At 36.2% G+C, this 205,661-nt stretch overlaps 28 protein-coding genes across 37 annotated transcripts; 18 read left to right on the forward strand and 10 right to left on the reverse strand.

The window, feature by feature from the left end:
* The first annotated feature begins 16,326 nt into the window (after positions 1-16,326).
* Positions 16,327-18,795, forward strand: LOC108207543 (protein ACCELERATED CELL DEATH 6-like). Its single transcript, XM_017377981.1, has 4 exons — positions 16,327-16,675; positions 16,830-17,204; positions 17,353-17,909; positions 18,160-18,795. The coding sequence occupies exons 1-4, from the start codon at positions 16,327-16,329 to the stop codon at positions 18,793-18,795; spliced, it is 1,917 nt and encodes a 638-aa protein (XP_017233470.1).
* Positions 18,796-23,100: 4,305 nt separating this feature from the next.
* Positions 23,101-32,703, forward strand: LOC108206317 (protein ACCELERATED CELL DEATH 6-like). 3 transcript variants are annotated; one of them, XM_064087485.1, is made up of 5 exons: positions 23,101-24,130; positions 30,184-30,558; positions 30,783-31,345; positions 31,601-32,227; positions 32,326-32,703. In XM_064087485.1, exons 1-4 carry the CDS (start codon positions 23,590-23,592, stop codon positions 32,225-32,227), a joined length of 2,106 nt encoding a protein of 701 aa, XP_063943555.1. In that variant the 5' UTR covers positions 23,101-23,589; the 3' UTR covers positions 32,326-32,703. The 3 variants fall into 3 exon arrangements, with proteins under 3 accessions (XP_063943555.1, XP_017232064.1, XP_063943556.1); XM_017376575.2 differs by lacking the exon at positions 32,326-32,703 and having other exon boundaries at positions 31,601-32,230; XM_064087486.1 differs by lacking the exon at positions 32,326-32,703 and having other exon boundaries at positions 30,229-30,558; positions 31,601-32,230.
* Positions 25,827-29,471, forward strand: LOC108206318 (uncharacterized). Its single transcript, XM_064087487.1, has 7 exons — positions 25,827-26,175; positions 26,267-26,366; positions 26,454-26,723; positions 26,949-27,085; positions 27,706-27,846; positions 27,944-28,143; positions 29,025-29,471. Exons 4-7 carry the CDS (start codon positions 27,053-27,055, stop codon positions 29,035-29,037), a joined length of 387 nt encoding a protein of 128 aa, XP_063943557.1. The 5' UTR covers positions 25,827-26,175; positions 26,267-26,366; positions 26,454-26,723; positions 26,949-27,052; the 3' UTR covers positions 29,038-29,471.
* Positions 32,704-39,181: 6,478 nt separating the features above from the next.
* LOC108206737 (TMV resistance protein N-like) lies at positions 39,182-42,402 on the reverse strand. Its single transcript, XM_017377127.2, has 4 exons — positions 41,785-42,402; positions 40,077-41,181; positions 39,660-39,941; positions 39,182-39,570 (listed from the first exon to the last, which is right to left on the reverse strand). Exons 1-4 carry the CDS (start codon positions 42,285-42,287, stop codon positions 39,247-39,249), a joined length of 2,214 nt encoding a protein of 737 aa, XP_017232616.1. The 5' UTR covers positions 42,288-42,402; the 3' UTR covers positions 39,182-39,246.
* A 3,228-nt stretch (positions 42,403-45,630) lies between these two features.
* On the forward strand, positions 45,631-53,032 carry LOC108205711 (TMV resistance protein N-like). Its single transcript, XM_017375745.2, has 5 exons — positions 45,631-46,189; positions 48,182-48,721; positions 50,658-51,756; positions 51,979-52,263; positions 52,348-53,032. Exons 1-5 carry the CDS (start codon positions 45,714-45,716, stop codon positions 52,741-52,743), a joined length of 2,796 nt encoding a protein of 931 aa, XP_017231234.1. The 5' UTR covers positions 45,631-45,713; the 3' UTR covers positions 52,744-53,032.
* Positions 53,033-54,373: 1,341 nt separating this feature from the next.
* LOC108210126 (26S proteasome regulatory subunit 6B homolog) lies at positions 54,374-58,190 on the forward strand. The gene is made up of 6 exons (XM_017381397.2): positions 54,374-54,947; positions 56,028-56,258; positions 56,725-56,883; positions 57,038-57,190; positions 57,528-57,611; positions 57,802-58,190. The coding sequence occupies exons 1-6, from the start codon at positions 54,489-54,491 to the stop codon at positions 57,934-57,936; spliced, it is 1,221 nt and encodes a 406-aa protein (XP_017236886.1). The 5' UTR covers positions 54,374-54,488; the 3' UTR covers positions 57,937-58,190.
* A 579-nt stretch (positions 58,191-58,769) lies between these two features.
* On the forward strand, positions 58,770-61,905 carry LOC108206086 (probable serine/threonine-protein kinase PIX13). Its single transcript, XM_017376270.2, has 6 exons — positions 58,770-59,015; positions 59,241-59,572; positions 60,474-60,609; positions 60,718-60,860; positions 61,156-61,279; positions 61,361-61,905. Exons 1-6 carry the CDS (start codon positions 58,943-58,945, stop codon positions 61,801-61,803), a joined length of 1,251 nt encoding a protein of 416 aa, XP_017231759.1. The 5' UTR covers positions 58,770-58,942; the 3' UTR covers positions 61,804-61,905.
* Positions 61,906-82,397: 20,492 nt separating this feature from the next.
* Positions 82,398-89,254, forward strand: LOC108209896 (probable galacturonosyltransferase 3). Of its 2 annotated transcripts, XM_017381098.2 has the most exons (10): positions 82,398-82,482; positions 82,515-82,585; positions 83,453-83,505; positions 83,662-83,722; positions 85,098-85,163; positions 85,235-85,363; positions 85,567-85,701; positions 85,953-86,287; positions 86,376-87,321; positions 88,578-89,004. In XM_017381098.2, the coding sequence occupies exons 2-10, from the start codon at positions 82,550-82,552 to the stop codon at positions 88,848-88,850; spliced, it is 2,034 nt and encodes a 677-aa protein (XP_017236587.1). In that variant the 5' UTR covers positions 82,398-82,482; positions 82,515-82,549; the 3' UTR covers positions 88,851-89,004. The 2 variants fall into 2 exon arrangements, with proteins under 2 accessions (XP_017236587.1, XP_063943559.1); XM_064087489.1 differs by having other exon boundaries at positions 82,399-82,585; positions 88,578-89,254.
* Positions 89,255-90,734: 1,480 nt separating this feature from the next.
* Positions 90,735-112,083, forward strand: LOC108209636 (uncharacterized). 5 transcript variants are annotated; one of them, XM_064087490.1, is made up of 39 exons: positions 90,735-90,944; positions 91,202-91,278; positions 91,415-91,517; positions 92,316-92,423; positions 92,670-92,786; positions 93,181-93,331; positions 95,371-95,615; positions 96,065-96,247; positions 97,611-97,687; positions 97,763-97,880; positions 99,021-99,104; positions 99,334-99,432; positions 99,526-99,627; positions 100,363-100,431; positions 101,383-101,478; positions 101,603-101,710; positions 102,472-102,585; positions 102,688-102,771; positions 103,419-103,547; positions 103,910-104,108; positions 104,277-104,408; positions 104,597-104,640; positions 105,151-105,234; positions 105,348-105,416; positions 105,501-105,577; positions 106,662-106,731; positions 106,897-107,046; positions 107,638-107,703; positions 107,831-107,975; positions 108,112-108,176; positions 108,533-108,598; positions 109,009-109,102; positions 109,718-109,754; positions 109,959-110,016; positions 110,462-110,572; positions 110,749-110,816; positions 111,315-111,381; positions 111,466-111,534; positions 111,796-112,083. In XM_064087490.1, the coding sequence occupies exons 1-39, from the start codon at positions 90,858-90,860 to the stop codon at positions 111,895-111,897; spliced, it is 3,924 nt and encodes a 1,307-aa protein (XP_063943560.1). In that variant the 5' UTR covers positions 90,735-90,857; the 3' UTR covers positions 111,898-112,083. The 5 variants fall into 5 exon arrangements, with proteins under 5 accessions (XP_063943560.1, XP_063943561.1, XP_063943563.1 ...); XM_064087491.1 differs by having other exon boundaries at positions 91,418-91,517; XM_064087493.1 differs by lacking the exon at positions 90,735-90,944 and adding an exon at positions 91,010-91,120.
* A 530-nt stretch (positions 112,084-112,613) lies between these two features.
* Positions 112,614-117,103, reverse strand: LOC108206434 (protein NLP2-like). The gene is made up of 4 exons (XM_017376738.2): positions 115,431-117,103; positions 115,014-115,061; positions 113,919-114,927; positions 112,614-113,751 (listed from the first exon to the last, which is right to left on the reverse strand). The coding sequence occupies exons 1-4, from the start codon at positions 116,319-116,321 to the stop codon at positions 112,913-112,915; spliced, it is 2,787 nt and encodes a 928-aa protein (XP_017232227.1). The 5' UTR covers positions 116,322-117,103; the 3' UTR covers positions 112,614-112,912.
* A 4,633-nt stretch (positions 117,104-121,736) lies between these two features.
* LOC108207545 (zinc finger protein ZAT3) lies at positions 121,737-122,807 on the reverse strand. The gene has a single exon (XM_064086889.1). It carries the CDS (start codon positions 122,805-122,807, stop codon positions 121,737-121,739), a length of 1,071 nt encoding a protein of 356 aa, XP_063942959.1.
* A 1,073-nt stretch (positions 122,808-123,880) lies between these two features.
* On the reverse strand, positions 123,881-129,860 carry LOC108209494 (ubiquitin domain-containing protein DSK2a). 2 transcript variants are annotated; one of them, XM_017380426.2, is made up of 8 exons: positions 129,467-129,860; positions 127,228-128,016; positions 126,136-126,335; positions 125,931-126,044; positions 125,734-125,792; positions 124,607-124,635; positions 124,424-124,519; positions 123,881-124,316 (listed from the first exon to the last, which is right to left on the reverse strand). In XM_017380426.2, the coding sequence occupies exons 1-8, from the start codon at positions 129,699-129,701 to the stop codon at positions 124,168-124,170; spliced, it is 1,671 nt and encodes a 556-aa protein (XP_017235915.1). In that variant the 5' UTR covers positions 129,702-129,860; the 3' UTR covers positions 123,881-124,167. The 2 variants fall into 2 exon arrangements, with proteins under 2 accessions (XP_017235915.1, XP_017235916.1); XM_017380427.2 differs by having other exon boundaries at positions 123,966-124,316; positions 124,424-124,513; positions 129,467-129,825.
* A 7,668-nt stretch (positions 129,861-137,528) lies between these two features.
* Positions 137,529-139,952, forward strand: LOC108210022 (SEC1 family transport protein SLY1). Its single transcript, XM_017381259.2, has 2 exons — positions 137,529-137,702; positions 137,804-139,952. The coding sequence occupies exons 1-2, from the start codon at positions 137,672-137,674 to the stop codon at positions 139,636-139,638; spliced, it is 1,866 nt and encodes a 621-aa protein (XP_017236748.1). The 5' UTR covers positions 137,529-137,671; the 3' UTR covers positions 139,639-139,952.
* A 1,529-nt stretch (positions 139,953-141,481) lies between these two features.
* LOC108208245 (malonyl-coenzyme:anthocyanin 5-O-glucoside-6'''-O-malonyltransferase-like) lies at positions 141,482-142,438 on the forward strand. The gene is given in 2 exon segments (XM_017378765.2): positions 141,482-142,016; positions 142,019-142,438. Coding segments are annotated over 2 exon segments (786 nt in total). The 5' UTR covers positions 141,482-141,561; the 3' UTR covers positions 142,350-142,438.
* A 1,745-nt stretch (positions 142,439-144,183) lies between these two features.
* On the forward strand, positions 144,184-146,458 carry LOC108208310 (phenolic glucoside malonyltransferase 1-like). Its single transcript, XM_017378829.2, has one exon. It carries the CDS (start codon positions 144,920-144,922, stop codon positions 146,312-146,314), a length of 1,395 nt encoding a protein of 464 aa, XP_017234318.1. The 5' UTR covers positions 144,184-144,919; the 3' UTR covers positions 146,315-146,458.
* A 1,214-nt stretch (positions 146,459-147,672) lies between these two features.
* Positions 147,673-149,370, forward strand: LOC108207547 (phenolic glucoside malonyltransferase 1-like). Its single transcript, XM_064086890.1, has 2 exons — positions 147,673-148,563; positions 148,682-149,370. The coding sequence occupies exons 1-2, from the start codon at positions 147,692-147,694 to the stop codon at positions 149,286-149,288; spliced, it is 1,479 nt and encodes a 492-aa protein (XP_063942960.1). The 5' UTR covers positions 147,673-147,691; the 3' UTR covers positions 149,289-149,370.
* Positions 149,371-151,855: 2,485 nt separating this feature from the next.
* LOC108208383 (phenolic glucoside malonyltransferase 1-like) lies at positions 151,856-153,648 on the forward strand. Its single transcript, XM_017378914.2, has one exon. It carries the CDS (start codon positions 152,464-152,466, stop codon positions 153,505-153,507), a length of 1,044 nt encoding a protein of 347 aa, XP_017234403.1. The 5' UTR covers positions 151,856-152,463; the 3' UTR covers positions 153,508-153,648.
* On the forward strand, positions 152,125-152,457 carry LOC108207548 (malonyl-coenzyme A:anthocyanin 3-O-glucoside-6''-O-malonyltransferase-like). Its single transcript, XM_017377985.1, has one exon. It carries the CDS (start codon positions 152,125-152,127, stop codon positions 152,455-152,457), a length of 333 nt encoding a protein of 110 aa, XP_017233474.1.
* A 2,467-nt stretch (positions 153,649-156,115) lies between the features above and the next one.
* Positions 156,116-159,302, forward strand: LOC108205887 (isocitrate dehydrogenase [NAD] regulatory subunit 1, mitochondrial). The gene is made up of 4 exons (XM_017376007.2): positions 156,116-156,676; positions 157,957-158,196; positions 158,287-158,365; positions 158,684-159,302. The coding sequence occupies exons 1-4, from the start codon at positions 156,167-156,169 to the stop codon at positions 158,956-158,958; spliced, it is 1,104 nt and encodes a 367-aa protein (XP_017231496.1). The 5' UTR covers positions 156,116-156,166; the 3' UTR covers positions 158,959-159,302.
* Positions 159,303-159,866: 564 nt separating this feature from the next.
* On the reverse strand, positions 159,867-166,945 carry LOC108205871 (protein DETOXIFICATION 45, chloroplastic). Of its 2 annotated transcripts, none has more exons than XM_017375986.2 (14): positions 166,771-166,945; positions 165,644-166,045; positions 165,100-165,272; positions 164,223-164,366; positions 163,944-164,113; positions 163,421-163,556; positions 163,110-163,206; positions 162,930-163,030; positions 162,098-162,261; positions 161,694-161,765; positions 161,444-161,560; positions 161,265-161,360; positions 161,049-161,170; positions 159,867-160,248 (listed from the first exon to the last, which is right to left on the reverse strand). In XM_017375986.2, the coding sequence occupies exons 2-14, from the start codon at positions 166,000-166,002 to the stop codon at positions 160,173-160,175; spliced, it is 1,827 nt and encodes a 608-aa protein (XP_017231475.1). In that variant the 5' UTR covers positions 166,003-166,045; positions 166,771-166,945; the 3' UTR covers positions 159,867-160,172. The 2 variants fall into 2 exon arrangements, with proteins under 2 accessions (XP_017231475.1, XP_017231476.1); XM_017375987.2 differs by having other exon boundaries at positions 159,947-160,248; positions 165,644-166,021; positions 166,771-166,909.
* Positions 166,946-167,408: 463 nt separating this feature from the next.
* On the forward strand, positions 167,409-168,620 carry LOC135150537 (protein FAR1-RELATED SEQUENCE 5-like). Its single transcript, XM_064086891.1, has one exon. It carries the CDS (start codon positions 167,409-167,411, stop codon positions 168,618-168,620), a length of 1,212 nt encoding a protein of 403 aa, XP_063942961.1.
* Positions 168,591-171,553, forward strand: LOC135150665 (protein MAIN-LIKE 1-like). The gene is made up of 2 exons (XM_064087495.1): positions 168,591-170,899; positions 170,987-171,553. Exons 1-2 carry the CDS (start codon positions 169,427-169,429, stop codon positions 171,494-171,496), a joined length of 1,983 nt encoding a protein of 660 aa, XP_063943565.1. The 5' UTR covers positions 168,591-169,426; the 3' UTR covers positions 171,497-171,553.
* Positions 171,554-171,602: 49 nt separating this feature from the next.
* On the forward strand, positions 171,603-172,324 carry LOC135150538 (putative ubiquitin-like-specific protease 1B). Its single transcript, XM_064086892.1, has 2 exons — positions 171,603-171,929; positions 172,019-172,324. Exons 1-2 carry the CDS (start codon positions 171,603-171,605, stop codon positions 172,322-172,324), a joined length of 633 nt encoding a protein of 210 aa, XP_063942962.1.
* A 1,959-nt stretch (positions 172,325-174,283) lies between these two features.
* Positions 174,284-176,767, reverse strand: LOC108207550 (protein FAR1-RELATED SEQUENCE 5-like). The gene has a single exon (XM_017377988.2). The coding sequence runs from the start codon at positions 176,765-176,767 to the stop codon at positions 174,284-174,286; it is 2,484 nt and encodes an 827-aa protein (XP_017233477.2).
* Positions 176,768-178,303: 1,536 nt separating this feature from the next.
* LOC108210014 (lysM domain-containing GPI-anchored protein 2) lies at positions 178,304-181,444 on the reverse strand. The gene is made up of 4 exons (XM_017381246.2): positions 180,613-181,444; positions 179,437-179,557; positions 179,162-179,349; positions 178,304-178,813 (listed from the first exon to the last, which is right to left on the reverse strand). Exons 1-4 carry the CDS (start codon positions 181,268-181,270, stop codon positions 178,695-178,697), a joined length of 1,086 nt encoding a protein of 361 aa, XP_017236735.1. The 5' UTR covers positions 181,271-181,444; the 3' UTR covers positions 178,304-178,694.
* A 3,435-nt stretch (positions 181,445-184,879) lies between these two features.
* On the reverse strand, positions 184,880-186,268 carry LOC108208027 (NAC domain-containing protein 6). The gene is made up of 3 exons (XM_017378499.2): positions 185,970-186,268; positions 185,504-185,772; positions 184,880-185,377 (listed from the first exon to the last, which is right to left on the reverse strand). Exons 1-3 carry the CDS (start codon positions 186,136-186,138, stop codon positions 184,994-184,996), a joined length of 822 nt encoding a protein of 273 aa, XP_017233988.1. The 5' UTR covers positions 186,139-186,268; the 3' UTR covers positions 184,880-184,993.
* A 2,739-nt stretch (positions 186,269-189,007) lies between these two features.
* LOC108208553 (kiwellin-like) lies at positions 189,008-189,853 on the reverse strand. Its single transcript, XM_017379082.2, has one exon. The coding sequence runs from the start codon at positions 189,851-189,853 to the stop codon at positions 189,242-189,244; it is 612 nt and encodes a 203-aa protein (XP_017234571.1). The 3' UTR covers positions 189,008-189,241.
* Positions 189,854-191,325: 1,472 nt separating this feature from the next.
* On the reverse strand, positions 191,326-201,912 carry LOC108209853 (uncharacterized). The gene is made up of 9 exons (XM_017381004.2): positions 201,615-201,912; positions 198,541-198,641; positions 198,073-198,433; positions 196,656-197,543; positions 195,706-195,763; positions 194,474-194,535; positions 194,283-194,389; positions 194,093-194,180; positions 191,326-192,259 (listed from the first exon to the last, which is right to left on the reverse strand). Exons 1-9 carry the CDS (start codon positions 201,738-201,740, stop codon positions 191,951-191,953), a joined length of 2,100 nt encoding a protein of 699 aa, XP_017236493.1. The 5' UTR covers positions 201,741-201,912; the 3' UTR covers positions 191,326-191,950.
* Between the last annotated feature and the right edge of the window lie 3,749 nt (positions 201,913-205,661).

Genomic DNA, 205,661 nt, shown 5'->3' on the forward strand with positions numbered 1-205,661 from the left:
GGGGGTGGAGCCAAGACACGGGGAGCGACGGGGGTGGCGCCAAGACAAGGGGGAGCGACAGGGTGGCGCCAACCTGGCTTATATTTTACAAACTCATAAACCAAGTCATTGCTTATATTCATAATAGTATAACATACTGTAATCGATGTGGTACAAAAATAGGGCAAGGCGCTCCAGGGCGCTGATGGCTTACGGGCGCTGTCAAGGCGCTCCCAGGGCGCTAGCAGGGCGCTCCAGGGCGCTGTCAAGGCGCTCCCAGGGCGCTACCAAGGCGCTCCAGGGCGCTGCTGGCTTACGGGCGCTGACAAGGCGCTCCTAGGGCGCTAGCAAGACGCTCTAGGGCGCATGGCCAAAATCAACAAGTTTTTGTTAAACCTTGCCTCGACTCTTGCTATATATTCTTATTCTTGCTCTTTTCTTTTATCAATGTCGGTTGGGAGTTTTATATTCAATATAGAAGTTGTACTACACCACATTAAAATACACATTATGTATTATTTAAATAAAATGGATTCGGGGTATTACAAAAAATATAACAATCATTATAATTTATTTATTATATCTAAACTTTTTTTCTTGTAAAAATAAATATTAAACCTGAAAGCAATTCCATCTCTCATCATCGCAGTCCTCGGATATGGGTGTTGGTGTTTTAGGTAGCACATCATGTAATTTCAGAATGGCAAGCGAACACGCATGAAATTGCTTACTAACAGTTTCACCACTTCTATAAAAATGAGCACTGATGGTTTTTTTTTTTTTTATGATGAGCTAGTGTGTATGGAAAACCTGCAAGAATCTTCTCTAAACACATTTTTTTGTCTCACTCAATCCACCGACATCTCTAACCATCTCAAAAAGAACACAAAATGTTCTTTGATTCACACGAAGGAAATTCCTACACACAGTGTCACTTTCCCGTATCATTTGATTCAAATTATACAATCTCCTTTTCCTTCGAGTCTTTTTGTCAAGTTGTATTCTTTGAGAATTATGTCATGTATTCTTAACCGAGTATCACACTAGATGCAATATTACGAAACAATTAATCATTGTAACTATAAAACAAATATTGTCCCAATTTCTCCTATTTCTGAATGGTGCACCGATTCGAGCCATTATCTGTAAAAGGACATTATATTGATTATAGATATGAGAAAAACATTGAACATTTGAATAATCACACTATCTTACTTATCCAACATAAAATGTGTGTGTGTGTGTGTGTGTGTCTATATATCAGAGATGCTAAAACAGCAATTCATAAACATGTAATTGTGAAAGGTGAATAAAAGTAGAGTTTGAAAGATAAAAAAGAACAACCTGAATTTTTCTTCCCAAATCTGATGATGAAGCAACCGAGTAAAACAAAAGAGTGAAGACGTTCATTTTTTTTTCGGGAGATGATCGCGCGTAAATACTAGGGAAAGAAAATAGAAAAACCTAGTGCGCTGAGGGGAATGAAAATAGAAGAGTTTTGGGTAAACTCAAAAATAAAAATATTCAAAGGGAATGGTATTTTTTTGTAAACAAACAACAACAACAAATGGAATCAAATTAGTTAATTTCCTTTGCCTTTGTAAATTGCCCCAAAACAAACAGCTCCTAAGAGAACATTGTAAGACATTCTAATTATGAATATTAAAAAAGATAATAAATTCGTAAATAAAAAAACAAAACACAGTAAAAAAGTAAGAGCAATCATCAATATACTTATATAAAGGAGAAGCGTGGGGCGTGTAGGTGGCGCCTCTCACATCGCTCCGTTCTATTTTTCTAGTTTTCTGGAATTTTTGGATAAAAAATATCAAAAATTAGAATTACTTTTTATAGTTTCGGGTATCAACTAGTTGATATAAAAGGAGATATAGGATGTGCTAAATATATTTGAAGTTTTCATAAAATAAATTTGCATCATTTTTTAAATACATATTAGCCTCTATGATTATAAATTAGGAATTCGCCGTAGACCGCCAGACGTTTATGCCAATAGTGTCAATATAAAGTATAAACGACTTATTCGCATCAGTGCATGTAAGAAAACCACTTAAAGCGGGTTTGATATTCGCTTCTTTTTTTTTGTGAGTGCGAAAGAAAAGCCGCAAGGACAAAACGCGACCAGAACGAAGAAACAGACCAACAACCAGAAGAAAGAGGTACTATACTATGTTGCCAACTAACCAGCTCCATTAAACAATACTCCCTCTGTCCCAGCAGATTCTTTACAATTTCTTCTTTGGGATGTCCCATCCAATTCTTTACATTTCAAAACTTACCAAAAATAGTAAATGGGTCCCACCACTTCCCAACTTTTCTTCCCTTTTCACACTACTTTTACTTACTTTTCACACTACTTTTACTCCACTAACTCTCTTTTATACATTAAAAATTAATGGGCCCCACCATTTATACATATTTCTTAACCTCCGTGCCCAAACCAAACGTAAAGAATTGGCTGGGACGGAGGGAGTAACAGACTAACAGTAAAGTATGTATACATTTTTCCTATTCATCCTCTTCCCTGTAGAAAATTTGAACATCTTTTGTAAAAAATACGAAAAGGGTTCGAGAATTTAATTATCTTTTTTTTTTGAAAATGGTTCACTACAAGAAAAACGGGTAAAAATGACCGGCTAAATATGACCGACTTTAAATATGACTGTCTTCGGTCACATTTAAGGTCAAATCTAGAAATGCACAAGTCAAAGCTTAATATGACCGGTTAATTGTGACCGACTTTAAATTTGACCGTAGGTAGCCATATTTAAGGTCGGTCATATTTAGACAGTCATATTTATTTATATTGTGGGTCCCACAAAATTTGGGAGGCAAAGTTCCCTCCAAAAAAAATTAGGATGACGTCACTATATTTGACCGCATTTGGTCAATAATAAAGCCGGTCATATTTGTTTTTTGAGCGGTAAATTTCCCGCAATTTTTCCCGAAATTTTTTAAATTATTATTTTAACCGGGTGTGGTCATATTTATAAAATAATATAGACACAGAAAAAATATATATGTCTAATTCACATTTCACAGTAGATTGTTAGTTAGAACTTAAAACAAAGGTAGGCAATAACGCGTTCGTTCTTTTTCACTATTCTAATATAAAATGTTAGTTAGCACAATATTGGTTAGCACGTATTTATTCACAAAGGAGTACTTTCTTGTTCTTCTTAACTTTTTTCAAGTCACAAAAGATTGCTTGAATAAGCTCCTAATTAATTCCTTTTAACAAATATGATCAAACATATTATATAATACTCCATTTATCTCATCAAATTTTTTATATTAAACCTAGATATATATATAATATACTTTCAATATTGATATAATACAAACGTTTTATGATTAAAAAAAACACATATTAAAGCACAAAATTCATTTCAATCCCCTTCCCGTTCATTTTCTCCAAGTTATTTTTTTACCTGTGCTAAATGACAAGCCCCGGAGAAATGTGAACGGCCAACCAGAACTGCACAAAAGAAATATTAGTAGTATTACTAAACTCAATAGAAACGAGGTCAAACTAACACGGCTGTAAATTTAATAAAGTTTTGTGGAGATATTCAAAGAGGGCTCTGCCTTAACTTTTGAAAACTGTAACCTGCACTATAAATAGATAGATTGATGAGTAGTGTTAAATTCCAAGCAACTGAAGAAAGAGAATATATATGATATGGTGTAACCCGAGTCTTGCCTACCCGGGTTCATATATGGGCCCCGACACCAGTGAGACCGACTACCACACAAGGCAATCGAGGCAATCCCCAATCTTACCCGGGTGCACAACCACAGCAGGACTTCTTACCCGGGTACATCGAAGCTTACAACTCACCCGGGCACACCCGTACCAGCCGACACTTGCTGTACAAGGCACAGACTGACACGATAAAGACAAACATAACGGTCAACTACTGGCGATGGGGACAAGCCAGGGAACATTCCAAAATACTACTTCTACGCTGACACCTGGACACGTGTAGGGGATCAAACCCCTACACGTGTAGGACCAGGATCCAGGTACGCACCCTTGAACCCTAATCCTTGGCCTATAAATAGACCAAGGATAAAGAGTTTAGGGGTTAACTTAACTTCATTCTACACACTCATTCTCACACACACTTACACTCAGCATATACTCAAACACTCTCAGCCACCAGCAACCACCACACATACACCTTCACCCACCACATATAGATAGCACTTTCTCTAATCTTTATCCTTCCGAAGCCCACGCTTACTCTCACGCCGGAGGCGCTTTGGGGCAAAACCCCCCCGCCGGCGTTGTTTTGTAGGCTCCCATCCAGCAGCTACACCACGGAACCACCAGTCACGGCGGAGGAAGGACCGGGATCGGAGATTGGCGTTATCATTTGGCGCTAGAAGGAGGGGAAGGTGTCCTCTGTCCTGTGGTCACGGTGCCACTGGACTCATCTCCTACAACAAACCCCCGAAACGGGGGTCCGAATAACACCAGTAAGCTCTCACCAAACACCCAGCTTCTCAGAACCTTCAGCCATGGCTTTTCTTGATATGTGCATGATAGAAAACCTCACCTGAACAAAACCCTAAATTTGTCTGTAGTAGAGCATGTTAGCAAACCCTGTCTGAGCAAAACCCTAATCTTGTCTGTAGCACATAAAATCTTTTTGTCTCACACCTGCACACATTTTGTCACTTAACTATTTGTGGTATCTCTGAAAATAGTAAGTTGACCACTTGTGCACACTACTTTTGTCATCCTGTCATTATCTATACTACTTGTGAGCACTACCACCGAAACAGCAACCATACACCCTGCGTAAGTTCTTGGGACCATGACAAAAAGGACACGCTCCCACCTGGGTCTTCCCCAGAACCCGGATAACCCTCAGACAGACCACGATAACCCGAACCAGGATCATGCCTCGGGACCCCTTTTCACCCATGTGAACCCAGACGAGAACCAAGCAATCAACCCCAATGATGCCCGGGTCACTATCGAGATGAACCAATACAAGTACACCGATGTCCCGATCACCACCCTCCACCTGTCCCAACTTACCAAAGAGGATTTGGCCGAAGCCATCCGACAATACCAGGATCGCCGGGAAAGCAACCGCAGACTCGAGGACATCGATGAGTCTGAGGACTCCGGGAACAGCCGTCAATCCCGGGGTTCCGTCTTCGACCGGATCGGGGACAAAGCAAAGAAAAAGAAACAGAAGGATAGTGAGGAAACCCGGTTAAAAATCTTAGCTGAAAGGAAAGAACAGATCCGAAAAGAGGAAGAAGAAAAACTTGAGCAAAAAATCGCCCTCCGGATCCAACTCGAGGAGGAAAAGTTGACAAAAGGATCCCGGTCCAAGCGCTACCGGAAGGAAACGACACCCGAGCTCATCTCTGACGATGAAAATAATGAGCACGGGGAGACCAACCTGAGAGACATGATCAATGAGCTCAACCGGAAAATCGGAAATGACGCCGGACTTGAAATTGGGGGAACCCTGACTCCTTTCAGCCACTCCCTGGAGTCCATCCCCCGACAAAAGGGCATGAAACACTACAACTTCGAATCCTTCAATGGACTGGGAGACCCGGAAGAACACCTGCACTACTTCGAACAGATAGCCCAGATCTACTACTACAATGATCTGACCAAGTGCCGTTTCTTCGCTTCCACATTCAAGGGAGGGGCACAGAGATGGTTCAGCCGGATCCCCTCCCGGAGCATCGGGTCCTGGAAAGATTTCAGGGAAGCCTTCCTCAGAAGGTTTCGAGCAAACAAGACACACGAACTCCATATGTGTCACCTGGAAACGGTTCGCCAATATGACAATGAGGCACTCTCAGACTACATGAAACGTTTCCAGGAAGCAATCAACAAAATTTCCAACCTGGATGAGCGTGAGGCTCTGAGCATATTCCGAAGGAACCTGGACCCAGAACAAAACGAGAGATATGTGGTCGAGTTGATCAACAAGGAACCCCAGAGCCTGGCAGCTGCCTATGCCATGGCCGCAAAATTCATCAAGGAGACCGATGTGCTCCAAGCAATGAGGATGACCCGACAGGGAAGTTCAAAAGGGAAGCAGGTCGAGGATAGATCCCGGAAAGAATATCACCAGGACAAGAAATTCAAACCAGACAGACAGACAAACTTCATCCAGCAATCAGGTTCCAAGAGGACCAGCCAACAGGGATCCGGGTCCAGGAGTGACCCCGGTCCAAACAAAGCAGCCAGGGAACCAAAACCAGAGCCCGAATGGACTCCTCTAAACAGATCCCGAGAGGACATACTCAAAGAGGTCCGGGACAAACCTTTCTACTACCCGCCAAAACCCATGCAAACTCCTCCTGAAAGCAGACCTACCAACAGACACTGTGACTACCATGGTACCCATGGTCATAAAACTGAAAATTGCATATCCCTCAAGTACTTCATTGAAGAACAGATCAGCAAAGGAAACATGGGGCAATATATAGCCCGGAATACAGCCGACAAAACAGGGGGATCCGGGAAACAGAAAAACATTGTCAACGTAGTGCTAGGAGGATCCTGTTCACCTCCCCCTAGCCCGGGCTCCTGTCAAGAAGTGATGTCTATCCAAACCTTCCCCGAGCAAGTAATTTCCTTCAGCAACAAGGACTTTGAAGGAGTCACCCGGGGTCACAATCAAGCCCTGGTAGTGACCCTTGACATGGCCGAAAATGAAGTGAGGAGGATCCTGGTGGACAACGGCTCCTCGGCCAACATCTTGTTCAAACACACCATGGACCGAATGGAGCTCGGGAGTATCCGGATGAACGACTACAGGGAGGATCCCCTATATGGGTTCGGGAATAGCATTGTCCCGGTCCTTGGCACACTCTATCTCCCGGTCCGATTCGGAACTCTTCCGAACCAAATCACTCATACCATCAAATTCTATGTCACAGATACACCCTCACCTTACAACGTGATCATCGGCCGCCCAGGTCTGAACAAGATTGAAGCTATCACATCCATTCCACACCTGAAGTTCAAATTCCCAACCCCGTTCGGGGTAGGAGAAGTCAAAGGAGACTCGGCGACAGCCGGGGTATGTTATAGCCAAGCCTTGGTCATGGCAGAAACACACCTGGACAACAAGAGAAAGGCAGCGGTCTTCCAAAAACAAAAAAGCAACAAGAAGCACCGACCTTACCCAAAAACCAAAGGTGAAGTCCAGGTGATCGAACTCGACCCGGGTAACATCAACCCGGAAGCAGCCAACCCTGATCCCAAACAAAGCAACCAGAAAGCAGCCATGAGCTCGGCTCAAAATTTTGTGGAAAAGAACACCGACGCCCGGATCCAACAAATGATCTCGGCACAAGAGTTAACAAAAGTCGAAGCCGCGGTTGAAACCGAGTCTATCCTGATCGAGAAAGATAACCCGACAAGAAAAATCAAAATTGGGAAAGGCCTGGACACCGTTTTTAAAGAAGAGCTCATCCAACTACTCCGAAGCTATGCAGATGTCTTTGCCTGGAGCCCGGACGACATGCCCGGGTTGGATGAATCGTTGGCAATGCACAGCCTTGACGTCGATCCCAAAAAGAGGCCTGTTAGGCAGAAACGAAGAAATTTCGCCCCGGAGAGGCAAAGGGTAATAGATGAGGAAGTTGGCAAATTAATGAAGGCCGATATCATATGTGAAATCAAATACCCGGAGTGGCTAGCTAATGTAGTCATGGTTAAGAAAGCAAACGGAAAGTGGAGGATGTGTGTCGACTACACGGATCTGAATGCGGCATGTCCCAAGGACCCTTATCCTCTACCAAGCATTGATCAGCTCATTGATGCGACATCAGGACACCTGATGTTAAGTTTTATGGACGCCTTCTCCGGATACAACCAGGTTAAGATGAACCCAGCAGACATAGCCAAAACAGCCTTCATAACCCATCGGGCAGTATATGCCTACAAACTAATGCCGTTCGGGTTAAGGAATGCCGGGTCCACATACCAGAAAGCCATGAATGAAATTTTCAAAGATCAACTTGGAAGGAATTTGGAATGCTACGTCGACGACATCATCTCCAAATCCACTTCGGTCCCGGGTCACATTTCTGATCTCAAAGAATGTTTTGAGAACATGAGAAGGACTAAGCTAAAGCTCAACCCGGACAAGTGCACCTTTGGAGTAGAGGCCGGAAAGTTTTTGGGTTTTATGGTAAGCAACCGGGGTATCGAGGCTAACCCGGAGAAGATCAAAGCTGTGCAAGAGATTCAACCACCTCGGACTCAGAGGGAGGTCCAAAAGCTAGCAGGGTCCTTAGCAGCACTCCGAAGGTTTGTCTCCAAACTCGCTGAAAGATGTCTACCATTCTTTGAGTTATTAAAAGGGGCAAAAAATCAGAAGTTAGTAGAATGGAGCCCGGATTGCCAAAGAGCTCTTGACGAAATAAAAGCATACCTGTCCAAACCCCCGATCCTGACAAAGGCCTTACCCGGAGAACCTCTCTATCTATACCTGTCAGCCGGACCTTTGGCCGTTGGGGCAGCCCTGATCAGGGAAGAAGCCGGGCAGCAGAAACCTGTCTACTATGTCAGCCAGGTCCTCAAAGATGCAGAGACCAGATACCCCAACCTAGAGAAATTTGCTTTCGCACTGATCACCGCATCCAGAAAACTCAGACATTACTTCCAAGGAAGAGAAATCAGGATTGTCACAGACCAACCGCTAAGGAAAATCATCCACAAGCCAGACATCTCCGGGAGACTGGTGAACTGGGCAATCGAGCTTAGCCAGTTCAGCCTAACGTTCCTACCCCGGACAGCAGTCAAAGCCCAGGTCCTGGCAGATTTCGTGGTGGAATGCAACTTCCCAGAAAATCAAACAACTCCCATGGAAACCGAACCTGAAGCCCCGGTAGAGTCTAACCCGGGGTCTTGGATACTCCATGTCGACGGTTCCTCAACAACCGAAAGGTCAGGAGCCGGGCTAATCTTGAAAAGCCCGGATGGGTTCACCATCAAAACAGCAATCTCCTTCAGTTTCGCAGCAACCAACAACCAAGCGGAATACGAAGCTCTTCTAGCAGGGTTGAAATTAGTCCGGACCCTGTCAATCCGGAACCTTACCATCTACAGCGACTCGCAAATAGTGGTCAGGCAGACAAACGGGGAATACCTCGCCAAAGACCCAATTTTGACCAGATATCAGGCCTTGGTGAAAAGCTACCTCACTCTGATCCCCGGATGCAAGATCTTGCAAGTCAACAGGGAAGAAAATGCTGAAGCAGACAACCTCTCCAGGTTGGTCCAAAATTCAGCAGACCTGGATAGCTCAGTCTATTTCGAGGAATTACACAAGCCAACAATAGATCATGAGGAAATTTTCGAAATCAACAACAACCCGACCTGGATGACTCCCCTGATCAACTACATAGAGAAGGGAGAGTTACCCGAAGACAAGGGAAAAGCACAACGGCTGAAAGCTAAGGCGGCCAAATTTTTTGTCGAAGAAGGAACACTCTTTCGCCGGACCTACTCATCCCCAATCCTGAAATGCATAGGTCCGGAGGAGGCCGAATACTGTCTGAGAGAAGTTCACGAAGGGATCTGTGGAGATCACATGTCAGCAAAAGGCCTGGCATATAAAATCATCCGGCAAGGCTACTACTGGCCAACAATTCATCAAGACTCCGTCGAGTTTGTTAAGAAGTGCAAAAATTGCCAACTATTCAGCAACGTGCCCCGGGTAAGCCCTGTCCTACCCTCCTCGGTCTTATCCCCGATCCCTTTTGCTGTATGGGGGATCGACATCATGGGACCCTTTCCCCGGGCTAAAGGAGACCTCAGATATTTGCTCGTCTCCATTGATTATATGACCAAATGGGTCGAAGCTAAAGCAATGCGGACAATCAATCAGCAAGATATCATCCGGTTCATGGATAACATTCTGATGAGATTCGGGCTACCAAGGGTCCTAGTCTCAGACAATGGACCCCAGTTCATAGGGTCAGACTTTGAAATCTACCTGGCTGAAAGAGGCATCAAGCACAAGAAGTCTTCAGTCGCCTATCCTCAAGGAAATGGCCAGGTAGAGGTCACCAACCGGATCCTCCTGAGAGGAATTGAAAAGAGGCTAGAAGAAAGCAAGAGCAAATGGCCAGAAGAATTACCACATGTTCTGTGGTCATACCGAACCAGCCCCCGGACAAGCACCGGAGAAACTCCTTTCAAGTTGGCCTATGGAACAGAGGCGATGCTCCCAATCGAAGTCGGGTCACCTTCCCACAGAGTGATCAACTTCGACGAAATCGCGAATGAAGAAGGGCTCCGAGTCAACCTGGACTTGGTAGACGAGGTCCGAGATCAAGCAATCGCAAGGATGGAAAAATACAAAGAGAAGACCCGGGATCACTTCAGCAAAAAATCCCGGGTTAGGAATTTTCAAGCAGGAGACCTGGTCCTACGAGACACCGAAGCCTCTGATCCAACCAACACTGGCAAGCTGATGCCTAAATGGGAAGGCCCTTACAAAGTCAAAGAAATCCTAAGGCCGGGCACCTACAAATTGGAGCATATGGACGGGTCAGAAGTATCCAACACCTGGCATGGTCTTAGGTTGAGGAAGTTTTATCAGTAAAATCAACGAGAAGGAAGGATCCTAGAAGACAGCCATAGAAAGCAATCATGTAATTTTGATCATTATCAAAGCTGTGTAACCGTCTGAATATCAATGAAGCCTTTTGCTAATCATGAATCTATATTGTTATTTACTTAGAAAAATTCTAAGGCAACCAAAAACATATTAAAGCAATCACCCCGGGAAAGATCTACCCGGGTCCATCCATTTTATTTACTTAGAAAAATTTCTAAGTGCAAACACCTTTAAACACTCAACCCGAGTAGAAGTTACCCGGGTCCATCCACTTTCATTTGCTTGGAAAAATTTCTAAGTGCAAACATATCAAAGCAATCAACCCGGGTAGCTGTTACCCGGGTCCATCCATTTTTATTTGCTTGAAAAATTTTCTAAGTGCAAACATGTTATAAAGCAATCAACCCGGGTAGATGTTACCCGGGTCCATCCATTTTTATTTCCTTAGAAAAATTTCTAAGTGCAAACACCTTTAAACACTCAACCCGAGTAGAAGTTACCCGGGTCCATCCACTTTCATTTGCTTGGAAAAATTTCTAAGTGCAAACATATCAAAGCAATCAACCCGGGTAGAAGGTGCCCGGGTCCATCTATTTCATTCCCTTAGAAAAAACTCTAAGTGCAAACATATTTAAGCAATCAACCCGGGTAGATGCTGCCCGGGTCCATCTATTTTACTTAAAAGAAATTTCAAGTGCAAACATAATTAAGCAGTCAACCCGGGATAATATTTACCCGGGTACATCTACACTACTTGGAACAATTTCTGAGTATAAAATCATCTCAAGCAACCAATCCGGGTACACCTGTATATCTCTACTTGGAAAGATTTTCAAGTACGAACCTACTCTAAGCAATCAACCCGGGTATATATTACCCGGGTGCACCTGTATGAAACAATATACAAAGCAAACGAAAGAATTCACAGGCAAACATGACAAGAAAATATTTTGATAAGAAACAGCAAGAGCAACAATCCACAAACCCGGGTCTACATAGACCCCGGACAAATATTCAAATTCATGCAGCGAACAAATTCAGAGTTACAAAAGATTGTTTCAGACAACATGTTCAGAATCAAAGGAAATAAAAGCTAGGGGATAGGAGGATCGTTTGCTGAGGAGTTGTTGGCCTGAGAATCCGGGTCAACGGGCACATCCGAAGCAGTCGGAACAACGGGGTTACCCGGGTTAGCAGGAACAATGAAGCTAGGAGTTGGGCCTTCGTAAGGCTCTGGTTCGCCCTTCCCAGTTTTGATGTTATCTTTCGCAGCGAGATACAATTCGATGAAGCTCTGAAGATTAGCTTCCGGGTCTGATTTAATATGTCGCTCAGCTACATGCCAACACCGGACAACCTCCGCTGCCGCAGCATGGTTAAGGGCATCAGCATAGGCCGTCGACTTCTGGAACTCAGCGATGACCACCCCGGCCTCCTTCCTCTCCTCTAAGATCTTCTTGAGGGTGCCCACTTCCTCCTCGAACCCGGACGCCTTCTTTTCAGCATCAGCAGCCCGAGCCTCGGCATCGTCTACTTTCTTCTTCCACTCGGCCTGCATCCGGGTCTCGACCTCCTTCACCCGCTTATCCATCTCAGATTCCAACTTCTCCTTTGCCGACCTCTCCTGAGCTAAGCTTGACTCAGCTTTCCGGGTCCTCTCCCCGCATGCATCAGCAGTATCCCTTTCCGACTTGATAACATCAAAAGCCATGGTGTTGAACCCGGCCAACCGAGCCCCAAGCTGCAAACCCGGATCCATGAAGTTAAATAATATACACAGAGCACTAACATAGAAAGAAGACAAAAGAAGAAGGAAAGCCAAATCACATCTACCTGCCCCCAAAGACTCCCAATCTCTCTGAAGATATTAACCAACCCGGTGTCATCCATCTTCACCCAATCCTCATCAGTTGGGATACCAGACATCAACTTGATTATTTCTCTGGCTGAATACTTGCCTGCACCAAGAACAACCCGAGTATCCTCCCTCTCCGGATAATCACTCTCATCGGACTCAGACTCGGACCCCACCATTATCCCTTTGCCCTGATCGGATTTGGACTTTGGGACCTTCGCAGGAGCCTTCCTCGCCGAGGGCTGTTTCCTCTTTGTCCCCCGGGTAACAAGGTCCGGGCTTCCAGACTCCTGAACCTCGGCAGTCATCCCGAGGGCAACTTTTTCCGCGGCGACACTTGACTCTCCACCAGCCGCTCCTTGCTGGGAGGACCCGGATTCATCATTCTTCCCTGACCCAGATTTGGACTTGGCAGCAGACTTTGGGATTGTGTGAGTTCCCCCCAAATTCCTTAAAGCCACAGCAAAAGAGTCGTTAGACATCTTCTTCCAAGGGTCCTTATCAAAATACGGCAAACCTGCAAGCACAAGTCAATACCCGGGTCACATAAACAAGTATAGACAAGCAAGAGATCGAAATACACAAATACGAGAGAAAGAAGTAATAAGTGCAACGTACAACACCCGGGTCATATACATTTCTATACTTAGAGAAATTTCCTAAGTGCAAAATACAACAGAAACGAGACAATAAGGCAAACAGAAGATCCGGATCATCCTACACGACAAAAAGCAAAGGAAACTCACATCCCCATTCGTGCAACTTATCGAATTGCATAAAGGTATCCCGGGTCAGTTGCTGACCAAGACATCCACAAAACTCCATCAGCTGATCTCGAAACTTCCCCGTGGCACACGGGGCGCTGAAATTTGTTCTCACCAACTCATCATCTGTTTCAAGATAGGGCATGTAATGAATATCAAGACCTTTCAACATCAGAATTTCACGGTTCCAGTTCTTCAGAGAGGTCTGATGCATCACAGGTTTCAAGAACCCGGGCCCCAAACCGCATTCCTTGGATCGGAAGCGAAGCTCGTATAACGGTTTCTCCCCGGATTTTTTAAATTGGAAAAGCATATGAAACAACTTAAGGGTGGGCTGATACCCCATCTTATTGCAAGCACAGAGGAACCAAGTCATCCACTTGATTGCGTTCGGAGTAATCTGCATCGGGGAACACTTATACTCGTACTTGCAGAGATGACGAAAAAACAAATGCCACCTGGGGTTCCACCCGGACCTCAGGTGCTCCATCCACACTGGAACGAACCCATCAGCTGGCCGGTGGAAGATCCTCTCCCCGGGTTCGGGCCACCTCCATTCGACCGTGTCCGGAAGCTGAAATGAAACCCGGATCAAATGATCCTGAACTTTCCAAGGCAATTCCTTAAATGAACTCCTAACAGGGTACGGAGCCCGGGCAACTGCATACTTACTAAACCGCCCATCAAACTCCTCCTTACTATATGATCCCAGGGGGCCGTTTGGATGTTTAAACTTATAAAAAGACGCTATCCCCCGGTAGAACTCCCTCTCATCCGCCAAAGGCGCCTTGGTGATAAAATATGATTTAGTGTCCATCCAAAGGCCCTCCGGGGTCATGATAACTTGTTTCCCCTCGGCCTTGGACACCTTTTGAAACTCCGACACAACCCCGGATACAGCTATCTCCCTCTCGGCCATCTTCTCACGAGCCCGGTCTGCGAGGGATTGTCGCTCGTCGGTCTCGCTATCGCTAGAATACTGCCCGGGAACACCAGAAAAGGCTACAATATCTCGCCTGGCCCTCTTTTTGATCCGGACCATAAACCTAAAGGAAAAGGAGAATCCGGGTCAATTCAGCATTCAACCAATTTTATTTCAAATTTTACGTAGGTCCGGATCCCGCCCTAAATCTATGTGAGAAACAACAAATTGAAAAGCTACCAGGATACGACTAAGGTTACCCGGGTCCCTCCCTCTTCATTCAAATTGATGAAGGGAAGAGGTTACCCGGGTCCCGAAGTTGCGCAAGGAAGAGGCTACCCGGGTCACCAAGACCTACAATACGCCACAAAAGAGATAACCCGAGTCCGAGGAACACCCTATATCTACATGAAAGCCTCCATGCTACCTACCCAACCCGGGCAGGAGATCCCTACCCGGGTCCAAACAAAACCCCAAGAATCTTAAACAGCCACAAACTATTCCCAAAATCATTTCAAATCAAAATCAAAGATCAAACACAAAGCCCTGACAATACATACACATATATACACACAAAAACTCAAGAACATTCATGCTCAAACCCAGATAAACCGAAACCAAAAACCCCCGCTCCAAACACAGATTATAAGCCCAAAATCCACCAAAAACACATTCAAACATAAACATATTTGCAAACTAACATTTTCGCAAAACAAATCCAAACACAAAACACGACATTCGGAATCAGAAGGATACAAGCGGTTACGATTCAACGGATCCGTACATGCATATACTCGTAAAGAAAATGGTCGAAAAGGGAAGAAGATGAGGCATAGAGGCTTACTTGAGTGGAAACCGAAAAGAGGAGATGGTAAAACTCCGGCGGCAAGATGTCAGCAAAGAACTCCGGCGAAAATCCCAACTACGAGTCCCAGAGAAAATGAGAGCAAGAATGAAACGAAGTGAAAGTAAAAAATGATATGGGGGTTAGACCCCCTACTTATAGCCAGTACCGCCTACGTGGCAAGAACCCATTGGCTGAGCTGCAATTATTACAGTTGTAATAATAACTCCCTCAAAAGGCGCGCCACTCCAATTTTCAAAAAACAAAACGGCTGCAGACCCCTCGAATTCCGAGGAACAACAATCGGTTCGACTCCCCTCAAACCCGAGTACAACCCCCCCACAAGACCCGGACCCAACCTCGACACGGAGAACTCAAGGAGGAACTCAGAAGCAAAAACATCCAACCCTCCACCCGGGTCTACCCGGACAGGGGGGGCAAAAACAAACCCTCCGCCCGGGTCTACCCGGACAGGGGGGCAAGAGCAAACCCCCTTACCCGGATGTCCGAACAGAAAAGCAAAAGCAGCAACTCTACTCTACTCCCTCACATAGGAAACCTATATAAGGGAGTGGGGGGCAAATGATATGGTGTAACCCGAGTCTTGCCTACCCGGGTTCATATATGGGCCCCGACACCAGTGAGACCGACTACCACACAAGGCAATCGAGGCAATCCCCAATCTTACCCGGGTGCACAACCACAGCAGGACTTCTTACCCGGGTACATCGAAGCTTACAACTCACCCGGGCACACCCGTACCAGCCGACACTTGCTGTACAAGGCACAGACTGACACGATAAAGACAAACATAACGGTCAACTACTGGCGATGGGGACAAGCCAGGGAACATTCCAAAATACTACTTCTACGCTGACACCTGGACACGTGTAGGGGATCAAACCCCTACACGTGTAGGACCAGGATCCAGGTACGCACCCTTGAACCCTAATCCTTGGCCTATAAATAGACCAAGGATAAAGAGTTTAGGGGTTAACTTAACTTCATTCTACACACTCATTCTCACACACACTTACACTCAGCATATACTCAAACACTCTCAGCCACCAGCAACCACCACACATACACCTTCACCCACCACATATAGATAGCACTTTCTCTAATCTTTATCCTTCCGAAGCCCACGCTTACTCTCACGCCGGAGGCGCTTTGGGGCAAAAACCCCCCGCCGGCGTTGTTTTGTAGGCTCCCATCCAGCAGCTACACCACGGAACCACCAGTCACGGCGGAGGAAGGACCGGGATCGGAGATTGGCGTTATCAATATACACATATAGAAGCCCCGTAGAATAATATTATTCAGTTATGGATACAAATACGACGGTGAATCCCGTTAACCTGGCCGGAGATACGGAATCCGTAGCTACATTGTATGAAATTTACAGTAGCTGTGAGCGTCGTATAGGAGAGAATGATGAGTTCCCAGAAGGAAGTGCAGAACGCAAGCAATTCGCTGTGAGTGTATTTGGAAACAATACTAATCTTTTTATCAAGCCGGCTCCAGGTGGATATACTGCATTTCACTTGGCGGTAAATAGTGATAGCACTGAAATGCTTGAGGCCCTCATCGAGGCAGCCAGATGGTTGCCTTCTTCTTCTTCTTCAACTAATGATGATCCCCAAACGACTAGTCTTGAAACTTTACTGAGGCATGGTGCTAGCTGGGGCTCCACTCCCCTACACAAAGCAGTGTTGGCTAATAAATTTGAGCATGCCAAGCTGTTAGCAGAGGCGGATCCAAATGATAGACATATGCAAGCGGATCCAAATGATAGACATATAACTAAGTAAGCTCATTGTACTTGCAGAGTATAGCGAAAGTAGTGATATAGTTGAGTCAATCATTGAAGCAGGCAGAAGACGTTATTATTCAACCGATCCAACAAATCACCTCTTTGAAGATTTCATTCAACAGGCTGAGAGTGAGAGAATGAACACTGCCTTGCACTTGGCAGTTATGGGAAACCACCTGGGCGTTGTTAAACAGATTTTGATGGCAAATCCGTCGTATATATGTGAGGATATTAATAGGGAGCTCAAGACTCCACTCTATATTGCAGCCGAACAGGGATACAAGGATATAGTCCGAGAACTGTGCAAACATGCTACCTTAGCACTGACTTGTATAGCGGGTCCTCGAAAACAAACAGTTCTGCATGCTGCTATTTTTGGGCGCGATAAAGGTATATATGCTTGTGGCTCCATGAAAAAACAAATACATGTTCTCAACGTAATTATGCCTTCATAATTATACATTTTGCATAAATTAGGAAACTCCTCTTGAATGAAACAAACAAACAATTCCCATATTGTCGTTTTTGGTTGTTTTAGGTTGTGTGGAAATGGCTTTGGACATTCCATTGCTTACATATCATCGTGATGAAGATGGTTGGACCGCACTTCACCATGCTGCCCATTTCAACTTTGATTCAGTGATAGACATATTAGGACAAAGATTCCAAGGAAGTGGTCTGTACAACTCGGATCTTTCTTCAGTACTTCTCTGTCGAGAGGGGGTACCAACGCCACTTTGGATGGCAATAGAACAAGGACATACTTCTACAACAGTAGAAATCATCAAAGTACTACCGAGTTTATGTGTGGACTTGGATCCTAAAAGCAGACGGAATATACTGCACTTAGCAGCCGAAAAGAATGACAAGCAAACGGTACAAGCTATCTTGAAAACTTGTCCTCCAGAATATCTTCGCAAGATCTTGAATGGCAGAGACATAAACAAGAACACACCTCTGCATTTGCTCATCGCCAAAGGTTGCTTCGTTAAACAACTCATAGAGCATGAACAAATTGATAAAACCGCGAGGAACTATCAAAACTGGACTCCTTTCGACATGTTATATGTCCAAGATCACATTGTAGCTGATCAGGTATGTCTCGTTCCAGAACCAACTTTCTTGTAACTTTTTAAGTATCAATATTTATCCATCACCATCTATACTTGTCCACTATTATCAAAACCATTCGAGGAAATTCATCTAAGAATACTAAATCAATTGTAACTTTTCCCATTTAATATTCAGTCTTCACTGGTTTTGATTTGGGTTTAATTTTAATATTTTACTTTGCCCTGGTTACTAAACGTGTCTGATTGATTGTTTCTTAATCTCTCTACTACAGTTAGCTATCAAAACACTCCTTGATGAAGCGAATCAGAATTCAAGCTTTTGGATTTGGAGAAGGTCGAGTTCCAATATGGATACGAAGGAAAGTTTTGTCCCTCCAAAAAAAAGATCAGAAAAAGATGTTAAATTTAAGATAGCCTATGAAACTTTGATGAAAGCGAAAGTTCTGCGATACAGGGAAAGGACCAACACTCAGATCATAGTTACCGCTCTTATAACTACGGTCACTTTCACTGTAGGTTTTACTATGCCGGGTGGATATTACCAAAGCGGTGAGTTGAATCAAGGATCAGTTCTTCTTGCAAATAAAACGGCTTTCAAGGCTTTTATAGTATCAGATGCAATAGCTTTAGCACTATCAACCACTTCTCTTTTCCTCTACTTCATTTCAAGTATGTATGAAGATCCCCGCCAAGTATCAAAGCTCAATGCTGTATCAACAGGACTCAATATTTTTTCTATTGTCGCAATGATGCTGACGTTTATCTGCGGAATCTATGCTGTGCTATCTCACTCCCCGGCCCTTGCTCTTGCCATTTGCCTAATTTGTTCCACTTTCTTTGTCTGCATAGTTGTTCTGTTGCTCAAGTTGGGATATGATCGCAAGAAATTGAAAGACAGTCTCGCTTGAGTATGTTTGTTATTTTAAGTCAATTATTTCCAACTTTTTAATGTACAACCTCCATAATTCATCAAATCAATGGAGGGGGATGCTACATTGGACAGGTGATGAAGGACGGACAAGGGAGGACTTATAATTTGCACTGCAGAAGAGGGCGAAGATTTCTGGTGCAATGGATCTGGAGCCCAATTTTGAAGGCTTGTGCTGGTCCTAATGCTTGGGACTGAACACTCAAGTCACGCAACACCATTTGTAATTTCTGTTCCACTCATCATTGAGATTAAACTACAAGAGCATCATATACCAGAATAGTCTATCTTCCCACTCTTTTTGATTTTTAGATTAAAATATCTTTTTCGATTGTTCGTTATAATGTACAGAGGAGTATATATAGTGATTTGTATTTCTTAATCAAATAAGCTACCTTAGCTTATTATCATCCTTCTACTTGTCTCATCATTGATCAGCTGCAATGTCTCAAGTTCTCTAAGCAGAATTTGGTTACTCTACCATACAATCATTATTGACCATCTATGTTACTCCAACTCTTCTATTTAAGTTGCCCTGCCTGTGTCGGACACGATTTCGTATTGTATCGTTCGACCAATTTAAAAATCAAATATGAGTCAAACTTATAATTCAAAAGATATGTGTGAGAAAAAAGAAAGAAGCAATATTGGGGTTGAAGGACAGAAGTAATTTTCAAAATCCCCTAAAAAATCATGTCTATTTGAGTTTTATTATTAATTATTATTAATATATATATAACTTTTTCAGACTTGTTTATTGTTTCCGTACCTCTGTTTAGAAATAGGACAGCGTCCCCGATTTTCAAAGTTCTCAAATCGATCAAATCCCACACTAGAATATGGGACGTGTCCGACACTCCGTACTCGAGTCCGAGTAACATAGCCGACTACTCACACAAAAACTACAGTACTTGTCCTGCTTCCTCACATGCCGACTTACTTCGTCAAGTTTACTACTCCAGCATCTTCGAAATGTCCATAGCGAATCACACCTGAGAACAGGGGCAGAGCCATTTAAAGTTTAAACACTACCAAAATGTGTTCACTGATTCAACAGGAATTTTTTTAAATCACTGTTCTCTTATTATATTTGGAGCTCAGAGAAACAAATATTACCATCTTTGGAAGTTCAGCAAGAATTGAAAGTCTGAAATCTGAACTAGCATCTTCTGAAAATGAGAATTGAAAGTATTTTTCGGTCGAATGTAATGCAATTTTGAATGACGAGGGTTTTTTTTTGAATGACGAGGTTAGATAAACAGAAAAATACTTAATGAGCTTCATGTACACCAAATCAAATTACGTAAAGAGAAATTGATCAATCAATAAACTTGTGTGGAACTCTAGATTCATATTCATCTTTGACGGTATTCCTCAGATTTTCCAACATTAACCTAAGAGGAGATTCATCATTATCATGCATGTCCGAAAGTCAAATGAGGCATACAATAGATTTATTAAAGGTGAGGACATGCACTACTATTTATCTTTAAGATCATCTTAGTCCGACGATATTTTTACAAAATTAAAGGCAAAAAGAACTGCTAGACTTGAAGAAACCAACCCCAGAAGAAAGAAAAAAGGGTTCCCAGCATAGTACTCCTCTGTCCCGCACTTCTCATTTTTGTGCTGCACTCTCAACTTTTTAATTTCAAAACTTCTATAAATAATAAAGGGAAATTCCTAATAATACCACCGTGGAATCGGCTTTTCCAAGTGGTACCATCGACTATTTTAAACTCCCAATTGATAACACCGACCTATTGACTTCGAGCCCACAGTTTCGTTGATTTAAATATGTTTGTCTTAGGTAGGGATGGCAATCGGGTCGGATCGGGTCGGGTATGCCAAAATCCATATCCAAACCCGAATTTTTTATCCATACCCGAACCCGACCCGAACCCGAAAAATACCCGAAAATAAATACCCGAACCCGATCCAATGGATTTCGGATTGGATTCGGGTATACCCGAAACCCGAATTTTTTTGGATTGGATATCCGAAATTCGAAACCCGAACCCGAAATCTGAAAATATATATAATTATAAATATGGCAAGCACTCAAAACAGCACAAATGATATGGAGCACTAGGAGGATATGAATTTTAATATTCCAACTTCAATCATTATATCATAATATTAGTTTGGTTTATATATATATAATTAATATTTTATTAATCAACCTAATTAATAATATTTATCATTAATAAATATTTTATTCACCACATTATCCTTTTGAATTATGCTATAATTTAATTTTATTGAATATAATTATTAGTCAATTTTTAGATTAAAGATATATATATGTTTTAAAGATTATATAATAATATATATATTTAATATAATATGTAATATATAAAATTAGTTGTATACATATATAATATTATATATACATATAAAATATTATATATTCGGATTTTTTTCGGGTTTCGGGTTCGGATCGGGTTTCGGATTTCGGATCGGTATACCTCATATCCAAATCCAAATCCAAAAATTTTCGGGTTTGAAAATTAAATCCATATCCAAATCCAAATCCAAAAAATCGGGTTCGATAAATCCAAAATTTCGGGTTTCGGTTCGGATATCCGTCGGATCGGATTATTTTGCCATCCCTAGTCTTAGGCAATGTTCTTGATCAGTCTTCCCATCAAAATCAAGAGAAATTACTAGTAATATTTTACTACCACTGACTTGATTCTATATTCCTAGAAGGTAAGCACAGCCAGTGAGCCAGACAGAGAAAACAAGAACGCACGCGTCAACTACTGCGTATTTAAGCAAATAATTATCAATAATTATTAAAAATCTACTCAAATAATTGACAATTTGAAAATTATCAATGTTGTCCCATTCATAAATTGATATTAATATGAAAAATATAAAATAGATAGAGATGCAGACGCTTTTGAGAAAATTTATATTTGATTTTATTATATTTGTTGATACCAAATGCAGTTAACAATATTATGTCTAGAACACCGCTACGCGTTGTTCTTGAATTTTATTTGTCATTATAATATTATAAGAAATTTGTTGATGCCAAATATGTTAATACTCCAAGAACAACACGCCTAATATTTCGCACATTTTTATTATAATATATAATAGTCAGTATTAATATCAAAAATTGCGGATAACAAATCAAAAGTGATTATTAACCTCTCTATAATAAAATTCATTCATTAATTTTTTTCAAAATTTAAATAAATACATTGATTTTTTCAAATTAATATAATCATTATTATTTTATTATGTTCATAATATTTTTTTAAAATTTATGAACTCATTGGTTGCAAAATGCCCATGCGTAGCGGGCAAAAATTACTAGTTTTGATAACTTTCGTTGGCAACATTTTGACAATCATACAACTTTAATAGATGGGCAATGAAGATTACCATGACATGTACGAGTTAACAATCCCTTGGCAACTTTTATTGGAATTGCTCTGAATGCAAAGACTTTGCAGGTTGTTTAGGATTGCTGTGAACCTTTAAATAAAAGTTACACTGTATTAGAAACGAGTTCTTTGAGAAAGTCTAAAATGGAATAATTTTTTGAATGAGGTTGAGGAATAGTTGGTGATCAGGGCCCGAGATATGTTAACTAATCTCACTTTTGTTTTCTTCTCCTTTTTTATCATTCATTTTTTTCCAATGCTAATTAATAAATCATTTTCGAATTTGGACCAGGGAGTAGAGCCAGGCTTAATTACAAAATATTTAGTGTAACAAAAATGTAGCTGGCATGTCTGAAATAAATAATACATATAATTATATAATAAAAAATGTGCTTTCGAATGAACTAATCCTTTTTTTAATAAAAGAGAGAGAGAGAGAAATATCAAGTAGTAAAATAATTTGAGGAAAACTCTTGAAAAATAAAAGTTTGGTGGAGATGTTCAAAGAGGGTTCTGCCTTGACTCTTGAAAACTGTAAGCTGCAATATAAATAGATAGATCGATGAGTGGTGTGAAATAGTAAGCAACTGAAGAGAGAAAGAGAATATATCCAAGTGTACACACCATATAATTCAGTGTTATGAAAAGCGCAAATCGGACATGGGCGGTGTGACTACTTTCTAACGCTAAAGCGGCTGCTTAAGCGGTTTTTAAAACGGATCATTAATCGGATTATAAATAAATAATAAATAAATATGTTTATTTCTCTCAAAAAAAATAAATAAATATGTTTATATTTATATTTATATTTATATAAAATATTGATTTTATATTAAAAAAATACAATCATCTAGTAATAGAACTTACTGCACAAATAGAAACAAACGTCAATCTTGTATATCAATTCACACTCCTCCCTCTCCCACCCATCCGAGCTGAAAGCCACTCAAAAATTGAGTCCTGAAAATTCAATCACCTATTCTCTCATCTCTCTCCTCCTCCCCTCTCTCTCATTTTCCCTCTCTCCACCCCAGCTGTCTCTTCTTCCTCCGTCTTTATTGAATCCAAATTTCAGCCCCTCCCTGTTTCCCCTCCGCGGTCCCCGTCTTGCTTATCTCATCTCCGGCTTCAACATCGACTCTTTACTCAAACGCACTTTCTTCGCTCTCCTTGTAAAGACATTCATGTGTTCACAGCCGCTTAATCGGTCAAAGCCCAATTAAACGGATTTTGACCCGCTTTTGACCCGTTTAATCTCTCAATACGTTTAATAACCCGATTTAACTCTCATCGGAGCGTTTTTATCCTGCTTCCGCTTAAGCAATGCGCTTTTCATAACAGTGATATATACACATATAGAAGAATACTATTCAGTTATGGATACGACTACATTGTTAGAAATTTACAATAGTTGTGAGCTTCGTATACGTAACAACATTCATAATTTGCCAGAAGGAAGTGAAGAACACAAGCTATTCGCTGCGAGCCAATGTCAATATACTAATAATCTTTTTACCAAGCTGGCTCCAGATAAATCCACTGCATTTCACTTGGCAGTACGCAGTGATAGCACTGAAATGCTTGAGGCCCTCATCGAGGCAGCCAGACGTTTGCCCTGGTCGTCTTCTTCTTCAACTAATGATGATGCCCAAACTACTGCTCTTGAAACTTTACTCAGGCGAGCTGATTGCCAGGGTATCACGGCCTTACTCAAAGCAGTGGTGGCTAATAAATTTGAGCATGCCAAGCTGTTAGCAAAGGCAGATCCAAAGGATAGACATATGCAAACTAAATCATCTCCTCTCTGTACTGCGGTTAGGCTTCGGTACTTGAACATTGCTCAGATGATAGCTCATACATGCAGAGCTCCGGCTGTAGATGGTGCTTTGATCGCTCTTATTCCCCAGCTGCCTGAAGGTATTCAATATAAATGATTTATTCAGTATTAATGTGTGTTCCAATTAATTTGCTTGCTTAGATCAGGCAAGCAATTTTAGTCTTCATTTTAGTACTTGCTAATGGTATTTATATAATAATTGTTTGACTTTGTAAACATGCTAGCCTTAAATTAACCGCATGGTAAGTATATAAATCAAAATTTCTTACTTATAATGTTATGATCTAACATATATATAAGTAGGGTTCTGCTCCAATAGAAACTACTAGAATAGAAACTAAATAGAAACCAATGCGATTAAGTAGAATGATGCGGATTTTGGGACCGGGGATGGACCCCGAGATGGCCTAGACGGGGTCTAAACGGGGCCTAATAGGGCCAGGTCGGGGCCTAGTGAGACCATGGTGAGGCCAAGGTTTGGCTCTTTAAGACAGTTTGGAGCCTGTCCAGACACTACAAGAATTTCCAATACTGCCAACAGAAATTACTAACGAAAACTAATCCGTTGGCAGTTACTAACGAATTACTAACGAAACTCAAATATTTGAAAAGTCAACACGATCGTGACTAAATTCCAACAGAATACCAACAGATATTTACCAACGGAATATTTTGTTGGCAAAATAGGAGGGAAAAATGCCCGCCAAAACTTACCAACAGAAATGCTAAGGGATTTCTATCGGAATATGACCTACAAAATAGTAAGGGAATAGCAACCCATTAGTAGCGAATTACCAACGACCTAGCAACGGTTACAATAAATTTTATTCTGTTAGTATTCCGTTACTACTTCGTTATAAAAGTAAATCAGTTAAACTTATATCCGTTACCTTCCCGTTAGTAAATGCAGTCCTCAAATTTAATATCGGAACCTAACCAAGAGTAAATGCAGTCCTTTCTCACTTTCTAAACCACTCGTTCAACTGCTTATCTAAAAAAACCACTCATTCAAAATTTATTTTCTGTTCATTTTTCTTCCTCCCATCTTCTGATCATATACATCGGCAACTTACTCTTCTCAATACTCTAAGCAAATCAAGACATACGTTACTGAGGTTAGCTAGTTTTTTTAATTATTTTTTACAGCAATGAAAACATGTGTTTTGAGATTGTTAAGTACATCATTATTATTTTGTTTAGATTCGGTAATTTAACTTGCAATTTGTTTTAGTGACTCCTGCTGTAAATATGCAGTACTTAGTTTTTTTATATTGTTTGTGTTTGATTATAATACGCCGGTTTCTTCGTTGAAAAATATGGTATAGGCACCGTTTTTTTCTTGTTAATGTATGAGTGGTAGTGCCAAGCGTGGGTTTGCTCTTGGTCAGTAGTTTTTTTGTCATTATATATATATGTAGTAGTACTTTTGTGTTGGGTTAAGTTTAGTCTTCTGCTGCTGCTAGGCGCGCAGGCGCAATCTCTCAGAAAAGTTTACACTTTTTCAAATTTTTGGTATCCTATCAGACATGTATGGTGTACTTTCTGTACGAATTGAATGTCCGAGACTTATTATAACATTAAGCGCTTACCAAAAAAAATGTATGTCCAATTAATTTGAATAATTTTTGTCCATCTGTAAAATTAATCCTATAAATTTGCAACGGAAATATCCCTTTGTTTGGTTCAAATATATGTGCTCACTGTAAAAAATTAAATTATGTATGGATTTATATATACACATTTTAATTAGTTATGAAAATGTATATATTTTTGTAGGTTACCAAAAAATTAAATATGGATAATGATCGAGGTTGGATGTATCAAAGGATCGATAGTAGAGGATTCTTAACTCCGGCTTTTGTAAATGGGTTGTAAAATTTTATGCAATATGTTATATCTCGAGAAGAGTCCATGGATGGGACAAACATGTTCAAACAAAACATAGAAAAGTTCCCAGAAACGATCCTGGTGGAGGTGAGGAGAGTTTTGGGGGAAACATTTCTATATTTTCTCATCCTGGACGTTCACATGGGAGTGTTAGTACTCGTTATCTTGATGATCGAGAATACATGGCGGTTCACAACTATATCTTGTTTAACTGTCCAGAGGTTGCACCATATACCGAGTAAGTTAATTTGCCATTATCACATAGTTATATGTCCCCCATTAATGAATATTAGTTATGTTATCTCATTAATTTGGTTTTGTGTAATCAGGATTTTCATAAATCAACTTCGGGAACATAATCCACATGTAACTAGTACTGAAGTTGATCAGTGCTTAGAAAGTGATTTTGCAGTGTGGTTTAAAGATTATGTAAGTTAGTTGATACTTTCATAATTAATATTAGATAATTGTGAACTATTATTTTCGTATTCTAATAGTCACCACTTATAATTTCAGGCTGAAGATCCATCATTGGTTCCAAATGAATATATTCGGGATATTTCATTTGGACCTCTTCGTTCGGTTAAGTCAGTACCAATTCACTATGTGAATGGGTACAAATTTCACACACGGGAGTATGGGGCTGATAGGTCAACGTTCAACAGTGGAGTATGCATCAAGGGTTCGAATTTATTGTGAAGAAAATGGATCTTCAAGAACCGAAGATAGTAATAATTGTGAAGATGAATATATTGATTCTTCCGAATAATCCCTTTTAGTTATCAAGTATGTAATTTTTTGAACATAAATTATAATATTATAATATTATAAAATTATAATCATAATTAAGTTATAAGATATGTGTATATAATTATTGTTAAATAATTATGTGTGTGTATATATATGTTATAATTATTTTTATATTATTGTAATTTTAAGTTATTGCGAATATGCAGCATGTTAGGTCGAGTCTAATAAATTAATTGTATTTTGTGGAAAATATAAATACAGGGTAAACAGAGGATTGGGGTTGGAGACACAAACAAACTAGGGTTTTTCTCTGCTTGTAAGGAGGCGGCGACTAAGAGTCTGAATCGAGCGGTGAATGACATCGAATGAAGATGAAGAAATTGGCAATTATTTTATCTGTATGTGCTTATTCATTTACCTCTACATGTGTGTATCTATGTAGCGTTTATAGTCTATCTCTATCGCTCTTTTCTTCACTATTTTCTTCAATTAATTGAGCTTTGTGTATGTATTTTCTTCGATTAATGGAGCTTTTTGTATGTATTTTCTTCAATTAAAGTAGCTTTGTCTTTGCTGATGTTATTAACTTGAACTTTGTGATATAAAATGGATTGTGTTGGTTTAAGTAGTTTATATCTTAGGCTCCTCTATAGTTATTCTACAGACCAACCTGTGAATACCTGTACTTGTGCAACTTCTTGGTCACAAATTTTAAAAGACCATTTTTTCCATTGAAGTTAGCATGGCAAGCAACATTGATACAGTTAGACAGAGATCTGAACTTGAGTCCTGGACCCTCTCCCTCAGTCTGTTTTTATGTAATACTAGTCTGACAGTCACATTTAGTTTCTTTGTATGCTCCCCATGACATGTTTTAGACTATATGTTAAATTCTTATGGAAGCAAATTGGTGTTCATTGCTGTAAACACATGACTATGTTCTATTGCACTGTTTGTTTTTTCGTGATGGTTAAAATTTCAGGTATATTAGATTTAATAAACTTGTTATTTTTATCAGCCCATGACTAATGATGGAAGCCCTGATGAAGAGGGTAATGGTGCTAAAGGTGTTGGTTTTTCTCAATATGCGAGTCCAAAGAAACGCAGCGGGGTTGCAACTGATGGGGGTGTACAAGACTGTGATGATGGTTTTGCTAAGGTGAACTTTAGATTCAATGTTATTGCTGTATAGCCATAGATTGCTAAATACAATACGTATTTGATAGGTCATGTAATGTTATATTGCTATATTTCAGATTGTGAAAAAAAGAAAAGGCGTCCGGAGTGCAAATATTGGAAAGGAGGATGGTTTTGCTCCTAACAGTCAAGTCACTAAAAAACCCATTGAAAACAACACTACTATACATACAACTCAGACACATCACAGAATGAGGAGGATGGCGAGGACTCCGGTTACGAAAGGATATGGGTTGACAAAAAAAGCCAACAAACATATGTGAGTTATTTAAATTTCCATATATATGAGGTTTTCTTATATGCTTGCTGGAAAACCAATAGTTTAATTCTTTTAGGGAGCTTCTAATTTGCACTTTGTAGTTGTTAAGAAGTCTATTTGAATTTTAAACAAAATAAACAATACTGCATGCATGTAGTAAATTACCAGCGCTGTGTTTGATGAGATCAGGTTCCTATTAAGTCTACGAAGAATGTTGTGTTTGATGCGATGGTCAAATAGTAATTTTGTAGTTAATTATCAACCTTTCCGTTTTCATCTTGCCATCTTGAGATTTTTAAGCTTATCTCTGGCTAGTAAAATCAATTGCCTATAAAGAATGTTGTGTTTGATGAGGTTGCTATGTGTTTTTCATATTTTTTTGGACTGAATGTGTTGTCTAGATTGATTTCATTACGTTACTGGGACAACTCTGTTTGTAAATTAGACATAGAAATTTATGCAGCATCCTTATTTAAGTTCTGGGAAATATCGCATTGAGGTTGTTTCATTTAGTTATCCAATTCTGGGAAACAAGGTTATAATTTTGAAGTTTTTTCTTTGAAAAATTTGTTTAGTAAGATTTTTGGCGAGTAATATTGTTGCTTGGGGCAGGAAACATTCCTGACACTTTGTGTTTTTCATTTTTTTTGGACTGAATGTGTTGTCCAGATTGATTTCATTGCGTTACTGGGACAACTTTGTTTGTATATTAGACATAGACATTTATGCAGCATCCTTATTTAAGTTTTGGGAAATATTGCGTTGAGGTTGTTTCATTTAGTTATCAAATTCTGGGAAACAAGGTTATAATTTTTGAAGTTTTTTCTTTGAAAAATCTGTTTAGTGAGATTTTTGGCGAGTAATATTGTTGCTTGGCGCAGGAAACATTCCTGACACTTTGTGAGCTTCATGAGAAAGCGGGAGAGCCGGTTGATAAAAATGCAATATTTCTTCAGGCAGCAGGAGGGGTTGACAAGAAAAAGAGGGTGTATGGAGTTGGTTCTTCGCAAAGTCTCTTCTATAGGTCAAAGACTATTCCTTGCAGTTCATCTTTTGCCGATGCAGAAAATCAAAAATTGCAGGAGGAGTTAAAAGTGATGAAGGAGAAAATGCTTTTGGATATATTACTTTTGCTTACTATCGGACGGGTTGAAATATTAGTACAACTCTCATCCTATTTTGGATCAATGAAGTGTTAATTGTATGAAAAAGTGTTGTGTTTTATTTAGATTTGCATTTTTATAGATATAGAAATTGAGAAATTTATACTGTAATATAATACCATAAATTTTAATTTTATAACGAATTTATGTCGGATGTTTGGTTAATGATCTTAAAACTACCATAGTTATTCTGTTAGTGTTCTGTTACTAAATTTAACAACGGAAAATTCTGTTTGTTTCTTGTTACTAATTTAATAACAGAGATTCTGTTAGAAATTTGTTACTAAATTAACAACAGACCATGGGTTGGTAATTTGTTACTAGAATTAACAACCGAAAGTTCTGATAGTTTTTTGTTATTAGACTAACAACAGATGTTCCGTTAGTAGATTGTTGCTAGAATTATCAACGGAATATTCTGTTGGCGAGTGGTGTTTTTTTGGTTACTTTGCAAAGCAAGATGCTGTTATTAATTTGTTACTATTCCGTTGCCAACTTAGTTACGGACACTTAATCGGTTAGCAAGGTGCTTCCCAACGACGTTTACTCTAACGGTCCAGTTGGGTGGGTATTCCGTTAGGAGTATCTTTTACCAACCGATTTTCTTAATTTGCCAACAGAATTTGTCGTTGGCAATAATGAAATTTCTGGTAGTGAGACCCTGTGAGGAGCCAGGGTGGATTGAGTGGGGTGAGGGTGGGCCCTAGGTGGGTAATGACATATAGAGGGTGGGTGAGGTCATTTAGGTATAGTTTTTCTTGGTTCTCATTTTAATTTTTATTTTAGCAATTTCTATTTGAGCAATTGCCTATATAAGTATATAACCAAACTACTAATAGTCTAGATAGATTTGAAACTAACATATAAGTACTTGCAGGGTTTAGCGACAAAAGTTATAGAGTTTTATTAATCATTGAAGCAGGCAGAAGACGTTATCATTCAACCGATCCAACAGATCACCGCTTTGTGGATTTCATCCAACAGGCTGAGAGTGAGAGCAAGAACACTGCCTTGCACTTGGCAGTTATGGGAAACCGCCTGGGCATTGTTCAGCAGATTTTGATGGCAAATCCGTCGTATATATGTGACAATAATAATGGGGAGCTCAAGACTCCAATCTATATTGCGGTCGAACAGGGATACAAGGATATAGTCCAAGAATTGTGCAAACATGCTGGCTCATCAAGAGCTTGTTCAGAGGGTCCTCGAAAACGAACAGTTCTGCATGCTGCTGTTTTAGGGCGCGATAAAGGTATGTGTGTGGCTCCATGTAAAAACAAAGGAAAATGCTAATTATCCATTCATAGAAAGTGTTCTCAAATGTTTTTTGCCAAATCCATGATTAGTTCAACTAACATATATACATATCAACCACCCAATTACAGTTAGTCATATGTATGTCACGGTCAGTTGGGAACAAAACAAACTATTCCCATCCTTGTCCATAATATAATATATTGTGGTTGGTTGTTTTAGGTTGTGTGGAATTGGTTTTAAATAATTTTGGAATGCAACGTCTTCAAGAGCGTCAGGATGAAGATGGTTGGACCCCACTTCACCATGCCGCGCATTCCAGGTTTGATTCAATGATAGACATAATAGGACAAAGATTCCAAGGAAGTGGTCCATACATCTCGGATCTTTCTTCACTCCTCTATCGAGAGGGGGTACCATCGCCACTTTGGATGGCAATAGATCAAGGACATACTTCTACAACAGTACTAATCATCAAACTACTGCCGAGTTTATGCGAGGAGGTGGAGCCTGAAAGCAGACAGAATATACTACACTTGGCAGCGGAAAAGAATGACAAGGAAACGGTACAAGATATTATAGAAACTTGTCCTCCTGAATATCTTCGCAAGATCTTGAATGGAAAAGACATAAATAAGAACACGGCTCTGCATTTGCTCATCGCCAAAGGTTGCTTTGTTAAACAACTCATAGAGCATGAACACATTAATAAAACCGCGAGGAACTATCAAAATTGGACTCCTTACGACATGTTATATTTCCAAGATGATATTGTAGCTGATCAGGTATGTCTCGTGCCAGAACAATTTTCTTGTAACTTTTTAAGTATCCATATCTATCCTTCACCATCTATACTTGTTCACTATTATCAAAACCATTCCCGGAAATTCTTTTAAGAATACTAAACCAATTGTCAAGACATGGTAACCTTTCCCTATTAATATTCGGTCTTTACTGGTTTTGATTTGGGTTTAATTTTAATATTTTGTTTTTCCCCTGGTTACTACATTGATTGTTTCTAAATCTTTCTACTATTACAGTTAGCTATTAAAAGAGTCCTTGATGAAGCTAATCAGAATTCAAGCTTTTGGATTTGGAGAAGGTCGAGTTCCCATATGGAAAGTTTTGTCCCTCCAAGGAAAAGATCGGAAAAAGATGTTAAATTCAAGATAGCCAATGAAACTTATATGAAAGCGGAAGTTCTGCGATACAGGGAAAGGACCAACACTCAGATTATAGTTACCGCTCTTATAACTACGGTCACATTTACGGTAGGTTTTACTATGCCAGGCGGGTATTACCAAAGTGGTGAGTTGAATCAAGGATCAGTTCTTCTTGCAAACGAGACAGCTTTCAAGGCTTTTATAGTATCAGATGCAATAGCTCTAGCACTGTCAACTACTTCTCTTTTCCTCTACTTCATTTCAAGTATGTATGAAGATCCCCGCCAAGTATCAAAGCTCAATGCTATATCAACAGGACTCAACATATTTTCTATTGTCGGGATGATGCTGACGTTTATCTGCGGGATCTATGCTGTGCTATCTCACTCCCCGGTCCTTGCTCTTGCGATTTGCATAATTTGTTCCACTTTCTTCGTCTGCATAGCTCTTCTGTTGATCAAGTTGGGATATGATCGCAATAAATTAAAAGACATTCTCGTTTGAGTATGTTTGTTGTTTTGAGTCAATTATTTCCAACTTTTTGACATACAACCTCTGTAATTTATTGATGTCGGGACCACTAAATTTATTAATTTATCCAGATTATTAATCAACGGAGGGGAAGGCTACATTGGACAGTTGATGAGGGACTTATAATTTGCACTGCAGAAGAGGGCGAAAATTTCTGGTGCAACGGATCTGGAGCCCAATTTTGAAGGCTTGTGCTGGTCCTCATGCTTGGAACTGAATCACTCACTCACACAACACCATTAGTAATTTCTATTCGACTCATCGTTGAGATTAAACTACAAGCATCATATACCAGAACAGTCTATCGTCCTACTCTTTTTGATTTTATAGATTTATATATCTTTTCCAATTGTTCTTTATAATGTACAGAGAAGTATATACAGTGATTTGTATTTCTTAATCAAATAAGCTACCTTAGCTTTTGTTCATCCTTCGACTTGCTCATCACTGATCAGCAGCATCGTCTCAAGTTTTCTAGGCAGAATATGGTTACTCTGCCATACAACCACTGCTGGCTATCTAATATCTATGTTACTCTGATTCTTCTATTTAGATTGATGTATTCGTGTCAGACACTTACTTGGACATAACACTTGTGTGTCGTATCGTTTGACTAAAATTTCAACATTTTGACCAATTTAAAAATAAATATGAGACAAATTTATAATTCAAAAGATATATGTTCAAGAAATATGTGAAGAGATCGAGAAATTAATGGCGCGCTACTGGTGGGGTTCTGTTCAGTCTAAACGAAAAATACATTGGAGGGCATGGACGAAAATCAGTATACCAAAGTGTGAGGGGGGCATGGGTTTTAGAAAGCTCAAGCAGTATAATCAGGCATTGTTGGCAAAACAAGCATGGAGAATCCTAGTAAATCCAACTTCTCTTATTTCACAAGTTCTACAGGCTAAATATTTTAAAAATACGAGTTTCTTAGAAGCTAGAGAGGGAAGCTGCCCATCACTGACCTGGAGGAGTATTGTTTGGGGGAAAAGTCTACTGATGAAAGGGTTAAGAAGACGCATTGGAAACGGACATAATACTTTAGCTTCTAAAGACCCGTGGATACCGAGGCCACCATCTTTTCTACCAATAACTCAAGGCCTTGACGAAAATCTGAAAGTGTCGGAACTTATACAACATCCGGGTAGGTGGAACCATGAACTGATACAACAATGTTTTTTGAGCCCTGATGCGGAACTAATCTTATCCATTCCTCTCAGTCCTTTTGATCATCCAGATTCATGGCTTTGGAACTATAACCGAAAAGGAAATTACTCTGTTAAAAGTGGGTATAATCTAGCTATGAGTTTGGTTAACTCAGATCCTTCGTCCTCATCTAATGAGTTCGCAACATGGTGGAGATCTTATTGGACGATAAAAATACCTCGGAAAATTTTAATTTTCGGATGGAGAGGGTTCCATGAAATTTTACCAACATATAAAGGCCTACATCGAAGGAACGTATCCACAAATAGCAACTGTCCGCTTTGTGGATATGGGGAAGATTCAAATGCGCATGCGGTTATTTGGTGCACATTTTCACAAAAAGTGTGGAATATACTAGATTTTAATTTTCTAGTAGGACATAAGGAGGAGATTTCTTTCCAAAATGTATTGTTGTATGCCTCAGAAGTTTTAGAGAAAGATTTGTTTGCAAAAATGCTAGTAACCATGTGGGGGGTTTGGAATGAAAGAAATAATTATACTCATGGGCAACAAACAAGGACACCGCAACTTATGAAAAGATGGTTGTTTGGCTTTTATGAGGATATAAAAAATGCACTGGACTCTGAAGGATCAGTAAATCAAGGTAAGAAGGATAATCATGCTGAGCAAGTGGTATTATCAACCGAAGACCTGATATTATATGTGGATGCAGCTATCTCAGAAAATACAAGGATGATAGGGTTGGGAGCGGCCATACTCACAACAAATAAGATGATTCAGGCGGGTCTGTCCAAACCACTAAAAGGGGTTTTGTCAGTATTCCATGCTGAAGCCCTGGCTCTACTAGTAGGATTGCGTTGGACTCTATCAGCTGGATTACCAATCAAAATGATTTTTTCTGACTCGTTGGCGCTGGTTCAAGCTTTGGAAAGCACAAATAGCTACCAGAATGAGCTAGGTATCCTTCTTTCAGATATAAAAAGGCTGTTGGGACATTTCCCAGATGTAGTGATCTCTCATGTGAGGCGCTGTGATAACATTGCGGCTCATAATCTAGCCAAAGATGCCCTACAGCGAGAGGAAGAATTCTCATGGATGGAAGAATTTCCCTTCGTTGGGAACAATCATATGTAGATAATGAGCGCTCAGCCGTGACATGTTCTGAGGTATGGGGGTTCCCTTTTGTCTAGAAGTCAGGTATCAAGGTAGTTTCTCTGTTAATAGGAAGTACTGCATGCACCTAGTGAAAAATTTATTAGCTGTGGAGTTCTTACAATAAAAATAACTATTAGTCGGATCAGTTGATAATGGATAAATCTCAGAAAGAATTAAAATTGAGGTTCCAGATTAGTATATTCCATTCTTAGGCCTTAGATTTTTCTATGATATTATAATGGTAGACCGTCGCAGGGACGACAAATGGCCCCTTCTTTTAATAATGAAGTTTTTCGAGTTGTACCCATGTAGTTTGTTTGAGTCATATATCTTGTACAGGCTTCACTTTGAAAGTGAAATAATATTAATTGGTGGTTTTGAAGCGGAAATGCTTCACTGCTCATATGATAGCTAGCAAAGCTTTAGTAATTTTGAAGAACTAAAGAGTCTTGATGGATCAACATGTGAAGCCAAGAGGGTCTGAGTTTGATTAATTTTGATTAATTTAACAAAATCCATAAAATTCCTTCATTTCCAGGCATATAATTGTAACCTTCGCTAATATATTTGTTCTTTTACCTTTGTGATTTTTTGGGCTTTGCAGATGGCTTTAATGGCACGAATCCAACATCCATACATTGTTGAGTTTAAGGAGGCATGGGTGGAAAAGGTGCAAGGCTATTGTCATTCTGAAAGTATTGAATTGATGTTTTTCGGTTACATATGTTTTTTGGTTGTCAGTTGGGTCCTGAAGAAGTAAATGAATAACTTGATGCAGAGATGCTAAGTCTGTATTGCAACTGGTTATTGTGAAGGCGGAGACATGTAAGTCAAAGTTTGGGACAGTATTTATTTTAATCTCTGATTTAGTTTCTGATGTGTAAAACTTTTGAGCAGTGCTGAGTGGATGAAAAAATGAATGGGCAATACTTTCCAGTAGAAGTATACTTCCAGTCCATTACAGCTTCAAAATAATCATAAATGCACATGTTGTTAGTGGGTGATAATGAAGTCTTCAAAGATTAGCCTGCAATTATAAGATTTATCATGAAAATACTCCTATTAATAGATACATCTACTCGATCATTACTATATTGTACTCCTGCATTTCCACTGTATCCTTGATTTTTTTACTGCTAATTATTATCGGCAATTAACAAGTAGCGGCAAGTGGCTCGCTCAGATACTGCTGGCAGTCGAATATCTGCTTTCGAATTATGTACTTCACCGTGACTTAAAAGTATATTCAGAATATCGTTCATATGTTTGGGATTAGCTATTATAATACAAAGATGAGATGAACTGAATTCTTTTGGACTTGATCTCCAGTGTTCTAATATCTTTCTCAACAAAGACAAAAAGGTTCGCCGTGGTGAGTTTGCCACTATTCGGGTTTTAACTACACCAAAAGAACGTCTTTATAATTCTGTCTTGATTAACCTGTATTTTAATTTGCTTTGTGTGCAGGGGATTTTGGACCTGCTAAGACTTTAAAGGCAGATGACTTAATTTCTTCGGTATGTGCATTATTTACCTGCCACTTAATACTAGCAAGAATGATAAATTGTAGTGAATGTGGACATGTTAGGATCTAGTATAAAGGCAAGAGTTCTCTTTGTTAATATTGTGGTTATTTGATTTATAACCATCCTGGCAAGGCATTCCAACCATCACTTAGGCAAGTATACAGTAAGCTTGTGGGTACCAATATGAATCATCTGATTATATCCATTCATTCCTTGGAGGGTGTCTTCTATATGTGATAAACAAGAATCTTTGGTACCTTTGCAGATACCATAGAAAAAATATACTTATGTAATTATGAAAACTTGTAGACATCATTATGGCTGTGATTTAGTATATACTTTCAATAATCCTGTTAATTATCAAGATTTATATGTTAAATTTTAACAAAATAATTTAAATTAGATGCCTTTTGGTCAAGTGAAAAGTATATAATAAGGTTAAATATATATAGGACTGTGGACCTTAAATATTTTTTAGTATCTAACCAAAGGCTCCCCTTTGGTTAGATCTCGTTTTTTTATTATTTCAGTCTTTTTTTATATAAAATTATATTGAGATTGTATATATAATATTGACGAGTGATTTCAATTATTAATATAACGCTCATGTTTTTCTATGTTTCAGGGGTGGAGCGCAAAGTTGGAGCTTGGGATGTTATATTTTCGGACATTAAGTTTTATTGTCTAAACTTCCGGAGACATTTTCATGTCTTTCGGTTAGATAATAAGCTTTTTGAAAGAAAGAAACTCCTCGGAGTATGGTGTATTCTCAATACGAGCAAGTGAATTTCAGTCAAAAAAAAAAAAAAAAAAAAAAAAAAAAAAAAAAGATATATGTGAGAAAAGGAAACAAGCAATAATGGGATTAAAGTGCTAAAGACGTTTAATATGCAAAATTCCTTATAAAATCATGTCTAGTTTGAGATTTTTTGTTAATTTTTGTTAAAATATCTAACTTATCATACTCGTTTGTTTGTTAGTATACTACGATATGTCCCTGTGTCTAAAAATAGGACAGTGTCCCGTCTCTCCAATTTCAGAAATTCCCAAGTCCAACACTCGGATATATGTAATGCCCGGCATTCCATACCCGAGTTCAAGGAACATAGCTGACTATACACACAAAAACTTCAGTACTTATCCTGCTTCCACACATGCCGAGTTACTTCCTTAAGTTTACTACGCCAGCGTCTTCAAAATGTCCATAGCGAATCACACCTGAGAACAGGGGAGGAGCCATTTAAAGTTTTAATACTGTAACCAAAATGCGTTCACTGATTCAACAGGAACTTTTTTAGAATCACTCTTCTCTTATTATATTTGGAGCTCGGGAAAACAAATATTACCATCTTTGGAAGTTGGGCAAGGGTTGAAAATATGAAATCTGAACTAGGATCTTCTTCTGGTTCCGCCTGTAACTGGTTTCGCAACTAAATAATCTGAAGAGTAGCAAAGGTTTGGCCTATTAAACAGCATGTACTAAAAACCTTGTAAAACTGCTAGTTGATATATAACCTGATATTGCTTGAGCCTGATGTCAAATTTAACGACAAAAGGTGGTTTAAATTGCTAACACCAGCACTCGAGGAAGATAAAATATGTTAGTGCTGAGGCATTTAATATTTAAACGGAGGCAACTCATTTATCGGTCGAATGTAATGCAATTTTTGATGACAAGGTTAGAGAACAGAAGAATACTTAATGAGCTTCATGTGCACCAAATCAAATTACTTCAAGAGAAATTGATCAATCAATAAACTTATGTGGAACTACTAGATTCATATTCATCTTTGACGGTATTCCTCCGTTTTTCCAACATTTACCGAAGAGGAGATTTATCATTATTATGCATATATGTCCGAAAATTAAATGAGGCTTTAGTCATCAGTAAAGACTTCTAAACAATAGATTTATGAAAGGTGAGGACACGCACTACTATAGTACTATTTACTATCTTTAAGATCATCTTAGTCCAATAATATTTTACAAAATTAAAGGCAAACAGAACTGCTAGACTTGAAGAAACCAACCCCAGAAGAAAGAAGAAGTTCCCAGCACAGTACTCCTCTGTCCCGCACTTCTCATTTTTGTGCTGCACTCTCAGCTTTTTAATTTCAAAACTTTTATAAATAATAAAGGTCAATTTCTAATGGTACCACTGTAGAATTGTTTTTTCAAGTGGTACCATTGACTATTTTAGACTTCCAATTGATGACACTGAACTATTGACTTCAAGCCCACAGTGAGGACCTTGAATATATGACATGATAACCAAATCTCCACACAAGGGTAACTCTGATAGATAACATGACTGAGGATTGTATATCATTATTAAATAACCCCTTGATGACCTTTTATAAATAATATGATCACCTTATGCCTTGCACAAGACAACCGGCAGAATACAAGATTAAGTGTGATTGATCTAGATTCTGAAAGCCATGATAATCGAATAACCTTTAGAAGATCTTTACATTCTATTGACATCAGGGGAAAGTAAATCTCGATTTGGTTCGAGTTTTTGATAAAACTGAAACCGGAACAGAAAGCCCTCGGTTATAAAAATCGGAAACCGCAACCGAATCGTTGGTTTTGGTTTTAAAACCCGGTTTGGTTTCAATCAGTTCAGTTCGGTTTCAAATTCGGGAAAAAAAAGAAGAAATATACTGCAAATTGACAAGTAAAATATTATTAAAAAAATAGTTTCAACTATTCACCATCCATGTTTGCAGAACTAAATCTTCTGTGCCAAACTAAAATGTACCAGTACACTAATATATGCTACAACATGAGATTGTTATGTAAAATCAAACTTGTACTCTTCCCTTTCCACTGAACTTTGCAGGCATTATTGAACAATCAAGTGCAGCAACGATTTCAGTAGACTCAGTCTGAAGGGGTTCAAAATTAATTTTACATCTATTGTTTCTGTTGTATTACTTATTGATTCAATTTAATGAAAGCAAGTACCTTTTTTCAAAAAAAAAAAAATTATTTATTTATTTTAATAATCAATTGCCTGTGTCATAGTGCCAACAGATACAAAACAAACAAGAAGGTAAAAACAGCATGATTTTGCCACCATTGTAATCCATGATTATATGATAAAGTACTATGAAGTTCGTCTCATAGCATTATTTATGCGCCACTAGAAAGTAAATTAAAAAGTGCACTAAGACTCTCAGTTGAATCTGGCAATCTAGAAACAATTAGTCCACACGCCCTGAGCTCAGCTAATGAAGCGATCTCCAGCAGTCCCAAAGGCAATGCTTCTAGACTATCACATTCAAGAATATCCAGATATTTCAGAGCTCCCAAAATGCAGATGCTCTCCGGAAGAATTCTTAGGTTTTGACAATTCCGGAGAATCAAGGTCTCCAGACTTGGTAATAAATTGAAGTCTGGAGTTGTAGTTAAATTATCAGAGTCTGAAACATCCAGAATTTTCAAGTTGTTTAAAACCTGTGAAGCAGAGCGCAGATGAAGAGAATCAGATTCAACACTGTTATAATTGTTCAAATATGGAAGAAAATCATATATAAAGAACATACTGTGTCTAGCATCCAGCTGTATATATTGCTGCCAGGCAACTGGAGAAAAACAAGTTTTTTCGGGCAAAAGTCAAAAGGTAAAAACTCCCTAGGACACGACCAATTGAGCCACCTCAAATTATTAAATGTCTGTTCAAAACTTCCTTCTACATCTAACTGTTTGAGGCAAAGAAACCTCAGTTTACGCATCCTTCTAAACATTTCTGTAGTGAGCCTTAATTGACCGATTTCAGGAGTACTAAAGTCATCGTCGAGGATGATACATTCGATTGCTTCCAGTCCCTGTCAAAAAGAAGATTCAATATACTTATGAGGAGGTAAAGGAGGGAGATTCCTACTGTCTGCTATAGATTATATGAATAACAAATTTTCAAATTGAACTATAAAATGCATCCGAAACCTATATATATGTTGTACCTTATTCGTCTCTAAAGCATCCTGTATATCTTTCCAATCCCACAATCTTCTGGATTCTCCAGTATAATCAGAAAACTTGTTATGGCAAATTCCGCGACCCATTTTGCAGACAAGATCATGCATCGAGAGCTCATTATCATCCTCAATAGTTAATAAGCAAAATTTCTTGAGGATGTCAATGTTATGTTCTCCAAAACTATAATAAGTTTCCAATATTTTAACGACATCTGCTTTCTTTTTTCGAACAAAAAAGCAAGCAATGTCTAGGAAAATATCCTGCAACATAGGATCAATCAGTCTCAGTGCATCAAAGCTAATCATAAGTTTTTCCTGGATGTCGTTATTGGGAAACCGCTGCAGTTTGTCCATGAACCATCTCCATCTTGCCTCTGGTTTGTTAAGCAAGTTCGAGCCAAAAATCTCGAGTGCCAATGGGAGCCCTTTGGCATGCTTTATAATTTCTTCAGATAACTGCAACAAAGTTTCAGGTTTTGCATTATCTCCAAATGCATGTTCTTTAAAAAGTTGCAGTGACTCAGCATCACTCAGTTCATTAACCTTGTATCTATATCTTGGTTCTACTTGAATTGTATCCAGTAGATCTTCGTTCCTAGTTGTAATGACAATTGCGCTCCTAGGGGAGAAGGTTCCTACTAGGTATTCAAATGGTTTTAGGTTGTCTAAGTCATCTAGAACAATGAGAACTCTGGTTGTACGGATTCTAGCTTGTATCATATTGATTCCTCTATCAACATTATGAATGGTAATGTTCTTACTCTGGAGGATATCATGAATAAGTTGTTGTTGTAAAGATAGTAGGCCTTTTGGTGTTCGTGCAACCTCCCTAATGTCTGCTAAGAAGCAGCTGGCCTGGAAGTCACGAAGATTAAGATTATACACAGCTTTGGCAAGAGTTGTTTTCCCGACTCCACCCATACCATATAAACCAATCTTAGTGACGCTCCCAAAACTACTTTTCAACAATAGTGTTATCTCATCCACACGAGAATATAGCCCAACTGGATACTTAGCAACCTGCAAACTCATGGGATTTATTTCGAGTAGAACCCTGTCAACAGCTTCATTTATTGTATGAGACGCCGATCTGTAATGTATTTGTTTTTTTGTCAAAGTAAAGCATTAGGTCCCAGTCTGGCCAGTAAACAATATTTCAATGACAAATTATCATCAACACTTCAATTATTTCCACTAGCTGTGCAGAATTAGTATTAGCAGCCACCCTAACTATTAAAACTCCCTAGTTTCGTCAAAAAAAACTCCCTAGTCATTAGACATTAATTAAGAATCATTGAACAAATACTCAGAACTGACGATTCTTGTTTATGGTGTCTCAGTATGAATTCTTAAACAGAGGATATTCACAGGAAAGACTGTGGTATAAGTTGATTTTATGTTTGTGCATATGAAGTCGTAGTTGCTTAGCAAGTTCTGAACATGAGCTTTCGTGGGAAAAAGCACTGTACTGGTTATCTACAAAGTTAGTCCAAACAAAGGCAAGATGATTAAAAAAAAAAAAAAATTCCCACACATTTTCAACTACATTTGGGAACAATTTTCAATTGAGTGGTTTATGTGCTATTATTATTTTGAGTATAACCAATCAAACATTGTCAACTACATTTGGGAACAATTTTTGAATACCTAACATTTTCCGAAAAAATTATGAAGCTTAAAATGTTCTACTTGCCTGTTTACAAGGACATGGTATCCTGAAAGGTCCGCAACTTCTTTCAGCGTATCCTTCCACTTGTTTACTCTGGCAATGTTTCTGATAAAACCATCAACTCTTTCATGTTCCGCGAAAGCTGTTCCAAAGCTTTCCTGTTGGTGACGCACAACATATGGATCAACGTGGTAAAAAACCGGAAGGATCAATCTCTTCATTGTGTTGCTACAGTTGAGGATTTCAACCAGCTCGTCGAGGCACCAATGGGAAGAAGCATAATTAACGGAGAAGACGATTATGTAAGTCTTGGATTCTCTTATAGCCTTGAGCAATGATTCCGAGATTATGTCTCCTGCGCGTAGCTCAGGATCATCCATGAATGGTCGAGTTCCATTGCGATCTAAGGCACTGTATAGATGGTCTGTGAAGATATTTCGTGTATCTGTACCTCTGAAGCTCAAAAAAACGTCGTAAGTAATATTAGGGGCTGCAGGTAATGAAGTTTCTGAACTGGGAGAAGCCATGGATTCAGACTACAGATGGATGATGGTTCAAACTTTAAATGAAACTGTGAGCCTCTCTGGATAGACTAAATTAGAGTGACAGAATTGTTTTTGAGTCAACTCCCCTCTGTAAGGCTTCTAGTTGCGTTCACTTCCTTTGTCCCGTTTAATTTGGGGAAATTATATTATGATTCCTTAAACTATTGAGGTTTTATTGTCGTACATCCCTGAATTAAAAATTCTAAATTTTAGATCATTTAATTTTTCCATTTTTTATCTAAATTCTTCCGTCAAAAAATTTAAACGGGATTAATTAGAGTTCTGAGTTTCATACCGATAAAGGTAATTTTGAAGGTGTTAGTGATATCCAAACTCAAAATTCACGTAGTCAAATTAAAGCTTAAGTCGCAAGCGACACTTATATGACACCAATTTTTGTAATATATATTTATTGAATTTATTAAAAAATAATATATATATATATATATATATATATTATTTATAATAATATTATTTGATAAATTTTAAAATACAAAATATATTTAAAATTTCTTTGCACTTTCCTTTTTGGATGTCTCATCCAATTCTTTATATTTCAAAATATATCAGAAATAATTAATGAGTCTCACAACTTCTCCACTTTATTCTTGTTTCACATTTTTTTTTCACTAACCACTACTTTCACTTTTCTTTCTCTTTATCACTACTTTCTACATTTATACATGTTTTTTAACTTTCATATCGATCTCATTTGATAAGAAATGACAGACACAAAGGAGAGTTATATTTTACTACCACTACCTAGAGTAGGGCTGAGCAGAACCGAACCGAAACCGAAAAACCGGACCGGATCGAATAATTTCGGTCCGGTCCGGTCCTTATTTTCTGAAAGTTCGGTCCGTTCGGGTATTTCAGTCCGGACCGAAATAAAATACGGTCCGGTCCGGTCCCCATCGAAAAACTTCGGTCCTGGACCGAACCGACCGAACTTTTATATATAATATAAATAATATTTTTATTTTATATATTAAATAACATATTATACTTATACACTTATATTATATTATCTAATGTCTATATTCACTGACTCTAGCATACTAATGTCAATTGTCATTGTTTTAATTTTTAAAATTTGTAAACTTAAGGCTATTTTGGAGTGGTGTTTGAATGTTACTTGGCTTTCTAAATCATGTGTTGGTCGCTGCATTTTTTTACATTAATTATGCTTGATGTTTCCTTTATAACACAGATTAATTTAAATTTTTCAAAAAAAGTTCGGTTCTGGCGGACCGGACCGGACCGACCGAACTATTTCGGTTCGGTTCCGGTTCGGTCCATATACAAACTTCGGTCCGGTCCGGTCCAGAAATTTTCAGAAGTTCGGTTCTCGGTCCGTTCGGTCCGGTCCGGTTCTGGACCGAACCGACCGAATGCTCAGCCCTAACCTAGAGTATATATTAAAATGCATACGTCAACTGATGCGTAATTAACCAATTGAGCTGGACTGTAAAATATTAAAATGAAGAACAAAGACTCAACAACCTAGGCATTGTGAATTTATGTGAATTGTGATTTTGGGCGAGGTGAGAAAGCAAACAAGTTTTGAGTGTTTTTTGCATTAAAATTGCCGTCAGATGTCTATTCATTCAAGTCTGCGGAGTTGGTGATCAGGCCCCGGGGTCTGTTAACTAATCTCTCACTTTTGTTTTTCTTTTCTTTCTTTATCATTCATTTTTTAATGCTGATTATTCTGTCACTTTCGAGTTTGGACCATGGAGTAGGGCCACACTTAATTAGAAAATAATCAAAATGTTTAGTATTGAAACATGATTAGGACGTGAGCATCTTCATAGTTAAATAAAATTTTATTTATTATAAAATGATTATTTTTATTTAACTATGAAGTTGTAATACACATCGAGAATAATTATTATAATACACAACGAATATGATTATTATCAGATTTAGAGTTGTTACGTGATATTAACACCACACATATATATTGTAGGATCCTACTCCAATATAAACTATTAAAATACAAACTAAATACAAATCAATGCAATTAAGTATAATGGTAAGAGTTTTGAAATCGGAGATGTACTCAAGATATGCCTAGACGCCTAGACGGGTCTAAATGAGACCTAGTAGGGTATGGATGGGATCTAGTGGGATCATAGTGGTGCCAAATTTTGGCTTTTAAGGCTGTGTGAAGCCTGTCGACGTTCTGTGCGGAGCAAGGATGGATTGAGTGGATGCGAGTGTAGACCCGAGGTGGGTGATGACGTATAAGAGTGGTGATGTCGTTTAGGTACAGTCTTTCTTGATTTGTATTTTAATGATTTGTATTTGAACGTTTGCTTATACATATATACTCACACTAATACAAACTTCTAAAACTAAATCAATACTTTAAAGATAATAAAGAGATTAGGGGTGTGGAGGATGGATCATGAACTAGGTAGTAATGTCATCGAGGGGTGGGTAGTGTCATACAAAATTAGTTTTCTTGATTTGTATTTAGTGATTCGGTGGGGTAGTGTCGTACAAAACTAGTTTTCTTAATTTGTATTTAGTGATTTGTATTTTATCATTATTTGTAAAAAATATAAACTAAAACTAAAATTAATCTACAAATTAATCTAATTTTGTGTTTGGTTGGAGTGAATGAATATAAAAAGAATGGAATGAAATTTATATTATGTTATGGCCAAAAAATTATAAATCTGATTCTTTCCTTCATTCCATTCGTTACACTCTATGCTAATGCTAGAGATCACATCACCAATCTGAGAATGAATACTTCATTCGTTTTTATACTCATGTTATTCTCCAATCTCATCATAACAATTTTGCACTAACTCAAATGTTTTTCAAAACTCTTATACTACCTATACTATTTTCATTTATTTTTAGTAATCTCATTCCACTCTTCTTCCGAATCAAACACAACCTAAGTGCTTAGATAAATTTAATCTCTAAATATCATAACACACAATCAAAATACACTTTCACACATATGATCCCACATAATCCCTTCCGTTTCTAATTTGATTTTCATTTAAGAACATTTATAATGTATTAGGCCCCACACACACATATATAATTTGCTCATAACAACAAGTATAATATTTTTCTTAACTCTAAATATTTGAAAATTCTAATAAATTAATTTCATTTGAATTTAAAACAAAATAGTCGAGCATGGTTGGATAGCCCCGTGGTTAAGGGCTTATCCTCTGTTGTCCCAGCTCATGGGTTCGACCCTGGCTCACCTAGAACAGATACTTATTTGTAAGGCTATAAGCCATATTTGTCAAATAAAAAAAAAAACAAAATAGTCTTCTATTTTGACTTTCCTTGAAGGTCTTAAATGACCACTCTTTAGCGGAAGCAATCTTCCATTGTTGCTTTTGAAATCTCAAATTCAATCCATTACATCTCGCATAAATGGCTTCTACAAGTTCTTCTTCATCTCCTATTCACTGGGATGTCTTCTTGAGCTTCAGAGGTAAAGATACACGATATCAATTTACTGCTCACTTATACGATACCCTAAATCGGGTAGGCATCCAAACGTTCATTGATTCACCTGAGCTAGTCGTAGGCGAAGACATCTCGAGCCGTTTGCTCAGGGATTTAAGACAATCAAAAAGTTATATTATTGTATTCTCCCAAAATTATGCTTATTCACGTTGGTGCCTCGATGAACTTGTAGAGATTCTAGACTCTTCCAAGGCAGAGTCTAAACTGATTTTACCCGTATTTTACTACATTAATCCATCCGATATGCGTCACCAACGAGGAAGCTTTCAGGAAGCCTTCAAGAAACATGAAGTTCGTTATTCTGTTGCCATAGTGAACAAGTGGCGTGCTGCACTAATACATGCTGCTGAGCTTTCAGGGTACCATGTTAAAGGGGAAACGTAAGTAAAACTTTGATTCTTCTTTGGCGGTGTGAATGAAAGAGATTTAATTAGTCATAATTCCTGTTAAGGTTATATTGAAGCATATTCTATGTTCATAGTATAGGAAATTCCATTAGTATTCTCTTAATCTCATACCGTTTTTTTTTGCTAGAATGAAATTAAATTACAATTGCTAGAGTGTTTCCGACTAATACAAGAGGGCGCTCTTCATGACTGACTGTTTTATCTTTAACAAACCACAAGTCCACAACCATACATGAATACCATTGCTAATTCGAGGTCATATATGTTAGATCTAAATATAATATGTTAGATATAAATATATATAACGAAAGATCATCCTATGCAATATTATCAAGGTTATGATAAAGTTGTATAACAGAAGCTACCCTGATTTCATAGATGTAGATATTGACTCCAGATTGTGGGACTTGATCTTCTACATACTTGATTCGACTCTAGTCATATCTTACTCGAACTGATGGGAATGGATGACCAATATCCTATATTCTTCTTTATTTAATAGCCTTGTTTATACCACTTACTTAGCCCAATAAATAGAATAGACATAATTAATATAATTGTCTTTAATTTGTATGCACACATATTATTATTAGATTATCAAATATAATTTAACAATCTTCCATTTGAGCTACAAATTATACCAAACTATAATCACATTCAATAACCAAAGGTGCACACAAAATTGTTTATTCTTCAATGCATCTACCTTAGTCAATCTGGCCCATCTCATATAATAATATGAAACCAGAGCAACGTTCGTTACATTTTCGTAACTCGATCAGATCAAGTATAGATCTGTAACTAGAAATTGCATGCTATATGATCTCAATCATGCCTATTTCCAATTGATCCTTAATACCTTAGTGAGATCAATCTTTATTTTTTCAACCTTATGTTAAAACCACAATTGAAAGATAACTCATAAACAGCAAATAGAGAGAATAAAATATTGACTTTATCATGGAGAACATTCAAAATACAAAATGTGTCATGAACAAACCGAATAATTAGAACAAAACAAACTCCAACAAGATCTGAATATCCTCCAAAGAGGCAACACCCATTTGAGCTGTATGTCCATGAAATGTGACTCGAGAACATTCTGTGGTGTCTATTGCTGCTCCTATAATTCAGCCTCTTACAAAGATATTTGCTACATCTAATATTCGTCATTTGTCGTAAGCTGAAATGCTAGGAAAAAGTCTTAGTTTTCGTTCTGATGAAAAGTTCGGGCCAGGACATCGCTGTAAGAAATAAGAATACAAGTCCTTAGGGTGCAAGGAGAGGAGCCGGAGCTTGAGGTGAAGGAATCCAATGAAAATTACTAAGAAACAATCATGGCAGATGATAACGGAGGAAATTCTTGATTTCAACCTTGGTTTGAGTTTGGGTGGCGACTAATGTTAGGAAACACAATGATGGCAGTTAATATTAAATCAGTTACAAAATCTTAATATAAATTGCGCATCAGTTACAAAATTGGAAAGGAGGATAATACAACTTTAGGGATTAGGAGTAGAGATTGGTGTTATCAGTAGGGAAATTATTTGTATGTTTGGGGTAGGAAGAAATTAGATTGACATGTGTGGTCTCTCGAATACCAACTAAGGTTGTGTTTTTAAAAATGTCTATAATCTGATTTTAGTCGGATTGTCATGTACTCTTTCTAGTCTATAAACTATAAAATACTTCTATTTTATCAATGTATTCTAGTTCCTAACCTAGCAATCAAGTATTTTGATCTACACTCTCTATTACTAGGTGCTTTATGTACCACACATTCTTGTAAATTAATCTTTTTTAAAAAAAGTATATTGCTTCCAGCACAACTTAACTACATGTCTACATTTTAAGCATTTTTTTCATATTTTTGCACCCTCTGATCTGCAGGCTCCTGTTTTGTACAATATGATTTAAATAATTTCATTAGTGTTCTTTCTCGCTGAAGGAAATAATATGATACAGGTCTGAAGCAGATATTATCAATGAAGTTGTTAAGAATCTTCAGCACAAGCTTCAGAGGATGTCTTCTATTCCTCCGAAAAGTCCTTCCTCTCCTATTCGCTGGGATGTCTTCGTGAGCTTCAGAGGTGTAGATACTCGAAATTTATTCACTGCTCACTTATACAATGCCCTAAAGCGGGTAAGAATCCAAATGTTCATGGATACTCCTGAGCTAATCGCAGGTGAGGACATCTTGAGCCGTTTGCTCAGGGATTTAAAAGAATCAAAAAGTTATATTATTGTATTCTCCCAAAATTATGCTTCTTCAAGTTGGTGCCTCGATGAACTTGTAGAGATTCTAAGGTCTTACCAGACAGAGCCTAAACTGATTTTGCCAGTATTTTATTACATTAATCCATCTGATGTGCGTAGACAACTAGGAAGCTTTCAAGAAGCCATCAAGAAACATGAAGTCCGTTTTCCTGTTGACAGAGTGAACAAGTGGCGTGCTGCACTAACAGAGGCTGCTCAGCTTTCAGGGTACCTTGTCAATGGGACAACGTAAGTAACATTGATTAAAATTACTCATAATTCCTGCTGAGCTTATATTGAAGCATATTATATGTTCATGTTTCTTCGTAGTCCAAAAACACATGCTAGGAAATCCCATTAATAATTAATCTCTTAATCTCATACCCTTTATTTTTCCCTGATAACTTATTTGTTTCGCTCAGTCTCGTACTATTTCGATCAATTATACACTGGACCACAGTTTGCTGACATGTTGTATCGTTACTAGTACATTGATGATTGCGAAGGAACCTTTTATATAGTGACTAGAGTATGTATATAGGTAGATTACCTCTCCTTCCTATAGACAGATTACCTTACTAAGTTTTTCCTGTGAAAAATTTGTTTGTTGGTAAAGAATTGAACTCTCAAGTCCCAACCTCCCCTTAAGGGGTTGAGATACATACTAGCAGAAATCCTCTGGTTGAACAAACTAATTTACTGGCATTTTTATTAAAGGGAACATATAGATTCCACCTACTGAAAATCACATGCGTGACTATACAAAAAGAGAAAAACAGATTTAAAGTATGCAAGTATGATAAAATACATATGAACACAGGAGAAGTGGCAGGGATTGGAATCTCGCACAAAAGACTATAATATCGACCACTCCAAGGAAATCTTTCCAATCAATATCTCAACCGGAAGTACCTATCATTTTGGTGAGAATGCTCCATGTTGGGGAAATAAACATCTGCTGGAGAAGAAGATATACTAGGGGTGGGCTTGGCTATGAGCGGACAAGATTTGCCTAAAGTCCCCAAGAGTTTAAGGCCCTTAAATTTCAGAATCATTAACATATAGATTTGAAGAACACGTGGAGTATCTGCTTAGTATATACACAAATTAGAGCCTCATAAACAAATTTTGAATAGGGTTTGTGAACTTTAGGTACCACTTGCCCACAATCTAAAGAAATGTTATCGTTCTACAATAAAAGCAAGTCACGGAAACCCAATTGATTGCCTAGGATACTATTTGATAAATCGCTAGATATTGGAATTTGAGACATATTGGATCATTTAGGAAGTTATAATTTTTGCCGAAAAAACAACAAACTGATTTAAAGGGCACACTGAAGAAAATGAAGAATGACCAAAGCTTATACGTGGAAAGGGGGACTCGATGGAAGACTTTTAACAAACACCTCAAAGTTCTGATCTGAGATTGCAAGAGGGATGCAGATTAGACTATTAGGATGCGGATCACATATAAAGAAAGCTATTAGGAAGCATATTCATCGAAACTGAAATGAAGTTAAAATTTGTAGCATGGAACTGCAATGGTGACAAATGGGGAGAAAATTGTAATCCCAAATTGAAATTCCAGATCAGTCCCAGTATAATCTTGTTTCTTTGTTAAAAATGTAACAAAATTTAATGGTTTACAAAACCCAGATTCTGGTAACAGAAAGTTTGGAGGTTTGAGAATTTTAAAAGAATCTAAGTTTGTTCAGATTGTGATTGAGGTTTAAGATTATCTATTTATCTTGTAGCAAGGCAGAGGTGATCAAGGGGATTTTTCAGTGTCTCAGCATATAATCATTACTCATATTGCATTTCACCTTAAATTGCTCACCCACATCCACATGGTCGGATTTCGGTCGTATTGTCATGTACTCTTTCTAGTCTATAAACTATAATATGCTTATTATATTATCAACATATCCTAGTTCCGAACATATAGTAATCAAGTATCTTGATCTACACTCTCAGTTACTAGGTGCTTTATATACCACACATTCTTGTCAAATCAAGTAAAAATATATATATTATATTGCTTCCAGCACAACTTAACTACATGTCAACATCTAAGAACAATTTCTTCAGATTTTTGCACCCTCTGAAGGCTCCTGTTTTTTACAATATGGTTTAAATAATTTTATGTAGTGTTCTTTCTCACCAAAGGAATTGAAATGATACAGGTCTGAAGCAAATATTATCAACGAAGTTGTTGATATGCTTCTCCACAAGCTTAATCCCGTGACTTTACCGAGCGCCAGGTACCCGGTTGGTATAGATTCTCATGTAAAAGACCTAACAAGGTTGTTAAATAGTACTGCTACTACTGTAGGTGTCACTGTCATTGGTCTGTATGGGTTGGCTGGAGTAGGCAAAACAACTCTTGCCAAATCTCTGTATGATCAAAACTTTCACCACTTCCAGGGCTGCTGCTACTTAGCAGGGGTTGGGGAGGTTTCACTGAGACCAAATGGGCCAGAAAGTTTGCAACAGCAACTTATAGCTGATGTTCTAAAAGTTGAGCAATTCAAAATTCATAACGTTGGGCAAGGAAAGGAGTTGATAAGAGAAAAAATGCGTTCCATAAAAGTTCTCATTGTTATTGATGATATAGACCACCAGGACCAGTTGGAATTTTTATTAGGACCATTCGCCTCTGGGAGTATGGTAATCATAACGACAAGAAACGAAAGTCTACTGGATGCAATTAAAGTAAATATCAAGTACCAGGTACACAGATTAAGTGACGATGACTTGCTGCAACTATTTACCCAAGTTGCCTTTGGGAACACTCAACCATCTAACACTCTAATGGAGTTGTCTAAAAAAGTTGTGAGTTATGCTGGTGGGATTCCACTTGTTCTTCAGGTTTTTGGCTCACTTCTTTATAATGTTCCTGAGGAGCAGTGGAGATATATTATTGCGAAAATGCAGCAAGAGTATGATAGTGGCAGTCAAAAAGTGCTCAAGATTTCATTTGATGAACTAGGAACGGATGATTTAAAAAAAATGTTTCTTGATATTGCTTGCTTTTTTGTTGGAAATAACAAGGAAGATGTTGTTAAGATATTAAAGACTTATTATGGATCTGTTGATGATTGCATCAACATTCTAATCAAAAGATGTTTACTCACGATCAATAATGAAAATCAGCTGATGATGCATGATCTGATCCGGGATATGGGAAGGAACATTTCCTGTAATTATACATCTCACGAGCCTGGAAATCAGAGTAGATTGTGGGTATTGAATGATATACGGAATGTGTTGATGAAAGATCTGGTAATCACTAACATATGTTAATGCTTGTTCCAGACTTCTCTGTGGCCTAATTTGGCTGTTCGATACAAAAATCTAGAATGCAGTAACATTTTCCCTCTTTCAAATACATATATCATATATGCAATGGGGGAGAAGTGCCTTTGCTGTTCTCCCTCTTTTGTTTGTAAGTTTACATTCTCCCTCTTCTATCTACTGAATTTCAACTTATTTTTGATGTGTCAGGCAACGGAAGCCATTGAAGGCGTCATCCCTAATGGCAGCTCATATGATGGTGAATTTTCTGCTGTAGAATTGGCTACTAGTACATTTAAAAAGATGCATAATTTAAGATATCTCTACCTCGAAGATGCAAGTATCACAGGAAGCTTTGAACAAACATTTGTAAATTTGAGCTGGCTCCGTTGGTCCAAATGTCCTCTGCAGACACTACCTTCTGACTTCTACCCGCAGAAACTTGTTATACTTGAGTTGCCTCATAGCAAAATAAACATATGGAATTTGACCATGGTGTGTTCTGTGAAATTCTTTTTCTTGCATGAAAAAATCGTATTGAAATGATTGATTTCTCCTAACTTCTACTATTTTTCGCAGGTACTAGATAACTTAACAGTTTTAGATTTATCACATTCATGCGACTTGGATACGACTCCAAATTTTACCATGCTGCCTTCTCTAGAGACTCTATATCTTCGGGGTTGTATAACGTTGATGGAAATTGACGAATCAATTGGAAGTTTGGCGAGGCTTACGTCCTTAGATTTGAATAACTGTAAAAATCTACGAAGCCTTCCAGACAGCATCTGCAACTTGACAGCCCTGAAAAGTCTGGATATTCTTGGTTGCACTAATCTGAAACCATTGCCAATGGGATTGAGGAGCATTGAATCATTAAACGTGCTCAAGGCCTCCGTACATAATATTTCTAAATTACCAGGTACAGCAGGAGGTTTAGCTCAGCTTGTTAATTTATTTGCCAAGGCCAAGTAATATGGTGTTCTGAAGCAAAGTTTATGTCTGGTACCTATGGTTTCGTGAGTTCAAATAAAGAGACTAGACTATGTCCATATTGTATTTCCAATATGTAAATACTTTGTACGTGTGATTTACATCGACCCAGAAATATTCTTCAGTGGCTCTTGTATTTGAAAGTCTCCTGCCCAGTTTATGCATCTTAAAATTGGTGAAATCATGCATTTCGGAGAACATATAACCTTCCAGTTCATTAAGAGAATCGAGCCATTGTTCTATGGGTTTCTATACATTTCCTTGAAACACAGCTATACAGTGTATCTTTCATATTCTGTCCATCAAGAGTTTAAGACCAATCTCCGAACTACTCTGGGAATCCCCAAATATTTCTACTAGTACAGGTCCGCTTGACACCGTTTCAATAATATGATAGGTGAGAAGTAATACGAGAAGCCGATTTATACATATTAATATTTGTGTCTATTTCATAATTTCTTTTATATATTTAAAATTAAATAGATATTTGAGATATATATTAAGTCAATAATAAACTAGCATCTAATAAAATCTTTTGAATTAAATTATTAATATTATTTAATATTTTATCTTGAGTATGAGTCTTATAATATTTTGTATGAGTTTGCTACATTCATGAGTGTATTCAACTAAAATTTTAATTTATTGTTTTTTAGTCTATAAATTTTAATGATTTTTATCTGATTTTGATTTTATGCTGATTATTGATAAAATGTCGCGGAATTGACATAGATTTTTTAAAATGTAAGCACAACACTTCAAAATTTTATGAATTTTGATGGTATTTTTAAAATCTTAAAATACACTGAACAATAAAATAAAATCCATCATTTATCAAATCCACAAAAAACCATCAAAATTTGAATATATCAGATTTTAGTGGATTTTAAACAATCTTTAATTGAATGTCATCGAATTTTAAAATATAATTTAAAATACTCATCAAATACCACCAGATTTTGGATCAGTTAAATATCCCAGAATTCTGTTACATTTTTTAAAATCATGAATGAAAAAATTCATTTAAAATCACAACTGAATACATCCCTTCGAATTCGATTGTATTTTTAATTTTTTTTGATATTATATAAGAAAAATGTGTAAAATTATTCATTTAAAATATATAATTGTTTTAAATTATATAAAATAGAATAAATCATTTACTAATATAATTATCAAAAGTTATAATATATTATTTTATTTAAAATATATGATAAGATATATTCGTAAATTTGTTAAAAAAAATATCATAATATTATTACGAAAAGCGGTTTCTTATCTGGTTAAATTAAGTGGGTGTTTGGCGGGCACTTATAAGCTGGGCTTCTCGGCTTATAAGTTAGAAGCACTTATTCGTACCGTTTGTGTAAAAAATCAAGAATCACTTATAAAAAGCTAGGAATGCTAGCTTTTGTTTCAAGGTTTCTACTTATTTCCCAAACACTTTAATCACTTATAAGTCTTATTTTGCTTCTAACTTCTACTCCACTTATTTATTTTAAACAAGAAGCACTTATTTTAAGGTCACCCAAACGGCCCCTAAATATGATACAAAATGAATGGTTTTTTAGTATGTAAATTTATTTTTCAGATGCCTTTTGACTACAAAAGAGATAAATAACACACAGAAACACATCACTGTATTCACATATCATCGAAGTTGGAGTATTCCCCAAACAAACTCTCCCCCAATCTCTCTCCCTCTCTCTCTAGCCCTAGCTTTCCCAATGGCCGCAACCATGGTCCTCGACCCGAAACCCTACCCCGACCCGACCCACACCTCTCTCTCCTCCCCCGACGACGACGATCTCTACAGCCGCCTCAAATCTCTCCAGCGCCAGCTCGAATTCATCGAAATCCAAGAAGAATACGTCAAGGACGAGCAGAAGAATCTCAAGCGCGAGCTCCTCAGGGCGCAGGAAGAAGTCAAGAGGATCCAGTCAGTGCCGCTCGTCATCGGCCAGTTCATGGAGATGATTGACACTAACAACGGGATTGTCGGATCTACTACTGGATCTAATTACTATGTCAGGATTCTGAGCACGATTAATCGGGAGTTGTTGAAGCCGTCGGCTTCGGTTGCGTTGCATAGGCATAGTAATGCGCTTGTGGATGTGTTGCCTCCAGAAGCGGATTCGAGTATCTCGTTGCTTAGTCAGTCGGAGAAACCCGATGTTTCGTATACTGTATGTCGATTTTTACTCGATTATTTGATTGTGTTTTTTCGATTATCATATATATTGTATTATTTGCTAACTAATTGTATTCCTAATTTTTTGTTTATGTTTTGGAATAGGTATTAAATGTTATAGGTATAGAATGTCCTGTTTTCTTGTAGTCTAATTGCTTGAATTTGTTTTATATGTTCGCAAGGTTTTGGTATATAATGCTCTGTTTGTTTGTTTGTTAATGTCTTAACTGTGTTTTGCGTTATCTTTCAGAAATTATTGGGATATGTATTTTGTTATTTGTTTTTATGTCTGTTTAGAAAAATTTGTTGAGTCTTGCCTGCGACTTTGATTTGTTGCAAATAGATATGAGAGTTGTAATTAGTAACTAGTGTATGAGAGTTTTAAGGTCGTTTTTGAGGACTTTTTCGAAATAAAATTGGAATAGCACCAAAAACTTATGCTCATAATAGAATCGGAATAGCACTGAAAATTTATGGATTTTTGAGGTTCTTTGTTGAATTTCTCTTAATTTTGAAGTCCTAATGCTGATTGAATATACGCATTCATATAGTATTGGCGAGAGTGGGATTAGTTGTAATTTGTAAATTTTCAGAAGAGTGGCATTTTTTTTTAATTTTTGTGTTTTATAATCTTTAAAGTACTAGTGCAGCTGAGTATTTATTCACTAGAAAATTACCTGCTTCACCTGTTTTGACTATTAGTGACCTAACATGATTTAGTATCTGATGATAGATACTGACATGCATGTTGCTTAATGCTAGCTAGAGCTCAAGATCTAAAATTGGGTTTTTGCATCAGAATTCAGTTATGCTTTATTGCAGTGTGTATGTAATTTGATGTTTATATCTACAAGTACAAGTAAAGCTACTGAAACAATGAATAATCTAATTATGATTAAACCTGATGCATATGAGTATTGTTTTGTAATGTCGAGGTGGAGTCTTGAACCCTTAAAATCTTGTTACCAAGAGAAGAGAGATATCCACTAGACGCTCATGCTAGAGTTTAACATTTTATAGTATGGGCCTCATTAGAGGGAAGATACCTTACTTTTTTTCTTATTATTTTTGTCAGGATATTGGAGGCTGCGACATTCAGAAGCAGGAAATTCGTGAGGCTGTGGAATTACCTTTGACTCATCATGAATTGTACAAACAGATTGGTATCGATCCTCCCCGTGGAGTGTTACTATATGGTCCTCCTGGCACTGGTAAAACTATGCTTGCCAAAGCTGTTGCCAACCATACTACTGCTGCCTTCATCAGAGTGGTTGGATCTGAATTTGTTCAGAAGTACTTGGGGGAGGTAGGTTATGGTTTAATGATCCTTTTACTTATATCTGTAGCTTATGAGTATATTTGCTTGTTATAGACATATGTTGTGATTAATATGTGGTGTTATGTATCCTTGGTTTTAGCCGAAGACGCAATTTCACTCTTTCATTTTCAAAACCATCAAATAATTTAGATAGTCAGTGAACTTCTTAATGTTTTATTATTTCTGTGAATCATTCCTCCATCAGAGACCCTGTGATTCATTTAGAGTTAGGACTGTATGCTTTGGTACTGAGGACTATGGTCAGATTACAGAATAGGTTCCAATTTCGCATGAATGTCTATCCTTTTCTCATCCTACATTATCACATGAAAAGCTTCTTCGAGTCTTCAGATATAAATGTCAATTTCAGTTCCTGGTTACTTTCACTTCCACATAAGTGGCATTGAAGAAGAATTGTTTCTTGTTATCTTATATATGTGCATATTCTATGCAGGGTCCACGAATGGTCCGTGATGTTTTCCGTCTTGCTAAAGAAAATGCTCCTGCAATTATTTTTATTGATGAGGTAGATGCCATTGCCACTGCTAGGTTTGATGCTCAGACTGGAGCTGATAGAGAAGTTCAGAGAATTCTTATGGAACTTCTGAACCAGGTAAAGTTTGAGAAGCTTTTAGTTGTTTTGCTATGAGCAAATCAGCTGACCAACTTCCCATGCATCTGGTGTATGTATCATAGATGTGGTAACTTGCAGTTTAGCTATCATTTTGCCTAAAATTTTATTTTTACTGAGTTGGTTATCTTTGCAGATGGATGGTTTTGATCAAACGGTAAATGTGAAAGTTATCATGGCTACTAACCGAGCTGACACATTGGATCCCGCCCTTCTCCGTCCTGGACGACTTGACCGAAAGATAGAGTTTCCTTTACCCGATAGAAGACAGAAGAGACTTGTTTTCCAGGTATGACTTTTGAATTTTGATTACCTTATTTACACAGAAAAAATAATAATAGCTTACTGCAAGCATTTTATTTTTCTTCATTGAATGGCACTTGTTATATATGTGTGGCTTATGGCTTTGACATTTTGTATACACTTGTACCGAGGAAATTGATCATGTCTATTACTCTATTGTCTGTTGTACTCTATGTATAAGCCACTACTCATTTCAGTATATATCTATACATATGTATGTGATCATCATTTTGTCTCCTTATGATACATACATACATACATACGCGTGTGTGTGTGTGTGTGTGTGTGCTCCCTATGGACTTTAACTTGGGTCATTATTGCAGGTTTGCACTGCAAAAATGAACTTGGGTGACGAAGTTGACTTGGAGGATTATGTGTCCCGGCCAGATAAAATCAGTGCTGCTGAGGTTAGTTTATATTTAAATTAGAATTTGAATAGATGGTATGAGTTTTTTGTGAAATAATATAAATGAAAAAGGTGTTAAAGAAAAATCATACTATTTGTAAATTTGACTTGTAGTTTTTGTTGACCATTGCAATGTAAGTTTGACTTGTTATAGATTTTGTTGACCATTGCAATAATACTGTTGTTTACAGATTGCAGCTATTTGTCAAGAAGCTGGAATGCATGCAGTCCGCAAGAACCGTTATGTCATACTCCCTAAGGATTTCGAGAAGGGCTACAGAACCAATGTGAAGAAACCTGACACGGACTTTGATTTTTACAAGTGATAGATGTGTCATTGAAGCTCTAAATGTCGTAATACTGCTCACTTTATAATGTCAGTTACTTCTTCAGGCTAATGCTGTAAAGCCAGAAACTTGTTGAACAGTGTATTCATAGTGAGTCGTGTATATCTTTCGTTCCGAGGTCTGTCACATCTTGATAATCTTTCATAAGTTGTATGGACGAGATTAAGTATTGTCCGCGACTTAACTAGCCTGTTCTAATTATTGTCATATTGTTATGCTGTTGATTCTATCTATTGTTCAGTGTCATGAATGAATTACCACTTTCAGGGATCGGCTTCGATGCATGGGTATCCTTTCTAAATAGATTATGTTGCTATATTGACTTCGAGTGAGCTCGTTACAAGTTCACTTCCATAAATATGTTACAAACCAGACCTTATTTTACAACATTTCTTTCAATTTGTTCTCTCTTTTTTCATTTGGAAATTTGAATACCAGTTAGAAAAATAAAATTGAAAGGAACTCGTGAAGGAGGGCGGAAGGGAAGGTGCTGAACAAGTTGATAGAAATAACATATGATTGATACTGACATATATTGTCATCATCTTCGTCTACTAATCTAATACTAGTCAAAACGTAGCTTTCGTTTAAAGCATGGCCTGGAAGAAGCCGAAGCAATTTCTCTCAAATTTCACTTATAAATGTCAAAAGGTGGGGATGAGAATTAAGAACGAACAATGACTTAAGAATTGCGGTTTCACATTACACTTTGAAGTTTGACCTGACCAGTTGTACGTACACATACACAGTATTGTGTACACAGATTGACAAAGGATTTGTACTATATAACCACCACCCACTAGACTATGTTGCATTAACATATGAATATCTCAAGTCAATGGTAAACAAAGTTCACCAAGCACCATCCATAGTTCTGCAGGCCTTTCATCAAAAGTAGACAATCATCATTAAAATCAAGAAAAGAGAAGGAACTTGATCAAATCTGTTTCTCAAGATTTTTTGTTAGATAGCATCAAGATTCTTCATGGGTAATTGTTGGGGTTCTGCTTCTTCTTCTGTCAATCAGACCCCTTATTCTACAGGCCCCATCAGTTCAGGTACCATAATTTTTAGTTTGTGTCTCATAATCTATGTTATTTAGCTGTAAAGATTCTATCTTTTGCTATGATTTTTGTCTTGATCATCTTGGTAAGTGTTGTTAGAGTATAGGATTGTGATTCACAACATGATAATATGTTATCAGCTTTGTTGACTAGATTATGCTGTGATTAGGATGAGAATTCTTGGGTTTTTCTTGAATTGCTGTGAGTTTTGTGTTTTAGGAGGTATATCACAGACAATTAGCACCACAACATCTTCAGGAGGCAGCAATGTCTCTGGGAACAGCCAGTTCTCGGCGTCAAGTGGAGGGTCTGAGGTTTGTCCTAGTGGTCAAATCCTGCCTACCCCTAATTTGAGGGTGTTCACTTACGCGGAACTGAAGATAGCCACCAAGAATTTCAGAAATGACACCGTCTTGGGAGAAGGAGGCTTTGGGAAAGTACACAAGGGATGGCTTGATGATAAAGGAGGTTCGTCGAGGGCTGGAAGCGGTTCTGTCATTGCTGTTAAGAGATTAAATTCTGAGAGTATGCAAGGGTACGAGGAGTGGCAGGTACAATACACCGTATCATATGGAATGATAAATATCTGATTATTACGGGCATAATTGCTTGTGTATGTTGTTTCATACAATTCTTATTAGCTCATTTAGTACTACAATTAGCTTGTCATATAATTAATGTGGGTTTAAAAGTTAAAATACTTGTATCTATAATTTAATCTCAAATTAGTTTTTCTTGTCAAGAGATTGATAATGCTCTTTTTTGCTAAATGCTCTCATGATAATTTTATCTGCACATAGGTTCTTTTGGATTCAAAGAGAACCCCTGTTTGTTGAAAAACAAAATCAGGACTGACACTTTTTTCTTTGCGTGACATTTTCATGGTATTAGGTTGCTTTTAGCACATTCTGTAGTTTCTGATTTATTACAGCAGGGGAAGTTTTCACCTTGTGGTGCAGACTGACTGTGGCCATGTTGTATTAGAAATCATTGCTTGAATTGTAGTTCATGTCTTACGAGTTCTGCACTAGTGTAGATCCAGCAAGTCACGGAGTTTAGTAATAGCAGTTTATCAGTATGACACATGTTTATGAAATGGAGACGCTCAAAATCTACCTCATTATCAATTTATACTCTTCTTGTCCATTTTCTTGTGTTTATCTTGTATATAGTCTGACATCAGCTACAGACAGAATTAAGTGTTTAGAAATCCAGGTTCCCTGTATCACTTTAAGCAGTGGTAGATGATTGTTTTGTGGAATCTACACAAATTAAAGTAAAAGGTATAGTTTGTGTGAAAATGGATTCTGCAGTTAAAAGTTAATCTATTCTAATGAGTCGTGGGCATGATTCTTACTCCAATTTTCTGTCCAATTTGGTAATTCAGTTTCGTCTTTCAGATTTTCTTTAAATAACTACTTTTGCTGCCGCTAATTTTTGTTATTTTCTCAGTCTGAAGTGAACTTTTTAGGACGGCTTTCTCATCCTAATCTTGTTAAACTGGTGGGATACTGCTGGGAGGACAAAGAGCTACTTCTTATCTATGAATTCATGCAAAAAGGGAGCTTAGAGAACCACCTTTTCGGAAGTAAGTATTAAGGTGCCACGAATGTGCAAGAATTTGGCAGTAGTAAGTCGGGCTTTGTGTCTTTACCAAATCTGACAATCTAATTGTCGTCCACATTGATGCATGCAGGAGGATCCTCTGTTCAGCCACTTCCATGGGGCATACGTTTAAAGATTCTGATTGGAGCTGCTCGAGGTCTGGCATTCTTACATGCAGCAGAAAAACAGATAATATATAGAGACTTCAAAGCCTCAAATATATTACTGGATGGGGTAAGTTCACCAACCGGGGCATAGCCACAAAATGTAATTAGTCAGGTTTAAATTTGAGAACTTTATTTTAGTATATATTGTACAATATATGTATAAATATCTCACTGGAGTATAACAACCCCCCCCCCCCCCCCCCTGCAGTACAAAGAAATTGTACGATAATCACTTATTATTTCTTCTGTTCTCGCTTGAGCGCCATTTATATTCGTTCTTTGCCTGCACTAACTGTAATTTACTTGAAGTCAAAGAGAGTCCTATTTATCTAATTCATAATTTTTGCTGCTTTGTTTTCCAGTCCTATAATGCGAAATTATCAGATTTTGGCTTGGCAAAGATTGGTCCCTCAGCTAGTAAATCACATGTAACAACACGGGTAATGGGAACATATGGCTATGCTGCTCCAGAGTATATGGCCACAGGTACTAGTCTTTTCCAGTGCTAGTACCTTAACTCTTAGTCTTCATTGGAGTTGATAACTTAACATTTTGGATATTTGACAGGTCATTTGTATGTGAAGAGCGATGTCTATGGTTTTGGCGTGGTCTTGGTGGAGATGCTAACAGGCTTGAGGGCACTAGACACAAATCGTCCTAGTGCACAACATAATCTAGTTGACTGGATCAAGCCATATTTATCAGATAAACGTAAACTGAAGAATATAATGGACTCGAGGTTGGAAGGGAAGTATCCTTCCAGAGGTGTAGTGCTAATTGCTCAGCTAGCTCTGACCTGCCTTGCAACTGAACAAAAAACCAGGCCAGGAATGAAACAAGTAGTGGAGATGCTGGAACGCGTTGAAGCTGTTAACGAAAAACCAAGGCCACCTAGAGTTCATTCTTCACACCACACAGTTTCAAGAAATGGACAAAATTCTGCTACTTACAGGTCTCCTCATCACACAAGACAAGACGGAAATCGAGGCTCTCAGCTTCCATCTAGGTAGTTAGCTTACTTGCGCCATTAGGCATTGGCATTCAGAGCAAGGCATTGTTAAGAGTAATGTGTATAGTGTGAAGATTCAATATATATAGAAACTATTTACACATATTGGCATACCTGTTAATTTGGTTAGTTTTGAAGGTACAGATTAGTTCATTCTAACAAGATATTAACAGCCTCTGACACTTGATATATGTAGTTATAAGATCCGTTTTAAAGAGGAAAAATTAGATTTTTGTAAATTGTTTTAGAAATCCCTTAAATATTAAATCCTGTTGCCAAAACCCAGCTCTTTTTACACCCCCTACCCCAAGAGTTGCATATTAATTACAAAAAATGCCATCAACTTTACCATCTTTGTACAATATTTCTGATAAAACAAAAACCATACAATAAATGAAAACTTTTATGCCTACTATTTGATGTATAGAATGAAATCACGTGATACTGTGCAATTAGAGCAAATGTTCACAGAGCAACAATTCATCGATCCACGTCTTCTTTTTCCATTTCAGAAACAAACAAATCGACAGCTGTGTTCTTTAGCACCAGCTTCTCTGCCTTACTTCCTGATCCGTAAACGTTTCAAATTTCAAATTGAAAGGCTTCCCTGCCCTTATTTCTATTAAATCTCCATGTCTGTGAAGCTTTTTAGACCCATTAGAGCATCACAGCCATCACAATCGGTAATTGATAACATATCTCACACGCCAATCCTCTCTTCTTCCTCTCTCACTCTCGGCATTTTTTATTTTTTATCACTGTCTCTCTCTGCCCATCTTCATTTCCTCTTCAAAACCCCCCAATAAAATCTTCATTTTTGGTTTTTTCTTGATGGGCTTATATTTTTTCTTCAATTCTTGCAGACCCAGATGGGTGTTTGTCGCCGGAGACAAGTCTCCGGGACTTGCCGGAGAGTTGTGTAGCCTCTGTTCTTGAGTACATGGACCCACAAGAGATCTGTAAAGTGGCTGTTCTTAATAGGACTTTTCGGGGAGCTTCTTATGCTGATTTTGTATGGTAATCCATGCTTCCTTTGAATTATGAGTCTCTTATTCAGAAATTGTTTGATAATTTTCCCAAGAATTTGTGTAAAACGATATTTATGCCTGTCTTTGTAGGCCTGATTCTTTTGATGGAAGCACCAAGTTTCGATCTTTATATCATTTTTAGTCACCCGTTGTTGAATTTAGTATATATTGAACTGGGTTTTTGCTAATTTGAGACTGTATTGTTGCCTCTGTGGTTTTTGCTGTCACTTTTTTGGGGATATTGGTGCGTAATTCTGCCAGTATACTTATAAACACTCTATTCATATCTGAATGTTTCAGTTTAAGGATTTTATGAAATTAATTACTGAAAAGAATAATTATTAACTGATTTGAATGGATTGCAGTGGCTTTCTTTTTGTACCCTATATTCTGGATTCTTTGGGAAATATTATACGCTCCCCTCCGCCTTTTTCTCGGGATATGCAATCTTATTGTGTTCATATTTAGCAATGTATATGCTATTATTGGAGATATATGGTTCTTTATCAGTAGCATCTTCCAGTTAGCTTCAACTGCTTCAACTGTAGATGCTACGGTGAACGCAGAGGTTTTCTTGTGGTGCACTTTATGGAATCACTTTTTTTCTCAGGTTATAGTCTTTACCTTTTTGTTATTTATTGTGAGCATTTATAAACTGGTTCTAATTGCATCTAAATTGTTTCTGTTCTAGGTCTTTTGAGCTGTTCTGAGCATCTTAAACGATTTTGTTGCATTCTTCACAGCCTGCAATCGTCACGAACTAAGGTAGGTAAAGCAATGGCATTCATAACTTTCGTAAACCATTTATTATGTCAATACATATGTAGCCAGCATTCTTATATTACTTTTTGCATTATTTGCATTATGGTTAATTACAAGAATATATGCTGTCTCTCATATACACATGCCTTCACCTGGACTTAAAATATTAATTATTATTGCATAAACTGTATAGTTTATAGGCATGGACCGGCAGGAATTCAAGGACCAATGTACTGGGGAACAAATTGTTTCCATACAAGAAAAGTTATATACAAGCTTTCACCTGATCATAATATTACACACTGGTATGTAAAAGTTTTATGTTTATATTTTTACGAGCCCTACTGTCATTATTTGTTATATTCCTTTGCTAGGAAATACAATAATAAAAAGCAGGGTTTCAACTATGTTCCGAATGTTTGTTATCAAGTAGAATATTTGGTGTATTTTCCTTTTGGTTTTGAATATTTTAGTTTAATATAAGCGGGGGATTGAACATTTTATTGTAAAGCAGGGGTTTTGAATATTTTTGTTTATATAAAGCAGGGGATTCAATTTGAACTTTTTATTGTAAAGCAGGGGTTTTGGTCAAGTTAATAGTTTGGTTTTTGTAAATTGTAGCAGAATTTCTTGGTTTCTTTAATAAAATAACATAGTAATATAACTCAAGCCAGTAGTTTATAGAGTGACATTTTTTTTGCTTTCTGTGTTTTTATGTCATTGAACCGGTTTTGGACAATCATGGTCATCTGCTATCTTTGGAGTTGTGGTGAAACTAATGAAGAGGCTTTATTGATGTTACTGTGGATGTAATAGTTGTAGTAGTACATATCTGAATATCTAATTGCTTTTATAGTAATCACGCCCCCACAAATCCCTCCGCAGTTGCACATACATGTTCATTGAGTTGCATATATAGATGTTAATCAGTTCCAAAACTGTAATTAGAATCAACATAGTGAGTGCTCCTTTTGATTGGCTAAGCCGGCACACTATCTGCCTTTTGAGTCTCAGCATCTATCCATCTGCACGATATGGTAATGCTTCTCCTGTTATAGGCACAAAGTAAACTATTTCATCTGTTTGAAGGAAAGAGGAAATAAAGTTTTTTGCTCATACAAAGTCTGACTCCAGGCCTCTCCCCGGTTATGCTCCTACAACCGAATACAATCTTGTGTTTACCGACCAGTATCAGTTTCTAATGCTTTCCCAGGTTATTTAAACATTTATGATTTAGATAATTTTTGTATATAAATGCAGAACTGGTGCCTAATATGTGTATGTATCATATGCAGGGATCTTTAGATGAGCTTAATAGCCAGCTGGAGGAGCCTTTACCTATTAATCATTTCCACCCCAGGTCTAACTTTGTTTCAGGGCTATGTATATCCTAATCTGATTTCTTAATATTGGTTTATTATCTTTTGGACTTTTTGTCTCATATATAAGCTGTGATCTATAGTATAAAAAACACTTGAATGTTACAACATATATATTGATGGGTGTGAACCATTTGCTGAGGACCTCAACTATATAACTTTCATAAGCATTCAGTTATGCCCTTGATGAAAGGTTAAACTTTACCTTAAATGCTCTGTCTATCTAACAAATTGTTTGTGCAAGTTTAGCATCCTTATTAACGTTAAGCTTGATTATAGATTCTTTTTTTCCTTTGTTTAATATCATTTCATTTGACACATTCTTGCTGCAGAGTTTCATTTAATTTTTGTGGACTTTATTATACTTTTCAGGTACCCTTAGTTAATCAAGAGAATGGAATGCCTGGCCAGAGCCGAATAAAACACTGATGAAGTTTCAATCTGATAAAATCTTGCAACTGAGTATGAGGCACCATGGAAAGGTTAAGCTCTGGAACCACTCATTTCCTTTACATTAAATCTTCTTGCGGATACGAATTGTGAAATAATTTTCTTGAGGTCTACTTCGAACAAGGTCTGGTCTGCAACAAGGACTCATTTGATGGATTTGGAGGGATGATACTCAAAGTGGGAGATACCATCCATGTGGAGAAGGTGTTTGCTTCATATGCTGAAGCCATAGCTTGAATGTATTAACATTCAATGCAGTCACAGTTTATATGAAGAATAGCCGAGTGCACCAATAGATAAAAAACTCTAAAGATGATTGTTATTAGGGATCTTTTTAAAAATACCCATCTGTAAAATTATTTTTTAAAAAATACTACCATCTTTTTCATTGTTTTTAAAAATACCTTTTCATAAAATTTTTTTTTCAAAAATACGATTTGCAACCTTTGCAACCTCATTTGCAACCTTGGGCGGCGCAGCCGTAAAAGTTGCAAATGAGGTTGCAAAAGTTGCAAATGAGGTTGCAAAAGTTGCAAATAAAAATGGAAAGTTGCAACAGTTGCAACTGCAATTGCAACTAGTTCAACTGAAAACTGTAAGTTGCAAAAGTTGCAAATGAGGTTGCAAAAGTTGCAAATGAGGTTGCAAATGAAGTTGCAACCGCAGTTGCAACTTTTGCAACCGCAGTTGCAACTTCATTTGCAACCTGAGTTGCAACTAAATGCAACTGAAAACTGTAAGTAACAACAGATGTATGGTGTGCCCCTGGCGGGGCCATTAGATTACAATAGAATCAACTGAATGCAACCATATGCAACTGAATACAACCATATGCAACCATATATGTAATTACAAATCCTGATTTCAAGTTCCAGTTTTCAAATGTCGTTTTCGACCTCATTTTCGGAATCAATATATATATATATATATATATATATATAGAGAAAAGTTATATGGAGTCCATATATTCTTTGGAGTATTGGAGTCCAACACATCCACCATTCATTTTGTTTTCATCCGATGGCCAGTAATATTTTGTCAGTTTTTAACTTTTTTATTTAACCAAACTCTTGTATCAGAGACCGTATAGGTGACAGTTGTTTATACGTATAAAATTATCATTTATTAGCAGTTATACACCATGCAAGATTTTAGCATTGCAGTTACTCAATTTTTGTTGAGTATGTTATCATGTTTATACATAGTTTATCGCGTCCTTCAATTTATCATCGGAGAATAAACAAAAGTTATGTTCTGAAGTCTTTTCTTCTTTTTATTTTTTTTATTTCTTGACTAGTGCGTATGGCCATTACAGACGATCAGACATGTAGGTATTGATGATTTGTGTCTATTGTATGCACTCTGAAACCATCCGTTATTATTATGCATGATTTTCTAATAGTGCCTGCTAAGCACTTGAATGAATGTTTGGCTAAATAATTATAGTGTGGTCAATATGATTTAAGTTGCTTATGTCGTCCTTTTGTTGAATTTTGTGTCAGAGGTTATCATTCCCTTGCAAATTATGCTACTTAAAATGTTCTGCAGCTTCTAGTGAACAGCTTCTAGTGAAGGACTCTTCGAAACGGCTATCTTTAGAAAATTATGGAACACCCTTGGATAGTCAAGAATGCGGTACATGCTCAGTGTAACAATTTTCAATTTAGTGTGACTAAGAGATCGGCATATATATGATATCAATTTACTTGTAATCTACTGATCGGAAACAAATAGCAGGCATTTTGTTTGTTGTATTTTTTCTCTTGTAATAGTTTGTGCTACGATGACTTGTCATACCAGTTTGTCTAAAATGAAAAGGGTACTTAGTTTTTAGCTCAATTAAAAGTACTTTATACTCAGTAACTTCTCATGTATGCCAGTAATATTATCATGTTGTTCTACATTCCTTTGCTAATAGATATATGAAGCAAAAATAATCATGTAACTGTCTGAAGTCCAAAATTAAGATACCATTAGTCTGTTGCATAAGTGACTATACACATGTCAGTGGTGAGTTTGAAGAGTTGTAGCAGCAGTATGAGCCGAGGGTAAGGAGAGTGGGACTGAACCGTGGTGCAGAACACCTTGAGCCTTACTTTCACCTGATTGCTTTTGCAGCATATCTTGTCAGTGGAGCATTTGATAGGTTTCGCGAACAAGGAAGATCTAAAATTACATTTAAGAACTGGCATCAGAAATTGAAAGTTCAGGCAAAGTAATGGAGGATCAGATTGCAACCTGGATGATTTATTTCAGTCCCCGGATGTCTACAATAATATTATTCTTTTTTGTTGCCATCATATTTTGAGGGATAGAGATAGTCATTTGACTTTGACTTGCTCCTTTACTGCAAAATTAATTGTACCCTTGCTCGTTTACTTATACTAATAGCTAATTACAGCATATCCACTCAAAACTGAGAGACAAAGGCTTTTGACTTGATTTTCAATGTCTTAACAATGATCATTTTGACAATAATAACTAACAAGGTCACAAGGATCACATTCAAAGTACTCATTAGGTGCAGTTTCATACCAAGCCACGACCAGGTTTCTGCAGTAAATTTCAGTTGGCCTTTTGGGATGAAGCAATACCACTATGCAAGTGTTGTGCAATAGTCAATTCCCATCTAAATTCAAGACACTAGCACATAGTAAATTTCAAATTCTTTCAGATTTTTTTAGCCAGTCATAGAGAGGTCATAATTAGTGGTTTCCATTAGTATTATACCAGTGCTCTGTGCTAGATTTAATAGAGTAATGGCTACCTATAACTTTCTTGTTATCTTTATAACAAATAAATGCTTTTAATTCTCAATGTTCTGCATTATATATAATATAAGCTTTCCAACAGCAAAAAAAAATGTTCTGCATTCTCAATGTTCTGCATTATAAATGCTTTTAATTCTCAATGTTCTGCATTATCATACTTGATGGAGAGAACTTCTTTTGTATATATCCATCGTACGCCCTGATCTTTTCATTTTTGTTCTGCTTGGTGTTTGCTGACCGAACTCTTAGTTTACCTGTAGAAGTTGCTGCTGCCTGTAGTTCATAATTAGACCTCGTCAAATTCTATAATTATTCAACACATGATTAAAGATATTCCAAAAATTCTTAAATTCGTTACGTTTGACTTATATTTTAAAAAACAACCTTCCCAGTCCTGTCTACTTTGGGATTAATCTTATTATCCCCTGGCTAATAGTGTTCTGCAGTTTCATGAATCAAAAAACAATACAGATTAACATATAATAGCAGTACACAAATGATTGTGGCCACATTAACCAACTTTACCTCCGCTATTGGTTGTCGACCGCTAATGTTTAGTTTTGCCCTTACTCCCTCATGTGTAGTAATTGTGCAGGCCTTTTCTTCCCACTACTTTCAAATTTCTCACGAGGAGTGACAAATTCATCATCTTCGTTGTGTCTAGTTTCTTCATCCTGTTAGTTTCCATCCTTTCAAGCCTTATTGGTAATCTGTTCTGCATTATAAGTGCACTACAACAACAAGAACACTCACAATTATTACACTTACAACGCAGAGCACCAAATACATACATTATTCGGTTTAACAAAACGCTTACAGTATTGAACAACATGTCACACTCATTATAAACTACACATTCTACTCCACACTAATAGCACTTAAAACCGTAAATAGTTCATATCAGACCCAACACTGGTTATCTTCTAACTCCATTTACTTTAACGTAATTATTAAATTATTTTAGAAATCAATAACATTTTTCTTTAACCGCAAAAAACAATAATCTTTTCTGAATACAGAACATAAACAAAGCAACAAGCTTTTACGCGATATAATACATACTTCGTAAGCTCAGCAAGACAAATGATCTAAACTCTTAATAAACGGAAAACTAACTTTAAGCACTCCATTACAATGAATTTATGTATTAAGACATTTAGGCACGATGTACACATCCCACATTTTGTAGAAGAACAATAGCCTGTCATAAATACCTTCTCTTTACTTATCCGAGTTGGCTTATCCTTCATCATTTCCTGCAAAACAACATCTCCATTACTGACTAAGCTCAGCGGGAGGACATGCTTTTGCAAGCTTCATTATTGTCCTGCGGGGCAGCCCCTCTACTAAAGCACCGGTAATGCGCAACAACACCCAAAATAATAAATATTTATAAACAAAATGTTCGGAAAGTCATACAAATTGAGACCCATCAAAGAAACTAGTAGCTTCGGTTAGTGTCCTGCATATTCTCCCGAACACCACTGCTTAGTCTTATAGTCCAAAAATATTTAACAATGCTTGCGATGTGCTATAACTTAATACCAAGTGTAGAACAATTATGAGATGATTGATTTTAAAAGACCAGAATAGAGGAGATGACGACCCATTAACACAAAAAACAACTGCAGGACAACCCATCAAACACAGCGACCGAGGGACACAAATTCTGGATATGATGTCCACTAGGAAACTCATCAAATTATCCCCCCCCCAAGCATTCAAATTCAGTTTCGTCAGTGCAAGACTTGCAAAACTATCGTCCCTCAGAAATTGTTCACGCATACATACTACTACTTTTTTCTTATAAGTCCAATATGGCAAAAGTTCCAGACCATTCACAATGCATAACAAATACTTAATCACATTATCATGTAACACATACATTTGTCCCTCACATTTTCACAATTAACCATTAATCAGGAAGGTCTTAAATCACATGAATTAACACCCAATAATGTCCTGCAATCCCTTGTCTGCCCAACCCCAGAAAAAATCAATCGGCCATAATCAAACCGCTTAATTGAAATGGGTATCACACTTAAACATAAAGCAACACATAACCTGCTCAGATCAGACTAAAAAACCGACATGCAGAACACAAGCAAAACATAAACTAAGATTAGGCAAAGGTGCAAAACCTGGACTGAATTTCGGCTTGGTCGTCATTTGTTCCGCACTAGTTTCTACAAGACAAGTCCACATAATAAAGTCCAGTGATGGGTTTCATTAGCTGAGTAGACTAAGCAGTGGCAGCTGATTAGGACTCATATAGGGTCCATCAGTATGTTGGTAGGAAGCATCTAGATTATTGAGTAGTTGTCTCTTTCATGAGGTTATGTTAGTCTTTTGCTTATTAGTACTATGTTCAGAAGTTGTTAGGATGTGTCCGTTGTAGTCTTATATAGACAAGAACATGTAACAGAATGGTCCTGGTGTGTAAGTTGCTGTTGCAAAGTTAAATCAAAACACATCCTACTTTCATCGTCTCTACAGCTAGTATAGTCTATCATTTGCTCTTCTGTGAATTGTTTTCATGGTATCAGAGCCAGCACTTGATAGCAAAGCATAAAGTAGAGATTAGAATAGTGAGTAGCTAAACCTAGTAAACAGTGGTCGAGTGTAGTTTATCATTTGTCTGGGAAGGAGCGTGTGTTCATATATTCTCTCAGATTCACTCATGGCGACTGGAAAGTTATCATTCACGGATCTCCAGAATCCTCTCTTTTTACACCCATCTGACACACCTCTCTCAATCAGTGTGCCAAAACTACAAGGTGCAGGAGATTACAGATCTTGGAAAAGATCCTTCGAAATTCAACTTTCAGCAAAACGGAAGCTAGGGTTTGTTGAAGGTACTGTTATAAGGAGCACAACAGACGCCGTGGAAGCTGGTCAATGGGATACCTGCAATAACATGGTGATATCATGGCTTCATAACAACATTTCTGAAAATATCAAGTCTTCTGTTTTGTTCATAAACACAGCTAGTGACATTTGGAAACAACTCGAGAAGCGTTTTTCGTTAACTAATGGCTCTCGGAAGTACAAGCTGAACAGGGACTTGTTTAATCTTAAACAAAATGGTTCAAAAGTGAGTGATTATTTCACTAACATGAGCAGCCTTTGGGAGGAAATTGATTCGATGAATGCATTGCCCGTCATTACTGAAGTGACCACAGAGATTGAAAAGTTGATGAAGGCGTTGGACCAAATAAAGGAGGAATCAAGGTTGTTCCAATTCTTGAATGGGTTGGATGAAACATATGGAGCTCAACGAAGTCAACTCTTGATGTTGACACCTCTTCCAACAGTGGAGACAGCTTGTGCAGCAATACAACAGGAGGAATCTCAAAAAGAGGTGTTCAATACTGGTATGGACTCAGACATGATGGCGATGTACAGCAAAAGAAATGAAAACAAAGGCCTGATGTGCACAAAGTGTGGAAGAAAGGGACATGTCACTGAAAAATGTTGGGAGGTGGCAGGTTACCCGAAATGGCATTACAAACATAAGCCTGGGATGAAGCAACCATTCAACAAATGGAGTGGAAACAAAGTAATGAGTCCGAAAATGGCCAACAATGTGCAAGGAGAAGTCAACAGTCAACAAACAATACAGATGACAGCAGAACAACTGAACCAGATCTTGAAAATGATTCCACAAGGAAGTGGGTCGAATGCTAAGGACTCGGAAACAGATGAGGAGATCGACTATGGATTCTCTGGAATGGTGAGTAGCAGAAAGACTGAGGCAAGCAAATCTGTCGATTGGATCATGGATTCGGGAGCCTCGGATCACATGACCTCTTCTCTTGATAATTTGATGAACGTGAAGCTTGCTCCCTCAACTTTCACAATCACTCTTCCCACGGGAGATACAGCCCTGATTACACATATTGGAGATGCCATACTTCCAAACGGGTTGAAACTAGAAAATGTGCTCCATGTTCCAAAATTCAATCATAATTTATTGTCGATCCATAAATTGGCACAAGACAATAGATGTGATGTGAAATTCCATGCTGGGAACTGTGTCATAACTGATGTGGAAAATGGACAAGTCATTGGAGTTGGTGAAGTAAGAAAGGGGTTATACTACCTGGTGGGTAAGAGAATGAACTTGTGTGGGGCTGCAATGACAAGTCAAAAAGGAAGCACTGTAGCTGGAATTGACAAGACAGGAAGAAGAAATGAGGATAGTGAGCTTGCAATTTGGCATAAAAGATTGGGCCATGCATCTTTGTCAAAACTGAAGCACATTGCACAGGTCAAACCACACTTGAATCAACACAAAGAACAGGTATGCATCACCTGTCCTATCTCTAAAATGACACGACTTCCATTTCCTGTTAGTGAATCTCATGCCACACATGCCTTTGATATTGTGCACACTGACATTTGGGGGCCATATAAGGTCCCGACACGAAGCAAGTTTAGGTATTTTTTGACAATAGTCGATGATTATAGTCGAATGACATGGATATATTTGCTTGAAAAGAAGTCTGAATATCTAAATATGTTGATGAAATTCGAAGAGTACATCCATACTCAGTTCAGAGGAGAAAAAATCAAAGTAATACGGTCAGACAACGCATTGGAGTTTGCAGATAAGTTATGTAATGAGCACTTCTCAAGAAAGGGAATTGTTCATCAAAGATCATGTCCGTATACTCCGCAGCAAAACGCACGAGCAGAGCGGAAGCACAGAAACGTACTTGAGATGGCTAGGGCCTTACGGTTTCAGTCAAACCTTCCACTGTGCTACTGGGGGGATTGTGTTCTCTCAGCAGTATACATCATAAATCGGTTACCTAGTGTACCCTTAAACTTTGAAGTTCCATATGAAAGGCTGACAGGAGAAAAAGTGGATTATGATTATTTCAAGGTGTTTGGCTGCTTGGCTGTGGCATACAATGCTAATCACGGGTCCGATAAATTTGCACCAAGAGGAGTCCCGTGCATATTTATTGGATATCCGCACATGATAAAGGGGTACAGACTTCTGGACATTAAAACCATGAAGCCTGTGATATCCAGGCACGTAAAGTTTTATGAGAAGGTGTTCCCACTGATTGAAAATCTGCCACGAAGCGAGCTGCAAATAATACCCACGGAGCTGACACAATCAGACACATACACCATCGAAGAGGAAGTAGTGTGTGATGATGAAAACATAAATGAGAATCATGAAGAAGGGGGTGAGAATGGAGAAGATCAGCAAGAGGCAAGAATTGATGAGGATGAAGATGCTGAAACAGGAGAACAACCACTAAGGAAATCGACACGGCAATCAAAACAGCCAACATGGCTCAAGGATTTTGTCACACCATCAAGCAATGTGTGCATAAGTCCAGCACTGAGTGCAAACACGGTGGCAACTCAACATGTAAGCAATTCGTTCTCTTGCTTTCTGGCAGCCATCACACCCAAAACTGACCCTAAGCACTTCAGTCAAGCTGTAAAATCTCAAGAATGGGTGGATGCGATGAATGCCGAGTTAGAGGCATTGGAGAAAAATGGAACATGGGAAGTCATGAAACTGCCACCCAATAGAAAATCGATTGGCTGCAGGTGGGTTTTTAAAACTAAGTTCAAGGCGGATGGCTCGGTGGATAAATATAAGGCTCGGCTGGTCATATTGGGATACAAACAAGTTTACGGGATTGATTACGTTGAAACATTCGCACCAGTTGCGAAAATGACCACCGTGAGGGCACTATTAGCAGTTGCGGCCATTAAAGACTGGTATGTTGATCAGCTTGACGTGTCAAATGCTTTTCTCAATGGAACTCTCGAAGAGACGGTGTATATGACCTTGCCTCAAGGATACAGTGGACCTGGGAGTAGAATTAAGCTGGGAGATGTGAAGTGTGCCACTGGCAATGAAGAACTGCAGTTAGTATGTAAGCTAATCAAAGCCTTATACGGACTGCGTCAGGCTTCACGTAGATGGCATTACAAATTGTCTGTGACACTTGTTTCCATGGGATTTCAACACTCAAAGGCAGACTATAGTCTATACTCTCTAACCACAGAGGAATCAATCACACTGGTACTCATATATGTGGATGACCTCCTGCTTGTGGGAAATAGAAGATCTGCCATCGACAATTTGAAAAGGGAGCTGTCAAAACATTTTCTCATGAGGGATCTTGGGCCAGTAAACTACTTTCTCGGTTTGGAAATTGATAGAAGTGAAGCTGGGTTCTTTGTATCTCAACGCAAGTATGTTCAAGACATGATCAAGGAGTTTGGAATGTCAAACACAACTCCCCTCAAACTCCCCATGGATGCTCATGTGACCCTAACTCCGGATAAGGGAGAGCTCCTGGCAGATCCTAGTACTTATCAAAAACTCTTGGGGAAGCTCATCTATGTGACAATTACAAGGCCTGATCTTTCGTTTCCTGTGCACAATTTAGCTCAGTTCATGCAAAAACCAACCAATGTGCACATGCAAGCGGCCAAGAGAATATTAAGGTATCTGCTGAACAATCCGAAACAGGGAATTCTTCTGGCTTCGTCAAGTGCTGCCCAGCTCACTGCTTATTGTGACAGTGACTGGGCAACATGTCCTGTGACTCGAAGGTCAACCTCAGGCTACTGTGTGTTATTGGGTTCATCTCCTATCTCGTGGAAAACGAAGAAACAGTCCCTTGTTGCGAGGTCCACAGCAGAGGCGGAATACCGCGCAATGGCACTCACTTGTTGCGAGGTCACTTGGTTAAAATCATTGTTGAAGGACATGGGCCTCACAGATTTACCTCCTACACTTATTAAAAGTGACAATCAAGCAGCCTTGGCGATTGCAGCCAATCCGGTGCTTCATGAGCGCACCAAGCATATCGAGATCGACTGCCACTTTATTCGTGATAAGATCAATGAAGGAGAAGTGGTCACATCTCATGTTCCATCTCATATGCAGCTGGCAGACATGTTAACAAAGCCGTTGGGAATCAAACAACAAAGTTTTCTTCTTCGCAAGCTTGGAGTCTCAGCAAGTACCTCCACTCCGCTTGAGGGGGAGTAATAAAGTCCAGTGATGGGTTTCATTAGCTGAGTAGACTAAGCAGTGGCAGCTGATTAGGACTCATATAGGGTCCATCAGTATGTTGGTAGGAAGCATCTAGATTATTGAGTAGTTGTCTCTTTCATGAGGTTATGTTAGTCTTTTGCTTATTAGTACTATGTTCAGAAGTTGTTAGGATGTGTCCGTTGTAGTCTTATATAGACAAGAACATGTAACAGAATGGTCCTGGTGTGTAAGTTGCTGTTGCAAAGTTAAATCAAAACACATCCTACTTTCATCGTCTCTACAGCTAGTATAGTCTATCATTTGCTCTTCTGTGAATTGTTTTCACCACACCAATTCAAAGTGCCCAAAAGATCAAAGAAAGTGCCCGATCCTGCGCTTAATTTGTAACCGCAGTTAAGCAGGAGAGTTGTTTGCGGGTTTCGATATACCTCTCAATTCCAGAACTACGGAACTGTATACACCACTATGTATTTTCCTTTTTTGTTTTGAAAACTGTTAAATAAATTGGACCGTTGGATGTGTTTCTATCCAATGGCTCTAAGAGGGGACTCCAATATTCCACATTTTTTTATCCCCTACAGAACTTCACTCTATATATATATATATATTGATTCCGAAAATGAGGTCGAAAACGACATTTGAAAACTGGAACTTGAAATCAGGAATTCGGTTGCATATGAAGTTGCAAAAGAGGTTGCAACACGGCTGGCGCCGCCTGGAGTTGCAGATGAGGTTGCAAAAGTTGCAAACAGTATTTTTGAAAAAAAGATTTTATGAAAAAGTATTTTTAAAAAGAATTCTGGAAGGTAGTATTTTTGAAAACAATAAAAGAAAAGGTAGGTAGTTTTGTAGATTTCCCTTGTTATTATGTGATTTATCAATCAATTTCATAAGGCACAACTTTCTTGACAAAAGAAATATAAAAAAATCAAGCCACAACTTCAGAATGTTATTTTGGCTTTAAATTTTCAAGAGTGAATTGTTCAGTCAGTTCATTGTCACTGATATTATAAAAAATAGCTTATAATCTGTGCAATGCACGGGCCATTAATATATTTGTTATTTTATCGAATATATTTTAAATTTAGCTAATTTATTGTAAAAGTAAATTATGATAGAACAATGTGGTTAAATAAATGTTGTATTGTAAAAGTAAACTTTTATCTGAAAAATATTATTTTATTTGTTCAATCTTATGCAAATGACATATATTTCACAATTACTTTATAAATGAGAAGATAAAATTTCTAACAGTCTTACTTAAAATGGAATTAACAAATTAAAATTAAAATTATTTAAGTATCTTTGACCAAAGAGAATTGTACTCAATTAACAGAAAGGGTGCAAAGTGTCTACGTGTTAAAAATCTAGGGCTACAAAGTGTATTTTCTAAAACTATTAGGTGCAATGTGCAATATGCTAAAAACAAAGAGGTGACAATTGCAATTAACTCTAAATTTAATTGCTTTACGAAAACACAAAACGGGTGCAAAAAGAAATTGAAAAAATTGATTCTATGAAATTATAATATAAAAAAAAATAATTTTCAAAGTCCTTGCGTAGCGGGCATAAATACTAGTTAAATATATACTTGCTGAACAAAAAGAAAGTAAATATTTTTTTTTAAATGAAGCCATAATTTGTTGCCTTGTTAAACATTTACCAAAATATTGTAGTCTATATAAATAACTAGTAAAGCTAGTAGGTAAATAAACAAGTAACAAAAGACAATGAAAAGCATTCCTACAAGCTCCCCTTCAACAAAATCTTTGTTCATCAACATCCTAACACTCTCTCTTTTGTTCTGCATGTCTTTGCAAAATTCATGTTGACATCTCCAACCATCTGCCCGTTGGATCGCCTCCTCTAACCGTTCGTTGCCAATCGGGAGACGATGATTTAGGATACCATGAATTGTACCCGAATCAACCGAGCTATACTTGGGCATTCGGGCCTTCATGGTTTGGAAAGACTCTGTTTTTTTGTCACTTCTGGTGGGAAGGAAAGGACGCGGTGTTTGATGTGTATAATCAGGATTGGGGAGTCAACTATTGTGCTCGATTCCAACGGCATGGGCGTATTAACAGGATAATATCAGATACGTGTTATTGGCAAGTGAAGGATGATGGCATCTACTTGAGCAGAACAAGTGATCCAGTTAGCACTGTGGGACCATGGCTGCAAGTGCACAACTGGGGAGACAAATGAAATGCAGGGCTATAAAAATAACACTTTCACAATTTACTTGCTACAAATCTCACACCAAAAATCATATGTGCATTACATTTCATAAATATAATATCTCAATTTCAAAATAGTTCACACAAATTTGGTCGGATTAAAAATATATATACTAGTAATGAAAAATGATTATATTTATCGGTAATTAACTTTTTCTGTACAGTGATTCACAAGACATTGGTTAAAATTATACATACAAAAACAGTGATAAAAAAAAGAATTTAGTATAAATTAATAATACATAAAAAAACCACTTAACACTACTTTTATCCTTTCTTTTATGTCACAACCACCAACACTACTTGTTTTTTCTTATATACTTGTTAAATATTTAATTATGATTAAATAATCTCATGTATTGATAAAACTTATATAATTAAAAGTAAAATCCGCATATATACTTATCTACTTATATATATATTAAAGCGAAATCCGGGGACAAAATATGCCAAGAAATTGAATGAAAAATTATGTATAAACCCTTATGAAACATCATGCCAACATGTTTCATCAAGTGTGGCTTGGAGTTATTCTGCCTATTATGATTGTGAATAGGCAAAAAAACTTGAGGTTATAATGATATAAATTCTTGCAGATTAATACTAAACTAGCGACACCTTTTTCTCTTTAAAACGAAGCTGTACTATTACTTGCCATTGCATATATCAGTAGCCTCCAATGTTACCCTCAGAGTATTTAATCCCATCTAGACCTAATTGATTACTTATTCAAGCATTAATTTTCAACAGAAAGACGTTAAAGTTTCTTTTACAAATAAAACTTAGAACAAACCTTCAAAGCTCTGTCAAATGACTCGAGCACGTCAACAATAAATTCTGGTATATTGTCCCCCGAGAAGAACCAGCGTAGAAGATCATTGTATAGTAATTTAAATTAGGACTGTAAGTACATTCATGAATCACGAGATATAACACATAAATGATAAATATAACACTGCCAAGTGCCAACCTTGGATGTTGGTAACCATGGATAGTTCTTCCATGCTTAAACCTTGATCACCAGCCCTTTAGATGGCATAATACATCGTCCTAAAAATCTAGGGACACAAAGGACTCTCCTGTCAAGATTGTGGCATAGCATGTCATAGTTTCCCAAAGTTATTTCATCAAAAGAAATTCTCAGTGTTTTTGTCACCTGTCTGAGAAAGATTATTCAGGTAGACCAAAAACCCCTGGTTAAGTTAGAATATGATTTATCAGGCTTCTAAATCCTTGACTGTCTTAACAAATATTTGGCTTTATGATGTGTACATAAAATGTTATAGATATAAAGCTGGATATCTAAGGAGAAGCAATTTAGAGATGATTGTTTTGTTTGATCTACACAAATTAACGAAAAAGATATAGTTTGTTTGGAAAAGAATTCTAAAGTTGAAAAATTAATCTATTCTGGTCATGGACATGATTTTCACTCAGATTTTCAATTTGGTGATTTATTGTTGTGTTGCAGACAGCAATATCAGCTTTTTGTTCAAAAACAGGTAAAAAACTGTTTGGTAAATTTTAAAGTAGCTTTTCCGAATAGCAGCTTTTAGCTGAAACGCTGCTTTAAGAAAAAGCAGGTCTTCTCTTACTTTTAAAAAAAAGCTGTTTTTAAACTTTTGAAGGAAGCTGTTACAGATTCTATCAAACTTCAACAAAGACATTATTTTCTTAATATTATAACTCAATGTAAACCCAAATCAAAAACATTACCAAACAGTTATCTAATTTCTTCAATAATACTTTTTTTACCAGCACTTTTCCTGACATCACAATAATTTGTAACTGCACTCCCAAAGAGACAGATTCGTCTTTCAGATATTGTTTAAATAACTACTTTTGCTGCTGCTAATTTTTGTTATTTTCTCAGTCTTAAGTGAACTTTTGAGGACGCCTTTCTCATCCCGAATCTTGTTAAATTGGTGGGATACTGCTGGGGGACAAAGAGCTACTTCTTTTCAATGAATTTATTCAAAAAGGGAGCTTGGAGAACCACCTTTTCGGGATTAAGAAGGTGCCACGGATCATAGATGTGCAAGAATTTGGCAGTAGTAAGTCGGGCTTTTGTGTCTCTAACAATTCTGACAATCTAATTGTCTTCCACACTGATGCATGCAGGAGGATCCTCTGTTCAGCCACTTCCATGGGGCATACGTTTAAAGATTCCGATTGGAGCTGCTCGAGGTCTGGCATTCTTACATGCAGCAGAAAAACAGATAATATGTGGAGATTTCAAAGCCTCAAATATTTTAAAGAGGAAATAATATATTTTGATAAATTGTTTTAGAAAATAAATATATACTTGCTCAACAAAAAGAAAGTAAATATTTTGTTTACATGAAACCATAAATTGGTGCCTTGTCAGCCTATATAAGTAGAGCTAGCTGGTAAATAAAACAAGTAACAGAAGACAATGAAAAGCATTCCTACAAGCTTCCCTTCAACAAAATCTTTGTTCCTCAACATCCTAACACTCTCTCTTCTTTGTTCTGCATGTCTTTGCAAAATTCATGTTGACATCTCCAACCATCTGCCCGATGGATCACCTTCTCTAACCGTTCGTTGCCAATCGAGAGACGATGATTTAGGATACCAAGAATTGTTTCCGAATCAATCGAGCTATACTTGGGCATTCAGGCCTGCATGGTTTTCAACCACTCTGTATTTTTGTCACTTCTTTTGGGACGGAAAGGACGCGGTGTTTGATGTCTACAATGAGGACTGGGGAGTCGACTATTGTGCTCAATACGTACTACTGAGTGGGCGTTATAACATAATGATATCGGATACATGTTATTGGCAAGTGACGGCTGATGGCATCTACTTGAGCAAAACAAGTGATCCTGTTAGCAGTGAGGGACCATGGCTGCAAATGCACAACTGGGGAGACAAGTGAAATGCAGGGCTATAAAAATAGCACTTTCACAATTTACTTGCGACAAATCTCATACCAAATAGAATCATATGTGCATTGCATTTCATAAATATTATGTCTCAATTTCAAAATAGTTCACACATAATTTGTGGCATTAAAATTTATATAGATTAGTAATGAAGAATGATTATATTTATCAATAATTAATTTTTTTTTCTGTACACTAGTTTACAAGGTATTGGTGAAAACTATACATACAAAAACTGCACACTAGTTTATAAGATATTGGTGAAAAATATACATACAAAAACAATGATAAAAATAAAATGAACTTCATACAAAATAATAATATATGAAAAAATGACCAACACTACTCGTTAAATATTCAATTATGGTTGAATATTTTCATGTATAGATTAAATTTATATAATTAAGGGTGAAATCCGCATAACATGTCAGCATGTTTTATCACGTGTGCAGTGGAATTGTTCTACGTATTTTGATTGTGAAGAGGCGGAAAAAACTTGATGTAATGATATAAATCATTTGTAGGCAGGTAATGCACTTTATTTCGTTGGTCTCTTAATATGTAGTTGTGTCTTTTTGAATATGTATTCTTTGTGTTTGCTGTGACATGTATGTGATGAAGTTCCTTCATTTGCGTTAACATTTACTTACCATAACATCTTCTTCTAAGTCATGGTGGCGAAACAGACACACGAGCGAAAAACAAAGAACATAGAAAAATTTTGTGATTAATACTCTCTCCGTCCTCCTCATTTGTTAAAGAACATAGAAAAATTTTGTGATTAAAACTCCTTCGTCCCTCTCATTTATTTACATTGGGGGACGGGGTTCGGCACACATTCTAATACTTTCATAAAATATAGTTTGATAGATTGTTTTGAATATTTTTTTCTTTTGAATGAATGTTTAGTGTTTAAAATTTAATACAAAATAGAAAAAAGTTAAAAATAAGTTATGAAACTATATTTTATATGTGCATTAAAATACGTGCCCACAATGTAAAAAAATTGTAAAAAAATGAAGAGGACATAGGAGTACTAGACTGGCGACACCTTTTTTCCTTAAAACGAAGTTGTAGTGCTACTTGCCATTGCACTGAGTATTTAATCCAATCTAGACCTAATTGATTACACATTCCAGCAGTTAAAGTTTCTTTTATAAATAAAACTTAAAACAAACCTTCAAAACTCTGTCAAATGACTCGAGCACGTCAACAATAATTTCTGGTGCTCTATTAGTCGCGATTGATACTGGCATGAATATTTTGGTGATGTTCTAATGACGATACGATGAAGTATCATAACCAATGCAAGGAACCTTTAACATGTCTTTATATTTTTGACAGTATTTATGAAAATAGATATTTTAAACAAATTAGATTCCAGAATAATTATTTTTGACAATTTTTATAATATCACTCAATTGTAATTTTAATTAATAAATAATATGTTTTCTAATAATTTTGTTCATGTTTTAGTTTAGTATTTTAACTACCAGCAAATATTCGATCGATTATCTATACATGAATGATTTCAGTTTTAAGTATTTTCATCCTCCCTCGCTCTGTTCTAAAAATCCCCGATTTAACCGATTAATCCCCGATTAATCCCCGCAAGATCGGCCACCGATTCGATCTTTGAAATCCGATTAATCCTTATATATTTTTCTTAATTGAAGTATATATGATAAATTATTAAAATTAAAATACTATATTACTTAAATATGAATAATTATAGAGTTTAACAAATATAATAATTACTAAATAGCTAATATAATAATAACTAAATATTTTAATATTAAGATAAATCCGATTTTCACTCCGATTAATCCTTCCGATTAATGTCCGATTTCCGATTAATCCCTGAATCGGTAGCTCAGCCGATTAAGTCCGATTCTCGATTTCTGTAACACTGCTCCCTCAGTGACAAATTAATGAACAACATCATAATAAATTCGTTTTTCTAGTTGTAACTTGTAAATTATATTTTTCTTTTAAATTGTGTTGATTTTTAGAGTTGTGCTCGTGACCAAACAGACCCTGTTGAAATTATCAGTCCTTGCTTCTCTCCGTTATATATTTTCTCAGTTAGATTCCGGCGGAAGATCCTCTCTCTCTCTCTCTCTCTCTCTCTCTCTCTCTCTCTCTCTCTCAGTTTGCTGTGGATCAACATCTATGTCAACATCTCGGATCGCCTATTTGATCTTTCAGGTAACTTTTAACTGCTCACATTTCTGCAATTGCAGGTAACAAATTAATTACTTCCATTTACAGCCTCACTTGTATTGTTCTTTGTGTTACGGCCACTAGATGAACCAAATTGTAATTGAAATCAAATGATTACTATGATATCATGTACTAGTGTATAATTTGGTGACGAGTTTTAAGATTTATTAAGACTGAATACTCGAAATTATTGTTTGTTATTATTGGATATGATAGATCTCTATAGATGCAGAATTCGTGTTGTTTCGAGTACTTTATGATAGCAATGTGCAGTTTAACTGGATGCCGTTAGTAATAGGAACTGTATAGTTAATCAATTGTTAAGATGTCTTATAGAGTACATCACTGAAATGAATATTTTTACGTTTCTTGATGGATTCTTGTATTCTTGTTTAGTTTGAGAGGCATTTTGTAAACTTTGTGAATTTTTTTGACTAATTGGTTGGCGGGGATGAACTGTAGTGATATGTTCCAACCAAAGATATAAAAAAGGCAATGATAATCAGACTTGTTAAATTACTTGATGTATAAGTAAGAAGGGTAAAAGGGCAAGGGATACATTTTGGCACTAAATGAAGTATCATATAAACATATGTTACTGACTTATATTTGTGAGATGAAGAAATATGGCAAAAGCTATACCAAGATTTGGTTCTTTTTTGAATGGATTTATTTGTTCACATGAATCTTCATGATGTGTCTGGCTTAAATAGCAGTATTTAAATGCTATTGTGTTTTCGGTGATGGAAATATAGATTTTTTTCTTCTTGGTATATGTAATGGATGTTCACTGTTTTTTTTAGTTCTTCCACTTTTATATTCTCTTATACTTCAAGATGTGTATATATACAGGTCTTAATTTACATTGCTCTGATCGGAGCGGTGTTTCCGGATACTTTAGCAGGGTATGTTGAAATCTATTTTCTTATAAATTGGTCTTATTAGATGCATGCATTTCCTATAATAGGATAAAGTCTGAATGGAATTAGGATTATTACATGTGAATCCCTTACATAATTCACTATGTTTTGATTTTATAACATCCATTATATTCTTTGCAGTCAAAAAGGCTTCATAGGATCTTGGCCCACATTTGATTGCCCACAATGTATTGGCCAAAAGGTTTTTATTCTTGTATTCTTTTCCAAAATGTACCTCAAAATTTTGTCGTTAATCTTTACCTGTTTACTATATGGCACTATATCACATTCTAAGCTATACTTGTCTTTGCTACCCACTTTGCACCTCATTATTGAATTTTAAAGTACTGAAGATGTAGCTTAATTGGGAAAATATCATGTGAGAGTGAGTGCAAGTATGAATAATAATCTCGTGGATCCTCATTAAGCTGAACTAGCTGGCGAAGATATTGGATTGCTGACCAATCTGTTTGTTAACCCCTGGACTCCTTATTGTAGTGGGTTTACTTGTGAGAGTTGTAAAAACGTCAAGTGTGAATTTGTACAACAAAAGGCAAGTAAACGTTCATACCTTTGCATTTACAAAAAGATTTGTTTATAAAGATTTGTTTATCAGTTTTTTTTTATGTTGAGATCCATTTACGTATGTTACTCGGACTCCCTACCAAGTGTCGAACACTACACAAAACCAAGTGTCGAACACTACACAAAACCAAGTGTCGAACACGACACAAAACCAAGTGTCTGACTTGACACTTTTTAAAAGTTGGCATACATAGGCCTCTGTTGTTAGTTTGGACATGTAAGCTGGACTGCTTAGAATCTTTTAAATAGGCGTACATGATTTATTATATTAGAAAAACTGAAACATAATGCTCAAATTATGAATAACTTTGCTAACTACCCGTATTTTTATTATATCAGATATTTTTTTTGTCATTACATGTCCTCACGTTAATACTATGGGGCCTGTGTCCTTTGCATATAAGTTCATCTTCTACGTAACATTTCAGTTGGTCAAAGCACTAAAATGTCAGTCAAATGGATCTGACACAGAATTAGTGTTGTTTGAGGATCTGACATGGTTATGTGGTCGATAGCGAAGAATCCAATTGTTATAAGCAGGGTGTTTCCCATTTTCTTTATCGTCAGAATTCATTACCATTGTTTTTCTTTACTTTCACTGATCATACTATACATCTTTTAACTGTTTTTACATTAGCTCAGCTTCACTTTTTCCCCTTTCAATGTGAGCTTTCCAAGCATTGTGCCATTTAGTTGAGATTCATCCAGTAATTTAAGGGCAAAATTGGGTAACATACTTAAATGCAAGTTTTTTGAGTGTAATGACCCACCTGCAAGTTGGTCCCAGCTTATTATTATAGCCATTTAAGTGTTAACCCATTTTTTCCTTTTACTTAGGTTTTTATACTCGGTTTACTTTCATTCTGTTATGTATTCATGCATTTTGATAAAACCAACTAGTCACTTTCATCTTGTAAGTTGTAAGGCACTCTTATGTGTGAAAATTTGAGTGTCATCTTTCATGATTGTTAATTTCATTCGTCACTTTCAAGATTATTAGGTTGGAACAAGAGCAGACAAATGCAGCTGCTGCAATTAGCAAACATTTGCCTGACAAGGTAAACCACTTTAATTATATTTATACACTGATATCATTATAATGACGCTTCTTATTCAATATCCGATGCAGGATATTGACATAATAGTGACATACAGTGACATCTCCGGTGATGTTCGAATCAAGAGTGTGAAGTCAAAGGACTTGTCGGCTTCTTGGGTTTGGAAGAATCCTATTGATGATCATACACAGAATTCCAAGGTATATACTAGTTACCATAATGCTGATGCTGAATCTTCATATCTTGTATGCTTGTGGAATGCAGGCAGGTCCGTTGAACTGCAATATTAAGAATATTGTATATTTCTAATTTGTCATACGATCATATGAACATTGCAGTTCAGTATGCGGACCCCCCCCCCCCCCCCCCCTCTATATATAAAAATATTCGTTATTAATTTCAGCCATTTGCAAAACCATTACAATTTGACACGAGATTTGAAGACAGTGATGATCATTATACTAATGAAAGTTTAACTGGAGACGAAATACAACATCCTGTCGGTCCTCCAGTTCATCCTCTGAAAATAAAGCGTCAGGTGAATACTAGTATATTATTTTTGTCAATTGTATCTATTCAATAATTTAATTAGGGAATTCACTTATCATGCCTAACTAGGCTTTTTCTAATCTTGTCAATTACTGAGATACTGATTTATACTATTATACTACATTTATGGAATATTGGTATGGGTTTCGGGTGCCTTTTAAAAGTGCAGTTTTGCACTTAGTAATTGTAGCTGCTGAGCTTAAGTTGGACAATGTTTTGCCTGTTTTATGCATATTTCAGAAGTTACGCCTAGAAAGGAGGAAGCGGCGAACTTTAGAGCTAATCGAACAAGGCAAAGAGATAGAAAACGAGATGAATGCAGCTGCAGCTGAAAGAGCTAAAACGCTGGACACTACTGTTATGGGTAGATACAGTATATGGAGAATAGAATACGAAAATCCAAATTCTGATTCTACCCTGAAACTTATGCGAGATCAGATCATAATGGCCAAAGCTTATGCAAAAATTGCTAAAGCTAAAAATTATGATGATCTCTATGATTCTCTGCTTGAACATTCCAGGAAGAGTCAATATGCCATTGGAGATGCATATTCTGATGCTGAACTACAGCCATGGTACTATTATTAAAGTTTCATCTGTTCCCAATCTTTCCATTATCCATTTAGGTTTGTGTTTTTTATATATTTTCTGTTCTGTATTAAGTGCACTTGACCGGGCAAAAGAAATGGGTCACATCCTGTCTCTAGCAAAAGACCAACTATATGACTGTATTGAAGTAGCAAGGACGCTAAGGGCCATGCTTCAGATGAAAGAAACAAATGTACTTGAAATGAAGAAAAAAAGTGCATTCTTGACTCAGTTAGCTGCAAAAACAGTTCCAAGACCACTGCATTGCCTGCCACTACTTTTAGCAACAGACTATTTACTGCAGGGTTATGAAAACAAGGAATTTCCAAACAGTGAAAATCTTGAGGATAATTCTCTTTTCCATTACGCCATATTTTCGGATAATGTTCTTGCAACATCTATAGTCATAAATTCTACAGTGTTAAATGCAAAGGAGCCTGAAAAGCACGTTTTCCATGTAGTGACAGATAAGTTGAATTTTGTATCAATGAGAATGTGGTTTCTTGTCAACCCTCCTGGTGGTGCAACTATCGAGGTTAAGAATGTAGATGCTTTTACGTGGCTCAATTCTTCATATTGTCCTGTTCTGCGTCAGCTTGAATCAGCTCGGATGAGAGATTATTATTTTCATGCACATCAAGCATCTTCCACCACCTCCGGAGCCGACAATCTCAAGTATAGGAACCCAAAATACTTATCTATGCTGAATCATCTTAGGTTCTACCTCCCTGAAGTTTATCCTAAACTAGAGAAAATCTTATTTCTGGATGATGATATTGTTGTTCAGAAGGATCTAACACCTTTATGGTCAGTTGATTTAAAAGGGATGGTGAATGGTGCAATAGAGACCTGTAAGGAGAGCTTTCACAGATTGGATAAGTACCTGAATTTCTCTAATCCAAATATATATGAGAATTTTGATCCAAATGCTTGTGGTTGGGCATTTGGAATGAACATGTTTGATCTGAAAGAGTGGAGGCTCCGCAATATTACTGGCATTTATCATCGCTGGCAAGACATGGTAAGTTTATTTTTGATATTACTTTTTCTCGCTGTTACTAGTAACCGGTACACATTGAACTATGTTTCTCGGAAGACTTTCTTAGATAAATATAAAGTGTAACATAGTTGTAGGGTAGCAAAACAACCAATTTCGCACAAATTTTGCAGGTCCTATCTCATATAATACTAGCTTATAACCCGTGCAAAGCATGAGGTACTTTTAAATGTGTTATTTAATTATTATGCTTTATAGTTACTATGTCTAGTATATTATTTTCAATAATTTAAAAATTGAATATAATATGTTGTTGGGATTGTACATATTTATTTATATCCTTAAAACTTATATAATAAAAATTTATTTTAGTATCTTGTTGACGGAAATTAAAACTTAGTCTTTGTATAAATTTTTCTAGTATAATATCTATTAATTACCACTAATTTGAGTTAAAAAAAGGTTTAACGGTTGTGATTAAAAGGGATAACCGGGGTAAAACAAAATACAAATTGTACCTATGTTTTGATATTAAATTTTATAGTTTATAGTATATATATATGGGTTTACTATTAGCCTAGAAACTAGTTCCTGACCAATTTTTTATCACTATTTTTAACTGCAAAAATCGCTCATTTGTCACAAATCACTATTTTCTATATAAAAGAACTCACACACGAACACACACACACACACACCATATATATATATGACTCACAAATATGTATACACAGACATATATACAACTTATGTCATCATCATCTTTACTCATACTACATTAATGAACCACCTGGCATCATTATCAACCCCTTCCACTGTTGCCACCGTCACCTACAACCACAGTTGGTATATTGCCGCTTGCCACCATAACTTGCCATTGTTGGTGACTATTTACCACCCACCTGATCTCGTTACTTGTTACCATCATGGACTTCGTACAGCTATAATTGTTAATCATTAATGGTCAACCACAAATAGCAAACAAACATAAGTAATTTTTCTTAATTATCAAAAACAAAAATTGATGATTTTATATTGTATAAAACAGTGATTAATAGTGATAAAGGAGTTATTTCTGTAGTTATAAATATTGATTGTGGGAGTGGTTTCTAGTTTCTAGAATAACATTGGTTTTTATTTGATCACTTGCCTATATATTTATGCATGATATTTCATACACATGAGTAGACATATTTTATATTATCAGTTTTGTGTCATTACTCTGTATATTATTATTCCCAGGGATTTAAACTTGTGTATATTGTTCATGGCTCCTGCAGAATGAAGATAGAACTCTTTGGAAACTTGGAACACTGCCTCCTGGACTGATAACTTTTTATAATCTGACTTATCCATTGGACCGGACCTGGCATGTGTTGGGACTTGGCTATGATCCGGCCCTCAACCAAACAGCAATTCAGGATGCAGGTGTGGTCCACTATAACGGAAACTACAAACCTTGGTTGGATCTTGCCATAGACAAATACAGGTCTTATTGGTCTAAATACGTTATGTTTGATAACCCATATCTTAAACTTTGCAACATTGGCTAGTAATTGTTGCTTATGCACAATACTTGCTACGTTATTTGTTGCACGGTTGCTTCTCAGCATCTCTGTCTTGTACGTAACATGCTACGAAGCTCTGCATATACAAGCTCCAAATGCCCTCTGACTCCAATGAGATTGTCAGCTTGTGCAGAATTGAGTGTAGAACTGATTAACCAGGTAGAGGCGTTGAGCGTTGAGGCGATTCTCTAGTGCAGATTGCAGACTGAGGATAGTATACAGGGTTGAGATAGGCACTAACCAATAATAGTTTCAACAGTGGGTTTTGTGATATTAGAAGAAAAATATATGTATGTGGTGTAAATTCTCGTTTCTGGGTAACTTCTATTATATGTGATGATCCAGAGGTAAAACAATATATGATGTGTGAATTTTCATTTTCTTGTATAGATGATGATCGAGGATTAAAATAATTCATGTACAAGAACTCGAAATTGATTTCAAATTCTGAATTTAGATATTAAGATAACACTTCCTAATACCCACAGAAGTTAAAATCCTGGTTAAAATTAATTTCTTCGCAAATTCGTTTTCCAATAATGAGTGCACACATTTTTCGATGAATTTTAATTTCGTGGGTGTTGATCTTATGTTTCACAATTTTAAAAAATAATATCCTAAATATTACTTCCTCCGTCTCAATTTATAGGTCCATTTTGGAATAAACACGCATATTAAGAAAAAAGTTGGTTAAATAGAATCTTATCTCATGTATCATTAATTAGTGCATTGATAAGTGAGAATATAGTTGAGTTTCAAAAAAATCACAATAAATATAGGGATTTAGTGCATTGAGAAGTGAGAATAATGTTGAGTTTCAAAAAAATCACAATTAATATGTAGATAAATTTGTATTGAAAGAAGAGAGGGACAAGTGTTTTGGGACAATTACAAAATGGACCTATAAATTGAGACGGAGGAAGTAGTATTTTAAAACATTCATCGATAATCGGCCAATAATTTGCGCAATATTCTGTGCAAAGAAGAAAATTTCAGCCACGTCCAACTATGCAGTAAGCAAAGCAAATACTATGTGGTTGTTTGGTTAACATCTAGATATATGGGAAGTAAAAATTCGTAAGAAGTAGTATTTGATGAAATTGTTTGGTTGACATTAATGGGAAAGTGTAACTTCTTTGGAATTTTAAATGCCTACAAAACATAAGAAGTTATTGACCTAGACCCCCCTTGTAACTTGCACTTCTTATAGGAAGTTAAACCCCATCTATCAACTAAACAATAATTTTAAATTCCCATTTATTATAATTTCCGTAGTAATTTAAAATCACATAGAATTTAATTTCCTATTAGTAACCGAACAAGCATTATGTCAAAATATTGTTTGGCTAGACTTTCTCATTATATAAATCAGAAAGCATTAAGACAAAAATAAAAAAAATGAAAATCAGAAAGCCTGGCAGAGGAAGAAAGAAAACTTGCTAAAAGTAGAAGGGTAACGCTCCACGACTATTATTGACTATGGAGCAGTTGTAACACACAGGTTTTAAGCTGTTCGGATAAATATCCCGTGGTTAAAATTATATTAAAATTTTAACATGTGTTTTTTTAAAGTTGAACGGAAATTATCATATACAACGTTTTTTAATTACAACTTTTCTAGTGTGTGCTCATAAGCACTAAATTATAAGTTTGACAGATTTTGATTGACTACTATTTCTTTATAATAGTGGACTCCCTTGCAAATTCACAAACCATACCAATAAAAATCCATCAAATTTATAGAATTTGGAGCTTAGCATGTGCGCATGAGCACAAGACAAATCCTTTTAATTAAACGGACCTGGACCCAAAGTAGAAAGCCCCTAACAATTTTGCGCGTGTGCACATATAACTCAGACATCTGACAAACGTTGGCGTTGACCATCCAACTATCCATCCATCTACTCTCTACTTGGCCCAGCAAAGAGTTCAAAAAACAAAGAAACTCCACTCTCTTTTGTCAAACTAAAAAAAACAAGAAAAGATCATACCATGATTCTCCTCTTCTCAAATACAAACAACAAGCCCATGGCCTCAAAGCGCCCTTTTCTATTGTTATTACTACTGCTACTTCACAAGGCAAGCCTTTTTCTTAATTAATCTATTTATTAACAAGATGGGTTTTTCTTATAATCTTTCTTGAAATTCATATGCATATATAGCTGTGTATTATTAGCCTTTATACCTGTTTTCTGTTTTTGTTATATCTGTGCATGCTCAAGAAAATTAATTAGGGAAAGATTATAGTGTTTGAGGTATGATTTTTATTTAACATAGTTGTTTCCCTTTCTTGCTTGTGAATTTTACTCATCACAATGTGATTGATTGTGTTTCAGGAGTGTGTTGTAGGTTCAAATTTAGTTGATTTAGAGCATGAGGGAGTTCCTTCAACTTCGCCCCGCCCCGATTATAGGTAAAGCCGGAGTTTCTTGTATAATGCTGTACTTCAGTACTCCTGTTTGATCGAGTTGAAATGATGTCGTAAAGGCAGTGCAATCTATAAGATTCCTCTATTGGCATTTTATGGTCACTGATATGCTTTTTCTTAGTAGGGAAAGACACTCTAGTAATTACTGTGCTATGTATGATATTTGTGGACAACGAAGTGACGGCAAAGTTTTAAATTGCCCCTATGGTTCAGAAGCTGTCAAGGTAGGTCTCATTTGTTTCCGTAATGGTTCTCTTTCTATCCCATACTTTTCAGTTTTGCTATCATACCGTGCCGGACATGACGTGGGTGTGGGTATGGGATAGAGTCAGATCTCTTGTGTTGAAATCCTGAACTTCACCCTATTGTAGTCAAGTCCCGAATCTAATTAAGGCCTCAAGAGCAAAGTCATCCTAACTATAAATTGTCCGTTTGATTTGTGTCATACATAATCAAGTGCCATTTATTTATTTGTGCTGTATATAATTAGGACAATATATATTATAAAGTAAAAAATAAAAAATCAACCTCGCTGGGGCAGAATAGTAGAGGAAGTACAAGTATTAGTAGCTTAAAACATTATAAAGTTGATCATGATGATTCCCGCCAAGAATTTGAAAGTGGTGTGGGAGTATGCAAATATATAAGCTCTTGGTGCAATAGAAAGCTTTCGCACCTCAACGCATCCGCTCTGAAATTTTCTGGTGCTCATTGATTGAGGGCTCTTGTGTTGAAGATGACGGGGCTAAGCAATCTGCCGAAGCTGTGGGATGTATAAATACATCGGTAGTGTCGTGTTCCTTGTGTTACACTTGCATGCCAAGTCCCCGATACACTGCACACATATCCAAAAATCCTAAATTTTATAAAACTAGAATGCAGCATTTTAATTAGCACCCATGTGTGACGTCCTGACAAAAAAAACACCCATGTGTAACACCTTTACTGGAGTCTGGATTTATAGCTGTTTCCACTCCCAATACCAGCTGATTTCCTAATGCCATTCATGTGGTTTTTTGTAGCCTGATGATCTGTTTTCTTCCAAAGTCCAAAGCCTTTGTCCAACTATAAGTGGTAATGTTTGTTGCACAGAGGCTCAGTTTGATAATCTACGGACACAGGTTCAACAAGTAAGTTTTTGTCTTGTTGCTTTGTAAATACTTGAAACTAAAATATTTACTGAGATTTGAATTCCCTGGCAAGCTGCCTGGATTTTTCAAGAACTATGTGATGAATAAAAAGATTTGCAGTATGCTTGACAATTAGTAAAAGTAGTCTCATCTATTCAGGAATTACATTGTTAAAACTTTTGTAGTATTTATCATTGCTCGGACAGTTAATTACTTTGCATAATCTTTATGGACGTTTAATCTCAGGCAATTCCTCTCCTTGTGGGCTGCCCAGCATGTTTAAGGAATTTCTTGAACCTTTTCTGTGAGCTTTCTTGCTCCCCACATCAAAGTCTATTTATCAATGTGACTTCGATATATGAGGTGAGGTAAGTTGTCTTTGTAAAGGCTGTTAGTTTCCATAACTTATAATATATTAGCCTCTTAATTATGTTATATAAAATTTTTACAAATGCCTGCAAACTAGGTTCAAGTACTATGCTTGTACTGGTTTGTGTGTTATGGCCCCATTATATATATATCATACTTAATTGGTCAAGACTCAGTTGTTTGACTATCAGAGATCCAATCCCCGAGTTATACATGGCATCATTATGGTAGTACCTGGTACAAATTAACTGATTAATTTTATATGTCTTTTTAAAATGCAAAGATTGAATTTGAAAGTTATTTATAATCCAGGGTTATGCACTAAAAATTAGGAGAGCTGACTGTTATGCTTGCTCATCTTTTATTAAATGTCTATTACTTGTTTTAGGTTAATGGCAACTTGACAGTTAATGGCATTGATTATTTTTTAACTGAAACATTTGGGGAAGGGCTGTACAATTCCTGCAAGGATGTGAAATTCGGGACAATGAATACCAAGGCTATGGAATTCGTTGGCGCGGGTGCTCAAGATTTTAAAGGTAAATAATCTTCCCTCCCCCCCCCCCCCCCCCCCTCTCTCTCTCTTTCTCTCACTCACTCACTCACCCACTCACCTCTTTATGTATGCATACATATAGTTCCCAAATATGTCTTCAACAGTTCTATATCTCTCAGAGCAATTTTTGACGCTCCTACTAGTTACAAAAAATACTCACCCCTTAACTCATGTTCTATGTATATGAGGTGCCAAGAGACGCAAATGAACCCACGGGAAACCTTTTATGTTTAACAGGGATAATATCCCATTTAAGTAGCATCCAATCTCAAGAAGACGTAGCTCTGGCTCACTAAAAGTTTTGCTCCACCCCCCCCCCCCCCCCCCCCCCCCTGAGGAAATAATAATATTTTCCACCGAATGGTGTATGTTCATGTCTTCATTTTGTCAGCTCACATCTGACCTTTCTTTCTTTTCTCATCCCACTGTTTCTGTTACGGCCTTTGGCTATGTTTGTTTTGCGAGATTAATAACTTTTGGACTATCAGCCTATATGTTCAATATAAACTCTCTTTAGTGCTTAAACCATCGCATTGGAGAAACCGAAAGTGGAGATTTTTTTGTTTATGTGATATTTGAAAAAATTAGTTATCTGTGTGTAGTGAACAGAGTGCAAATACTCAACAATTAAGGATTACATTCATTGAAAACAAAACATAGCTTCTGTCTTTAGGAAATTAATCCTCCCCCACCCCTTAGATAAGAATATCAAGTTGAACAATAAGTACAATATAATGAAATCACATTCAATGATTTATAAAGATTCCTTTTGTTCTAAAGAATATTGTCCAGTAATATCAGGATAAATAATTGCAAAACAAACACTATATGGAAATAACATCAGGTATTTCTTTTAGGAGAACGACATATTGATTGTCCAGTACTCATAGTAATTATATTGAACAAGGACACATATAGGAACTAGGGAGCCAATTAAAATTGGAAAATCAACAATTCATTCTTATTGTTTACTAGGAAATGTAGTATATATCTTTTCAGTGTTGCCTAGTGATCCGGTGCTGCTATCTCTGTGCGAATATTTGCAAAAATACGGCCTGCAAGCGAAGCCTTTTGTTATGTTTTCTAAAAATACATTTGCAGTTGCATATGGTTGATTCTGGTTGCAAAATTTTGTGAATCAGTTGCATTGAGATGCAAAGCCATTTATTCCCAAATGCTTCTATAAACTTCGTAGTTTTGCAATGGAAAAAAAAAAAAAACTAGTTTTGAGCCTTACAAGTTATAAGCTGTGTATTTATGGAAACTTTAAATATATGACGTAGAATATCTCATAAAAAGTACTGACAAAAATTTATATTAATATCTCATGGAAACTTTTCATGAGATATTCTACGTCATATATTTAAAGTTTCCATAAATACACAGCTTATAAGTAACTTATAAGGCTCAAAACTAGTTTTTTAATGAATTGACCTTACCTTTACTGGCATCCAAAAAAGGAAGACCATACCTCCACCCTGCTTCTTCGCTTCTCTCTCCTTACTATTTCCATCTAGGTCCCCTTGGTTTGGCTCCTTGTCCGTGGTCTGACTGTAAATGTATTACAGTTAAATTTTTTTTAAGCTTTTGGATGAAGATCCTTGTGAGGTGCCATTACTCGAACTAATCAAAGCTGTCGTTTTTCAAGCTGGGGAGAAATGATGCAAATGAAATAAATTTCCATTAATACATGGGGAGAAGGGGAAATCTAAGGAATTAAATGATATATATTAGATATTAGATTGGTAAGTTTAAACTTTTTGGTAGTTCTAGCAAGTAGGAACTAGGATCAGTGTCATGTTAAAAAAGATTTTAAAATTGTGGTAATATTTACAAGTTATGAAGTCTAGTTATATTTCTACAAGTTTTGTTGCAGTTAAATGTACCTAGTCGCATTATGTTATCTATATTCTTCTTAGGAGTCCTATCATTGTTTGTAAGTTTGCTTCAGAGGCACATTATACATTTACACTTATTATATATTTCTTAGATTTATGAACTTCTTTTATTTACTTTTACCAGAATGGTTTGCATTTCTCGGTAAGCGATCAGACCTTGGTCTGCCTGGTTCACCATATGCGATTAATTTTCGTTCAAGTCCTCCTGTGTTATCTGGAATGGAGCATATGAACGTATCTACTTATTCTTGTGGCGACACTTCATTTGGGTGCTCTTGTGGTGATTGTCCTTCATCTCCTGCATGCTCCTATCCTGAACCTTCTCCACCCAAAAAGGAATATTGCTCATTAGTTATTGGTTTTTTTCAGGTTGGTGCTGTGTTTATACATATTTGTCTTGTTGTATGTCTACCACAATGCAGGATAGTAATGTATTACAATTTTTAGCTCATTACTTTCACAAATTTAAATATATAATATCATTTTGTGCTATACAAATTTGTCAATTATTTATTACTAATGTTTTCTGTGAAGTATCTTCGATTATCTTAGGGAGTGTTTATTCAGCCCTCTATAGTAGTCAATACAATTTTTTTTATCACTTTTGTCTTAATATTAAAATTACTTTTACTCTTATCATAACTAAGAATCTAAGATAAAATCAACTTTTACCAATTCGAACTTTCAGCGTGTCACTCTTTCATAGCATCATCTCAAGGCCTCTTAACTTGTACAAGGAAACTAAGTTTTGTTGATCTTCTTTATGTTTTTTAATCATATATTATCAACTCACTAATATATTTAATTAAAACCTGCAGGTCAAATGCATTGATTTAACGATGTTTGCGTTGTTCATAGTGTTGGTTTGTTCTTTTTCCTGGTGGAACAAGTTTCAAAATACTAGAGAAATGGAGACTTTAGAATTTGTTATGGAACCACTCCTGGATGAGGGGGAGGAAGGAGATGTCAGTTATGTTAATCTCATGATGAATGAGATGAAGGTGATCCTCTGCATATATTATCAATATCATTATTTTTTATTTCTTTTAACGTAGGAAATATATTCACCAAATGCATCATGCAAACCTAGGGACTGCTATCGCCCACACTGAATTTGCATACGTAGTATGCTCTCTCTCTGAAAGATAACATGTGACAATTGTATTCCCCAATTTTAAACCCATATCTACTTTGTAGGTTTCCACCTTACCTTTACTTTACCAACTAATCTACCCTATGAGGCTATTGAGTACTTCTATATCCTGTTGTCAGTATAATTTGGCTCAATAATATAACAAAGTGGTTTAGTTAATTAGCTTTGAAAGGTTTACATATCTTTTAAGGCTGTCAGTAGATTAATGATCTGCACTAGAGTAACCTGACCTGGATAGTTTTATAAGGTTGACGAGTCTGTTATGCCTGAACACTATTCATCAGACAGTATAACATAAACTAATTTGCTTGGTCTCATTATGATTTCTTTTTTCTAGCAGGTAGTATTGACAATAATTTAAAGTGATGCAACATTAATTACTAAAAGAAATAATATATTTTATACTATTACCCTATACTCCCTCCACTTCTGGTAACTTGACTTAGCTGAGTGCATGAACCAAAATGTTTTTTAAGCCTAATAACTCGATGCATGAAAGATACCACACACCTAACTTTTCTTAGGTTCAGGAAAAACTAGATTTTAATCATTTAGTGTGAAAATCAACCATCTGTATAGTTATAACTTTCACAAAAAAATGCCATTCTCGAAGAAAAAATGTGTATGTCTTCTTACAGTTGGGAGAAATCTTAAGACAAAAGTTACTGAGAGCATGTGTGGATCATCGTTTTCTTGTTAAGTTGTAGAAAGTTACCTATCAATTGCCTTGTTTAAGCAAGCAAATAGGGATGTAGTTCAGATTAGGAATGCTTGCTTATAAGTTGAGTGCCTCAAAAAATTGTCGGATTTTGTTTTCAAATAAACTGGCACCTAAAACAATATAAGATAAATGAGGGAAAAGAAGTATTATTATTTTATAACTTAACAGCGATCTTAGTAATAAATTTGACGTCACGTGAACTTATAATATAAAATTTTCACCTGAACACATAAGTAAAAGGTTCTGTACCTTGACATCCTATATATTCCTCAACCTCAATGATCAAATTCATTGCAGGAGTAATAGATACTGTAGATGCAAAGGTAATATACTGAGAAGTATGCAACTTTTGGTTGTACATTTGTGCATATATACCTCTTAAGGTATAATGCTGCAATTGTCAAGTTAACATAGCAAGATACCGATGATCTTTTCTTATGCCATGAAATATTCTTAAAGTTGATTGATCTGTGCATATTTGTAATTACAGATTCACGAAATGGTTCCTCAATTTACAGATGAGGCCCGACTTCTAATTAATCAAGGACGCCTGTCAAGTTTTTTCAGGTCATTACTAATGCTTATTGTCTTTTCCAGTTAAAATTTCATGATTCACCCACTCATCTTTGCAACTAATTGCAGGAAATATGGTGTATGGGTTGCTAGAAATCCTGCTATTGTCTTGTGTTCTTCATTAGCAGTTGTTCTTGTACTTTGCTTCGGCTTACTGAGGTTCGAAGTTGAAACACAGCCTGAGAAGGTCCGGATTTGCTTTTGATGTTTTATTAATTTACTAAAGTTTGCTGACAGCCCTTTGATGAACACATTTATGGATATTTCATTATGATCCCTATTCTCTCACAGTTACGCTCTTGCATACAGGACTTGTTTACATACTCCCTCCGTCCCTTCAATTTGTTAACACTTTTTTCACATTACTTAACACGCATTTTAAGATAAAATATAGTTCCATGACTTATTTTTGAAATTTTCTTTTTCTGAATAAAAGTTTGAACATTACATTTTTTTCAAAAAAAAAAAAAGTCAAAATAATTTATGAAGCTATCCTATATAGGAGCCTTTAAATGCGTGCCGGACCCTCTTCCCAAAATATTAACAATCGAAAGGGACAGAGGGAGTAGTTGTCAGTTAACTCCCTTTGAATGTACTGGTATCTCCTTGGTTTTGCTGATTTCCAGTAGATTTTTCACCGTCACATCTGTTATGTACTCTTAAGTACTCCCATTAATGTTCAAACTCCAACATCAATTGTTCTAAAAAATAAAAAATTTGTCAATTACATTAAGCATTGAAGGTGCAAAAGTGAAGCACCTTTTAAGGGTAAACAACCACTTTCTAAACTAAAGAAATAGGACAACTGCTAGTTAAGCTATGAGCAATTACTGGAATACAGAGAACAATGGGTCTCAACTCATGAACATAGCAAGAGATGAGAAGATAAATATCAATGATTTCATATTTAATTGGATAAAAGCTGTTAAGATAACCCTGATAGAGTTTAGCTTATCAAGGAGAATGTTCAACATGTGTATATGTTAAATTTGACAGAATGATGTCACCTAAAGAGGTACCTTGTTTTACTGGCTGAGATAATCTATCCACCAAAAGTGGCCTATTTCTGCTAAAGCTTTCTAATAATGGTTGATCATGCTATGGAGCCAGTTTCTGAGTTTTATTTATCGTTCTGTTCTGTATAGTCTGTATCTATATGAACCTTTTAAAGTAGTTATGTAATATTTCAAGGTGGAGGACATGTTATATCTCACAATCTAAGTTAATGATAGTTTCTAAAATAATAGTGAGATGCATAATTGTTACTAATAGAAATGATTGTGTATACCATACTTGTTAGATATTTTACCAATGATTTTAATTGCAGCTTTGGGTAGGCCGTGGTAGTAGGGCAGCAGAAGAGAAGAAGTACTTCGATAATCACCTAGCTCCTTTTTACAGGATTGAACAGGTGTCTTGTCCATCCTTGTGACCCTGTGGATTTTCTTTTACTGTTTCCCCCTCTGATAAGAAAATAAAAGAAAATTGACATTAAGTCAATGTTAGTCCAAAGTTGTTCATCTGTTCCTTTTTGTTCACAAAATATCTATACCCATTTCTGTGATCTGTTTTTCCTACTTTCAATATGTAAGAAAAATTGTGCTTCTCAGTAAATAGTCCGCTTTTGATTTCTTCCGCAGCTAATATTAGCAACAATTCCAGACTCGAGACATGGAAAAAAGTCACCTAGAATTCTGACAGAGAATAACTTCCAGTTACTTTTTGATATTCAAGAAAAGGTTATATTGTGAATTCATTTTATTCTTGTATGAAACATGATGGTCTGTGCAATAAAACAAGTGCAAAGGTATATTTATTTGTGTTATCAACAGGTTGATGAAGTTCTGGCAAATTATTCTGGGAACTCTGTGGCCTATAAGGACATCTGCCTGAAGCCTCTTGACCAAGACTGTGCCACTCAAAGTGTTCTACAGGTGGTCATGTTTTTTCTCATTCTACACCATTGGGTCAAGGCTCGCGTCCATAGTTACTCCTTACTATTCAACTTCAGTTGCTGCATGATCTGTTGTTATATGAGCAAGATCAATTACCTTATTTAGAAACGATTCTACTTAGTACATAGTTGGAGAATAATGGATGCTTGTGACAAGATTCATATATAGTGCGAGAGATAAATAATTATATGATCTTGGGTCATTAGTGTTGACTCACAAAAGAGAGTGAAAAATCTACTTAAATAGTGTTTCAATTCAGGGATATTGACCACATGAATAATTTAGATTGGAAAATATTACCATATCATCAGATATCTCTGATGCAGTTGCATGCATGGGTCAGTTAATTAATGCTTGGTATAACCAATTTTCTTGTTTTTTCATTTTTGAAGTCAACCTAATATAAACAATGATATTATAGGCTTAATATAGAGAATATAAAATTGCATTCAGGTGGAAATAGTTGCGAGTCAATTATATATTTCTAGAATCTTTGTTTATAGTCCTGCTATGCTTAGATTTCTTGATTTGTATTCCCTGTTGATATTATTTTTTGCCTTCATATCAATTTGGCTTTACGAACTCTGAAGTAAATGCGATCGTAATAGTTTCTGTTTTCATCATTTCGTGGTAGATGTAAATTGCTGACATAGAGCTGTACTGGTTTACTTATTTCTTCCAGTTGTCATTGATATATGAATAATTGTCTGGTAGTATTTCAAAATGGATCCTGGGAACTATGATGACTATGGTGGCGTGGAGCATGTGGAATACTGCTTACAGGTATGCTGTATGCATTGACAACTGTACCTTTTGTTTTGCAATTCATTTCTTGAGAGGCCTGAACTTAGGTCAAAAGGAGACTATTATGAGGAAAAATGTTAATATTGAGGAGAAAAATGAGGGAAAACTCAAGAGATTGAGAATTAGACTAATTTTTATAAATGCTTATGGTGACCATAGAACGTGGCAAACTGGTAATGGGCATGAAGCTTTTGCTTAAATATATATATATATATATATAGGGCATTGCTCAAAACAGAACACCCTTAAAAGAAGAACAAAGAAGAACACTTTGGAATCGAACATAGAATCTCATCTAAAACTTGAATTAAATTCTAACTTTAAGCTAATTAACCATTTATTATGAATAATAATAGTATCTAGCATGTTTTACAACAATAATAGATTAAAAATACCATGATTCTATGTGATATTAATCATGTAAAGAATATATACATGATTCTATTCTGGATTCTGTTTTGGATTCTGTTCTGGATTCTATAATATTTCATAGTAATAATTTGGATAGATTTGGATGTTAAATTTCATATATTAAGTTTAGTTAGTGCTTAACTATGTAATTATAATCATGACAAATCATTTTTTATGAAAGAAAAAGTGTTATGCTAGTGTTCTGTGTTGTTCTTTTTTTAAAGTGTTCTGTGTGGAGTGCAACCCATATATATATATATATATATATATATATATATATATATATATATATATAAATGACTGCCATAATTTTAGTCCATTTTGTTCCTGGTAATTAACTGGGTTATACTATATATTATTAGAACTTAAAGTTCAAATATATTTTTAACAACTTAGAAATTTTAATTCTATTTTGTGGATTGGACTAACTTCAAAAAACACAACAGATCTTTAGTCTGGCATGTCATGCATTTGTATATTGCCAGATACTTTTATGAGTAATGCGAACCCATTGTGCAGCATTATGCTTCTGCAGACACATGCATGAGTGCATTTAAGGCTCCACTTGATCCGAGTGTTGTTTTGGGAGGATTTTCCGGAACCAATTATTCTGAGGTATTACTACCGTTTTCCTTTAAATCTTGTGAAGTTTCTAATTTACATAAAGGCTGACATTACGCTAGTAAAAATGTTGCTGCCTTTATGGGTAAATCTGACTCTGTCCTTGTCGACTTATCAGGCTTCTGCATTTGTTGTAACTTATCCAGTAAATAATGCTGTGAATGAGGCAGGCAATGAAAATGAGAAAGCAGTTGCTTGGGAAAAAGCTTTCATACAATTATTAAAGGTTTTTGCGTATATTTTACAATAGTTAAAATTTAGTATTCCCAATTTTCTATAGCTTTCTTTTTTAATCCCAAGGTGCCTAAGAGGGTCTTGTTATACTATACATGATGCATGTAGAAAGCTGCTAAAACTTGAAATTACAGGGACTAGGAGGATCCTCATAATGAAAGTCCTTCCCTTGATGGGCAATTAAGATCTTATTGATTCTATAAATTACATGGAAACAGTTTCTTAAACTGAACACGCAGCATCATAGATGAGGACTCACTACTGTTCCCCTAATTTCAATGGATTTTTCGAGACTGAAATTAGTATCTATATAGTGTGTATATCTTTCTGAGCCAAAAACTGCCAGACATTATGCAAGTTTTTCCTGAATGACTAGCAAAGCTGAGAATCTGTTGCTCATGATTGACTTTATAGATAATTTTGTTGGATATATCTTGTAGTGCAACCTTGAACAGTTGTGTACTTGTGGTTCCTGAAGGATTGCTCTTATTTGAAAATAGAAGGTGTAAACGTTAATCAACATAGATTTTTATTATGCCTAAAATCTGAAAATGTAGAAAAAGATCTTCCGCAACTAGAATCAACTTGTATAATTATTATTTCACTAGGCCTTTCGGAGTCTTTCATGTCATTACTCATCACAATATGATATATTAATTGTTATCTCTAGAATCCTTGAGTGGTCTTGCTAACCCAGATAAATTCAACTTGGATGTGTGAGTGCACATAGTACTAAAGAAGTTTTCCTTCCAGGATGAGATACTCCCTATAGTTCAGTCCAACAATCTCTCTCTTTCATTTTCATCTGAAAGTTCGATTGAGGAAGAACTAAAAAGGGAAAGTACTGCAGATGTTATAACAATATTAGTAAGTGTTTGAAAATTTCTGTATTATCTCTTTTCTGTATTACTTAACTCTTTACTCAAGCGCTTCTAATTTTTGACATACTCATTGTTTACCTCCCATCAGATAAGCTATCTTGTAATGTTTGCGTATATATCTGTGACCTTGGGAGATGTAAATCATTTGTCCACAATCTTCCTTTCAACAAAGGTATGCCTTCACATTTTCTGTTCCGTCATTCAGCTTTTTCTTTCTCGTCAACTACATAATTATATTTGTGAAAAGAAAAACTGCAAGTCCACATATGATGGCTAAAAGATGCACAAGTAATCTTGAGGCTGACATTGGGATTTGGGAAGAACTATTAATGGAACCCCAGTTTAAAATTGCATAAGTGACCATATTTTGTGGAGTTTCATGTGTTTAATTTGTATACCCGAAATCATCTGCATGCATCTTTACGTCTGAGCACTCTGGCAAAGCATTGTGCAATTGAGCTTTAGTTAAGTAGATCTGCTCAAATTTAATCCAATATCTTTCAAAATTATAATTGTTATCAGTATATTTGAAGTTCAGAATTTTTATCAACCGATTTCGTGATCTTATGCAGCCATGAGATTGATAGTTTTGTCCATGAAAATATATGCCACTTTGATATGGTAGAATTTTAGTATGATATACATCGTAACTGTTCCAAGTATACTCCATTTTTATTTTAATCAGTTTATATGAGTCTTGAGTCAATATTTGGATTTGGTACAGTGTAAAAATATATTGAAGAGTTCTAGCACCCTACACCAATGCATATTCCTCTTGCTGTGAGGTCTACTATAATTTTTAGCATTTTTTTCTTTCAGGTATCTCTTGCACTTTCAGGGGTCATGGTTGTGGTGCTCTCTGTCCTCGGATCTGCTGGATTCTTTAGTTTAGTGGGAGTGAAGTCTACACTTATCATATTGGAAGTCATCCCATTCTTAGTTTTAGCTGTAAGTGTTATGCACCTAATGTTTTTGTTTAGTCATGTTTTGGGATGTACTCTCTATGCATCGTAAGATGGTTAAGCTATATGACTACCTGCATATTATGTAACGTGCTTGGTGGAGATTAGTATAGACAACAAGTCACCAGAAAGATAAAATCAGACTCACTTAGAAAATTCTGCGGTATCTAGCATAATATCATAGATTATGTAGATGACTGTCCAATTTTCCGTTAGTGGCAATATCTTCTTTGACAAGGATTTTATTGCCTGGGAAGCTCTTTTTCCTCCCTCAAGTGTTTCATTTAGCTTCCTCTTGTGATACATATTCAATTTTATTATTAAATATATACTTCTATCATTTATCAGGTTGGAGTGGATAACATGTGTATACTGGTACATGCTGTGAAACGGCAAAAAGAAGAGCTGAATTTGGAAGTGCGAATAAGTAATGCCCTCGGCGATGTTGGTCCTTCAATAACACTAGCTAGTTTATGTGAAGTCCTGGCCTTTGCAGTTGGAGGGTTCATCTCAATGCCAGCATGCCGTGTCTTCTCCATGTTTGCAGGTGAGCAAGCTGGGGCTGATTATGCTTACAGATCACTATTTTTCAACCATTGTGTAGAATATTTTCAGATCTGCAACATTAATTCTAGTTAAAAGTATATACAAAGCTTTAATATATGAATTTGCTAAATCTTCTTGTTTCATGATCCTCATCTTTATGTCCTTGTAGCGTTGGCTGTTCTTTTGGATTTTCTTTTGCAAGTTACTGCATTTGTAGCCCTGATAGTTTTTGACTTCTCTAGAGCTGAAGCTAAGAGAGTTGACTGTTTTCCATGCATAAAAGTTTTTTCAAAAGATGAAGGTACTCACATATGCTATATTGCCATGGATCTGTACTTAATTTTTTTAGTGTTATTTTGATCTATATGCTGTATTCCGCAATCCTTATTTCATTTGCACGTCGAGAAGTTCTGACTTTCTCGTGCTCCGATTGTCAATGTCCACTTCGGCTATCCATTATTTTTGTATTGAACATTAAAATGGTTGTAGGTACTATTCAGAGGAATCCTGGTTTGTTGACTCGATATATGGAGGTAGTTATTTGTTTTCCCAAGAGTAGCTTTATTCATCATTATGCAGTTGCTTTTGCAATTTCATACTTTAGATTGTAGCCATTTTCTTGGTTACTTTGGGATATATTATTTTAAATACAGCTTTAATTTTTTGTTAATCCGTTTCTTAATATGTATATCCATATAAAATTTCCTATCTTGAGAAATGAGCCTTTTCTTCGGTTACTTCAGGTAAAGTTATTTTTATTCCTTCGCTTCATTTCCATTATTTCTGATCATTTATCTGCTTGACTCTTCTCAGGGTTTAAAATTGTTAAATATAATTTTGATTCATACAGGATAACATTTCTGGTAATTAGTATATGGTAAAATTTAGTTGAGTATTAAAGAACTAAATTGCTACTCTAAGGTTTGACTTTATCATATAGCTGTACTGTACCTCAACTTTGTTGCAGCAATTTGGCATTGGGCTGACATTTTTTGGTTCAGTTTTCCTCCTGGTATTGATGTTTTATACTTCAATGTTTATAGGAAGTTCATGCACAGATTCTTTCAATTCGAGCTGTCAAAGCTGTTGTGATCACCGTCTTTGTTGCATTATCTTTAGCAAGCATTGTAAGTTTCTTAACTTGTCTTCATATGCTGGTATATATGCAGTTGTTTTTCTATCTGTTACCATTAGAATGTTACCACTCTTGTCTTGAAGTAAATGGTTTAATGATTCATAGGCCTTGTGCACAAGGATTCAACCTGGTTTAGAGCAGCAGGTTGCTCTTCCTAGAGATTCCTATCTTCAGGTTTTAAATTTGATAAGTTTGAGTTGTATTCAGCATTTCCATTGCGTCTGGTGTAGTATATAACTAAAATTTTAATTGTTGCAGGGATATTTTAATGATCTTTCAGAGTATCTAAGAGTAGGGCCACCATTATATTTTGTGGTCAAAGACTATAATTATAGGTAATTTCTTCTTACATACCCTCAGCCAATCTTTAGCTTGTTCCTCTAGATAACAAACTTAATGATGGGAACATACAAGTAATGGCCTATATTTTATTACTGTGATTGGGAACCATCTAGGTCAGAATAGAAAGTGAATTAAGTTTATCAATTCAGCCAATTTCCAGTTCTTCCAAAACCCTTCGGTGTTAGGAGGAATTAAAAGAACATATATTACCTCAAGACTCCGCCTCACTTGAAAGCCCATATTGGGTAGAGAGCCAATCTCTTGGGACTTGAGTGGAATTGTGTTTTACTATAATTTAGTTGCTTCTATTAGTTTATTTCTTGGTATTAATACTATTTGCAGTCTCATACAGGATAATATATAGTAAAATGGAGTATTCAGACAACAATCTTCAGTTAATATATAAACATTTTGCATGCAAGATCAACCAGCGTTAATTGCAAATACAGAGCGACAGTGCAACACAGCCACAAAACTGTCTAAATCAGATATCATCAATCGAACTAGACTACTGCTGTAATAGGTGGACATCCAGACAGTGAAATCAACAATGAAACTAGACTACTACTATAATAGGTGGACATCCAAACAGTGAGGAGCCATGATTAACAATTATTATATGTCTGTAAGGTTAGTTTGAAAATATATATGATTATCCAAGTGCATAAATATATATGGCATATAAATTTATAATCATGAATATAAACAATAATTTTTTTTTTTATCTGTTTAAAACTACTGTTAGTATAACTTGCTATGTCATGATAAGTTGACGTGGCACGTATATATATTTCCGCTCTACTTTTTTTAGTTATCAATTCAAGTTGGTTAGGTACAACTGTACAAGGCATGGCATCATATTGATGCTAGAATTACCTAAACATGTATAAAGGCTTATGTTTTAAAGCTATGGTCATGTTAAGATATCAACGCTTCTTATCTGACAAGTCGATTTCCAAGCTTGGTCTTGACTTTTGCTTGTATTTTACAACTTCAGGTTATTGTCTTATCTTATCTGTAAGCATATCTAACTTAATGCAGTTGTGTGCATTATTCCTAATTCCCCTTATAATGCAGTTCTAAATCAGAGCATACCAATCAGTTGTGTTCCATTAGCCAGTGTGATTCAAACTCTCTTCTAAACGAGGTACATTAATAATCAGACTGTAGATCCATCAGTCAGCTCTGTCTGATAGAAAGTATTTGATCTTACATTGGATATACATCTACCTATTCAGTATTTGATATGTATTTATATTATCATAGTGCATGGTAAGGACACTGTTATGTGAAACTCTATTTACTTTTGCAGATTTCAAGAGCATCTTTGACACCTAAGACTAGTTACATTGCAAAGCCAGCTGCCTCGTGGCTTGATGACTTTCTTGTATGGATGTCACCTGAGGCTTTTGGCTGTTGCAGGAAATTTGTAAATAATAGCTATTGCCCCCCTGATGATCAGGTTAGCATTTAATTTTCCACATACGTTTGTGATGTCCAGCTAAACATATATTATAGGTATGTTTCCTGTTCTATATGGCAACTAGCAGTATATTCACTGTTGGGACACCAATAGAGGAGGGTGTGTGTCTGTATTGTAATTAATACATATTAACCTAACTGCTTAAATAAATGTTTAAAATAATGCTAATCATGTGGAACATTTATATTCTGTAATAAACACAACCATTAAATTTTTTTTACCGGTATATTTATAATAAGATTTGATAAAAAAACCTCTATCATTTGCAAATTGTCTTTGTGAAATCATATCTAATTTGTCCTTTTTAAAGTACAAGTTTTCTCCGAAATTAGGACAGGATCGTTGTTTTACCAATGTTCAAAAATATTGGGTCCAACACTCCAATGTCTGTTGTTGAAATATAGCATAAGATCCATTTGGGGCCTTCCCCTAACACCTTAAGGTTTTAGATGGACTGGTTCTCAACATGGTATCAGAGCTCTGGTTTGGCGGAGGTCTCAAGTTTGACTCTCCGTCACCCACAATATTCTCACACTATAATCTGGACAATTGTCGTTCATTTTTTTGTAGCCTCCTTGCTGTTCCCCGGATGAAGGTCCTTGCGGCTTTGGAGGAGTCTGTAAAGATTGTACAACTGTAATGTCCGATCTTTGTACATAAAGCCTTTTTTTCATACATTTATTAATAGTTCTAATCCCCTATAGCTATTCACTATTTACTGAAAAAAAATATACAATCAACTGATGTTTATGGATGGTTGCAGTGCTTTCTCCACTCAGATCTATACAATGATCGTCCATCTACCGTCCAATTTAGAGAAAAGCTACCGTGGTTTCTCAGTGCTTTGCCTTCCGCGGACTGTGCTAAGGGTGGCCATGGAGCATATACTAGCTCTGTCGATCTTACTGGTTTGTAGTGTTACATATTGTCAGTCAAGAGTGTGTTTAGTACAAAGCAGTGTTACGTAACTTCTACGTGCATAAATCTTTCTATTTATAAAAGTGGCAGATAAAGCTATTAACATTTTTCAATACCCATTTTCAGGTTATGAAAGTGGTACTATTCTTGCCTCAGAGTTTCGTACATATCACACACCGCTTAATAAACAAGTAAGCAATTCCTTTTTAACTCAAAGTTCGTTTAATTATTTGTGTATCAGTTACTAGCTAAAGTTTACTGTTGTCCTGTTTTAGGTTGAGAGAGGTTTGCATTTGAAGTATGAAATCTTTTTGGATATAACTTAGATACTTCTTGTATGATGTACATCTGGTTTTGTTTTTATACAAATAATATATGTGGTTGTGCCTTTGTAATTTTTTGGTATGTTACACTATGGTTACATTCTTACAAAAAATTAGCGGCAGTTTCCAGTTACATTATTTTCACTTCTCCTTTCTCCGTCTTTCATCTTCTAGTTTGTATGCTTAATATATACAGTCTGATCCAACCCACGGTTGTATTACAGGATGATTTTGTTAATTCAATGCGTGCTGCACGAGATTTCTGCTCAAAAGTATCAAGTTCCTTAAAGGTCGGTTCAAACAAAACATTCTTGAATACTTCCTTAACCCTAACGAATTTTTATATTACTTTGCCAAGTATATATACTATCCAGAAAATAGATTATAAAGAAAAGAGTGCAATTCCCGACATATAATTAAGTAAATAAATAATGACTATTCAGCATGAAAAATCATGTTATTTTTTCGTTATTTTCTTTCAGTCAAAAGTTTTAGCATTATCTGTGGTATCCTGCCTTCTCTGTTACGCATTTTAATTATAATTGTTACAGCATATGCTCATGTCTGGTACTCTAAATATTGAACAAAAAATCTTGGTCTTTTACTGAACAAGATGGAACGTGAAGCAAAAACTTAATTGCTGCTCAAGACAAACATAGTATTTTTGGACAAAAGTCCTGAATGCATTTTAATTTTGCAGATCAATGTCTATCCATACTCCGTGTTTTATATCTTCTTTGAGCAATATTTGGATATCTGGGAAACAGCTCTCATCAACATCGGCATAGCACTTGGTTTGTATTATTCTATGGCATTATTGTGATGTATAGCTAAGACTTTAAACTCGTCTTCTTTAAAAATAAACAGTTTCATTTACGCATAATTTTGTTGAGTTACTTTGCTTATGCTGTTTGAAATATACTGCCCTCTGCTTCTTCATGCTTCCTTGCGACATTGCAGTTGTGTTACTGGTGTAATCAAAGGTAAAATAGAATATTATTTCAAAGAATTGCCCTCCTAATTTTTCATCCGTAATTAGTAGTGGTTCTTGACTTTATCTTTTTTTGGCAATATTTTCTTATCGTTCTTAGTGACAAAGTTGCTCTTTCCTGCACACACACTCGCACAGCTATATGAATGTACTTTTAAGTTGAGAGTTTTGATGCCATCCAACTCAACTGCCTATTGAAAAGAATTTCTTCCACAGGAAAACTTTGTAGAGCTAGTTCAGAATTTTTTTGCGTATCGTACTCCTTACTTTAAATAGTTCTCTCTTATATGCTTAAATTTTTAATTAAGCTTTCGTATCTTTCTTTTGCACCTCTTGCTACATGGTATTGTGATTTTGCTCTTATGCACTATGATACAGCAGTTTCTTCTTTAAAACCTTCATTTTGCTGATTTTACAGGTGCTGTATTCATGGTTTGCCTGGTAATGACATCAAGGTTGTTCTAACAATCTCTAAAAAAACAATTCTCTATTTGACAAATTAACTGGTTTTCCGTGTGTGTGTGTGTGTGTGTGTGTGTGTGTGTTTGTAAACATCGGAATTTCCAAGTCAAAATAAAGGAACAACAAATAAAGTTGCTTTTTGTTTTAGGATGTAGTGATATTTCCTTTGAGATATTTGATATCCTTTTTTGGTGCAGTGTTTGGAGTTCCGCAATCATTATACTCGTGTTGGCTATGATTGTTTTAAATCTCATGGTACGTTTTTTTGAGGAAATTGTTGTGGATAAATTTAATACTCCCTTAGAGCCAAATTAATCTTGTGTGCCCAAAGAGTAGAATTTTTTTGGCATATAATGGATAGATAATACTGAGATTACAATATCAAGCTATGTGGTACTGTAAGAATCAAAGAGTGCCTGAGCTGTAGCAAAGTCTAGAGTTCGATATTCTCCTTCCCCTCCCCTATACTTCAATATATGTCAACTACCAGAGGAAAAAGAAAACTGTGGGGCACTGGGTCAGTTAATATGAGCAATCCCTAATTTGTGGAACTACTTTTGATCACCAAATTCTTGTTATGGTGCGGATGGAATATCTCTGCAGAATTTTTTACTTATTTTTCCAATACATGTATCATATACGCTCTTACCAATATTAACCACTAGAAATAGATTCAAGATTGATTTATGAATATATGCAGGGTTTAATGGCTGTTCTAAAAATTCAACTGAACGCTGTCTCTGTTGTGAACCTACTAATGTCGATTGGAATCGCTGTTGAGTTTTGTGTTCATATATTACACGCATTCTCGGTCAGTACCAAACTTCGCAAAAACCCTTTGTCTCTCACTTATTTCTGTACCTTCAGACCGCAGTACTAACCTTGCATCCAAAAATTTAAACTCTCTATCTGTTACTGCCAGAAAGAGTATTGAGGTACAAGTTTGATCAAAATGACTGGGGAGTGTTTATTAATGTTCTTGTACAGGTAAGCACTGGAGATAGAGAGAAAAGAACCAGGGAGGCATTGCAGACCATGGGATCTTCTATATTAAGGTTAATTTCCTTAAGTTGTCCATGATTTCCTGCAGCATTTGGTTATACTAAGTATTGTTAGTGGATAACATTATGTTATGCAATTGAGCAACTAATTAATAGCATCATTTTGAAAATGTAATGTGGCAATCCTATTCGGTTATGGATGTAAAAAAATGTCTGCAAGTAGAGCACCCATTTGACTAACTAGCCAGATAGAAGCTCTTGCATTATATTTTCAGTATCCTCATGTCTTCTGACCATCTCTATACTTCTGCAACCTGTTTCTGAGGTCGAAAGCCTCTTGGTCGATGCGATCCAAATATATATATATATATAAAATGATAGCTTTGTCATTTCTTTATACTGAGTACTAACGAGATGGTAAAACTGTTTAATGCTTGAAAAAAATGCATTATTATTTTGTCAAAAGAAAAGAATAGGATTCTTTTTTAAGTTCAAATTATTTATTATGGAGAAGTATGATTATTGATTAAATTTTTGGCCAATAATTTGCAGTGGAATCACAATTACAAAGCTCGTTGGGGTTATTGTCCTTTCTTTTGCAAAATCGGAAATTTTTGTGGTCAGTTTCATCACTCTTTCATTAAATAATTGTTTGGATGTTCCTTAAAAGCTGATCATCAATTTGTTGCCTTGATTATGACAGGTTTATTACTTTCAGATGTACTTGGGGTTGGTGCTTATTGGATTCTTGCATGGCTTAGTGTTTTTGCCAGTAAGTAAATCAATACGCCCTCCTCGAAACTATTCCAGCTTTCTCTATTTATTAGTTTTATATGTGATATGTGATTCACAACATACGGTTCCTTGTTCCAAGCTCCTCCATTTGGCACACACTTTATGCACTTGCTAACACTGCCTGTGGTGCTTTCGGGTCCTTTATAATTTTCTTCAATGTGATTGTTGAGTAATGGAGGGTTGTTGTATCAAGCACACCATAACTTATAAGTGCATTTTAATTTTTTGTGGTTTGCAGGTTCTATTGAGTGTATGCGGGCCACCATCAACAGTTGTGACATTGCAGGAGATTGAGAGGGTCTCATTTACTGATCGATACGAAGAAAATGATGAACTGTAGTATTATGGATCGATATGAAGCATATGATGAACTATACCATTCTGTTGCATAGGAGACATCCATGGAGGTGTATGTATAGTACTTTAGCTAGCTAACTGTAATCTCATCTACAGAAGATTGCATACAACTGATTAATCCAATAACCTAAATCATTCATGTATGTAATATAGAGTTCCACTTACTGTCTTTTGATTAGTTTGATCCTGGTTCCTTTAAAGCACCTATCTTTCGCGGCCGTTGGCCCTTTCTATCATAATTCGAAAAAATAAAAATGAAGTCTCAAATATCACTTTCGGAACATGTATCCACAATTCGGAATTCTTAAAAAAAATATCACCGATTCACCGATTACACTCTAATTTGACTAAAAATCTCCGTTTTATTTATAAAAAAAATTCTAACATAAATCTTATATAAATCCTGAATCGGTAGTCAACATATGATGTCACTACAAATGCACTAGGGATGTGTTCCTGCAGAACTTGCATGATCAGAGTTTTATTGCACCAGGCACAAGCCTGTAGTCAGTGATGACAGAATAAACTAGGGAAATGAAGTTGCATGATCTGAGTTTTATGCGCATGTCATTGCTTTGCCGGAGACTTATGTCCGGTACTTCATTGAGACACAAGGGAAGTTAAATGATACATAAGCGGTCAGTTTTGCCCTGGTTTTTTCTCTTTTTTTTGCAGTAATACACGATAGGTGGAAAAGAGTGAATGGAAGCAAATATATATATAGTAATACATTACAGAAGCAGCACTTAGCAGGTGCTAGAAGCCAGACCAGTATATGTGTAAAATAATTACCACACCCCGTAGAACAAGGGGTAAACTGCTATAGACTAGTTTTGTGCCACCATGTCTTCATAATTTCATGATGGCAGGAAGCTTCTTTGTTATACTAATACCTTGCTATGACCCAATGCAGCCAGCAAGAACTGGAATGAACTACAGAATGATGCATGGCCACACCAGACACACCGTGAAACGACGGATTAATTAACAGTATGGCATCAGGATGGTCCGCAGCTGTCAAGAGAGCTGCCAAGATTGGGAAAACGTGCATCACGCAGCAGGATTTTGATGGTACGAGCCTTGGATGATCTGTGTATGTCGATGCATTCCTCAAGATCATCATTGCATGTCAAGAGTATCCACTCTGAATCTTCATCCAAGTACCTCAAGTCCACTTTGTTCACATCCTCAATATCTTTATTGAAACGCCTTGAAATCTCTTCCTGCAAGTCACTGAAACGCCAGTACTCTGGCATTCTGAAACGATGCTTTTCTTGCCCGAAGGTGGCTTTCACTCGAAAAGCTCTGCAGTTTTGTTTGGCCTGGATGTTATTGTTGTTCTGCAGTGGAGAATGGCTGCTCAAAACTCTCTGGCTATGTGATCTCACAAGAAACTTTGCATCCTGTTGACCTGATTCATGAAATTTCACATCACTGAGTGCTCTTTTTAGCTCCCCTGGAGCGGACACATTGGCGTTCATCTCCTTGGCTTCTGTGGAGCAACAATAGCTTGAGTTGGTGCTATGACTGGAGGAAGAAGTTGATTTTGAAGCTGTGGTTGCAGGGCAGAGTAGGCTTCCTGTTTGCTGATTCTGCGGTTCCAGATGGTTATCCGTCTTAAATGTCGACAAGGAGCTTATTCCACTTATATTTGGAGAATTTAGTTCTGGGAAGTTGTTATAGAAGGAACTGAGCTGAATAGCACCCTCGTTGCCTTGCACTGAATCTATGACAAGCTGGAGTTTCTTAAGCGAGTGGCCTACCTTCTTGATCTTTCTAGAGGGCCATCGACTGATACCATGTTGCCTGCATATCCTTTTTAATGTAGTAGGGCACACTGCAAATGTAACAAAATGAAGAAACTTATAGTGAGCAAGAGATAATTACTATCAGTATATTCACTACACTAGGGAAAGTATATTTTTTCAAGCATTGTTTTGAGAATTAGAACAAGAGATTCAATAAAATTATCAGAAATTAGTTATATGTGATGAGTATCTGTACCACCAATACTTGTAGCTGCATCTTTCAGGCTACCAGCAAAGTACTGTCTTAATACTTGCAAACTGATATTGCTCTCGGCTTTTATCCTTCTATACTGCCCTGCTTTTTTGGCACCAGAGGAGCGCGGCTCTTTTATAAAAGACATGTCTGCAACTTCCTTCACACTTCCTCCGGATCCATCTTGCAAAACTTCTTGATGCCCTGAATGTCCAATCCCAGGGTATAGGTCTCCTGTAGTGGTAATCCAGTCTGTTTTTCCCTGCAATTCATCCTCTGACTCCTCCTTCGGGTTCCCCAAGGAAACAAGAATACCTTTACTTTTCTGTTGGGAATCCATCATTTGAGAAATCCAGGAGGCTTCATATTGAGTGGCTTCTTCTGAAGACGAAGAAAGCACCAACTTGTGTTTGTTTTCTTTAAATAGCTTACCTACTGAAGTATTAGCCTCTTCTCTTTCTGGCAGTAGATCAGTTGCTGCCTCAAGCTCCTGGTCAGAAATGAATCGTAAATTACTGCAAGATTGTTGTATTTCTGATAATATTGCGCTGACAATCTGCTTTTGTTCTTCCAAATTTTTGCAGCCAAGTGGAAGGAGGAACTCTATGATGAAATCTGTTGCATCAGTATAGATGCTTCTGAGACGTATTGCCACAGCACCTTTCAGTTTCAGCATCTTGGCGTGATTTGCAAATGGATACTCAGTCTCACTAAAAGCACTAATATCAGTGGCAAAACATGGCTGATTTGTCCCAAGTGCCCTCCCTACAACACCTTCAACTTTAAGCAGGTGGTGCTTACAGCACGCCTCATGGAAGGCCAAGAATTGTTCATTAAGTACACAGAAAGCAGAAGTGACAATGGAAAGACATGCTGAATTTTCACCCTGATCTGTATCTTTATGATTACATGGAGCCCAAGTCTGAGCCAAAGGCAAATTATATGTGCTACAGACAGAATTCAAAAACTCCTTAATCTCTGTCAGTTCTGTCAGATTAGATTCGTGGCTTTCCTGGTATATATTAGTATATGAATATCAGATATGATTTCAAGTTACGGATACATAAAAGAAAATATTTTACAATGGTGGATACTGACCATTATTTTGGCAGGAGTGAACATTTCAGAACTTCTCAGATCAACTGCCTGCAGAGGAATGGAGTGCATATTACTGGTGAGTTACAAATTCTTGGTCTGCAATAAAAATATAAGTTGGAACATTTTTTATTCTTGATTCCCATATTATTCATTACTCATTTTCAGGATGAACAATTTCAATCTTAGGGCTGCCTCTTAGGAATTTGACATTACTCATTTTTAGGATGAACAATTTCTTCATGGATCTTAGGATGATTTTGACTATTTGAGATATTTTATACAAGAAAGAAACAGTTGGAAGCTGCTATGACATGTTTTGGCACAATTCTATCATATCCATCATAATTCAGTTGTTTATAATTAAACTACTATAATAAGTGAAAATGTAAAAATGACAGAAGGAGAAAAATATAGAACCTCCAGAGCTTTGCAGACATCATCAACCTCAGGGAGGCAATTAACGTCAGGACCGGTTGTCACAATTTCAACAACGCCCAAGCAAGCGCCATTTCCTCGTTCAAAAACAGGAAGTGCTATAGATCCCTTAACATTGTACTGGAGAGCGTAATCAACGCGTGGGTAATCTTCCCTTCTTAGAAGATGGACATCAGGCATCCACTCTGGCCACTTCTTTAAGAAAACGCGACCAGGCAAGCCAAAAAACTCTTTGGAGTTTTCTTCAGCTGCAAAGTGGTAGCTGCTGGAAACATATCTGTAACACTCAAGACTCTTGGATTTTGGATCCAGAGAGAATGGTTGATTAATAGTGCTAAGGACAATTTTGCCTTCTCTCTTTACAGGCAACCAAATCTGAATGAGAAAATCATCTCTTGTGATATTTTTTAAGTATTCAAATGCTTGAATCAGTCTATTCTTCACAGAGCTTGCTGGATTTGGATCTGCACTCGGTGCAATCCACAATCTTGTGTTTAATTTACCAGCTTGAACCAAAAAACTCCTTGATTGAGTAGTAGATGCTGAAGCATCCCACCTGTTCTTTTCACTTCCATCACTCTCATCAAGTAGAGGATAAACAAAACGAGTGTTATTACTAGAGTTCAGTTTTTCCTTTTCATCTTGAATATCCTTTTCATTCGCGTATGGAACCAAGTGGTTTATATTATTAGCACTGACGATAGGGAAGTAGGAAGAGAAATCTGAAGCATTTGGTGACGGACTCTGCTGCCAGAAGCTAGAAGGTGTGGCCTCTAACCAGCATCCATCATCAAAGAGGCCATCCATGAGATCCAAATCCATATTGTTGTTTGAAACTGATTTGAACATGTTGAGAGGAGAACCATCTTCCATATTAAGCTAATTTAGATTTTGCACGTTACATAAAGAAGTCTCTTCAAGCACAAAATGTCACGAACCAAAACACAGAAGAAAGCTGAAAATGAAAAACAGAAAGAGAACCTTCCAGGCTGGATTGCTATCACTAGTCTTCAAAATCCCAATCAATCCGGCTTGCACATACATTGCTCAACAGAAACTAACTTCAGTCAGAGATGCATTTGAAAGGAAACAAAGCAGACGCTAATACTGTGAGACAAGGTACTCAAGAATTGTTTAAAAAAAACTTGAAATATGAGAAGAAGCTATAGCTGAAATATGATCAGAAGATAAGGGGTGGTTCAACTTTATCTCAGTATCCAAAATCAACAAACAAAAGGAGAAATCTTAAAACCAGTGAGTTAATCACAAACGCAGAGCACTGAAAACGCAGAATCCATACTAGTTTAAAGACCAGTACAGATATGTATGAAGAAGTAACAGGAAATGATGAATAAAAAGGAAGAAAGCTACAGAATTTGTGAAGATTATTCGATGAAGATTATTATGATGTTAATATTTGTCTGTGCAGTTCAGCAGAGAAATCGTCACGCAAGATATTCCAAGCCTTCTTAATTTGTCTGGAAGCAAATCAGTGCAGCAGAATATGGAATCAAACTCAATCCAGCAAAGAAAAGTCACACAAGATATTTTTTGCATGGAATCAATCTCAATCCACCAGAGTATGTAGCCCTCTTTATTTTTGTTTCTAATTTACCTCCCTGCTCCAGCTATAAGAACTATAGATATCACATTTAGAAGGAAGAATCTCTTAATATAGTCCTTTTAGATAGGACCTACAAGGTATGGTAAATATATATGTTTATAGACAAGTTGTTCTTCCTATCCCACCCACTAGTATGTGAACATAGTAGTATGAAAAAGAGAACACTGCAGTCAAAAGTTCATGCAGAACTCAAATTCAACAATATTAACTTCAACTACCAGTAAATCTTCACATTTGCCTAATATTTTATCTGACATCTGTAAGTTTTTAGTTTAAAGGCAGGCATAGATTGGAAAAAAGATTCTTGCATGTACATATATGCATACAATGCACTTATTGATTCTGTAACAACAGACTAAAACCTTAGTAAAAAGTAAGCTTCTAGTCAATCGCATAGTAGCTTTCTTTGTAGTTACTACTCTGAGCCTTTTATATGTGTGATTAACATAAGAATTAAGCTTAAAAGGTAATAAAATTCAAGAACCAACAACCATATTATCATATATCTATACAAGTCTAATTAATAATCATATATGTTATAATATAATGATCCTGGTAAAAAGCATTTCCCTAAAACTTTAAGGTTTTAGGAAAACTGGTCACTTAACATGGTATCAAGTTCAAGTACTCGAGTATCATTATATTCCAACAGTATGGGTAAAACCCTTTTCAAGATTCCAAAATATATTACACATGCAATCTTGTATATTTAAATGGAATTTTCAAATTAGAAGCTCTAACGCGTGTCATATTATAGTTTCAAACTGCTATTCTGTCAACCATGAAATCATGCCTCTTTCACTTATCATCCTTGTCCCTTGGGATCATTTGCCTTTCACTTATCATCTCATGTTATCATAAAATTCTCTAAAAACTGAACTTAATTCGTCCGTCATCACTTGTTTAACAAGGTCTTTCATGATTTTCTTGATCACTGATCTCTGATGCAATTGTGACTCAGAAATCTCAGGTCCAGCAAAATGTTTCTTTTATCCTTGTACTATAGCCCCCTGAACACCCCAAATGTAACATTATAATATCAATCATTTATTATGGTTTTCTTGGTTCTTTCTAATTAGCTACATGTGCATGCTTGCTCAGCTTACCCATTAGATTACCCAGAGGCTAATTACTTTCGCTTCTGCATCAACTCATAAGCACCCCCTCAGAGTTCTCGAGGGGCCACGTCCCTTTTTTGCAGCGGTTTCATGATGCCACATCCATCATCTGGTGGCCTGAACCACATTACTATATAAATAGTTTTAGTTTTAGTTAAACGTGTAATCTAGTCTTGGAAGAATCGCGAAACGTCATCACCACAATAGTCTAAAGTAATTGGTTGAGGATTTTCTGCATAAGTTTCTTGATCTTGATTTGCAGATGCAGCTGCAGAGCTCACACGTGTCGCTGATGGGGAAACAACCAACTATTTTTACTCCAAGAATCACCCTATCATATAAGTTCCTGTATTAAAAGAATGGGTCAGGTCCCTGACATGCGTATGCTAGTAGCATACGTTCAGAGGAAAAAAAGCATTGGACAACTAACTTATGTGTAGACGGGGGTGCTACAATATCATTTAGCGAAAAATTATTTCACCCTAGGATTTTCTCGTCCAGCATTTTTTTCTGCTGGACGTATGTTAATATTATTCGTATGTTCAGGACCGGTTGCCTATAAGAATAATCAGTTTAAGTAGACATCATCAATAGGTTTGGTCATTTATGATTCATCAAATTTTGAATCAGAAGTCTAAAAACCTTTACTGCAATCTGATCTATCAATACCTCAAAAGTGAAAGTCCTTTCTTATTTCATATACTTAATCTCATGGTGATGATTTTGTATTTATGAAATGATAATGGTGGGATAAAGTCATAGTTCCAGAAGTTTACACAATCAAATGCTCTGACCTAAAGAGCATACAGACATTATTATAACTCTAATAATGTTGATTAGTCATTGAAAAGCTACTAATTGTTATTTAAATACATAACCAACCTAGTGACATATGCAAAAGTTCATAATGCTTATAAACAATTGTAGAATTTAGTTCTTCCTTGCATCTTCTTTAATTGTGTGCAGTTAGATACCATCAATTAACATTATAAAATGCCAGCCAAACAGAGGGTACATCAAGAAAATGTTATTTAAGGAGTTTGATGATGTGCATCCCACTTGTTAATGCTCTGGACTCTGGTAAAGCTTTACTATATATTCTCATAGCACAGATATACAAATATAGATAACTTTCTCAACAAGTGGTTAGTAATTAATTAGGAGTAATGTTTCTCACTCTTACATAAGCATCTAGTTAGGGATCATCCTTGTGTCTTGGGGCTTAATATATTGCAGTCTTCTCATTTAAATTATATTTGTTTTGAAAACATGATATGATCGTGGTAATCCCGTAACCTAACATGTTGAGGTTTTAGGAGAACTGGTCACTTAACATGGTATCATGGTATCAGAGCGAGGTTGTGAAGGATCTCGAGTTTTTAGGAGAACTGGTCACTTAACATTATTAGATATACATAGTAGCTTGAATAATTAGGCCACTGCCTCATCTACAAGGTTAAGGAAAACTTGATTTGGTGGGAAATGATGTCATTAACTTAACAAAAGGTTAATTAGAAATGGAATGTGTCAAATACATATTTTAATGATATTCTGATCTGTGTAATGCACAAGCCAAGAGAATCAGTTCAAGACAACATGTATATTCATCATGGATACCTGTATTTATGCATCCCTACTTCAAGTTCAAAAAAGAAGAATCTTGTGCTTACAGTGAAATGTATTTACAGATATGTGTCTTGAAAAGCTTATCAGGAAGATTATCTAAGAATTGTTTACAAGTGATCTTTTTTTTTTTGCCAGCAGGCTTTTTAAGAGGACTCTGTTACTATTATCACTCACACGTCTCCACTAATACTTGAACCCTCGTCCTTTCACTGAAGGAACCTGTTTCCAGATGTAAAACGCAACATCTTTGATTAAGACCGAGTCATTACATTTGTATACGTATCATAATATTCAATCGCTGACACGTCTGTATGTTGTACAGGAGCACTAGTGGTTGCAGAATGGAAAGTAAGAAGAGGGAATAGTTTCCAACTTGTAGCTATGGCTGATTCCTTTGCTTGACCCTAACTCAATCTTTTCTGAGGCTTATCGTCTATGAGAATGAGGAGAACAAATCTGTCACCCACTAAAAAAAATGCAAAAACTACATAAAAGGTCCACCCCTCCCCACAAGAGAATGAGAACAATTCAGATTCTGTGAAGTTCTTGTTTTTTCCGGGTTTTATGTTCTCCAGACATCTATATCTTTACAACTTTTGTTACCGACTAACCAGAAAGTGATCAAATATTCCTACCAAACTACAGTCTAGTGGAACTCCAGCAAGTTCCAGAATGGAAGAGATTCCATGAATGTATATTCACTTCAACTACAGTAAAGTTAATGCAAAAGCTAGCATAAGCTCCAAAACACCACTAGCTACCATTTTTCATCTACTTGCACTTGTGCCAGTTCGCGCACTGGACTACTTGCCCGCGTCCTGGATATAGTAAAAGTATATAATAATTTTCATCCCGAGGCTCAAACAAATCTTCAGAATTCAAAATGCTTAGTTCGATGCCAATGAAGGAATAATACCAGTCACCACATTACAGCATACATCAGCAACTTATCAATTTTTAGTAAAGTCAGCTCAATTATTGTGAAAAATAGTTTTGGAATACTATAAACATTAACAACAAGATGGCATCGTCGCCTTATTTTTCAATGTAAACAAACTAGCTAGTTGGACTAAAGCAGAGGATATAGATGATCCTGCCACCGAAGTTCAGTATCAGAGTTAAAATAATGTTCTTGGCTTCCTACGTAATCATATCAGTCTCGCGGTCCTCTTGGAATGAGGCTAAGAATCCATGCACATATGTAATCAGGCTGAACAACTAGCTGAGAAACTTGTGTATTGTATTGCCATATTTGTATTTCTATCTGCAGAAGATATTGATGATAAAAGCTTGGTCCATCAGATTATAATAATTGACTTTTGGTTGTCAACTAACAGATAAGTAGAGTAGGTTAACTATAATTGAGATTATTTGATATTGTCAATTACAAGTTGCTCCTCTCTAGCACAGAAGCAGCTGATTCAAGTGAAGACTTCCATCAGTGGATGAAATATGTAAGGTTTTGCAACACGCGTCAATGTATTATACACATATAAACTTCACGCAGAGATGTATATATCTGATTGAATATCCAAGTCATCTGACACTTGCTGAACGTAAGTCTGCAGAGCGAAGTTTTTACTGGCAAGCACGAAGAAGATGATCATTGTAGCAAGAAATACCAGGTTACTATGACACTTAGTTCATCACCACGATCTGGCAATGACTTTGACAAGAGATTTCACATGCATTTGCTAAATAACTTCTGAAAAACTTGAGGACATGACAGAACAAACAGAGATTTGAACATTCTGTTATTAGTAGCAAATACTGACAAGTATATATAGTATCATCTATTTACATTCTACATCCACATATACATATTCTGCTCCCAGTTTTGGAGCCATTAAAAACATTGACAACTTAAGTATTACATCTAATTAGCTAAGCCACTGATTAAGTAAGAAGTTCATATTTTGGTCACAGCCCCAACCTTAAGTCCAGACACAAACCAGAAGTTAGAGAGGAAGATGAATGGTCGTCTTCAGGCGGTGCAGGCAAGTTCAAGTTCAATGCAGAAGCTCCCCTTGCACCAAATTGTTGATTTGACTCTGATCCTCCTTGCATTTGAGATGATGGATCTTCACCTTTCTCCCAGTGGCACCTCTTGTGTCCACCCAATGCCTGGCCACTCGGAAAAACCCTTGAACAAATACTGCACCTATGGCCTAATGCCATCAACATCCTATCCTGCTGATCCCGACAAGGATCCTCATGATCAGCACTTCTGTTATCATGACCACCAATGCTACTGTAATCCTCAGTAGCAGCATTATCAGTATTCTTATTGATCGCGAAACAGCCCTTGACATTCTTGTGACTTGCCCTGTGCCCCCCTAAAGCCTGATGAGATCCAAACACTTTCTTGCAACTAGAACACTCAAACTTAAAACTATTCCCCCCAGAAGGCCCTGCCCCATCATTACTTCCACAGCAGAACACTACATTCTGATGATGCCTAATCTCCGATTCTGAAAATCCAGGATTCGTCTGATCAGAAACAATACTAGGAGGAGGAGAATTAGCCAACAACAACAAACAAGAAGCCACATGCTGATCCTCTTCAGTCACTGATGAAGACACTTGTCGAAGATTAGGGGGAGGGTTAATGCCACGCCACTGGCGCTCAGGATGGCATCGCATGTGGCCAAACAACGCCTTAACCGACCAAAACCTCTTCCCACACTCAGTACAAGGGCTACTAATTTTTGGAGCAGAGGGGTCTGGTTTTTTACTATATTTTGGTTTAGCAACATTACTAGAAGTAGAAGCAGAGGCAGCATTGTCGACAATCATCAACTTGGTTCTTTTCTTTCTCGGGTTCGTTATCGTCTTCTTGGGTGAGTTATGATCACTGGAATCACGAAAGCTGGTCTGCAAGAACCGAGGGCTGTTCATTTCTTGATCATCAGAGTTGCGAGGAGTGAAATCAGGAGGAGTATACTGAGGAGGTTCGGAAGAAGAAGATGAAGAATTTGTGTTCATCATCATTATCACAAGCAGAAACTGATAATATGGGGATTAATCAAGAGAAGCAGAAAAAAAAAATATGATCAAATGGAAGATGGTTTTAAGTAGTGAAGAGTGCGCGGTTACTTGGGGATGTGGGCAGTTATTTTCAGTTGTGCGTCTATATCACCTAATATTTCTCTCCCATAACTTCCCCTTAATTCATTTCATTTATAAATAAAAAAATTCCGGTAAAAGCAAATATATTTATAAGAATATTAACTCCTGTGAGATAATTATTTGAGATAAGGATAGCGTGGGAAACATAATTATTAATGGAATTAGAGATGATAAAAATCCGTCACCTAATTAAAGATCATAAGCATACTATAAAAACCATAACAGAGTCGTCTGGGAAAATTTTGAGGCATGTGCTAAAATATGGATCAGGCAAGTAATAAAAAAATATGTATATTATAAAAATAGACAAAAAATAAAGATATTATTTTTCTAGTAAGATAAAAACGGGTTACTTAAAATAAGATAAATAATGTTATTAAATAATCAGTAATTCTAACATTTTAAACAAAATTAATATATGAATTTTGAATGAATTTAAGTCTTATTCATTTGAGCTATATTTCATTGAAAAGAATGAAACTTATAGTACATATGAAAAAAAAAATATCATATATAAAAAACATTATGAAAACGTTTAATAAAAGAGTAATTATCATATAAAAAGTAAAGATACAACATAAAAGAATTTAAAATGCAAATAGACATAATAAACTAATTTATTTGATTATGTAACTATTTATCTATAAATGAATAGAATAAAATAAATATATAATTTTCAATTTCAATTTCATTTCTCTAAATTCATTTTTATTAAATAAAATATTGATTTCTAAATTTTGAGGCACCTATGATTTTGAGGTTATGTGCCGTCGCCGGACCTGAACCGTAATCTACTCATCTGTGCAAGAAGATTAGCAGTTTTGCCTCAATTAACAGCATGTCAAAATCTTACCATTTTCACTGACAACTCATCGTTTTTTCAGTAATCTAAAGATGTAACATATAATCCGTCTCGCCACAATATATGCATATCATGAAGGAAAAAACTAACTTATAAACTTAGATAATAATATAGTTTAACATGCGTTTTACTAATCTCAAATGGGCAGCCAGGAAAAATTAAACAAAGCATTTACATTGACAGGAATACGAGAAGGGAGGTGTCTTGACAGACTAGTTATACAAAGAAAATTCTTAATATTTATTCAGACCCCCAAAATGGAATTACAAGTGCCGACATGTCTATTGTCTTTACAAGACACTTGTTCAACTGGTTTACACACCCACAAGTTACTAATAAGTAACAAAGGTTGACTTGATGCTACTGTCCGAGGTTACCTAACAATCTCTCCACCGCTGCATGCACGTTTCCTGATGTAGCACGCAGTGCCCTTATATTCTCTTGGGTATCAAAGAAACCCATTTCTTGAAGTTGGGATAGCTGAGTAGCATAGAGCTCTTCCGGAGGCACTACAAAGGCAAAATGCAAACAGATTTAGTGTGGCTGCAAATGCACATCAAAATGCCAATGAATTAAGATTCAAGACAATATTAATCTCAGTAGTAAGGGAATATACAATCAGGAGTATTTGGGACAGCCAAGCCACTAGCTCCAAGTCCACTAAACATATTCATCAACATATCTAGCCCCATGTTGTTTTGTGCTCCTGCACCTTGAATTTAAAGACAAAACATGCATATTAAAATGAAGTGCTTTTAAATACTTGATCGAGCTATATAGTATTCTGTTTCTTAAATACCTGCAATCCCACCAGTTTGAGCTGGTTCCCTGCAATAGAGCAGCAAAGGAGAGTAACACAGGTTAGTAATCATATTCATCATCAATATTGTGAAGCAAAAATTTCCTACCCTTCTCTGGATAACGCTTTAGCCAAATATAAGTGTTCAGGCAACTAAATTCATTTTGAAGGTCCTGGGATGATTACAGAGATCGGACCTTTATACTACTTTAAAAATGGGCATGACTCTAATACACGATTTATCTATGCTGATAATAACTTTTTACAAGTTCAAGGATGAAAGGGCCCTTTCAAATTTGAGTTCCACATACTACTATTTCCATCGGGACAACTTGGTTTTGCAAAATAGACATTAAACCATTAACTCAGACCCAAACAGCGAAGGATTGGGTGATCATTCTCTATAAATAGATTGGGTTATATATTTTCTGCCCATATATCTAGTGACTTGCTAAGATCTAAAATCCCAAACCACCTAGATTGGCAATTTTAATTGCTACATGTACTACATATTTAGTGTAATTAATGGTGTACATTTTGCTTATAAAGTACTAGTATAAGATTTAATTATATATCATAACGTATACATATATAGAATTCGGATACTGAGGTAACTTCTGGGAAGTTTCTTGTGACACTTGACAAACACAACATCAACTTAAGACTTCTGAGTGTTGCTATTGATTACATTACCCTAGTTGATGATACCTTCTGACCTGAAAGTGAAGTTTAAAGGTGTCGCATACTTCTGCTAATTATATGTCCAGAAAACTTTCGGGCAATAGCTTATGTCATCTGTAGCCTATCTGACAACTAGCTATAAATGATAGACTAGATAACAATCACAAAATGTATTAGTTAAATAACTTCATGTAAAATCTGACAACATTAGTGCAAGTTGTCAGCCATAATTAAAGTAAAATTGACATCAAAGCTTTACCTAAAAAAGATCAAGACATAAAAAATACACTATAGCAGACTTCCAGAAACATATTCATAAACTTGACATGCAAAGATACGTTACAGCATTGAAAGAAGAGTTATTATGCAGTTTAGGACTTGAAAGGAAACCAATCTGGAAAAAAAGTGCAAACCACCTATTAATTTAGATAAAAGTGTGGGCTTACTGAGTTGATTGCTGTCTGTTCTGCTGAGAGAGAAGTGCCTGATGAAATGTTGACATCCGCTACAAAAAACAATATATCAAGCATCAACACATATTAAACATTCAACACAAGCCATCATAAAATAATTTTAAACCCTGTACTGGGCCACTCCAATTTTAAGACAAGTGGAACAAACAAATGACTCCATTATTATAAACCTGCATCATTTCAGGCGAGGTAAGCTGACGAATAATTTCTGGATTTTGCATCATTTCTCTTAATTGAGGGTTCATATCGAACATACTTTGGAGCTGAGGATTAGTTCCAAGAAACTGTAATAAAAAGAACACATCGGGTAAGATATCTATTAAAATCAACCACATACTAGAAGTTAAAAACATTTGAAATATTTAGGACACCAACCTGATTCATGTATTGCGGGTTTGAAAGCATGCTCTGCATCATCTGCGAAACACCAGGATTTTGCAGAAGCTGGTTCATTGCTGATGGATCTGGAATCCCCATTGTGCGATCCAACCCTGGGAGACCCAGCCCACCTAAGCCACCAATCCCTGCTGCCCCTCCTGTGGGATTTGACCTTGCAGCTGTGTTTGTTTGGGAACCTACAGCACAAGTGTCAGTAGATAACATACTATTACAAGCTCACAAATCACAATAAATTTTTGACAGACCAGCAGGAAAATAAGTTTCCACTAAACAAAAACAATCAATCCTAAATTATACCCGCACTATCACAATCTGTTTATGTCACATAGTAACATTATAAAAGTATGTGTCCAAGTCACAGAACGTAATTTAACTAACTCACAAAACTTGAATGATTAAAAAAAAGAATGTTGGATCAGCGACCAAATTGTCTCATCCTCTTCTCCATGGGTTGTGTTTGAGGTGGATGTGTTGTTTGTCAAGTGTCTATTATGATAAAGTGATTAACAGCCAACTTGCAACTAACTAGAGAGAAGCTTGCAGGAAAAAAAAAAAGTAAGGTAGAGGCAAGAGAAAGCAAGCAGGTAACCTAAGGCTTCATATTAGGAAGGTGAGACTTGTGAGTTCTATTCCATCACTACATAAATAACTTTCATATAGTCATCCAAAGTATTTTTCCACAGCCATTAAAGGTAAGTAGTCCTCTGTTCTTCCCAAATAATGAGCTAGTTTTCCGGATGTTGAGTTACAATTTGTCAACATCTATTGTGTTGGGTTACCTAACTAATACAACAGGAAACTGTTTTCACTAATTAGTAAATCATGTCGGGATAAATTAAGGTGGGGTAAAAACATACCGAATCCATCTGACAGTAGGTCTTTAAAGGGGTAAATTTCTACCTACTAACAATATATATGTTTCCAGGTATCATATTCAGAGCCCAACACATGCATAAACTTTTAAACAATCCACATAAAAGGCAGATAAAGGAACTAAAGTGTCAGTGACTTAGACAGGTTGACATAACGCAGACAAGGTAATATATAGAACTATGTTCTGAAGCTTACCAGCAGTACCACCCCAAGGGTTAGGAAGAGGGTTGCTATTAGGAATAGTAGTCCCAGCAGCTGTTTCAGAACCAGTATTGGTAGACTCGTTAGAGGCGTTTGTTCCTTGGTTACCACCACCTTGATTTCCTAGAAGAGCTGCAAATGGATTTGATCCCGGATCGTTTCCTGCACCCCCTCCCATTGTCGTAGCATTCAGGAAAGGCTCCTGAACATTTTCATACATGCGCCTGAGCATGTTAAAGCCCTCGGGTGATGATTCAATATTACTCATTGCCCTATCAGTGTTGCGCATCATCTCGCGCATGAGCTCAGGGTTCCTAGCAGCCTCTAGGGTCTGCCTAAGAATGCCAGGATCATTAAGAATATGACCTAGCTCAGGGTTTCGATCAATGATTTCACGCATCTGGGGATTGCTCATAATCATGCTCCGCATGAGATCTGGGTTATTCATTAGATTTTGAATGGCCGGTGTGTTTATTATTTCCCTCATCATGTTGGGATTTTGAGTCAATTGTTGCTGAACTTGTTCAAACTCTGGAAGTCCAGCTCCAAATAAACCAGAGGCACCAGTATTACCACCTGCACCTAATCCAAGACCGCCAAGCCCAGGAAATAGTGATGCCCCAAGACCAGCACCTCCCAAACCACCTCCATCATTAGGATTAACACGCTGGGTGGAATCTTGAGTGGCATTGAGATTACCAACACTCGCAGCACCAGTGCCTGGTGTTGTTGAAAGAGGGGGAGACCCACGAACCATGTGCACAGTGTGATCTGCCTGAAGACCTTCAGCAGCATCGGTAAACAAAGAAACATTTTAAAAAAAGTGATAAGTAATAAGTCAAGTAGTCAACAATGTAAAGAAATATTCGGTTGCAACAGAAAACACAAACCATAAAGTGTTCATAAAATTGGATACTGATATGTTGAAGGAAAGATAAAGCAGAAATCACCATAAGAGACCAAATACATCAAAAATATAATAATAGATATATTTGATGTTTACAAGATTAAGACATGGCTACATACGTTTAATTTGCATTGCAAAACTAAGTCAGTCAAGAGTAGAGAGAAAAAAGAGCCAAACGGAATCACTATAGACAATTAGGAAATATTAATAAGTTTGCATTTAAGTAAACAAAACCAAACCCCACATATGTAAGATTGATTAGATTGGAGAACACGCAACCCGCAACCTTAAGCAAGTTACTACAGACATACAATTAAAGTAATAACTCCACATATGTAAGATTGATTAGATTGGAGAACACGCAACCCGCAACCTTAAGCAAGTAACTACAGACATACGATTAAAGTAATAACTTTTCTGATGACGTAATCAAATCTCTAGACACACATAACTTTTTTAAAGAAAAAAAAAGCCTATCCGAGTCACTATAGACGAGCGAAAAAAGTTCTCTTTTTTTATCTATGTAAACAAACAGCCCCACGTCATTCGGAAAACTTGAAAAAAACCGAAGTCCCTTTCCTGCCAAAGTCTCAATTTGTGCTGACTTTTACTTTAATGCCATTAAGAAACCGACAAGAAAAATGCTCTTCAATCAATAACGTCCATTCCAACTCACATTTCATCAGCTCAATTGAAACTCATATCATTTAAAACTTAAAGGCCTTATCATTCCCAAACAATCAATATTTTTAAAACCTACCCCATATAGCAATTTAAGCTTTGACATTAAATCAACACATTCATTTAAGAAAAAAATCTTCTCCGTACTATTCGGATGTCGTTTTCCATAAGAAGTGCGAATAAAGACAACTTAATGATCACCACAATCAGCATCTCCTCATACATAAACTCTTTATCCATTCTCAGTACACGACAAAATCCCATAAAGACTCAACTTCAGAAATAAATCTTCTCCGCACTATTCGGATGTCGTTTTCCGTAAGTAGTACAAATAACGATCGACGCAATCAGCACCTCCTCATACATAAAATCTTTATCCATTCTATCTTCATTTATATACCTACATACATGTCAAGTGAAAAAAACATAACACGGAAGTCCATTCTAAAAGATACTATCATCCATAGCACACACACTAGCAAAACAAAACCATCAAACACTTCCGATAGCAAATAGCAACAACTCGCACATCAATTCACCAAATGTAACATATATTCAGATTATCTCAATCAACAAACACATATTCAATTCAATTCAACACCACAAAACAACAAAATCAACAACCGAAATGAGCTAATCGCATACCATAACTATCTAGGGTTTGATCATCCTTCAAGATCCGTCCCTTATAAATCAACCTCTGCTGAACAGCGGGAACATCGCAATTCTGCGAAACAACTTGCTTGAAATCGAGAACAGTGGATCGGAGACTCGCCTGAACGGAAAACTTGGCACCGTTGGAGCACCGGACGTTGATTTGAACCGATTCTTCGCTGCCGGAATCGGTGACCGACTGAGTTGACTCGCCTTCTACGCCCATTGAGATAAATAGATCCAAGTGAATTAAATTGAAAAGCCTGAGAAAATTATAACAGAGAGAGGAGATGATGATCCAAGCAAGAGATGGAGTATTTTCCAAGTTTTATAGGATTTGATTTTATGTAACGGATGTGCTGTGTATAGAAAATTAGACCTGTTTGCTGTTGGCCAAATATTTTTTTTTATTATTATAATATCTTCTTTTTCTTTTACCTTGGCCTAAAAACTATAAATTGATATTTTATAAATATTCTTATTTTGTGGATTATGATATTGTAATTTCTTCTTTTTCTTTTACTAAAGACTATAAATTGATATTTTATAAATTTCTTATTTTATGAATTTTATAATATTATTATTTGATTATTTTACTCTGAAATCATTTCACTTCGAAACACATGCTTATTTAGGAAAGTAAACATTTATAGTGTTAAAAGATATGTATCTATATAATGATTTTATTAAAATAGTATATTCGGTACAAGCAATTTCACTGATTAATAAAGTTTATCATTTAGACAATAAAAATAATAAAATAAATTTATCTATGCAACACAATAATATTATCAAAAAAGTATTATATTGGAACACCTTCAATAGATAATAGATGACAAGTCTTTTTTAACCGTTCAGCACGTCGAAGATAAGGAAATTATAAGAAAAATTAAAATTAACATGAGACAGAGATTATTCGAGATTGAATATAGTGATTTGAAAAAAATAAAATTAAAATTTCTGCACGGAATAATTTCACCTTATTGGTGTTTATATTGCACTGTTATATATATGTGTAAGTATCAAATTAGTTTAAACCTCTCTCAATGATCTTCTCACTCAAGATATATATGTTTCAAACTCAAAACATTTATTTCGAACATTTTATCCTTTTCTTCGAATTTTAGTCGTGCAAATGTAAAAAACAAAGTAGCAGTATTGTAGTACTGCAATAGTACAGCTTAACAAAATGACAACATTTATGGAGCTAAAAACTTAAAAATCAATTACCGTCTAGGCGGGATGTTGATCGCCTAGAAACGACTTTGACCAAATTATATATTAAAAAAAACTAAGTTACCATCCAGGGTCAAATCGGGGCGTTTCAGTGTCATTGAGCACCCAGGTCCGCCTCGACGACCGTCTAAACCGACTTTTAGAACGCCGACGATAACTAGCAGAAGAAATATAAAGTATGATGATACTAAATACGAAAAGATATTAACAATAATAATTTTTTTAATAAAATTGATAATAATAATAATTTTTTATTTGTAGTATATATAGTAACTGATCTTAATTTACAATGTAAAATTACTAAACATTAGTTGAAAAGCTTGAACTCATATATAGATTACATAATTATAAATAATATAGTGTGAAAAGTATATATATTTGTAAATATAAGCGGTATATTTTTATATATTAGAGATAGCGATGCGGTTTGAACTGCTCTAATATTGTGTTAAATTATAACTCTGAATCACACAGTTTGTTAAATTTTCTAACTTGCAACGGCACCACGAGAATTAAAAATCACATATTGCGATGTGATGTGAAGCGATGCATGTGGTTTATGTGTGATGATACTCATATTTTAAACTACTATAATTTTAGGCACAAAAAGTGTTCTGGTTACTTCCTCATAAGTTTGGATATTTCTTTCACAAATTTGGATATTGTTTTCCTTTCTCTTTTACAACATATATGTGTCTTAGTGAGGTTCTTTAAAGAAATAATAAACAATTTAAGTTCTAATACATGAAACATTATATTACATGACAACTCCAACAATTAGCACTATATGTTTTCGTTATTATTAATATTATTTTTGTGAATTATTAGCGAAAAAGTCTAGAAAAAGTGAGATAAAGGTGCAAAATGAGGAACTCTTTATTTGAGGTCTTGTTGGACATCCCTCTTCTCAACTACTTTCTACTAATGTCAAATTCTCATTTATTTATTTTTTTAACACAAATATTTTGGAACCTAGATTTCTGTTCTCAGTCCTACTCCATTAACTAACTTGTCAATATGAATTCAGCAACGTTTATCAATCCCCAAGAAAAAGTTTTTCTCCACACTCAAATCTCAATACTTTCTTTTTAACTGGTCTCAAATCTCTTTTTTTTTTCAAAAAAATGATGTTGGAATTGGTAATTATAATTATAAACGAGAGAGCGAAAAAAATAATTAAAAAATATAAAACCGGGTTCGGAGAAGAGATGTAGAATTTGAAACAACCTAGGTCAAATCCCGAAAATCGGGTCAAGTCCTCAATTTCGAATCTGAAAATAATCCTAAATACACTAAACCAAATGCAACAACTTGACTAATTGTGAAATCCACCATAAACCCCCAAAAAATCATTATTTGTTCGTATGATTAGTAATAGTATTTATTTTTATAAATTGAACTAAAATCTTCACACTACTCGATGTGAGATTGGGGTGTTACAATTTTTTTAGAAGATAAATAATATTTGAGGATGATTTTGAAATATAACCGATATTAATAATACAGAAAAAAAAAACAAGGACGTGAATTGACTTAAAATATTGGGAAATCTACAAAACTACCTACCTTTTCTTTTATTGTTTTCAAAAATACTACCTTCCAGAATTATTTTTAAAAATACCTTTTCATAATTTTTTTTTCTTCAAAAATACTGTTTGCAACTTTTGCAACCTCATTTGCAACTACAGGCGGCGCCAGCCGTGTTGCAACCTGATTTCAAGTTCCAGTTTTCAAATGTCATTTTCGACCTCATTTTCGGAATCGATATATGTATATATATATATATATATATATACATATATCGATTCCGAAAATGAGGTCGAAAATGACATTTGAAAACTGGAACTTGATTTGTAATTGCATATATGGTTGCATATGGTTGTATTCAGTTGCATATGGTTGCATTCAGTTGATTCTATTGTAATCTAATGGCCCCGCCAGGGGCACACCATATATCTGTTGTTACTTACAGTTTTCAGTTGCATTTAGTTGCAACTGAGGTTGCAAAAGTTGCAACTGCAGTTGCAACCTCATTTGCAACTTTTGCAACCTCATTTACAACTATATATAGTTTTCAGTTGCATTTAGTTGCAACTGCAGTTGCAAAAGTTGCAACTGCAGTTGCAACTTCATTTGCAACCTCATTTGCAACTTTTGCAACCTCATTTGCAACTTACAGTTTTCAGTTGAACTAGTTGCAATTGCAGTTGCAACAGTTGCAACTTTCTATTTTTATTTGCAACTTTTGCAACCTCATTTGCAACTTTTGCAACCTCATTTGCAACTTTTACGGCTGCGCCGCCCAAGGTTGCAAAAGTTGCAAATCGTATTTTTGAAAAAAAAAATTTATGAAAAGGTATTTTTAAAAACAATGAAAAAGATGGTAGTATTTTTAAAAAACTAATTTTACAGATGGGTATTTTTAAAAAGATCCCTAAAATATTTATATATCATAAACTATTTTTCGAGTTCTTTGTATGATCATTTTCTTGATCATCTCAAATAAATGTTTTAAAATATAATCAAAATTCTCCTACAGTCCTATTCAATTTTAATTATTTCAGTTTTGATATCACAGTATATTTTCTTTCCTCTGTAATAGTCACGAACTAGTGAAAAAAACGCGCTCCGCGCGAGTCAGAAAGAATAAAGAATAAAATATTTTAGAAGAACTTTATGATCTATAATTTTTGAATACATTTATTTATATTTATTATTGAAATATAAAAAAATATAACTTTTTACAAAACTATAACATTCAGCTCTTACTAAAGCAAACACAATTAAACTTTTTATCCACTGCAATAAAAATATTCTCATTGTAGTTGACCCTCTATCCAACTACATCTAAACGGTTTCTTCACTCTATTTATCGCATATCATATTTTTTTGCCTCAAATCTCTTTGAAAAAGTTCAAAATATTTTTCCTCTTATAGTAAAAAGTGGAAAATACTTAATGTACACAAAATGCCTTAAAGTACAAACTATTTAATATAGAAATATTATGAATAAAAAAAAGTACACTTTAGCTATATGTTAGCTGATTTCAAAAATGAGTTTTCGTCGCTACTCATGAAATATCAGAAATATGATTAGATAAAAGATATAAAAAGACCAAATTTATTTTGAATAACTATTTAAATTTTTGTTGACCATGCCAATTTTTTGTGAGATGTTTGAAAATATTTTTTGAAATAAATTATAACCCTTTTTAAGTTGATGGAGATATTTAAGACATTTGAAATCAATAACCAGATTAAAAATATTTAAGATTAAATTAGAATGTTTTGAAATTATGTTTAAATATAAGAAAAGGAGAATCTAACATGCATCTTAATAAAATAAGGAAAACAAAAATGAATTCACTTGTTTTTCAACAATTATAATTTATATCCATATGATAAAAATAAGCAAATCCATAGTTTAGGTCGTATCATGTTATTCTAATACGTGTTCATATATTTATTAATTGAATTAGTTCGATTAATTTAAGAGTGCAAAATTTACTCACAATTATTGTAATGCTCGGCGGTATATTTATTTAAAATAATGTTATCCATTCCTAAATTATGAGATCCCATTAAAATAGTAGACAATCCTAAATTATGAGATCCCATTAAAATAGTAGACAACTAAACATATGTTTCCAACGGATTCACCATTTGCTTGGCGGACCAGGAGCTAAAAGCAATAATCAGCAATGATCAGTAATCAAATTAATGCAGATCTTTCCTTCTTTCCACAAATTTGCACTGTTTTTATCCCTGCTCTGAGGAATTTCAGCAATCTTTTTGGATTCTTCACCGCCCAACTCCCAGTCAAAAATCTGTAGACACTGCTTTAGTCTCTGTTTGCTGAGTATGGATTATTGTGAATCCATAGTGACTATTATACCTATGTTAAGTGTTTATGAGTAGCGAAATTCTAACTCCAAAATGGATCCCATTGATCCCAACACAATTCGAGAAGCCATTCATAATCTCCTAATATTTAAAATTAAACTAACATAAGAACGTTGAATCCGTGTTTCTCCGAAGCATTGTAAGCATCTGAAATCAGAACAAAAACGAAAACAAAAACTATAGTATCTGATATCACTGGTAAATCCATGCCGCTCCGAAGCAGTATAAACATTCGAAAAAATTACTCGAGAGTGAGATATTAATCGGCCGGAAAACCTTTGGATGGACGGAGGCGGGTGAGCGACAGAGCCAGTTCGACTGGAGCACGGCATTGTTTTGCCTTTATAAATACCCAACTAAATAAACTCTTAATTTATGGCTGAAGCTCTTCGTACAAAGACATAGCGTTTCAACTACCCTCGAACTCTTGAGTTTCCACAGCACTGTTATTTTCAAACAAACAAACGAAAGAAGCCTAGAAAAGAATGAAGAGATGGAGAATAAGAGATCGAGAAGGCTGCCACGTCAGCCTGCCTAGACCCTCCTTTATATATATATAAAGATTAAACTAACATAAGAACGTTGATAGAAGATGAAAGAACAAATTGACTACCTACATAAATATAGATGAAAACACTAACAATTGATTGGGAAAAAAATAGAGCCGGAGAAATGAATTTTACCGTAAAATCTTAACAGTGATACTTGCCCTATGCCCATCAGATTCAGCACAAAAACTATAGTATCTGATTTCACTGGTGAATCCGTGTTTCTCCGAAGCATTGTAAGCATCTGAAATCAGAACAAAAACGAAAACAAAAACTATAGTATCTGATATCACTGGTAAATCCATGCCGCTCTGAAGCAGTATAAACATTCGAAAAAATTACTCGAGAGTGAGATATTAATCGGCCGGAAAACCTTTGGATGGACGGAGGCGGGTGAGCGACAGAGCCAGTTCGACTGGAGCACGGCATTGTTTTGCCTTTATAAATACCCAACTAAATAAACTCTTAATTTATGGCTGAAGCTCTTCGTACAAAGACATAGCGTTTCAACTACCCTCGAACTCTTGAGTTTCCACAGCACTGTTATTTTCAAACAAACAAACGAAAGAAGCCTAGAAAAGAATGAAGAGATGGAGAATAAGAGATCGAGAAGGCTGCCACGTCAGCCTGCCTAGACCCTCCTTTATATATATATAAAGATTCGTACAAAGACATAGCGTTTCAACTACCCTCGAACTCTTGAGTTTCCACAGCACTGTTATTTTCAAACAAACAAACGAAAGAAGCCTAGAAAAGAATGAAGAGATGGAGAATAAGAGATCGAGAAGGCTGCCACGTCAGCCTGCCTAGACCCTCCTTTATATATATATAAAGATTAAACTAACATAAGAACGTTGATAGAAGATGAAAGAACAAATTGACTACCTACATAAATATAGATGAAAACACTAACAATTGATTGGGAAAAAAATAGAGCCGGAGAAATGAATTTTACCGTAAAATCTTAACAGTGATACTTGCCCTATGCCCATCAGATTCAGCACAAAAACTATAGTATCTGATTTCACTGGTGAATCCGTGTTTCTCCGAAGCATTGTAAGCATCTGAAATCAGAACAAAAACGAAAACAAAAACTATAGTATCTGATATCACTGGTAAATCCATGCCGCTCCGAAGCAGTATAAACATTCGAAAAAATTACTCGAGAGTGAGATATTAATCGGCCGGAAAACCTTTGGATGGACGGAGGCGGGTGAGCGACAGAGCCAGTTCGACTGGAGCACGGCATTGTTTTGCCTTTATAAATACCCAACTAAATAAACTCTTAATTTATGGCTGAAGCTCTTCGTACAAAGACATAGCGTTTCAACTACCCTCGAACTCTTGAGTTTCCACAGCACTGTTATTTTCAAACAAACAAACGAAAGAAGCCTAGAAAAGAATGAAGAGATGGAGAATAAGAGATCGAGAAGGCTGCCACGTCAGCCTGCCTAGACCCTCCTTTATATATATATAAAGATTCGTACAAAGACATAGCGTTTCAACTACCCTCGAACTCTTGAGTTTCCACAGCACTGTTATTTTCAAACAAACAAACGAAAGAAGCCTAGAAAAGAATGAAGAGATGGAGAATAAGAGATCGAGAAGGCTGCCACGTCAGCCTGCCTAGACCCTCCTTTATATATATATAAAGATTAAACTAACATAAGAACGTTGATAGAAGATGAAAGAACAAATTGACTACCTACATAAATATAGATGAAAACACTAACAATTGATTGGGAAAAAAATAGAGCCGGAGAAATGAATTTTACCGTAAAATCTTAACAGTGATACTTGCCCTATGCCCATCAGATTCAGCACAAAAACTATAGTATCTGATTTCACTGGTGAATCCGTGTTTCTCCGAAGCATTGTAAGCATCTGAAATCAGAACAAAAACGAAAACAAAAACTATAGTATCTGATATCACTGGTAAATCCATGCCGCTCTGAAGCAGTATAAACATTCGAAAAAATTACTCGAGAGTGAGATATTAATCGGCCGGAAAACCTTTGGATGGACGGAGGCGGGTGAGCGACAGAGCCAGTTCGACTGGAGCACGGCATTGTTTTGCCTTTATAAATACCCAACTAAATAAACTCTTAATTTATGGCTGAAGCTCTTCGTACAAAGACATAGCGTTTCAACTACCCTCGAACTCTTGAGTTTCCACAGCACTGTTATTTTCAAACAAACAAACGAAAGAAGCCTAGAAAAGAATGAAGAGATGGAGAATAAGAGATCGAGAAGGCTGCCACGTCAGCCTGCCTAGACCCTCCTTTATATATATATAAAGATTTGTTAATATTCGTACATTTTCAAAAAGTATACTGTAGCAAATGTTTATTTACAAAAGTTTGCATCCAAACAGAGCTTTAAATCTCACAACCTGATATCTCCCCCAAACTGTGCAATTAACAATCTCTGCCTCACTACCGTTATTCATCTACATATATACATACATCTCACAAACTGTATGTTTTGAAGATCGAGCTTTAAAGCAACAATGGCGCTGAATCTCCGTCAGAAACACACCGGTAATCTCTATTTCCTAATTGAAATTGAAATTCACATTCATCTACTTATTGATTTTTTTGATCTATTTAGAGTTTGATTATTGTTATTATTTTGTGAACAGAATGCATAATTCGAATGCTGAATCTAAATCAACCGTTAAATACAACCAACACTAATGAAGAAGTGTATAAGATCCTGATTTACGATAAGTTTTGCCAAGACATTTTATCGCCTCTAATTCACGTTAAGGATCTCCGTAAACATGGCGTTACTCTTTACTTTCTAATTGATAAGGATCGGCAGCCAATTCACGATGACGTGCCAGCTGTGTATTTTGTGAAGCCTACTGAACAAAATGTGAAGCGCATCGTTTTAGATGTGTCTAGGTCGATTTATAATTCGTTTCAGCTGAATTTCTCGTCTTCGATCCCGAGGAGTTTGTTAGAGGAGCTAGCGGTAGGTACTTTGAGTTCAGAGTCGATTCATAGGGTTGGGAAGGTGTATGATCAGTATATGGAGTTTGTTACGTTGGATGATAATTTGTTTTCGTTAGGGGATAAGAGTTGTTATGTAAAGTTGAATGATCCGTCGGCAGGGGATAAGGAGATTGAGGAGATTGTTGAGAGGATTGTTAGTGGATTGTTTTGTGTGTTGGTTACGCTTGGTGTTGTTCCAGTTATTAGGTGTCCGAGAGGCGGACCGGCTGAGATGGTGGCGTCATTGTTGGATCAGAGATTACGTGATCATCTGTTGGCTAAGAATAATTTGTTTAGTGAGGGTGGGAGTTTTGGGGGGTCGTTTCAGAGGCCGATTTTGTGTTTGTTTGATAGAAACTTTGAGTTGTCGGTTGCTATTCAGCATGATTTTAGGTATAAACCTCTTGTTCATGATGTACTTGGATTGAGGTTGAATAGGTTGAATGTGCAAGGGGAGAAGGGGGGGACGAAGTCTTTTGAGTTGGATAGGTTTGATCCGTTTTGGGTGGCGAATGGGTCTTTGGAGTTTCCTGAAGTTGCTGTGGAAATTGAGACTCAATTGAACAAGTATAAAAAAGATGTGGATGACGTGAATAGGCGAACAGGTGGAAGTGGAGGAGCTGAATTTGATGGCACGGATTTGATTGGAAACACGAAGCATTTGATGAGTGCGGTTAATTCATTACCCGAGTTGGCTGAGCGGAAGAAAGTGATTGACAAGCACACGAATATTGCCACCGTTCTGTTAGGTGAGATCAAAGAGAGGTCTTTGGATTCTTATGCTAAGAAAGAGAGTGAAATGATGGTCAGAGGTGGCATTGATAGGAGTGAACTTAGTGCCGTACTCAAAGGGAAGGGGACTAAGATGGATAAGCTGAGATTTGCCATAATGTATCTTATTTCAACTGAAAGCCTCCCTCCAGCAGAAGTAGAGATGGTTGAAGCAGCACTTAGGGAGTCTGAGGTTGATACTAGTGCCTTTCAGTATGTTAAAAAGATCAAATCATTGAATATTTCATTGGCATCTGCGAATTCTGCTAACAGAAGTAATATAGTAGATTGGGCTGAGAAATTATATGGGCAGTCTATTAGTGCTGTAACTGCTGGAGTCAAGAATCTGTTGTCTAGTGATCATCAACTGGCTTTGACAAGGACGGTGGATGCCTTGATGGATGGGAAACCAAATCCTGAAATTGAATCTTACCTTGTCTTTGATGCTCGTGCTCCGAAGTCAAATTCAGGTAGCAGCCATCTGAAAGGACCATTCAAAGAAGCTATTGTTTTTATGATTGGTGGGGGTAATTATGTGGAGTATGGAAGCTTGCAAGAACTTGCGCAAAGTCAACAGCCCGTCAAGCATGTTATATATGGAACCACAGAAATTTTAACAGGAGGGGAGTTTGTGGAACAGCTTGCAGTTCTTGGGCAGAAAATGGGACTAGGTAAAAGCAGTGGTGGTGCTGGTGGTCCAGCTATATAGAAGCAGAAAACTTTGTTTGTTCTATGAAGACCATGGGTTGCGTTGCGTGTGTACCAAAAGGATATGTATGCTCTATAGAATCCTACTAATATACGACCGTATACTTTATGCTTATCATCACTTGAGTACTAGATCCACTCCCTTCCCCTCCCCCCAAAGGGCAGGCCTCAAGTGCCTGCAGATGTATCCGTAATTCTAATTTTAATCTGCCTTCTGCTTTGTGCATTTTCTTTGTATGTTCTTGCTTCAGTTTGATGCCAGATTTATATATTTTCCTAATTTAATTATATTCTATGAACTTTTTGACATGCAAATTATTCATCTCTTGTAGTCAATATGATCTTGTTATTAGTCAGATCTAGTTGTAAACTTGTAATCAACTACTGTAAGCTTATTTTCTGCTTGAGTTCTGGATGTTAAAATACTCAAACCATAGTTTTTTTCTATTGCTATGTGGCAACCAGGCTTTTTAGCTGGATTCCATCTCTTGAATCCTGGAAGGTCTCTAATTTGAATCTGTTCTGCAGTTAACTATATAATTATGTGATTTGTTGCAGTTTGAACTCTGATGTTGAATCTATCTGAAACATGACTAACATTGTGTTCTTTCGTGCATCCCTCTCCACTTACCCTATGGTTGTTTTTGAGATTATTCATCTCTAGTTCTATTCATCAGCTTATATTATACTCAGATACTAGTTGCCCCTGTTAAAGCTGTGTGCTTGTCGCCACACAGAGTATATTGTTTCAGCAAGTTAGTCATGGAATAACATGGTGCTCTTAGGCTTGAGAATTTAAGGACACCAAAATACAGGTCGTCGTGCTAAGCTATTCAAACTTTATGAGCTTAGAAATTCCTGCAGGGTTTGTAGTTTGTAGTAGAATAAGACTTATATATTGTTCGAGTACAGGTTCTTTTCTCTTAAAGTACCTTCAGATTTCTGCAATTCTATGTTTGATCTAGTTCATCCATTTGTTCGAATCATCACGCAACACTCTTATATAAACGCCAATTTTAATTAATATATTCTCATACTATGAATTATATTAAGCACGTATCTCCCAGATGAAGCCCACTGTTCCTAAACAATCCACCTGATTACTAATTAGCAGTAGTTAATGGAGGGCAAGATAGTCACTGATCCATGCCATCAAGTATTTGGTAAAAGTTTTAATCAAAATCTTCTAATCAGAAATTGTGAGTGTAAGCTGCTTGAATATGTATATATACAACTGATGTTTGTGTTCTGGATATCATTTGATTTATTCTTCCCTATCTTAAACGACATGATATTTTAGAAGAATTCGACTTCCAGCAATTTAATATGCGAAAAGGATTGGTTTCTTCTTTCAATGGACGCTCAGATACACAACACGGGTTCTTCTGTCAATGGTACGCTCAAATATTTGCACGATTCTGATTTACTATTTTTGTTAGTGTAGGATACCTTTCATATGACTTTACATTTATAGTGCTACTTGAATTGTTACTCTTGTTCTAAGTTGCTTATCACAGATTGAATGTGAATATACATAGCTTGCCATAGGGCATGCTTATGAAGACGGGGTACCCCTGTAATAACACTAGCGTTCACTTGGATAGAACGGGATGAGGTGAGAATGGAATGGAACGAGGCAAATGCAAGTATATGCACATGCTACATTACAACTGGCATTATTATTTGAGTCTGGCCGTCAGTAGTGTGGTCTGTCATAAATGCCGGATATACGCATCCACTTTACCTCCACACATCTTATCTCCACACACCTAATCAACTTCTTAAATTGCAAAGTTATACATTAAGATCTTTAAGAGCCCCCCCCCCCCCCCCCCCCCCCCCCCACACACACACAAAAATATAGCAGTCGTCATTGAACATGATTTAAGGAAAAGGATTCTGAAATTGCTAGCTAATTTGAAAAATGGCTAATGCAGCAGGCATTAACATGGTGAGTGTTCTTGAGCACCACCGTGTGTCGCCACCACTTGATCCTTCCGTCACGGTAAAGCTCTTACCCCTCACTTTTTTTGACATGATGTGGCTAACCTTGCCCCCTCTTAGCCGTGTGTATTTCTATGATTTCCCACGTTCTACATCTCAGTTTATTGAAACGGTTGTTCCGCCTCTTAAGAAATCACTTGCCCTGGCTCTTAAATACTATTTTCCTTTGTGTGGTAATCTCATCATTCCCACAAATCTTACCAGTAATACCACCCCTGCAATTCGTTACTCAAATGATGACTCAGTTTCACTAACTATAGCTGAGTTCAGTGGTGCTACTTCCAAAGGATTCGAGCATCTCTCCGGGAATCATCCTCGGGACGTTGATGAGTTGTTTGCACTTGTTCCTCAACTTCCACGAGGTGATACTGAGAATTGGTAGGTGAGGACGGGTTCTGTAAAGCAGTTGAAGAAATAAACAAGGTCCTGGATGAAAAGATTAACAATAATGAGGGAGTTCTGAAAGGTTTAGAGACGTATTTTGATGACATTAAAGCTGCAAAAGGGCCAGCACTCGGGGTTGCTGGATCGCCCAAATTTGACTATTATACTACAGATTTTGGTTGGGGAAAACCCAAAAAGTATGAACATGTTACCGGCATTTGTGTGACCAGAGATTTAAAGGGAGATTTGGGGATCGGAATTTGCTTATCGAAAAATGAGATGGATTTGTTTACTACTTCCTTTATCCAGGGATTAACCAACTAATGCACTGCTGCTTCCTTTTTATTAGCGTTTTATGTATGTAATTAATAAGATCTCAATATTAATTCAATATTACGTGCTTGTTTGTTGTTTATGATTTTGTTGAGTAAATTTCAGGTGTGGCAAACCCACTGTTCACAAACAATCCATCTCATTACTAATTAGCACTATTTAAAGAAAGACAAGATAGTCACTGATCCATGCCATTAAGCATTTAGTAAGAGTTTTAACCAAAATTTGGAATAAGTGAACATCTGTTAACTCCCTGACTATCTTATCTCCACAAACCTAACCACCTTCACAATTTGTTTTCAATTGCAAATTTACACAGTATTCTTTAAGATCTTTAAGCATATAAATATTGCAGTCTTCATTATTGGACACAATTTAAGAAAAAGTATTCTGAAATTGCTAGCTACATTGAAAAATGGCTAATATTGCAGCAGGCATTAACATGGTGACTGTTCTTGAGCACCACCGTGTGTCACCACCACTTGATCCTCGGGATGTTGATGAGCATCTCTCTGAGAAATTGTGAGTGTAAGCCTCTTGAATATGTATATATACAACTGATTTTGTGTTCAGGATATTATTTGATTTATTCTTCTCTATCTTTAAACAGTTAAACGACACGATATTTTAGAAGAATTCGACTGCCAGCAATTTAATATGCAAAAAGGATTGGTTTCTTCTGTCGTACGTTCAGATACACAACACGGGTTCTTCTGTCGATGGTACGCTCAAATATTTGCACAATTCTGATTTACTATTATTTATGACAAACTATTCTGGATTCTGAGATGAGAATGAAATGAAAAATTATGAAGAAGTTTTATGGAGAAAGGAAAATGCATGAGACAATACTGACTAAATATGGACGAGTCTAAATTTTTTTGACGATGATCTAAGGGAAAATGATGAAGAAGTGGAATTAAACATTCATTCCAAAACATGTGGTTTTAGATTTCTAGTTCATATAATTTGGAATGGAATTACTGAAGAAAGAAAAATTATAGACATATTCTCTGTTGATCCTCAAGTGAGAATAAAAGCTTCATTTGATTTTCTCCCATTTCATTCTATCCAAGTGAACGCATTGCAAAAGCGTTAAGCTAATAGCTACTCCTAGGCTCCAGCTCACCTAGCAGATCGCGAAAACATACACATGCTACATTACAACTGGCAATATTATTTGAGTCCAGCAGTTAGTAGTCTGGACCGCAGTCATAAGTGCCAGATACACGCAGCCACTTTACATCTCTTGAATCCTGGAAGGTCTCTAATTTGCATCTGTTCTGCAATCAACTATATAATTATGTATTTTGTTGCAGCTTGAATTCTGATGTTAAATATATCTGAAACATGACTAACATTGTGTCCTTTCATGCATCCCTCTCCACTTACCTTATGGTTGTTTTTGAGATTATTCATCTCTAGTTCTATTCATCAGCTTATATTATACTCAGATTCTAGTTTCCCCTGTTAAAGGTGTGTGCTTGTCGCCTCACAGACAATATTATTTCAGCAAGTTAATCATGGAATAACATGGAATAGCAAGTTAAAGGTGTGTAAATGTATATATTGCCTAAGCAGTGAATGTAAATTGTAAAGAAGAAAAGCAAAATAAGAGGTACTTTGCAACCCTTGGATTGCTGCATATACAACTTTAATTTTACCAGAAAAGCTCCTCCTATACAGTAACAAGCCGTGTATTTATTTGATAACAAAATAAGTGAAATTCTGTTATCTCCCTGGCTACCTTGGGATGGTCATTTCTAGTTGCAGTCTGTCATCTGTGACATGGCAATCATTATTTTTGTGAGAATTTGCATGGCTCAAGCATGCACTGCCATAGTATATAGTATATAATTAGCAAATTTGATGAACTTAAACTGTTAACTAGTTTTCATGTCAATGGCTGAGACGACAGTAACATAGTGACCAGACGAAGCCTCAGACCTTCACAGGGTGAATGCGACATGAAACCACCTATATTTATCACAGTTTCATGGAGAAAGGAGAATGTACGAGACAATAGTAACCAAATATAGGCAAGTCTAAATTTTTTATGATGATGATTTAAGGGAAAATGATGAAGAAGTGGAATTAAACATTCATTCCAAAATATTCGGGTAAGATTTCTAGTTCATATAGTTTGTAATAGAATGATTGAAGAAATAAAATTATACACATATTCTCTGTTCACCCTCAAGTGAGAATGCAAACTTCATTCGATTCTCTCTCGTTTCACTCTATCCAAATGAATGCAGAGATAAAACATTGGCTAAGAGCTACTCCTGGGCTCTAGCTCACTCTAACACATCAAGAAAACGTGCACTGCTACATTAAAATTTGAGTCCGGCAGTTGGTGGTCTGGACCGCAGTCATAAGTGCCGGATATATGCAGCCAATTGCAACACATCTTATTTCCACACACCTAACCAATTTAATGATTATTTTTGTCAATTGCAAATTTATACAGTATTCTGTAAGATCTTTAAGCATATATATATTGCGGTCTTCATTGGACATAATTTAAAAAAAGGATTCTGAAATTGCTAGCTACTTTGAAAATGGCTAATGCCGCAGGCATTAACATGGTGACTGTTCTTGAGCACCACCATGTTTCACCACCACTTGATCCTTCAGTAACCATAAAGCTTTTACCCCTCACTTTTTTTGACATGATGTGGCTAACCTTGCCTCCCCTTAGCCGTGTGTACTTCTATGATTTCCCATGTTCTACGTCTCAGTTTATGGAAACGCTTGTTCTGCCTCTTAAGAAATCGCTTGCCTTGGCTCTTAAATACTATTTCCCTTTGTGTGGCAATCTCATAATTCCCACAAATCATACCAGTAATATCACCCCTGCACTACGTTACTCAAATGATGACTCAGTTTCACTAACTATAACTGAGTTCAGTGGGGATACTTCCCAAGGATATGAGCATCTCTCTGGGAATCATCCTCGGGATGCTGATGAGTTGTTTGCACTTGTTCCTCAACTTCCACGAGGTGACACTGAGACAGTTGAAGATGAGAGCATTCTGGTATCTCCCGTTTTATCTATTCAGGTGACCTTGTTTCCGGACCAGGGATTTAGCATCGGATTTAGAAACTCCCATGTCATTGCTGATGGAAAAACTTTGTCCAATTTTATCAGGACATGGGCTTCTATTAATGCTAAGCAGCTGATTGGTGAATGTAATTATGAAATTTTAGACACTCTCCCATTTTATGAAAGGAATGGTATTCAAGACCCCAGGGGAATAGCTTCAATTTTCTTAAGGGCGAAACATAAGTATTCTGAAGCCATTATTTCTGCAGCACCCAAACAAGACTGGGTTCAAGCCACGTTTGTGATGAATATAGCCCAGATACAGGGACTCAAGAACTTGGTGATGGACAAAATCCCAGATGTATCAACTTTTAAGGTAGCATGTGCCTATGTATGGACTTGCATGGCCAAGACACGGGAAGCTTTAGGGCATGTAACTGAAGTGGAGCAGCATTTGATTTTTGGCATGGACACCAGGGCTCGTTTGGATCCGCCAATACCTGCAAACTATTTTGGGAATGTGGTTGTGGTCTGTTGGAATTCCCTAAAAACCAGTCAATTGGTAGGTGAGGACGGGTTCTGTAATGCAGTTCAAGAAATAATAAAGGTCCTGGATGAAAAGATTAACAATAACGAGGGAGTTCTGAAATGTTTAGAGACATATATTGATGACATTGAAGCTGCAAAAGGGCAGCCAGCACTCGGGATTGGTGGATCACCAAAATTTGACTATTATACTACAGATTTTGGTTGGGGAAAACCCAAAAAGTACGGATTTGTATTCAGGAGTTATGGCTGTGGACTCAGCGAATCCAGGGATTCAAAGGGAGGTCTGGAAATTGGATTATGCTTAACAAGAACGGAGATGAACAGTTTTTCTACCATCTTCGTTCAAGGATTAATCAACTAATCCACAGCTTGTTTATATTTTAGCATTTTATATATGTAATGAATAAGATCTCAATGCCCTACTAATGGGGTATTGCTCGGTACCTCTGATGTTATTTCAATATTTATGTGCTTGTTTGTTGTTTATGATTTTGTTCCCTTTCTATGTTTGTGTCATTGCAGGGTGTTGTAAACAAGCCTGTTGTTAACTCCATATATGCAAGAAGAACATAGTGATCAGCATTATATAACAGTTTTCACAACATATATTGTTCTTAACTAATGAGCATTGAGAAGTTGAAACATTTGTTCAGCTTTGCAATTCCTAAAAGCGATGTGTCACTAGCATAGTATATTATTTGATAAGTAAATGTGAGGAACTTAACAATTCTACTGGTGTCCGTGTCATTGTCTAAGGCTGTTCCATGGCGACGAGACCAACCCTACTGACCATCCGATGGTGGAGGCGACTTAAAACCGGTGCCTGTAGAATCATTGGAATCAATAACAAGAATACAGTGTGTTTAAACATGTTTATGTTATTAAGAAGAAAATAGAAGGTGTATACACTGGCTTGTAAGATTTTAAATCTTTTGTAAAATTTAAATTCTTTAGTTTATCAGAAGTCTAACAAGTAAATGTTATGTATAACGCTAGTTGAAATACTAGTAGGTTTTGTAGGTATAGTTGTGGTAGTTGTTCCAACAGTCGTTTGAAAAACTAATATAGAAGTATAATTGTTGAAAATATAGCATAAGATCCATTTGGAGTCATCCTCTAAAACCTTAGACGGTGTTCACTTGATGGAATGGAACAAGGGGAGAATGAAATTTATGAAGAAAGAAGAAAGTATGAGATAATAATGACTAAATATGAATGAGATTAAATTTTTTGTGATAAAGATTGGAAAAGGAAACATGATTTTCATTCCGGAACATGTGAGTTAGAATTCTAGTTAAAATAGTAATAATGGAATGATCGAAGGAATGAAAATTATAAACATTGTGACCGGACAAACCCTCCAGACCTTCCCAAGGCTACTTGAAACCACCTATATTTATGATAGTTTTATGGCATAAGGAGAATGTACGACACAATAGTGACTCATAACCACTCCTGTGCTCCGGCTCACTCTAGCAGATCGTGAAAACGTAGGCACATGCTACATTAAAACTAGCATACTATTTGAGTCCGGCAGTCGGTAGTCCAGACCGCAGTCATAAGTGCCGCCAATTCACTTGCGGCACATCTTATCTCCACACACCTTACCAACTTCATATTTTTTTTGTGAATTGCAAACTTATACAGCATTCTTTATGATCTTTAAGAATATAAATATTGCAGTCTATTGGACATAATTTAAGAAAAAGGACTCTGAAATTGCTAGCTACTTTTAAAAATGGCAAATATTGCAGCAGGCATTAACACAGTGACTATTCTTGAGCACCACCGTGTGTCACCACCACTTGATCCTTCCATGACCGTAAAGCTCTTACCCCTCACTTTTTTTGACATGATGTGGCTAACCTTGCCCCCCTTTAGCCTTGTTTACTTCTATGATTTCCCATGTTCTACATCTCACTTATTGGAAACGCTTGTTCCGCCTCTTAAGAAATCACTTACCCTGGCTCTTAAATACTATTTTCCTTTGTGTGGTAATCTTATAATCCCCACAACTCTTACCAGTAATACCACCCCTGCAATACGCTACTCAAAACATGACTCAGTTTCACTAACAATAGCTGAATTCAGTGGTGCTACTTCCCAAGGATTCGAGCATCTCTCTGGGAATCATCCTCGGGATGTTGATGAGTTGTTTGCACTTGTTCCTCAACTTCCACGAGGTGATACTGAGTCAGTTGAAGATGACAGCGTTTTGGTATCTCCCGTTTTATCTATTCAGGTAACCCTGTTTCCGGACCATGGATTCAGCATCGGATTTACAAACTCCCATGTTGCTGCTGATGGAAAATCTTTGTCCAATTTTATCAGGACATGGGCTTCTATTAACGCTAAGCACCTGATCGGTGTATGTAATTATGAAATTTTAGATACTCTGCCCTTTTATGATAGAAATGTGATTAAAGATCCCAAGGGAATAGCTTCAAATTTCTTCAAGGTGCAACATGAGAATTCTGGAGCCATTTCTTATGCAGCACCAAATAATAAAGACTGGGTTCAATCCACGTTTGTGATGAATATAGCGCAGATACAAGCAGAGGCGGATCTTAGAAGGGGCAAGAGGGGGCAACTGACCCCCCTTAAATTTTTATTTTTTTAATATTATACATATTTTTAGGTTGTAAAATTGAAATTGACCCCCCTTAATTTTTTTGTGACCCCTTTTAATTTTTTTTTTTAAAAAAATTGACCCCCCTTAACTTTATAGTCAGATCCGCCACTGGATACAAGGACTCAAGAACTTGGTGATGGACAAAATCCCACATGTGTCAACTTTTATGGTAGCATGTGCCTATTTGTGGACTTGCATGGCCAAGACACGGGAAGCTTTAGGCCATGAAACTGAAGTGGAGCAGCATTTGCTTTTTGGCATGGATGCCAGGGCTCGTTTGGATCCGCCAATACCTGCAAATTATTTTGGGAATGTGGTTTTGGTCTGTTGGAATACCCTAAAAACCAGGCAATTGGTAGGTGAGGACGGGTTCTGTAATGCAGTTCAAGAAATGAAAAAGTTCCTGGATGAAAAGATTAACAGTGACGAGGGAGTTCTCAAAGGTTTAGAGACGTATTTTGATGATATTGAAGCTGCAAAATGGCAGACAACACTCGCGGTTGCCGGATCACCAAAATTTGACTGTTATACTACAGATTTTGGTTGGGGAAAACCCAAAAAGTACGAATATGTATTTAGGACTTATGCTTGTGGACTCAGCGGATCCAGGGATTCAAAGGGAGGTCTGGAAATTGGATTATGCTTATCAAAAACTGAGATGAACACTTTCTCTACCATCTTCATTCAAGGATTAATCAACTAATCCATAGCTTGTTTATATTTCTACCATTTTATAATTATGTAATGAATAAGATCTCAATGCCCTACTAACGAGGTATTGCTCAATATCTTTAATGTTAATTCAATATTTATGTGCTCGTCTGTTGTTTATAATTTTGTTCCCTTTCTATGTTTGTGTCATTGCAGGGTGTGTCGTAAACAAATTAACCTGATAACTCCATAAATTCAAGCTTCTTGTTTGTGTTTTCATATCAAGAAGAACGCAGTGATCAGTACATGAATATTTAAAACCATAATATAACAGCTAGTTTTCACTACATAGATCTTAACCAATGAGCTAGCATTGAGAAGTTGAAACATTTGTTCGATCAGCTTTGCAATTCCTAAAATAAAAGCGATGTGAGATTTTAATTTGGTTACCTCAGCAGATATCAGTTGTTCTCTGTATATGTCTTCCATCAGAAGAAGCTGTTGAAGTATTGAAGAACACAATTGGCTTATGACTGGTGTTGAGTACAGATTTAAATAATATTTTAAATTTCTTATAATTATAATATTTTTTAATTTGATTACATTATCATCTTTTTAATATACTTATATCAACTGTTGTTTTTTTTTTGAAATGAGAATGAATCTCAACAAATATGATTCGGCGATTCATCGTGATAATTCTTTTATTCAGAGAAGCTTATCATTTAACCATCGGACATGCAAGATGACCGGGAAAATTTAGATAATAAAACTTTAATATCCAAAAAGAAAAACCTGTCTTTTTCCAAGTATCCTGAAAATATAAACAAATGAAACAGGGAGAATATAAGTCCATATATATAACTGATTATATATATGTATATTATTAAAATATAAGGGATAATATATCCAATAAATAATAATTATTAAAATCATGTATTGTTGTTTTAATAAGGGATAATATATATTCTTTTTTTAATATAAAGCTTTATATATATATATATATTGAAATTTGATCCTATTTTAAATTTAATTTTTTTCTAAAAAATCATTCTCAAATACATGTTATGATATGAATTTATTTCAAAATGATATATATTATTTTAGCTGTATTCCATCTATTGAATCCTTGAAGGTCTCTAATTTGCATCTGCTCTGCAATTAACTATATTTTTATGTATTTTGTTGCAGCTTGAATTATGATGTTGAATCTATCCTAAACATGACATCCCTCTCCACTTAACCTATGTTTGTTTTTGAGATTATTCATCTCTAGTTCTTTTTATCAGCTTATACTCAGATTCTAGTTGTCTCTGTTAAAGGTGTGCGCTAGCTTGTCGCCCCACAGAGTATATTATTTCCGTAAGTTAATTATGGAATAACATGGTGCTTGTAGGCTTGAGAATTTAAGGACACCAAAATACAGGTTGTAGGTGCTAAGCTATTCAAATTTTTTGAGTTTATATAGTTGAATCGCAACCCTTTCTTCTTTAGGGTTTGCAGTAGTTCCGCAGTCAACTATGCTTTACGTTAATTTTATTTGTATGCACAACACTCTTATATATATGCCAATTTTAATTAATAGTTCTCATACTTTAAATTATATTCCCTCCGTCTCAATTTATAGGTCCATTTTGGGAAAAAAACTTTGTCCCAAAATACTTGTCCCTCTCTTCTTGCAATACAAATTTATCTCTATATTAATAATGATTTTTTTGAAACTCAACATTATTCTCATTTCTCAATGCAAAAAATCCCTATATTTATTGTGATTTTTTTGAAACTCAACTCTTTTCTCCCTTATCAATGTACAAATTAATGATACATGAGATAAAATTCTATCTAACCAACTATTTTCTTAATATGCGTGTTTATTCCAAAATGGACCTATAAATTGAGACGGAGGGAGTATTAAGCACGTATCTCCCAGATCATTACTGTTCCTAAACAATCCACCTCTTTACTAATTAGCACCACCTTTTTTTTTTTTTGACGAAATTAGCACTACTTGATGAAAGGCGAGAAAGTCACTGAGCCATGTCATTAAGCATTTGGTAAAAGTTTCAATCAAAATTTTTTTAATCAGAAATTGTGAGTGTAAGCTGCTTGACTATGTTTATATACAACTGCTGTTTGTGTTACGTATATTCTGTTAACTCCCTGACTATCTTTGGATTGTTATTTGAGTTGCAGTCTGTGACATGGCAATCATAATTCTTGTGAGAAAGGAGACTGTACGAGACGACAGTAACATGGTCACTAGACGAACCTGCCAGACCTTTCAGTGGTGAAAGCTACTTGAAACCACCTGTTACCTGTTATATTTATGACAAACTGTTCTGGATTCGTCCCTATCTTAAACGACTGGATATTTTGGAAGAATTCGACACGGATGGACTGGATTGAGATGAGGTGAGAATGAAATGAAAAATTATAAATAAGTTTTATGGAGAAAGGAGAATGTACGAGACAATAGTTACTAAATATGGGCGAGTCTTAATTTTTTATGATGATGATTTAAGGGAAAATGACGAAGAAGTGGGATTATACATTGGTTTCAAAATATGCTGGTTAGATTTCCAGTTCATATAGTTTGGAATGGAGTGATTGAGAAACAAAAATTATAGACATATTCTCTGTTAGAATACAAACTTAATTTGATTCTCTCTCAATTCAATCTATCCAAGTGATCGCAAAGCAAAAGCATTGGCTAATAGCCACTTCACTTGCCACACATCTTATCTCCACACACCTAACCACCTTCATAATTTATTTTCAATTGCAAATTTACACAGTATTCTTTAAGATCTTTAAGTATATAAATATTGCAGTCTTCATTGGACATAATTTAAGAAAAAGAATTCTGAAATTACTAGCTACATTGAAAAATGGCTAATATTGCAGCAGGCATTAACATGGTGACTGTTCTTGAGCACCACCGTGTGTCACCACCACTTGATCCTTCTGTCACGGTAAAGCTCTTACCCCTCACTTTTTTTGACATGATGTGGCTAACCTTGCCCCCTCTTAGCCGTGTGTACTTCTATGATTTCCCATGTTCTACATCTCAGTTTAGGGAAATGCTTGTTCCGCCTCTTGAGAGATCACTATCCCTGGCTCTTAAATACTATTTTCCTTTGTGTGGTAATCTCATAATTCCCACAAATCTTACCAGTAATATCACCCCTGCAATACGCTACTCAAATGATGACTCGGTTTAACTAACTATGGCTGAGTTCAGTGGTGATACTTCCCAAGGATTTGAGCATCTCTCTGGGAATCATCCTCGGGATGTTGATGAGTTGTTTGCACTTGTTCCTCAACTTCCACGAGGTGATACTGAGACAGTTGAAGATGACAGCGTTCTGGTATCTCCCGTTTTATCTATTCAGGTGACCCTGTTTCCAGACCATGGATTCAGCATCGGATTTACAAACTCCCATGTTGTTGCTGATGGAAAATCTTTGTTCAATTTTATCAGGACATGGGCTTCTATTAATGCTGAGCAGCTGATCGGTGAATGTAATTATGAAATTTTAGATACTCTCCCCTTCTATGATAGGAATGTGATTAAAGATCCCAAGGGAATAGCTTCAATTTTCTTCAAGGCGCAACATGAGAATTCTGGAGCCAGTTTTTCTGCAGCACCATCTAAAGACCGGGTTCAAGCCACGTTTGTGATGAATGTAGCGCAGATCCAAGGACTCAAGAACTTGGTGATGGACAAAATCCCACATGTGTCAACTTTTATGGTAGCATGTTCCTATGTGTGGAATTGCATGGCCAAGACACGCGAAGCTTTAGGGCATGGAACTGAAGTTGAGCAGTGTTTGGTTTATGGCATGGACGTCAGGGCTCGTCTGGATCCCCCAATACCTGCAAATTATTTTGGGAATGCGGTTTTGGGCTGTTGGAATACCCTGAAAACCAGGCAATTGGTAGGTGAGGACGGGTTCTGTAATGCAGTTGAAGAAATGAACAGGGTCCTGGATGAAAAGATTAACAATAACGAGGGAGTTCTGAAAGGTTTAGAGACGTATTTTGATGATATTGGAGCTGCAAAAGGGAAGGAAGTAATCCGGGTTGTTGGATCGCACAAATTCGACTATTATACTACAGATTTTGGTTGGGGAAAATCTAAAAAGTATGAACATCTTAACCGCATTTGTTTAATTAGAGATTTAAAGGGAGATCTGGGGATCGGAATTTGCTTATCAAAAAATGAGATAGATTCATTTACTACTACCTTTATCCAGGGATTAATCAACTAATTCACTGCTGCTTTTTTCTTTTAGCATTTTATATATGTAATGAACAAGATCTCAATGCCTACTCTGAACGGACAAATATGTAATGAATAAGATCCCAATGCCCTACTAACGGGATATTGCTCAGTACGTCTGATGTTAATTCAATATTTTATGTGCTTGTTTGTTGTTTATAGTTTTGTTCCCTTTCTATGTTTGTGTCATTGCAGGGTGTAGTAAACAATCATGTTGTTAACTCCATATATGCAAGAAGAACACAGTGATCAGTACACGATAACCATAATGTAACAGTTTTCACAACATAGATCTTAACCAATGAGCATTCGAGAAGTTGAAATATTTGTTCAGCTTTGCAATTCCTAAATGTGATTTGTCACTAGCCACGTGCACGTCCAATTTATCCAATCAATTTTAATCAACCCCGTTGATGCTCATGCTCTTAAACAGACATGTTCCGAGCCAGAGGTGTCTTCAGGGGAGTCTCCCACTTATTTGCCTAGGGCCTCCATCCATACCAAGGCCTCCAATATATATACATACATGTAATATTAATATTTATAATTATTAGTTATTAATTATATTCAATAAAATTATTAAAATAATATCTATTCTTCTCCCCTATACACCCATTTAGGAATATGGACAGTCCTTTAACTTTAGGCCCATGTAATAGAATAAAAAATAGATAAAAGCCCAATAAATTATAATGTCTTTCAATATTTTAAATCACTTTAAATCTTTAATATATCAGGTAGAAAACCTAATACTCTCAATTCAGCATAATAACTTCTTAGCTTTAACTTGAACTAATTTTTTTTTTTTTGAAAGCAACTTAAACTGTTTTTATGCTTTGTTTCTTAGTTAAGAATTATTTTTCCTGCAAATTTTTCATATGATTTTAGTTCATCAAATTTTAGATTTTGGTTCAAAAATACTAGGGCCTCCGAAATCCCTGGTCCGAGCTACAGTACTTTACTACTTTTGAAGAATTTATCCCAGATCCAAGGACTCAGAAACTTGGTTTTAGCACAATTGCACAAATACCAAATGTGTCAACATATCTGGACTTGCATGGCGAAGGCACGCCCGCAGCAGGAAAAGAATGTGGAAAATGAAGTAATAGAACATTTTCACTCATTGGAATCAGGGATTTAAAGGAAGAACCGGAAAGAGGAGCAGGGCCGGCTTTACCTTAAAGCAAACTAAGCAGTTGCTTAGGGCCCCCAAACAAAAAAGGGCCCCAAAAAATTTAAAATCCCTTTATATATATATGCATACACAAATATTAATATTTGTTTCATTAAAAAATTTTATTGAAAACAAAATTTTATCAAACAATTTTATTTCTTTAATGTATTTAATTAATAATAAAAAATGACTTATTATTTAAAAATTAGAATAAATAAATAATTTATCATTTAATTGAAAGATTTTTGAAATATAAATTATTTTATCATGTTTCTATAAATAATATTTATCATATTTATATAAATATTGTTCAAAAAATTAAAATATATATCACGAATAATTGTGATGAAAATATTATTCCATTTATTAATATATTTCATGGACAAAATGTGTAGAATCAAATATAAAAAATAATAGTAATACATGTAAAAGAAGTCTAAAGACAAGTATGTGTCATAAATAATTTTGCTAGTTAAATGTAATATCAAGTTTATTAAAGTAAATGTTAATTATCAATATTAAAGTTACTAAGACCTTTTTTTCTTTGCCTATATAAATGATAAAATATTAAGAACAAAAAATTACTTTTTCAGTTTGTCTTTTCAGCTTTCATTGTGTGTGCATCCGTTCATAACTCTTCCACGGCCGCTCTATAAGATACTAAACTAAAAAAAATTATATATATATATGTATGAGCCTCATTTTTAGGTTTTGCTTAGGGCCCCAAATTTGATTGAGCCGGCCCTGAAGAGGAGATGGATGTTTTTACTACAATGTTTATCCAACATTGATCAACTAAAGCCCTGCTTGAGTTTATCAATCTTGAGCATATTTATATGGGATTATCCTCTTCTTATATTTTAATCTTCATCATATTTTATTCTCAGATTTGCCTCTTCTGATATAATTATAGTTGCTGTGGCAATTACATTACATGCAGATGCGTATGTTTGGCACTTCTAAAGGGTTATTAATGCTTCAATCTGAGTCTGAATTCTACACAAGTTCACATAAAATAAATTTTGAAGAAAAATCCTATGGAATGAGATGAGTTGAAGAACGTTTAAAAAATATATGAAAATTAAGATGTCAATTTCGAAAGTGTAAAAATGTTAAGAAGATTTAATTAATAAATAACAAAATGAAAAAGAACAAAAATTTTGCACCATGTGCATAATTTTTTTTCAAATTTTATTATATTATTTTCAAATTTATTCCCGACAAATAAACACAACATAACTTATAAAATAGGTCACACTTCCTCAAAAAAATCTCATATATTCGTAGATATTTTCTATTTTTGATGATATATTCCAAAAAAAATATTTGAAAGATATAATTTAGAATAAAAAATTAAATTTCAAAAAAATTATTCATAAAATGTTGATTATTATCTTAATAAATAGTAGTAGTACATCATAACAAACTAAAATACTCGTATAATTTTACTTTTGTGTAATTCTGTCATCGATCAATGGCGACGAGACGAACCCTACCTCTCCTCCGCCACCTCACCTCCTCCCCCTCCCGTTTCCACCCGACCCGATCCGTCACCTACATGCCCCGTCCCGGCGACGGCGCCTCCCGCACCGTCACCCTAATCCCCGGCGACGGCATCGGCCCTCTCGTCACCGACGCCGTCGAGCAAGTCTTCGCCGCGATGCACGCTCCCGTCGCCTTCGAAAAATACGACTGCCACGGCGACATGAAAGCGGTCCCACAAGAAGTGATGGATTCGATCAAGAGGAATAAAGTGTGCCTCAAAGGCGGATTGATGACGCCGATGGGCGGAGGCATCAGCTCGCTCAATTTGCATCTCCGAAAGGAGCTTGATTTGTATGCGTCGCTCGTGAATTGCCAGAACTTCCCTGGATTGCCTACGCGCCACGAGAATGTCGATATTGTTGTCATCAGGGAGAATACGGAGGGCGAGTATGCTGGACTTGAGCACGAGGTTGTTCCCGGTGTCGTCGAGAGTCTTAAGGTATAATGTCATTCCCTGTCTTCACCAATTATAATATTATCTCGTGTGTCGAAAATTATGACATATTTTAGTTTTATTATGTTTTTACACGAAATTAGGTTCTAATAGCTTTGTATTATATCATATTTTTGTTTTAGTATGTTGTTTATGCGAAATTAGGTTTTAATTGGTTTTGTATTGTTTGGTGACTGCTGAGTTATTTTGTCTTTATATTGAACTTGTGTGTTTTGACTTTTGAGTGACACGTTAAAGTTAAAATGTGGTTATTTTGTTGAAAATGGGACTTCAATATCCTTTCGTCTTTAATCTGGTGTGAACTTTGTGTTCATAGTTGAATATGAATATGTTGATCAGTTTATGAAAACTTGAATCGAATGTTTTTTCTTGGGGTATCTGACATTTTTTGTTGTTTTGCCTCTGCTTTATGCTTGCTTGGACTTTGATGTACTTCCATCTTTAATTGATTAACAACTTTGTATTAATAGTTTAAATTGAATATGTTGATCATTTGATGAGAAATTGACTTGAACTTGCTCTGTCTTGGTAGACACCATTGTGTGTTTCTACTTCGCTTTACACTTTCTTAGTTACTTTTAATTTACGTTGTGGTTTCTTCGATTTGTTTTAGGATTTTCAGGAGGACTCATTAAAACAGTGGAAATGATTAGGATTTTCAAATTGCTAATTAAGTATGGTGATTGTTCTTGTGGAAAAAAATTGTGATTTTCAAATTGCTAATGCAGTAGGTATTAGCATGGTGATTGTTCTTGTTTTTCTATTCAGCTGGCTTTGTTCCAGATTAAGAATTTAGCATCATTTAACATAATTAAAATAAATAAAGGGTAGATTTGTACATTCTCAGTGTATAGACAAGTGCTTTTGTTTATCTTTATCTTTGTACATTCTCAGTGTATAGACAAGTGCTTTTGTTTATCTTTATGTTTGATAGACACTTTAGATTATTGTTAACATAGGTACTCTAGTTGACCATGTATCACATAAAAGTTATTACTAAAATCGAAAACATGCCATCAGATTTTTTGTCTAGGATTGGCCATTCACGGGATTTGGTATTTTTTTTTCCTATCTTTATTAACTCTTCTTGCTGTATTCTCCTTAATTCAAGATATATGCTCTCTATTCTTGCTTTCTTTTCTTCAATGTGTGGCATGTTCTCCCATTCTTCAAACTGTTACTCGAAAGACAATTGCGATATGATATATAAATTTCCCTAAGAGCATGAAAGTATGCTGCAGTTCTAATTGTCCCCATATGCTTAGGTAATAACAAAGTTCTGTTCAGAACGTATCGCAAAATATGCTTTTGAGTATGCTCACCTCAACAACCGAAAGATGGTGACAGCAGTGCACAAAGCCAACATTATGAAACTTGCAGATGGCCTTTTCTTAGAATCTTGCCGGGAGGTTGCCAGCAAGTATCCAAGTATCAAATACAATGAAATCATAGTGGACAACTGCTGCATGCAACTTGTATCAAAACCCGAACAATTTGATGTTATGGTATGTAATATCAACATTTATCAGTTACTCACCCTATTGATTTTGCGTAATGTTATCACAGGGTAAAGGTGGTTGATGTATATTTTGTAGGTCACCCCTAATTTGTATGGAAATCTAGTGGCAAATACAGCTGCTGGTATCGCAGGGGGTACTGGTGTCATGCCAGGAGGTATCCACAATACTAGCTCTGTCTCATGTTTCATTTAATACTTTAGGAGACTCATGTCTCATGTATCCATATTAGAGAGTTGGCAAATCTGAAACAGGGGTTAAAGCTCTTTTGGCTTTTTAACAAAAAAATATATTATGTTCTTGAAAGGCCCAGCTCATTATATTAAAATCTCTACTCGAATTAACACCTGAATATGTGTAGTTACTGTTGATAAGGTTATGAAGCAAGCAGATATCTTAACACTCTTTTACCTATACTCAAGTTACTTGAAAACTATTGACTGAGACTGTTGACTTGTGACAACTTCTTATATAGGTAATGTGGGGTCCGATTATGCCATTTTTGAACAAGGTGCTTCAGCAGGAAACGTGGGAAAAATTGAGTGGGTAGAGCAAAAGAAAGCAAATCCTGTAGCTTTGCTCCTCTCCTCAGCCATGATGTTGAGACATTTGCGGTTCCCACTTTTTGCTGATCGGTTGGAGACTGCAGTAGAGCGTGTAATTTTACAGGGCAAATACAGGACGAAAGATCTAGGAGGAAACAGCACCACACAACAAATTGTTGATGCTGTTATTGCAAACATCGACTGAAATTTGACACGCCTGCTGATTTTTTAAGTACATGTTGCCTCTATTTTTCAACATATATATATTAGAACAGTCAACAGTTTTGCGGGGCAACATCTTGGTTGTATCGAATCATTGAGGTTTAAATAAGCGTTGGCTAGGTTGAATAAGCCAAGACAAATTCGAATGCTGGGGGAATTTTAGCATTACATCTCGTGTCACAGATGAGAATGTCACACTTGTTATTATTGAGTTACATTTTGGTACATAAAAATTATTATTCCCTTGTAAATGTGGAAAAGGTGCCGAATACCAAAGTTATGGTTTGTTTTGCACCTTGAAATTTCATCTGCGCCTGTTAATCTTGAGTACTGGCTGAACCATTACTCTCCCCCCGTCCTAACCATTTTTATATATTTTTTTTCTACGCATTTTAAAATCACACACGTCCACTTTACACTTTAGACACAACTATTTGTCCCTATGACAAAAAAAAAAAACAATATGTCCCGCAAGAATACTGATTTTGTTAATAAGTATATTTGTTCCCGTGTATACACTCATTATATGACATCCTGCTATCCTAGTATGGGACGGGTGTATAATCCAAACATATGCTATATATATCCCCAAAATGTGCCCTCTTCTCTTGAGGCTCTCTCTACCTCGTTCTCGGTCTCAAACACCAAACAGGGCGGTCTCTAATGCAAGTCTGTGCTCTGTAGCTGTTCTGAAAATTTTGCCAACTTCCAAACAAACCCGAATTTCACTAATAGAAGATAAGTGGGCAAAAAAAAAAAAATGTGAACAACCTAAACTTGATTAGTATTTGAGACTTTTGTAGCACAATGATGGCAGATTCCCATGATCTAATTCACATCTATTTCAGTCTCAATTTGTGAGCTGCATTATATTATCAAGAGTATCAGATATATGTCGATCAGAAATTTTTATATACATAAATTTACAGGTGCTCCCGATTCTGAAAATACTCGATAACTGTCAGCCATGGTTTAGTACACAAAAATTTGAGGTTCATAGTAATAAGTAATAACACGTGGAAAAACATATGTATCAAGCCACCCTAAAAGGCCTTGGTTTTGCTGTTAGCAGAGACTAGGAGACAAAAGAATTACAAAACTGGGGAGTCAGACTGATCATTTGTTAGAAAAATTATTACTCGGGCAAGTAGTATTAGCACGCCATTGAGCTTCAGGGTGGTAATTTTCATAATAAATTTAGCGAACCTCGCTAAACTTAAGCCTTTCAGAGTCTTTGTGTAGAAACCACCATGGACCATCCTTTGATGCTAATCTGAAAACACAAAACAAATATATTTCCCTCAACTACACTAATATATTATTCTTCCACAAAGAAAATCTATGATATAACTAGCACTGTTTTAGGGTCATGAAGCCGAACTAAAATTTCAATTTTTGCATTTCTACGGCTTCCTGTCCTTACTATACACTTGCATAACATAATATATTCTATTATTATTATAAACACATAAACTTAATTATATGCATTGAACCTTTTTGACATTCTGACCATAGTATAACCTTGCAAGGCTTCATGTTTGTAGATGATCTCCAACATTATACACAAATTCATAATTCTCATCATACAAGACCTCTGTGGAATGGAATCACTTTTGGGATATGATTATTAAATTTTCCACATGAAAGCTTTTCTGGTCAAGAGATCTGTAATGAGTAATGACAATTATTTATCTGGATTTTAGGTTAAATTTATTTGTGAATACTAGCTTGATTGTTTGACTTCTGCCTGGGGTCTAAGTTACATATACACATTTAGCAAATAAATTGAACAGGTGGTTGCTGAGTTGTTGAATGAGATGGGGGACCATCTCAGGTCAAACGCATTCAAAGTTTTTGAAACTTAATTTAGGTTCAAATATGAAAAATGTGTTTTTAATCTGTATGATTATGCAAATGATAGCTTTTCAATGCAGTGATAAAACTGCAATGTGGTCCCGAGTTCAACAGCAATTAGACATTTGGCCTGACCAAGAACATTACCCTCTAATGCTAAAGCTCTCCAAAATATTGATACTTTTTATTCAGAACTCTTAAATACTGCGTCAGTTTTACCTGATAACTCCAGCTATGGTCCGCAATCCCATAAAAAGAGTCAGACCTGCCCAAACACCAGGAAGACCAAAAACTGAGGGAGCGTAATACAGGAATATAGAAGATATTGCTCCCACCACCATCTGCAGTTCATCACACAACATTTATGAGAAACACTATTTGCATCATAAGTTCATAACCGGTTGACATAACAATTACGCGCATAGTACTACATACCATTGAACAAGCCGCATATTTGAAATCTGAAACACCATAATGGAGACCATCAAAAATAAATGCCAATGCATTTATAGGTTGACTGGCACTGACAAACTGTATCAAAATTTAAGGTAATTACGGAAAATTCCAAATCAAAATAACAAAATAAAAAATAAAAAAGAGAGGCTATCACTTACCAATACCCCAGTTCTCACAATTGCTAATACTTCTGCATCTTTAGTAAACAAGGTAGCTAAAGAGCTAAACGATGCCCCCAAAATCAAAGTCAATAAAATACCTGTCCCAAATCCTATCTGCAAAGAAATAAAACACAATCACGATAAAAAAAACAAAAAGACATGTTTAACGAGAAGAACTTGATATTAAGAAGTTAACTGCACTAGGATCTGTCTATGAAATTTATAACAATTTTCGACCCAGCTATACCTTCAACACAGAATACGTGACTTCCTTCACAGATCTGTAATCACCTTTAGATGCTGAACTAGAAATTAAGGCCTACAGAAAGAAGTCGTCAGCAAGTAGAACAAAACCTTAGGAGTATGATTTTAAGCACAAAGACTAACGTGCATTTAAGATCTGTAGTATACTATATGAGTGACAAGCCATATCACAATAAACTGCAAGTAAACCATAAGCAGTGAGTTCCATCTAGAAATAAAGGCATCGCTGTCATGGCCAATAGTCGATTGAAGTCCATATCTTTAACAAAGCTTAGTTTACCATGCACTCACCATTAAAAAAACACCCAAAAAAAAAATAACTGGGACTATAATCTATAGACAAACAAATACATAATGAAGATAAAACTCCAGGGAGAAAAATATTACCTGACCGGATGCAGCAAGTGCATCTGTCAGTAAAGATACAGCTAACCATACTTGTAGACATATTTGATGAGCGGCCATAGCAAGTGGACCTTGACGAGTAGCCATAGATGTTCCAGTTGTCGTAGTTATAAGGACTGCAAGAGTTCTCCCCAGCAGAAAACCACCTGGAAATTTGCCAAATGATCATAAAGTAAATTCAGTATAAAATGTATAACATATGGAGATACAGAAAAATCTAGTCGGAGAAAATAATCAAGAATGAAATTTTGCAAAATTAAGATCACGTGTATTTCCATTGGGAAATGCTGCTTCTATTACATGATTGTGCTAGTGAATCAATACTGGACAACTTTTCATCAATGGATAACCAATAAAGGCCTGAATTGTTCTCTCAGAAGATGTGTCCCAAATGCAATCTAACATGGGAGAAGGTTGTGAAACCACTAAAATACCCTAAAAAATCTCTACAACCTTCAAATTGTAGTTAGGCACCTCAAGGTCCAAATACTGCATCTGCACCTAAGCAGCCGTGGCACTAATAAAGAATTAGACAACACTGAATTTTAGTGGAAATACTTGTTCTTCTTCACATCAGAGTTAAAGGACCGTGTTAGTATCACCTTACTAATACACTTACTAGTGCATTATGCCACTGTAATTGATGCAATACTAAACTAAATACCCACAAGCTGAAAATGCAGTAGCATACTAATATACTATAATAATTAGAGCAATCATCAGAAGGCACATTAGCATCCAACATAACATACATATGCTTGACGCTCTCATTATCATTCATATATTTATGACAAACATCAACCTAAATACCAACCGGATTTCAAATAGCCGCGAAACTGAAGTGATCCCAGCTTTAGAGGCAATAATACTGCTCTTTTATTGAGATGCCAGAGCATTAGGCAGGTGACGATATATCTGTATAATTATATGTGACAAAGACAATTACACAAGGAAAAGGTATTTTAAGGATGAAAGTTAAGGGGTGAGGACATACTGTGAAACAACAGTAGAGATGGCGGCTCCAGTTACACCCAGTTTTAAAAAATACATAAGAACTGGTAACAAAAGGATAGTTGCAGCACTACCTATACCTGCACACTTAAAAGAAGTCTATCAATTAGTTTATTGTGAATGCTCAAGTAATAACCACTTTTTGAGCCTATAACCGTATAATAATTTAGCATAAACAATCACGGTTAGGAAAATTGCAACATGAAACTCACAAGATCGTCCTACTATTGTGTATGAAAGTAAACATCAACTCTAATCCTTCTTTAAATCGCAAAGAAATTTAGAGGGACATACCAAGACAGATTACAGGAGTTTTTGTGTCCTTGAATCCACGAAAAATGCCTTGAAGAGCCAAGGAAACAACAACAGCAGGAGCACCAATGGCTCTAAGAGAAAGAAAACGTTGTGCTGGAGCATGCATTGAGGAAGCCTGTAGTAAATTTATTCTTTATTAGGCAATTGTCTATGGGAAAAACTATATGCATAATATAGATAACAAAAATTTAAGGCAAAATTTGAAAGCAGATCCACAGATATTTGTACTATGGGTCCCTAATATCTAATGGTAATTTCGTAATTACAGATTTATTATAATGATATATGAATGTATTTCTTTTAATAAGATTGCTAATTGCTCTAAGTGCGTCACTGTCTAGATCAAAGTTGTAATAATATGATACCCGACCTTGATTAGATGGCACCCATGTTTTAAGGTTGCAAACGCAAGTGCAAATGACAGAAAGTATACATGTACAGGACATGAAGAATATATTGATATCCTAGGAACTACAGCAATTTTAAGATGTAAAAAGCTTACCGACGATAAGCCCATTAAGTTGAGAAAAATTCCAGATCCCAGCCACAAGGCTACAGCCTCAAATAAGCCAATGCCAATTGCTAAAGTCAAAGCTGTTGACACAGAAGATAATTGCTGTCTTTTAGCCATAGCTTCCAAAGGTCTAGCATTGTTAATTTCTTCATGGCCCTCTGTACATGACAATATTGAAAATGGAAGATGAAACTAAAAAGACTGATAAAACTAGATACCAAAAAACTGAAATAGTGCACCGCACAATATATATCCAGTTTGGTTTACCTGAATTGGAGCGTGAATGTGCATTTCTTGAAATGTCTTCAGCCACAAAAGAAGTAGCAATGCTGAGGAGAGGAATATTGAATAGCTTTGATACAATATTGAAAATTGATATGGACACACCAGCTGAAGCCAACTCCACAGAGCCTGCAAAGATACAAAAATGTGAGTCACAAATTATAACCACCTCAATACAAAGAATTTCTGCTCCAGAAGAAAGGCTCCAAATATAACCTAAACAAATTCAAAGGAAAAGAAAAGGTTTTAATTCAGATAAGATCCGTGAATCTTCCAATAGACAAGCTATTGGCTTATTATTAGACGAAATGATCAAAAAAAAAAAAAATTACTTTTCCTATTTGTACACAACGCTTAATTATATTGTTGAATTTAAATATTCAATTCTTAAATAGAAATGTTTTCAGGTCCCAAAGCAGGAGCTATGCCAACAAAAAAACCTAGAGACATCCAAACTAAAATGAAGAAATGCTGCATCATCAGCTGATTTAATAACAATCCAGTGTACCAATCTATTTAGTTTATCATACAGCAAGATACTACACCACTAGCTATTTCCCTAGGACCAGTTAGACTACTGACAACCGAAAAATAAGCTGAACATCAGGTGAGAATCATGGACATATCCCCAGGAACAATTTAGACAACATATTAAACTACAACAGCCAAAACAAGTACATCCTCCCAGTCCAACCCAATGTCACTATAGGTTTTATATTCAAAGCGAGTGATATGTACATATAGAAGGAGAGGGAGGCTAGGAAGGATATTCAAAATAAAACGTAATCTGATGGTGGAAGTAGGAAAACAATTTTTGTATAAACCTTTACAGAAGTTGCTTATAGAGCGGAACCCAACTTACCTAATCGACCAATAAAAGCCGTTTCCATAAGCTGCGCAAATGGGTCAATAGCCTGTCCAAGAATTGCTGGAAGGGATAACGTGATAAGTTCATGTGTTGGATTAGTATCATTTCCTTTCAACTCAGCCTTAACTTTATCAGATGCAACTGATGAAGAATTCTCATTCAAATCACTGTAAACATAAAGAGATTGTCATGAACTGGAGTAAATAAGACACCCCATAGGAAATGGAATGATTTTTAACATGCAACGATATTTACTCTTCTAATTTTAAAAAGAGTAGCAGTTGATTATTAAACAAATTAAAAATGATGATGATAATAAAATAACAATATATAGTTAGATAATTTTAGTAGGAAACAGCACAACTAATGCAAGTAAAAAACAACATAGACTTAAAGAGGGGTAAGATTCAATACTAAACAAATTCCGGTAACTAGGCAGTCGACTTACAGAACAATTGGCACAAAAAGGAAAACATTTCTCAAGGAAGCGCGAATTACGTAACATAAGAATTATAGAGTAAATTGTCAGCATTCTTACTGGGAAGTATCTTCTGAAGTTGATGGCTCAAACTCTTCTTCTATGGACAAACTCTCATCCATATCAGATGTTTGCACACTAGAATCTGAACTTAACTTATAATTAACATCAGATAATGGGCGTCTTCTTTGGCGCATAATGGGCAATGGTGAAGACATTTGTGTGTAGTTGGTGGACAATGAAGCACGAGCAACAATGTCAATACATCTCAATCTCTTCCCGTTAACTAACATGTTGAAATTGCGAGATTGACTAGAGTTTTGCAGTAAGAGTGACCTCCTCATTCTTGTAGTGGGATTCAGTTCCCTAGTAAACAATCTAGAAGAAGTCCCTCCTCCAGACACTTGAGAAGCAGCCATTTTTATCTATATTCAATTTCTGCAATCAATGTGAAGTGTCACCCTGTAAGGTAAAAAGTAAAAACAAACATGAGATGAAACATGTTCAGTTTTCAAAAAGAAATCCCACGACAAACAGAACTTTAAACTTTTGGTGGAAATAAATCTAAATGTTGTGAAAAATCATAATTTTTAACAATATATCAACAACCAATTTATCTAACAAGTAACAAAGGTTTACAGCCCTCAGTCACTGACTAATATAGGAAAAAAATAATATACATCCTCTATTTTTCCAGAGCTACGCATACGACATATACTTAATTGTATACAAATTGAGTTGGAATATAATAAATTTGAAAACGAACAAAAACCTGGATAACAGCAAGAAGAAGAATCATCACCGACTAATTAGCAAAAATATATACAAAAACATGACCAACTTATCAACTAGGAATTGAGAAGCAGAGTAATTGATGTTAAAGATTAGTATGCAGTGAACCATATCAGAGAAAAAAATTCCCAGAAACAACAGATAACTAAAGTCTGGACTTCTTTAGTAAAAATTCAAACTTTACACATAATCTTTGAAAAAGATAAGATTTTTAACATAATATCAACAACCTCCACTAACAAAGTTTCACAACACACACAAATTCACAAACACAATCTGCACATATTGGGTTGTAAAGATAATATAGCAGGAAAGAAACAAAAAATTGGATAAAAACAAGAAAAAGATAATCAGCAAGTCATCAAAGAAGAAAAGGAAGAAGAAAGAGGAAGAACCTGAATTAAAATTGATAACAACACTGTGGGTGTGTGCTTGGTTTATATAAATTGCCGCCCAGTCTTGTACTATATGTATATACACACAGATGATATTCACAATTTTGCAAGCCAGGGTTAAGGGTTTAGGTGATCACAGACTACTGAGTTTGGGTTTTTGTATACAAGGACAGAACAAATAAAAATAGGGTCCAGGTCCCCAGCAATCGGTTGCTGGGGGACCTTTAACCAACACACGGCGTTTGAGCCGTCCGATGGCCCAACCAAGGGCCACGATTTAAAAACCGTCCAGCGCTTTTTTACCGCTGGAAGCCTACCGTCCAGCGCTAAAAAACCGCTGGACGAGTGACTATTTTTTAGACGTCCAGCGCTAAAAAAGCGCTGGAGGAGTTTGATATTTTCACTTGTCCAGCGCTAAAAAAGCGCTGGAAACACAGAGAAATGATCATATACCCGCGTACTTAGCTCACTTTAGGTTAGTGTTAGAAAAAAGATCGAGGAGCTTAAAAATTTGGAGAGTTAGGGTTTGTGGTAAGTGCATAATCTTTGGAGCTAAAGAAGCAAGTGCATACTCAAGATTGTGGTAATTTCTAACTCTAATCTAGTTGTTTGTTTGCTTCGTTTGTGTTGTTGTTGTTATGGCGGATTCTTTGTTCGAGGATTTTGTTCCAAGAAAAAGAGTAAAAAAAGTTGATAATAAGGATTACGTAGATGTAGATGATGTTGTTAAGGTTGATAGTGTTGTAGATCGTGTGTTTATTGATTTAAAAGATGATGAAAATGTTGATGATAAAGAATATGTTAGTGTTGATGAAGATTGTATTGATGATCGAAATGTTGTTAGTAGTGATGATGAGGTTGATGAGAACGTAGAGAGTGATGATAAAGGAGTGGATAATAAATTTATTGATGAGAATGAAAGAAATAAAAATATGGAAGTCCCGTATTTGAATCAGAGATTTGATAATTTAGATGGCGCAGATAGATTTATTAGGTCATATGCCCTTAAGAATGGGTTTGCGGTGAAAATACAACAAACAAAGAAACGGGCAAAAGTTGATGAAATATATGCCCGAATGTTTGTTTGTAGACTCGCGGGTGAAAATCAAGACAAAAATGTGGTGGATGAAGAAGTATGTGTAGGCAGTAGTAAGGGCACACGTCGTCGGGACAAACTTCCTAGAAGTGGTTGTAAGGTTAGGATGTTTGTTGTGAAAAAGAAGAAAAAAGATTATTGGGAGTTGACAACCGTTGAATTAGAACACAATCATGATCTTGTATCTCCTAGTAAGATGACTTTGATTCAACGGGAAAGACATGTGACGAGTGCGGCAAGAAATCTTATAAATGTGTTAAATGTGTCGGGTATTCGCCCTAGCCAAACCATGAGTCTTTTTAGCAATATGCAAGGTGGAGTTAGTAATGTTGGTTTTGGTAGCCAAAATATTAGGAATGTAGTGCGGGATGAGCGGAAGAAAAAGATACAAGTGAGTGATGCTCAAGCGGGTTTGGATTTGTTAAGTCGTCTTAAAGAGGAAGGCGGTGGGAAGTTTTTTGTGAAAACTCAAGTGGATGGAGAAAACCGTTTGAAAAATCTAGTATGGGTGGATCCTAAATGTTTGATGGCCTATAGTAATTTTGGAGATGTTGTTGCTTTTGATACGACATACCGAACGAATAGGTATGCCATGCCATTTGTGCCTTTTACAGGGGTCAATCATCATTACCAGTCTGTTCTTTTTGGATTTGCACTCATGAGGGATGAAGTAAAAAGTAGTTTCGAATGGGTGCTAAGAACATGGCTTGAAGCTCGTACCCCTTCAACCTCGTACCTATTTGGTTGCTGTTAGGTTTAGGATGTTTGTTTGGGTTCGATTATACTTTGTAGTGAATAAAAACCTTGCTTTTTCGTAGTGAATGCAACTTGTTTGATAAAATGCCCCTTTGAATATGCTACATATTTCTACAAGGTTTTAGAGTTTAAGGATTGAAGGCACTGCTTGATATGGCTTTAGAGTTTAAGGATGCATTTTCTCTGTTGCCAGAACATGACTCTGTCTATACTCTGTCTGTTACTTGAAGCTCCTAATCGAAGTTTCTAATGTTTTTACTGGAAGCAAACATGTGACTGCAAATATTTATTTCCCTGAAATTTGTGAAATTCATATGCAGTTAATTGGCTGGTGTCATAAATCAGATGAGTTTATTAGTTCTTTAGGAATGAAGATGAAAACTAAATTTGATGACTATTGGAAAAAATGCAGCCTGGCTTTGGCTATTGCTGCTATCTTAGATCCTAGATTTAAGATGAAGCTTATAAAATATTACAAACTCTGATTGGAAACTCTGATTTATGTTATAGCTTATGGTTCATTGCAATGTGTTGTATGCTTTAGTTTAAGTTAGTATATACTTGAATTTGCACTGATTTTGTACGGTTATAATGTATGAATTTGTAAGTGAATTCAGGCTGTTTGAGTGATGCTGATTTATTTGTCGATATGTGTTGTGTTGTATTGTCATTAAGCGTCACTGATTTATTGTCGATATATGCTATCTGCTTTGTAATTTATGAATTTGTAAGTGAATTTGCACTGAATTTGTAAGGGTAATTTATGAATTTGTAAGTGATTTTTTATGTTTGGGATCTGCAGAGATGGAGGACATATTGCCAGGACCGAGCAGCCGGGTGGTTATCACTGACAATGCTTACCATGTCAGTGATAATGTTTGGAGAGGTACAGATAGGGGGCCTCTAGAGTGCTTTGGTGCGAGCCGTCTACTTCATGTTTGGGTTCTGTCTGAGGCACAGAAGGAGCTGTTGCACGCCGTGGGATTCGGATTGTTTGCTAACCAGGATGTGGGGGTACAGAATGACACGGCATTAGTCTCTGCACTCGTGGAGCGGTGGAGGCCTGAGACGAACACCTTCTTCATGCGCCAGGGTGAGATGACTATTACTCTGCAGGATGTGAGTTATATTTTGGGGCTGCCTATTCTTGGGCAAGCCTTGGGAGGGCCAGCCATACAGTGCCCGGCCTCGTGGTTTCGGAGATTTTGGTTCGAGGAACTGAGTGATGAAGATTATGAGGCTGGTTGGAATAAGTCAGGCATCAAGTTCACATGGCTTTATCAGAGATATGGACGGGCAGGTGTGGAGGGTGACCCTGAGCGGATTGCAATTCACACGCAGGCTTATCTTATGCTGGTTGTTGGGGCTGTTCTGTTCCCTACGAGGAGTAGGAGTGTTGTTCACCCGAGGTACATTGGGCTCCTTCGTGATATTTCACAGATTCATACGTACTCCTGGGGTTCTGGTGTCTTGGCATATCTGTATAGGGCTTTGGGGATGGCTGTCAGGAAGGATAACACACACATTGCCGGTTGCATGCTGCTACTTCAGATTTGGAGTTATGAGCGGTTTGATATCGGGTTGCCTTGTCCTTTTCCTCAGGCTGTGAGATTTCCAGCTGCGTTGTATTGGGCTTATCCGAAGACGAAGAGTGTTCTACTTGAGGATAAGGAAGCTGGAAATGCAGAAGAGGTTGTGGTGAAGCCGGTGCTTGGGAAGCGGCGCCGGGGTTCTAAGGGTCCTCACCACAACTTGCCACACTATAGGGCTGAGTTTGATGGCGTCGGGTCAGATCGAGTGAGGTGGACACCTTATGATGAGGAGCCAGAGGAGGTTTATGGAGACGAGGATGAGCCCCCTGTGATTCCACATCTTGATTGGGATCTGATTGAGGCACAGTTTGCCGGACAGTCCAGGCTTCCACTTCTCTGCTTCGACATTTGTGAGTTCCAGCATTCTGACAGGGTTTTGAGGCAATTTGGGTTGAGGCCGTGCATTCCGAGGCCACCTGTAGACATGACTGCGTATAGGAAGCCGAAGCAGAGATTCCATGCAGAGAATTGGATGGCTGTGTGGTTCGCAGAGATTGGGCGGTGGAGGCGCTTTTGTGACCGGCCTGACATAGCCCTGTGTGATGATTTAGGGTACACTTCGGAGGCTGCGTACATGGAGTGGTACATGGAGGTGTCTAGGAGGCGAGTGGGGAAGCCAAAGCCCAAGCCTCAATCAGATTATTCCAGTCGTGAGTTGTTTGACAACTACGAGGCCTTCCAGCTTGTAAGTGTTTAGTTAGCTCAAGTTTTTGCAATTACTGTATTGTTCGTTTCGTACATCCATGTTGTATTGACTTTTGGTTTTTTGCAGATTGAGTCAGCTATGGACCTAGTAAGGCAGTTGGATGCGCGTATGCCTTCTAGTTTTGTCCCCGAGTTTCGACAACTTGCACCTAAGTTTGTCGACCGATACTCTCGCTTCATGAAGACTGTGAAGGGGCCGGGATTCACCCCTCCAGTCTTTGAGCATCTAGATCGGGCAGACTTGTCTGGGACAGGGTTGGCAGGTGTCGCTGAGCAGGACATCATTCCCATGACTCAGCCTTCGCAGCATATCCCCGAACAACCAGCATCTTCTTCCCGTCCAGACAAGTTGGCACTTGTTAGTCTGAGGAAGGGGAAATGGAAGATGAACAAGCCCCTTTCTCCCACAAAGCAAGATACAATAGCTACAGAATGGGGTTGGAAAGATGGTGTGGTGAAGCTAGATGGGGGGGTGAAGAATGCATTGTACGAGTTGAAGCCTGTCAATTTGCTGACACTGGCTCCGGGATCTTGGATAGATGACCGGATTATTTATGCGTATATGGTACGTTCCTAGACCTCTATGTGTATTCCGTTTTGAATTGATGACCTCTATGTGTACGTGTGTTAAGTAATGTGGTTTCTGTACATATTTCTGCTTACTAACTCTGTTCATGCCACAGATGTTGTTACGTGATAGGGAGGAGGAGATTGCTAGGCTTCATGATAGGAAGCCAACGTACTATTTTATGGATCCGTTCTTCATTCCCCTTGCCAAGAATAAGAATTGGAAGAACCCCGAGTCCTACGTGAAGTTGCATAACTTCTACTGCGATTATGGAAGTGCTGAAGTGGGGCCGACGATCAACAAGGTTGATTTCATCTTCCTCCCGACTTGCGTAGAGGAGAATCACTGGATTCTATTTGTCTTCTCCGTGAAGACATGGGGCGTTGTCATATTGGATCCTTTATATGATGACTCAAGTTACCCGGAGGAGGAAGAAATAGTGGTACGTACACACTTAATGCACCCACTTATGTCATTATTGAATATGTTTTCGAATATGTTTATAATTAGTACTGACTTAACATATTTCAGACGAAGATGTTGCCCGACTTGATTAGATTCTGCGAGAGGCGGCAAGAGGTTTTTCCAGAGGGCCCGGCTCAAATTAGTGCCTTGATGAGAAGGCCAAAGCAAAGCAACCACACTGACTGCGGTATTTTTGTCATGAAGTATATGGACTATATGTTGCAAGGCTTCCATTTACAGTCAATGAGTTGGACGAGTTCTGATGTTGAGACTTTCCGCTATAGGATTGCGAAGGAGATTCAAAGGGGAAAAGCAAGAATGATCCCTGGGTTCCTCATGAAGCAAAGGCTGGACAATGCTTCTAGGGCTTAGTTCTTTTGTTATGTTCTTTTTCAGTTGTAGGAATAATTTTGTACTTAAAACTTCAATTGTATTGCCTTTTGTAGAACCTCGTTCAGTTATCTATATAATGCAACCTTCATTTATATCGGTTGTTTAACAACCGTGTCCTATTCCCTTCCCCGAAATTCAGTTGTGATTATTGTTGTTAATTATTGGTTTTGATTTTGGATTGAGTTTTACTTTTGATTTTGGATTGAGTTTTAGTTTTGATTTTGGATTGAGTTTTAGTTTTGATTTTGGTATGAGTTTCATATTTCAAGTTTCAGTTATGATTTTGGATGTAGTTTTAGTTATGATTTTGGATTGAGTTTCATTTTTCAAGTAGCAGTTTCAAGTTTCAGTTACAGTGTTGATTTTGGATTGGTTTTGGTTTATAGGCAGGCATGACAAAACAGGGGAGATATGGCCAAAATTGTTCCTGTGTTTCCAGCGCTTTTTAAGCGCTGGACACAAAAACTACTCCCAGCCGTCCAGCGCTTAAAAACCGCTGGACGTCTGAGACTGTTTTTTGTGTCCAGCGCTTAAAAAGCGCTGGAAACACAGGGATCATTTTGGCTCCCCTGACCTGTTTTTTCCCCATTTTGGTACCATGGAAACCTGTTTTTTGCACCCTTACTCCAAAATCATAAAAATTCATAAAAATTGTATTAAACTTCTAAAAATTCATATAATTTAATACATATTAGGAAATCAGGCAATTTTTACAAATTCATAGAAAATAATAAATTCTTACAAATTCATAGAAAATAATAAATTCTTACAAATTCATACAATTTCATACAAATTAATTGAAAATGCCTAGAATATTGGAGTAGCCAATGGAAAGTCGATGGTGAGGGGTTTCGTCCATGCTAATGAAACAAGTCGCTTGATACAACACCAAAACACTTCCCTCGCGAACCTCTCCCGTCGTGATCATTGGATGATCTTTGGTGTCATCACCAAGCGAAACTAGAATAGACTCGGACCCGTCATACAATCTAAACTTTGCAAGAAGAAACGGATTTGGCTTATCATCAAGATTGTCCGTTTGCAAATTATGTACGAACCCCTTCACATATGCGATACGAAATTGATCTTTTTGGAAACGTGTATCGCGGGGCCTCAAATTGCTTATCTCAGCAATTCGCTCGACATTGACAAGTTCACCTCCATCCCAAGGACGTAGCACAAAACGCCTGTCTCTGTCCAAAGCGTCCGCTCCCAAAAGCCTAATGTGAATGAAATACGGTGTCGGGCATCTCCTTGCCTTTGCCTCCATTTCTCCACTTGCAAACCATCCACACGCTTCACTCCATCTCCTCTCCCTTTCAATTTCTTCCTCCATAGGGTACAAGTTGAAATCTTCTTCTTCAACTACGGGAGCATCTATGAAGAACCCGTTTGCATACGATGGACAATCTAATGCCTCCATTTCTCCACTAGCCACCCATTCACGGGGTTCAATTTCTTCCTCCATAGGATCTAAGTTGAAATCCTCTTCTTCAACTACGGGAGCCTCAATCAAGAATCCATTTGCATACGATGGACCATCTAACGGCAACCGGTCAATAATGTCAAGCATTTCATTGTCCGACGGGGTTGACCAAGAACGGAACCAACTTTCACTAAGAGCCTCCTCCGAGGGTGAAAGCGAATCACTAACATGACTAAGTGTGTCACTACTGTCAGATTGATGACCATTTTCCATTTTTCACCTACAAATAAATATGAAATAAAATAATAAAAAATCACTTTAAATCACATAAAATCTTATAAAAGCACATAAAATCACATGTGACAAAATGACATAAAATGACATAAAATCACATAAAATCAAATAAAATCACATAAAATCACATGTGACAAGATGACATAAAATGACATAAAATCACATAAAATCAAATAAAATCACATAAAATCACATAAAATCACATAAAAAAGTTACATCTAAGAACTCTTATTTTGGTCTCCAAATTTTTTGCAAGTCCTTATATCATGGCCTTCTTCATGACATTGCTTGCATTTCCTCTTTTTCTTACTAAGGCCTTCAATTGGATTTTTGAAACGTTGTGGCTTCTTCCTACCCTTCGTTTGAGACACTATAGGATCAAGTACCGGCTCGTTCAACTCGTCACCAATATTCTCTTCAATGGGATTCTCAGTATTTGTATTAGGAGCAGCATCAACATTGTCAACAGCCATTTTCTCAAGATTTGCAATTTCTCGATTCATCACCTCTACGGCATACTCATATCTTTCTTTCGAAACCATGCTGCTATGACAAAAACTCATTGTTAACAAAGTCATATGGTTGAATCTTTGACTTGGTGTCAATTCTGTAGATGTTGGATCATCGCAACCCATAGCATAAGGTAGCATACCATCTACCCTATTAGCATCTCTAGTCCAACGACGTTGAATAAATGTTACTGGAATTTGGGCAACATTTTTCTTGTTTAAAACGGCAATGATGTGTCGACACGGGATTCCTAAATGTTCATACATCCGACACACACATCTTCCTGTTAGGGCCACTTTGTTGAATTTCACTTCATACATTGTTCTTTTGTCGATTTCGGTCAGGGGTCTAAAACACCTATAATGTGTGACTTCATCCCCTAATGTCAATTGATCTTTATCCTTCTCGACAAAGTATTTAGAGGCTTCCACCAATTGAACTTGAAATTGGCGAAACATCTCCTTGGTATATATGGAAGCCCCGTCTTGTTCCAAAGCCGTCTTCAACCTCAAGTAACGGGTTTTATTCTTCGTGTCATTGTCCTCCTCCTTCTCCCGCATAAATTGTCTTTCAATTGCTTTTTGTGCATTCTCAACAAATTGCTTCAATCCTGTACTAGAACTAACATAGCTATCAAAGAATGCATTCATTCCCTCGCTCCTCGATGTCGTGGTCTGACCCGCAGAGAATGTACTCTTAGTATAGGCCGAGATCCATTTCTCCTTCAACAAATACAATCCTTGCAACCATGAATGATCTTTCAAATCATACTTCACCACTAAATCTTTCCACCTCTCCTCAAAAATATCCTCCGTCAGTGAATGGTATATGCATTTGTTGAAATCTACTTTGAATGTTCCCGGATGCTTAATATAAAGGGTGTTCAATTTTTCGGGGAACTTCTGGCTTATATGCCAAGAACACAACAAATGTCGGGTTTGGGGTAGTATGGATGCAATTGCCCCCGCCATAGCTTGATCTTGGTCCGTGATTATAGCGTTCGGGTGTTTATCGCCAACCGCTTCAAGCCATGTTCTTAGCACCCATTCGAAACTACTTTTTACTTCATCCCTCATGAGTGCAAATCCAAAAAGAACAGACTGGTAATGATGATTGACCCCTGTAAAAGGCACAAATGGCATGGCATACCTATTCGTTCGGTATGTCGTATCAAAAGCAACAACATCTCCAAAATTACTATAGGCCATCAAACATTTAGGATCCACCCATACTAGATTTTTCAAACGGTTTTCTCCATCCACTTGAGTTTTCACAAAAAACTTCCCACCGCCTTCCTCTTTAAGACGACTTAACAAATCCAAACCCGCTTGAGCATCACTCACTTGTATCTTTTTCTTCCGCTCATCCCGCACTACATTCCTAATATTTTGGCTACCAAAACCAACATTACTAACTCCACCTTGCATATTGCTAAAAAGACTCATGGTTTGGCTAGGGCGAATACCCGACACATTTAACACATTTATAAGATTTCTTGCCGCACTCGTCACATGTCTTTCCCGTTGAATCAAAGTCATCTTACTAGGAGATACAAGATCATGATTGTGTTCTAATTCAACGGTTGTCAACTCCCAATAATCTTTTTTCTTCTTTTTCACAACAAACATCCTAACCTTACAACCACTTCTAGGAAGTTTGTCCCGACGACGTGTGCCCTTACTACTGCCTACACATACTTCTTCATCCACCACATTTTTGTCTTGATTTTCACCCGCGAGTCTACAAACAAACATTCGGGCATATATTTCATCAACTTTTGCCCGTTTCTTTGTTTGTTGTATTTTCACCGCAAACCCATTCTTAAGGGCATATGACCTAATAAATCTATCTGCCTCATCTAAATTATCAAATCTCTGATTCAAATACGGGACTTCCATATTTTTATTTCTTTCATTCTCATCAATAAATTTATTATCCACTCCTTTATCATCACTCTCTACGTTCTCATCAACCTCATCATCACTACTAACAACATTTCGATCATCAATACAATCTTCATCAACACTAACATATTCTTTATCATCAACATTTTCATCATCTTTTAAATCAATAAACACACGATCTACAACACTATCAACCTTAACAACATCATCTACATCTACGTAATCCTTATTATCAACTTTTTTTACTCTTTTTCTTGGAACAAAATCCTCGAACAAAGAATCCGCCATAACAACAACAACACAAACGAAGCAAACAAACAACTAGATTAGAGTTAGAAATTACCACAATCTTGAGTATGCACTTGCTTCTTTAGCTCCAAAGATTATGCACTTACCACAAACCCTAACTCTCCAAATTTTTAAGCTCCTCGATCTTTTTTCTAACACTAACCTAAAGTGAGCTAAGTACGCGGGTATATGATCATTTCTCTGTGTTTCCAGCGCTTTTTTAGCGCTGGACAAGTGAAAATATCAAACTCCTCCAGCGCTTTTTTAGCGCTGGACGTCTAAAAAATAGTCACTCGTCCAGCGGTTTTTTAGCGCTGGACGGTAGGCTTCCAGCGGTAAAAAAGCGCTGGACGGTTTTTAAATCGTGGCCCTTGGTTGGGCCATCGGACGGCTCAAACGCCGTGTGTTGGTTAAAGGTCCCCCAGCAACCGATTGCTGGGGACCTGGACCCATAAAAATATACAACAATTCTATCCATTTCTTTACTTTTTAGTTTTTCATAATTTATTACTCAACCCTTTTTATATTTTTGAGCGCTAGTAGTATATTTAACTATTTTAGTGGTAAACAGTGGGCAATGGCCAATGAGCATGATAAGGAAACTTGGGAATCCTTGGTTTTGGCCTTTTAAATAATAAAAATAAAGACACTTGTTTCATGGTTAATGAATTCAGAATCGGAACTTCAAACACTAATTCGTGTTTGGATTAACAATTTTGTGACATGAATAAAAATTTCAAGTCACTTGAAGCCAAATCATTACTTATTAGAATTATTCGTCACGTACCACTCATCCTCATTCAGATTCCCGCTCACGATTCAAACCCACTCATTCTCATTATTGATTCAGATTCTCGCTCACGATTCAAACACACCCGTAATAATAATAATAATAATAATAATAATAATAATAATAATAATAATAATAATAATAATAATAATAATAATAAAATTAATATTAATAATAATAATAAATATTAGAATTTACAAAATTATACAAGAAATGGATGTTTTGAGTTAAAATATACTCCACTATGATTATATATGATATCAAATTATGAAATTCATGTTAAATACAGATTAAAATTTAGTGTAATATAGTTTTAAATTAAATTAAACACAAGTCCTATATCCAATTAACTTTGCCTTGTATTGACCAATGGCCATATATTTAGGCAGAAATTTATCATCCCATTGAGATTTTTTACTTGTTATCTCTCAATAAGCTTTTCTATTTTTAGTGTAATACCAAATCATCACCATCTGCTATAACTGATTCTTCCAACCAAGATCATTCAAGTTCTCATGCCTCATTAATTCATGTGAATTTGAAAAACCCTGACAATGCAGATTCAGTTATAGCTTTGCTCAGAAATTATATGGATTTGCTGATATCCAAATCTCCAATATTGTTACAAAGTAGCCCCTGGCTACTCTCAAGAAACTGCAAAAAAAACTATTTGGCCTCCATCTCAATTCTCAGTCTCCCTGCTAAAAATCAATATTTGGAAGATATGTATGTCCAAATAAAATGCATCACACAAATGAAAAATCCATTCGAAAAATCTCAAGAAACGTCTTGCAAAGTTGTTATTCTGATGACAATGATTACAAAGAATGGAGATTATACATATTTTACAATAATAAAGGGCTGAAGGCCTCTTCTGTTACACGGGATTGCATTCTTCTAAACAATGAAGCAAGAAGAATTTTATTATGCTCTCTACTCAATCTGGACGGATATAATGTCCAAGTATGACCACAATCAAGTTTCTTTCGCGGACCAAAATATTATACTACTAAAACAAAATCAGAGCTTGCCGATAAAATCCTTGCTTGAAAGTAAAATATTGATACATCAGGTTACCGCCATATGCTCTAATATTTCTCCACAAAGACAATGAATGCATTACAAGTATATGTGAAATTATTGGAAAAGATAAAGAGAGAGCAACACCAGCTGGACTGCAACGAGGAAGTTCCACCTCCAGCCTTGTGAGTTGATCTTCGTGGCACTACTAGGAGATGCTGAATCACTAGGAGTTGCTGTTATACAAGGTACAAAATCGTAAGCTATAGATACTTTATCTAGTGATTTGGATTCAATTCTTGAGCCGTGCTCAGCACAAGTTAAGTCTTTCTACAAATATCTAGTTTATCTCTCCAATACGAATGCAAAAGGAATCATAGAATTAGATTCACAAGTAATTATCTCTCTACTCCTGAAGGCCTTAATTTATCATAGTAATTTGGATTTAATTATTTAAGCCGTGCTCAGTACAAGTAACGTCTTTCTAAAAATATCTAGTTTATCTCTCTAATACGTAAGTGAAGGGAACTGATAGATCATAAATTTGTATACTATATGAGAAAAAGCTTAAAGGAATGACTTACAGTTACTTGAACAAGTGGAAACTGTGGTAAGGTTTGTAATGATTTTTTGGTTATCATAGCCCAGATAGGCACAAGTTGTGCGGCTACAGCCAGAAGACGTGCTATTTCCCAGAAACACGCTGTTGCACTGAGTATTTGGGCAAGTTGGCCAGATGGAAGATTTTATCTGAGAGGGTTCGCATTGTAATCTAAGCAAGTAAGAAAAACAAGGAAAAGTTAGAAGTTTACAGCGGAAATGCACAAGTAGGAGAAGGTTTTCAATTGATTGAACTTACGTGTAGTTGTTTGCAGCATCACACTTACACCGTACACAATTGTTAGCAGTGATGGCATAAGAGCCATTGGGGACGAGTAAAGGGTAGTCGCGTGAATCACTTGAAATACTTGAATTACAAGCTACACACAGAAGCCAGAATTAGTAACTAATAGAACACTTAAAAAAACCTGAAAATCTTAATCATGGAAAAGCAAGCATAAATAAAGTTAAACGATCTAAGTATTTAACTGAGGTCCTACGAGATGCAACTTCTGTTCTGTAAACTGTAGTGAAGCGTTTACCAATCTACTGAGGACACTAATTTGCTATCTCTCACACCACTGCTTGCTTAGGAGTAATGAGAAAGCAGACCTAAAATTCTTAAACAAAGTGAAGCAAAATGTAGTTCTCAGCTATATAATTATCCGCTGTAGCTGCATAGCTGACAAGAAGATCATAAATTCTCCCCTATGCCAGTGGACTGAAGATATCAGCATGTTACTATTCTCACATTAGAAGATGAACCTTGTAATCATGGAGAGATATAATAACTTCCACTTACCTTACCCCAAAAATTGAGCATACCCTATTTAAGGGCTACAATTTGTAGTGAACCAATGTATGTGTTTTTCGAATAATCTCAGAAACCTCAGACAATCACCTTGCAATACAATTTGCAGCAAAAGCAATTCAGTTATGCGTATTCTGACTACCTCAAACACCTGATAGATTTACCTTCCACTACAATTTGTAGCCGAAGGCACTTATGTGTTCTCTGACTATTTACAATCACCTCACACTACAATGTTTTTTACCAGAAACCAATTTATGTGTTTTCTTAGTCATCAAAAACCATATTCAGTTTAAAATTTGTGGCCTGAGTAGGGTCTTCCGCTATAAAGTCAAATTATACATTCCAATCTGGAAGATCGATTTCATTTTTCACCCATCAATAATGCAAGAGTGGTCCTCCATGTACCCGTAGGCCGTATCCTTTAATTTTTATGATAAAAATAGTCTAAGCTAAAGAAGATAAGCATCATAAATTCCTAAAAATTGAACTTGTCTAAGTTCACACCCACCACACCACACACGTAGCAACAAAAATCATAAAGTTACCAGTTATCCTAAAACCTCTGGGAACGCGAACATTTACCATGATCATATAGTATATTGTATTGCAGATAGTAAGTACCTTTAAGAGGGACATCAAGAACAACGCCAGCCTTGAGATCAGCCGGATCAGCCAAGGCATTAAGCTTCAACAACGTCTCCTGCGTCGTATCAAACTGCTTAGCAATCGCCTCCACGGAGCTCCCAGCAGGCACAACATGGCCATAATGAATCACAGCCTGACCATCAACTTCATCACAGCTACACGGCAAAGGGATTTTCAGCTCCTGCCCCACCAGAATTTTGTTAGCATCAGCAATGTTATTGGCAGCCTGAATCTGCTGGTACAGGACTAGTCCCCCGAAAATATCGGATGCAATGTGGAACAGGCCGTCCTCAGGGACCACCTTGTAGACCGGGAGCCCGTCCGAGGTTCCTGTTCCATTGGCGCAGCGGCAGGGGAAGGGTATTTTGACGGTCTGTTTGGCCTTGATGGCGAGGGAGGGGAGTGTTGTTGGGGGATAGTTGTTGGCGCCGAGGAATGATAGGAGGTTTTTGGAGATTCCGAAGAGGGTTGTGATGTTGGAGATGGTGGTGTCGTTGGGGGAGACGTAGTCGATGAGGGAGTTGCATTTTGATGATGGCTTGCAGCTGAAGGGCTGTGCTTTTGTTGGTGGTGTGGTGGTGAGGATGAAGAGGAGGAAGATTATGAAGTATGGTAGAGTTTGGGTGATGGTCATTTTGCTCTGTTTGCTCTGTTTTTGTGTCTCTGTTTTGGGTTTTGCTTGAGCCCTTCCTGGCTCAAAAATAATGAGGTTTGTGTGTTTTGTGTGTGAATTTATGTGGGATGTGTGTGGGAAAAAAGGGAGACCTGGGAGGAGGAGACTGTGGAAGGTAGGTGGCCCAATGAATTCAAGGGTGGAATTTTCTTTTGCTACTAGAAGGATGAATGCACTGTTGAGAGAGTTTACGATATTCTTTTTGGTTAGAATATAATATGATCATGATAAACTTTTCTCCCAACACTTAAAATTTCGAGAGAATTTTTCAGTAAAATATGAGAACTCACGCTAACTGGTCTCTTAACATAATATCTCCGGAGCACGGAAGATTAGACTCGGTATTCACATGAGCAATTGTGGGTAGTAGTGGACCAGAAGTGGCGGTCAATTATTGTGTTTACCATTATTCTACTCCCTCCGTCCCACTAGGTTCTTTACGTTACTTTTTGGCACGCATTTTAAGGCTCATATAAAGTATACTTACATTATATATATATTTTTAGAAAAATTCTTGAAAAAAAGTTTGAAGTTTAAACTTTTATTCAGAAAAAGAAAAAATCAAAAATATGTTATAGAACTATATTTTACGAGAGTCTCAAAATACGTGCAAACAGTGTATGTAAACTTCCTGTTGGGACGGAGGGAGTATATATTTTGTGTGACTAATGAATGTAGTTATCTACTATGATTATGTGCTACTAGTTGTGTAATGTGGTGTTGAAGTGGAAATTGAACGAGGACTTGTGGAAAATTACACATTAAAAAACAACTTGGAATCTCTAATGAGTAATGAGAATGTGTAGTTTTTCCATTGCATATATTTCTTTGTACAGGTCATTCTAGGGCTTCTGATTAGGAGAGGTGCGTTGACTAAGAACAAGACTCTGACTCATTCATCGCCTCCATGCTCATTAATGTTTCTGTCTTATGCCTCCCGAGTCCTGAGTGAGTTCATTGATTTTGGTTAATAGTTTAAAATATAATGATGGTGTAATTATACTATTTACTTTAATTTGTTTACAATAAAAAATTAAGCATGAAAGTTTTATTAGGAAGAAAGTTATGAAAATAAGCCATCAATACATTTTAAATTATGTATCCAAAGTCAACTACTCATTTTAAATTTGGATTGACAATGAGTATTCCTCGATCTTTTATCAGACATTTGATTTTTTGACACTTTAATTACATAATAAAAATATTATCTTTTAAACTTTTTATAAATTAAAATAATTATATGAATAATATTGATAATCAGTTTGATTTCAATTTTTTGATTTGGTTATAATTTAAAATTGGAATCAAAACCGGAACTGAAATATTGATACGATTTGAATTTTCAATATTTGATCTCAACTCCTGATCTTTATTCTTCCTCTGTCCCGTCAGATTGTTTACGTATGCTCGCATTTTGTGACTCTTGTAAAGTATAGTTTTATAACATATTTTTAAATTTTTTTTTGAATAAAAGTTTAAACGTCAAATTTTTTTTAAGATTTTCTTTTTAAAAAATATATAATATAAGTATACTTGTCTTAAAATGCGTGCCAAAAACCTTGGGGACGGAGGAAGGAGGGAGTACTTTTAATTTTTTTTAATTTATCCTTTATCAATTTCGATTTCAATTCGAACTTTTTCTCTGTTTTGCTTATGACCGGGCCAAGACACCACAATATCTTCCGTGTGAGCAATTCCAGTTCCACCAGTATTTAAGCCTGCTTTCACATAGACACACATTGACTATTTTGTCTGCAACCGCGTGTTGAAAGTTCCCGTGTTGTTTTAGATGATATGTGGATGTGGAAACACCACTTCCATCACTCACTGCCCCACCACCCCTCGTTTGTTTTTTCAACAAACTTTCAAACCCCCTACTTGCGTACCTTTTTTCCTCAATTTCTCACAGGATGCGCTTGATATCCGAGGTGGATGCAGATGGCTTGTTATAACTTTAACCGTGGCGGAACCAGTAGACCGACTCACCCGAGACTCAAAAAATTTAACAACATTTGATTGAAAGAAAAATATTAGTTAATACAAAAATTTTTAAAATTTATTCGGGACTAAAAAAATTTCTTTATAACATTTTTAGAGAACATCCGGGGCTAAAAAAAACTTCTACTGATTTTTTTTTCTAGGCGGGGCTCAGCCCCTCTTCGCCCCCAGTTCCGCCGCTAAACTTTAACATTCTTAATTTTTACAAGTGTTCCAGTCGGAATCCAACCATTTTCACATTCGGGTCAGTGTTCGATTTCCATAAGAATTTACAAGTTGTTATATCAAATCGTTTTATTATACTGATCCGCAAGATGTGCATCTGTGATGAGAATAAAAATGGATTGTTGTGCAGAACGTACTTGCCCCGGCATTTTAGTTAAGTAGGAGAAACCAAAATCGGGATGTACCTTAGAAAATTTGCCCGCATCTCAGGTAAGACACGTTCTCGCGTTCAAAACATATTTAGTACTTATATTACTACTCCCTTCCATTCATATCCAGCAGCCGTCTTTATTATTTGAGGAGTTTCCATTAATTTTTATCGGTGGAAAATCCCTAACTCTTTTGTTTGACTTGTTTTCTTCAATAATCTTCTTTTTCGGGGAAGGATTTCTATCATTTTATCAGGTTTGTTTTATTTTTCTAGGTCTAAATCGTCGGAGCTTCCGATTAATTGTTTCTTTGATTCAAACGAAGTTTATCGGATTCGAAAGTTAATCACCTATCTTGTGGTTTCGACTATCATATTATATCGACAATAATGATTGAGAGACTACCGTTACTAGAGACAGGCTGCAAGAACTAAGCAGTCGACTATCTCAGATCTTTGAGTGGACTATCGATCTTGCTGAGAAATTTAGGTTTTCAGAGGTGAAATATATTGGGGTGTTTGGCTGGGTTTTTAAACCGAGTTTGTAAATTTATAAATTAGAAGCACTTATTTGTACCGTTTGTGTAAAAAGTCAAGAAGCACTTATAAAAAGCTAGGAATGCTAGCTTTTGTTTTACGACTTTTACTTATTTCCCAAACACTTTAATCACTTCTCACTTCTATTTCACTTCTTTAATTTAAGCAAGAAGCACTTATTTTAAGCTCAGCCAAACGGCCCCAATTTGTAATTGAATTTGGTAGATTAAGCACTCTACAAGGATAGTATATATTTTATGATTTTTATCAGTCTTGTCCAGAAAACTTTTTATACTAGTATCACTCCATCAGAAAACGTAAATGCTTGCGTGTTTTTTTACTGCTAAATGCATATTGCAACGAACATACACGTAGGAACCTCAGCTAAAAAGAAATTGTCTGCCGTTTGATAGTACGTCTGAGGGAGAGCAGACTAGTTTCTGGTTACACGATTCACAGTTCCAAATTTATATAGAGAACTATACTTTAAGAAGCTGTTGGAATATTCATAAATTGTTTAATACTTAGTCGGGTATCCCTTGTCTCAGGTAATCTGTTTAATTGTCCCATGTTCTACACTATGTTTATGATAGTTAATACTTGGTTGATAGAGTTTTTTCCTGAGAATCCTTGATCAAGATGTATTATTCGCGTATTGAGGCTTTCATCTAGCAACAAGAACATCAGGGTGATGATCATATCTCTGTAAGCCTCTTACGAAGCATTAAACATTATATACATCTGCATAAGAGCTAAACCAGTTGTCAAGCCAAGGGCTAAGTAAGGGTGTGAAAAAGGGGTCCTAGGTACTGACTCTGGACAACCGGAGATTCAAATTCTCCATACCAGTTAATAATTGTAGACTCCAGGATTTTATTAATTTCTGTGGCTTCGTCATATAGAAACGAGAGCATGGTCTCTTCTTCCTCGTCTTCTTTCTTCATAACTGGTTGTGTCACTCCTAGCACTGCCAATTCTTGGTTTTTGCTAGAAAATGTGGTGGTGGTGTCCCCTGAAATCAATGGTGACATTGGTTGCAGAGATGGAGGATCAGAACATGTAACGCTATGGTCTGTCTTCATTCGCTCTTCCATTGCTGCCCTTTGCTCCAACACTTTCAAAGATGTCGCCTTTCTATATATCTTACATAACACTATGTCCTGTATACAAAATCCATGCATTAGTACACCAGTGTCTAATAATTTTCAAGTGAGACTACAATTGTATCATTATCTAACACTTAAGTCCTCGACGTCTTTCTAGGAGTCTTTCTACACACAATCTACCTTGTGGGAAGGGCATGAAGCGGGTAAACGATACTCATTCATGATCCAGTCAGTCTTGGAGCCCCTTGGTGCTCTTCCTTTGTAGAAAACCAGAGTCTTCTTCAGTCCAATGACTCTCTTGGGATCGGATAAGGTAACAATTTTGCGGTCAGAGCCTGTGGCCTTCCAAAACCCACGTTTAGTAGTTCTGTTAGGCCTCCCTCCACTGCCATGCTTTGTGTCCCTTGGCACAAAGAAGTACCACTCTCTCTCCCCAATCTTCGCCAACTCTGTAATTTATGCACATTAGTTAGAAACAAATTCACCAAAAAAACCAACAAATTTGGAGAAAGATATTGGGGGTGTTTGGCCGGGTTTAGAAGTCCGGCTCCTGGGTTTTTAAGTTAAAAATACTTATTCGTACAATTTGGGTAAAAAGTCAAGAAGTACTTATAAGAAGTTCAGAATACTATCTTTATGTACATACCTGGCAGATACCAAGGATCATAACCATAGATATTAACGACACCAATGACATCGTAATGCAATGTCTTCCCCTGGATGGTGTTTTTGAGGTAGAATTCAATGAGCTCTTCCTCAGTAGGATGAAACCGAAAGCCGGGCAGCTGAAGCTTTGTTGGAGGTGATTTATCCATGGACTAAGGAGGTAATGAACCTATGTTTTATAGTTATGGCAAGAAGCAGAAAACACTGAGGTTATATAGGGGAAAAGTGATGAACAGATGTTGGTGAAGGTCCCCACTCCTTGACCCAGAAGTCTAGCAAGACCTGGAAAAAATGGAGTCTTGGCACTGAGGCTGAATTTATTGCGTAAATATGTGCTTGCCATAGTCCAAACATTCTTGATTTAGTGTTTCCCATCCAATGGTGTCATATTTTCTTTGCACCATATGCTAAAATTATTGCGTAAGCATGACTTAATATTATTCAGTAAATCATACATATGTGATTGTCAAATGACCGATGATCTCTTGATCCAGTGGTATCTCCCTCGCTTCTTTTACGGAATGTCTAAGTTCAAAACTTGTCAATTTCTGAACGGTGGCATACATTTTTAGCTTCAATTTAGAAGATATTGTTAATAAATTCTAGTTCTTCTGTTGAAGTGAAGAGGACAGGACTGGTCAGTGGTGGTGGATCCACGCGGTTTATAGACTAAAAGGTTATGATATGATGAGTGAGGGGGGCATTAAGGATCATTATTCAAGTCCCTTCTATGTTGGAAGTCCAGTATTTGGTCCAGCTTTAGCTTTGATTTGACCCGTTTCTGTTTTTCTAACTATACTTTGATCACCATTCATAATTTATATGCTTAGTTAAGCTATAGGGTTGTAATCCGGCTACCTTGCGGAGCAAACAAATTCTGACCGTCGAGTTTACATGCTTAGTTAAATTATAGGATTATTATTCCAGCCGTCGAGTTTATATGCTTAGTTAAACTCTAGAGTCGTAACTTCGGCTGGGGAGTTCAAAATCCTAGATACGTCCCTGATGCAAATATTAATGGATCATGAATCACATAGAAGAATATCTCGTTTACTGTATATTATAATGACTTAGAAGTCTCCTCTTCTGCTGGTTTGAAGCAGTCCGTTCTTGTGTGGGTTTCCACTAATATAAATCCACTTAAGAACTATTATAGTCTTATGCAACTATTTTTGGGACCAGAAGCAATGAAGCATAAATTTGTAATACCCTCGGTGTCATACACACCTTCCTTGTTCATATCACAACTTTCCCTTTCTTGATTTGGTCTAAACTTATCTATGACATGACCAGACTCATTTCCGGTGAAGTGCTCCACCAGTTTTTTAATAGTGCATGTGTATACTTTATACTGCAATAATGTAGCATGTTTGTTTATACTGTATCAATTATGTATTATATTCCATGTTTTATACTCCCTCCATCCCAAATTAGATGGTCCCGTTGACTTTGGGCACACAATTTAAGGTTCATTGACCGCATAGCTACATGACTTATTTTTAAAATTTTATTTTTGCAAACAAATATTTAAATATGAAATTTTCATTTACAAAAGAAAAAATAAAAAAATAAATTTCGGAAGTAGACGGTCAATGCACCTAAAGTTACGTGCCCAAAGTCAACGGGGCCATCTAATTTGGGATGGAGGTAGTATTATTTAATATTATTGATGAAAAAAAGTGATCTAATTAAATAAAGATTGAGATTTGATTCATAACTTGATATTATTATCAAACAAAATAAATTAAAATTTTAGTTTAAATTTAAATAATAATCACTTCTAACTAATTAACTCAATTAGTTAGAAAATCATCGTCTTCGTCACTAATCTGCAGGGCTTGATTTGCACCTGCATTGCACCATTCCGACCTTACATCTAACACACGCGGAACATATCCAAGAGTGTCCCTCCGCCCTGTCCTGTATTCCCTCCGTCCAACCGGGTTGGTAACGTTCAATGTTTGCACGTATTTAGAGATTTTTATAAAGTATAGTTCTATAATATTTTTTAATTTATTTTTTCTTTAATAAAAATTTAAACATCAAATTTTTTATTCAGAATTTTTTTTATAAAAAAACCCTCATGGAACTATATCTTATTAAGGTGTTAAAAGACGTGCAAAAAAGTGATGTTAACTATCCAACGGATGAAGGGAGTATATTTTATTGGCCTCCTTGAAACACCTTCATCAGCATTTCCGCCTTCCTCTTCGAGGTTTACATATAGCGGTCCTGTTTTCGGCCTGTTAACCCAATCACTCTCATATAATCTTGCACTCCTACGACGTGCTGCATAATTAACATAACATTCGTTAGTATATTTTTTGGCTTAAAATACAATAACACTGATTTCGGATTTCCACTAAACTAACACGTAAATAGAGCCTATAGTCAAAAACCCCAAATGGGCCAAATCTCTCCCAAATTGGATGTAAATGTACACTAAAAAAGGGACAAAGCAAAAAAAAAAAAAAAACCCGACCAATTAGCCATAATCGACCAGATTAAAACCGACCATCGTTTTTAATCGGTTTTAGACGTAAAACCGATCGTTTTGTATCGTAACTGACCGTAAAACGGTCAGTTTTGTCCTTTTTTTTTTAGTGATACCTGCATGCATGTATAGGTTAGTAAGAATGTACCTGAACTCATTATATCTGTTTAAAGGTAATGCTCCAAGAGCCTCCAAGATCTCAATATCCACTTCCGAATTCCCGTCCTTTGTGTTACCGGACGCCCGTTCTTCGCTGATAATCTTGATCGCTTGTTGATTTGATTTAGGCGAGAAACTGTAGGACAGTAAATGACTAGTAACTGTTTTTTAAATGAGAGCGAAAAGCGGGATTGTAATTGATATACGGTATGCCATGATCCGCAGAACACGTATATGACTTGTAGTTTTTTTTCATAAAAGATATGTCATTTGTTTCTCGCATCTGTCGTCCATATTATTAAGATTTAATGATCTACGATTAGGTTTTCAGTACTCCAAAATATCCATACTCCAAAGAGCCCGACTCTAAAATTGTATACATTTAATAAATTTTTTTGTTAAATTAAAGAGTTTGTTATTATTTATGTAGAGAGGTTATCCCGTAACAAAAAAACTACCGAGGTACTCAATTATTAACAAATACAATTCCAATTCCCACACCAGAATCATTCAGCAACAAGAACATGATAAGAAACTAACCAAAACCATATCAAAATTTGAGACACACACAGATACAGTAGTCCTCATGAACCGATTACTCAAGCCATGGACCAGTTAACATCGACCCTTCCCAAGTCCTGGTCGATCCCTAACGCATTCCACACGGCAGCCGAACCGTCAACAATATTATTGTCACACGGCGGTTGACCTGCATGCTCCTCGTCACAACCGTGCATGGAATCACACTCGTCCACCACCTTCGCCGTCACGCTATTCCCATTACTCGCCGTAATTATAATTTCCTTCAAACACCTCGAACGTCCATCAAACCATCCGGTGGATAGCGCCACCACAAGTTCTGAATTTGCATGGAACTTCTCGTCGCAGCTAGACGCTGCTCCCCCATCACCGCCTTCGCTGAAGTCATTCAGCGTCAGAATGGCTGCCGTGGAGTCGGTGACTGGAGGGGAGCAGCTGTAGGTAGTGTAAGATTCAGTTCCGCAAGTAAGAGGGGTCGAGGGAGCGCATGTAGCTTCGCATACAGAAGTTCCCACGTCAGGATCGTCGCCGCATTTGCTATTGATGCAGATCAGCTGGCCGGAGCAGTCGTTGAGGTCAGTGCATGGACCATTGCAATCGGAGATTGCATTCCCAGTGAGTGTTGTTGTAGCAAAGAGGATAGCAAGGAACATAAAAATGAGGTTTGCCATCTTTAAAGTATACACTTTCTGTAGTGTGAGTCTTCTATTTATAGACCATATAGAATGCTTATTTAATTCTCAGATCATTTCCGACCACAGGGTTAGCTGAAAATAGCTAAAATTGGTTAATTAAATTGGACTCGTAAAATATTAGTTAAATTTGTTGAATTAGTAATAAATTTTACATACGGATTAGAGTGGTTGACTATATTTCAAAAATAGTATATTATTATTGTTTTACATTGTCATGAATAAAATATACTACCTCCGTCCCAGTTTATATGCCTCTTTTAACAATATTACGCATTTTAATAAAATGTTAGTGGTAATATAATTGTCTATCCTTATCATACTAAATTAAATTGAATTGTGAGTATATATATATATATATATATATATATATATATATATATATATATATATATATATATATATATATATATATATATATATATATTAGTCAAATATTGGAAATTATATCCTAAAAATATTTAAAATATTGTTTTGGAAAAAGAGATGGATAAGTATTTTGGGACGATTTTTTTTTCAAAAGAGACATGTAAAATGTGACCAAAGGAATATTATTTTAATATAAGAATACATGACGTGGAATCTTACGACATGTCTCATTTTGAATATAACTAATATGAAGAGGCTGTATTATAGACATTTGTATCACTGGAGTGGTGAAATTTATATATTATCTAATAAATTTTATTTTTTGCATGTCTTACAAATTGTTAGCTAATTAGTTGTAGGGTTTGAGATGGCTTTTAAATTTTTGATGCAACTTTAGATGTTTGAACTATTCCAAATCCTTTTTTTAATCCGGATACAAGTGGTAAGATGTTTGGTCTAGTCTGCTTCCTTATTTTAGCTTGTGGAAATAGATTATTACTCCAGAATATTAGTTTTTTAACTGTCGATGTTTGAAGAACTCTTATTTTTAAATTTTCAATTCGAATGCAACTTGTAAATTTTTTGAGTTACTAATTATTCACAATTTACTATCCGGATACAACTTGTAAGATGTTTGAATTGAATTACTCGTACTCGCTCGGAGTTGAAATATGTTTGGTAGGAAGAAAAGGTCGGGTGCCGTATGACGTTTCTTCCTGTTTTAAATTTTTATTTCTTAAATTTTCACTTTTCAAGCTGGAATTTTATATAATAAAATTCTGTATACAAGCTCCCGTTTCTTGATATATTTGGCTCGTTGAACAATTTGGTTTCCTAAATAATGAGTTTGAGCAACTGCAACATCAAACAATAAAATAAGATAATTTTATATTATATACATTTAAATACACTCACATAATCATTATATTTTAAAATATTCTGTTGATTTTTCTTTTAATATTTTCCATGTATTGATCAGAATATAAGACAGTCAAATAGTATTTTATTTATAGTCAAATATCTAATTTATGAATATATAACACATTATTTCGAAGGATTGCTAAATGTTTGAGAAATAGGGGTCAACAAATTTTACCTGTCAGAAATTATAACCAACGAAAAAATACAAGTGTTTTTGAAATTAAAGGGCCACAGCCAAAATTCTATGGCATGCTCTATACATACACTCAGTGCTAAGGAAAAAGAAGATTCAAAACGAGAAATTTTACATGCCAATAACTAGTCTAAATCAAACAAAAGGAGCTCTACGTGAGAATAAACAGCAGCCGCGTATTATTTTGGCAGAGGGTAAATATCTCCGCGGATTTCGAGGAAGAAATATATCATCATCACATAATAATATCCATTACGGCAGCCCTCTTTGTCCAACATAATTGAATTAATATAATGCGAAAGCAAGCTGCGCTAATATATTTTGGTCATTTAACTTGAGTGGTCCATTTATCACATAAGAAGTCTCCTAGACTACCACTTTGCTTTCCTCCTAAACTGCCGAGCATTATATGCTTCAACCCTTTGATACAGAGGGAGACAAAAAGCAGCAATGCTGTAAATTTCCTTGATCCACAGTACGCATCTTCTTATAATAAAGGTCCAACCGCACAAAGTAACTAATGTGTCTTTGCTATTAACTTCCATGATCTCCACAGAAGGTTGAAACTTGAAAATTGGCATTCATACGATAATTCATACAGTGCTAGAGTTTGCACTTGCCTTGGCTTCTGGTCGAATATAAGTTAAACTTCTGGGGGCACTAAGAGATGGAATGCTGTTGTCAGAAACACCGGACGTATCAGATATGGTTTGAGCACCCCGCTTCCACTGGAAACTCCGCGCACCAGCTTTAACTGGGAGACGGGCCCGGAACGAGCTAGGGGTTCCTCTAGGGAAGGGAACTCTACCAAACCTAGATGCAGCAAACATGGAACCTCGAGAAACTCGAGGCCATGTCATAACCGGTGCAGGTTCTGGAGGAGCAGCGCTTTTCATTACAACCTGAAATTACAAACCTACTTAGTAATTCATAAATAAAGAAAATTATAAATGCTAATCTATACTAGAGTAGGGGTGATTCTATGAGTTCAAAATCATCACTCTTATCATACAGTATAAGGACATCGGTCAGCTCAAGCGTATCATACAGACATCAGGCTCGAATGTAAAACATAGTTTCATATACTCAGTATTAGCATACTCCCATGATTTCATGATTCTATTCTGGCCTCAAGTGTCAATAATTCTTTCATTATATAAGAAACCAATCATGACATGTGATTCCTTGTACTCTGCATCAAACATAGATGAGAAACTTTACCAAAACCATACAACCTTGTACTTTATCTTAAAAGATCAAGCAAGTTTTTTTTTTAATATTAATTTTCTATCTTATAAACTTATATTACTCATCCATCTTTTCCCAGGATGCAAATCATTGCTAAACCAAAAGAGGCCTACCCGATATGTAAAATAACTTAAAGCAAGTCCAAGGGTGTGCTCTATCTTGTTCTATAGCTATATCATAGAACAAAAACTAAAAAACACCACTCCAACGGTGTTCTATATCTTGTGATAAAACAGAACAATGCTATGATTTGTTCCAAATTTAGAACAAAATATAGATGGAGCTATAATTGCCAACACACCAAAAAGTGATAATAGTGGGGTCCTTGGTGTAAAGTTAAGTTGAAAAATCAATTTTGTACTTAAAGTAGTGGGGTACTAGGAGAATGAGTTAAATTTGGAACAAGATATAACACCAACCATTAGAGACATGTTAGTTTAGCATCAAAAATCACTTTTTGGTGCTAAATCATAGCAATAGCTCCATCTATTTTAGCAAAACCATTGGACTTGCTCTTACTGGCAGCATCTCTTTATACTATTATCAACTATTATGCATCACCACAATATAATTTACACGAACATATTCAGGCTCTACATACGGAGTTTATTTAGAGAGGAAAGCAGAGAAAAAAAAACTGCAGAGAAACAAAATTTAGTTGAACCCAAGTTTATATTAAACTACTTTCATCCATGCTCCCGAGTTCGAAGAAAAGCAAACTATTAAGTATTGAATTACAATTTTATCCTTTTCATCCTTTAAGGGTATAGTTGTAATATTAGTTTTTAATAACTTCTCTCACTTCCTTGCATTCCCTTAAATCCCACTTTTGGGGTGTAAATTTTATGATGAAAGTAAGTCTAATTTGCTTCCTCTCACCTCCCTAAAAGATATTAGGAGCACAAACCTAAGTGCAAATTATGTTATCTTACTTTGTCTTCATCCGCTTCTTTACTCAATTAAAACTAGAGAGCAGGTTGTAAGTTAATGAAGTTGGCAGATATAATTCCTAGTATACACTATACACAAAATCTTTATAATGTTGTTAAAGGTATATCATTTGATATTTCAATTAATGGTAAAAAATTAGTAAGGTCTATACCATACAATCAACTAAATCCAATACCATAAAACCCCAAAAATTATATACATACCAATTTAATCAGGTAAACACTTGCACGCACAAAGTGTTCAGACATGCAACAATGGAGAACTTAAGAGATTATCTCTAGTGCACAAGGGTAGTAGTACAAAGTCAAAGTTAAACTTTGCAAACCTCGAAAGAACTTATACTTATTTGATACAAAATGAACCCATAAGATAAGTAGAAGCAGGATGATTAGGCCTGCTATTGAACAATAAATATGACAGTATCAAATTTCAAAAGCAACCAAAGTGACTTAATATTTGCACCTTGCAGGCATGCATATAACTTTAAACATTAGCCTGGTTTTTGTATTTGCAATACAGACATCCTTTTTATATACCTTGAGAATACGTGACATGAAGGAGGTGCCATTAAGTGACAATGCATGTTTCGCCGCTTCACTGCTCGTAAATTCTACATAAGCTGACCTGATCAAGCACAACAATTTAGTATAAACTTCTATATTCATACAAACTTCCGAATACGTTAAACTTGGAAAAGAACCCATTTATTGCATGATGAAAACTAACCCTTTCGGTTGCCCAGTCGCTATATCTGCAACAATGATCACTTTTAAAACATCCCCAAACTTGTTAAAGTGTCGAGAAAGACTATCCTTGGTAGCAGCAAAATGAACCTAAATAGATAGCAAACTGCGTCAGGATGAATGGAGAACAATATATACTATAGGCCAAGTTTAAAGATCGTAGAATGTCAGTACATTGCTAATGAATATTGTCCGTGAATCTGCATCTTCAGCAGGAAGACCAGCAGCATATGTCCCTGCACAAAACCATTCAAATAATCTTAAGAAAAGATATAATATTTTAAGAGTATTGAATGTCCAAACTGCCTAACTAAGCCAAACAGGGAACACTATCAATTTGTCAAAAAAAAAAAAGCTATGTAATAGAACAATTTTGCACCAGAAAAAATTGTCCTCAATCAGACTTAACATGTTTAGGCTAGTCAAAGAAAATTTACTAAATCCGAAAGTAAGCAGTAGGCGGTAAATGCCTAAGTTCTGTTTTCCATTTTACATAGCATGCACACACACACACACACAAGCCAAGCCATGAATATAAGTATAGCCATGTAGCCATGAATATATAGATGAGATGGACATCCTTCATGTCTCTCTGCATTATGAAACCACATATCTCAACAGAGAATTTACCTTCATAGAGATCATTATCATGTGCACAAATTACTAATTAATCTCTAGATCATATTTATTTATCACTATTGACTATTTACACCGTCTATAACCCAGAAGCTTAACATGTTTAGGCAAGTCAAAGAAAATTTACTAAATCTGACAGTAAGCAGTAGGCGGTAAATGCCAAAGTTCTGTTTTCCATTTTACATAGCATGCACACACACACACACACATACACACACACACCAAGCCATGAATATAAGTATAGCCATGTAGCCATGAATATATAGATGAGATAGACATCCTTCATGTCTCTCTACATTATGACACCAAATATCTCAACAGAGAATTTACCTTCATAGAGATCATTATCATGAGCACAAATTACTAATTAATCTCTAGATCATATTTATTTATCACTATTGACTTTACACAGTCTATAACCCAGAAGCTTTTAATTTAAAAAAGTCCATATCTTCCAAAACTAATATTTAGACCTTCAAAATTAAAATTACGGGTAAAACCACAAAAAATTCCGAATCCCAACAGACCAGTGTTAATAGCTTGCAATCTCTTAAGAATGGAATCATCTGTATTTGTGTCCCATCCGTTAACATATCCAATTTCATTAATTTTTTTCCCATATTTAAAAGTACTTCCGGAAACATCTAGATACAAAACTAAAAAACCTCCATTGAAGTTATCATTTATCAGATAATATGGGTGTTTTAACTTTCACTAAATAATATCAAAACAATTAAATTTTAAAGCTAAACCAAAAGTGAATTACTCACCCATAGTGGATAAAAGTTCCTTTTGAGATTCCCTCTGATCATCACCAGCAGGTATTGCCTGCAAAGAATAAATAAGAAGAGGATACGGATATCAGAATGTGCATATGCAAGCACAATAGACACACATAACCCCTGCCAAAATTTTCGACTTCAGCTTCATAAAATCTGATTCTGCTCATACTCATTCAAAAGTAATACGTCACTAATATTGCTAACTAATATTGCTACCAATTCAACAAATCTCTAGAGCATGTTTGGCAAGTAAGTAGATCTGATGAATTTTAGTGCAAAATCGCAATGGAAATTTGATATACACAAAAAGAATTCTACAGACTGCAACAGATTTTAAACTATCTTCGAAAAATTCATTATATTTATTCAAATGAACAGCATTGAATACCACAAGGAGTGTCATAAGGTTTATACTGACTGCAACACATTCTGAACTATCTTCAAAAAAAAGCAATTCCATATTTATTCATATAAACAGGATTGAATTATCATGAGGAGCGTCATAAGCTTTAAAAAAATATGATTCCATTACTGACTAAAGTACGAAACTAAAACTAGAATTTCTTAAAAATATGATTTACTGACTAAAGTATGAAATTAAAGATAGAATTTCTGACAAATCCTGTTTCTTGTACTTTGTTATAAGAAAATACACAGATAGAGTATATATCCATCTTGTTATGGAAGACAACATGCATACACCGCTCTCTTTGTGTGTGTGTACAATTAATAAAGTTGTATCAGGTACATTTGTAACTGCATTTGCATATATCATATATCATTTTCATACTGACTTCTGACGTATTAAGAAGCTCAGTTTTAGATTTGAACCTAAAGGCCAATCACTAGACAAATAACTTTTGGAAAGCCAGAAGCTACAGTGAATAAGCAATTAGACTAGAAACAGAGCACTTAAAAGTATTAAAAAGAGATCTTACATTGCCATTACCAACTGTAACAGGATTGTTGTTCCTTATCGGCTGGGAACTTAATTTGTCAACTCCTGCATTTATCAGCTGGGAACTTAATTTGTCAGCTCCTGCATCATTCCTCTGAACAATTTTCCTTTGACTTAGTGGCGATGCCCCCCTATACTGAGGTGGTTTCCAGGTATTTACGTTCACAGATATATTTACTGTAGAATTATTATCAGCGCCTGACTGATACTGATCCTTCCGTAGTCTAAAGGTGCTTTGATCAGCCTTACCAATTCCACTATACTGGACCATCAGTGAATCATCATTTCTATTTCCAACAGATGTGACAGAATGAGAAACATCTGTACCATTAATTTGGCGACCCCCATACAGTTCATTATCAGACACATAATCAGAAGTATCTTGGGGGTAACTTTCCAACACAGTCCTCCTCTTAGAATAGTGTTCATCAAAATCGCTGCTCTGAAGATGAGTTAATTGATTTTCCTCTGGATAATAGTCAAAACGTGCAAATTCTTCATCAGCTTCAGCAGGAACTTCTCTAGACTCTGTCATATGGGCATGGGTGTCAAAAACATCTACAGCACGACCTAGGCGATCAAATACATTTCCTGAGGACCTGACTTTGGCTACATCTTTGGCAGCTTCAGCTACAGCTTTGATAGCAACTGTCATGGTGGCATCAGGCACTCTTGCAGCGGAAGGGATGCTTAGAGTACGATCTTCAAGTGATGACTCCCCAACAGAAGTAGAAACCACAGATCGTAGCCGTTTAAATGAAGGCTCCTTACTCAATCTACCTGACCTTGGGGAGCCAAGAGCATCTCTCACTGCAGATTGCAGCAGCCTCCTAGGGGCATTGATTAATGTTTTAGAAACATCTTCTTTCTGTCCCAAGTACAGAGTATATGAGTTAACAGAAGTCAAAAGAAGAATTCTCACATGAATTAATTACAAAGACAGTTGTATAAGTTCGATAGTAATGCCCAACTACACAATGATTCTCAATAAATTATAATCTTTAACCGAGACAGATGGTACTATAATTCACAATTTAATAACTGCATTTAATCATGTCTACATCCTATAGACTTAAGAAGTAATTTTATTGGAACTTAGTTGTCGAGGATTATATTATTAAGTGGATAGATTGCAAACTATGAAGACCGGACATTGTTCAGTTCTGATATCGAAATTACAAAAAATAGTTAGCAATTTTTTCTTCTATCTAGGCTACAAATGATATGTATCGTGTGAAACAGTTTCCTGAAGAACCATTCTTCACCTATCATTTCATTAAAAGATTTCCTTAAAAAAAATGCTTTCAGAAAGCGCAAGTCCCAATCATATAAGTAAAGTGATGAAACAAATAGAAACGTGTAGAGAAAAATTATCTCATAAAATATAGGAAATTAACCTTTACATGGAGCTTTTCATCAGGACGTCGCCTTTTTCTCTGTGTAATTGGCCTTGGAGGGGATGATCGTTCCATATGATTAATCATATGAGCATCTTCATTATCATGAATATTTGCAGTCACCACACTACGAAGTGGAGGGGGCTCAACAGCATCCTTTACCAAGCCTTTCCATCCCCTGCCATGTCTACTTCTTGACAATTCATTGGGTTTTTCTCTTTCATGTACAGTGTCCATGTGGTGACTGTCGATATTTTGAGACTGCTCTTTGAATGTGGATTTTGTTTTCACAACCTCACTAGGCAAAGCTTCCTTGGGTTGCACATAAAGATCTATATGTTTTCCTAGATGATCCCACAACCTGTAACAAAATTGTAAGTGGTAAACATATGATAATTCTTTTTTTTAGTAAAAATAATAGAAATATAATTGTAACCAAAATATCACGTTTGTAAATAGTTCGATTACCAGGAAACGAAAGAGTCACTATCATCACCCAGAAAGACATTCAATTCATTTTTTGCTTCCACTTTACGCCGGCCATTCTTAAGCAAGACGATGACATATTCCTGCAAAACAAATGCCCATAATTAATAAAAGCAAGAAGGAGAATATTTCTAGCTAACACAACAAAATCAATATTGGAAGTCCAACTAATTCCGTTATTACTGTAACTACAACTACTAGATAAACAAATTAAGAAGACATAAAAAAATATCTTAAACTTAATTCAGGTGAACAGTATAGCTAATACTGAATCTAATTAATTAGTTCATAATTGTCCTTGCAAGTTTAGTTAGCTTATGTTTCCCTTAGTCTCCTAAGTTTTACCGAATGTAAGCCAAGCATTGTCCAACACAATTCATATATCTATGTATACCAAGTCTAGGGGTGAGCAAAACCAAACCGAAACCGAAAAACCGAACCGAACCGTATAATTTCGGTTCGGTTTGGTTTCATTTTTTTCAAAATTTCGGTTAGTTCGGTTTTTCGGTTTGGACCGAAATTAATTTCGGTTTGGTTCGGTTTTGGTTATAATATTTCGGTTTAAACCGAAATAACCGAACTTTTTTTTATTTCATATAAAATAAATATATTTTATACATATTATTTATAGATAGCCCATTAACCTTAGAATTAAAAGTTCTAAACTGACTTGGTTCAGCAAGCACGGCTCGTTTCTGGCTCTATCTCTAACCGTACTCAACACGAACTAGCAACAAGCTAGTTCTGGAGGATTTGGTATGTCTTCTCTACTGATCTCTTAGCCATCCACCAAATTTTATGTATAAACTAGGCTCAGAAAAGTGGTACTAATGTCTTAATGGATCTGCTGTCAATTGGAACACTCCAGCTCCAAGTAAATTTTCTGCGCCAGATGCTTTAACTTTGGGTCAAGGTGCCAATATCCTGTGGTGGATTTGTTAAATGGATCTGGCCATCTGAGCATATTCAGGATATATTGTAACTACTAATGCTTGAACATGGTTTTTAAAAATTTCGGTTTTAAAAACCGAAACCGAACCGAAATAATTCGGTTGGTTCGGTTCGGTTTAGAATGAGAGTTTGGTTCGGTTCGGTTTTGAAAAAACACTTAATTCGGTTTTCGGTTTATTCGGTTCGGTTTTGAACCGAACCGACCGAATGCTCAGCCCTAACCAAGTCAATACTTATATAATTAATGAGGTTTCGACTATTATTATAGTGACGAAGCAGATCCAAACATAATTAATCACTAACAAAAATTGCAATGAGAAGGTAAATTCATGATAAATTAAGCTTAGATTTACCAAAATGACATGATATGTATGGATTATTAATTAATATTAACTCAATGGTAATTAATTTTTAATGATTTGAGCTCTTTGCACATTCCACGTTACTTATTTGCACTTCTATTTTCTTCTTTGCTCCCATTCTTCCACACGGCCGAGTATTAAAGGGAAGATAGGTTCATATTGCCTTGTTTACTCACTTACTCTGTTTCCTAAACCTTTCTACTATCTCCATCTCATCTAAGGATCTATGTAGTTACCAGGAACCACCAATAAATAGACTAAATGTCAACTGATTGTAACAAGAAAGATTAATAATCCCCCGTCCCAAAATATATGAGCAACATGCTTTTTCATGCATCTCAATGCACAACTAATATATTTTTTATTTTGCATATTGATTTAATATATTTTTAATTTTTAATTCTGTAAAAATAAAAATTCAAATACGTATTTTAATTACCTCTCCTATGTATCTTGAAACATGTGCAAAAAGTAGTGGCTCATTTAAGATGGGATAGAGGGAGTAACAACTAGCTGTTGTATTGTAACATGATAGAGGACTTGATATGAGATATACATCACTCATATATTTTTCTGTTATTGTTCAGGATATTACATATTCGCATAGTTAACTGATTCAAGCTTAATCCAAACTTATCATATTTGAGCTTTTGTCAATATAAAGTGCAAGCGTACAACTGATTTAAGCTTGTAAGCCAGACTCAAGCATTTCAAACTTCTGACAAGCTGCGCCTCGAGCTTGAAATTCTTAGCTCCGTCGAGCTCGACCTTTTCATTCGAGCTCAAGCCTTTGGGTCAGCTCGACACACCCTTATAGACAGCCAATATTTGGTGTTCCTCTTAATCATAGAACTGAGAGAAGCATAGTATGCAACACAGTTGTACAAAATGAAATAGTTACAAGTTTACAACAGGAGTTAGGAACCAGATTGGTAGATTAAAAAGGTAATCTCCAATTCACTAATGCAAGCTTGCCTAGTGAGAAGGATAATCAAATTAACCATAAATAAAACCACCTTCAATTCTTACAACATGAAAAACAATGGCACAAATCAAAACAACGTAAGAGACAAAACAGCTTTCACACAGTGTAATATTAATTTCATCGCCATTAGCCTTCTAGCATTTCATTTGAGGGGCATACTTTTCCTAAAAACTATGGAAACCTGACTGTTGAACCACGTGATAAATCGCATAATCTAGCAAATTAGTTACCAAGAGAAATTATTAGTGATCTTCTTCCATGTCATGATGCCAATGTAGCCAGAAACAACCAGTAGCCTTATATTAATGTAGTTCAACTTGAACATTCACACATGCACATATCCCTCCAGCCGTTACAAATATTAAAAAATCCTCATATCACATAGCACGTTCTAACTACCTCACGTGTATCCACGCAAACAAAACTAATAGCACGTTCTAACTAGTATCCACGCAAACAAAACTAATATAAACGCGAGTTCAAGTCTAAGAATCCACTTCCCAATCGTACCAAATTTTACACTCTTAACCCGACCTCGACAATACATAACCCTAATTCTAATAACCGCCTTCCCAATTATCCAACCAATCAGTGAAAACATAACTAGAGAAGCAGAACTCCTAAACCAAATCCACATTCTAATTGCAATCGCAATCGAAAATTCTAAACTACGCACACGAATACCAATACATACATCACTAACTAAACAAACAAACAAACAAACAGTAAAAACAAAGCCATGAGATATAGAAGCATACAACGAGAGTGTCGTCAGTGTAATCTCCCATGAACTCCTTGAGCTTATCCCGGACTCGATCTCGTAACTTCGCCACTCCATCGCCGCCGAAATTAACCCTAAATGTTTTATCATCGCTCTGATCCATCGCGCGCTGATTGAATTAAATTCGATACTAGATTTCGTGATGGTTTGTATATATTAGTATTAATATTGTGATGACGACGATGATGGTGATGATGATTTAGGGGAGCTTTACGTTTCCATATGGACTGACCAGGTGGAAGCAAAAGCAACCCTAAGTCGGTTTATACGTGTGTATTTAACCCAATTGGCTCCTCGGTTTATTTATTGCTGTGTTTTTTTTTCATTTTTGTCATTTTATTGCGATTAATAATGGTTTTAGTTTCGTCAAAAAAAATAATGGTTTTAGTTACATGTGTAAAAAATCGTTTTATGTTTATTTAACAAAATAATATAATCAAATTTTTATTTTAGTACTTAATGTATATCCTAAGAATCACCATATAATTAGAAAATGTGAAATTTAACTATTAAAAAATTAAGAAAACTGGTTCGATTTCTTTGAATTTTGAGACAAAATATATTATATTATTGTTTACTCAAATCTTTTAATAAACATACAAAAGACTAGATAATTTTGTTTTCCTTTCAATTAGATGATGCATTTAATAATGTTTTTTCAAACCCAACACAAAAACAGTATTTACATAAAGTTCAACTTTTAAATCAGGGGAAAGTTTTATAAACCAACAAACATTAATTAACACTGATGCATGTGAGTGCGATATGATTTATCTTCTTACATCATGCATTATTTAAAACACAATAATCAGAGAATCGATCGAATAAATAAAAAATGATTAGTATTTAAAATTATTAACTGATATTATATATTTATTGATCGTAAATTAAACAAATTTAATATTAAAGATGAGAATATGCAGTATAATATGGAAAGAACTCCGTTTCCTAAAGAGCAGGTGAGGAAGATAAGAGAAAGGGGAGAAATTATGATATGAATATAGAGAGACTATTGCTTTTAAAGGAAAACAGTTTTGATTTTGTAAACGGCGTCACAGCCACGGCTAAAGAGTATGTTGAGAAAAATCGAGATGATTATTGTGATTTCTTTCATGTCTTGAATTAGCGCATGAATGATGCTGACATCTATGATCTATCGTCCAGACGTGTATTTAATAGAAGACTCCTTCAAGTCATCTGTTAATTATCTTTTTGAAGAATTTTAATGTCTTATGTTCGAGTTTAGCCTCTTTGCACAAATACTCGCATGACATATTCTTTCTTATTTTTAATAGGGCATGATTTATTTGAACTCTAAAATGTTTTTTATTCCTCACATCATAAAATTTACATTATATAAAGAGTGCAATTCAATCATGGGCGGACCTACAGCCTTGGTACTGGGTGCCAAGGACCCACTTGGCTGCTCCAAAGTGTATTATATATAGTAAAGATTTTAACGAAAACCATTGGATTATTCACATGAACCCACTACTAGCCTATTAGGTAAAGCCTGATAAACTAAAATAGAGTCCATATAAAACAATCTTACAGCAGGCACAAGGTTCATAACACAGAAATAAAAGTGAAAAAGAAAACGTTAACTGCCAACAAGGTTCATAACACAGAAATAAAAGTGAAAAAGAAAACGTTAACTGCCTTCCTGCCTCTCAGTGTTCTAAATCTCCTTCTTTCCTTCGTTAACATTTATATAAGGCACCCACTCGCTAAAATTTCTGGGTCCGCCACTGAATTCAATCACTCCCAAGTAGCAGTTTTCAAGGCATTAGATTTTTTAGAAAACGCTTTGATCGATCCTTGATTACTATGCATATTTGATTCCTTGCAGTAAAGAAAATATTAATTTTAGAGGTTTAGGAATGTTTATAGAAAGGTGTATGACTAAAGTCCCACGGTGTCTCCAAGAGAATAACTATATATAATTTTCTAAATTATGATTTTCTTGATTGCGTTGTATATATTCCCTCCATGTTCATACAATACTTCTGACGAGCATGTTTCTATCAACCATATTTGTGTACGACGAAAGTAATACGAGTTTCATATCAGGCGGACCTTGCATCGGCACTGATGGTAGTTTAATATTGTTCATTAAAATAAAAACTGAAGAATAAAAGAAGTTCATATAAAATTAAGAATATTAATTAACGATTATCATTATCCCGACAACATCACAGTTGTACAAATCTTTTTCTTTCTCACGACTGAGCACAAACAATAGCACGTTCCAAAAAGAACCATGATTAAACTAATGCATCTTTCACATAGTGGTAACGTAATATTACAAACTGGAATGCAAACTTAGCAGCACATGGATTCAAACATAATACTATATATTCACTGCATCATAATTACAAATAAACTAGACATGATATATTACTCCTACAATCGTAAATACTTCACTTATTACCAACATTTAACTATATATCTCAATTTCAAAACATGAGAAGAATTTTTTTTGCCACAAAACATGAGAAGAATTATTTCATTAGAATTAGGAAAATTTGTATGTGGGATCCGTGTACACGGTCTTGACTTGCGTTCCACCAAGGTGAGGAAGACTAGTTGTGGAGATTGATCTGGTTGGCATCAAAAATTTTATCGAGAACTTCCTTTTAACTCTTCAAATGATAATGTTTGGAAGATTTGTACGCTTTTGGATGATGTCACTTATTGTTTTTTACTTAAACACAAATGTGTGGCATGCTTGTAAAGAGAGGAGATTCTGCAAGTGCGTATCGTTGGTCTAAACCAGTCTAAGAGCATCTCCAAGGGTGTTATGTATATTTGGTAGCTTTAATATGATATATAGATAATCACCTAAAACTATAGCTAAGAGATTCTACATTCACTCCAATGGTGTTATGTATAATTATATTATCTAAAATTATATTAGAGGTTTTACAAATGTAGCTACCCCAATTTTAGTTATCTATATTTTTTTGCTAAGTGGTAATGGTTGGAGTGTAGAACTTTTACCTATTGTCTAAAATGTGCCACACAGATGACATGTAGGTGCCACATAAACACTTTTACCTAAGAGGTCTAATGCCTTGGAGTTGCTCTAATAAAGTTATGAAACATTAATTCGAATGAGTTAATGAAAATTGATTTGTATGAAATGATAGATTACAAAACAAACACATATGATACAAAAGTCAATTTCATAATCCATCCAAGTAAATTTTTAAAAAACAATAATTACTAACATCATATGAAATATAAATACACACATATATTAAGTTGTGTTATCGATAAAAATATAATTAGGTAAATTATTATTATTTTTAATTATTATTATATTTTTGTGTATTTAGGTGCTTGATTTGTACTAAAAAATATATATATCAAAAGTTTCAAGATGATAGTATTTTTAAAAATACTTTTAAAATATAGTATTTTGAGCAATTTCCCATGAATAAAAGTATTAAGAAAATTTATTGAAATAGTTAAACTGTAATTAAAAACGCACCATTTTACATTCATGTCCCTGCTTTTTACATACTCCCTCTGTTTTTTTTTTTATATGACGCTTTGACTTTTGGCACACACTTTTAAGTGCTTTGACCGGGTAGTTAAAAATATTATTTTTTGAATTTTTTTTCTGAATAAAAATTTTGATTATATATTATTATTCAGAAAAAGAAATTTTAAAAAAAATAATATTTTTAACTACCCGGTCAAAGCACTTAAAAATGTGTGCCAAAAGTCAAAGCGTCATATAAAAAAAACAGAGGGAGTACCTTTTGTAGCCTTTGATTATATATATAGTATAGAAAATAAATAAGAGTAACTAAGGAATGAGGTGGTTGACATTGCATTGGATACAGAGAATAAATAATAATCATTTTCTTTATTTTGAAATATAAGTCGTTTGACTTTTATACACATTTTTAAGTCTTTTGATTGCATAGCTAAAATCATTATTTTTCTACTTTTTTGAATTTATAATATTAACTATTTATTTTTATCAAAAATAAAATTTTTTTAAAATTTATAATAT

Source organism: Daucus carota, chromosome 2 (assembly GCF_001625215.2).
Source record: "Daucus carota subsp. sativus chromosome 2, DH1 v3.0, whole genome shotgun sequence".
Lineage (NCBI taxonomy): Eukaryota > Viridiplantae > Streptophyta > Magnoliopsida > Apiales > Apiaceae > Daucus > Daucus carota.

Coding starts and splice junctions, on each gene's coding strand:
- LOC108207543 (XM_017377981.1), top strand. CDS start 16,327: ATGGATACAAATACGACGGTGAATCCCGTTAACCTGGCCGGAGATACG. Junction 16,676..16,829: donor TGAAACTTTACTGAGGCATG/GTGCTAGCTGGG, acceptor TTGTACTTGCAG/AGTATAGCGAAAGTAGTGAT. Junction 17,205..17,352: donor TATTTTTGGGCGCGATAAAG/GTATATATGCTT, acceptor TGGTTGTTTTAG/GTTGTGTGGAAATGGCTTTG.
- LOC108206317 (XM_064087485.1), top strand. CDS start 23,590: ATGGATACGACTACATTGTTAGAAATTTACAATAGTTGTGAGCTTCGT. Junction 24,131..30,183: donor TATTCCCCAGCTGCCTGAAG/GTATTCAATATA, acceptor AAGTACTTGCAG/GGTTTAGCGACAAAAGTTAT. Junction 30,559..30,782: donor TGTTTTAGGGCGCGATAAAG/GTATGTGTGTGG, acceptor TGGTTGTTTTAG/GTTGTGTGGAATTGGTTTTA.
- LOC108206318 (XM_064087487.1), top strand. CDS start 27,053: ATGAAGATGAAGAAATTGGCAATTATTTTATCT. Junction 27,086..27,705: donor AATTGGCAATTATTTTATCT/GTATGTGCTTAT, acceptor TATTTTTATCAG/CCCATGACTAATGATGGAAG. Junction 27,847..27,943: donor GTGATGATGGTTTTGCTAAG/GTGAACTTTAGA, acceptor GCTATATTTCAG/ATTGTGAAAAAAAGAAAAGG.
- LOC108206737 (XM_017377127.2), bottom strand. CDS start 42,287: ATGGCTTCTCCCAGTTCAGAAACTTCATTACCTGCAGCCCCTAATATT. Junction 41,182..41,784: donor TACCATGTCCTTGTAAACAG/GCAAGTAGAACA, acceptor AATACATTACAG/ATCGGCGTCTCATACAATAA. Junction 39,942..40,076: donor ATGCTTTAGAGACGAATAAG/GTACAACATATA, acceptor TCTTTTTGACAG/GGACTGGAAGCAATCGAATG.
- LOC108205711 (XM_017375745.2), top strand. CDS start 45,714: ATGGCTTCTACAAGTTCTTCTTCATCTCCTATTCACTGGGATGTCTTC. Junction 46,190..48,181: donor TACCATGTTAAAGGGGAAAC/GTAAGTAAAACT, acceptor AATATGATACAG/GTCTGAAGCAGATATTATCA. Junction 48,722..50,657: donor TACCTTGTCAATGGGACAAC/GTAAGTAACATT, acceptor GAAATGATACAG/GTCTGAAGCAAATATTATCA.
- LOC108210126 (XM_017381397.2), top strand. CDS start 54,489: ATGGCCGCAACCATGGTCCTCGACCCGAAACCCTACCCCGACCCGACC. Junction 54,948..56,027: donor AACCCGATGTTTCGTATACT/GTATGTCGATTT, acceptor TATTTTTGTCAG/GATATTGGAGGCTGCGACAT. Junction 56,259..56,724: donor TTCAGAAGTACTTGGGGGAG/GTAGGTTATGGT, acceptor TATTCTATGCAG/GGTCCACGAATGGTCCGTGA.
- LOC108206086 (XM_017376270.2), top strand. CDS start 58,943: ATGGGTAATTGTTGGGGTTCTGCTTCTTCTTCTGTCAATCAGACCCCT. Junction 60,861..61,155: donor CAAATATATTACTGGATGGG/GTAAGTTCACCA, acceptor TTTGTTTTCCAG/TCCTATAATGCGAAATTATC. Junction 61,280..61,360: donor TCCAGAGTATATGGCCACAG/GTACTAGTCTTT, acceptor GATATTTGACAG/GTCATTTGTATGTGAAGAGC.
- LOC108209896 (XM_017381098.2), top strand. CDS start 82,550: ATGTCAACATCTCGGATCGCCTATTTGATCTTTCAG. Junction 83,723..85,097: donor CACAATGTATTGGCCAAAAG/GTTTTTATTCTT, acceptor GTCACTTTCAAG/ATTATTAGGTTGGAACAAGA. Junction 85,364..85,566: donor ATCATACACAGAATTCCAAG/GTATATACTAGT, acceptor TATTAATTTCAG/CCATTTGCAAAACCATTACA.
- LOC108209636 (XM_064087490.1), top strand. CDS start 90,858: ATGATTCTCCTCTTCTCAAATACAAACAACAAGCCCATGGCCTCAAAG. Junction 103,548..103,909: donor TCCCATTCTTAGTTTTAGCT/GTAAGTGTTATG, acceptor ATCATTTATCAG/GTTGGAGTGGATAACATGTG. Junction 110,817..111,314: donor ATGGGATCTTCTATATTAAG/GTTAATTTCCTT, acceptor AATAATTTGCAG/TGGAATCACAATTACAAAGC.
- LOC108206434 (XM_017376738.2), bottom strand. CDS start 116,321: ATGGAAGATGGTTCTCCTCTCAACATGTTCAAATCAGTTTCAAACAAC. Junction 115,062..115,430: donor ATGTCTGCAAAGCTCTGGAG/GTTCTATATTTT, acceptor ATTCCTCTGCAG/GCAGTTGATCTGAGAAGTTC. Junction 113,752..113,918: donor TGCAGCTACAAGTATTGGTG/GTACAGATACTC, acceptor TTACATTTGCAG/TGTGCCCTACTACATTAAAA.
- LOC108207545 (XM_064086889.1), bottom strand. CDS start 122,807: ATGATGATGAACACAAATTCTTCATCTTCTTCTTCCGAACCTCCTCAG.
- LOC108209494 (XM_017380426.2), bottom strand. CDS start 129,701: ATGGGCGTAGAAGGCGAGTCAACTCAGTCGGTCACCGATTCCGGCAGC. Junction 124,636..125,733: donor AACAGACAGCAATCAACTCA/GTAAGCCCACAC, acceptor GCTCTATTGCAG/GGAACCAGCTCAAACTGGTG. Junction 124,520..124,606: donor TCAAACTGGTGGGATTGCAG/GTATTTAAGAAA, acceptor TTTAAATTCAAG/GTGCAGGAGCACAAAACAAC.
- LOC108210022 (XM_017381259.2), top strand. CDS start 137,672: ATGGCGCTGAATCTCCGTCAGAAACACACCG. Junction 137,703..137,803: donor TCTCCGTCAGAAACACACCG/GTAATCTCTATT, acceptor TTTTGTGAACAG/AATGCATAATTCGAATGCTG.
- LOC108208310 (XM_017378829.2), top strand. CDS start 144,920: ATGGCTAATGCCGCAGGCATTAACATGGTGACTGTTCTTGAGCACCAC.
- LOC108207547 (XM_064086890.1), top strand. CDS start 147,692: ATGGCAAATATTGCAGCAGGCATTAACACAGTGACTATTCTTGAGCAC. Junction 148,564..148,681: donor CTGACCCCCCTTAAATTTTT/ATTTTTTTAATA, acceptor TTAACTTTATAG/TCAGATCCGCCACTGGATAC.
- LOC108207548 (XM_017377985.1), top strand. CDS start 152,125: ATGGCTAATATTGCAGCAGGCATTAACATGGTGACTGTTCTTGAGCAC.
- LOC108208383 (XM_017378914.2), top strand. CDS start 152,464: ATGGCTGAGTTCAGTGGTGATACTTCCCAAGGATTTGAGCATCTCTCT.
- LOC108205887 (XM_017376007.2), top strand. CDS start 156,167: ATGGCGACGAGACGAACCCTACCTCTCCTCCGCCACCTCACCTCCTCC. Junction 158,197..158,286: donor CCGAACAATTTGATGTTATG/GTATGTAATATC, acceptor TATATTTTGTAG/GTCACCCCTAATTTGTATGG. Junction 158,366..158,683: donor TACTGGTGTCATGCCAGGAG/GTATCCACAATA, acceptor CTTCTTATATAG/GTAATGTGGGGTCCGATTAT.
- LOC108205871 (XM_017375986.2), bottom strand. CDS start 166,002: ATGGCTGCTTCTCAAGTGTCTGGAGGAGGGACTTCTTCTAGATTGTTT. Junction 164,367..165,099: donor GGCTTTTATTGGTCGATTAG/GTAAGTTGGGTT, acceptor GTATCTTTGCAG/GCTCTGTGGAGTTGGCTTCA. Junction 161,361..161,443: donor TTGTGAGAACTGGGGTATTG/GTAAGTGATAGC, acceptor ATTTTGATACAG/TTTGTCAGTGCCAGTCAACC.
- LOC135150537 (XM_064086891.1), top strand. CDS start 167,409: ATGGCGGATTCTTTGTTCGAGGATTTTGTTCCAAGAAAAAGAGTAAAA.
- LOC135150665 (XM_064087495.1), top strand. CDS start 169,427: ATGGAGGACATATTGCCAGGACCGAGCAGCCGGGTGGTTATCACTGAC. Junction 170,900..170,986: donor ACTACGAGGCCTTCCAGCTT/GTAAGTGTTTAG, acceptor GGTTTTTTGCAG/ATTGAGTCAGCTATGGACCT.
- LOC135150538 (XM_064086892.1), top strand. CDS start 171,603: ATGTTGTTACGTGATAGGGAGGAGGAGATTGCTAGGCTTCATGATAGG. Junction 171,930..172,018: donor CGGAGGAGGAAGAAATAGTG/GTACGTACACAC, acceptor AACATATTTCAG/ACGAAGATGTTGCCCGACTT.
- LOC108207550 (XM_017377988.2), bottom strand. CDS start 176,767: ATGGCGGATTCTTTGTTCGAGGATTTTGTTCCAAGAAAAAGAGTAAAA.
- LOC108210014 (XM_017381246.2), bottom strand. CDS start 181,270: ATGACCATCACCCAAACTCTACCATACTTCATAATCTTCCTCCTCTTC. Junction 179,350..179,436: donor GATGCTGCAAACAACTACAC/GTAAGTTCAATC, acceptor TTACTTGCTTAG/ATTACAATGCGAACCCTCTC. Junction 178,814..179,161: donor TTCCACTTGTTCAAGTAACT/GTAAGTCATTCC, acceptor CTTGTATAACAG/CAACTCCTAGTGATTCAGCA.
- LOC108208027 (XM_017378499.2), bottom strand. CDS start 186,138: ATGGATAAATCACCTCCAACAAAGCTTCAGCTGCCCGGCTTTCGGTTT. Junction 185,773..185,969: donor TGATCCTTGGTATCTGCCAG/GTATGTACATAA, acceptor CATAAATTACAG/AGTTGGCGAAGATTGGGGAG. Junction 185,378..185,503: donor CTTCATGCCCTTCCCACAAG/GTAGATTGTGTG, acceptor TTTTGTATACAG/GACATAGTGTTATGTAAGAT.
- LOC108208553 (XM_017379082.2), bottom strand. CDS start 189,853: ATGGCAAACCTCATTTTTATGTTCCTTGCTATCCTCTTTGCTACAACA.
- LOC108209853 (XM_017381004.2), bottom strand. CDS start 201,740: ATGGATCAGAGCGATGATAAAACATTTAGGGTTAATTTCGGCGGCGAT. Junction 194,536..195,705: donor GGAACTTTTATCCACTATGG/GTGAGTAATTCA, acceptor GGTTTTGTGCAG/GGACATATGCTGCTGGTCTT. Junction 194,390..194,473: donor GGACAATATTCATTAGCAAT/GTACTGACATTC, acceptor CTATCTATTTAG/GTTCATTTTGCTGCTACCAA.